The sequence below is a fragment of the Lates calcarifer genome, linkage group LG4 (genome assembly GCF_001640805.2).
Source record: "Lates calcarifer isolate ASB-BC8 linkage group LG4, TLL_Latcal_v3, whole genome shotgun sequence".
NCBI lineage: Eukaryota > Metazoa > Chordata > Actinopteri > Centropomidae > Lates > Lates calcarifer.
This window is the reverse complement of record NC_066836.1, coordinates 23,678,573-23,931,484: the sequence shown is the minus strand read 5'-3', so window position 1 is coordinate 23,931,484 and position 252,912 is coordinate 23,678,573. Positions and strand designations below refer to the sequence as shown.

Genomic DNA, 252,912 nt, shown 5'->3' with positions numbered 1-252,912 from the left:
GGAGAGGAGAGGAGGACAGGATAAAGTGAAGCTAAAGAGGGGAGGAAGACAAGGTGAAGAGGAGTAAAGATGAGATTATTATTAACTGATGGCTTTCACTGCCATCTAGTCACAAATGAAAGTAATTACACTATATATGATATGGTCATGATATAAAGGATACTGCTGATATTACAGGAAGATTTCTGGTTTTAGTGTCAACATTATTACAGACATCACAGTGATTATAGATACAAATTCTATAAGTCATGATCTCAGCGGTGTTTACAGTAAATATTGGTTGGTACAATTAGAATGGAACTGATACAGACTCAGATAGAAATGACTCATCACTGCCCCTCAGTGGTCAAACATGCAACTGAAAAAAAAAATCTGAATATAGTTTGACACGAGTCCTTAAAAAGTGCACTGTGCAGCAAATGTGAAACGTACGACTGTAGCAGTAATCTAACCATGGGAAGACAAATATAGAAATGACTTCCTCGGGTGAGCAAAACACTGTCACCAGCTATGATCAATTTCCTCCTCACACAGGGTTGTAAATACAGCGCCTAATTATTAGTTATTATACAGACAGACTGATGTTATCATCCACAGAGCCATGCTGCTAGCACAGTTAAGAAAGCAGTAAAATGGGTTTGTACTGTACGTTGGTGATAGAGGAGAATCTTGTGCGGACCATGTCAGAAACGGTTCCCGTGCCTGGACAGTTCTGTCTGTGCCAGGACCAAACTATGGGAAAGGAACACAGCCAGTGACCCTGAAACAACAACCATAAAGACAAAGCCACACAGAGTGCAGAGGAGAGGTTGTCCCTCCACAGAAACACTGGCAGAGTAGTGTCTGGCCTGTGTCTATAAGAGAAGAGGACAGACAGTTACACACAGAAACACAGTGAGCATGACTCATGCCCTCAGAGCAGTGAGTCTTAATACTGATAGCAAACAAATACAGAGAGATGCAACAACCAGGATGCAATCCTCATTGGATCACAGCACCTGTCAGTGTGGACTGGCCTAAAGCAGAACAAGAGTCGTGTTACTCCTGAACAACATGGTGATGTGGTTGAGTTTTTAAACACAAGTGCCTCACAAAGCACAAGAGGGAGGTGAGAAACCATGGAATGATTTTTGATCACCTATGAAACAGTGAGGGGAGGTAAGGACTGGCTGATCTGACATGGTTAGAGTAATGTTACCTGCTGTTTAATCAGCTGTAGCCAGTAAATATTAACACTGGGAGTCGGACACTACAAAAGAAGACCCTGTTGTCTGGTGATGTTGAACTTCCTGTAACATTGTGTTTACAGGACTGACCCTGGCCTTCAGTGCTCCTCTACTGAAACATTTACTTAATCAGGATACGCCTGTCCTAAGGTGCCACACACACGCTTAATTTTCTTCCCAAACATCATCTAGGGGCCTCTGGGTGACATGTTGGGCCCTTTAATTACCACTAGTCGGCCAAAGAGCTATTTTGATCAGCCCCACAGTGATATGTTTGTGATCTGTTTTTGCTTATATCCATTCTAAAGTTTAGAAAAACTTTACTCTTGCATATCATCTGCGAACTATTTCTTACTTGGCAGCCTGGCACATTTGCCTTCACAGTTTGAGCTGTAGCACAGAGTATTCTGTATGAGATGACTGTGGCCCACACACTAATCCACAAGCTAGCCAAGAAAACCACACGGCAGCCATCTCAGTTCACAGAGAGAGAGAAAACCCTGGAATGGATGATCACAACGAAAGTAACAATTTAAGCACATGGCCACACTCAGCAGAGAAAAAGGCTGCCAGTCACAGCCGAACACTTCCAGAAAGAAAAGTACAGTATGTGACCGACTCTTTGCCAGAAAAACACTTGCATCTGTTGTTTGTTCAAATGCTTAAACAACCTATGCCAACAGTGGCATTTTGTGGTCATGCAAATAATGCTGGTCCTTGCTCAGAGGCAAAGGTGGACGTGGCGTGATGTTAGTGAATTGCAAAGTCTCTCACAGTGTGTTCACCCAGAACGTGAAGCACATGGTCAACGTTTTCTGACAATACTACTGCTCCTACTACTGCTACTGTTTTATTGGAAGATATGTGCTATTTAGTTTTCATTGCAAGCCGCACAGTTTCAAGAGCAATAGAAAGTGATTGATTCCCTTTTATTTCCAAATGTTGGTGACTCTCTGGAATCCCTCCATTGTCTAACACATGTGGTCAGATAACACATTGTCTGACCACAGCGGCACATCTCTGTCTCTGCCAGCTGCTGAATCTGAAGAGGTGGACTCAGGAAGCCATTGCGGCCCTGCAGGACTGCTTTGAAACTACAGATTAGGACGTGCTCTGCAGACCACATGGAGGTGACATCAATGAGGATACCACTATTCCAACCAGGACTGTACACTGACTGTACACAAGCTGGAGGATCTGCTAAATGAAAAGAAGAAGAGAACTCTCAGAACTCTCAGGTCCTGGTAACAAGGGTCAACTGTGTTTACCTTCATTACAACAATGTAATGGCTGTGTGTGATCTTTATCCACATAATGCATCTATTGGTTGAAGTTGTTTCTTAACTTTTTAACATTATTTCATCATTGCTCTTCACCAGTCAGGCCTTGAAGTGATCATTGTACCACAAGCAGTCATGGTTCTCAGTCTATTCTCTTATCTGAAGCTCATTTTCCACCAAAATACCAACAATTAACTGTGCTGTCTCATTTGAATGAACCTCCACCTGTTTGCTCCTCTCCTCTCACCAGTGCAACGTGCTCCCCCCACTTGGCACCAAAATACCTAACAGATGATCAAAGTGAATTTCAAGGTCAGAGAAATACTTAATGGTCTGAGTGCTGCTTACACTGCTCATTGCACTGCGTTGAAGATAGGGCCTGTTGTTTTATAGTATGTGAGTAACATTAACTGTTGCACAGTGTTTTGACATGTGATTAGCCTTCAGACTCATGGATCTGTTACTCTAACTGGTCCTCGTAAAGCGTATTTCATTGTCTCTCTGGTACCTGAAACAACATGCTCCCACACACTTGAATTTTTTAACCCATGTTGATTTTTTTCACTGACTTAAACCTGCACTAATCTATGTTTTCGTTAACAAACAAATGTGAAAGGAGTCACTCATTGTGATAAACCCACTTATCTTTTCATCTAATTGATTTGGTTTTATAGGTCACAACTGAACTGTTCTAGTTCTGTCCCACTGCTCTCATTAATGTCAGTTTCAGCAGCAGCAGGCAGCTGCTTTCAGGGAAAAAGCTCTAAAAACCCATTGTACACTACCTGCTCAATACCAAACAGCTGACAGGCACAGTTAGAGACTAGCTGCTAAACACAGTGGAGCATTTTAGCAGCTAAAGAGTCGGATATTTTTCTTAGCACTTGGTTGAGACAAAACCAAAGTGAAAAGGATTGTGAAAATTGGGCAGGTAGACACAAACATGATAAACAATTGCTGTGTAAACACATTTGCCATGATAATTTTATATAGGAATTTATAAGGTAATGATATGTTGATGTTGTGTTTACAGCATATTACACTGCAACTATGTGGTCAGAAAAATGCAGGCTCAAAGTAAACAAACACTGTCAAATATTAAAGTATTAGCCTTTTTTCATTTTGGCCCCTGGCCCTCAGAGAGTCTGTGCACACCACTGCCAGACTGTACAGAGTCCTCTGCGGTCAGTTGTCAGGACATTGATTGGTTGATCTGTCGTCCTGATCCTGACTGGATCACACACTTCACCTCCATTTTGTGTGTGTGTGTGCTCCAGTGTGCTGAACTCATACTGAGCTCTCTAGCATAGTTGCCATGGTGAATTTCTGACCAGCCAATCAAAGCTTTGTCTGCAGTGTGTATGCAAACACATGGAGCACATATCTTATAAAAACACACACTACATAAACATACAGATATAGCATTTCTGCTCAGAAATGTGAAATAAAGCTCATCTCTCTCTCTCTCTCTCTCTCTCTCTCTCTCTCTGTCTCTCTATCCACTACCCACCCTCAGTCTGTTTGGTCTTTGTGCTCTCATCATGTTATTGCCATGGAAACCCAACCAAGACTGTAGGATTGCAGCAGGATTGAGGAGAATAGGTAAAGACTAAATGAGAGAGATCAAGGCATTGGAGGTAAACTGGGGTAAAAGGAGACAGTAAATACTGTGAATGGGATGTAATATAGGGCAGCTGTGGCTCAGGAGGTAGAGTGGTCACCCACCAGTTGGAAAGTTGGTGGTTTGATCCCTGGCTCCTCCAGTCCGCATGCTGAAGTATCCTTGGGCAAGATACTGAACCCTAATGTGTCATCAGTGTGTGAATGTGTATGAATGTGTTAGAAAGCACTTTGTCCATTTAATATCCATCCATCCAACATCCATACCACTTATCCTATGAGGGTCACAAGAGGGCTGGAGCCTATCACTGGGCTGATGTATAGAGACAAACAGCCATTCACACTCACATTCACACCTGACGTGACAGAGAAGGCCAGAGTACCCAGAGAGAACACACACAGGCACAGGGAGAACATGCAAACTTAATTCAACAAACCAGCCAGCATCTAGTATCATTCCCACATTCTCTGTCTTTTCTTGAGTCAGTTATCTGACTTTCTTGTTGATCATGAGTCTAGTGATCAGGTCCCTTTTTCCCTTGATGTTATAGTACTGCTCCCACCCACAATGAGGATAAATATGAGTTTAGCCTCAGTAACTCCAATGCATAACGTTGTTGGGAGTACAGTGAGCAGATCCTTTATTAGAATTCTGCCTTGCAGTGCAATACATAAAATCCTGCAGATACAGGTCAGGAGCTTCAGTAAATGTTCACATAAAACATCAGAATGTGACTTTGACTGTGTCATGATTGTTGGCAGCAGACAGCTGGTTTGAGTGTTTCTGAAACTACTGATTTCCACACCCAACCATTTTGAATGAAAAGATTATTTTGAATGATGCCAACACCAAAAACATCAAGTGAGCTGCAGTTCTGTGGACAGATACACTTTGTTGAAGAGAGCGGTCAGAGGATAATGGTCAGACTGGTTGGAGCTGACAGAGAGGCTGTGGTAACTCAGATAACCACTCTTTACAACTGTGGTGAACAGAAAAGTATCAGAATGAACAAGACCTTGAACCTTGAGGTGGATGGACTACAACAGCAGGAGACCACGTCAGGGTCCAGTCCTGTCATCCAGGAACAGGATTCTGAGGCTACAGAGGACACAGGCTCACCAACACTGGACAGTTAAAGACTGGAAACACATAGTCTGGTCTGATGGATCTGGATTTCTGCTGAGGCAGCAGATGGTAGGGTCAGAATTTGGCATCAACAGCATGAATCCATGGACCCAACCTGCCTTGTATCTACAGTCCAGGCTGCTGGTGGTGGTGTACTGGTGTGAGGAATGATTTCTAGACTCACTTTGGGCCCTTAATACCATCAGTCATGGTTTGAATGTCACAGTCTCTCTGAGTATTGGTGCTGACCATGTTCATCCCTTCATGGCCACAGTTCACCATCTGCTAACGGCTGCTTCCAGCAGGATAATGCTCCATGTCACAAAGCTAAAGTCTCAAACTGGTTTCATCAACATGACAGTGAGTTCAGTGAACTTCAGTGACCTCCTCAGTCACCAGATCTGAATCCAGCAGAACACCTTTGGGATGTGGTAGAACAGGAGAGGTTGAACAAGCTACTGCCTCAGAGTGTTTCTGAGCTTGAGGTGCACAGGGACACAGTGTTTGTTAAAGATCCTCCTGAGCTTCTCAGATGCTCCCTGGTAACAATGTTATTCTGTTTATTGTTGTTGTCCCCATCTGTTCTGTATCTCTTTGTGATTTTGATGAAGGTTTAGTTGACCACACATGGTTCCCTGTTTTTTCTCCTTCTCTTCCCCTCTCTGTCTTTGTAGGGCATTCTCAGGTTGATGGTGTAGGGTTCTGATAATCCCCAGCTTGTGTTCAGGTGGGTGGTGAGAATATTGATCTGTGTGTGGGGGTGTGGGGGGGGGTTTCTGTATAAATCTTCATTGTGCACCCCAGAGACCTAGAAAGCCAGGCTGTTTCTTCTGACATTCTCCTGAGTGAATCTGATGTTGCTATCCACTGCACTGATGATGATGATGATCTGTGAAGGCCTCCACTTCCTTTGTTAACCCAGTTGCCAGTGCCTTCCCTTCTTGGATAGTGAGGTTGGAGGGTGGTGCTATTGCACCAGTGAGGGCAGCTGATACCTTCAGCATGAGAGAAAAGAATAATGTTGCAGTGCTGGTATTAACTATTAACTGGATAGTTACTGCATTGAATTCACTCTCTGGATGTGAGTGAAGGAAAAGAACAGACAGATTCTGCAGGGTACTTTGCTCTCTGAAGATGTATAATAATGTCAAGACATAGTTATCAACAGTACAAGCAAATAAGAATATTTTAAATCATAAAATATACCATTACAATAAATTCTGTCACTCATCCCTCTAAATATCAGTAAAAATAATTTAATCTACAAAATAAATCTCCATAAGAATAAATCTCATTTTAAATTCTTCCCTGTTCATTCAAAAGTTAAATCTCACCTCTCAGTATGAAAGAAGAAGTGTTCTCAGTTGCTGCCACAGTGATGGATTTAAAAACATGCTGTGTCATCATTTAGTTGGAAGTCTGTGTGTCAGTTGTCAGTTGGCCCACTACCTTGGTCCAGACTGAAATATCTCACTAAATGTTGAGATGGACTGCAGTGGAGTTTTGGCCAGACGTTAGGCCACATGTCTGTAGTGGTCCTCTGACTTTCCTCTGCTGCCATTATCAGGTCACAATTCCAGTTTGTTCAGTGCTTTGGTTTATGACCAAACACCTGCAAAACTAATGACATTTCCATTAGAAGCTTTGGTTTTTGGAGGGATACAGAGACGTTCTGCCTTTGTATCCATTACTAAATGCTTTTGTTGAGAAAAGGAGGAAAATAATGTGCTTACTTGTAATTTCTTTTTTCAAACTGAAATGGAGGTTGAGTTGTTTTTTTGTGAAGTATTTAGACTGATCTTAAGGAACGAAACAACCAGTCCTAAGTAAAGTTTCAAAAATATCACAAAGCTGATGTTCATTCAGGGGTATTGTAATATAATACAAAGGCATCAATGTTATTATGTCAACCACAGGACCACTTTCCAGTCCTGCCTCAGCTCCTGCCACTGTGTGTGCTTTACAAACTGACATTTCACATCCTTTTTCCATGTCTTAGGAAGACTGTCAGGTCATGGTGGCCCTGAGCTTCTGGCTGTAAGTGTAATTCTAGTTCACCTCTAAAGGCTTCTAAGCTCGGCCTCCCCTATCCATCCACAGTTTTCAAATTGCATTGTTACATAGGGCTCCAAGGGCATCTTCTACAAATACTGCATTTCTGCGCAGACTACCATCTCCCAGCAGCAGACCCACTTCTATTATTTATATTATTTTATTTATATCATTATTTTGATGAAAGTGTCTGGGAGTTTTCTGCTTTAGAAGAAGTTTTCATCCTGAGTCAACTTTTTCTATAGTAGATCAGTATCAGCAAATAATGGCCCCGTGGGTTAAATCCATTCCTCCAACAAAATCTTTGAAACTTTGAATCTAATGAATGTCAAAGTTTTCCTTTTCACATTCAAAGCTTTTGTATATTTATACACAAATCTACTGTGGGATACAATGTAATTAGCAAACAGACCGTGCAACATTTGTTTGTGTAAATGAGTTACTTATTGCCAAATGAGTCATTGTAACTGTAACTCTGTTAATGCTCACTGGCTAATGGGAAAAGTGACAACTGGCCTTCATGCAACTCGAAACCAACAAGTTTTATGAGTCTGTTTTATTCTTGAAAGGAAATCTGATGACTATGAACATAGCACAGTCTAGTACAATACTAACACTAAGGCCGACAACATTACAGAATAAAATCGACAACTTTCTGTCACAGTCTGAACAGTCTAGGGGTAATAACCTTTATAAAGTAAGGTTTTCTTATTGTTGATACTCAGGGTCTGTGTTATTAAAACAGAAAATTAAGATCATAGCAATGACTGACTTATACTGTAACAGATTGCACTGGATTTATGTTGGTGCATCTTCCCAGAAAATACACTTTTATCCTCTTTCATGTGTGGATGTACTGTATAAATGAATTCCATCAGATCAGGCACTCTGTGCAAAGCTGCACTCTCTATCATCTTTATCATACTACTGTTATTTTGTGGCTTATTTTCTTCTAGCCTAAAATCAGTTGGATAAAATCTTATTTGGAAGCAGTTTGAAGTTTGACTGAAATGCTAGACTAGACCACAATGTTCTCAACATTTTTGTCAACTAATCTTTTTATGACTAAAAAAGGACTTAAAATATTAAGATGAGACAAAAATGTCAGGGCTAAGACTAAATCCAAAATGAGCAGACAAAATGAACACTAATACAAACTGAGACAAGACGAGCAAATTTGATATCAAACTTTTATTTTGTTACAGAGACACCACTGGAAAACCAAAACTTTAGGATGTCTGTCATTATCAGTACACTGTCACTGTTGTACGTGTTCACAGAGTCAGTCCAGATATAACAATTCAGTCTATTAGTCACACAGGTCACTCATCCACACTGTCAGCCAGCAACATAGTCACACTGCTGGCTTCATTACAATGGCACACTGAAATAATTCTAGTCCCAATGCTGTAGTGTTTTTTAGTTTGTTTGTTTGTTTTTGTTTTTTGAAGACATGCCTCAGTCCAACAGTTATGTTGTCGACACATCTGTCCAGTCTGTGGAGATGGAAAAAGGGAAGTGTCACAGAATGGATGAGATGACTCAATTTCAGAGGCTATTTTTACATGTGCACATCATTTGACACACCGGAATGTCTTGAATCCTGTCTTGAAGATTAAACGTACAGAGCAACATTCAAACTGAAATGGAGGCTGAGTTGTAGAAATGTTTATATTTGCTCTTGAAGCAGAGAATGAGCGGTTAGCTGTATTACACACACTGTGAAGCCAAATCACCTTTTGGTTTGTTGGCAAATTTACCTGTGAGATTATGAAAAGACACTAAATTGATTTTGTTACTGTATTAGTATATGTTGTATATGAGCCAGAAAATCAAAGCAATAAATGGACTGTAAAATGGAATACAATAGTGTACATGTAAACATAGCCACTGAGTAGGACCAGACAGGTACTGAATTTCATAAATACACACTGAATATAAGTTGTGACCATCAAATAACATTTCCTCTCTGCTTTTTACTCTTGTCTTGTGTTTTATGTATCATCTATCTTTCAGTGATGCTGATAGCTGTAGAGAACACTAACATTCACAAAAAACCTGTAGTGACCACTGACTAATTTATGGGTCAGGGCAGCTGCAAGCAGATCTCAACTATAATGAAGCTGAACAGCAGAGAAGCAATTGCAAACCAGTCAACTTCCACATAGAGGCATGAAAATGTGACAAACACTGACAAAATACACTTTGAAAATGGAGTTAGTGTGTCATTGTTTCCTGCAACTATCAGCATAATCTGCAGCTTCTACAGGTTTCTAACCAAGGTCCAAAATTTCCAAAGTCAAAATCTCACACCTTCCAAACAATACAAAAAAAAACCCTAAAAAAAAAACTGTACAGTGCTAAAGAGGAGAAGTGGCTTTTGGGATTAACAGGTATGTATTTATACAAATAAATATTTTTTGTGAAATCCTGGATTATGAAACAATGTGGAAAATTATACACTTTAAAGCGAGACTATGGAACTATTGTACAATGAGAGAAGTGTTTCTAAAAATTTCAATTTTCAAGCAATAAAATAAAGTATCAAACCCACTGTTATTTTCATTTCAGCTGCTAATCATACGTTTTCTAAGATGGTGCAACCACTTTCTAGATGTGCCTGCTAAAATATGCCATGTCTGTCCCCAAGCAACAAGGTATGAACAAAGGTTCTGTCATAACAACAAAGTCACCAATAACAAACTCCATAGCAGTGGGTGGGGCTAGGGAGTCACTTTATAGTTTGCTTTTATAAAACATAAGAACAAAAAAGAATGAAACCACAATAAAGCATTATGCATTATACATAAGAGGAAAATAGTTAGAAAGGCAGAGAGTAACAGGATAACAGGAATAACAAGAATCGGAGTAAAGGAGTAAACTAATGTTGGAGTTTTATTCAGTGGAGGCATACGTACATACTAAGCCACACAGCCTACCTCATTTCTGTTACCACTGATAGTCCATCACATTTGATGAATTACATAATTCACTGGCATGGCTGCTTGCTTGTTTGTTATCCCATCAATATGTAACCTGGCTTGTAGTCAGCAGAGCTAAGGTTCTGATGTTTTCGGTCACAGTAATCACATTACCTGTGTGCTGACTTGACATGGCTGGACAGCATGATTGCTTATTTGTAGTGAAATTATGATTTTGCTGGTAGCATGAGAAATTGATTTCCCTACATGATTTGTTAGCTGCTTGGGGTACCCTGCCTCTAGTGCCATTAACTGCTCTGACTCGACCAGGCGTCCTGTAATTACTATTTGTGGCTGCAGAGGTCGCTGTTAGTTTCAAAAAGTTACATAAAGTTACATAGTCTCGGTTTAACAAAGAGTTCAAAGGTTTTCACATGACAGCAGCTTTTTCAATACCATGTTCTATCAAAATGCAGGTAAGTCTTGTACTATACCAAACAGATGCGAGGCCTGGATTCAGTCCACTGAAAGGAGAAAATGGAGTTTCAGTGTAATTACAGAAAAGAGACAGTCCTCTTAGCCAACTATGGTATGTAAAAAAAAAAACAGGGGGCTACAGACTGAACACTCATGTCTGTTAAGGTTGTGAGTGGATGGATTTGTAGGTGGACTGACTGCAGGCCTTGCTGAAAATGTCTATTAATCTATGCTAAACATTAGCATTTTCCATGAAGCTAACAACCCATACCATCAGTCTGGGTGCACATACAGGATATACTGATGAGTATAAAGATACAAATGTCTATTTACAGCAATAGAAACAGCAAACTGTAACTGTTGTTGATCATTGTAAACAGCTAGTAGCTCATGTCTTCAAATGATTAGAAATCTGATAGAAAAAAAACAAACAAACCTAAACCTACACCAAGTATCCAATAAGATATTTTTAAATCATTTAATCAGTTCTGTATTTTCTGTAACTGCTCATTTTAGATCCTATTGGACGTCCTCTTCTAGGTCAGTCAAATAGCACTGTCTTTATCATACTGAAAAATAGTGGCACATCGTGGAAAATACACTAATTTGTGTCCACAAAACATTACACTCCCAAAAATAATAAAAAAGTCATTTTTACATCTCTGTTTGTGTATAGACTAACCATGACCACCAAACAACTCTAGCACTGTGTGTGTTTAAAGCACAGATATGAGATTGATATCAATCTCCTCCTATTACTCTTAGACAGAGAATAAGTGTATTTTCCCAAATATTGAACTATTCTTTCAAACATTTTTAAACATATATCTTATTCCAAGATTGAGCATTCAGATAGTTCACAGCCATTTCGTAGTCCTTCGTCTGAGGAAAACCAAACCACTGTCTGTGGTGAGTTCTTGGACCTTGGAGCTATGCCGATCTGTACCTGTCTGCTGTGAGGCAACAGCGGCGAGCCACAGAAAGTCATAGAAAATGAACAGAATTCCAGCAGCTGGTTCATTAATTGGCTTGCAGTAGAAATGCAAAGGGTCAATCATATTTGACTTCCCTCTTGATCTAACTGTAAGGTATACCAACCATGCACTGTGAGTGCAGATGGTTGCAATGGCAATTACCAATAACTTTGACAAGCAGATATAAAAAGTTATCTTTCACATACACTAATCAAAAATATCTATATACTGTATCATATCAATAGAGATTTACTGAAACAAAATGACAAAATAACATTGATTATTATAAATATGACAAAGTTATTAAATAGTTATCTGTGGATCATTCACATTCAGTCTATCTGATCGTTTTTATGACAAACTCTCACCAGCTGGTTAAATCTATGAACAAATGTGTTGTAACCAGCAGGCCATTAATTGTATAACAATAGGTAGTATGAAGGCTAGCTATTTAGCTGCTAGCATAACAGGTAACACCAACCCAGGTGCCCTTTGTATGCAAGTAAGCTGGTAAATTGCAACTCACTTTTAACTACTTTATAACCAATACCAGTCTCAAACCAAAGACTCTCATGTAAACTTAAGCTTAAGCCCATTTTATATACGTAAAAATATCAAGAGTTAAACTGAAATTTACTTGTTAAGGCCACAAACAAGACTTGTTTGAATGTTTCAGGCTTTACAAGCTGAAGTTAATTATGCAGCTAGCTAATGGCATTATGAGATAGACTTCAGAGATAAGGATTACCTAGTTACATAAAATCTACTCTTTAATTCTCTTGGCACCTTTGTAAAGACGTAGCAGTGGAAAACTGCTTTGATTTTCACATAATAGCCCAAATAGCACATCATATATAACTACTACAATCCTTTTCAGATTAACACATCTCATTACTTTACAGTCCAAAGCCAAGTAATAGGATGGTGTATAAAGAGTGGCTTCCTCTTGATAAATCAGGTTTAGACCCTGATTTTAGATAGTGGTTCCATCTTTAGTGATGGTAATGATCAGGCACAGTGACAGTCTGCCAGTAAAATGCTAATTCCTGTGCTCACCATGACATCATGTGCACATTAAAGGGGAGTGCCAATGTAATAATTGTGCTTGTAGCTTGGCACAGTTCCATTTTGGTGTCCAGAGATCTGCTTTGGACACACTGCACCCCCTCTTAACTCTAACTGTATTTTAGCACAGATGCAGCCTTGTGTGATACATTTAGGGAATCAGTTTAGTTTTCAGAGGGATTTAAAAACACATAATCCTCTTTCAACAAAGTTGCACTTCCTACTATTACCTAAATTCAAAAACACATCTGTTTGTAAATGATGATTTTAAATTACAGGATTATAGAATACTAAAAATACTAAATCAGATGAGAGCCATATATCAATACTCAGACAGCACAACATAAATTATGAATATAACCCTCCCCCAGTACGTTCACTACTGATTGTGTACCTTTCTTAATAAGCTATAATCCAAAGGTTTCCTTGCAAACACAAATCAGTATTCCATAATCTAATTCTCATTTCCACTGCACCACATCTTGCACACAAAGCTATACTCAAGTGAACAACTTTGAAACTAAGGCATTCTCTTTAAAACATTTGTACAGATATTTGCACTGAGTATGGGCAGTGTATTTAACTGAAATGACACTTCACTGACATGCCTTTGACATCAAACTAGAATACATTTCTTGTTTGATTAGAAACCATATTCCACATCTATCATACCAAAATACACTTCTCTGTCTTCAAGACTACACACAGATGTAACTCTTTTCTGATTAATTGTTTTTACAGGGTTTACTGTTTCACAGCATCCATGTTATTGAAAATCGTGAACTATGTCAACGTGTTGTGAAAAGAGTCCTCATTCATCAGGAAATGTATGTGATCACAGATTTGTATGCAAAAATGAAACAACATCTATGAAAATATGACATTCATGACTCTGTCTCTATGACAGTCTTGCGAATGGTTCAGGCAGGTTGAACAGCTTTGGTTAAGGGTTATGTGTTGGCAGCTGAAACTATGAAATGGTCAAATAAAGACTAACCCTAACCCTTTGCCAGTGACAGTTGTCAATAATTATTTCACCTCTCAGACACTGTCAGCTTGGAAACTGCTCTCTCAAAATGCAATTTAAAGATAATGAGTTGTTCTGCCCCGGCTGAAGACTTGGCTAATGTTCAGCCCCGATCCTCCATAAACATTTATTTAATATTCAGGCCAAGTATTTCTTATACTGGACAAGCACAATGGATTATCCTTGGTGACACATATGATATTAGTCTATAATATTATGGTGAGAAAGTAAACCCTAAATTTAAATTACTTGAAAAAAGCATTTTACCTCTAATATCAAAATATTATCTCCATCACCAAATATGGAACAATTTACTGTCTGCTTTGCAGAAAATGTTGACTGTCAGGTCCAAAAAAGACTATAAAATGGCATTAGAAAAAGACCTGGCTCCTCAGTGCTGCCAAGAGTGAACAGATAAAACTCTGACTGTGCACCAAGCTCATTAAGAAGTTCCTTCAGCTGTAAAATTAATCCACAATGGCTTGCTTCTGTCTTTAAGCCCCATTACAGGTAACATGATGATGAGGCTCGTACCTCCTACAGCTTTATACCACTCTAAACACTCGCTCCAGTTACGGCCTGTTCTCTCCAAACCTTCTGCTAAAATTAGTACAGAACAAAAATGTGCACAGAGACCTTCTTAAATCCTTTTCATCAAAAATAGTCAGAGTTTCTGGTTGACAATTAAGGGTACTTTAGTGAGAGCTCTGCAGCTTATTTAACCATGTCCACTCTTCATTGTTAGGTAGAAAAACAAACACATATAAATGAGTTGAGAGCGATTAAAAAGTATCTGTAACATTCACCACATACTCTTGATTTATCAGCCTGTTTAATTAAAATGCTGTAGTTTAATACTAAATGTTAATGATACTAAATGTTGTAACATGACAATACAAGACCTCTCTGTTGTGTATTCCTGCAAAAACATACCAATAAGCTCTTTACAATGCCATTAGCATCATCATCATCATCATCATTATGACCCTGCACCTACAAATGCAATAAGCAAAGCAAAATCTGACCAGTAGGGAAAGCTGGTACACAGCAGCACCTATAATATCCACTGTATTCAGTTATCATTTGGACACTGTTATCAAGCTGTAGTAATTGTGCTTTCTTAAATTCTACATGATGCCAATGTGAGGATCGTTGTGTTCTCAGACAGGTTTCCATCAAAACACTGACTGCTCAAAGTCTGCATTAACACAGTATATCTATGTGGCTAGCCCACAGCCACATGACTTCTTTTTTGATGGCACTTGGGCACTAAGTTAAATAAAGAATGTAAACACTGGGCTGAGAAAAGGATAAGTAATGCCTGCAGAATAATGCATATGGCATGTTGTATCTGATAAATTGTGTTATTTACATATATATATATATATATGTGTGTGTGTGTACACACACACACACATACACACACACACACACACACACACACACACACACACACACATACATGTATTAGATTAGATTTTTGTCAGAATGTCACAATGTTTTATACTTTATGAATTCAACCACACATGCAAAATACTACTACAGCAAAGGTAGTGTGGAATTTTACAGTAGGAGAATACAAGGTAATTTGAGATTATGAGTAATAAAGCCACGGTTAATGGGGGAAAAAAATGGGAAGGAAGATAAATTAAAAGAGAAAAAAGTATAGTTATAAGAATAAAGTTGTTATTATACATGAAAAAGTGATAATATTACATTAATTAAGTAATTGTAATTTCATACAAATTTTACATTTAAAAAATAAAGTTGAAACCTACAATAAAAGTCGCAATGTTATGAAGATGAAGTTGTAATTTTCTAAGAAAAACAGTATAAGGATAAAAATGTTAAATTGTTTAAACAGTTTTATACTAACAATCTTTTGTGGTAAACAGGTGAGAACAGCCTGTTACCCTATGAGGGTCACTGAGAATCTGAAGTTAGGTTTACCATAGTATCCTTTTGTCATAGATTTTAGGACGAACACAGGTCTTCTGCCTGGAAGTATAACAACTATACTGGACTGTGAGGAAATGCTAAAACATGCAAACATACACATGACACGTTGTCTTTCTCAAAATATAACCACACTTATAGTATAAAATGACTATGTAATATTGTACTTTCTTGTAAAATTATACTTTTTCATCGATTTGATATTTGACTTTCTTCAAAATGACAACTTTGTGTGCAGGATAGACTCTGGACAGGTCGCTGGTCTATCACAGGGCTGCAATATTGTACTTTCTTGTAAAATTACATTTATATATGTGATATGTGTAATATTATTTTTTTGTATAAAGTTGCAACTGTCCTTTTTTCAGTTAAAACTACAGCTTTATCTCATAACATTGTATTTTTTTCTAATAATGTCACAACTTTATTGCTAAAATATTAAATTTCCTTTTTTCTCCACAGTGGCCCAAATACTGCATCATAATTACACCCATAATTCTGTGAGACATGATGAGTTGGTAAAATAAACAAACAAACAAACAAAAAAGGCAGTCTTTGGACTTTAGTGCGGTCTGAGTTTGTTCAAATGATTCACATGCTGCATGTGTCAGTGTACAGTACAGCTACTACACAGTAAGGATAATTCAATTACTGCACATCATGAAAACACAGCATGTAAAAAACAGAGCGCTTCTTGTACTATATTTTAAGCACAATATATGTCCCATGATAGTGATCTTGCCCAACACAAACACAACACCACCATGAAAATAAGAGATACTGTTATTGCCCAAAAGGGACTCCGTGTAGCCCAGACACAATTAAGACTGTGGGTTGAAATTCCACTGGTCACCCACTCTCATATGTACAAACACAGCACAGATATGGGCTTTGAACGCAATTTCCATCTAATGGCAAGTGGTTACACTGTTAAAGTTTATGTAACAATACATTACCTGTGTTTGACAACAGGATGAACGCCGTAAATATACTGTATGTATAAATGTTGATAAAAATGTAATCCCATCACAGCTGACATAGGGTGATAGGAGAAGCAGGGCAGAGTCATTATGCTGAATCCATCGCTGGCAGGGAGCTATGGGGCAGACTAAGGAGGCTGTCCTTATTTCTGAGTTGGCAGTTTATTTAGCCCATTACTCAATGCGTACTCAATTTCTTAGATTTACAAAAAAAAATCTGTCTTATCCAGCAGTCCAAAATAAAAAACCCACAAGGAAAAATGTTGACTCAACTCACCCCATATACTATATATATGACAATAGTCTTTTAATTGTAATTTTAATTGTTTTTGTACTGTCTATGACTTGTGACCCAAAGTGGATCTTAAACCTATTGCTAATAGGTTTTTATAAGCCTACAGTACGTTTCCTAGAAAGACACAACATTTATTTAGTTGGTACTAAACCAGCTGGGAGGCTGGGGGGACACAACTGGCCATCTAGTGTACCCAAGGTGGTGAGGTGAGAGGTTGTGGGTAGGACTACAGAGTTTTTGGCCTACTGGCTGACCCTGGGTGATAGACAGGTTCGACCGAATATCCTTTAATTTGTGGCCCAGTCTGAAGCTCTCCACTGCTTTTTTTGTACTGGCTGGGTATGACAATTTTTTATCATAGTTGTAGATGGATGAACTCAACACTGAGCATGTCATTCTTTATAGGCCAACCCCAGAGTAGGAGGTGGAGTGTGAGTCAGGATGGGGCGGGGTAAAGTAGGGGGAGGGGTAGGGCTAGGCCGGCCAAACATCCCCTGCAACTGCCTGTTGGGGTGGTTGGGGTGATTGGGGTGGATGGGGTTTTCTTGAAAACTCCTAAGGTTTTCATGGAAACGGTTGCTGCTCTCATTGTCGAGGCGGTTAATGTCATCACATAGACGGTGGTTGTTGTGGAGGTCGGGGGTGGGCCCTCGCTCAGGGACATGGACGATATTTGAGCCGCTCTTCCTCCTCAGGGTGGACTCTCGGCTAGACGAGGCCACCGACTGGCAATCTGAGCCACCATCGCTGCTGGCAGCCGTTCCTTCCACTGGGGTGACTCTGATGGTAGTGATGGCTTGAGGATGGGGGTGGAAAGGAGGGGCAAAGGTAGCAGTGGGGGTGAATGGCATGTTGCAGTTGGTAGAATTGGGGTTGAAGTTAGGGTGAACATTGTTATAGTTGGGGTTATTGGGGTTGTTGGGATTAAAACTGGGGTGCTGGAAATTGTTGGGGTTATTTGGATGTAAGGGATGTACAGGGTGTACAACATGTGGGTGGTTTGTGTATGAACCTCCTCCTCCGCCAATTCCTCCTATCCCTCCATCTCCTCCCCCTTCACTCTCAGTTTCAGTCCCTGCCACACTCCTCCGTCCATCCACTGACCCTCCATCCTTCAGTGAATCACAGCTGTCTGTGTGTCTGTTCAGGTCATTGAGGGTGAAAGCTGCCTGACGGAGAGATGCTCGTTGTTCCGGTGGTTTCCATCGCCAGGAGCCACTTCCATCTGTGCTAGGAGGTTTCACTATTGGTTTGTTTGATCTGGACTCTGGGTGGGCTTCAACACGGACTATACTGCCAGTTCTTTCCAAACCTCCTAAAAGAACAGGACAAATGAGCAACCCAATAATTATTCATTACAACTAACAATAATCATCATCTTGAAGTATGTGCCTCTAACGAATCTGATACATTAGTTCCCACTCACTGCCATCCTTCATACTCTTAAGCTGAGAAGAAAACATAGAACGAAGCTATCTTCTTTTCCAGATTCCAGTCTTTGTGTGAAGCTTAAGATCCTAAAAGATCCTACATGTTTGCTAGAGAGGAAACAGAGTTGAAGGGAAAGTGTGTTTGTTGGGGGCTAGTTTCACCTGAGGATTCACATACATTTGGTGATCCAATGAGTAATTGTGGCAGCGGGATGGAGTGTGTAGGACTGAGTCAAAATAAACCAAAGGGTGTGTTTTTAACAGTTTCTAAAAAATGAACAACAATGAAGCTCTCTGACCTAGAAGAGTGATATACACTCATTTGTTAGAAGGATACATTGATTGTTGGTTTTGGTCTTTCTATGTTTTTGAATTTGTGGGCATCACACACACCACACTTATCCTTTCATTGACTGTTTAAATGTCAACCTTAAATTATTTCTGAGTATCTGAATCAAATGCAATCTGCCTTATGGTACAGACTGTCTGTAACACCAAAAATCTAAAATAAATCATAAAGCTGTCTTAAATACGTCCGGTCAGATTTGTAATCTTGTTTACTATTTCTTTAGGTTCCTGCCATTAAAAGTATGTATTTATTTCCAATTTTACACTGGTGTCATTTTGACTGTGTTCTTGTACAAATTCTTGTCTTTGGAGGAACCATTTAACGTTTAAGAACTTATTTGTTTCATGAGAGAACGGTTTTGTATTGTTCAAAGGTTCTGAAAAAAGTAGTGTTATGGTATTAGTTGCAAAACTCAAGTATTATATCTGTACTAGTTATTGAATATTTCTAAATGATACCAAGCCCTGTATAATTCCCAGTTGTTGAAAGTAAATGGAATTACAGTCTATGAAATGTGTTCAACTGCTAAAATGTAAATATTGGCATAATGTGAAAATGAGAGTAAAAACTTCTATATAATTATTATACCAGAATGAGACCATGGCTGAGATGATTGTTAGACTCTTCTGTTTATTAGACCAACTGTATTAAAACTGAGACCTTCCTCACACCTGTTAATCCTGTTGTTTCCTGCTGAGAGAACAGATATGTTTAATATAATGCTCCTTTCATTCCTTCCACAAATATAATTGACTTCATCTTATTGGAAGAACACAGCACTCTTCCATTTATTTTATATCAAGATCCTACATGTAGTAGATATAGCACAAACACACCAGATACACAGTATATATCACTCTATTAGCGATACAGACCTCCTCCCATTGCTCCGGTTGTAGAAGCGGGTGGTGATGGGTCCTGGTCCATCAGGGCTCTGTACCTGATGGATCCAGTGCAACTGACAGTGCTGCCACCGTCCTCCGACCGAGGGGAGTGAAGCAGACCCTGCTGTTTGGATAAGGCTATCACCTGGAGGAAGAAAAATGTAAAACTAGAAGCCTTTCAACAAAAAGGCTGCAACTGTCCACAAAACATATACCGTAATTTCTGGACTATAAGCTGCCACTTTTTTCACACGCTTTGAACCTTGCAGCTTAAACAATGATGCGGCTAATTTATAGATTTTTACGGGCTAACGAGCTTCATGCCGCAAAAAAATTTAGACCCCTGCGGCTTATAGACAAGTGTGGCCTGTAAATGTACTTTTTTTTTTTCTTTTTAAATTTAGTGGGTGCATCTTATATTCAGGTGTGCTCAATAGTCTGGAAATTACAGTAATCTGTATTTAAATTATACAATTATACATCGATTGTAAGATTGATAACATGACAGTTCAAGGATCTAGATTACATCTTGAGATACCACAGGGCTACAACTCTTTTGTTTTCTTGCACCACAAAGAAAACTTGTCACCAAGTCCATCCTTCCATTGATTAAGTCATAATAATTTATAATAATTTATAAATGTATCGCTGTTTCAGGTTTGAGCATAACAGGCATATTTTTCGAAGTCTTTTCAAATATTTTTTCTATGCATTACTGGGGCAAAACATCTAGTTTTAGTTGCTTTAGTTAAAATTATTAAGCTGGACAAAATAAACTCCCTCTCCTCTGTTCTCATACTTCTGAACCTGTTGACTGTGTTCCTCTCAACCCTTAAAAGATTGTGTGTCTCGGGTTCTGCACTTTCTTCTGCTTGTGTTCTATCTGACTGGTCATTCTTACTAAGTGATACAAAAAGGATCTGTGTCTAAAATGACCAGAGGTCCCTCAAGGCTCTGTCCTAGGATTCCCCCCTCTTCTCTGTCTGCATAAGAACGTTGTTGCTTGCCTGGCAGACATCAAGGTACCACCTAAAGCTCAAGGATGTCCATGCTGAGACCTGTCCATCAGCACCAATAATACAGTAGTGGTTCCGAACTCAGATGGCTGACTTGCCTCGTCTATAACATTCCCTCTTACCCAGAGTCCCTGCATCTGCCACCAGACCTTTACAGCCAGACAAACAGAAAATATTTAAATAGATAAAGAAAAGAATGACTAACCTGCATGAGACGAGGCTGTCCTCCAGCACTGAGAGGCCTGCAGGGGATGGTGGTCTTCTCAGCCACTCTCAGCCACTTTTCCCTCACTGACCCGCCCCCATCCATAATGCTATCCTCTGATTCACTCTCCTGATCCTTGCTGGTGGGGTTCTCCTCCTCGGGAATATGAACCAGCTGGGAGGATCCAGGCCGAGATTGGATAGACACTCTGGCCCCTCCAGCCAATCCAGTGCTGCCATTATGGGCCATGTGATTATGATTGGCCATAGGAACAGAGCTGGCTGCTAGCTTCATGTATTGGGCTGGGATGTGGGCACCAGCACGCATCTCTGCTTCCTGGGCAATGACTGAAGGCAGATGGGCTCCACCACGGAGCTCTGCCTCTAGGCCCATTGCTAGAAGGTTCAGAGGAGCAACGCAGCTCCATGTTCCTCTGGGGTGATGAGGAGGAAGCTGGTCTTATTCCATCCATCACCTGCAGGGACAGCTTCCTATTGTCATTCTTATTCTTCCACTGGCTGAGGAGCTGCTTGGATCGAGTTGAGTCCATTGAGGCGTGGATGGAGGCGTGACGCCGAGGAATACGACCTTCCTCCAAAGAGGAGCCTCCGTGGGACCTGGAGGAAGAGGCAAAGAAAATTTATGAGAGAAACACGAAAGTAAACGATTGTGACACAGTGCTTCTGTGTTTTACTAATGTCATGTCAATCTCAATTTCTCAATGCAGACCAGTGAGTCAGGTTATCAGTATGCTACCCACAATGATTAGTGATTTGTGTTCTGAAATCTCAGATTAATCAGCTGTGCACACAAATGACCAATTTGTGCTTTGAATAAATTCCAGACAACACTCTGTTCCCCTTGATTCCTTAAACAAATATTAAAATGTTAAGAATATAAGATATTTTCCTTGTGACACACTATCTGCCACAATCTGTGCAGATGGGGTAGCTAATGCTTATCATTAGCAACTCTGGCAACTATAACACAGTTGGAAACAAATTTTTATCTGGAGTATGGCAGAACACCAGACATGACGAACCAAATCACTTCTTGCAATCTCTCTCAGAAGCAGTGCAGTGTACCAGAGCACTTCAAAATTTACAATGTTGTGTAAATGTCTGAGGTATAGAATCTCTGCGAGCTAAGTATTAATATCAAACTAGCTTGGGAAATGGATAACACATTTGTTTACTGTGTTGTTCTGGACCACTTCAAATCAATTTAAACTAAAAATAATTATTAGATGAGAGACCAAATAGAACCACAGGGACAGTCTGACTACATGTTCACGGCATCCACCCACCAATACATGTGGTTTCCCCATGATAAAACAATCTCAACCACAGACTGTGGTGAAATTATGGAAATTAACACACACATCATTTCTCAACTCAACCAGTCGAGGCAGATGGCCGCCCACCCTGAGTCCGGCTCTGCTCGAGGTTTCTGCTTCCTAAAAGGAAGCTTTTCCTTGCCACTGTCTACCTATTTTGAGAAATGGTCTAATCATGTAGATTAAATTAGCTATTTATTATGGTGTTTCCGCTACGATTTGACCACAGAGGATAGACAGCTGATGACGAAGACAAACTGTTATTGAACAAACATGAATGTGTAACTACCCTTAAGGATAAGTGGTATAGATAATGAATGGAAGGATAGCTCCTCCCATACTGAATCAACTAGTAGCTAGGTAGCTAGTATTAGAGCTGAAGTGACATGCTGGTATTTCCCAGGAATTCTCATCAGCATCTGCTTCTCTATCCCCAGAAGTACATTTGGCGTACATTGCTATGTACAAAAACAAGAATGATCAACTCATTACCTGCATCAGTTTTTTCTGAGCACTTTTGCTAAAGTGAGAGTTTACAGTTTTGTTATTACGTGAATGATGTTTCATCTTTGTAATTAGTAGGTGACAATTGAACATGATGTATTATGGGTAAGCAAAGTTCTTGTTTTCTCTCCCAAATCAAACCCATTACCTTGGCAGTGTGCTGCTGCTGAAGGTCATCATGTTGTCACGGTTGCCTAAAGGACTGGATGGAGTTATCACCTCCACCTCAGCACTTGCTCTCTTCAGATTGGTCAGAGAGGGCTCCCGATAGGAGGAGCTTCGTGTCAGGATGGGTCCTGTTTGGTCAGGGGACAAGGTGTGGGAAGAGGTCCGTGTGATGATGGGCTCTGGCTGGCTGGGAGCCAGGGTGTGGTGGCCTAACAGGGGACAAAGTGAAGTTGTGATATAAAGTTACTTTAGTTATTGAAAGTGTGTATTTCTGAAAAATGACCCACACACAGTCACTCAGTGTCCTACCATTAAGATCAGACAACAAGCAAGCAGCAACAAAACTGAACACTTGAGGTTTGTTATACATTACATTTGTTATATGTTATATCTCTGTTTGGAATTAAACTTTGTAACTAAAAAGCCTGTAATGGAGTAAGAGTGATTACCAAGCATGGAGGGCTATGGTTTTTCAGGTTAATGACAGGGCAAACATTTATTTTCCCCTGATTTTGTCTTTACTGCATTTCACCTTGTTCAAAGTCATTGCACCGTTGGTACAACATGGCTGTCCTCATTACCATGCCCAAACTCGCAACCACAAGAGTGATGTAATCTGTATTTGTAAGAGACACCTGGCAGGCATGATATTACCTTGGTGGCTGTTGCTGACTGCTGTTTGGCTGACATTGGGCAAGGAGGAGAGGGGGGGCTCTCTCAGGATGGGGGGAGACGGTCGACTCCTAGACCGATCTTCACTGGGCTGGAAATTCCCCACTGCATACACACCCTGCATACAAAGGCAAACACACACACACACACACATGCACACACGCGCGCGCGCACACACACACACACACACACACACACACAATGAGACACAGAAGGGCATGCCGCAAAGACATAAGGATAAACAGACTTTAGCAAATCCACTTTCAGGAGGCAGCCAGATCAGCTCCTCAGTCATGCACCAAAGCTTTTACTGAATTTGCTTCACTGGTGGATAGACATAATGAAGTAGTTATTATCAAAAGTAGCTGGAATTTAAATACAGTCCAATTTATAATGTTATTTTACATTTTTAAACTTAAGAGCAAATGATGACCACCACTGATGTTATGACCACTGGCAGATAGCAGTGGTAAATGTAAGCTATTGTTTGAGTTGCTCCATTTATTGTTGATTTTCTAAATAAAAGTGTGGTTGTGCATAAAATCATTCAGTGTTTCTAACATTTTGTATTATGAATTATCAAGAGCACGGTGGTGTAGTGGTTCACCTCACAGCAAGAAGGTTCAGGGTTTGAGCCCCGAAGCTTTTCCCACAGTCCACAGACATGCAGGTTAATTGGCCCGTAGGTGTGAGTGTGAATGGTTTTTGTTGATGATTGGCGATCCATACAGGGTGTACCCTGCCTCTTGCCCAGTGACAGCTGGGATAGGCACCCCCGCGACCCTTAATGGATAAGCAGTATAGATAATGGATGGATGGAATTAGAATCTAAATAGTGCACTCAAATGATTCTACAAAGCAACACAAAGAAAACAACTGAACAACTCAAGTCGTTAACCACACACAAGCTTCCATCTTGCAAAAAGGCTCATTCACGTAGTATCTGCTATTGCTTTGACTCCTGAAAACAATATACTTATGTAACTGTCTTGATGATGAACAGTGACTGAACAAACGCTCAGCGTTTGTTATTACTCAGCTTACTTGACCTATATTTCTCACACACATTCTTGTGAGTAATGGCCAGCCTTAATAATAACTACGATACACTATCCTTTTCCAGATTGCCTAAGGTCTGAGGAGTCATATGGGTGTGGGGACACTCACAAGCCCTGTGATGGAGCTCTGCCCAGAGAATTAGTGGGTCACCTGTGTGCGACTGTAAGTTGCTGAGAGAAAGGCTCTGACTGTTGTTTTGCTTATGCACACAAACCAGATTGTGAAAGGCATGGTTGGTCCAGGATCTGCTGAAGCAGGTGATCAGTACCAGGAGGCCAGGAAGGGCTGTGACTCTGCTGAGGAGGGAAAGTTTGAAGATTTGGGGGAAACCTTACTCATATTTATGGCAGAGGTCTCTAAGGTAGTCAAGAAGCTCCTCAGTAGCAAGGCACCATGTGTGGACCACCTCTTTACCCTAGCAACATTACTAGAGGGGTCATGGGAATTTGCCCATCTGGTTTGTGTGTTTTGTAACGTGGAGGTTTAAGACCATGTCCCTTGGGGAGATCTTGTGGGGTGCAGTGCTTACGATATATCTGGTCCTTGTATAACTGGAGTGAGAGTTGTGTCAGTATTCTTGGCAGGAAGTCCCTTCCAATTGGGAATGAGTTGAGTGTGTTGAGTCTTGTTCATGAGTGAGGGTAAAATGGAGTGTGACATTGACAAATAAATTGGTGCTGCGTCAGCAGTAATGCAGGCATTGTAGCAGACCAGCTGTGGTGAAGAGGGAAGTGAGGTTTCCATTTACCAGTTGATCTACATTACAACCCTCACCTATGGTGATGAGCTTTGGGTAGTGACTCAAGGAATGAGATTGTGAGTATATCTGAAATAAGTTTCCTTTGTGAAGAAGCTGTGCTAAGGTGTGGAGCTCAGACATATGGAGAAAACTAGGAGTAGAGCTGCTGCTTCTGCACATCGAAAGTAGCCAGTTGAAGAGGTTAGGGCATCTGATCAGGATGCCTCCTGGGCACCTTCCATTGGAGGTTTTCCAGGCACATCCAACTGACAGAAGATCCGTGGGTAGACCCATAATATACTGCACAGACTATATGTCTAATCCGACCGGTGAGCACCTTGGGATCCCTGAGGAGGAACTGGCAAACACTGCTGGGAGAGGGACATCTGGTCTACCTTGTTTAACCTGCTGCCACCATGACCTGACTCTGGCAAACAGCGAAAAACAGATGGATAACATTACAATATTTAATATTAGTTAACATTATATTCAAAATCTAATGTTAGTGAACATTAGCTAACCTTATAGACAGTATTTAATGTTAGCCAACATTATACAAAATTTAAAGTTAGCTAACATTTTATACAATATTTAATGTCAACAGTTATCTATTTGCATAAAAATAAAAGACATCCACTGGTGAAATGTGTTAAGTTTAAACTATGTTAAGTAACTGGTGATTCTTCATCATCTGATGCAGAGCTATTCTTCAGCACAATCTCATGTATCTGTAGCCAACGTTTCTTCCTGCAGGAGAAGGCAGAACAGCAAAAGTGTAGGCAGTTGAAGAGACCTGTGTTGGTGGGTGTGTATGTATGTGTCTGCTTACAAGTGTAGCTGCTTAAGTTCGGCTCATGTCTGTGTGTGTGCATGCTGGACATTTCTATCTGAGTGTGTGTGGGCTGGAGGATGATGGCGTGTAGGAGGTATTACACAGCGAGTATCCACCACTTTCTACACAGGAGTTGAAAATCCATGTCTCCTTTTAGTCCATAGAGCTGTGCTGAACCACACTGCCGGCAGTAACAATATTACATTTATTCAGCATGTATTCTGCAGCAACTTGCAGGAGCAGCTTAAAAATGTTTATTTTGAATGTGACCTAGAAAAAATTGCCAATTAATACTTTTATGAAAAAAGTGATATGCTGGTATGGATCCACTAAAACAATACATGGGATGCATGCTTCACATTGAATTGTCAGTCAACTCACTGATTAACTCAGTCAAAGCACTAGTTAAACAAACAAAACAAACAAACACAAAGGGTAACTACACCCTTAATTCTTCTAGAAGCCTCTCTATCATTATATTTAAAAAACATAACAAAGGGGTGATGGAGCACCAACTGTAGAAGACATCGCCTCATGTAGGCGTGGCCTGCATGTATGCGATACAAAGGGTCAGGAGACATGGGGAGACTGACTCACCACCACTTCGTGTAGCATAGATAGCAACCATGTACTATTTACTACTGGATACCCTCTTCAAAGATGGTGCCCCATTCATTCCTAAGAAAATTGCTCACTTGGTGCATATTGCTAGAGTCGGCTGATACTTCCATCATACAAACTACCTCTAAACTTTCCAAATGTTAACGACCAAATGGATGAAATTTTGATTACAACAGCAGTAACGTGCTGCTTGCGGACTGATGCTTCAGTATTAATAATCTAATGATGTCATATATAATAATAGTAATAATGACATTACTTTAACAACATTTTGTTAGTAATACTTATGTACTTTTAAAAAAACATTTTAGAAATGTGGATTTTTAAGTTTTAACATTTTTACAATGCTGCACTGGTACTTTTACTTCAGTAAAGGATCTGAATATTTAAATATTGTTTTAACATAGACTTGAAAAAAATGTGAACCTAATAGAGAAACTGCCACTTCCCCATATATTACCGCTTATACTTTTACTTGAGTGAAATGCTGTTGATTATTGTTTAAAGAGTTTCAAGTTTTTCTAAAGACAAAAATGACTATTTCCTACTCTTGCCCATTCCTATAATCACAGCTGGACAAGAACATAAAGGGAAGTTTTCCTGGTGTAGTACCAGCCAAAGACAGTTCAAAGATGTGTATTATAACTTCAACAAAAGATGATATGAAGAACTATCAATAAGACTGATCATTAACTTATGTATCAAGCTACACTGCTTGCCCAGACACTTTAATCCTAAATGTATCCAAAACCTAACCTCATTATATCTGAATATTTCAAAATTTAGTGTCTTCCTGCACACATTATGTGATTGTTGTGAGAATAACAATGTTGAGTCAAAAGTAGGCAGTCTCAGAAGTAGAGCTTCCGTGGAAAGTAGGCAACTGCCTCTGAATTGTGCAATCCCTGTGGCCAAGATGCATCCTGTGGGCAGTCATAGATAAACTCGAAAAGAGAAACAGCAACAACAAAAGAGCACAAGCAGAGAGCCAAGAAGATTGTCTAAATATTCACCATCTCGTGGGGAAGCTCTCCTCCTTCGGACACTATTCATAAAAAGACACTGACCTGCTCATTTATCACCATTCAGTTTCATATGGTCTAAATGGTCCACCAGCACAACACAGATCGGCTTGGGGATTGACTCAACTCTGCAACATAAGAGAACTCCCAGGGCACATGCAAGTCTTCCACAAAAAACCTCCAGTCAAATTTCTTAAACATTCACCCACCATAGCCTTACACTTCTATAAATTTTCCCCTTGCGTCTTTATTTTGTGTTAGCTGTAGTGTTTAGTGTTTGCCGCTGTTGTATGACTAATAAATGTGTGTGTAAGTACAACTGAGCTTGTTTGTGCTCTCTTGCAACTCAGTCACTTAACCTTAAAAGATCTGCAGTCTACTGCACAACCATAATTAAGATTAGTTAACAGAAATCATAACTGAGATGAATAACAATCATAATTCCAATTAATTTCTCTTACTTGGCCAGCAAGAGGGACTATTCCCCAGTTATTACACACACTCTAACATGAGTTACCAAGCCATATGAACAATTCTGTATGTGACTTCTCTCAGTCTCAGTCTCTTCTGCTTATCTGAGAATCGGGTTCGTGATGGCAACACGCTAAGCAGGGCATTCCAGACGTCCCTCTCCCTGGCAACGTTTTCCAGCTCTTCCTGGGGAATTCCAAGGCGTTCTCCCAGACCAGATGAGATACATAGTCCCTCCAGTGCATTATGGGTCTGAGCAGGGGCTCTACTCTGAGCTTCTTCCGGATGCCCACGCTTCTCACCCTGTCTCTAAGGCTGAGCCCAGACACCCTCCGGAGGAAACTCAAATTACTTATGTATAGTAATTTTTCATAATCCTACTTCAGAATCCAGAGCACCATTTGAGCATCACAAATTCCTGCATTCTTTTGGTGGATCACACAGACATATGTTTTAATTGTTAAGAGCAAAATTTCAATCCCATGTGTTCCCCCCATGTGCCAAATCCCTACAATATGCTTTGGAGCAGCTGAGCTTCATTTATATTATTTTCCTGCCCCTACTCCACAACAGACTTCTCTGTTTATTAGTTAAGAGCAGAAGAGTTCTTGCTTAATTTTGCAGATTTATTTCTTCCATCTTAAGGGCAGACACAGTAACTGAGGCAGAGCAGGCCTCTACTGAAAATGTCATCTGTAAGAATTACTAAATACTTTAACCTGCACAAAAGTCTGGTTAATCATAAATAATATGTACCTCTTAAAAAAAGCATTAAAATACTTGGAAGTAATTGATTGTTACCAGGTAAACGGCGATGGCAGCTCCCACTAACCATCCGCAGTAGACATCGACAGGGTGGTTTCTGAACTGGATAATCCTGGTTAACCCAGCCAGGATGGCCAGCATGACGAACGAAAACACCAGGAGAGGCTTCAGCAGCTTAGCTGAGTCTGTCAGCACCGTGTTGAAATACATCTAAAATACACAGTTTCACATGAACCAGTCGTTATCTTTTAGTGTTGATTGTTGGTTAATTTTAATGTCAGTTGAAGATTTTAGGTGAGATATTCAGCTACAAGTCTCCTTCTACATAAGTGTGCATGTTAACCACTTACTGAGATGTAGACAGCAGCAAAGGCAGCCAGAGTTGCATGCTGGGAGGGGAAAGACTTCCTATAAAGAAAGAAAGACAGAGTGTTCTTTATGCTAATTATCATGTTCAGACAGCTAAGGACAATACTGAATAGTCATCTGCAACGAGGAAGTGACTTTCAAAGAAACTTGAAGGGGTGTGTGTGTGTGTGTGTGTGTGTGTGTACAATTCTATGTGTGTGTATAGCAGATGTAGCAGGTGTTTAATTTGCAATTTGAATTGAATTTTCAGTATTACCAGCGGCAGTACTGAAATACTGAATATGTACTGTGTCAGAGAGATGTTCATTTCACTCCAGGATGATTTTTAGGGTGTTTGTTTAAACCCAGGGTTTTCAAAGTCTGACAGTGTGGACTCCCCTCAAACAAAATTAAGACAACCGTCCCTGCCCTGGGTTTTCAATGAACAAAAATATCCGTATATTACGGGATTCCATTAATTATGCTGAATTAGCTACCAGCAGCTCCTGTTTACAATGTACCCATGAACCAATAAATATGTAAGTTTGCACGATGCTGCAGGAGTACAAAACCATGCTGTGGCTGATATCCCTTGCACTTTTGCAAAAGAAGATAGACTGAAAACCTCCTCCATGTGGTGGTGTTTGCACTTGGCTTCAGCTTCTCTTTAACATCAACAATGAGAAGTCTTCTAAGAGGTGACTGAAAGAAGTCCCAGAGTCCAGGACGACTTTACATAAGAGAAACTGTTCTTCATTTGAAGGTGCAGTATCAAAAGACAAATACACAGATATGTTAGAAAATGTCTTTCCATTTTTAACTTGTATCCATTTTGTGGGACACCCTAAGTTATTTTGGAAGACAATAATACATGTGCAGTCAGGCTACAACTACAGGAACTTGTAATGCAATAAAATTGAATGCAGTTATCTTTGTTGTCCATAGTTTTGTTCAATTAAAGTGATTAAATCAGTTGCATTCAGGAAGCTATCTGATCACATTTGCATGATACTGTCACAACTGCAAACTGCATATTGAGAGAAAAGCAACAGTCTGTTTAATCCGTTTACACATTTGCATAGAGAAAGCTGCTAATAATAATCCTCTTTACATGACAGGAAAAAAAATAATTATGCAGAGGAAATGGTGTTTAGAGATTTAATTAAAAAAAAAAAAAAAAAAACATCCTGAGAGTTTTGAAGGAGTTCAGAATGACTGAGGACGTGTCTGTGTGGAACAGCTCACCAATCTGGTGTGTAGGAAAGCACAGAACAGTCTGTACTGCCTCTGTTAAAGTCTGTTGCTGTGTCAGAAGGTTTAATTGAGGCATCCACACTGTCTGAGTTGTGTGCATTGTGCAGCACTTTGCTAAAATGCTACATTTATGTGATTTGGGAGCACTGTGTGCCTCTGCCATCTGATGCCATGAATACTGCATTGTGTTCAATGTGCAATAAGACAGTTTAGTGGGTGGTGATGCAGGCAACAATTGTTATATCTCTGTATACACAATCTGAGACACTGTATCCACCTCAGGTTCGTGATGCTTGTGACAGTTCCATTCTTGTTAACATGGCAAAGGCATGAATATCTTGAAGGTAGATCTAATGTGAGAGACATATTTATAGCTCAGCATTACCTGATGATTGCAGTTCATCATAGAAAATGAACTTTCTTCTGCTCAGAGCTGATTTCTCTAATGTAGACACAGCCCAGAATTGGCCCAAATATTGGTCCAGAATGGGCCGCTCCCAACATAAATTTTATAATTAATCACTTGACCAGTCAATCAATCTGGCTCCTGGAAGATCAGCTGGATTTCTGGCATGACAAAAATTTTGATGTCTCCAGTTTTGAGCAGTTCCACTTTCTGATTTCATACATGGCTGCTGGCTAAATGTCAGTTATATACTGTAGAGAGATTGCTTAATATTATTGAAGTAGTATTGTACATGCTGTGGCTTAAACTGTAGTCTTGAGACTGTTGATATAAAACTGAACTTCACTGCAGAACAGACAAACCAGACTGTCTGTGTCTGCCTCATCAGCCATTCCAAACACGTGTTAATAAAGAATTTTTTAATCTAAAAGACACAGACTGATGGTGGAGACTCAATTGTTTAGTTATAGTATTATACTATACTGTCCAGATTTCCATTAGATAGGCTTATTGTGTAAAAAGCTAGCTAAAGTTAGCATCAGAGCTCTTGATACTTCTAACCATAGAAACATCTGGCTGATGCTACACATACTGATAATGATTGATACTTTTTATGTACATTCACCACAGACAGTAATGGCAAATGGAAGCTAAGAAAAAGCCCTTACATGGTCAGTGTAGATAGCTGGATTAAATAGCAGCCTATCTATCCCAGCTGGAAAACATGGTCCAGAGATTTCTTAAGTTAAGAATAGATCCTAGATGACTGCAGTACAGAAGACAGCCAAGCATACCAGTTTTCTGTCTGATGATGATGATAATAATAATGATACATTAATTGAAGCAGTATAATTGAGGATAGAGGATAGTTTGATAAGATGTTTCACCACACCTTCTTTTTGGCATTTATCAGGGGTGCAGCATCTTCACTGTCTGCATTTGTCAGTGTGGTAAAATTCCCCTTGATGATGATTTCTCTGACTTACCTCATCAACCAACAGCAGAATGTCTTGAAGCATAATGTTCCATTTCAGCTAATATCCTGTTATTTCCTATTTATATATGTATACATCCATATATTAGATATATTAGACTCTTAAAGAATTGCAGGATGACTGAATAATACCACTGAATAAGAATATTTCAAAAGAACGTACAATATGGCAGACGTGGGGTCAGTTGATTTCTCTACCCATTCCTTATCTGAGCAGACATGTGATTAATCATGTGATCACTCAAGAATTACTCTTAAAAGAGACTTTTACACTTGGCTGTAAGTAGGAGGAAGTCACTTGATAAATGTGTCTCATTACTCACACTCAGCCAACATTTTTACTCTTAAGTTGGTACTTCAGAGACTTCTGTAGTGCCATTCTTACAGGTTTGAGAAATATGGGACCCAGGTTACTCATGTCCCTGTATACATGATGTGAGCAAATTAACAAAATAAGTTGCAACCAGCAATTCCAGTTAATGATAATTAAAGTGTCAGCCCCCTTTAAATGGGATCCTCTTGACATCTTACATAAGGTGATTTCATGAAACAGTGTAAATGTTAAGTGTGACTTTAAAAAGTGCACCTTGGGTCTGACATTAATTACATCCTCCACTCTGGAGCCCCTCCAGCTGGTGGTGCCCAAGGCGAATGGAAATGCCTAAAGTGACCGCGCAGGATACAGTGTTGTATAAATATCGCAAAACATGCCAACATAATTCCAACAGCGGCAAAAAGTTGCTTAAAAGCTGTAACGCTAATCAACCTTTCAAAGTTATTTTGTAAACAGAGGAGAATAATGTATTCTGCTGCATCTTGCAGCAGTAGGTGAATGACAAATTACAGTGAAAACAATGACAAAGCTTAACAAATGTAGATGCTTCCATAAAGGTCACAGCCACACTGAATGATGTGCTGACCCTCAATGTCACTGCATCTCAACCCAGCTGAACTCCCACTGGAGATTTTGGAGTGACATGTTAGACAGCACTCTCCACCACCATCATCAGTCTTTTAGAAGCTCATCACTAAAGCAGAGTTCCATAAACCTGGAGAATCTATGACAAGGAGCATTGAAGCTGTTCTAGAGGCTCATAGTGGGAAAACACATTACTAACACACTGAACGGTGGGCTTCAGTTTGTACCCCATCTGTAGATGGTCTTTGAGAACAGCAACCTAACTATTTCATTCTCAAAATTGCCTTGAAAATTTACCTCTGTATAATAACATCTATGTGTAAGATTTAAGAAAGTTGTAACACATCTTCTTACCTTCTAACTTTGCTGTTTCTCATCTGTAAGGTCATCATTGTAGAACATGAACTTGGTAATGCATGATGGACAGTGTCCAACTGTTTCACTCATATATTTTCTATATTTTAGTAATTATTCTGGGAGCAGACTGGTAACCATAACAACAGCAAAAAAATCCAGTGTAGAACTGTGAGCTACAAAGAGATTATAGCCTGTGTATGTGTGTTTGCTAAAACTAGACATTAAAAAACATTCCATAGACACACACACAAACTCAGCACACCCACACACATCCTCTGACACAGCCACCAGTTCACTCCCACACTCACTCAGTAAAAGAAAGCTTTACCTCCCAGCATTGATGAGCCCGATGTCTTGTCCAGAGCAGATATCCTCCAGAATAAAAGCTTCATCACAGCTGGACATGTTAATGTGGGTCAAGTTGGGTTTGCACACATCCAGCCAGTAGGGCGTGTGTTGACCAGTGGACAGCTGGAGAATGTCAGTAATCAGTGCTGTCACACACAGGCCAAAGATATGGACACCTGAGAAAAATAACATTTAATAGAGTTATTACTGACAGTTATGTTAATGTCTGAGCTGTTTCATTTGTTTATTCGTGTTTCTATGTTTTATGTGCTTTTCTTTGTTGCAGTCATTAAAAACGTGCACAGAATCAGTTGTGGATATAATCGTGTCCTCCCACCTATGAAGCGTACAGCCCTGCGAATGTAGGAGTTGAAATTACAGCCTGCAGCATTGATGTTGGCCTCAGTCTGTGTGGCTGATGACCTCCTGGACAGATAGCAGTACAGAATGGCCTCTCCTATCAGAATCTACACACAGACAAAGACACAGACAAGATCAATGGCAATGCAGATTTTTGTCAACAGATAAATTTACCTCACTGGTCAGCTGAACACACTGTAGAGACTGTGAGATGTGGCTAAAAACTCCAAAACAGGCTAGTGTGTGGACACTGAGTTAACACACTGTTATCAGCAAAGTCAGGTCAAAAGATGCTAAACCAGATATGCATCCAATGAAAGTGAAATAACTGACTGTTACATGAGGCTTTCTCAAGTAATCTGATTTCTTAAACATCATACAAGCAGGAAACTTGGTTTCTGTTATTTGCATTGGAAATTAGAGAAGCCCAAGTTTCAAAACTAGATCCTCCTAGAGAAAGATGATTTCACATGTATACATGTGCATGGAGAAGCATAAAAGTAGGTTGTACTTGACACAAACTAGTTTCGAAGACCAAAGAGTTTACACCTGTTCAGAATGGCCACATAGGCTGCCAGGAGCAAGGCTTGTTGTCATAAGTCAGGTTTCTATCCACATGTAGGAACATCAGCAAAAGACAATACAAATAGATATGTTTTCATACACTACTGTTATGTGGATAATAGGAGCGAATGACATGGAGCAACTGGTAATGCTAATTCTCTAGTTGGATGCAATCAAACAGAGAGCGTTTTCAGCCAAGTTTTTTATGTGAAAATTGAAAATGCACATTAAAAATTAACAGATGGGTAGAAACTCACTTGTGGAGAGGGGTGGGGAGCAATAAATTGTACAAACTGATAATGGCACACACTTTCAGACAGTCTCCCCTCAAAGGAACTCACTCTGTTGTAGTCGGTTTTTCAACCAAAAGTGACAGATGTGAAGACTGAAAACTTAAAAGAGACATCTTCAATTATTAAATTGGTGTATTGGTATATTACATTTGTGTACAGTATGTATTGGCTGATAAGTAACAAGAAACTGCAGCAGAGAAAGACAAGTTTGAGGTGATTTAAGAACAGTGTTTCCATTACATGATTCATGTCCACCTGAAAGCATTAACAAGTTTCTGTAAAATGTCCCATGCAATGCGTACGTTCAGTATTACGGTCATAAGTATTTTAAAAAACACAAAAACACATTTAAGGGAACCTTATCAACTCTATTTGTTTATGTAAAAAATGCCAATGTATTGTTATTAGGTCTTTCTCCAATATCAACATCAGCCTCAAAAATCCAGTATTATTTGGGCTCTACTACTAAAAAATTCCTAATGCTGGTGGTGTAGCATGACAATATCCGTTGTTTGTGCTAGCTTTGATGCCACTGATGCCAGCTGTGCACAGATAAAGGGTCATACTGGTATACAAACTACATCTATAAAATCCAGTATTGGTTGGGCTGTACTAAAAGTTAGCATCAAAGAATATCTTAACACATTCTTTGAGGAAAGTTTACAAGATTAGTAGAAGCCGAGTTCCAGTTTTTATGACGTTTCTCTGTTACTTGAAACTTGAAAGAAGGTCATTAGTGAGAGTTTCCCTTAATGACTGGCAATTGGGTTAAAGAAATTGTAGTCAACATGGTTAAAATAGCTTATTTTAGTTCTAATGGCTTATTCCAACTAAATGTCAGTGTAACATGGAAACAGCCCACACTTTTGCTTTTCAGAGGAAAACCTGTTCAAAGATGCACATAACCTGAGACTGAGGTGACAGCACAATAATGATCCTAAGCACACAGGCAAGAAAACATTGGAGTGGATTTGGGACAAATCTCTGACTGTCTTTGACTGGACACTATGGAAGATCTGTGGAAAAACCTGAAGAATCCTGACAGAGTTTGAGAGGACTACCCAAGTGACTAAGGGTAACCACTGACTTACTCAAGAACACTTGATGATGTAACCGGTGCCAAAGGGGCTTCTATAAAATACTGAACTGAGGATCTGACTTTTTGAGCTATTGGGTGTAGATTTGGGGCAAAAATGGCAATTTAATCCATGTACAGTTATACATACAACACAAAAAAGTGTGCAAAAAGTGGAGGGGTATTAATACTTTCTGTAGCTACTATTTATTTTCATCTTGATGTAAAAACTAAATCAGCAAACAGCACTTAATATTTATAGGTCGATCAGCAGAGGAACATTCAGTCACCTGGTTGTTAGCGGGAAGCTAAGCTGTTAGTGTGGAAGCTGTGGAAGATCAACAACAGAGCAACAACATTTTGACACTACTGTGAAGTCCAGTGTGGAGACTGAAGAGGTAAAGGTTTACTTACAGTGGCTGTGGGAGCAGCGAAGGCCAAACTGAAGAGCAGAGGCAGTGGGCAGACTTCCTGTCTAGGCAGGATGTAGGGTAGCGACAGACTGCGGTCATTACAACTGTACCCAGAATGCACCGGTTGGAAAATATCTGTCAGCTCCAAAAAATAAAGACTGACAACAGAGGAGGCCAGGATAGGGAGCTGCAATAAAGAATAAAGAAAAGCAGAAAGAAAAGCAGAAATTAGAAAACTATACTGTAATAACATGTGTAACAATGAGGGTTAGTAAATACCAGGGTAGCCTGGGAAGGAATTTTTGACTTCTAGTGTGCTTTAATATTTTCTAGGCCTTATACACATTCCAGTAGTTCAGGTCATAAAGATGTCCACAGCGTTTTTGTTGTCTGTTTAGCCCAGACTATGACTGATAGTGGACATCTGGACACTTCCCCACTTTGTTTCTGGGGTAAGCAAGGTCTTATAAATAACAATGCAGGCAAAGACATTAACTTAGACAATTTGGGAAGGTATGGAAAAGTGTTACAACAATGTGGTACCTGGAGGTATATATGTATACCTGTCAAATCTGACATCTTCAGAAGTTTGGTGTAGCAGTACCACGGCACACTTGTCACTATATTATTCAACGTTTTTCTCTGTAGACGTAAAGACGTCTTATCTCCTGGTGATTGTCTTTTCTCCAGATTTTCCTTCACATAGAGTATTTAAAATCTAGTACTGACAGAAAAAGAATACTTTTTTCTTTACCTTATAGCTACAGAAAAAATGTTGCATGCTGTTCAGACACAAACACAGTCCTTACAGGAACATTGCTGGATTTTCAATGCCAACCTCTGAAGCTTGACAATCTTCAGAGCTCTGTACTGTGAACATGTTTTGGACTTAAAGAGTATTTAGGTTTCACATACAGTTCTAGGGCCCACTAGACACTGGCACCAGCAAAGACCAGAAATACCTTTTAAATACAGTTGTACATTAAAACATTTATTACAGGAGGAACTCAGGTAACTGGGGTAACAAACAAACAAAGTTTGACCAAAAAAAGTTTTCCAAGATCCCTACCAAGTGTGGACTTTGGGTTTATGCTTACAACGAACTTTGACTATTGAGTGTAGGGTGAGCTGAGAAGGGAACTGCAACAGGCTTGGCCTAGATCCTGACCAATCCAGACTTTTTTCTCTAAAATCCATCATATCAGTGCTTATCAGGCTACATATACACAGAACATGGGATAAGGGAGCATCATTAGGGATTTGGGACTAGTTAGGGGAATGTCAGCTGATCACCACCTGTTGGTGAGCTGAATCAGATGGCGGCGAAGGCTGCTGGTCAGACCTGGCAAACCCAAACATGTAGTGATGATGAATGGTGCACTGGGAACATCTGGCAGAGACCCTGTCTCCAACTACCACCTCCAGAAGAATTTCTCATGCATCCAGAGGGAGGCTGGGGACCTGGAGCCACAAGTGGGCCATGTTCAAAGCCTCCATTGCAGAGGCAGCAGTTAAGAGCTGTGGTCAGAAGGTTGTCTGTGCCTATCAATGTGGCAACCTAAGAACCAACTGGTGGACACCTGAGGAAGAAGGAAGCATTTTGGGCATGCTTGGCCCAGGGGCCTCTGAAGCAACCCCCCTGGGAGTGTTTTTTTTTTTTTTCTACTACTGGGGTCAGAAATTTCAAACCCTACACAAATCCTACACATGCAATGCATAAGATTTTGATTACATTAAACCACACTCTGGTCATTTTTATGGAGAGCTTTTTTCATATACTCCAGCATTACTGCTGGTGATTTCAACCTGTTGAGATACTGTAAGCTCTCTGCTTACTGATTGCACTCTTTCAGTGAAAAATGTGTTTTGATTTTTGTGCCTTCATTTAGATGATTGCAGATGCAGATGTGCAGTAAGTGCAGGGTTTGTTTTCACCTTCCCCCGCTGAAGGGAGAAAGGTTGTCTGTTCTCACCTTGAATCTCAGTTTAAAATGTGTACATGAGAGATGACATCCAGTTTTGACTTCACCGGTCAGTTATAGTAAGTCAGTGAAATATGACGTGGAAAAGAATTTTAAGAGGGTAACTGACAAAACCATGTAACAAAATGATGTCAAATTAGATTACTTTTATACAGCATGTGTTACAATTTCTGAAGGGAATCTTTACATCAGTGGCAAACTGAGTATTTACTCCTGCTGCCGCTTCACAATAAAAGCAATTAAGTCCCAACATGATGTAGCTTTTATTGTGAAGCATCCGCGGGAAATGCAATATATCTGTCACATGTATCTGTCACCAAGATCAGAGTTAGTTCATCTACAGAACAAGACATGGTCAACATGGCGGCTGTGGCTCAGAAGGTAGAGCGGGTCGCCCACTAATCAAAAGGTCAGCAGTTCGATCCCCAGCTCTTCTCTTCTAGGCAAGATACTGAACCCCATGTTATGCCCTGATGTTTGTAACATCAGTGTGTGAATGTGGTGTGGATGTGCTAGAGCACTTTGTGCATAGTGCAAGATGAATGTATGAATGTGTGTGTGAAAGGGTGAATGACGTGTAGTGTAAAGTGTTTTGAGTGGTTATATAAGTACAAGTCCATTTACCAAGTCCAAGTCCATCCACACTGACAAGGTAAACAAAACCTCCTACTGTGCCTTCCCTCTACATCCTGTCATGCAGAAAACTACTATTGCCATGCATACAACAGAACATCAGAGCACTGTTGCCATGGCCATCTATCAACTAATGTGATGCTATGAACCCTCTCAGTTTGTTTGGCTGCACCATGAACAGAGACACCATTTCTGATGGAGTAGCTGCCCAAAGCATGTTTGCTGCCCCAAGTGGTCAAAATGTGTCATTTCAAACAAAACTGGGACCTGGGGTAAAATGTACTTACTATAACCACCAGTAAACAAGTGTCACCAAATCAACTAAAATCTTTATAGCTTTAATATATTTATACACATTGTTCAAGATTCAATATTAGATTTGAAAGGATTCTGATTTGATACTGGTGTTTGGAAAATATACAGTCATACAGCAACATGTGTAAAATAACTTATTTGCTATTCAGTTTTTTGTCCTGTTATTTAGTATTTTTGAGGACTATTGGCATTAATTACATTTGCATGGTCATGTTTTTCCTCAAACACACTATTACAGTATCTCACTAACACACTGCTGCCATTTCACATAGCTTAACTATATCCTAAAGTGGATTGTTCATAAGTTAATTACTACATTTCACTGTGTGTGACAACCTTGTGGCAATAATGGCAACATTTTAATTGGCTGCTTTAAATGCTGAGAAGTAATTTACCCTTGAAAAGTATGTTGTGAACTACAAGTAGAGCTGAAAAGGTAAGCTGATTGATTGATTACTTGATTAATAGACAATTAATCAGCAGTCTTTTCATGTCAATTATAATCCTAAAATGAAACTAATATTTTGTGATTTTAGCTGCTCAAATGAAAAATTTTGCTATTTTTCTGTGTGCTACATCATTTTGCACTGCTGACTGGACAAAACAAGCAATTAGCATTTTCTTATAGATTTTAAAAGAATTAAAAATGAGATTAAAAAAACACTGCTAAAGTGCTAATTGATATATATATGTGTTAGTTGTAGTGCTAACTGCCAGTACTGAGAGCAGAATGATTTGTCGACCTCTACCTCTTCCCTTCCTTGCATAGATGCATCATAACCATCTTGAGGAGTATGTCATGTTCACTTTATTGCTACGTACTAACACGACTACAAATAGCAAAATATTGCCTAAACGAGGCTGTTTCTTGATTTAAGAGACAGCACTGAGCCCCACTTCTCTGCTGCTCAAATGATCAACTACATGATCTGCCTTTCTGCCTGGGGAGCCCACATTTCTGACTACAAGAGTTATGTAAAGACCTGTCATTGACAGTGAAATGTTCTGTTTTCGCAGCCTGAAAGCCAGGATTATCCACCAGGGTTGCTGCAAGTTTCTTGTGATCCCTAGAAATCCACATTTACCAATTCTTACCTTCTGACAAGATGACAACACCAATTATTTTTAAGTGGCAATCTTGAAGATATCAGTCCTGGTTGATTCGGCAGAACATGCACTTTCAGATGATAACAGCGTACAGAATACTGGGGGCAGCATAACAAACTATTGTCGGAGGTTGGGGAATAATTGGCTATTTTCCATCATTCTGTGAGCAACAGTGATCTGATTTTATGCTGCACACAGCATGTGTCTGCAAACAGCAGTGCACACTGAAAGGAGCTGGTTACTTTGCTGAGAACAGGGGTGTCAAACTCAATCACAATGGGGGGCCAAAATTAAAAACTGGGATCAGCCAAACAGGGTCAATATTTATTGTAAAACAGACTTAAATTGACCATGTTATTTCATATGTATTATGACAAATTATTTGTACAGAAATATGAACTTTCTCCTAAGACATCTTAAAGAATTCAGAACAAACCAAGCTTACAAATGAAAAAAACAAATGAGAGATCAAATCTAAAATAAAAGACACATTAGTGGCTTTAATGTTTTATGTCTTCCTCTCTACCAGCAAGTTTCACTGAGTCACCAAACCTTTTATCACAGGCAATCAAAACATCCAAAAAAGAAATGTCAATGAAAATCTAAAATCACTCATTAACAACACCAACAAACAAAATGAACATTTTTGGTGATCAATCTGTCGAAAATGTGGAAATATTTACAGACATTTAAAAACGCCATGCTTTTTGTCTGGACATGACGTCTGACACTTTAATCATGAATCACCTGACAAACGCTCCCTCAGTAAATGGCTGGGCTAATTTAGTTTTAACTTCTGCCACAATAAACCTAGCTTTAATGGCAGCTTCACTTTGACATTTTGCTTGTGTGAACACAGTGTGCTGTGACACCAGACTTATACATTTTAACACTTCTGTATGCCAGATCTTGTACTGGAGCTGTTCATAGTGCCGTCTATGTCATATGATTACCACATCATCTCTATGTAAGCACCTGGATTGTGTGCTATATACGGTGGGCCAGTTCTGATAGATATAAGATATTATCTCGCAGGTGTTTGACACATGACTGAGAGTTGGAGGTGTCCAGCTTGTCACCTGCAGCTCTTCATCTAACAGCTCACTGTAGGCTGCTCCATCTTGTTCCATTATTCCCGACAATATTTCAAATTGATCTGGTGTCCAAAAATACAGAAAATGACTGTTCTTGAGAGGGATGGGTATAATTAATTGATGATCAATTAACTGGGACAGTGTGCAGCCGAAAGCAAAGCGGTCCGAATGAGGGTCAGCACCTCCAAGTCTGAGGCCATGGTTCTCACTCAGAAAATGGTGGATTGTTCTCTCTGGGTGCAGGGGAGAGTTGTTGCCCCAAGAGAAGGAGTTCAACTATCTCTGAGTCTTGTTCACAAGTGAGGGTAGGATGGAGCGGTAGCAGCATTACTTCAGAGACTGTACTGGACCTCACTTATGGTCATGAACTTTGGTTGGCAACCGAAAGAATGAGAATGCAAGTGGCTGGGCAGGGCTCAGCCTTAGAGGAAGGGTGAGGAGCTCACTTCCATTCATATCAAATCACAAACAGCAACTAAAACATCATTTGACATTTTTATTCCTGAGCTCAACCAGACATTTATATGACAAAACAATCTTCTATTTTAATAAAAATAGATCAATTCTGTTCAAGCTATAAAGAGCCACATTCTAATATATTGAGCTTTAAATGTTTCACATTCTATAACAGAAAACTGAGACATTAAATTCCTGTTTGTAACATTAAAGCAGGATACTGTGTAATCCTGAGTATTTTATCTTGAAGTGGTATGGCTTACACACAGCATGTGACTTGCCAGTTGACCTGTATTTTCTCTAAAATCCAAAATTTTACCAGACCTCTGATTAATTCTCCAGAGCAGAGACAATATCTTCACTAGCTTTTTTCTAGCTGCTTTCCATGGTGCTGCCCATATTTTGCGCTCAGGTGAAGAGAGATGTGCTGGATTCAAAAGTTACAATATGTGTGATGTCTTATCGTGTTCATTTTAGACATCAGTGTATTGTTACACCCCTTATGCTGAATGTTTGTACCAAAATCTAATAATGCTGATGGCTGGCTGTCTAATGTAACATTACATGAACATGTCGTAGGGGCATGCAGGAAAAACACTACATTATGCCCAGACACGTGTGTGTGTGTGTGTCTTGCTGTATTTTGAGTGGCTTGACTACGGTGTTGTGTCACATAGTAGGTATAAACTGTCTAAGAGATCAAACGTGTGGCTCCATTTTATTAGGCTCAATGTTAACAGTGTGCAGTGCAATATATGCAAAAAGAACACTGCTGCCTAGACCAGCAACACAATAAATTATTTGATGAAGCACTTGAATGTGCATGGAATAAATTTAAGAGCGGAAAGTTGCTCCATGTTCGACTGCATGAAGAACAGATCAAAGCTACCTTCCTTTCAGTGCTCAAGTCCACTTAAGTCTGTCATGTAACATTAGATTTTGTTTGTGTGTATCTTCAGCATATGACAATAAATAGCTAGTGAAATCAGATGTCAATAATCTATTTTCAAAGTGTTAAGTGATAATGTAACGTTAGCTCGGGAGTCGCCCAGCCTCTGTGCTGTGGGGCTTAGCATTTAATTAATACTGACTTATTTTTGTACAGTGGAGAAAGAGAACAGCAGTTATCTTGGAGTACAAAGTGAGGCAGGACAACGTGACTCATTTCTGTCGTCTGCTCTGATAATCTCAGTTCCGGTGTCAAGTGAGTTCTGTCTGCTGAGAGCTGCATGCCCATTGTGGGAATGCACACAGAGCAGAAGAGAGAAGAGAAAAGGCGAGAGAAAGGTAGATTTAACTAACTAAGGCTAAGTTAGATTTGTAATAACTCTCCCAAATCCAGTAAAGTTGTTATTGGCCGTGTCTGTCTCTACCAGGACTTTTGCTCTATGTTTCACACTTTGGAGCCAAGATACAACGTCCCATCTCAAAGATATTTTACCGATACAGCAAAATAGATGCATCAAGATGCATCGATAATTGTTGTATCATCGCAACGCAGCCCTCTGAATTGCAATCGAATGGAATCGTAAGGTGGCCCACCTCTAATATTAATTTATTGATTAGTGCAGCTTTAAGTCATACATTAAGAGCATACTTTATGTATTGCACTCCATCATGTGATATATTACTCAATTATGATTGAGTCGTGATATTTTAGTTTTTTTTTGTGATATTTTGTTTTTCTTTGAATTTCTTTCAATCTAAAATAGCCCTCAGCCTTTGATATAGGTTTTCATGTAAAAAACTGTTGTGAGTAGGGAAGCAGACTGTAGATATCAGCAGTGTATCACCATGTTCAAGTTTCACCTATCTCACCCTCAGAGGCCTGCCTCCTGCCCTCCTAATGTTTAGACTGATTCCTTCATTTGTCTTGCTGTGCAATTCCCTACGTAAACTGCATCTGTCCCTATCAAATAAGTAAATACACAAAATAAATAAATACAATTAATTAATTAAAATAATCAATGTCATTGGACTCAACGTCCTTTCATTCTCATTAACCATGAATGACCATGTTTACATAGGCTTGCCAACAGAGAAATTTTCTTCTGAACCACTTTCTTGGCTTCTTTGTACCAAATTAATTACATGATCATAGTATCCAAACAAATGAAACCATTAAGTGTCAGCCTATGAGGACAGAACATTTTCTAATAGCCCAACCAATTTATCAATATCAGTATTGACGTAATTTTTCCTTTTTTTAATTTGAGAGAGGTGTTCAATACATGAATTCTGAATCCTCACACTGAACTAATCACTTTTTATTATTTTGTATACACAATTTTAAGAAATATTGAATAAATGGCAATTTCCAGAGGCCACAGTAATGTCTGCAGTTGTTATGTCTAACAGTCCAAAACCTACAGATATTAAATTTACTGTCATGTGAAGAAAAACAGAAAATAGTCGCATTTAAGAGGCTAGAACCAAAGAATGTTTGGCATTTTGCTTGAAATATTACTGTAACGATTGAATCAAAATTGTTAATTTTGTGTTGATAGACTAATCAATAAACTGACTAATGAATGCAGCTGTTTTCTTGAGGTGAATAACTCTGTTTGAATAACAAACAGAGTGGCTGTTTGTCCATACTGTCAGTTGTGGAATGTCCAGAGGTCAAAGTGAGCTGAATGTAAACACACCAGTGGGATGGAGCAGCACTCCACTCCACAGTGCTCCCACTCCATACCACTCATATCCAGTTTTTCAAGCCAGTTAATAATTTTCTGCTCCATGACACATATCATCAGCTTTTTGATCATAAATAATAAGTAATCATGTGATATATCATTAGAATGTGTGATTTGTTGGTGGGTGATGTTGGTGTTCATGTTTTCCCTTCCTTCTGCTCAGTGCATGCACATGTCCAAACCAACCCTCAACAAGAGCTATAACATGATCCAACCATGATCCACCAAGCTATAGAAAGGTGCTGTATATTATGTGTTTGGCACACTGAATTATGGATGGCTGACTAATGAGGGAAAAGCCTGCTGGCACATAGTTTTTGCTGATTTTATGCTTTTCTTGAAATGTTGCCGTGTTAACTGCGAACAGAGTGCATGATTAAGGATAGTTTCAGCTTAGCCTCTTTTCCCATAATCAACACTACTGTGAAATCTGGCGAGAAAACAAAATAGCACATCAGTAATTATCAGTGCTGGGTGATGGGGCTGCATTTTGCTTGCACTGAACAATATTTGGAATCTATCATAATTACTACTCCTTTCTCCTTTCTCTTTCTGACAAAGCTGCTCTGTGTCTGCAACATTTTCTATCTCACACACTGTCACACCATCCTACCCACTAACTGGCTGCTAGGCAACATGGCCCTCTGAATGGGGTGTATTTTTATATCTGTGTGTTCAGGGCTTGAGACGTTAAGAGGAGAAAAACATCCCTGCTGCAGCCTGGTTTCCTGTGTGTGCACAGTGGCCACTCAGGCTTTGAAATGATGATCACAATATATTCACTTCATCAGATATGCATGGTATACTACACCCTAGATGATTAAAGGAAAGATAAGTATGATGTCATTTACTACATGAGGCATTGGCTGTATTCAATTCACTGATGCTACAAGTGCATGATATATAATAAATGTCTGTGTTTACACCTGTGTAGAGTATGCTCTGTTGTAGCTGTAGCGGACACGCCTCTAGTGTCAGGGCAGTAAATCAGTACAGTGGACTGATAACTATGCAGTACAGTGTTTTCACACACATCTGATATCTAGCTAGTGGTGGGGGTACTACATTATCAGGAGTGCTACATCATGACAGGGAGTGTGGTATCCCTAAAGTGACAGAATGTATCAGAGACAGATGCATGAAACCCAAAAACAAAGACTTACAGATGAGTGACCTCATGAGGACCCAAATGTTTTGGTCATTCATACCATTTAAATCTTTGAAACCAGGAACATAGAAGTGCTGCTCAGTCCATGGTTGTCTGCCTCATCAGGTGAAGGATTTCGAGCTGGGAACTGAACATGGCTGCCACTGAGTTAGGTAGTACACAGTGTGTCTTTATGTACTATGACAAGTACACAAAGATTAGGTTAGCACTTATTTAAGAATCAGGTGTGAGGTTCACTAAGGACATGCTGCACAGTCTCACCTGGGCTAATAATAATATTTTATCCATACTGTCCTGTCAGTGAGTATGCAGTAATACAGTATATACTGTCTGAATATGCTGTATATCTAAACAGAGATTACCTTAACGGGCCACTGCTACTGCAAATACTATTATTATGAATATGATAATCATTTCTAATGTTGAAAGAAGTGCACATTCTCAAGCCTACAGAAAGGTTGTCCCACAGTCTGGGGGCGGATGATCTAAATGCAGCATCACTACAACCTTTAGTCCTGAAGCGAGGAACAATTACTGTGAGAGAACCAGTGGAACACAGTGATCCATCAGAGACAGATTAAACTGGGGACATTAATATGATGATTAAATGGGTATTGTATCGAAATTGTGTTAGAGAGATATAAAACTGAAGTATATGTTCATATTTGGTTAAAAGCTGTCTATAAATACTCTCTTCACTCTTTTCCTATCCAGGTGTTTTGACTGATGATAGATGAATGACATTGAGGCACTTGCGATAACTGTCTAAATTGGTCAAGCTGTATAAATCTTTGCATCCTGCCCCACAAAATTGCTGTATGCACAAGGAATCATAATATCCTGTGGAGACTGCAGTGTCACTGGCTGCAAAAAAACAACAGGGTAAACAGGGATGGGGTGAATACAGATTCTCAGTGCCACTGCTATCAAACTGCATGGGTTTGTTAGCAGAACTACAGCCTGTTTGGCTCATTGTTTTGTGGCATCTCAACAGCAAACAGTATCTTTGGTATGTGAAGTATCCAGAATGAAAACTATATTTACTTGCATTACTGACCCATCCTGGTTGTGGTATTCAGTGTGGTTGCCTGGCTCCTCAGGCCTGCAGGCCACAAAGAGTTTCTAACTAAATGTTACTGGGAAAGAGCTGCCAAATCCTGAGCATCATCTGTCAGCACCAACCAGCCCTCTGTGCTGTCCTCACCAAAAACCAAATGCACCAGCAACACATACAACCTGACAGAATAAGGGCACCAACACAGAAGCTCTGATATTAGGACATGTGATTTTAAACTGTCAGTCAGCCAACCAGTCAGCCAGTTGGTCAGCCAGTTGCTAACCAGCTGACCAGTCAGTCAACCAATATATCACTCAACCCAAATCAAACCGACAGCAGCCTGCCAATCAGTCTGCTCCATATACACCTCTGCAAGATAATGCTATAGTTTTTCATATTTTTCACTGATAGATAGATAGATAGATAGATAGATAGATAGATAGATAGATAGATAGATATTCACCTCTACAAAATAAAAACACGGTAGGAGAGTGACGCTGTCCTTGGTCTCCTTCCCGCCTTTCAGCCGCTCCTTGGCACGAGACATCACGAGCGGCCGGTGGTCTCTCCCGTTGCCGGGAGACAGGGAACTGTACTTGATTCCCGTCGTAATTTTGGCGTAATTCCGACCGAGTCCAGTTCCCCAAATCTTTAACGGCGGATCTCCATCGCCTGGTGAGGTGAGCTCGAAGTGTTGATGCCCGTTAATGTGATTTGTTCGTTGTCGCCCCTAATATGCGGTTTTTGGGGCTTCAAAAAAATGTGCCAACGCAGGACTGATACGGGCTCCCCCGAATCTGTTGGTCCTGTCTGCTGACATTAAACTCAGAGCGACGATTCATCCTGAGAAACATATGGTTTTCAAAGGAGAAGCTTTACTCCAGTCACCCCTTAACGCTCACTCACTCACTCTCCTCCGGCTCCGCTTTGCTGCAGCAGGTGACACCGTTAAGATGAACGAAATACACAAACACATTTCCTGTTAAGACTTTCAAAATAAACCCACCAAACGATTTCTCAGTACTTTGGTTTCAGTGGTATCAGTGAATAATACCACTGGAATTCTTTCATCTTTATTCAAACATTAGCAGTTTTGTAGCCATAATTTCCAGAGGTGTTTCGCTTTTATTTTGATGGCTTTTAGTTCTACTATAAATATAATAACAACATCTGGTCTTTTCATGCTAATGCTCGCTAACTTGACGTAAACCAGCAGGTGCCAGGCAGTGGGAGAAACAAATTGAGAGGACGTAAAGTTGACGATGTCTCACTCTGCACCTGTTTGGCCATGCAAATATACTATAGTTTCAGTTGTTTTATTTCTAAATCCACAGACCTCGTCGTGGATTAGTTAGATTAAGAGCTATTTCCTTTGAAATTAAAAGTTCTTGGTAATGGTGCGGCCTGTGATTTATCCAGAGAAAAAGTTGGAACATTTAGAAAGAATTTCAGTTTTCAGTTTTTTTTGTGCACCGCAGTCCTAATCCCGTTCACCTCCACTGAAGTCACATGTCCTCAAAATGTCAAAAAAAAAAAAAGGCAAATAAAAGCTGGAATATCTGCACTGATAGATACCTCTAGGTCTGAAAATATTAGAACCCTATATACACCAACCTTTCTGGCTTGTGACCTCTTAAAATGAAGTGATGTCTATTTGTGACCGTCACAGCTTGTGATAGTGTGGACTACAAGCTGCGTATCAAACCGCAGTGCTGTTTTATATATGTTAAATGTGTATAGTTAACCATGGAGCAATAGTTGATTCTGATTTTTTTTTTTTCATTTTGTTTTGTTCAATTTTTATTTATTTATTTATTTTTTTTTTTTTTTGAAACTGTGGTTCCTCTTTGTGTATTATTATTATTATTATTATTATTATTATTATTATTATTATTATTAAACGCTTTAACACACCTTTATAACCAACATTTAAGGTCTGGATTTCACCTATGGAGTGATTCATCTTCCTAACATACAACCTTCGGAGGAAAACCAAAACCGATCGATGTGCGTGACGTCAGAGGTGTGCTAAAAACCTATTTTCCGCACGGGTAGCGCGCATGAGTGTGTGAACGCCCCTCACTCGTGATAATATATGGGGCACACAGGCCTCAGGACATACAGGCATTAAACATAGTGCCATGTTGGGGCCTCAGGCCACTGCCTGCAATATGCTGTCGGTGTTTTTGACTGACTGCTACCATAAGAGTGATGATCAGGCCTACCAGTTCCCCCTACCTTTAATGTGTCATGATGAAAGACAAATAGAGTGAAAGGAAGAATGTGACAGTATGGATGAAGGGTGACTACTGCCAAAGTAAACTGACAGATGAAGACACTGAAGAAGTGATTAGCTTTATCTATTGTGTTTTCATTTCTAATTTCAAAATAAAACAAAAGCTTAAATGTATTTGACGCTGAGCAATCTAATTTTAACAAAAATCAAAATAAATCCTAAGGTTAAAGACATTAGGACACTCCTCAGGTCTAAAAACTAGGAGTACATGATACAAATAAATAAATAAATAAAATGCTCTTTGAGGGTTAAGACTTGGTTTTAGGCTTAAAGTTAGAATGAGGTTTAGGTTTAGGTTAGGGTTAGGATAAGGGTCAGGTTTAGGCATTCAACTGTGATGGTTAAGGCTAGGGTAAAGGGTGCACTATGTCAGGTACCCACAAAGATAGATGAACAAGGATTTGTATGTGTGTGTTATTTTCTTGTGCACCAATCCATCCATCCATCCATGATTCAGGACATCAGAGTATACTATCAGAGTATCTAAAAAGAGATACTCTGATAGTATCTTCTGCCGTGTAGTGGAATAAAAAAGTACATTTCCACCTGAAATGGAGTATGAGCATAAACTGGAGTTATCAAGTATAGGTACCTCAAAATTGTACTTAACAATGACCCCAGTATGTTTTTACACCCCTTCTCTCTCCCCTGCTTAACGCTTTGCTTTAATCACCCTTGCACCCTACACATGAAACTGAATTGACATGGGCACTGGGCTATGGAGGTGGACTGAAAATCTTGATTTTATCCATTTGAAATTAAATCAACCACACAATACAATGTGCAAAGGTAAAGAGATCTGAGTACTTTCTGAAGCCACTGTAAGTACTGTACTTAAGTAAATGTATTTAGTTACTTTCCAAACTGATAATAGTACTTGTAACAGTAGTGCATTATTCCTAACATCTAATTATAACTATAATGCTATTTAACATGTAATGGAATAACAACTCCTGTGTTGGTGCAAAATTATACAGAATGTAGTACAAGTGCCTGGTTAATTGTTGACAAATGTCAGTGTGTGTGAGGAGGGGGAAGAGCACTTCCTAATTATATTTAGTCATTCATCAAATATGAATAAATCCCTTCTGGCAAAAAAGTGACAGGCTATACACCAGTTGGAAGATACAGTATGAACCATGCTGTCAGTGTCTGTAAGAAGATACAGCTAAACTGAATTTTCTTTTGATGATACTTTGTGTTATCAATTTTGTTAAATGTTGCCCAGGTCAGTTGTTAAAAACAGAAGACATGAAAATGACAAAATAATAGGTACAGGGATTGTGTTAGACACCAGTGCTGCTGAATTGTTGTGCATACGCTACATAAATGTCACGCAAGCACCAGTTAGAGTACTGGCATTCAATATGTTGCTTAGCAATCTGAACAGTAACTGACAGTACATGGTAAATCAGTAATGATGCTCACCCATAATCATTGCATAACCACACTTTGCTGTAAAATTTGATGTTGATGATGTACTTTAATTTTAACTCTGATTTCCTTACCTTTAAGAACGTCATGCAGTTTAATTAATGTGTTCAACAGATTGATTTGATCAACACCATTATGTGGGAGGCCCTTGAAGATAGGTCTGGTGGTATTCTGTGTTCTTCTTATTGTCATTAAACCCCATGAAAAACAACAACAACAACAATGAATGTATTCTACTAAATATTTTTTCCACAGCCTGATATATCATCAGTGAACCACACTGTTGCACTGGGTGGTGTGTTCATTTAGCCTCAACAAGCCACATACTATATCTTATTTTCAGTCAATCCCAAAGTCACTGTTCTGCTGTCATAAATACACACTAGAGCACCAAATATGGATTAATCCACCGCAGAAAATAGTCCCTGATAAATGTGCGATTTCCTCCTGTTTGAGTGTCATTTGCTAACTATTAGAGTGAAAAGCTGTTTTAAAAGAATGAAATTACACTGTGAATTATAAAGAGTTCCCTCCACAGAGAGGGTAGTCTGAAAGTATTAGTCTTATGTTTTACTCTTTTCATGAGATTTGAGCAAAAATAAAATGCAGAATATGTTTTGTCCTTTAACCTGAAGTGATTCTAAGAAATTTCTCTCTCTTATTTTTAAGTAATCTAATCTAAAGGTGACAACAGACACTGTACCTACTGTTACTGCTGAATATTGGCTCCTTGTGTCTAAGAATATCAGGCTAGTTATCAGCCCTCAAAAACATGTCTTTATCCAACTGATTATTAGAAATTCATAAAATTAAACAACAGACAGGACTGGCCAAATCAATCTGAATACCTCTGTCTTTAGAGTGTGACAGTCATCTTTATGATATAGTCACAATTAAGGTGAAGTATAAATTATTGTTACTAGGACTGCTTGTAAACGCTGTACATTTAAAATGTTAAGTTGCCAAACACGTGTCAGCTGTATTAATAGTGCTGGGGGTTATGTTGTTGAATGCAATGTGGGTAGCTGCATTTATATTATTTTTCAATAAATCTACCATAATAGCTGAGACTGAGAGGAAAACTCCCTTCAGTCTTTTTCCATTGTTCTGCAGTGATTTTCATCCCGGCACCTGACTGTGTAATCTCTGCTGTCACCCCATCACAGTGTAGCACATGTTATAGGTCAATATTTAAATGTAGCAAGAAGAACTGTAAGACTGACCTGTGGTCTGATCCTCATAATGTCTTCATGGTAGATATCCTGTTCCTCTAGTGTGTCACTGTATTCTGATCTGCTTCAACTTTTTTCCTGCTCTCTTCTCACTTTTAGATTCCGGGCCAGTAAACCATGCCAGTCCAATAGGGGATAACGCTCCCTCTGTCACTAATTCTCTTCCTTTTCCTCTCTCTGATTTCCAAATACTCAGAAGATAACTAATAATAAGAGCAGGCCAATCATCATATCGACTCGCTCTATCAGGCTAATTGACAAGCAGACACCATACTCAAATAAACTTCTTCTAATCTTTCTTCACAAAACAGGTCATTGGAGTGCTGCCTCTTTTTTCCTTCCCCTTTCTTCACTGTGTCTATGTATGTTCTGTTTTACAAGTAAATAAGATATTAAGAAAATGCTCTAATACAAAAATGTTCAAATTGCTCTGGAATTACTTATTTGAAATAAATAAATAGACACTGATTTATATCACAGCATTTTCTTAGGAAATATGTTTCAATATTAGTCTTACAGTTTTGTCACATTTTGTCCTTTGTAGGCTACATCTAAGTTGTAAATGCTTACTAAACGATAGGCCTATATACAAATTCGTATGACAGCTTCACAAAATAAAACAAAAAAATAGTTTTCTATGTTTCAGTCTGTCCAATATGTTCTTCTGAACCCTCTGAACTCTTGATCGTCACACAGTATGTAACGTTATTTGTGTCAGTATACCACCAATAATGTTTTACTTTAGGTTGATAAAAAATGGTGCACGGCTTGATCTGCTTCAGAAAGACAACATTAGTATGTGCTACAACTAGATAATTTATTTTTATGTCTACCTGTGTTTCCATGTGTCTAAATAAAATAAAACATTTTTAATTTCTCATAGTAACGCCTCCGGTACAGCAGGCGGCAGTGTGGCTGATACCTCCGCCGCCATTTTAACTTAAGAAGAAGAATCAAAATAAATTGTAGCTGGACCTGTGGCTAGCACAGCTAGCAGGTAGCTAACATTTCCAAAGTAAAAATGAATTCTAAATGAATTATATGTTTCCTGAGCACGTGAACAACTTGTTGCTCCGTCAGCTCACCAGTGATTCTGACGTTTACAGTCAGACCCGCCATGGACAAAACGTTTAGTCAGTGGAAGAAGCAGGCTCTCAGCAAGCTGGACCTGAGTAAGAAGGGTAGTGTGGATCAAGATATTGAACATGTAGTGTCTCTGCTCAACAGCTGTGAGGAGTATTTTACCACCAGCTCCTGCTCCGGTAGAACTATCCTCATCGATGGGGTGAGAGAAGTCTTCTGTTAGCAGATAGTCTGAACAAGCTGGACTAGTTTTTCAGAGCTCTTCGGAAGCTGTTAAATTAGACTGGATTTCACATAGGTGGGAGGTGTCCTTTTGGAACAAAAATACGTAGCATTAGTAAAACTTATTGACAGACACTGAATATTAGCACAGCACTTTGGCTGTACCATCTGTGTAACATCTGTGTTTCCTGTCTTGTCTCTTTCCTTTTAGGCTCCAGAGAGCAGTGATGTTCAGAAACAGAATTGCATTTGGTTGTTTGTCTCACACCAAAAATGCACATCTGATGACCTGGTGAGATATGATAGACTTCTGTGCTTCTGACGGTCCAAATAATAATATGATGTAATATTAACAAGAGGACATTGTGTTCTTCAGATGTCTGGTCTGGCCAAGTCCAGTGGAGATGCTGTGTTGAAGTTTGAACCCTTCATACTCCATGTTCAGTGTAGGAGACTGGAAGATGCTCAGCTTATGGTGAAGAGGGGGCAGTTAATGTGTCTGTTTATGTTGTTGAACAGTGACCGTGTTCTTTATGCACTCTATGAACAGTGAAGAAGTCAACACAACACACAGCACTAGCCTATCAGTTGGGATGAGTCAGCTATGAAAAGCAGCGACTGTAAGACTTTTACATAAAATTCTTTGTACAGATTAACACAGCATAACATAGATTTTTTTACACGGTCAGCTATCTTCCATTCATTTTAGTCCTGTATGAACGTGAACTTGCAGACTTAACACAGCAACACAGATTGTAAAAGGAGCTGATGGTATACAACTGACTCAGACAAACAGCATGTCCTTCATGCTCTACTGGCAGACATGCACTGCTGCTGATTGTGACATGATTGTGATGCTTCTATGTTCCACTGACAGAAACCACTATCTAGTGACTTAAACCAATGATAAGTGTCACTTGTAGCGCCATATGCAGACTCTCGTTGTTGCCATATGGCACACCAGAAAACAAGTGACAAACACCATTTTCATTGACAGGCACCATTGGTAGCAATAGTATGCCACTGTTTACTATTGTTCAGTCAAGAGTGGCATACCACTAAGAATCAACATATGCAGCTAAACGGAGAGTAGAATACCCTCAGCCATTTTTCTCCTCTCTTCCTATCTCAATGTTGCTGACTTGAATCTGATTAAGACCGGTTATGTGTTCCCAGGAACAATCAGTCACCATCACACTTTTGCCTGTTATTATATTGCTGTTTCATAGTAATGCAGTTGTGAGCAGGGACCATTCTAAAAGCTCTCTTTGGATTGGACACACAAGGATTTAAATATAAAATATACATGCAACTACTCAGATTGTACTTGAGACTTGGACCATATGGACTTAATGTTTAAAACCAGTGCTTTTGTCTTTTTAAGGTGCAGTTGATTTAAAAAAAAAAAAAAAAAGAACACTTGGTAATTAAAATGTCTTTTCTCTCCTCCAGCACACTGTCGCTATCAACTCAGGCTTCAGGAACTCTGGTCTCACTGTCAGCAAGACAGGAAAGATAATCGCAGTATGTTTTGAGACATTAGTGACATTTCTAAAATTGTGATGAAAAGAATTTGTTCTTCAACCCATTACATTCCATTTGATGCTAATAATTTTGTCAATCCATAAAGTTGGAATAGCAAGGTGTGGCTTTCTATATTGTTTAACAATTGTGAATATGTTTTACTGCTGTATTTTGTCCCTCTAGGCAGTTCGTAGCACCCACGGCCTGGAGGTTCCCCTGAGCCATGAAGGAAAGCTCCTGGTTGGACATGATTACATCCATTTCCTAACTCAAATAGTCAATCAGAAAATGGAGGAGAATCTAAGACGGATCCACAGGTCAGTCTGCTAACTGGCCCACTCCTGTTCCGTCATTGGTAGAAACAATGACTGTTACCAACTGCAAAAATAAGAAGTTCTTGCTAATTCTGTACATCAGAATTAATTTCAAATCTCTGAATATACACTGCCACACGCTGCAGGTAGCTCAGATTTTTTTTTGTCATGTCCAGGTTCTACCAGAACCTTCAGTCATCTCTGACTACAGAGAAACTACAAAAACTACGATTCCTAGATCCCACCAGGAACTCCAAAATCCTCCTAACTGCCTAGAGACAGAAAAGGACGAGAAGAACAAGACAACTGTGTATAAACGGAGGCGGAAGAGAGAACATCAGACTGACTGTTGCTATGGTGATGGGTCCAGCAGTCTGCAAGAGTTGGACGACTGTCTGGATCTGTTAACATGAAGTGGTGCCTCTGCACACATGCCTGCTCTCTCAAGAGCAGGGGCCTTTATTGCAAAGTACAAGGTCACCATAGTAATTTATGCTACACAGCTAACCTGCTGTGGAGCAGTGTTAAGTCAGAGGGTTGGTTTAAAATGTGTCAACAGCCTGTCTACAGACCAGTCCACTCACTGGAATAATGAAGCTATCATGTCTACAGGAACCCAGTATGGACAAAGCTGCCACAATAATGCAACCAAAAATAATGAAAAGCAATAAAGATATTTTTATACATATCACTGTTTTGGAATGATTTCAAATATGAAATGATCTTTATTCCCCGTTGTAATCATTATAATGTGTGTATGCTTCATTATCTCAATTACAACCTTTGTGGACATTACTGTAGTATTAAATGCATCATCAAAATAGGCAGTTGACATATATATATATTATCATATGGGAAATGTTAAAAGTTTGTTCATTGGTTTACAGTCATCGATTAGCTTATCTTATTGGTTCAGCCCTCAGGAATGTACAATCTATAAAATATATATAGCACTTTCCACATCTGTTCCAGTTGTTCTTCCAGCCCCTGGTACTTTCTGATGTTACTGTCAGCTGAAGTTGCCACATCTATCATTACTGCCCTCTTCTCCTCCTTGTTAATCACCACTATATCTGGTTGATTAGCCAGCAGGTGTTTGTCAGTCTGGTGCTTGAAGTCCCACAGGATCTTAGCTTTGATGCTCTCAACCACTTTCAGTGATATGTGCCATTGGGACTTAGGAACTTCTAATCCATGCTTGGATTGGTTAGCCTCTCAGTGTACAATGTCCCAACTTTCATCTTACACCCAGCTACTATGTGCTGGACTGTCTCAGCAGCATCTTTGCACAGTCGGCACTTTGGGTCCTGTCTTCTGTAGTAGACCCTAGCCTCTATGGATCTGGTGTTTGCCTGTTGTTGTGCTGCCATGATCAGAGCATCTGTGCGATCCCTCAGGCTGGTCTGGTAGGATTTCTTGATGTCAGCCTCTTCCTCTTTCTGTCGATGATACATCCCATGGATGGGCTTGGTCTTCCACAGTATTTTCTCTTTCTACTCATCATCTTCTGTCTTCTGCAGTCTAGGCACTCTCTTAGCAGTTCATCCCAAGAGACCATCTTTTTGATGTATTCATGGACACCCTTTGTTTCATCGTGGATTGTGGCTCTGACACTCACTAATCCTCACCCTTTTTCTTTTTGTTGCTCATGGAGTGGGTGGACTTTAAGTGGAACCCTGTGCACTGTGAGGCGTTTTCATGTCTTGACATCAGCAGCATCTATCTCCTGTGGCCAGCTCACTATTCCAGCTGGATATCTGATGACTGGTAAGCATACATATTAATGGTTTAGACCTTGTTCCTACTACCAAGCTGATATCTTGTCTCACCCTCTGATGATATTTTGCTGTTGTTGACTTCCTTGTGTCCTCACAGCTTCCCTTGACCTGAAGGTTACCGAGGTACTTTTAGCTGTCCTGCCTCTTATGTATAGGTGGTGGCAGACGCAGCAGTTAGCAGTTTGCCAGTAGGAGTGGATCTTGTCAAATCCTGGTGTTGTCCAGGTTTTCATGCTAGACACTAATTGTTGGATGTCTGCCTTTGTGATGTTGATTGGTTCTTGTTCTGGGAGGTTGCTGTGGTCTGCTCTTAGGTTCACCATCCACTTAGGATTGGTGTTATGTGATGCCTATTTCTATCATATGTCCCTCCAGTAATCCTCAGTCTTAGCGTCTTTTTTTCTCTTGGCCTCAATTATATCTCCTCAGCCTAATGGCCAGAGCTGTGTTTGTTTGGCTGTGTGTTATCTACATTATGTGGCATTATTACCACTGGAGAGCAGCAGCACTCGCACTGAAAGTTGCAAGGTTTCTCTGTAATTGGAAATTTCCACTGGCTACTGCTAGTGGTCACTATAGAATTAACGTTAATATTCTCCCTCTGGCACCTAAAGCTATTGGTCTACTTGTTACAGCAATTTTGATGGTTCTATATGAGATGTGATTTATGTGCTCTACATAAAAAATTTTGTACAAAGACTTGATGAATGAGATCCAATCTTTACAGTCTGTCCAGAAAACACACTGTCTCCCTGCACTTTGAATTGTGGCTCTTTAGAGCCTGCTCAGTGAAATAGAACAAATTCCCTTGTTCACTGCAGTCAGATGATTCAGGAAATTCACAGGAGTGGAAGGATGTTTTCCCTCTCACAGAATCAAAAAAGGCAAAGGAGAACGACTATCTCAGTCTCTCAGGGGCACATCACCGTCGTCGTCGTCGTCATCATCACTATCATCATCACCATCATCATCTTCATTATAGTCATCATCAGCTGGGGTTTCATATTTGCACTGTATTCTACAAGACCTGTACAACTGGATTACAAATCGTAATGACTATAAAATTGGATTATAATGCATCATGAATTGGCAACATAGGATTTGAAAGAACAACTGTGGTTGTAAGTTGGATTCCGTGTCCAGGACCGTGTACAGTGCGACTGAATTCGTCATCATCGGTAACAGTTTTACTGGAGGTTGTAAGACTGACTCCACCATGCTGTACTTCCAGGTGGTGATTTTGGCAGGTACTGTGATGCTGGTTTACTACTGCGAGTTCACTGACACTTTCAGTCCAGCACAGCAGGGCTTCATCTGCAGAGACCCAGCTTTAACCAAACCAGATCCTGGACCTGAACAGGACAGCCTCATACAGCCTGTAATACTGTACTCTGTGGTGGGTGGACTGCCTGTTGTACTGGTGAGTCTAACTGTGATTTCAAGAAAAGTAACAGAAAGCATTGCTGTGCTTCTCTGTATCTATTATCTTCATTACCACAGTCATACATACAAGTAATACTCTAATCTACTGAACCATTAATATTCATGACATTAAACAAGATGTGTTTGTTGACACGTTTGATCTAATTAGTTAAGTTCCCTACAACATTCATTGTCCCTATAAAATGTGTTAGCTGTTCTCAACAAGAGATTAAAATAATGACAAGCAACAAGGCAGATTTAAAGGATGTGATGACGTGTTGATGCAGAGAAGTGTATACATCACACCAGTTTGTGTGCTTTGCAGTAAGCAGCAAAAGAACACGCTGAGATGAAAATCTTAAACTGAAATATATTATATGAACAAAGGATTAAGTGACTGTGTATGTGAATGGGGTCACTTACTGACAAACCTACAGAGATACAGTCAGCAGTTAACTATGTGTGACAGTTAGCCTCCTTCAAAAGTAAATTCCTCCATCTGCTTATTTTCTTCCTCCTTCTCTCACATTCTATTCCTCATCTTTTTTTAATTATGTTTTGCAGATTTCAGGTGTAGAGCTTGTTATCTTCCTCCTTCACTACAACTCAAACAACCTTTACGACCAAGATAAGGTTGTTGTCATGGGTGACTGTTGCTACGTGAACCCTATGGTGCGCAGGACCTTCCGTTTCCTTGGTAATCGAAATACAAATATTGCACTTGATGTTGGCAGTTCAAATCAATTCATTACATAAAACTACTCATACAGTTCTCATTTTAACAAGGTGTAGTTCTACACCAAAGCATGTGTAGAGCATGTTGTCATTGTAATTACATAATTTGTAAAAATACAAACATACATGGTATACTCTTCTGATAACAAGATCACCTCGTATTAACATTGTGGCTTTGTCCAAAGTCATTGCGATGGTTACTCATTCACTGTACATCATTTTCACATCATGACTTGTCATAGCAGGAAAATCCCAGGTGTAATTCATTAGATCAGTGATGCTCCATCTATATGAGTGTCTGAAACATACCAATAAACAAACATGCACAACAGCAGAGCCCTGACACTGAAACAGTCAGTCCTGCTGTGACTGTAGTTTTCTATGATGTCTTTGCCATGGCACTGCTTTTTTTGTAATACAAGTGTGGTCAAACAGAAAGAGAAGCAAATTTCCACCTTGTGTCATTAACTAAATTTGACAATGTAACAACTGTATGTTAGCTGTTAGTGAGAGCTCAGCCTCTGACTGAATGTAGAACTCAGCAGAAAAATCCAGTTCTTTTGTTATTTCCCTCTGTGTGTTTATGACATAGATTCATAAAGCTCCACAATTCACTTTTTTTCATAAGTTAAAACATTTTCAGTTCACATGGACTCTTATTAATATTAGTATAAATGATTTATTCTAATTAGCCTACATTGTCACCTAAAATATGAATCTGCTGTCTTTAGATCAATGTACAGGAACATATATGGCAACTTGCTCCTTTAAAATGTTTAGATTTGTACACAAAAGTAAATCCTCTAAGCTGTGTATGTTTCTCTGCAGGTGTGTATGTCTTTGGTCTGTTTGCAACAGACATCTTTGTCAACGCAGGTCAGCTGGTCACAGGAAGTCTGGCTCCTTATTTCCTGTCTGTTTGCCAGCCCAATTACACTGCTCTCAGCTGCCAGGACACAGTGCACTTTGTCAGCCAATCAGATGCCTGCACTGGTGACCCTGATGACATCATGAGAGCCAGGAAGACATTTCCATCCAAAGAAGCTGCACTGAGCCTGTATACAGCAGTGTATCTGGCTGTGAGTAGTTCACTTTAAAATGACAGGTGCTAGAAATGTGTAGAGACAGAACAAATAATAATCACTTCACTATAATAATCTTCACACTGTTATCGTCACTGTTATCGTCACTACTTTACTACTTCACTGTGGAATAACTTTTCATTCCAGATGTACATCATGTCCTGCATTGGTTCCAGTGGAGGTCGACTGACAGGCCCGCTCTTCAGTCTCTCATTGGTCAGTCTGGCTGTGCTGACAGGCATCAATAGAGTGGCTGAATACCGAAACCACTGGAGTGACATTATAGCAGGACAAGTCATCGGTGGAGCTATTGCTGTCTTTCTGGTCAGTTATTATTCATCTAATGAGCTGTAGCCATTCAATTCAATTCATTCAATTATTACTCAATTTGTCCTACTCATGTTTCCTTATTCACATGTTCCTTTATTCATATCTTTCCTTATTCATGTTTACTTGTTTGCTGGTTACCTTAGTGTTTAACCTTGCTGTAATGAGATGCCACTCTTAGGCAGTAATAATGAGTTTGGTGACATCACATTGCTGGCTGTAATTTCTGCCTAACTCACCTGTCTCAGTGCACAGATCAGCCCCTCTGCTGAGAAACCTTGGGGTATTCATAATGGTTTAGGAGGATCCCTCATCTGTAGCCTGGTGTGGTCTGGTGGCCATTCAACATGTCTGAGGCTCAGCTTGTAAGGATCAGCTCTACTTTATCAGGCTCAGCCCTCATTGTCTCATTCAGGACTTTGTTAGGGGTAGCTCACCATCCAGCGTACTCAGTTGTACTTTGTTATCTTCAACTTGAGTTTGTCACCCTCAGCTCTAGTTCAGTTAAAATCAATTCACATTCATGCACTGATATCAAGTGACTAATGTTAATGATATCAAGTGAGCAATGTTTGCAAACACAATCATAATATTAATTTAGAAAACACCGAAGTACATATGTCAAACAATGGGTTTCAATGTGAGTGTAATTTGTTAATGTAAACCTAGATCTACTATCACATGCACTGTAAACACTTCTTCATGAGAAGAGAAAAACAATGAAAGTCTGAACAAGTCAAAGTAACAGCCATATTGGACTTAGACTAGACTTTATCGATCCCTTTGGGATGACTCCCTCAGGGAAATTAAGTTATTGTCCAGAACACAGAGGAATTAACTATATTTACAAAAGTAAAATGCTTCAGAAATGAATAAATCCATTAATAAAGTCAATAAATCATTTGAATAAATCTAAAGTAGTCAAAAACCAAATATGTAACCTTATGTAATCAGTTGCCTCCTTGACAGTAAGCAATAACAAGTCTTCCCTGCTCCTCATATTCAGTCACTTCTTTGACCTTTAAGCACAGAAATTATTTAGAATACAGTACTCACATATTCCCTCACATGTCTTATATTTTAAGGTAGATTTTCTGTAACATACAGAAAATTTCAGAGCCTCTTTTCAGAGAGTCAGACCACCACTCTGCAGCTATGCATCATTAAGTCTATGGTTGGCCAAATAAATTTAGGTTTCTTCCTTTATAGGCAGCTGTCCTAATGGACTAAATTGCTGCGGGACACACACCGCCTACATGTTGTTGTTGCTTCAATGAATTTGAATTCTTCTTTTGTGCTACAAGTCATGCACGGCAGTCTTGGCTGGGACAAAGGGCTGGGTCACAGAAGCAATCTAAACAAAAATCTTGTCTCCCTCCAGTCACAACAAAAATACTTCAATAACATTAATACTTTCATACAGTTCTTTAAGTTTACTCGTTGTATGACTGTTCCTGTCTTCCATTTCCACCGTGACAGACTGTCTGACAATTAAAATGACTGTATGTGTTCAGTCTTTACTCTTTCTCTGTCTGCAGGTGGCGTTTGTGGTTCAGTATTTTAAAAAGAGACCTGTGATTCCTCAGAGCCCATCAGATGAGGGCACAGCAAACACTGATGAGGCATCACTTCAAATGAATCACACCGTGGAAACCAGCAACAAATATATTGCTGCACAGGTAAAGTATACATGTTAGACTTTGACACATGTTGGCTTTTTCCATTTTCGCAAAGAGCATGTGTTTGTTGTTTTTCTGATATAAATAAGTATCGGGCTACATGCAACTGCAAAAACCCTTCTAAGGAAGTGCTACTCATCACAGTCACTTCCTGTATGAAATTGTCAAAAATACTAACATTTTCACAGTACAGAGAAAACTCAGACACAGCACAAAAAAATATGCAGATAGAAAGATTCTGCACAAGTGTATAAGTGTATAAAGTCTATTTTTAGCATCAGTTTTCTCAATTAATCATGTTTTTCTTTTCTGGTAATCTAGAGCCCCGGATCATTCACAGAAGTCACATGACTATGACCTCAACCCCCACCCCCACCCCACCACAAGACCAAGATGAAATGGACATCACATATTTAACATCAAACTTGGACCTTTGTCTTTCCTACACCAACCATGTTTTGAGGTTGTAGCCTCTTTTGTTTAAAACTGCTTGTAGTGTTTGAACATGCATCAGTCATCAAGAAGACAATTTTGAGTCATTCTGACTTTGACCTAGTATTAAATTATTGCAAACAAACAGACACTATATACACCTCTGTTTATACAGTCTGCTTGCAGGTAGATTTTACTGATACCTGCTTTATGGTACACAACAGGCAGAGGGCACTGTTCTCCCAGAGTGCACTCTGGCAGGTGCTGTTCAGTGGTTTATTAAAAATGTGGAACTGCAACAAAATGGTTTTGAAATTGAAATGGTTTTAAATTAAATTAAAACAATACCACATGTGTCAGATAAAATGTCTAATATAACTAATTTCTAATTTCTTAAGTCCATATCTTGTAGAGTATAATAGAAATCTATAAATGACAGGGTTCTAAAGGGAATACTGTGTAATATACTGTAAGTAAATGTATACTGGTTATATTTGTGGTTAATGGTCACAGTTTACCTCCAGGTCGCAGCACAGTTCAAGACAGTCTTCTCAGTTAACAGTATTTGTTGATATTCTTTGAGCACATTCAGGTTCTGGACAGGATGTTCTTACTGTCATCAGGATGGTTGTTTGGCTGCAGAATTCCTAAATGTGTTGTTTTGGTTACATATGTTTTTATTATGTCATTATTTGCACTGTAATGTAAATCATACTGTGCATGTACAAGGGACCAAAAATGATTTCTCAGACACTCTCATCAGGTGGTATGATGTGTTCTGTTTAAGTAACATCATATACTGTATATATGAACACAGATTGGTCTCTGTGTAAACAGATGTAAATATTACTTGAGTGTGATTTCTTCATCTATGATTATGATATATAAACAGTGTTATTTACCTAGCTGGGATTTTGAAATGTTGGTGTCCAGTGATGTGTTGTCTTCTTCCCTTTTGATGAGGATCAGGAAAAAAGTGAGAAAGATTATGAAGATAAAAAATGTCAGACAGGATGTACAGGTGAGGGCGGAGACTTTCAGGTATATATCAGGAGGGATCGCACCATAGCAGAACTTTGTGCAGTGATGTAAAGAACCTGGCGAATTAAATGTATCATTTGCATTTTAATTACATTTTACTCTGCTGTGTCTAATTTACATGTTTTTACTGAAGTGACATCATGGTTTCAGGTAGTTACCACTAATCTTAACAAAGGAGCCCTCTAATAAATATAATAACCTACAATAATAACTCTGTAAACCGTTCTGGATACTTAAACCTTGTTTTATCCTTTTATGAACGACTCAAATAAAATTACTGAGTTACTAAATAAAGAACAGTTGTGAGTGAAGCAGATGAGGTTGATTGTTCTGGTATCTAACGCACATCATTCAGCACTGAGCAGACAGACAGGCTTTGTCTTTAGATGATACAAGACTCTGCTGCATTTTCATTTAACTACAGCTGAAGTCAGCAACGTCAACAGAGAAAAAGACAAACACAATACATTTAGTAGTTATCACAATATGATCCCAATAACTACTTCAGCTCATGAGTTTAACACTTTCAAAATATAAATAAAACTTAAACGTGTTATTATAATACTAGCTCAGTGAAATAAATGTGAACATTCTGATCTATTTAGCCAGTAACTTCTGTCAAATCAAAACATGCAGTTTTCTTAATGAACAACAGATATTGCAACACACAACAACTGACCTTACATCCATAAAATAACCAATGAAGCACCGCTATGCTTTTATTTGTTTTTACCTGACTAATCTTGTCTGGATGATTAGAACTCCAGCTCAACTGAAAACGAAAATTGACTTTCTAGTGGCGACACTGGCCTCAACGCTATTGGCTGACAGGAAGACATCAAACTGTCAATCAGCTGCAACACGACACTGAGAGCCCCGCCCCCTGCACCTGCACTCGGGTGGTCTCGAGCTTCCCGCCGGACAGAGAAAGCGGGGGTTCAGAACCCGCCCAGCAGCAGACGAAGGAGGAGGAGGCCGCTGTCAGGTAGGACAACTGAACACACCTGAGTCTCGTTTTCTTCTTCACCTTCAGCTGTTTGTAAAGTCTGACGTGTTCTCTAATGAGCTGTACTCCAACTGCTCCAATTACTTTGCTATTAACGACTCAACTTTCCAACGTGCAGCCACATTGTTTCATAGTTTCAAATAAGTTTGCCCACTAGCTGGTCAAAGCCAGTTCAGACGACAGTAGTAGATGTGTTTCTGCTGACATTTCCCTTCAATGTCCAGCAACGAAGTAAACTAGCGTTAGGGTTATGTAGACAGTCATGGTGGGTTTCAAATAAAACAAATGTTGCACATCGAATTCGCTGAAAACGTCTGTTGAAATGCACCATTGACCATTTGAATAATTTTATAAGAGAGAAAGAGCGTCACAGAAGACAAACAGAAAGAGGTGGAGATAAGTCTTTAATTCTGTTTAAGCTTCAGTTTCTCCGAGCTGCTGCTCGTCCCAGTGAGGGTCAGAGCATAGCCTGCACTACACTCTGTGTACCAGAGTGTGAGCCTAGGCATGAGTATCTAGACTTCTAATGACTATCAGCCAATTAAATAGAAATCTTTTATCACACAACTTACAGATTTTACTTTAGCCAGACACATGATTGCAGTCCTTGGTGCAGTGGTGTTCTGCATCACTGTCATGTAAAACATTAATCAGAGTCTGGTGGATTTAATGTTTTTTATATGTAAATGGAAAGATGTTGTGATTATTTGTGGATTGAGAAAATACCTTATTCTTTTAATTGTATCGTTTAAGTAAAAGTTTAGCATTTAATGAAAGTTATTTTTTAAAAGTCTGCTGTGCACAAGATAATTATTATTTTGTTTGCACAAGATCCATATGTCACTAACACAGGATTAGAAATATCGTCTTTCAGGACTTAGTGGAAAAGTGGGCATGTTGGAGACATATGATTTTCACTGGCTCACTGCATTGAATATCAACCTGACTGTATGTGGTTTTGAAACAGTTACTGAAACTTAATATATATCAGTATCAGAGAACTGTTCATATTAATCTTGTAAAATTGCTGTCACCTGCATTGGTCAGCTTTATTCCACAGTATAGAAAATACAATGGGCAGATTTCTCAGATAATCAGGCACTGAGCACATGGTAGTCATTCTGATCAGCCCACATGCTCACTGTGACTGTCTATAGCTGGCAAACAGATGGTTTACACAGATTAACTACCTCATGAGCAGATTAGCTCAATTTACCCACTGCTTTACTGACTGGCTACCTGACTGACTGACTGACTGACTGACTGACTGACTGACAGACTCACAGGAGTGAGAAAAAGTTTTCCTAATTTGTTACTTACAGGCAGGTTGGTAAATGAGTTTTCACTTTAGTTAGCACATGATGTGACGAGTGTGTGGATAAACAGACTGTCTGACCGAGTGTGTGTGTCAGATTAGCCCCTGCCTCAGGCTGTCAGGCTTGAAGCCTTGTTTGGGGGAGTTAGGGCAGAATAACACGTAGTCCCTCTACTTCTGTGTGGACAGAATGGTTTGTTAAGATGACATAGAGCAAAATTGATCTGACTGACTGAGACCCTTTTCTCCTGGCTGACCTCATGCAGTGATGTATGACATGTTAGGATACTGTTTGTTTAACTCCAAGTCATATAACTACAGACTTTGCCTGCAGTTATAGGAATGCATCGGTAAAATACCTGGAGAATTCAACTTTGATATTAAGTCCACAGTAAAGTATACATGCCTTAGACCAGCTAACTGGGTTTAATTCTCTTACAAATGGTGACCTGGAAATAGAAGCAGTAAATGTGTATGTTTCGTTCTAAGAATGTGCTCCACCCCCTCAACCCCTTTATATATGTGAACATGTCTGAACCCCCGCTATAAACTCTCCTGACCCATATCTATATCGAACACACAGCTTCTCTGACACCTACATACTGCTGACTCTGTAGAGTGGCATATTTCATTTTAGTTTATTTTATAAAACAATAATAATAAAAAACATTAACCCTGCAATTCCTGTGATACACAGAGGTGTTTTGTGTAAGGATCCTGATTTGATTATTAAATAGCTGTGACAAAGTTCTGCGCTTGGGTTTTTACATTGGAATAAACAGTGTCATTTATTCTGACTCCACAATAACATCCAGAATGTTTACTCTGCAAACTGACATGCTGAAGAAGGTCAACAACTGAATCTGCTGGATAAACAAAGTGATGATGATGCTGTGTTTAAATGACCTCAGGGGCGAGGCACACAACTGACAATAAATACTTTGCATGGCCACTGTTATAGATACATTAGAGTTAGTTTTTTACAATGATTAGTGTTTTTGTGTGATGAGGTCAAATAAGAGGGAGTGGGCTAGGTTTTATGTGTATTCCCTGTGTTTTTATGTAAAAAAAAAAAAAAACATTGTTAAACTATATCTATGCTGATATTTGGCATTTAATGCTGACAGGTTTTCTACTACTACTACACATCACATTTCACACACACACACACACACACACACACACATTGCCTGCTGAAAAAAACAAAAAACACGTAAAACCACAACAAGGCAATTACATGGTTCACTCTGTGGATAGCTGGAGCAGCAGGACGTCAACACTCCCCCAGCAGATGCTGACCCACTGGATATAAATAAAAGATTTGACCCTGTAGTATATAAAAAGCCACAGTGGTGTATTTCTGAACAGGAAGTCACAGATCTACTCCATGTAGGGCGGACCCTGATACAGCAGTTGTCAGAGTTTTAGAAATATAGTCCTGTAGGTTTATGTAAATGAATAAACATATGTTTACAGTGATTGACAGTGAATAATGAATATATACTGTACATATAAAACCTGGTTCAACTAAAACATGATACAGGGCTGTTTTCAGAATGATCAAAACACTGACTGAGACTCTGTATGGCAGACAGCCAGTCTGGAGTAGATGGCAGAAAGGGGAGACACACATACACGCACGCACACACACACACACACACACACACACACACACACAGAGCAGCTGTAGTTAAGAAGAGTCTTGTAAATCAGAGGTCCTGTCAGACAGTTGTCTACTGAGAGAGGGTACACTAGTAGTAACAGTTTGCAGTAACAATAACGATGACCTCAACTTCTTCAAGGTTGTTGGAGTTGTGTTGGAGGGACAACAGAAACACCTCCAGCTGAAGGCAGATGATGGGGAACAGAACACAGAAAGATGCACTTGTGCACACTGTGTATATTGATGAGGGTTTGTGTAGCTGTCATATGATGACAAATCAGTTTTGTTAAAATGATCCTGTCAGAATGGACCAATGGTATGAAGTGGTGTCAACATTGCATTCATGTGCATGTCTCTAAAGTTGAGGGCTTCCTCAGCACGTTCACATTACTAGATTTAAGTTGATCACACTTGATTTTAAGCAAGAGATCCGAAAATGTGCAAATACATGTGGCAGCTACAGTTAGAGCTGAATCTTATGTTTCTACCTGCAGTAACAGATGTAAAATGCAATGCATTCAGAGAAAGCCCTGAATAAGTGTGTACTAGACTTCAACATGGTGTTGTGTTAGGAGACTGGGACTGGTGATTATTCCTCACAAGTTGGTGTAAAGTTTTCATGTTTTATACTGTTTTCTTTAGAGATAGACCGATATGTTTTTTTCAGGGCCAGATACGGATACCAATTATTAGTAGTCAAGGAGGCCGATAACCGATATTTGGAGCCAGTATTTATTTGCAGTAAAATAAAAGTAAAATGCAGTGAAAATATTGGCATCAAAATTGTGAATAATACAAACTCCAACACTTAACTTTGTTTAAATGCATTTAAGCGATATGTTTATTAAACAGACAATAGACGTCTTTGTTTTCAAATTCTAACAAAAAGTGCAGGGAGCTCCCAGGCTCAGCAGCATGTCTTATAAAGTTAAATGAAAACTTAAACAAATAAATAGCTCCTAAAGTTCTACAGTAAATAAAGAACATATATCTGCTCCAGACTTCCACCAGCAAACTTTTCTCTCTCACCGTGTGAGCACTGTGCATGCACAGCTTTCACTGCTGATTGGCTGTAACAGATTCCGTGGCTCTGCATGTAACCAATCAGATGGTGCTGTGGGCGGGACAATGCTGGAGACAGAGTAGTGACTGCAGACGGAGAGGCGGCTGCATCAGAGCCAAAATAACTCAGTTTTAAATTGATCTCTTATTGGCCGTCGGATTTTTAAAAAAAGGCAGATACCTGATATGCGTCAAAATGCCAAATATCGGCACCTAATAATCGGCCCGGCTGATAATCGGTCTATCCCCTAGTTTTCTTGTTGTTTTGTTGGTTGTTAACCAAACATTTTCTGTTTCTCATTTGGACTTGTCCTGATTGATTAATGGTTAAATCCACTGGAATATTCATCTTTTGTTTTCCTTGCAATGCTTGTTTTACTTAATAATCACAAATACTCACAGAATGAAATATAATGCTGAGATACAATATAATACAGAAAGATCAGTAAGATTCTGTTCAGCAGCTTAGAAAAAGATCTGGAGGCTGTGATCACATAAACTGCTGTTTTCCCTGCTGTCAGATTTAATCCATTTCTACAGGCTGTCATTAATGTCAGTTTTGTCACAGTTGTCTGGCTTGGGGTTTAACTTGGTTAATGATGTAGTTCAGTGCTCTCTCTTTTCTTGATCATTTTCACCTCACTCTCATTTCCTCCCTGTCTCTCTTTTTGTCAGTCCCACAGCAGCATGGAGGAGTGTGACTTGCTGAAGGAGAGGCTCCAGGCGATCACTGTAATGCTTTACTCTTCTAAACTCAGTGTCTTCTCTAACTCACCATATTAGTTTTGTAGCCATAGCTACAAATAGTAGATAAGTAGTGAAGGAAGCGTTAAAACTAACGACTATTTCCTATATCTGAATCCCTCTGCTGACTTTATCTGTAATATTGAGTTCTATAAGTTCATTCATTGAACCATTTGTCATTGATGTGTTAGGAGAAGCACCGCATTCAGGAGGACATTAGACAGAAGAAGCTGGAGCTGGACCAAGAGAAACTCAAACTACAGCATCTAAAGGTTCAGGACATGTATTTATTTGTCAGCAGTGGTCAGCAATAGCACCAGCTGAGTTCTGTAGTAAACCCTTTGGATGGATGAGTATTATCTCTTAGTAGCATGAATTGTAGATGCCATCTGTTTGGTCCACACATTATCATTATTAGTCTGCTCATGATCCATTATTGAAATCAGTCCTGTCCTTTGAAATGAACAGAAAAAAGCTCTGAGAGAGCAGTGGCTGCTACAGGACTCAGCTTCCCACAATGCAGCAGACTCCCAACAGCGACAGAGCCTTCTGTCTGACCAGCAGCAGACCAGAGCGCTGCAACTCAACATCCACAGGTAGAAAACACAAACCAACACACTCCACAGAAAAACATGCACATACACATAGACCAGGATGAACTGTTGGACCTGTTGCTCACCTCTGTCCTGTCTGACACATCAGGATAGAAATGGAGGTGGAGTATCTGGAGCGAGAGGAGTCTATGATTTCTACCAATGAGAGCTTCATCCTCAACAGACTTAGAGCTGTGGAGAAAAGTCCAGAGGAAATTATTAAGGTCCACACACTCTCATACACATACACACACACACACACAGCTGTACTGTATTTCCCTGTGCTGTGCTTCCATTACATTGCTCAGACTCATTTGCATTTGTTTTCCAGGAGGCCCAGGAAAACTTTTCTCCTGGTAAGTCATGACATTATTATCTGGATGTAACCCACACCAAAGAATTCGTGTTAACAGTTTTCTTTTCCGTTCCACAGAACCATTACAGATGACCACAGTGTTCCCAGATGTCCCACAATCCATTTCACCACCAGCCAATAACCACACTGAGCCAAACACACCAAGACAGAGTGAGTGAGAGCGAGACAGAGTGTAAAGATTTTTACACATTTCAGAATCAAACACCTTAAACTTGAAACATGTCTGAAAAGTTTGTAGTCAGCTTAGATTGATTTACAATGGATTCAAGTGGTGACCCCATTTACCTTAACAAATGCAAGCTAACCACACTAGCATCAAACAGAGGCTGTGTATTTTGCTGTATTCTGGCAAAAATGTGAGTGTTTAGAACATACTGAGCATTGGATGAACATGACGTGTGATTGTTGTTGAACATTTTAATACTCTACATGTAATTGGGTTACCATTATAAACCCATAAATCTACTGTAAGACTAAACTGATCTGAATCCAAGCTGGCTTCACTTTCTGTGCTTTTTAAAGAGACAAGGTACAAACAAATCAGATCCACAACGCAAGGGTTAAGGAGATCAGTTTACCAGACAACAGAGAAAAGGCAGATGCAGTGCCAAAGGACCACTAAAGACCTGAAACTAACCAGGATACACACAGTAGTGTATGTGGTGATATTTGTGGGAGGCCATGTAGGAGACACAGCTCACTGAGAGGTGAACTTTAAGGACTGATGGTGGATAGAGTGTTTACCAGTTTACCAGAAGAGCAGCAGCTGAAACTGCAGTGGTCAGAGCTCGTCATGGAGGAACCTGGACTGATCTAATCATACATGCAGATATGAGAGTTGGACAACATAAACTAACATTAACACAGACTATCTGTCTTCCCTCTGTGTCTTAGCTCTGTTTGCCATGGAGATCAATGTGACTAAAAACCTGGTAACCGGAGAGAGCACAGTACTTTCTACTGCAGCCGTCCCCCCCGAGGAGCTAAACCAACACACCGGGCTCAAGGTTTATGATGATGGCAGGAAGTGTGTTTATGCTCTGAATTCACAAGAGGTACTGACATTAAGGATAATAACTTTTATTTGTGTAAAGCCAAAAAAAATGTTACACATTACTTCACAAAAACAAACAAAAAACTAAATGTACTAAAAGTGATTGTACTGTACAAAGCAGAATTTAAACGTGACTTGGCTCATTAAAACTGATTAATGTAGAAATGCATGTTTACAAGAATTAGTTTTTATCAGAGATTTAAAGGAAGTGTTTGAGGTAGCGAGTGGAATTTCAACAGGAAGACTGTACCAGAGTTCTGGGCACTGATGGTAAATTCACACTCTTCTTTAGTTTTGACTCTACACTGTTTTGGAGTCTACACTGTTTGTCTGTGATATTTGACGCTGGGTGCAGGAACAAATGGGCAAAGAAGTTAACAAATATATGTTGGAGCCAGACAATGGAGTGCCTTACAGGTAATGATTAAAACCATAAAACCCATTCTAGAATCAATGGAAGCCAACACCAATGTAAGTAACAGTGTGGCTGCTGCATGCTGACTGTACCACTCAGGCAGGTAAAAAGAGAGTATAATAATATATAACATAATCAGTAATCAATTCTGCAGAAGGAAAAGCAAGGAATAACTTTTTCCAAGTCAGAGAATGATAATGAACAGACTGAACTACAGTCATTAATTTATATATTTGATAATCAAAAGTTAGAACAGAATCAAAGATAACATCTAAATGTTTGGCAGATTTCAAAATGAAAATATGATGTATAATATGAAAATAGATGATATTAAATTATCAAGAGTTAATGTAAACTGTCTGACACCATGATCTGCTTTTACTCCTTTTACTTGTTTTCTGTCCTCAGCAGTGACCCCGCCCTAGTTTGTTTTCCCAGGATCATTGCTTTTTCTCCTTTTGTATGAAGGACAAAAATGACCTAAGTATAAATAAATAAATAAATAAATATAGAAATAAATAAATAAATAAATGCAAAATAAAGACAACTGGTAATGTAAAATACTATTTCTACATTTATTTATTTCCACAATTTTATTTATTTATCGCCCTCTCTGTGTGCCATCAAGGCAGTAGTAAGTAAAGGCAGTAGTAATAGATGGAGCACATCACTATAACCAGTCCGGCTTTAGACTGAGCTATGACCTCACACAGCCCACCCACTTAATTTGCATACACATTTGGAAATAGAGAAATAAATATATGTGGAAATATGGAAATAAATAAATAAATACATGTATACATAGATAAATAAATGTAGAAATAGCATTTTACATTACCAAATGTCTTTATTTTGCATTTATTTATTTATACTTATGTAATTTTTTACTTTTGCCATTGACCTCTCATTGTGTTCTACTGATAATGACCCATATTCTGTTCTACTTTTAGGATTCACATGACCAGACCTCTGTGACTGAGTTGTCAGCCAGTGAGGTGAAACAGTTGCTGAGAAGTGCCACAGCGCATCGCCAAGTAAACTACCAAAACTACCACCAAAATCCCAGCAGGAAGGAGGAGCATTGTTTTTATGACCACCCAGATGAGAGAGGCAAAGTGGAGGGGCGTGACCTCAGAAACCAGGGAGGACATTATAGTGATCATATCCTTAGTAACAACACAGCAGAGAAAGACTTAAAGTGGCAGAAAAAACCACAGGGTGAGTATCGCTATGGTCACCAGGAAAGCCATCACAACAGGCAGGAAGAGAGACACAACCAAGGCAATCTGATGGAAGCTCATCGCTTAGGAGACCACAAGGGGGCTGGATTTCACTATGGCAAACAGAAGGATCATCACTACAGTTCTTACCAGGTGAGAAGGTGTCACAGTGTTCAGGAAAAATGGCCCTCTGCACACCACAGCAACGGCGTCATCAGGAGCAACAGTGGGGTAAATGGAGGCAGACCCAATGGCTGTCCTCCTCCCAGATCACATGACCAGGAAGCAATGTCAGCCTACCAATCACAGCTCTGCTACACTCCAGCCAATTATATTCCTTTAAGTGATTACATCAGTGTTGATGAAGAACAACTTTATTGTTACAACCCACCTTCTTACCAGTCATGCAGCCAAACAGGGAACAGCCACAACCAATCCGCTCCCCTGTACAGTGGCCCCACCCACTGTGACAGAGTGCCCTCCCCACTCTATGGAGATGACACCCCTTACACCATCCTCAACACCATAGAAACCACTGAGCCAATCACAGCCATCTTCATGGGGTTCCAGACGGCGCAGGATGACAGTGGGCGGGGTCAGGAGTTTGAGGGCTCTCTGAAGGCTGAGCTGGTCATCATCGAGGACTATGAGGAAAATGGTGAGGCCAACAACCTGAAGGAGAAGAAGAACCACGCCCAGCTGGGTGTCAGTACCTACTCAACAGAAAGTGCAGCCAATGGAAGAGGTGGACGTGTGGAGGGACAGGGAGACAGACGGGTAGGACCGCCTGTCAAAAAGATCCAGAAAAAACATAAACCCTGCTGTACCATCTGCTGACTGGACTAACTCATGCATGTGTGTCCAACACTCAGTGAGCAGCTGTACCTGTCTCCTAATGACTAACTGCATAGACTAACTGATTTCACATATAGATGCTTGAGATGAACTGAGCTAGTGAGATAGTATCAACAACATCATGGCACCGTTCCTTCTACATGGGTAACTAGTTACTTTTACAAGTTGGGGACAATTTGTTGATGAGCTACTTGCATTATGGTCTGTTACATTTTTAAAGTTCTAGTAATTATTTCTTGAGACAAAACTAAATCAAATAACTAGGAGTAATGTAGGAGGGACCATTCTCAGTATCAACTCTGCAGCTCTATGAAGCTAACTGCTTTGGTTTCATGTAACAGTGAACTATATGGTTCTGTCTCAGTGCTTTCATCAGCTCTGATAGCTCCACTGTGCACCACCTGCTCAGCAACACACAGCACACAGACTGTTAACTAGCTGTTAACATAGTAGGAGGAATTAGCAGCGAAACGGAGCCAAAATGAGAGTGAATATTGGATTCACATTCATCAGGTGGACACAAACACACCTCCAAATAAATGCATGTGTTACTGCATGTCAACTAGATGTGGAAATACTCAACTGTTTGCTAACACATTAGCCTTGACAAGTTTATAAGACAATCCATCAGGTTGTGTTTGGCAGCTCCCACTCCACTCCAATTATTGTACTTTCTACTCACCTACATTTATTTGACAGCTTTAGTCACTAGTTACTTTTAAGATGAAGATTTCACACAATAGGTAATAATAACAAGCTTTAAAAAAAAATGATGTCTATGAGTTGCTGTTACACCCAGTAGTGATTTTTTCCTCTAAACATCTCACATGGTTTTATTTCAACAAATGTTCAAATGATCCTTTATCTCTCTAAAAATCAAAGATTCCTGAAAAAGTTCAAAAACTGAAAACAGGTTTGTTTATTCTTCTCTCTGCTCCCATTAATCCTCTGATGACCCTGGTTAACTGATGTCCCTGTTGTATATAAATTAGTTCAGTAACACGCTGCTACACACTGATGCTTCAGTATTAATCATCTAATGATGTCATATATAATAATATATCAGTCAGAGGGACCAAACTAGTACTTGTACTTTAATATTGTAACTACATTTTAGTGCTAGTATGTAGTTTTACTGAAGTATTTTTTTTTTTACACACAGGACTTTAACTAGTAACAGAGTATTTTACATTGCTGTATTTGTACTTTTACTTAAGTAAAGGATCTGAATACTCCTTCCATCATTGCAGAAACAAAATCCACAGGACATTCCTAAACCCTCTGCAGCATAATGCACGTCTCTGCTGTTTTAAGTGAAGTCTGTACTGTCCTTTCAGTCAATAAATGCATATGTATGGCACAATATGAAAAGTATTAATGACATACAGTGTACTTGTGTAACTGTAAAACAGATACAGCTGATAAACTGTGTTCAGGGTTGGATTCCAGTGAAGTGCTCTCCTCTGGCTCCCTCTGCTGGTGTGAAGGTGTTGCAGTGACCTAGTTCAGAATAATGAGCAGCTATAATAACTAACAGTGGTTTCAGCTAAAATGATTTGGAATTTTTATGATGGGTTCGTGATATTTGACGTGCTTTTGATATATTGTATAGTACTGTTTACTTTTTTCTGTAATACATTTTTTTCCCAAAGTAGTTTTCAGAGACATGGTACCCAGAAAATTCTAATCCAATTATTTCAGTTGACTGTTACTGTTAGATGTTAACCCAGTAAGAGAATAAACAAGTGTGACAGTGTGTATCAAATTGATTTGAGACATGAAATATTCATTCAACTGTGTCGGTTTCACAGTGTCAAACTGCAGTGAAAACCAGGAGTCATGTTAAAGAAAATATTTTGACACAGTGTTTACCTAAAACATTTGTGAGAACATAAAACCATTTGTATTTCAATGACAAGGCAAGACACACCTAAATATTTACAGCTGTATCATATTAAAACGCCTGAAATCCAAGACAGACCGCTTTGTAAAGAACCTCAGGTAACAGGGTTTTTTGTCTTGTTTTGTCAAACCATAGCTTTTATCCAACTGCTGATGCTTTTCACGTTTTTATACTAACAGCAGATGTTTGTACTGTACATACTGTGTGTTTGACTACACTATGACAGGTGAGGAGCATGTGGATAACCGTGTGATGACGATGCTAATAAATTTGTTACTGATTGATATTAACTGCTTGCTCTGTCTGTGTTGGTCTAACCATCATCACAACACAACACTTTGTGACTGTGTGTGTGACATTAATCCTGTATGATGTGCATCAGCTCAGATGTGCCCCTCACAGTCATGCTGGGAGTCAGGTTGTGTTAGTTTACACTGGTACTGATGTCATGTCATTATAGCATGTACACTCACAGAAGACATCCTGTAGCATGCTGCTGACAGCATCAGGTTTAATAACACTAATGACAGTACTGGTATCAGACAAACAGCCAACAGTAATTTGTCACTGAATACAGTGGTGCTACTGTTATACCTGCAGGACAGAATCAGTCCACAGGTGACATTACACAGCCACTACTTTATTCATATTTGTAGTAAAACTATTGATGAAGCTCATTTACTGTTATACTCATGTTTGAAAGCCATTGTTGCTGAGACTGAGGAAGCAGCAGGTCAGTGGACATTTAAACTATTGTTTTTCTCTCGTCATGAGCAAATGAAAGAGATATGAGGAGAGAGGCAGGGTTGACATAACAGCACATTTTCACCATCTTCTGCAGGAAAGTAACTTTTCAATTAATCTTATTTTAATAAGTAAAACCTGTTTCCACTACTTGACAAAAGTTACTCATTATTATCTTATAATTCACTGTATAATTTTGTTTTTCTAATTTTATAATCTACTTAGAGGGTGTTTTTGTGCAATATGTTGAGTAGGTATTCAAATGTCCCAACATAAACAATACCAGGACCCTATTTTGCTGCTGTGAAAAATGCCTTTATTTACAGACCTACATACTGTCCATTGTTTCCTGTAGTAGCTGATTTTGATTGTTGTCAGTAAATCAGCTGAATGCTGCACTAATGACAGTGTATTGTGTGTGTGTGTGTGTGTGTGTGTGTCAGGTACAGATGAGGCGTGAAGGAGGTGGGTCAGTCCATCTGACATGAAGTTTGTTGCGTCTTCCTGACCAGTTGATCAGCCTGCTGCTCAGCCTTCATCTATCAAAGCTTCTCTATTTAACACGTCTCACCTTCTGTCACCTCACGTAGAGCTGAGGATGTAGAGAGTCACAGGTGGGACTGGTTTCCTAGTCCTGTTGAGGTTTTGTGCTATCACTATAGTATGACTGTATAGAAACCTGAGTTTTTCATTTCTCCATCATCCATTCTCTGCTCAGCTTGATAAACCAACAAAGCAAAGTTCAAGCTACGGGACCCATCTCTCACCCTCTTATTACATCTGTTTTCAAATTTGGACATATTACCTTTATTGATCAAAAAGTACATGAAAAGTACATAAAATTAAGAGGTATGAGGTACGGTCAGTTGGAATTTCCTGTTCTTCAGAGTCTGCCTCAACAGTAATGCTCTGGGAATCGCACACAGAAAAGGCTAAATGTGTTTGTGTAACATTAAACTGCATGTGGTTTACGGCTGTAGAGATTTTCTGACTTTGGTCAGATTTCTTTGATCTAGTCTGGAGTGTACTGGTTAAGCTAAGCTAATGGCACCATCACTGTGAAGATGATCAGTCTCCACAGGCCTCCTCACAGCATTTACATTGTGTGCTGTAGCAGTTGTGGTTTGGAGGGAAATCTGCTAGACTGTAGTTGTATTCATGTTTAATGCTGGTGACTGATGGTGATCCATGGCTGCCGATGACTCCACATAACAGTACTGATGTGTCCGAGTGCATCATGTGTGTAAAAATTAATTATGTTCCTTGTGCCGTTTGAGTTTAACAGAGTGTAACTGCATTAGTCTGATAATAAAGACTTGTGTGTCTTGAAACATTAAAAACCACTTACTCTATAATGCTAAACCTGGGGGTGTAATTTCCACTGGGGATGGAGACATGTCCTCAACAGTGTTAAAATGACATTTTTGTTCCCTCCCACTTTTACAGTTTCACTTTGCTTTAGTACTAAATTCTCTCTAAAATGTCTCTGAACAGTGTCCTAATTCTGTCCAGCTGTCATAATGTCACAATCCAGATGAGATAAGAGGGCCTTTTAGGCTACATACAGGCTGGCCTACTCTCTGGTAGAGCCTGTGGGCTCAGACGACCCTTAGAGGAAGATCTGACTCAGTCTGTTCAGGACTGAACTTTATATGTTCTGGTAAAAACAATAAAAACAAAAGAAATAAAATGAGACTACATAACCTTTGTTGAACAGTAACCACTGAGACACAAGATAATAGCACAAGAAAAGAGTAATCAAGTAGGTGAACACAGTGATGCTGACGAAACAGCAATACTCACCTACATTTTGGTAAGACTAGCTAACATTGGCTACCATAAACACAACAGTCATTAATAATGCAGCAATTGTTCATAGCATTTCTAATTATTTTTGCTACAATTAACATGGAAAGCATGATCCTTCATCATAATGTCTTATGTATAACACTGATATAGATATAGAATTAGGTATTTAATCCTGACAGCCTGTATCACTGACTGGTCAGCCAGCAGGTCTCTGCAACATTGTATCTGACTCCTCACACCCCTCCTACCATCTCTTTGCACTCCAGTCATCTGGTAGGAGGTTCCAGAGCATCAATACAGCACCAGTCTGTCAGACAATGTAACAGCTGTTGCATAGCAGTGATACAGGAAGTTATCACTGCAAACTGAAATTACTTACTTTTGTTAAACCTTCCCTACTGATAGGCATCATGTTTGTCCAAAATGTTTCCCAACAGATGAACAGACTGGAAACACAAACAGCAGGTTTCAGGAGTCACACGCTTTATTGAAGAAGTCATCACCAGACCTTTAATTTGGCAATAATAAATGACTGAAACTCAAGGCAAATAAACTAACAAACTGAACCAGAACAAATGACAGTAGTGAGGAAATACTGTAATAGTCAGGACAGTTGAGTATCCTAGCAAGCAGTGTGTGGAGTCACCCAGTGCTACCTCTGTAATCACTGAGAAGTAGCATGAACACTACCACACCTGACGAGAGAAAATCAGAAAATGTTAAACAACATTATGACTAAATACACTTTCTACAACTAGTGTTCCATAATAATAAAGAATGTTAAATAGTTGATGGCATAAACTGCATTAAAGCTAAAACTGAAGTCAAACCAGGTACGGATGTGAATACAAGACCCCAACTGCAATGTAATCACAGGGCGAACACTGAGCGTACAGTGGTGTGTAATATGTGCTATCATACTGTAAATCTAACACAGTAACATAATGACATGCTGATCTTTAAACCCGCCCTGCTCTTTACAGGACAGTTAGCACTGTGCATTCAACACATCTCAGAATCTGATACATCACAACCTTCAGCTTTAAAGGATAGATTCAGATGTTTTTGGGGTTTTTTTTTTCAAATCTACTTTAACATAATGCTCACATTTGCGGACTGAAACAATTATCTGTCCATGAACTGACCCTTTCTTAGTGTGAATAAAAGGGATGGAGGACAAAAACCATTCTGTGCAACATTCTGTGGAAACGTATATTCCAAAATTTAGATGAAGCTAATATGAAGGTTTAAATTTGAGTTGGCCAAATCATATAGGTATTTCCCAAAGTTATCATCTATCAAAACACTACATGGCTGGTGAAATTTCAGAAGAAACAACACAACTGTGATGGGTTGACCATCATGTGAAATTATATATTTGTAGTGTGAGAAGCAAAAGCAACAAAGACACAGTTATTTAACTCTGAAATCCACCTGGTTTTGTGCTGATGCCCTGTTTGTAAATTCAGATTTGGTATGGAGATACTTTACTTCAAATACTTTATCACTTTATTTTAGGCAGTTATGGTTCAGGTAAGGGGAAACGCAAATCAATGGATAACTGTCTGCTTCACAACACTGACAATATACCTACACCCCACGGTCAGGATAAGACAGACCCTTCATTTGGCCGGTTTAGATTCCTGAATTCATATTAACTTCAGCTGATCTTTGGAAAGTATTTCTATTTTGTCCCTCATTTCTTCTTTTAGTTTGTTTTACAGCCAGTATTTTAAAAAAAGGAAAATGCCAGCAGGCAAATCTTTCAACTTTCATTTGAAATGTAGTGTTATATTACAATAGACTTGAAAAAAAAACAACAAAGTTTTTAAACATTTTGGGCAGAAAACGTAGAAGCAGGCTACATCATATGTATTAACAGAGCTTCAGGTTGCACAGTGACTCACAGCTCAGGTGTAGTTTGTTAGCTACCTTGGTAGCTTGGTCCTCTGTAGTATATTTTGCACTGTAACACAGTAGTGCAAACACATTGAAGCTTACAGTACAATCAAAATATAGCAATGCTAAACTCAACTGCTGCTATTAGCTTTATATTTGCCTGGTTCTATTTCACCCTGACAGTTAAAATCATCCCATTTCTGAGATGACTTGAATACACCTTTATTCAAAGATTAGTACACAGGGGAAACCAGTGGGTGAGTTCATTCTGGAGCTGGAGACCAAACTAATGTAAGACTAGCTAATGTATAAAGGATGGATTAGCATACACTCGTACACACATGCACACACCACGCACAAAAGCCATCTCCTAAAAAACATGGCAGACTTCCAATTTCAAATAGTCTTTCACACAATTTAAAACACAATATGACACAATATATTATAAATCTTTTACAAATAAAAGCTTTAAGGATTTATAAGCACTGCTCAATTCATAAATATATGCAGCAAAAATACAATACAATAAATCTCTTTTTAGGAATCAAGACAGGACATAAAAATATGTAAAAATCTTCACTGACATTAGGGTTAGAATATCTGATTCATTCAGGAGCGCTGATTTTTTGCTATAGCAGCAGAGCCACAGATAGAGTCTATAGAGACAGACAGGGTGTATAACTCAAAAAAAGAAGAATAGAAAGTGTTTAGACTCGGCTATATGCACCATGCTAATACTCTGGCTGTAAATATAGTAATGACATCTGTAAAACCACCATGGTGTATTCAGACTGAATGTAGATTTTTGCCTCAAGTTTATTCACATTAATTTGTCAGCTGGAGTGTCTTTATGGTCTGTTTATTTGCCCCGGATAATGAATGTAGTGACTGTACAGACATTAGCTGGGAGCTAACTAGCAACGGATGTTAGCTGGAATCTATAGCGACTGTGTGTGTGGACCGTGCCTGTGTGTGTCAGCTGAGACTAGCCTCCCTCCTTTTTTTATATCTTAATATGAAAAAATGAAGTACATTCAGAAAGCAAATATAACATATTCCCTTTTATTCAGTCTGAACACACTGGCTCTAATGCCCTATTTTCTCTGGCAGCCCTATTGGTTTTTCTTTAAAAAAAATCTTTTTGTAGCATTTTTGTCATCAGTTATGGCCACATATTTCTTCAGAAGATGATGGGTGCTGCCTTGACATATTGCAATTGTATAATGAAGTGTAGCAAACAGAGTTAGCTGAAACTAATATATTAAGTAGCTAGCTGAAAAAAATGACATTGTTTTAAAAGTGGGCTCAGGGTCAGTTTGTGCCATTGTTGGTTTTGTGTAGAACATCAACAGCTCTTGTCAAAAATGTTCAAGTCCTGTGCCATCAAGCCTTATACTGTGAGGAAAGCGTAAAGGAAACAAGTATTGTGTGCACGTTTGAGATTCAAAGATTTTTTTAAAATGAGTATATATTTGTTCTTTCCATGTTGTTGATAATAAGCCCACAAAACTGAACTCTATCTGAGCTCCAACCAAACACCTCTGAAGAAGAGGCAAAAGCTAGCCTGTGCAACTGTGACCAAAATGATATTCAGTTAGCTGAAAAGCTAGTACAGTTTAGTCAACATGGCTGAAAGGGAAACTTCACAAAGGCAGTGATTTTCAAAGTCTGGGTTGGCACCTTTATGGCATGAATAACATAAAGAAGACAACATGCGAAATTATTTTTGCATGTACCTTCTCTCTGCAATGCATAGCTACAATATTCTACAAATAAACATACAGTATACTTTTAAAATAGTGGCTTATATATACTGACTAAATTAAAGTCTGAAATTAAAATGTGACTGCCCAGAAAAGGTTTGAAAATCACTGCATTACAGTCAGTCATAGTAATAAAAATCAATCAGTATCAATAAATAGTTCTACTAATGCCATAGGTTAACATCTAGACATCTAGAAAGTGCTGTAAGTATTAAATATTAAAGGAGAATATGTCAGATTTTTCTTTACATGTGCCTCTAAAGTTTACATAAAATATGGGCCCACATGTCAAAAAACTCTGGTATTTTTATGATTGCAATTTTATACTCACTTATTATTGTGATACACTCCCTAGGAACGTGCCTTATAAATCCACATAAGTTATTATATATGACATGACAGGCAGTTCCATTGTGTCATACAGTCATACAGTTTCAGACAACATGCAAAAATCTATCTTTGAAAGCAGGACTTGTCTACTTTTCCAGCCACTAAAACATTACAGAAACCCAGACTAGGTAAATTATCTTAATCTGTGTAACCAATCTCTCCTGACATGGCATCCAACAGAAAACTGACTTGCAACTCATTGGTCCTAACCCATGGTTTTGACAAACTGTGCAGTAGACGTCGGCTGCTGACAGACAAAGTAAGGAATAAACAAAGGTGTGGGACTTCGTTTTGGCTTTTAAATGGCTGACAGCTGAGCGCTGTTGTTGCTCACTCCTTCTTCTGATTGGCTAGTAAGGAGGCCTCCCATCGCTGTGCCATGGCGTTCTGTCGATGAGGCACTGAGGAGAGGGAAGGGGGGAACTGGAGGGAGGGGGAGATTCAGCTAAACCACTGGAACCAAAATATGTGGATTGATGGATGGATGAATAGGTGTAAGGTTGGATGGATTATCAGATTGATGAATGATGGATGGATTTTGAAAAAGAAGAATGAACAGAGGATGGGGCAGGTGGAGGAATTATTGGACAGATGGATGCAGGAGTGATGGGTAGATGAAAAAATGAGTTGAATAATGAATTGTGAACTAATGGATTAAAAAATTAATCAGTCCAACTGATTAACAAATTCAAGTTCACAACCAATAAAGGTAACAAATGAATGAATGAGTAAAGGAAGAAATCAATTACCCAACATGGAAATTGCAAAAGAAAAAAATGTACTGATACATGAAGCAATCCAACACAGAGAAATAAAGCATGCAACAGTTTAACAATGTACAGAAGTCATACTGTATGTTTGCACCAGGAAGGACATTAAATACCTGAGTGAAGTTAGACACTGACACACTGGTGTAATGTATATGTGCATGCAACGCACTTAGCAGATGGGATTTTTCCACTGTGAGGGTGTAGTTTGCCACATTGACAGCAGGAAATGTTCAGTTTGTATTTATCATAACTTAACACTGCTCTCATATGGCTATGGAAAATGATCAGTAAACAGTGAGATAAGGCTGATATTTGATGACTTATTAAGTACAAACTGGAACACAGGACTGAACCAGCCCAGAGATTCAGTTAGAAGACAGACTCTTAAAAACAGAGCTGTCACTCTCTTTCTCTCTCACATCTAACAGAACGAGACCATCACACGCTGGCTGTGCTCTGATACCAAGCAGGGCCACAGCAGTGTGGCTCTGCACAGATATCCCCTGCTGTGTGTGGCTGCAGTGAAAACGCATGTCATCACGATTTGGCTCGGCACAGTGCTGGTAAAGCAAACCAGCTCTAAATGGAAAAGCCCTATGATCTGTCGGTGAGTAAGTGCCTGATGAGGAAACCTCTGATGAAGCTTTTGACTATGAGTGTGTTCTTAAGTAACCAGGTAATGTAATGTTCTCTTTTTGATTCTTCCTGGAAAACTCTACAGGTGACCAGGTTTCTAATCTGATTTTTACATGGGCACATGTGCATGACAAAAGACTGCATGTAAGCTCAGCAGGTGGATTACAGCAGAGCTCTACACAGAGCCATGTGTTTTAGTATTTAAAATCAATCCCTCCAGGGGCACACTGGTAGCTCACCTGGTTAACTGCATACCATTTATCAAGGCTGAGGCCTTACTGCAGCAGACCTGGATCAAATCCAGCCTGGGCCCTTTGCTACATGTCACCCCCTCTGTCTCCCTGCATTTCTACTGTCACTGTCAAAATAAATAAAGGCAGAAATCCCCCAAAATCTTGAAGAAAATAAATGAATAAAATAATTCCATCCAAAGTCTAACTAAAGCTGAACCTAGCTCAAAAGTAGTCTTCACAGACATCATAAAATAAGTAATCTATGGTTCCACAATCAAAGAAATGTGATTACTGACCTCCTGCCTGTACATGCAGATTTACAGGAAACAGATATTCTCCAATTACCTGCATAACTTGGTTTCTCTGAGTAACGTGGTTACTTTAGAGAATGACTTTAAATGAGTAAATATTAGAATGTGAGAGAGAATCTATTAAGAGGACAAGGCCTGGAGATGAGTCAAAGCTATGAGCAGGCAATGACAAACAAACTCTTCTGCCTGCAACAGAGTTTACAGTGTAACAGATGTCTGTAAAAAATATTTCATCTAACTTATTTTGTTTTAGCCAAGGTGATCTATTTTGTTTACTCATTGTTTGGAATAATTTCTCAAAGTCTTCTTGTTTGGGGATGCCAGAGACCCCACGGTCCATCTGTTGGACAGATGGACGAGTACTTTTAAAATGTAGTTAAGTGGATATGGATATATATATATAGAGTTGCAGACTCCCTATTGACTTTGACACAGCAGCTGCAACAGACAACCCCAGATAGACAGACTGATACCACCTATCAGCTGCAACATTTAAATCAGTCACTGGTTTTCATTTTCTATACACTATACAGTTTGTGTGTGTGTGCACAGTATGTGTGTGTGTGTGTGTGTGTGTGTGTGTGTTAGCCAACCTTGTGGTCACAAGACAAACTGGATCGCTCCATTTTGCGGGTTCTGGAGGGGGAAGAAGGGGAGGAGACACATCTGTCTGAAACCTCTGGCACTGGAATTAAGAAAAGGAAGCAAGAAGACTGTTAAATGACACTGAGAAAAAGATGAGTCATTTTTATTAGATTATCCTGAGATAGAGACATTCACTGAGGGGTAAAATGCACCATCATCTGCAAACTTCAGAATAATATTTACTGTATGTAGATTTACTGAATTAGGACGAGCACAAAATTTAAACCATTAAATGGCCTAACAGTAAATCATCTGGGCACAGCTAGATACATTTGTTTCCCAATTCATTTACTATATTCAGACGAGTGGACAATACGTACCATTGTAACTGATGTTATCATTCAGGCCTGGAGACACCAGCACAGTATCGTACCTCTCCCTCCCTCTCCTCCACTCCTCCTCTCTTCTCCTCCTCCACATCTCCTCCCTCTGCCTCCTCCACTCCTCCTCCCTCTGCCTCACCATCCTGATCTCCTGCTCCACCAACGACTGGCTGCTGAGGGAGCGCAGCTTAAAAAATGGATTGGATGAGAAAGTGCTCTCCTGCGTCTCCATCGTCACAGGGGTGGAGCTCAGGCAGAACTCGGAAGCGCTGCGAATGATCAAGTTGGAGGTTTCCACGACGATGACGTTGGCTGAGGGCACCGCATCCAGGCTCGTCGGCCAGTCGGAGAGACCCCCGATTGCGGAGGAGAGTAAGCGGTTCCTGGAGGCAGAGCTGGAGGAGTCAGGCTCCAGGATAATGACATTATTAGCTGTCATTTCATGGTAGACAGACCGGGGAAGGGAAGAGGAGCAGGAGGGGGAAGGGGAGATGGACAAAGTAGGGGTACGGCAGGCGGGAGGTCGGGGTGGAGATCGTCCCGTCTGCAGGGTGGACGGTCTGAACACGGAACAACAGAAAGATCACAAAAGGTTTAGTTTTTCTCAGTGGAAGGAAACAGTGTAATGTCCATAGATTTTTTTAAAACCCAGTACAGGTTTACTGTGCTATTTATCTATTTTTGTAAATTCAATTTATTTTTATGTTTTTTGGATAAAGCATAGGGAATACTGGGCTTGCATTTGTCTGCTGATCAGACACAACTTCAAATGAATGTAATATTGTTCCATGTCAGCTGGAATTGCACGTAAGTAATTATTTGCTAACATACAGCTACATAACTTATATATATATATATATATATATATATATATATATATATATATATATGTACTTACTCCTCTATTCACAAGTAATTATTTAATTTAATTATTACCTATTTAAATTAGCTATGGACAACACTAAGTGGATCAGATATGTTTTAATTACAGACCTAATAATATGGGCACAGTGTATTCACAATAACTCACAATAACACTGTAAAAGTTCTCTGTCATTCACATCCCTGGCTCACACTCGCTCAGTTTTAGCTTTTAGTTTGTGCCATATCTGGAACTAGGGGAACTAAAGCTCAATTGAGAAGAAAAAAAGCTCTGTTACTGGATAGATAGATTTTACCTGGGTATAGCCAGGCCCTGTGCAATCATCCCCCTCTCCCTGCGGTGCCTCTCTTCTCTCTCCAGAGTCAGTCGGATCTCTCTCTCCACAGCGCTCTCTGGCTCCTCCAGGGGACTGCGGTATGATGAGTCCTCCAGGCCCGAGTCCTCTGAACTGGGGGACAGGGTAGAGGACAGGGGGGGCTCCCTGGGCACTGGTGTATGGATCTCCCTTTGAGAGAACAGGAGGAACCCCAACACATTAAAAGCCAACAAGACACGACAGTTGAGTTTCCATTTAATTGTTGAGTAAGCTTTAAGAAAATGTTGACATTGTTCTACCAGCTGACTCACAACGTCCAAGCATATTCAGTGGGGTGGCTAAGGCTCAGGATGCAGGAGAGCTGAAAGTGCTCTGACCAGGACTAGCTTCCCTACTATCAGCAGTAGAGCTGCTAGCATCCTCACCACTGTCACCAGATACCAGATTGTGTGTGTTTGAAAAACACAGATATTTTGGCCTGACTCAAATATATGGGGTCAACATCTGTCTGTCTTTGGTGTTAGCGGATTGTTGGAATGCTTTTATTGCACTTAACAAGTTGTCAACCTGTCTCTCCTCTGCTCTGCTGTGTGTGTGTGTGTGTGTGTGTGTGTGTGTGGAGGAGTTAGACACACATACAGTGAAAGTAGAGGAGAGAAACACAACCTTAAATGACAGCAAAACTGAAGGGCTCTATATGATAGAGCATTTTAGCACCTCTCCAATTATTGTTTTACTTCAACAGCCACCACCCTACTGTTTTGGTTCCAGAGTTTAAGACTAGCTAACATTGTGGAGCATTTTACAACTACAGAGTCCACAGCAAATGATCAAAGCTTAAAGGTCAGCTGCTCAGGGAGAGTGCTGAATTCCTGGAAGAATCTGCTTTACATTCAAGACCTTTGATATTTTGAAAATATGTGAGGATCTCCATACATCTTCTGTGATGCCAAAAAATGGATTTAAAGAAGTCAGCCTTATCAACATGAATTTGACACTACTGTTGCCTAGTGCTGCTCATGGTGGGATCTGGTGGGTCTCTCTCTGTAAATATAATAATATAAGGAGTAGACCTGCTCTATATGAAAAGTGCCTTGAGATAACTTCAGTTGTGATTTGGCATTATATAAATAAAAACTGACCTGACCTGACTGGATTGAACTTAGCATTTAGTGTTTGCAGTATTTGTATTTTCCTAACGTCATTAGTCATATTATAAAGTAAAACTGTCAGTACCTGTGTTTGAGTCGGGGGCTGCGAGTTGGGGGGTACAGTGAGGTGTGGGTGCCCTGGAAGCTCCCTTGGGCTGTGAGCCCTGGTTTGGGGATGGGCCGACCTTTGACCTCCTCCTCCATCTTCTTCCACTGCTGGCGGGCCATCAGAAAGTCCACATGCTCAGTGGAGACATTCTCACTGTGGGTCTCCTGGTGCACACAGAAATCCACAGGAACCTGATGGGACATGAGGCGCAGCATTAGATTATCAAACATATGTATACTGGGAGATGTTGAAGGAAGGAAGAAGAGCATTTGAATACATAGACATTGTGACTTTCAAACACAAACTGAATTAAAGGGAGAAATTATGAAAGGTGGAGAGTCATGACACTTGACTGGCAGACCATTTTTACTCTTTGACAACTGTTATATTTTATTTTTCATGTTAATTTGTGTTCCAAGGAATCCCTGGGAAAATATACTGATACCAAACTGATTATCATATTAACTAATTTATGTATATGTATATATATATAGTATATATAATAGTGTGCACATAAATGTCCAATATGAATTTCTAAGGATTCTGGGCTTGGCTGTATTGGTCAGACTTAATGGCTAATAGTCTAATATACTATTGGGCAAAATAATGAGGAAAGTTACTCATAGAAACAAAGCTTGGGTTTAGATATCACACAGAGATGATAAAGACTTACCTTCCTGTCAGGGTCTGTGGAGCTGGCTATGGAACTGGCAGAAGGAGACCGCAGGAAAAGATCTCTCCTTGACCTCATCTGCTCGTCATCATCACCCCTCACTCCTCTCCTCTCCTCCTGCTCCTCCTCTCTCTGCTCCTCCATTCCACTCTCTATCTCTACCTCATCCTCTTCCTCGCGTCTCTCCTCATCTTCTCTTCTCTCCTCTTCCTTGCTCTCTCCATCACATATGCCACCTGTTTTCTCCTGGTTGGTGAGATCAGAGGGTGTGAAAGCTGCCCACTGGTCCTCTCCAGCATCACTGTCAGAGTACACGATAGCCAGCTCAGCCTGGAGGCAGTCGCTGAGGTGACCGTCACTGAGGTCATCTCTATTGCCGAGGTCGTGACCCCAGGCATCCTGCAACGTGGCCGCCGCTGGCTGCTCTGAAGGAGCTGAGGTGACAGTCATGGGCTCTGATGATGAAGGACACAGAGGACTGTCAGAGATGACCAGAAGCTCTGACAGAGCATCTTCTTTCATCTCTCCCTCTGTTTCTCCACTTTCTCTATCTTCACCCTCTATTTTTTCCCTCCCTTCATCTTCTCCCTCTATTTCTCTCCACCCCCAGTCTTGGCTCTCTGTTTCTCCTTTACTTTCATCTTCTCCCTCTACTTTTCCTCTATCTTTGTCTTCTATCTTTATTTCTCTTATCACTTCAACTTCTCCTTCTATTTCTCCTCTCCCTTCTTCCTCTCCCTCTATCTCTCCTCTCCCTTCATCTTCTCCCTCTGTTTCTTCTCTTCCTCCATCTTCTCTCTCCTCTCCTCCTCTCTTTGCGTCTTGACCCTCTTCACTTTCACCTCCTCTGTCTTTTCCTATCTCAAAAACAAGATAGTCACACTCATCCTCATCTCTTTTTCCATGTTCTCCCTCTGCAGCTTCTTCCTCCAACCCATGGACTGCTGGGTACTGGAGTTCCTCCACTTCCTGGTTGTGGCAGCTAAATAAGTTGTCTCTTTCCAGGTCTGTTAGTGGAGGTGACGAGCTGATCTCCATGGTAACTGGATCCGTTGGCTGTGTAGGAGTGGAAGAATCGTCCACAGGGTTATTGTTGCCAGAGCTGCTGTTGTCCTGGTTACCGTCAGTTAACTCGGGTGTTGTCCTCCTTAAACCAGCTGTAGCTCTCTGTGGAAACATACACTTTATATTATACACAGTATAATATATATACAGCCTGATTACTCATGTTCTCTAAATATTCCACAACTGTTTATGCAGTATATTCATAGAGGAAAAAGGATGAAATGTTGGGAATGACAAAACTACTCATAAATCAAAATTTCTAATTCTTTTAAAGTTATGAAATACTTCAGTTCAAATGATATGATAACATGTCAAAATGAATTAAGTAACTGTCCATTCTTTCCATTATTGAAATATAATTATTGGCAAGAAGTCCTAAAAGTGTTCAAAGTAAAGAAAAGTTTGAACATCTGAAGTTCCATGACAGATTCTGCAAACTGATGATGTGGTCAAAAGTTCCACAAGCAAGTAAACAGACCTTGAATTGAGATTATACATGTTGAATACTAAGTTTTTGACTCATAATTTAGATTTTATATCACACAATTTTAACTGAATGAGACAATTTTATACTTTATGACTCAGTGTGTCATTGTCTTGTAATTATAATACTATAATACTTTGACTTGGAAAGTCAATGTTAATAAAAGGTTTTCGACTTTACATTCAAGTTAATAAGTCAAAACTGAGTATCTTTTCATTTTTACTTAAAGCTTCACCAACCGACACTGTTATTTTAACTATAGATCAAAATTACTATTTGTATTGGAAAATGGAGTCACTTGTTGAGTCACTTTCGTAATGATTTACAGACCCAACTTTTTAGTTCTCCTCAGCTTTATGGAGCATTTTAGCACCTCTCCAATTATTGTTTTACTTCAACAGCCACCACCCTACTGTTTTGGTTCCAGAGTTTAAGACTAGCTAACATTGTGGAGCATTTTACAACTAAACAGTCAGATATTTTCCTGATGAGTTGGTGGAGACCAAAACTGAACCAAACATTTTGTTGCTTTATGTAAGAAATAATAGTGTTTTGTTTGGAATATATGAAGGAAAAATAACAGGACATGCAACAAACAACGACTGTGCACCTCCAAAGATGTCAGCAAAATTTTGGGAAAAAAAACAACTATTAGTGCTGGAACCAGATCAGTCTTATACACAAGCCCTGTTCATACCTGCACTAACATATGTCTTAGGTGATCTGATCACAACTGGGCAGCTCTAAGTACATCAGTTCACATCTGGCATTTAAATGTGTCTCCACATGTGTCTTGAGTGACCGCTTGTGATTGGATCACTTTCCTGCACTATATGCAAATAAATAGATGCTGTATAACAGATATAGCAAGTGTGTTTTCAGCTAGTCTGACAATAACAGGCAGGTCCATTGGTAATGTGTTTGTGAGAGAGGGGCAAGGAGGGGCAGAGGGACAGTGTGCAGTGCACACAGCTACATAATGAAATAACATTTTACTCATCTAAAATACTGATCAGATGTCACTGCATCCTTAATGCACCTTCAGCACATTCACCATGTACTTAGAGCTGTCCACTTGTGACTGGACCATCCAAGACATATGTTGTGCAAGGTATGAACAGGGCTATAGTCACATGTACATATAGACACAACCATGAATGCACACAGGCATACAAAACAGTACACACACCCATATATACATACACACAGAGAGAGAGAGAGAGAGAGAGAGAGAGAGAAAGCAGATTAAAGCTGTGTATATGACCTATAAATGTCTCAAGCCTTCATATTGTTACCATGGTGGCACTGCGTTGGCTGTGAGTGGGTTGGCAGATTATTATGGTCTGTCGTTCCAGGCATGTGCTGGTGACAGATGGGAGGTGTTGCTATGGTAACACTAAGTATAGATGCAGAGGCAGGCAAGCTGCTAAAGTCAGTTTTTCTTTCAGTTAAGTCACAATGTTTGGAGAAAGATCAAATTAATCACAGATTATGCAGCAACAATTCTCAGCTACTTACACTGAATATACTGACATGTGTCAGTGTAAAACATTTACAAGCACAAAACCTAAATGAACATACCCCAGCCCCTGAAGACTACACGAGATAATTTATGAAATGGTGAGTAATGCCTCTGCATCACTATAAAATAATAAGTTTTTATCTCTTTCACCCACCTTTTTATGTACAGTCTATGCTTCGAGTGCATTATTTAGACACCATAACATTCATTCTTTAACATCAGAAAAACATTTTAATTTCGCATTCAACAAATATTTTTTGTACAGCTCCTTCAAGGTAGGTGAATAAAACTGTACCAAAACTTTTTACCCAAAATGAAAACAACAGCCCTGTTATGGATGTCTGAGCTGATGATGGACAAAGACAGTGAGGTAATGTTAGTATGTTGGTCTTCTTTTTTTCAGGTGGTTGAACAAGTTAGTTCCATTTATCCTTTCCTGCTCCAGACACTTGATTTTCATGTTGCTCATCTCATCAGGCAGCAGGCATCACAGCTCCCAAAAAGGGAGGCTGGCTGTTGATTTGCACTTGATTTGATATGCAGCAGAGTTTTCTATGAGCAGAACACATATTTTAAATGTCAATACTGCAGTCGATCATTTAATCATGGGAAGTCAAAATCGTAAATGAGATTATTATTCGATAACTGTGCATCCCTGCCCACGGAGTCACATTTCCCTGTGCCAAGCTAGCATGTCCCAGATCAATATGTCTGCTGAAAACAGAGAGACAAGACACCCTCCATCTAATGTCACAGTAACAGAGTGTTACTGGAATTAGTTACCATAATGTAATTACTGAATTTCAAACTGTAATCCATTACACAACTTGTTATTGGCAAAAGAAATAACATTACTATAATGCCTTACTGCTCAGTGCTGGTCATAAAAACATCATCATGTGTCATTCTAACAACCAATGCTGTTAGGAGGCAGCGACACACGACTAACACTCTGCATAAAAGCATGAAACTCAGTCAGACCAGGACTGGCACGGTGACATTCTCTTGCACACTGTGGCAGCAGGCAGGTGGGACACACAAATAATGTGGACAGGGTACGCAAACACTGCAGGAGCTAGCACGGCTATCAGTCTAACAGCACTCCACACGCTGGGAATTATTCAACTTTCTATCAACCACTTTGCTGTGCCCTTGCACACATCAGCTCTGCAGCTTATGTCATCATGCAGTTATGTAAATATGGTTATTAAAAGTCAATTCCAGCCTCTCTCTTACACTGGCTGTACTCTGGTGAGTTTCTGGATTTCATAAGTGAGCTCAATCAGACTGAACTCTATGTGAGGTGAACAAAGCCGGATCAATTCATGACAGGAATCAAATGCGTCTAGCTCGTGTCCTCACTGAGATGAATGGGAAATGAATTTTGGTGTGCCCCTGCCCTAACTCGCTGACAGTGACAGCTCACATCTGCCAGGCTCAATCAACTCTGCTGGGTGTTTTCCAGGTTTTAAGGCTGCAAGAAAAATTAGCCCAAACATATAGTTTGGCTTTACAGGAACATCATTTGCAGCCCTTAATAATGTTTAGTTACATCTCAGGTCAAGGTGTCCATCATAACCTAACCTTAAACTGCCTGAAAATCTCTGTCCTGTCATCCTGCCAGGTTTGAGATTTTGGGAGCGTGTGGCAGGCAGAACAAATCTGATTCCAGTCCATGATGGGCTTATCCAGCAATTATTCCATACTAGTTAAGAACAAATGAAGAAGTAGCCCACTGATGCATCAGCTCAGATTTCATTTAGTAAAGCTAGACAACAACTGTTGCCTAACAGATGTCAACATCTGTCTGCTTCTCTATAACCTCAAATTGCAGGATCGGTTATGATCATCATTCTCTCTTATGTCAACCAAACACTGAATGTTTTTGACCTGTCAAAGTAAAATCAAATGTGCTTCTGATCGTAAAACGTGAAATATTCACATCCACTACATTAAGGGTTACATTAAGGAGATGTGATGACAGCACATAGGTGCCTCTGCATTCATTCAATTTATTCTCAGTGTAACAAATCTTCAGTTCTTCAGAATACTCTCAACATATGGGGAAGGATTGGAGTTATTAGTTGCACAGCAGCTCTCAGTTCTAATCCATGCTTCTGATCACTGCCTGCCTGGATCTGAATGAGAAACCTTTAGGATTATCAGTGGACCTCTGTAACCTCTGTCATAACTTTAGTTATTTTTAGATCTACACAGAATTAAATTGCCTCTGAAGTGAATTCACTTCCAGCCTCAAACCTCTGTTTGTCCCCCATCAACAGCTGGAGACGGCATAATCAGTATCATCTCATCAGCCAGCTGTGTGTGTGTGTGTGTGTGTGTGTGTGTGTGTGTGTGTGTGTGTGGTGAGAAGATTACAGAGCAACTTCAGACATCATGTGTCATATCAAGGATGGGGAATAAGTGGAGACATGTTGCCTCATCAGTTAGCATCCAACAACTGACCCTCCTGTTCTGTGCTATTCAAATATGTCTTCAATTCTGTTCTGTTCTTTTAATAGAGTATTCTGTTATGCTACAATATTCTGTTCTGTTCTTTTAATAGAGTATTCTGTTATGCTACAATATTCTGTTCTGTTCTATTATATGCTGTTCTGTCACAGGAGTGCTGAGCCAAGTGTGTTATATAAGACAGCATCCTAAAATCGGGCGAAGTCCCAGAATCGTGACAGATAAGCGCACATACAGAAGCCAAAAAAAAAAAAAAAAAAACGGGCTTTGATGGTAGCTCAAGCTAAGCCAAAGCCTCGCGCGTACACCTCGCGCAAAGGCTATACGTGTCCGCAAAAGCGCCCTGAAATCTCCACCGCACGAGGAAGAGGCCTTGAACCCCGGGAAAAGTGTTCTTCTTTATTATAACGACGTCGCTGACGTGTGTCATTGATTGGTTTGTTTACCTACCAACAGCTTCCAGCACAGCAGCCAAAACGAAATCATCTCCAGGCGGCCGCGGCGCGCGCATTCCTCTCCACCTCTCCCTAACGGCAGCGCGAGCAGCCAGGCGGCCACCCGCTGGCGCGAGGAGGGACGCATACAAGCTGACAGCTGCGGCGCGTGTGTGTGTGTGAGTGGTGGAGAGAGGTAGAGAGTGAGAGGACAGGAGCAGGGGAGAGAGAGGAAGGATATATTGAGCTGTGCTCTTATCTTGTCTGTGAATTAGAGCAGAAGAGATAAATCCATATTGGCAGAATATTATACATCTCTCTCTCTCTCTCTCTCTCTCTCCTCTCTCTCTCTACCTCTCTCATCCTTTTATTGCTGCACGCACGCACGCATGCTGCATCCGGCCGTTCCCGCCCCCAAGGCTCTGTAAAAGATAGCCATCTCAACAAGTAGGCTAGTTCTATAGGGATGTAACAATCACACGGTCCAGGCTGTGATTGGGTGCTTTTTGGTGAAGTCACAATTTGGTCCACTTGTAATACAACAACATGGAACAGGTGCTCCAGAGTGTTCCTTCAATTTCCGATGGAATATAAACCAAATTTAAAGGAACCATATATTCAAGACCTGGGCATGACAAAAACCTATTTTGTCCTACATTCTAGAGAACTGATATTGTTTGATGAATCCAACACTACACAGGCCGGTATGAGCCAGTATAATCTCTGTTTTTCAGCCCAGGCTGTGCAGTTGTCTTGACAGGAAGACGATATCGCCATGAATTAATGACTGAATGACTGAGTTTGTCAACAGAGTGAAGAAGCTGTATCTAGTTTACTGTATCTAACTGATGTCTGTTCCGGCCAAAATGTCATTTTACCCTCCTCTTTCATACCTCATTCTTTTACCCCTTCTCTACCTCCTTCCTTTCCCTCCTCACAGTCTGTCATTTGTACTTCTTCCAACCTTATTCCCTACATCAGTTAGAAAAGTCTTGTTCCACTCATTACTGTAAAATACTATATCAATACATTGTTGTCATTGTTGTAGTCCCAGGAGTGAAATAAATAAAATGACAATGCTGGCGTTTGATTCCTGATCTTTAACACTGACCGACACACTGTTATGTCATCTGTGTGTGTGTGTGTGTTGTGTGTGTGTGTGTGAGAGAGAGAGAGAGAGAGAGAGAGAGAGAGAGAGCGTAAAGGTGAGCTGAGGTAAGGTTGTCAGTGTCTGTACATCAGATCACATCTGGATGAACAGACTAAATAAACCCACACACACACACACACACACACACACACACACACAAACAAAGGGCTCTGACTGAGTGCCAGCCACCCTGGATAAGGACTCCAGCTTAGAGGGAGGGGTACAGACAGATGAACAGGAAGAGAGGGAGACAGAGAGACAGGGGAGAGAGAGAGAGAGAGAGAGAGAGAGAGAGAGATGACTATTGGACGCTCACCCCAGATTTGACCTTCAGATACAAAATCATTATTGAACTGCCACCAAACGAGACTGTTGATTTAATGACTTGGGCTTTAATCTGGTGACAATCTGCTTTTAACCCTTTATAGTAAATGCAGTTTAGATTAGAACTGATTCGTTTTTAGTTTTTTATTTGAAAGTTTGCCACAGATTACAGTGCGTGGTGTCACTATGGGCAAACTGTTAACAGAGTCCTTGGAGTGTTAAGTGAAAACATTTCAAAGACAAGGGTGAGGATCAGGACCAAGTACATCCTTCATGTCTGGACACAGGTGAAACAAATAACACTGATGAAATGTCCCATACTGTAACACATAATACCACAGCCCCTGAACTGGCACACCTACAGACACTGTTATTGTTATTACATGACATGTGAAAAGGGTCTATATAACTTTATAACTGTCTGTATACAGTAAATTGATGAGGATGTCAGCCTTAGCTTGTACTTCCTCATCAGCAAAGCTCTCTTTGACCAAACTAACACAAACACAAGTGTTTTCATGCATTTGCTGCTTCTGTTTGCATGATTCTATACTGATATCTTTTGTTATTGGACACTGGTTGTATAAACAAGTCATTTGAAGGTTTTCACTGTTTTCAGTTTGTTAAAGATCCAACTAATTCAGTGATGAAAATAAATTTACAGTGTGTAACAGAGCAGCATTTGACTGGACAGTCTTTAAAGTACATTGAGGGTTTGTGATATTGTCTGAGATAAATACAGAGAGGTGACAAATGAAAGAAAACACCTGTATAAATAAGTGGAGAAACATAATGATATAATGTGAATGATGTGAATCATATGTTCTGATTGTCACAGTCATCTGATCTCAAGCCAGCAAGTAACACATCAGACAGCGCTCTCATCATCAAAACACCAAATGATGGAATATCCTTTGGAGCAATGTTGTTCATCCCTCCAGGATCCACACACTTCCACACACACACACACACACAGATCACTGACTGGACCAGATTCCATTTTTAATCAGGCAGTCCCAAACATAGCTCTAATCCTGCTTTCCTTTTTCTTTTTTTTTTTTTTTGACATACATGTTGTGACTGTACTGCGTGAGGTGGATTTTTTCCAACAATGCAAATCATTACATGCTTTTCTCTTTTGACAAATAGATAAAAGACAAGGTCACAGCTGGATGACACTGTGCTGCCAGCTCTATCACACGCACACACACTCCTCTTCCCATCACTCTGTGTGAACATCATCAGTGTTTCCTGTATTCCACAGTCACAGATCAATCAAGCCAGGGGACAAAAAAAAAGTCAGTTGTAAAACTGGCAGGGTCAGGAGATAAAGGCCATCACTTATACTGACGTTTACCCCCCCACCCCCCAACTGAAAACCAACAGAACCTGACTGAGAATTTATGTTAATTAATGAGTTCATTTTATGAGGCTGGATGTGCTTTGTTCACTAGATTCAAAATGAATGGTTAGATGCAAAAAATAAAGAAACAGTGTCATGTATTATGTTGAATATAAGAAACTAACAAGAGCTGCTTATCAATATTCTAATGGAACTTTGTATAGAGTAGCAAAATTTTATCCTTGATTTGTTTTGGGCTCAGACTAGAGTAATATGAATACAATATAAATACAGAAATGCTCTCAGACTTCTCTATAATGAACAGATCGCATACCTGGACCAAAGTATGACCAGATGTTGCATAAGAACACACCAGCACAACACAAGACATAACAACACAACACAGTGGATGCATCTCTTCTCAGATAAAGCACAATGTAACTCCTCCTCCACACAAAGGATTATTATTACAGCTATTATTTCATAGACTTATCAATGTGTCTCAGAGGCCTCAGGAAAACTTTCAAGGTTTACACAGAAAACATGAGGAGAGGTGTGCCTTACCTGCTGTTGGAGTGGTGTTATGTCAGCTGGTTACAGTGGCACGAAAGTGAGAAATCGTTCTATGTTCCTATACCACTCTCTTTCTCTGCTCCCTTATATTATTCCTCTCTTTCCCCTTTATAGCCTCTCTCTCTCTCTCTCTCTCTCCTCTCTCTCTCTCTCTCTCTCTCTCCCATGCACACACCTCAGTGCCAGTGGGGTACATATCGAGTATGTGTGGGCAGCAGCCAATCAGAAAACAGCAGCTTTAGTGACATTTGCGACACACACATGTTGAGACTAACACTCTCACACTGACACACTTACCATAGGATGGATACAGGCATACACAATGCTCCCCCTCTCTCTTTCACACACACACACACACACACACACACACACACACACACACACACACACACACACACACACAGAAGTGAAGCACATCTGTCATCTGCGCCCGTCTTATCCGACCTTTCAGAGGATTAGTGTTCTATTTTTTTTAGTTTTGACGTTGAAACTCAACTGATAATCTCCTAAACACACTCGTTGTCTGTTTGCAAGTGTGTGCAGAACAGTTATTGCATCACTGTGATTTTGTGTGTGACGTCTTTGCAGTATAACAGCCCTTGTGTTTCAAATAACGCATGGGGAAGCTGTTACTTGTTATGTCACACTGTTTTACATCAAGTGCTGTGTGGGGAAGAATTTTATGTAATACCCTATACCGACTGTCACACCAGGAGAATTTATTTATCAATCCCTGAGTCTTTTTCAGCGTTGGACCCTCAACCTGTTTATTCTAACAGAGCTAAAGGTTTAAAGCCCACCAAGACCTTCTGTACTTTATCACAGTGAATGAAAGACTAAGTCTAATCTATCAAGCCTATATTTCAAAATGTAAAGTAATCCTTGTAACAAGAGGAATTGAAAGCAGAGGAAGATGTGGCAGACAGAGACAACGCCAGCTTCATGCACTGACCTGCTAAAAGGACCAGGACCAGCTTCAGCGTTGACCAGTTACAGTGTGTGTGTGTGTGTGTGTGTGTGTGTGTTGGTATTTCTCTGTGTGGTTACTGTTGCTTTGATTACTGGGCTATTTGTCCCTCAGACTGTGATCAATTTGACTGACCTCTAACAAAAAAGTTTGTGGCATTTCTATATCTCTAATAGCCTGTGAGTACTTGTGAGTCCTGAGCAAACACTCAGTACATCACATATTACATTCTGCTATAACAAGACCTATATGACATCTTAACATGTTATTCCATCATTATATTTTGTAATGCAAGCAATTCTAAAACAGAGTTAGGAGGAGAATGAACATTTGACTTTGATTGGCTAGAAACATGACTTCAAATGAACGCTGATGTTGCTCTGAGTCTGCTGAAAGTGGTGACGTTAGCCGTAACATACAGAAGCTAGTGATACCTGATCAACTTGTTGTGATGTTTTCTGCCCTCTAGTGGCAGTTAACACTTTGCATTTGAAGACAGACTGAGCTCTCTCACTGTAGTGGTCTCTATTAAACTGTTACACAAACACTATCAGTCTGACAAAAAGATTAAAACCATGTAAACACCTCACTCTTTGTCACATTTACATTCCTACACAATATAAACTCAGCTTACTAAAACTAATGACCCAGATGCCCAGACTGTTAAAAAAGTTACTGATGAAATAGACAGATTTGTCTAAAATGTATCATTTTAAAATAGTGTTTAGTTTAAAAAAAAAAACATCATACATTATGGTTCAGTACCAAGATGGAAGCAGAGGAAAGACAATACAGCACAAAATAACTCTGGATGTACTGAATGTGGTCCAAGAGGTGCACAAACTAACTGCCTTTAATTAGTCTGATCGTGTGTAATGATGCTGATGGACTTCACACAGACGAGGAGAAACATTTCAGTGATTTATTTCAGCACAGTTCTGTTGTGTTGGGCCTGTTTATCAGTGGACACTAGCTCGAGAGACTGAGAGATGCAGTTTCACTGTGTCTGCTGAAGAAAGAGAGAGAGAGAGAAGGATTAGAAAGATAAATCTTCAAACACATCTGTGTGATACATGGCCATTACTTCACTGGACCAGTGTAGTTACAACTGGTCTCAGCCACAGGGTTGCACAGGTAGGAGTTGCTCTAATGAGCACCACTTAAAAATAATTGGTTGATAAAATAACTGGGTGGGACTGGGTCAGGATAAATTCTAATAAGAGAGAGAATAAAAGCTTTGAAGTTCCTGTAGTTAGGCTCTATAGGATGAGCCACTGACTGTGCACTTAACATTTACATGCACATTCTCACAAGCAACTATTTAGAGGAGTAACATCTTTACTGTCCCACTGACTTGCCCACAGATTACACAGTGAATAAAATGTCCTCAGAAATGGTCAAATGCTTCTGAATTCAAATATGACAGTGCCATCAGGGCTCCTGCTTTTGTACTATATTGTTGTAATTATTGATCATTTTGACAATTAAGGAATTGAAACCTAATCTGGTAACATTTCAGCCCCCTATTTAGAATCTATATAAAGAAATTGTAAAGATTTGGTAAATGGTTTGTAATGCACTATAATGTAGTTGTAAATAGATACAAGGACATTTTAGGTGTTACATTATGGTGTAAGTAAGTTGCAATTAACATAGCAGTAAGCAATATATCAACAATATATCAATGAACACAAGTTTCCATTTTGTGTTTTGAATGATTTTGTTTATTTACTTGTGCTGAACAAATGAAACCACATTTGAAACATCCACTCTGAGGAAGAGTTGCAGTGCAGGTGGAGGTAAAGCTCATCTAACAGGCTAGGCTATGAAAACATAGCTGAGCAAGCTTTCATTTCCTGCAGGCACCACAAGCTGTCTGAGTTTAATAGACTGGCTTTGTAAAGTTTCTTTGTATTTGCATCACAAATAAAGAAACTGCCAGAAGAGTGAATGATGAATGACAGGGTGTTCTGCTGCCTTTTCATCTTTACTAGTTAACATTAGCTAGGTGGAAAATTAATCTAATCACTGTGTCATTCAAAGGCTACTGGCAGCTACCAGCAACTTTAAGGCGGAATGTTTTCCTGCGTGTCACTCATGAGTTGATACTGTCAATTAATCGATACCTTAGTTGTCACTATAATAACTCTGACCATTCCATTTGTTTATATTGGCTCTCTCTATACTTCAGTGATGATTTGTATTTTTAAGCACTTTAAAAATGTATATACGTTTTAAGTGAATTATGCAAAGTTCAAATATTCTATTTCCTGACTTGGAGAAAAAAAACAGGGCAGAGAGTTGTTCCTGTTTAATCCAGCAGCACCACACCTGTGTTCAGTGCACCTGTCACTGAAGGGCTGCTATTTCAGGAGACGTGGTTAAATAAATGAGGGAAAAAGCTTCTTGCATTAAAACCTTGTTTTCATTCCTTTGTTCATATATACCTATATTAATGGACTTTGTTCCCATTTAATCTGAATTCAAAATTAAAATACATGGTCCAATATAAAGTGGAACAGTAACACATTGCTAAAGCTTACAAAGATAGCAACATATTTGTTTTTAGCTCCATCACTTCACGGTATTTCCAACATGATAAATATATAATAATATAAAATCCATCCATCTATTATCTATACTGCCTATCCATTAAAGGTTGAGGGGGGGCTGGAGCCTATCCCAGCTGTCATTGGGTGAGAGGTGGGGTACACCCTGTACTGATCACCAGTCCATCATAGGGCTGACATATAGAAACAACCATTCAATCATATAATATATATATTTTTAAAAAGCTTCCTGCTACTACCTGCTGTTGAGTGTATGTGCATGTGAAAACATCAGAAAACATCTGTTCACACTATGTTGCTGATTCAAGACCTTTTTCATGAATTATTTAAGAAAGGCCAATAAGTGCTATTATTAAACATTAATAATGTCACTAAATATAGAAATAGAATAAAGTGATTATATATTAAATATTAATATAGGTTGCTAAACTAACTACACAAATACAACCAAAAATTTGAATATTAAAAAGGAAATAGTAAAATTTTAAATACAAATGATTGTTTTCTTAGCTGATAAAGTTCAGTTCTGTTACATTCCATTTCTGGGCTTTGCTTAAGTTAGAATTACGTACTATAACTGTAGTCCAAACCTTGAATTAAAATGTCTCCTTTTAGAATGTCAGTGTGTCATGGTCTTGAGAATTATTTCAATTCCTTTGTCATTAAGTGTCAGATTTCAGCAATAGAAGACAGTAAGGCCATGAGGAAACCAGAGTTTCCCAAAGCCAAGGCAGCCAAGATGAGAGACTTTGTGAAGGACCCCTGAAACAGACAGTATGAGACACAGGTTATAAAGTAGACACAGAATAGATGTTTCTCACAGCAGTCAGAAAACCTCTCCCAAGTTTTGCCCATTTTTACTGACAATGCTTTGGGAGCTTACATGTGTAGATTTGGGGTGGAATGACCCCCACCAACAACAGAGGACAGGAAACTGTTGTGTCTGTTCTGTTACCAAATGTAGTTTAAGATGTTGTGTTTACAAGCCTGGTGACAGGGAAAGACTAGTTCTTGCTCCTGAGATGAATGGTACGCATGGTCATCTGCTGAGAACATCTTAACTTACCAGCAGTCTGGATGTCTCTATTGCATTTTAAACAGAAGATATAATTTCCTTTAGAAGACTTTGGTCTGCAAGTTGCAATCTAATATTCCTCAATATGTTTATCTGGAGGTTCAGCTCCCTATACAGAATGTACAACACTTAATAATAAATATACACAAATAAAAAACAGAAACAGTGTGGCAAACATTATATTTAGTTTCACTGTAAATACACATTACAGTGAGGATAACAGGTGTATTGCATCTCACAGTCAACATGGTTGAAAGAGTAGCTCTGAAACAGCTGGATGAGTGAACCTCTGAGTTGAGACTATTTCCAGTTGTGTTGAGCAGCTCAGTTAATCCACTGACAGACGCTGTTACTCGTATTGCAAATTTAATGTACTGCCTCCTCTCATTCTCAGAATTCTGGACTCCTGAGTTCAACTTCAGGTTGCCTTTCATTGTGCTGTGAAAGGCCTTATTAGACTGTAGCTAATAACACTAATAATAGCTCAGCTGCATTCAAGTGGGTGATTGAGCCATGTCAGAGAGCTAGCATGCACAATCGCATGGCACTCAGGGCAGGGACACCTAAAATGGAATGTGACTATTATCAATGTTATTAAGTTAAGTTTAAAACAATAAATGATTCCATCCATCCATTATCTATACCCCTTATCTGGTAAGAGTCGGGGGGTGGAGCCTATCTCAGCTGACACTGGGCGAGAAGCGGGGTACACCCTGTATGGATCATCATTGCATCACAGTAAAATGATTCATATTGAGAATCTGTTTGTGTGGTGGTGTGAAGTGGGTACCTACCAAGCAACTGGGCTTTGATTGGTCAGAAAGAATGGCTACTTGATCATCTGTCCTCAGTACTGTAGGTCAAAAAACAACAGTTAGAATAGCGCAAAATCATTCTAAAGTGCACTGAATAATAACTTATCATAATAATTAGTTTATCTATTAATCTGTCTTTAATCTACACACATGTCTAACAGAAAAACCTTCAATTCACAATCAACTTAGTTAAAGTTTTCATACATTGTTTGATGTAAATGTGTTCAATCAGGAGGAGAATCCTGAGGGAGACCAGCCATGTCACATAGCCAATCAAAACATGTGTTGCCCATGGCTGGGGGAGGAGCAGTGATGATTGACGTGTGCCCAGGAACATGGCCGCCACTGCAGTCACACAGAAAACACAATCTTTAAACAACCAGGTCGCAAGACATCCTGTGATGGCAGGTGTTTTGTGGACAGATTTATTCAGAATTAAGTCTTCACACTGACTCACCTGCCACAATCTCAGTCACAGATCCAATTCCCCAGTGGACCCAGTTAAAGATATATCTCCTAGAGAGAGATACAAATGCTACCACATTATTGAATACTGGAATGTATGTTTAAATGCAAATAAATCTTAAAGTTACACTTTTACTCAATCTTCCAGTTTGTCAGCCAGTTATTCACACAGTCAGCCAGTTTGGCTTCAATACACAGTTCAAAAGTTAGATTAACATCAACATGAAGATCAGCTCATCACCCCCATGACTTCTCAATAAACTGGAGTGTTGTGGACATCCCTGTCCTGGCCTCATTATTAAACGTCAAAAAGGACATTTCATATTTTATGGACCAAAAGCCTCTCCCTTCCTGCCCTCCCACAGTTAAACTACACACAGGAAACAGAGACAAAATCTTCTCAAGCTCCAGACCAGCTTTTAGTACGTCACAGAGATTTATGAGCAGTTCATGGAACAAGTCCATTAGCCACCAGGCAAATGTTATAACCAACAATCAGAACCTCCACAGAACGAATCTGTGTTCATCCTATCACAATAAGAGTCATGTCTGACTGACTGACTGAGGCCCTGTCATGTACAGTAAATGTAAGGAGGGTTTACCTGTTAGAGTCAGGCAGTGGTCTGAACACAGCTATTATTGGCTGAATCAGAGATAATGCCAGAACACAGCAGCCTAGGTAGGGATGGACACCTGCATGCTGCACACACACACACACACACACACACACACACACACACACACGCTTATTTATATTTCTGGTTCGGATTTCCAAAGACAGCGATGACATCACATACTGTATGAGTCCAGTATTACTTCTGTGGTCATTACATTACTTGACTATATGATTCTGGACTGTACAAAGTACTGACTTGATTCTTACTCTCTCCTTCAGTGTCACATTCATGTACTGTTGTAGTGGATAAGAGAAGATGCTATTATCAAACATTTATAATGTGCAAGAGATTTTTTACAACCAATCATTTTAACAACAGCCTGAACTTCCCAATAAAAATGACTATAACTGAAAACACTGAGTCACTGGGACTTTGTGTTCTGACTGGTCCACTTACTGTCTCCAGGTATTTGTGTGAATCTGTGTGAGTGTATTTGTATTTCTCATGTTTGTGAGACATAACTCTGTCATCAATGTAACATCCTCTGAAATTATGGAAACATGACTGTTGACTGTTTGGTTGTGTGTGTGTGTGTGTGTGTGTGTGTGTGTGTGAATTGTACCTCACTCCAACCTTTCCTATAGAAAAATGGAAGGCAAAAGGCTACAATGGTCAGAGTCATAGTCAGCGTCATCAGGCCTCGATGAACCTACTCACACACACACACACACACACACACCACACACACACACACACACACATGTTTACCATAGTGACTTTCAGAGTATTCATATAAACTTGCATTCAACTATGCTAAACCTAATTCAAAAATGTATGTTTTTCTAACTGGGGACACGGCTCATCCCGTCCCCACCTTTTCTCCCATTTCTTCTGTTTAATTTTTGATAAATCTGTGTGTTTTTGTGTGTGTGTGTGTGTGTGTGTGTGTGCAACATCTACCTGGAACCAGACTTTCTGGCCGAGCAGAATTTGATTTGGCCACTCAGATTTATAGAAGCTGGCGACAATGGTACCAACACTCCCAGTTAGCATCCAGGCTAACAACATTAATGCACCTACAGAAGCAGAGGGTATTCAGCTGTTAATCGAATGTGCTTCCCAGTGTTTGCACTAAATACACTACAAATACTTTAATGCTACACTGCAGGTTGCAGAGAGGCATAAGATCAAACCTATTGCATGACCTCCTCTTCCTTCAATCATTCATTAAATATAAAGGGATCTCTTAATGTTTACATTAACTTATTTCACATATGTTGTAGGTAACTCATAGACTATACTATGTCTCAGTGATAGTGATATAAAAATGATGAACTCAACCTACCATGCATTTTCATTATGGTGGGTCCTCGGGAACCTGTTAGGACCTCAGGGGGGCCTGTGATACGTTTTCTATGTGTGGAGACTAATGGTTGGTGACTATGTTTCCATATTTCAGCCTGGAGGAAAGAGAAAAAGAGAGTGCTTGTAAAATTCCTATATAGAACAATTCCTATATTAACAATTCCTATATTAGGAATTGTTGTAATTCCTGTATTAGGAATTGCAGGAATTCAGTGTTACTGTTTAACAGGCATTGTGGGAACCTCAGATATTTTGAAGTCAGCTAAAGCTGACAACGACACTAGGCTGACACACGCTCTAAACAAACGGCAGGAAATATACCTCTATCTGTTATCCACAAAAGTGGGGCACATAAGTACTATTGGTCGAGGCAGATGGCCGCCCACCCTGAGTCTGGTTCTGCTCGATGGTTTCTGCCTCTAAAATGGAAGATTTTCCTTGCCACTGTCACCTAGTGCTCATGGTGGGAATTACTAGGTCTTTCTCTGTAAATATAATAATTGAATTGAATTTAATTACTGTTTGGTCAAACTGCAGCATCTTCATTAACTTTTTCTCTTTAGACTAAATCAACAGTGCATCACGTCATGTGTTCACACAACATTTCAGTCTTGTGAGACCAACTGAATATTAACCAGAATGTAATAAAAAATCACCAAAGCAGTGAAGAGGCTTTATGTCCTCACATTTCCTGTTAATGACATCCTGTTGTTCAAATAAAACTGATACCCATTCCAAGATCCACTGCTAATCAAACTGTCATGTGGTATAATAAAGCTTTGACAGACTGAGAGGAATTTTAATTAGCCTCCATGACACAAGATGATTGCCAGGGTCAATGGGGTCATACTTCAGGTAATGCATGTGTATTGTACATAATCTCTTACCATACAGAGCACGTCCGTTGGCCAGAAACAGAAAGTACTCCTGGTCCAGATCATAGCGGCCTGGTTCCTGATTGGCCAGTTTGACTGGTCTACTAAACCTGCACTGGATTACTCCATCTGCCAGGCCGCCATGATACTGAAGAGATTCCAGACTACAAACACACTCACACAAAGAAGGACAACAATGACATTTAGGTGGTTTAAGTCTTAAAATCCAACTTAAAGACAACTTAATTGTTCGCTTCTAGCAGAAGGGAAGTGTCTTGCTATGTGCTATTCTAGCCAGCATCTGGTGATAAGCATTTTGTCCTGGCTATGGCATGCACTTCACTATAGACTCAGTATCTCAGGAGTCCACTGACACTATACCCAGCTGTTGTTTGACAAGAAATAGTTCCACCATGTAACTCCGCCTGAACCACAACCATAGGTTTTTACATTTCTGTTTATGAACAGATTAAACAAATAAGATATTAATTAATAAGTTTTAGAGGTGTTGATACATGTTTTTAAAACTTTGGCACTCCTGCCGACTCCACTCCTCTGAACATTATCCAGCCAGTAATTAATGCTGCCACCAAATCGTCAATGGGAAACATGTTATTAGTCTATGAACCTAATATCTGAGTGACAGATACAACCAGGCTAACTGTTTCTCTTTGATTTCAGTCTCTTTTCTAAGCTAAGCTAACCACTGCAGTGTTCAGTGATATACTTTACATCCATGTAGCTGCTCATTCATTCAGACAAAGCTTACATGTTTTTATCCTGAATGTGTCTTCTGTTATCACCTGAGACTGGTCTTCAGGGTTTGTTCGTCCAGTAACGAAGGCAGCACTCACTGATACTCTACCCCCATCTTCTACACACATATACACATCATCATTTCCCTACACACACAAACACATGCAAAAACACAACGCAGGTATTCAGGTTAACAGAGGTGCAACATGTTGATAAATGAATCATAACAGGAAGCTGCTGAGCATCAACCTAGTCCACATATCACACAGTATTTAGGGTTATACAGAGGGACTAGCTTACCATCCACTTGTCCCAGGACAAAGCAAAGGCAACGTATCCCTCCGCTGGGCCACTCAGCTCAAATATCACAGACTGCAGAGAACAACGATGAGGATGCAGCAAGTGACATTCTAAATGTGTTTTTCAGTATGTCAATATATTATTCCTGTAATTTCTAATACTCCAGTCTACATGATGCCATGAAGAGTGTAAGGACACAGAGTGTGTATTCTACCACTATCTATTATAGTATTCTGTCTTACTACATTCACAGGGACTGAGAGTGGTCATGTCTGACTGTTGCTAAACAACACACAGAGAAAGCAAAACCAGACAGTGAGACAGACAGTGCGAGAGGTCATCCTTAATCTCGGTAGCGTCTCTAGCAGATTACTTGGCATATGGTAATACACAGTGTCTCTGTTTTACTGATGTTAAAATGCTGCATGTAGTGTGTTTAACTGTAGTAAGGTAAATTGTTAAAAGACAAACCGTTTTGTCTGGTCCCTCTGTAGTCATGGACAAGAAGAAGCAGTGAGGACCGTCTTCTGGATCACAGCCCAGGGGGTCTGACAGGCAGGATTTTGTTTGGCCACAGCCATTAGAATTGAACTAAATGCAAAAGATGAGGGGGAAGTTCTTAGTCTTAGCATGTTATAGTCATTTTATGTGATTACTCAGACAGGGAATCAATGTCACAGTGATTTGTTCAAATGTTTGAAGACTCACAGGTCCCGGCAGGATAGAGGGTGTGGTTGTCAGTATTGGAGGAGGTGTAGTGGTGGACTGAGGTGGATGAGGTGTAACACCATGCTGATAGATGACTGGTCCAGGCAGCCTCACCCAAAATACACTGTAGTGGAAGACTACAGTCACCCTGGAAAATATACCTATAGATAGATCTAAACCTTTGATAGTGATATGGAGGATATACACAGACACACAACCCTCCCTAAAATGAATATAAACTACACTTTCCAAGTGCTGATAATGAAACTGTAACTGGTCAGTTGGATCAAGGTTTTAGTGTGCATTCAATGAGAAATGCCCAAACCAAAAACCTCACTCACATCAATAGGTTCAGCCATGGTCACTGAAATTTAAAGTCAGTGTGTAAATGATTACAGACATTAGCTTTTGTACTTTGACACAGGAGATAAGCCAGCCAAGATCACACTGTAAAAAATGTGGAGAAATACTTGGGGACAATTACCAGCTCTAAACTGTAGTGACAAGTATTAGCTTTAAAACTTTAACCCTCTCAATCAAACAATGAATATTTCTTCACTCCATGTTAGACAAATGGCTGATTGCTGTGGATATTTGTGGCCTCTCTATGGTCAAAGGTCTTGGCTCATTAATTTGGAATCTGTACATTATGTTCATATAACTTGCAGGTGAGCCTGTTCAAAGACTAATTTGCTGCATTTTACTTGCCACTACTATGGCAATGTGCAGTGAGTGAGTCTATGAGCACCATGTGAAACAACTGGAAGTGTTGTGTTACAGTTAGAAATATTGTACTCAGCTGAGAAACTAGCTAGCCTTCATACTAAAAAACTTGTTGTATAGATGTATAACTGGCTAGTGTATACTGTACATATTATTTTCCTATCTAAGTATATATTTTATGCTACTGCATTTGTCATGTCATTCTTACTGTGAAACAGTATGAGATATTACCCAAGTTTGATTGATATAAGCTAACTGTGGCAAACTGACTGCATCCACAGCTGTGTCTTAAGATCCTATTCAGACAAGACATAACAGCACAGACACCGCAGACCACTGCAGACCACAGTCAGAGGGTTGTTTAACTGGCCAGTTTCAGTGGCAGAGCTCAGTTACATCTAGTTACACGGGCTAATAAAACTGTTGCTAATAAAACTTCACTCTGTGTAACAGGGCCAGTTTCCTGTCTTTATGACTCTCCTGTACTCATTGTCAAGTCAAACTGGAGTTTTCTACGAAATAATAATCTGGAAGAGGAGGAAAATAAAAACTGTATTGTGCAGGGCTGAGACATAAACAAGGACTGGAGAGGTGGACGGTTTTACACCTAATGCCTAATGCCTTATGCTAATGATTAATAATCAGAACTCATGAATCTGATAGAGCAAGTGGAATTATAACCTGAGGAAATCACAAAAGAAGTTAAAAAAAACATGGACAAGCTGTCTGCTCATTGAATGAAATCCAGTTAAATAACTCTGGGTAGACTGGATCAGCTTGTTTGAGGCTGCACAAAGTCTCAAAGTATAACTTGACACCCATGCTAATGGAAAACTATTATTGTACATCCTGTTATACCGTAATGATCACTTGTGACCACAGTGGCCACTGTTCAGCAAAAGTTACATGTGGTAGCTTTAAATTAGCATTTAGAAAAAGAATGAAACTCACAGAAACTGGACCTCACTGGGAGAATCTGGAGGAGCATTCCAGATGACAACAACCTCTGTCTGTCTGGCATCACTCGTATGGCTCACTGCTGAACCCTAGACACACACACACACACACACACACACATTTCTATGAATGGTATAATATTGTGTAATATTTTCTAATAAGGGAACATATTCATTTATGTTATTAAGTGTGTTTCTTTATGTCATCATTGCTACTATATAATGTGTCTTTGTGTGCATGTGTGCATATGTGCACCTGTTGCTTATTACAGGTGAGCAGCTGTGTCATGTCGGGATTGGTCAGGGTGAAGGTGCCAACAGTGGATACTGAGCTCTGACTGGCTGCATCTCTGGCCTGAAGCAGGAAGCCCTCAAAATATGATGTTCCAGATAGAATGACTGCAAATATTGAAAGTGTTTTAAAAAGTATTAACATTTCTTTATTAATGGAAGCATGTAATGTTGTTATTTCCAATGAACTGGTTGTAAATGAATAATGAAATAAACTACTGTTAGTCTGATCTGTAGTTTGACTAACTTTAATCTTCTTAAATTGCATTAGTTTGGTCAAATTTTCTAATTTTTTATAATTGTCACAGATTCTTCTTTTTGCAGTTGTGCGTATTTAGCTTAGACCAAAGTGTTTTTGCTAATAAGAACTGACATCTTGGATTGTGATTTAGATTTCCTTAAAGTTTGGATAAAACATTACATTTGGCATTTTGTTTATGACAGCATTTGGTTTCCTTGAAATTCAGATATTGGTGTTTGGTTTTAATATTCCAATGTGGTTGTTAGTTACCTTGGATATGATCTCCGGGGCTGAACATGGTGGTGTTGGTTGTTAGGTGGTAAGGGCTGTGAGTTGTCTGACCTGGGACTCCATGGTGGGGTTGCCATGTTGCCACAGGCTTTGGTGACTTTGCCATTGGCATAGCAGCCTGCTGGTACCCAGTAACACACAGAGACGGAGATGAAGAGGAGACAACACAAGCCCACAGGAGACATTTACAGGATAAAGAATCAGCGGTCACAGGGTGTGTAGGGTGTCTGAAATGAAAAAGTTACATGTGACAACTCTGTGGTGTCAACAAACTACTGCCAAAATGGCTGCAAATGAACACTTAGCAGTCAGCTAATTAAAAGGGAGCTAGAAATATAGACTGGATATTTTATCAATATCTAACTTGTTAATGGTTCAAAAGTGAAATTCAGTAGGTGACACAATATAATTAACTAAATTAAACTAATTTTCATTCACAGTATGTAATCCATCTATTGATTTATGTTTTCTTTACTCCAGCAATGGTGCCACTGCTGTGATGGCACAGTTGAACTGAATGCATTTACTGGTAGGAGAAGCACATTGAGTTCATCCCAGTCACCAGCTGCCTTCCTTGAAAGACAGGGCGTCTATGCGAGTATGGAAGTTCTTCAGTTTTAAAAGCCTTGTGTGACACTGGTTCTGACACAGGTTTTGAAATGGTCACTTTAACATTTTTGTGTGACCTTTACATTCTGGATGTCAAACTGCTGTGTAACACAAGGACTGTATTATTTGCCAGTCTAAACAGTCTTGCAATACATCATAACTTTTGCCTTGAATTTTTATTCTAAATAAATTCCTGGCCACTGGAGGAGCCACCATGTACAAAAACTGTCACAAAAACAAATGTGAGATGTTTCCCTCTAAAGGAGAAAGACTCTTAAACTGAAATGACTACTCACCACTCTGCTCTGCTGCAGCAAAACGAAAAACCCTACAGAATATTTTCCAAGTGTGGCAGTAGAGCATGTGAGTTCCAAGGTGTGTGTGTTTGTGTTTTAAAGTGGAGCACAAGGTAATATTACTGCAGTTTTACAACCTGATGGATGGACTATTGGAACGTCCTGATATGACTTTTCATTCCGGGGCAGGTCATTTCCATTATCTTACCACATACACATCACATCTAACACTGTATAAGTTGTTTCCTTCAAACTGAGAGTTGCTGACCAGGTGCAAATGTTTAGAAAGTTCCTCAGTGGTCTGTGTTTTTGGGCCCAGAGAGCAGGAGCATCAGAGACTCTTGCTGACTGAGTAAACTAATTTCTCTAATGGCATCATAATATGACACTGATAAGGCTCATCTGAACTTTTTAGTTTTCATTTAACCAAAGTCAAATGCTATGAAAAAGGTCTGTGTAACTTTCATCTCCCCTCATATTTCTGCTCTGGCCATATGGCATAAAAAGTTAATGATAACTAGAAACAGAGATAATGAGAGGAGTGCTTCAGAGATTACTTGAAATGCACCAAACAGGTGAGAAAGCAGTGTGGGTTACTGCTTAAAGCTTTTTGGAGTTTTTGGAGATGGTAGATGATTTTACACTTCAGCAGAAGTGGATGCAGTAGTGAGTATACTATGACTTTACGAAGCCATCACCCTGTGAAGATATATAGTATTCACGTCGAGAGTTTGCAGTGTGGGATTCGAAATTTGGTAAAGATATAGGATGTAGGATTGAAGTATAATTAATAGGGAAACAATTTTTACAGTATATTTACATGTAATGTAACATTGCACTTTGTTTACTATGTTGCATGTATGTTGAAGTGCTGTTTATGGAGCACAGGTGGAGTGGTGGGTTGTTGGGAACAGTGCTGACAGCAGCACAAAGGAAGACCTGCTGTATCACTCCACAGTAATCAGCCCCTAAATAAGGTTTAAAACCCTTTGATTCCTGCCAATCCCAACTGACACCGAGTGACAGGTAGGGTACACCCTGGACAGATCACCAGTCTATCACAGAGCTGACCTATAAAGACAAACAACCATTGACTTTCATGGTCACAACTGCATGTCTTTGGTCTGTGGGAGGAAGCCGGAGTACCTGAAAAGAACCCACACAGGCACAGGGAGAACATGGAAACTCCACACAGAGAAGCACAAACCAGTCAGCAGGGTCAACCCAGAACGTTCTGGCTGTGAGGTGACAGTGCTAACCACTGCACCACTGTGCAAAAATAACCTGACAAAAATCAATGAATACATAGAATGTACGAGGGTCATTCAATAAATAAGGTGAATTTTTCGGTATAAGAACTTCTAATACAAATAGAAGCTTACTTTTTTTTTATTTTTCAACGTAGTCTCCCAGCACTGTCACACACTTTTCCCATCTGTGCACAAGCTTCCGTATTCCCTCAGCGTAAAAATCTTTGGACTGATGTCTCAGCCAGTCGCTCACAACACTTTTGACTTCATTGTCACTTTCAAACTTTGTGCCTCTCGTGAACGCTTTCAAGGGACCAAACAGGTGAAAGTCTGAAGGGGCAAGGTCTGGGCTATAAGGGGGATGAGGGAGCAGTTCCCAGCCCAGCTCGTTGATGGTCTGCACCGTTTGGGCTGCTGTGTGAGGCCTTGCGTTGTCATGATGCAAGATGACTCCTTTTGACTGATGACCCCTGCGTTTGTTCTTTATGTCTTTCTTGACCTGCCTCAGCAGTTCACAGTAGTTAGCACTGTTCACAGTGCTTCCTTTTTCAAGGAATGAAATGGTGATTGGGCCTTGCATATCCCAAAAAACGGTGAGCATCACCTTCCCACTGCTCCGTCCTTCTTTAAACAATTTAGCCCACTTGTAGACATTTTTTTGGCTGAAACATGTGGCACCATACACAGTTGACATTCTCCTATGAATTTCAACGGGTTTGCACCCTTCAGCAACCAAAAACTTGATACCTGACCGCTGTTCAATCCTGGAGCATGCTTTTTGGTCGGCCATCTTTGTTAATCGCCAAAACTCTCAAAGTTTTTTTTAATCTGCAAAAGAAATTAAATCCATGTGAAAAAAAAGTAAAACAAAATTTTTTTTAAAAAAAGTAAGCTTCTATCTGTATTAAAAGTCCTTATTCCAAAAAATTCACCTTATTTATTGAATGACCCTCGTACATGCTTTTTAAATATATAAAATATGGACAATGAAATGACAGGACTAATATCTAACAATGTCAGTATTATTAATCACATGTAAGAGAAATGTGTAACAATATAAAAACAGAGATGGTCCAACGTTGTAATACCTCCTTAATGTTTACAGAAATAATCAGTTACAATAATTGATTACAGAAACTCATTAGTAATTGGATTCCACTTTAATTTACCTTATCTATATTAGTGGATGACATAATACTGGCATTATGTTTCTTGCCACTGCTCTTGCAGCACAGGCCTGGCGTGCTGCTCTCTGTCTGCCCAACAACTGCACTGCAGTGCCAGGTTATGTAACTCCTAGTCTGTTTGTGTGTGTACATGATGTGCTGTCTGTGTCTGGTAAAGCTCAGATAAAGCGCAACAGAAATTAGACACTTAAGTTCTCTTTGTGAGCATTATGGCAGCAATTTCCAATCACATGTTGTCATTTGTTTCAATATATTTGCTAGATGACATCAAGTACCCCGGCACTGCTCTTATATCTTTGTAATCCAGCGGATTACACTGTCAAGATTTTAATTTACTTGACATGTGCATCACAACGTAAGCAGCCATCACTGAATTTCTAGGTATTTAAATATGACAGAGGCTACTGGGCAGCTTTCAAGATGAAAGTGCGTGGTGAAAATTCTGTTTACATTAAATTAGCACAAATCTTTGTCGTTTCTCAGAATAAACAAATCTTTAAGAGGGCAAATTTGCATGGTTCGTCCGATTTTGTTCCGTTTTACTCGGGTTATTACGGTAATAGCCCCGGTCTGCGGACCACGCCTCCTCTTTCAGCCACTGTCAACCCAGGAAGAACCGAGCTGTTCACTGCAAAGTGTTCTCCTGTTGCTGTGAAGGACCGAAGACACAACTGACAGGTGAACGGGAATGGACATTTAAACGTGTCTTTGCATTGTTGTGTGGTATTGTCAAATATTGAGTGTATGTACGAGTTGTATCCCCAGCTAGTGGCTGACAAGTCAGAGGATAAATTTTGCGTTTGCTACGTGCACAAGTTCAGCTAACTCCTATAACCTTAATATCAACGTAACGCTTTTCACGTTGCGCTTATTAACTCAGCTTTACACCCAAAAATGACACCCGTGCATTACTTAGTTCAGTAAATTTCCAACTTGCCGGCACCGCCCACCACAGTGCATTCTAGCAGGAGACGACTGTGTGAATTACCAAGTGAACACCAACTTAATTTTGTTGTTTTCTTGAAATACGGTGTCTTTTTTAAATTATAAGTTTGCCGAATTGTTAAGTGGATACTAGGAATTAAACTGGGCATTTGCACTGTATATATACTGTAGAATAAGGGTATGTTAGCAAGGCAGGCAACATTAAACTATCACTCTTGTATGGAGTTTGGAATCCAGCCACAAACGAGATGTTAGCTTTACAGATTCCTGCATCACCGTGGCGAATAATTATCTACCGTCATTTTGATGTGATTCTACGTGTTTATCTCCGTTCGTCACTTTGTGTCGGTATGTGGCAAGCAAACTGAACGGTCGTGGGAGTTTTAAAAATAGGTAGTGTGACATTAACGGCTGGATTGCTGACCTTGTCCTGATCGGACTGAAGCACTGCGCAGTCTCAGAGGGAGGGTTCAGTGGGGTTCACTGACTCTGGATGCATTAACCTTCTCCAGTTGTTGTAGAACTGAACCCAAAACTGTCACAGCAAGATCTGGCCCGGTGTGTAAGTCTGGGATACTGTTGGGCTAACATTGTGCTCAAACCATTGCTCAAGTACTTTCCAGGGCCTCTGGGGTCCATGGAACTCCAGGAAGTCCTTTGCAACAACAGAAAATTCAGCTGTAGTCCTTGAAAATCAGCTTGTACACTGTAAATCTTTCTTTTGATTGTGCACTGTAAGGTAACAAACAGTACATTCATTTTTTTTAATTTTTTTTATTTTTAATACAGTCAGTGTTGTATAAAGTATTCAAATCTTTCACTTTTAAGTAAAAGTAGTACCACACTATAAAAGTAGTAAAAGTATGCAATCAAAATCTTCAGAGATGTAAGGATCATTTACTATTTACTATTATAGATAATGCGTGCCCTCAGAATATAAAGACATGCGTACATACATCATGGTGTGTGAATTATTAGGAACAACTTCCTTATGTTGTGTTACAACAGTTTGCACAACACATGTCTCACTCAACTGTTAAGATTGCCTTGACATCCGCAATGAACATCAACTCAGACATAAATGCCACACATTTACTGCCAAACCTAGCACCAAAAAAGAAAAGAAAAGAAAAAAGGTCCTGAATCCTCATCATCTCAAGAAAATAGTAACGTAACGTGGAATATTAGAATGGGAAAGAGACAAATTAATAACAAATACATACGCCTTATTAAATCAGTGGTAAAATGAACTTCACCTAATGACTAAAATAATTTTAAGTATTATTCCATTTGCTATGTACACTTCTAAAATAAAGTTGCATTTGAGAAACATTAGAAATTTTTAAAGCAGAGATCAGTTGATTGTATGAGTGAAGGGAAACATTGGATTCAATGAACTATTTTATTTCTTAAATATATTTTCTCCCCAAAATTGGTTTCCCTTCAATTCAAATGTTAGAATTTAGCCATATAAATTTACTTCAGGATTCAGTCTGAGCCTGTCAGTGTGGGAGATTAAACTGAAAGCATATCCAACTCTGGATTCTTTCATTTCTAACCATGTTATCATCAAAACCTGTATGAAAAGGCTAAAGTTGTAAAAAAGGATAGAACCTTTTTTTATGCTTCCACACCCATGACAGCCATGGCATTATTTTTTTTAGGTTGTCCGTTGACCCATTCTTATGGAAGGTGATATCTCAGTAATGCCTGGAGGGAATCACTAAAAATCTGGAGCAAATGTTCACTTGGACTCAAGTAAACTTGAAAAAGCCCAACAAATCGAAAGGTCAAGGTCAGGTGACTGCACAACACATGTTTTGTGTGTTGTAATTGTACATTTCTCATCATTTGGTTTCAAACCAGTGCACTCAGAGAACGGTTCCAAAATATCAGATAAAACTGTGACAGATAATGTTTGGACTCAGTTGGAAATTGAGAGCTGCCTCCAGTGGTGGATATCTGAGAAATGCCTTGAGGGAAGCTGAAGCTGTAGACATTCAATGGATAATATTAACCTGGGGTCTACTAACCAAGCCTTGACTGTTATTCAGTAGTTATTACAAGTGATCAGGAGTGGGTTGAATTTCTTTTTTTTTTTCCGTCTACAGAAAATGGTAGATGAATCATTTTTAAACCTGTCTTTCTTCTTTACAGGAGGCCAGGGATTAGTCAACTTTAAAGAGATCATCTCAAGATGTTACCTCAACACCTGAAACAGATCAGAGTCCTAATGCTCAACAACCAGGAGAATTTAGAGCGGACTCTGTTCAGACTTGAACAAGGTAATGCTTCTTTCAAACAAATGTCTTCCGCAATACTAAATGGCTGAAATCTGTTGTAGAATTCAAAAACAAGGAAGGAGTTGCCCAGACTTGATGATGGTGAAATAGCAAAATGATTTACAGGCAGCCATTCTATCTTCTTCCTTGTATACAGTGTAGTATTATGGAAGATGATTCTACTGCAGCAGCTAACATGGATATCTATATTATATCTTGTACCTTGAAGCAGTCAGTAGTTGATATTGTGCTAGTATTCAATGTTCTTCATGTGACCAGTACCATCACCAAAAATCAAAAAGTACACTCATCCAAAATTTAAATTGAACTTAAACTGTACAGTCACAATGGTTGCCAATTGACTTAAACATTTCAGTCTTCCCATTGGCAACCATTGTGATGTTTAGGAAGCAAGTAAGTAAATACATATGTCATTAAACACATGCTGGCAGTGGGCAAAACCTACTGACTGATGTTATGCCAAATATGGAATAGACAGTATATATGCATAAAAGTTAAGTTTAAGCAGTAGGACAAATGCCTTGGGAATCAGTGTTGAACTATATCCAGTTAGTAATGCAGGTGCAAGTTTCTGCTGAAAGAATGTCATTTTTGTGATTAAATGTATGTAAGTAATATGATGCATTTTTGAGTGAAACGGAATATGTGTGTATTTAATTTTGAGTTTTCGGTTCAGTTTTCAAGTTATTCAGGAGATTATTTGGATTGCTCAGGTGGTGATGACTAAAAGCATGAGCATCTGCAGAACCCCAGTGTTTTGGATTTGTAGAGGAATATGAACTCTCACCTGCACCTCTCTCACCTGCACTGTTAAATCAGGGGGCAGAGGATTAGAGTGACCTAAATAAATTAGACTGCAACTTTTTTTTTTTTAACACAATGAGTTCTAGTCAGTTTAAACTCCAATCAGCATTGGTGCTGGTAACAGGAATTATCTTGAATTAATGTGGCACCCTGCCCTGGTAACAAAATTGAGCAGGTCATTACCAATCACAGTGTAATCATAATCACAGTGCAGTTATGTTACATTCAGAATCTGCTGCTGACTCTTACAACCATGAGCTTCCTGCTGAGTGTGTTTTGGGCCAAATAAGTCTCTTTCAATTGTATTTTCAGTCTGTAATTGGTGAATTTATCTCTGATTTATCTCTGTCACTTACACCAGTTCATACAACAAACACCACCACCATCAAACTAGAGGCCCCAAAGTTGGTTTTATGAAAGTGATGTAGAAGTTCTATGGTTCACATAAACCCAACAAGAAAAGTCCTCTATAGGTGTCAATAAGAATACATTTGATTAAATATGTAGTCTGCAGCTTAATGTTGGTCTAAGTGGTTACTAGGACATAAGAGCAAGGCAGGTGCGGTTTACACCTGGGGTTGAATAGCCAATGTGGCTAGATAGGGGACAGCTGGGTGTAAATAGCCAGATAGTTGCTGTGTGACTATTCTCACCCAAGTGAAAATAGACAGAGTATGTAGGAAGCCCTGCTTCTCAGTATTTCAGTCATTCAGTTCAATATGAATGGAAAATAAAGACATCCACTCACAGAAGTGCAGAGTGTGTGTGTGTTGGCTGAAAAAGGAGCAGCTAGTTGTGTTGCAGGAGAGTGTACCACTTGACATTTACAGCACTCTGAACCTGATAGGGATTTTGTGACCATTGGACTATATATAGCCAACTCTGGTGGACCAGTAAGTCTAACAATTTTTTTTTGATGTCAGTATGACTCACTGTGTTAGGTATTCCTTTTGTATATTTCAAAGCAGCACAGCTGTGTCTTGGTATGAGTGTGTTTAAGATGGGACTGTCAGTGACACTATGCAGGCCAATGTGGATGAGAGAACAAGCAAAGAAACTGTCAAGAGTTTAAGTGCTGGTGCACAAAGTGAGTGAACCTTTTCAAACATGTCAGGACCCACGTTAATGATAGATTCAAACTCAGAAGTTAATTGGATTTCATCACAGGATGAAAAAAATGATTTTTTTTTTTTTTGGTTTTGCTTTTTTTGTGCCTTACTTCTCTTTTTTCACTAAATATGCAGCCAAGTTAAACTCAAGTTGCAATGCAATGGTCATTTATACCATCCATTTTAGTTGTTGATTTATGTACTCTCATGTACTCTTGCCTGCCCCTGTGATGTTGGCCAGTGGCTTTATTGCAGTCTGCAACTCCACAGGACCCAGCTTGCCTCCACTTCACTTTGTCATTGTTTTATTATGATTGTCACTCTTATTATTGTCGTCCATTTAACTTTAATTTTGTAATTTTTTTCTTTGTTTTAACTTATTAGTCTTCCCACTCGCATTTATACATACATACATATATATGTACCAACCACACACAACACTTTACATACATTCCCACTGTTTATCTGATGAACTCAGTAGATGTAGCCTCCCACACCTTCACTGTAACTACATTGTTCAACCAAACTGTCCAACAAGAACAGCATGTATATCATAGTTAAAACATTTCTGTCTCCTCAGGGTTTGAGCTGCAGTTCCGCCTGGGTCCAAGTCTCCAGGGCCGGAGGGTTATGGTGCACACCAACTATCCACTTGAAGGACAGCAGTTTATACGAAACAACTTCCGTGTTTTGGTGTGGAACTACCCAACAGGAAGGGAGGATGACTCCGATAAATTCTGCTCCCTGGACCTCAAGATAGCTGGGTCCTATCAGTACTACTTTGGATATGGGTAAGACCCTTCTGATAGTGGATGACATACAGTACATTCATACATACAATAGTATCTTATTGAGAGTGATTTGTTGGCAAAATAGAGGTGAAAATTGCCAGTATCTCTTTGAAAAATGCTTGAGAGTCTCTTCTGTGATGAGGACTCGTTATTTTCTGTTGAAATACACATGCAGTATGTACTACCTGTTAGAGTGATATTATATATACTTGTAAACTTGAATAAACATCAGTTAGTTTTAGACTGGTCCAAACTGAGTTTTTTGTGGCAAGCCTGATCTTAATATCTTCATTTTTTTAGTCTGGTCACAATTCCTGTGCTTGACCAGTACCATACTACGATGTACTGCTGGATAGAAGATATCTGATTTTGAGTGTATAGTTCTGTTTCTGTTAAACTTTAATTCCATCTTTGCATCCCACACTCTGCTGTGGCTTCATTTCATTGCACTCTCCACAGATCACTTGTACATAAGGCAATAAAACAGTGTGTATCCTTTCTGTGATATAACCAACCAGCAGCATCTTAATGCATTTACTTGCATAGGATCCTGACTGATTTGCAGCTGCCCAGTCTACTTTTAGAATGAAGCAAGAACTAACAGGTTATAATAAGATTAGAATAATAAATGGCACTCACCTCTCCCAAAGGAGAATGTACAAAGGGGAGAAGTGGAGGGGGTAACAGGGATTCATAGTGGCAAATGAAGGAGAAGGGCTTTGAACTTTATGGATACACATTGTGGGCACACTAAGTTTGGACGCCTTTCTAGACTGTTATTAACTAGAATTTGATAGATTTTGATCAGTTATATAAACAAAAGGTTACTGTACATATGACCCAGTTACAGCTGCTGTTTATTGATTTTATGTTATATGTGCAGCCCTGTGGTGTTCTGACATTTTAACTGCACATGATAAAAAAATACCTGGTTTGAAAACTGATCCAGAGCTTGCAGCTCAGGACATCTATAATGTATCCAGTGATATATTTTTATCAGTTTATATTGGAGATGTTATTTTCTGCTTTACCATGCTCTTCATACTAATTGATTGTTTGATATAAATCTTGGTTATTTCAAAGTTCTTGTGAGGAAACAAAACACTTTCACCTCAACCTTATTTTCCATTAGCACGCTTTATCACGCATTATTGCTTACTTTATTTTGTCTCTTACAGAGACACAGAGAGATCAGGAGGTGGATACTTTGTGGTTGATCCTGTTCTTCGTGTTGGAGCAGACAACCACATCCTGCCATTAGACTGCATCACCATCCAGACCTACCTGTCCAAGTGTCTCGGACACTTAGATGACTGGCCAGATAGACTGGGAGTAGCCAAGGAGTCAGGTGAGTGTATTTTATACATTATTATTATAATTTTTAGATCTTTTGTAGAAATGGTTTAGGAAAGGACAGAAAATTTAACTATTAGTGGAACTTAACATTAAACACATCAATTTTTCGACTCAACTCAAAAAGTACTTATAACTATACAAAGAATTATTTTTGGTTGATTTATGTGTCCATTATCATTATTTTGTTTTGTAGTTTTATAGTTCATGTGAACAAATTTGCTGCTGGGTTAGTTGACATGATATAATGGATGAACAGTTTCCCTTTAGGTAAAAAAGCAAAGAGAAATGCAGATGTAGCAGAACCCCTGTCCGAGCGAGGAAAGGAAAAAGAGATTTGTAAGAATGTCGGAACCATGATCCTGAACCTTAGAGGTCACCTGAGGTCACTAGATCATATTGACAACTGGTCTTTGTTTACAGTGTATTATTTTAGTCCTGGCCTTGACTTCAAATGACTGAGCTCAAATGAATCATTCTCCTTGTTATGTTATGGTATTGCACTAAATCTGTTATCCTTGATCAGGGTCACATTGGCATGGAGTGTTTCCAACCATACAAAATGCACACTATTGTTCATTTTTTGTTTTACTAAGAAGTATTGTATGTTGCCTCATTGTTGCCTACTGCCGTGTAGATGCTGTATTTCAATAGCTGTTTCCTTGGTGTTGCACTCTTCCAGGATACACCATGATCCACTTCACTCCTCTGCAGACTCTAGGAGAGTCCAGGTCCTGTTACTCTTTAGCTGACCAGCTGAGCTTCAACCCTGAGTTCAGTCCAGTGGGTCAGAGCTATAGCTGGGCAGACGTGGGGGCGCTGGTGGAGAAGTTAAAGAAAGAATGGAACATGCTCTGTATTACTGATGTGGTGTATAATCATACTGGTGAGTATATTAATGTATATTTGTGAGTATCTTCTCTCATTACAACCACATACAACAGCCCAATCAGAGAAAGCTGACTTTATCGCTGGTGCAATCTGTAATCTAAAGCCAAAGTCAAGTCAATCATCAGCTAGATTATCAATGAATCTTTCAATTAATCTTTTAGCAAAAATCCCTAGAATTCTTTCTCTAGTCTCTCTCAAATGTGAGTAACTATGTGAGTACATATTCTGTATTTTGGATTCCTCACACCATTACACCACCAGCAGCAGCCTGGACTGTAGATACAAGGAGTGGTTATCTGAGTTACCACAGCCTCTCTGTCATCTCCAACCAGTCTGACCATTATCCTCTGACTGTTCTCATCAACAAAGTGTATCTGTCCACAGAACTGCAGCTCACTGGCTCCGTTCTGTGTAAACTAAGAGACTGTTGTGTGTTAAAATCTCAGAAGATCAGTAGTTTCAGAAATACTCAAACCAGCCCATCTGACAATCATGCCAGTCAAAATCCATTTTTTCCCATTCTGATGTTTGATGTGAACATGAACTGAAGTTCCTGACCTGATTGATTTTATACATTGCATTACTGCCAGATGATTGGTTGTTTGGAGTAAGTGTATGAATAAGCAGGTGTTCAGGTGTTCCTAATAAAGTGCTCAGTGAGGGTATATGTAGGTTTCCATTAATACTTAGCCACCAAATTAGCAACAAAGTGAGTTGAACATACTGTATATCATACTGTTTAGCAGCTCACAATAAATCTACAAAGTGCTGAGAAGCAGTCAGAGTCAGTAATCCATTGGCCTTTTCCTTTAGACAGTCGTGTTTAAATTGTTTGATTCAACAGGAGTAAGTTAAATCACATTAAACCCCTTTGATCCCCAGAGGAAATAGGGTCCCTGGAATAAATATACATCAAATACAGACCATTATATATACCAAAAAGTGAAAGAGCCAGTTCAGTAGTTTGACAAAGGGAGTGTTAACTTTAAAGGCAACAACGGATGTACCAGTTTACCACCATTAAACTAGAAGCCTCAGACATACAGTATTAAGTCCTAGTGTGTTTGCTATGGTATACACAGTGACAAGTACAGTGGTCTTTGATGTTCATTTCACATAAAATATGATCTGATCTTCACAAGTCACAAGTATAGACAAACATAATTTGCTTGAATTAATAAACACACTAAAATGTCAATTTCTCATGTCTTTATGGAACACACTCATTTAACATTTACAGAGCTGGTGGAAAAAGTATGTGAACTGTTGGATTTAATGACTGGTTGAGCCTGAACAAAGCCTCCAGTAGCTGTGGGTCCGACATTCAGGAGGAATGGACCATTCCTCCCACAGAACTGCTTCAGCTCAGATATACTCTTTGGATACGTGGTGTGAATGGCCCTTAGGGCTCATTCCAACCATTTTTTGAAGTCTGGGCTCAGAATCCAAAAGGTGGATTTTCTTTGTTTGAAGTCATTCTGTAGCAGATTTACAGCATTTTGATGTTTATTATCATTGTCATTTTGCATCACCCAGCTTCTCCTGAGCTTCAGCTGACAGACAGCCACCCTGACATTATCCTGTAAACTTGGAAATTTATTTTCCCCTCTGCGTAGTCCAGTATGTTCTGTTCCAAACAATTCATCCTTAGTTTTGTCGGTCCACAGAACATTTTGAGAAACTTCAGACACACAACTAAATCATTTTGTCTAACTGTGATCAATGAATATCCAACCCTTTCTAACTTTATGCAAATCAACACCTGCTGATGGCATTAGCTGAGGGGTTCACATACTATTTCCAACTACACTGTGAATATTTGAGTCATGTTTTCAGTATGGACAAGAAGGAAGTAAAGTAGTCTTAGATACCTCCAGTGCAGTTTTAGTTGCTGCTGTTGGAAAAGTGTAACAAGCCAGTGTTTGTACAATGGGGTTCAATGTGTTCTCATGTAGTCTTTTACACAGGAAACATGAAGAGAGGGTGGACAAAGGTCCAGTGCCACACACATATTGTCGGGACACATTCAAGTGTGATTGAAAAATTACAGGTCTAGTGACTTTTTTTTAAAGTTAAAGTTAAATATTAATATTTGTGAAATACAGATTCACTCTGTTGTGATATGTCAGTTGTAATGTTTGTCAATCAGTGATAACTCAATGGGTTTTTTATGTTGTTGCTTATACTGGAAGAAATGGGTTGTAGCTTATGAATAAAACTAACCACACTAACATGAAGGTAAAATGAAAGGACACTCAAGCTCTGTACTGTATGTGCTCTCCTATATTAGGACCGTGTACTTTGTGTGTACCCATCTACCCTGATCACCTCATCCTCTCTCCCTCTCTCAGAAAAGGTCAAGCAGTAAAATGAGCCTGATTAAAAGGTTAGTAAAGGTTAGTAAGACAGACTAAGCAGTTGATTTACAGTTTGGCTGAGTATCACAATATCTGAGTGAAAGTAGAGTTTTATCTAATATGGCAGCCTTTTCTAAACAATTTAAACAAAGCTGGTTCATGATCTGTATGATGTATATTTGATACAGATGCACCATATGTTTGAATCTAATTCAAAGTTTGCCACAATTTTCTTCCAGTGGATTAAAAAGGCTTTCCTAAGTTTTCTCTGCCACTAAACGTGTCTTGCCAGGAGTGGGTGGTGGTGATGGTTGTTTGCCAAGATCTTCAGCTATCATTGTGTTTACAATAGGTTAGAATTTGCCCTCTTAGTAGTTCTTCTTCAGAGCAGTCTAGATGCTACAGTTGCTATCAGAAAGTGATGAGATGGTTGGCCGGGCCAGGACCAGCTGGTTAGCATGATAACTTCAGTAGGAGGAAAGGAGTGAAACAAAATATTGTAGAAACTGCTCTTGGCGAATAAAGGAATGAAGTTTGATGCTGAACTTGCAATGTTTCTTCTAGACTGGTAACTAAACAGCTGTTAATGCTAACACCCGCTATGTAGAGATAGCAAAACTTAAAAACAGATGCTTTACTCAAAGGCAGTTCAGTCCAGGGGGTGGTGTTAAACTTTTCCCAACTTTAAATAAAGTTTACTAAGTGATACATTTCAGGCTCATTGACATCATATTTGACAATTTAAGTCTATGTCCAAGATTTCATCATACCTACAACAGTTTAATCACGTGTTATTGAAACAGAAAAATGATTTTAACTTTTTGTTCCCTTTTTCTTTAAAGCTGCTAACAGTGTGTGGATAAGAGAACATCCAGAGTGTGGTTACAACCTGGTGAACTCTCCCCACCTGCGTCCAGCCTGGGTCTTAGACAGAGCTGTCTGGCATTTAACCACCAGAGTAGCAGAGGGACGCTACAAGGACAAAGGACTTCCTGCTGATATTACCAATGAGAGCCATCTGAATGTGAGAACACACAGTTCAGCCAGGCACACACTGCACAAATGTACAGACTAAAAAAACAGTGGAGACACTTGATGACTGGCATTTCTTGACTGCTCTAGAGGATACAGATGTGACAACCAGTGGGATTTGTGTTATTTGACAGCAATAATTAGTGTCAACTTCATGCCTTGCCTTAACACTGCATTGTGACATGGAAAATCATGTAACATGAAGTTAAAAAATGTTGTCATTTACAGCGTAGGTGTAAAAAGAAAATGGCGTAGAATGTTTTTCTTTCTTTTCAGCATTTGAACGCTAACAAAGGACATTTTTTCTCTCTCTGTGCATGTTGATTTGTGTGTACCAGGCCATCCGTAGTGTGTTGTGGCAAGATGTGTATCCTCAGATCAAACTGTGGGAGTTCTTCCAGGTCAAAGTGGAGGATGCTGTGGAGCAGTTCAGAATCCTACTACGTAATGGTATGTAGATCAGTAAAGATTAGACAGTGCAATCTTTATAATGGTTACAAAATCTGATAAAAAGGTGTCAGTGCATTAGCAGAGCAGTATCCACACAGGATGTGCTCAGGCAGTGTAGAGATACATTTCTCTTTAAACACCTGTACTGATTCAAATAGAAACATATCTATTACGTCAGACACACGTGGGACAGATGACAGAAAAATCTGACTGAAAGGCCTTGTGTAGGCAGGTCTTCACTACAGTTAGGAAGTTTGGTTTTATTAAAAAGCCGCAGCTCCATATAGTACTCCAACTCAGAACTCAGAATATATTAATTCAGATTCTGAAGCCATATTCATCTTTTGAATTCAAAACATAGATAAAATGGATATCAACACTTGCTGTCAAATATCAGTGTGTTTGGTGACAGATCATTGTGGCTGTACTTGTTAGCTGAGTTGCTGATGTGTTAAAATAGAGACATTTACTGTAAATGCTATTTAACAGACTTAAGATATGCTTGGCCTCTATTCGTTTGTAGGTACCAAGCCAGACCATAGTAAGACTGGAGGGAAGAAAGGCCTAAAGATCATCCAGGACCCACAGTACCGTCGTTATGGCAACACAGTGGACATGGACTCTGCTCTGGAGACATTTGTACCTCACAGGTGTGACTCATAACCACAAGCTGTTACTGTTATTGTGAAAACTTTGTTTTTTGTATGAAGTGACAGTTTTCATAGTAGTTTGAATTCTTTCATGATTTCATGTCTTCTGGTTTGAAAGTCTTCGTCTTAGCTGCTGAAAGGTACATTGTAGTAAGATAAGAACATTGTGTAACACATTATTTGATACATTTTCAAGATTTTGAAGATTGCTGCCAGATAAATCCATTCAGCTTTTGCTTTCAACTCATTGAACTTCATTCTCTTCCTCTAAAGTGTGACACCATTACCATGCAGAAAGAAACAGAGATGTTCAACAGAATCAGCACAATACATAATACTGATTATATGATTGTGTTTCAGATATTACAAATACCAACCTAAAAGTAGTTTGTCAAGGTTATATGTTCCAGTGTTAACCATTAATTATAAAATAGAAAACAAATATATGCCCAAATACCATGTACCAGTGCAGTGTCTTACCATTGATACAAGTCTGAACAGGTTCAACAGGTTCAACACTTCCACTTAGACCTGATTTATTACACTATACTATTTCTGTGTACAGGTATGTAGAGTATGTGTACATATATGTGTACATATCTTTGCAGAGTATTAGTATTAGTATTTTTGTTTCACATTACATCTCTCTCTATAGCTCCTCCCCACAGCACATTGAGGAGTGCTGTGGTTGGCTGAGACAGAAACTGAATGAGCTGAATGACGAGCAGCACCACATCATCCACCAGCACCAGGAGCAGGTATGGTCATGTGTAATTTTACACCAGGTAGGCTCACTGCTTGGTGGCACCTATATGAATAATTAGAATGTAGCACAACAGCATAATATGATCAAGCACTACATCAGTGTCAGACATGCTGTATCTGAGCAGCCATGCGCTGGCTGGAGCCAAAGCTGCGCCTGCATTCAGCGCAGTCAGGGAAGCAGAATCTGAAATGTCAAAATGCCTCATGTCATTTTCACCAAAGGTTCATTATTTCCTCTGTACTAACTACCACAATAGTGCATTGTAAACCTTAGAACATACTGTATGCTATGTAGTATTAGCATATAGAGGGGAACTTATACATTTAGGGTTATCATTTTTCCTCCATGTTGTCCTTCTCTTTCCCACCAGGCTGCCAACTGCATTGTGGGAAACGTAGTTTATGAGCGTCTCGCCGACCATGGCCCCAAACTGGGTCCTGTTAATAGGAAGAACCCTCTGGTTACCAGGTAATGGTTTTAAAGAGGCGGATTTGGAGGAAAGGAGAAAGAGTGAGATAGATAGATGCAAAGAGGAGAGAGGCACAGGGCAAGAAAGATGTAGAACAAAGACTCCTCATTCTGTTTTGGTCAGATTTACTGATGAGATGCCTGTTTGGGGAAAATAACATTCACATTAGCCCTGTAGTTTTACAAAATGGCTGTGTGCAAAAAATAATTGAATTAGTGTTAATGAAGCTTTTTCTGAGCAGTACCATATTATCATGCTGTTTAACTACTATACACTAACTCTATTTAAAAATAGGCCTGTGCATGATGAGTAAATGTATTTATTTATTTACTATTTACCTGTTTACATGTAACTATGATCAGAGAAGTCTTATTTAAATAGAAACATGATTCAAAATCTTTGATAGATTCTATTTTATCTGATCAAACAGCATTTTTTTCCATTGTGAAAAGGATGATTTGGTGATTCTGACACACATTAACTTCAGGAATAAATGACAAAACTGACTCACATGATTCCAAGAGTGAAGGGGACGCCTACTGTTGGTGGATCTCAGTATTTTCATCTGTTTGTCTCAGGTATTTCACCTACCCATATCAGGACATGACTCTGGAGCAGGAGATGCAGCTGCTGGACCAGCCAGACAAAACCTGTCATTTCCTGGCTCACAATGGATGGGTGATGGGTGACGATCCACTGCGCAACTTTGCTGAGCCAGGTAAACACAGAAAAACAGTCAGGTGCAAAAACAACAGAGAAAGAGGAATTATATATTAAGATGTAAAAAGATATTGTAATTAGGTGGGAAGGGAAGCCTCATTTTCTTCCTTACACTAATGCTTAATCCCACATCAACCAGATTATACACAATTTTAAGAGCAGGACTAATATACAATGAATTTGAGTATTCAACCATCCAATCAATAAGGACCTGTGAATCTGAAGCAAATTTCAAGTTATACGTTGAACTATCTACACTTGTAAGTTGTAAATGACTGTCTAAGTACTGATGTGCATCTTTGCTCTCTGTAGGCTCTAATGTGTACCTGCGTCGGGAGCTGATCTGCTGGGGTGACAGTGTCAAACTGCGCTATGGCAGTGGCCCTGAGGACTGTCCATATCTGTGGGCCCACATGCAGAAATACACTGAAATCACAGCCAAGTATTTCCATGGAGTCAGACTGGATAACTGCCACTCTACACCATTGCATGTAGCTGAGGTATTGTCACATATTACCATAATATCATACAGTAGTAGATGTCCTTCAATACACAGATATTACTAATATGGAGTATTGGAGCAGGAGTACTCAAATAGAAACCAGTATATTATGGATAGTAAACACCTGATCCAGATTTTTGCATCCTCAGCTCAAGTTACATGAAAATGAGATTCTGCATCTCAAGTGGCTTATCCTCAAATCAAAATCTGAGATAAAGGAATAATGAACGACGAAGAAGCTAAATCCAAAGTGTTAAAGAGTGGTAAACGCAGCAGAGTTTGGATAATCAGTAACTAAATTACGTACATCCTAAACAAGAAATGTGTGTCTGACATGTTTAGGAGTCAAGGCATACCTGCGGGATCAGAAACATGTATACAATGAAACAAAAGCCTTCTCATGTTGCATGTAAAGGCCATATCCTTAGTTTGCCTGTAAATATACTCACATTTAGAAACACATTTCAGTAGACAACAGCCTTATGCAACACCACCACAAAATACAGCCTCAGAAATGACCATATAGTCACACACACACACACCACACACACACACACGCTCATACAGTTTTCCAGCTGTTGTTATTTCAGTCAACTCATACCCCTTTTACACAGCCTGTTCAAGGTGGGAATATTATGCCGTTCTTCTGCCTCTTCTGTATAAACGGTACAGATGTAGATGGGGGGCCGTTGTTGTCCCACCTTTAAGCTGGCAGCAAAGTGGAATCTACGTCTCTGTTAATAGGTGTAAATGGGAGAGCTGGTACAGGCTGAACAGACACCGACGCAGAGGTAGCTGTGTAACATGTCACACCCCTGATTCCACCGTGCCGCCATGCTGTATATAATCACACACCGAGGTGGCGTTATACCAGCTGTGAGTGGTTCAGTGTAATCAAGCATTATGAGGCATAATGAGGGCTCTTCTTTACTGCAGTATAGCATGATGTCTGTGTAAAAGTGGCTACAGCCACACCTAATGCTCAGGAGTATTATTGGCTACTTTAGGCCATTAAAATTACAATAATGCCACATCTACCTTAAAGTAGAGTCTAGCCAGAGGATGGACTATCTACATTCAGGCCACTGATTCACATGTATCTTATGACATACCTACAGGAAACTGTATACACATGCTGCAACACCCAACTACCCTGATTACCACATGTCTGCATTGTGGAGTGTAGACATGTAGTGATCGTGTATAGCGTCTGTATCCTGCTTGTATTTTGAACATCATAATAGCTGAACATTATAGTGTGAAATTGGATAGAAATAATTTGAGAAGAAGTAGTAAAAATGTCAATAACATTAATTACAGACTGGTTTTATGTCAGTGAATGCAATGAAGGCCCAGTCTTCTGTATGTATAAAGGTGCATTGTATGTCAGTGTAACCGTGTTAACAGCAGACTCTTCCTCTCTCCCTGTCTGTACTGCTGGTGTATTGTCTTGTTCAGGCAATGCTAGATGCAGCCAGAGCCGTCAGACCCAATCTGTATGTGATAGCTGAATTGTTTACAGGAAGCGAGCTCATTGACAATGTGTTTGTTAACCGGCTGGGAATTAGCAGTCTTATACGAGGTACAAAACTCTTGCATGAACTAACGTTGTTTTTGTCTCTCTCTCTCTTTTCACTGCCTTGTTCTGCATTCTGCCTCTTCAAACCCAAACAACCCCTCTCTATTTATCTCTTCCCTCTCACTGTGTTCTTGGACTGTATCTCTGCATGGTGTGTTTACTTTGAGGCCTGTCATCACTAACTGGCTGTACCCCCTTCACATTAACTCTCCTCCTACTCCTCCTCTTTCTCCCTCTCTCCAAATTTTTTTTTCTTCTACCCCACCCCTCCCTACCTTCCTTCACTGATCTCTTGGTTCCGGCATGTTGCCTTGCTGTGGTTGACCAGTTCATGCTGGATGTGGCCAGAACAGTGTGTCCTAACCTCTATGTGGTGGCTGAGCTTTTCACCGGCAGTGAGGAGTTGGATAATATCTTCGTTACCAAGCTAGGGATCACATCACTGATACGAGGTACAGTACTGTATATGTTCAAACGCATTGCACACACATTACATACACCTGCATATGCAATATATTAATTAACAAGGGCAAAGTATACTGAGGCAGGTGTTTATGTTCCCTGTGCATATTTACTCTAAGTATATACAGATATATTAGTAAGGTCTGACTCCAGAGCAGCAGCTTCACTGCTCCTTGTCATAGATTCTCCAAGTGTGCGTAACACACGTTCTTTTAAAAGACTGGTGTCCAGAGTGAAGGCTGTAGCATATAATTCACATCATTTTCATATATAAAAAACTATTCAGTGACCCCTGTGACCTTTATGGAAGCATCTGCATTTGTTTTGTTTGATCACTCATTTATTCATTTCAACACAATTCCCAGAAGTAAAAACACAGACCACACAGTGGTATTTGCTGGTTAGCATAAGTAGCATAAATTATATATAGTGGCCAAAAATCTAATTTAATATAACATTATTTTTACAGAAGAAGCCAAACTTCTCAGACAATAAACGTAGTCTAAACACAAATGGCTGTTCAAGAACTTTGCCGTAATGAATTTGCTTTGTTTAAAATATAATCAGATTACTACCCTTGACTTTGCATCCAATTCCATCTTTCAGCATTGATATGATACACTGTGTTATGGACCTGTTTCAGTTGGAGAAAAAAAGCTTTAAAAACACAACAAAATAAAAATACAAGAGTATTTTACAGGTTAGAGATTTGATGTTTAACAAATCTCAAATGTATTTACAGAAGCAGCCTTGTGTTTTATCCAGCAGCTCCCAAACACACCTTCATTGGCAGAGTGGAATGTAGGCAGAACTGCACTTAGCCTGAATGTGTGAACTCACCCACAGTGCTTCAGCAGTGTGCAGTTTTGACAACTGTGCCTCCCTGTCTCCCCAACATTTCCCTGTTCCCTGTCCATAGAGGCCATGTCAGCAGGTGATAGCCATGAAGAAGGCCGACTAGTCTACAGATATGGAGGCGAGCCAGTAGGAGCCTTTGTTCAGCCCAGTCTCCGCCCACTTATGCCCTCCATCGCCCACGCCATGTTCCTTGATGTGACCCATGACAACGAGTGTCCCATACAGGTGGGTCTCTGTTAGGGTCAGATTAGGATGGATTAAGATGAAGTGACTGAAGATGAACCTGTGTGTAACAGTGATGTAACAGTTAAACTATCCAGATGTTAGGTATATAACTACAGTGTGTTTTTACTGTTTGACAGCTGCGTTCAGCGTTGGACTCTCTGCCCAGTTCTGCTATTGTCTCGATGGCTTGCTGTGCCACTGGCTCCACCAGGGGATATGATGAATTAGTACCACATCAGGTTACTCACACACACATGCACAAGCTGTTATTTTCATCCGATATCATTTTGGATCAACAGTATTTCTTAGTTTCTCAGTTAGTTAGAGCTCCAAACTCAAAAACACTGATTCCCAGCATTAACTGTAAAATCTATATCTATGTACCAAAATAGGGTAAATTGAGCGACCTTATAAATCCATGTTTAATCTATATAATTACTCAATTAGAATTATTCAACATATTGTGTATATTTATTTATTTATTTATATGTATACTGTATATATATAAATATATATCCCACCAACATTTCACTGCACATATGAAAATATGAGAGTGATAAATAAATCTTTTATCTTGAATCTGATCAGTCATCTACAGTAGGGTGTTATTTTCATCACTGAGTTTTTAAGAAGACCTTATATTTAGGTGTTTTTTTCCCACTGTTTTCTACAGCCAGGCTGATATTGGACCTTCAGGGCCGATGCCAATTCTGATTTTAGGGAGTAAAAAAGTTTGATAGCGATATATCAATATCTATCAGTAGTATATTAACAGACAATCTTGACAGCACTTGGTGTGTATATGTGTTTGTGTGTGTAGATCTCTGTGGTGAAGGAGGAACGTTTCTACCCAAAGTGGAACCCCTCTGCACCCCCCACCTCCACTGGTGAGGTTGGATTTCAGACTGGGATCATAGCTGGGAAACGGGCACTCAACAATCTGCACCAGGAGCTGGCTGCCCAGGGATTCATACAGGTACAGAACCACCGTCTACTATACACAAAACAAATAAAACATCAGCTCACACTCAAGTTGGTTTCATGTCAGTCCTCCCTCTGTTTAAGGTTTTTCCTATAAAATGATCACCGAAATGATAAACATCCTCCTCCTCAGGTGTATGTAGACCAGGTTGATGCAGACATCGTTGCAGTTACCCGTCACTGTCCCAGCACCCACCAGTCTGTGGTAGCAGTGTGCAGGACAGCCTTCTGGAACCCCAAAACCCACCAGTACAACACCAACGTCCCACCCATGTTCATACCTGGTATGATGATAACATTATCACATTAATGTTAGAACACGAGCACATATCTCTAAATATTTAAATGTTTGTAGTATTCACACATTTCATGTTCTTCCTCACATTATATCAGTTATTCCACTTGCAAAACATAAGCAGGTTAGGTGTCAACCAAGTCTCCCAACAAAGTTATTTTTATTTTATTTCTCTCCCTCTCTCTGTCTTCCTCTCTCCAGGGAAGATAGAGGAGGTGGTGCTGGAGGCAAGGACAGTGGAAAGATCTGCTGGGAAATATAAGAAGGATGATAACTACATCAACGGCATGCCAGAATACACTGTGGAGATAAAAGAGCATATATCGGTAAATACATATGACTACAATCATTTTTAGGATGATTTTAATCCTGTGTATTACTGAAATGAATGAACATGTCAATAAAATCATTTGTGTATGTAGTTAGAGGAGAGTACGGTGGTGAAGAAAGCTGGGGTGACATCTAAAGGACGATCTGAGTTTGTGCAGGAAATTACCTTTCAGAAGTTGACACCTGGCAGCATCATAGCCTTCAGGTAAAACACACACACACATACACACATAAAATTGAATTGAATAAAAGTCAGTATAATTTGTGTGATCTTTCCATCCATGGCTTATATCCAAAGGACATTAATTCCCATTGTACATTTGATCAGTTTCACAACAGTTTCCCCTCCCTCTTTCTCCTGCTCACAGGGTTAGTTTGGACCCCAAGGCCCAGACGTTGGTGGGGGTGCTGAGGTATTATCTGTCCCAGTTCAGCCCAAAGTACAGGAGAGGCAGCGTAGCAGATGAAAATCCACCAGAAGCTCTGCAGAAGCCTCTGGCACAGTGAGTACAATGTGTCGAAGTCTGAAAATGAAACATTCGAGGGTGTGGTGTGATAAAGAGTGGAGTTAGCTAGTTAGTCTACATTAGCTGATGCTGCTGCTAGTATTGATAATAATAATAATGTTAACAGTTATTCTTTTTTTTATCTTTATTTTTAGTGCGTTTTCACATGTATATAGGCAAAAACAATACCACAAGCAAGGTACAAGTTAAAGTAACAATGGTAACACTAACATATTGTCTGAAGATCCTACTGTTCAGTCCACTATTCCATTTAGCATTCGTTCAGTTGGTGTCATATCTCATATAAATGTTCCATTTTTCCCAGTTTCTTTCAAATATGTTCTCTCTCAACCGGTATGTCAATTTTTCCATGACAAGGATTTCCTGGACAATTTCCAACCACTGTTCCTGGTTTGAGTGTTCACATTGAGCCAGTTTCTTGTGACTGCTTTCTTGCTTGCTGCGAGTAATACTTTAGTCAAGTACAGGTCTTCTTTCATTACAACCTTCTCAATATTCCCAAGATACGTCACTAGACAAGTATTTGGGATTTCATAACCCAAAACATTTTTTTACAACTGAGTCAACATTTTGCCAGTATATCCTCATTTTTATACAGTTCCAGAATATATGTGCAGGGTCTGCCTCAATGCTCCCACATAACCTCCAGCAGTCTTGTTGTATAGCGAGTTGTCTAGATTTTATCTTTGGTGTTATAAAATAGTGAGTTAGTTTTTCCAGCAGAACTCCCTCCATATTAATGAATTTGTTGATGTACCTTGTGTCTCACACATGTGGTACCACTCCTCCTCTTGTATTTAGATTTTTAGTTCTGCTTCCCATTTTGCTTTTATATAAAGTGTTGATTCCTTCCTGCTCTCACCCAAAGCTCGATAGAAAGCAGAGATGGGCCAAGACCCCTTCTGTTTGTATGAATCGATAATAACTCCAATCACCTTATTTATGGTTTCATTTGTCCTTATCTCTTTTGTGAAATAATCTCTCAACTGCAAAGTTATTCTTAATCTTCTTCTTATTATTATTATTATATCTGGGTTTCAGCCTGAGGATCTCAGGCTCATATGTCACTGACAGGTCAGGTATAGAGAATAGCTCAGAGAGAGACCATGAAGAGTCTTAAAAGTTATCAGTAAGATCATGAAATCAATTGATCAGTCAATATATCACTGATATATACCAGTATATCAATATACTGTATCATTCTAGCAAGTATTACTAGAGTAACACACCCACATTTCTGTCTGAACTGTTGGTGATGGATTTGCATTGTGGGTAATGTAGGCACCAGTCAAAGAAGAATGCATGGAACAATTAGACTGTAACTGGTGGTGTTTTGTCATGTGTAAACCAAACAAGCATGTGTGTACAGAAAATCACAGAGGATACAGAATATACACAGAGTTTGCAGATGTGAACCTTTTCTCTTAAAGTTGTGTGTGTTTCACAGACTGATGTCCAAGCTGACGCTGGCAGATCTGAATGTCCTGCTGTTTCGCTGTGACGCAGAAGAACAAGAAGATGGTGGAGGCTGTTACAGTATCCCAGGATGGGAGACCTTCAAATACGCTGGACTTCAAGGTAGATATGGAATAATATATCACACTGCACACACTGCATCTACAGCCAGCTTAAGATAATGAACAGTAGCTGCTGAGAACTAAGACTGTGCACAGTTACTGCACTCAACATAGAAACTTGTTCTGTGTGGAACAAAATGTCAAACCTCTTGACGGTGGTATTTCTCAGTGAAGGTGACAGGAGTGTAGATGTAGTTATGTTGTCTCTCTGCAGGTCTGATGTCAGTGTTTGCTGATATCCGTCCCAACAATGACCTGGGCCATCCTGTGTGCTCTAACCTCAGACAAGGAGACTGGCTGATAGACTTTGTCTCTAACAGACTGATACACAAAGAGGGACCACTGGCACAGGTGAGGATTTTACAGCCTCATTTTTATTTTATTTTTTTTTTAGCCGTGGTATCTAGCTATGCAGATAGGTTTGGTCTTCATTTTTGAGATATCCATCTCTGAGGTATCCAGTCCAATACAGTGGAGGCCAATAGAATTTTCTTTGTGGTGCTCAAAGCAACAAAAAATGACATTTGAAATGTGTCTGTCAGGAAACAGTGTTTGTTTGGGTCTGCAGGTGGGTGAGTGGTTGGGAGCCATGTTTAACTACCTGAAACACATCCCGCGCTACCTCGTTCCCTGTTACTTTGACGCCATCCTGGTATCAACCTACACCACAGCCCTGGATGCAACTTACAAACTCATGTCAAGGTAGGATATAGACAATAGCAAATGTGTTGTTGAGATCTGAAATTTATATCAAGAGATGTTTAAAGGACTGATATGATTTAGTTCAGTAACATTCTGAATGAGCACGTTTCTTGCTGCTGACAGTTTCGTCCAGAACGGCTCCAGCTTTGTTCGTCACCTGGCTCTGGGTTCAGTTCAGATGTGTGGAGTTGGACGCTTCCCTGCCCTGCCTCCCCTCTCCATGAAATTAGAAGACGTTCCCTATCGCATCAGTCCAATCACTGGCCAGAAGGAGCAGTGCTGTGTCTCATTGGCTGCAGGTAGCCTCCAACCAGACACTTAATGTTGTTTCTATGGTGACAGTTAAAGGACCAGTGTGTAGGATTTAGTGGCTTCTAATGTTGAGAACACAGATTGCAACCAAATGAAACCTGTCCCCTCACCCCTCCCTTTCCAAGGGTGTCTGAGAGTCTACGGTGGCTGTCAAGTGACAAAATGGTGTCAACTGCAGCATCGACTAGTCTGTCAAGTTTGTTTATATAGCTATATCAGTTTTTCCCCCTTTGTTCTTGTCATTTCCGATCGTGTTTCTCTCCTCTCTTTCTGTTTCATGTGTGTGTAGCCTGTGTGTGTGTGTGTGTGTGTAGCCCCTGTACAGACACAGTGGAGTGGAGGAGACAGGTTGACAACTTGTTATGTTAAACACACACACACCCCTGCCAGCTTTAGGTGATTATATACTAATAAAAACATTCTTATGTTTGTTATTTTCCAGTTCTACCAATAGATCCAGGTAAATGTTACACACTGGTCCTTTAAGAATAAATAAAGTAGAAAAAGCTTCATTAAGGTAAAATGAAATATTTAAAGAAATAAAAAAATAGAGTTGGGATAGTTGCAGGTTTAACAGATTGATTTTGATATTTCTTCAGGTCTTCCTCATTTCTCCTCTGGGATTTTCCGTTGCTGGGGCAGAGACACTTTCATCGCTCTCAGGGGGCTGATGCTGCTCACCGGGAGACACACTGAGGCTCGGTGTGTGTGCATGAACTCAGCTGTTTATGATACTTTGAGTATATTAGTGATTGTGGCTTTCATTAAAAATATTTCTTTACATCATGGCTTTTCACAAACTGTCAAAAGCCTACATTAACTAAACTCACAAATGAACCATTTTGTCTCATGGTGTCCATAGTAACATCATCCTAGCCTTTGCGGGGACATTGCGTCACGGCTTGATCCCCAACCTGCTGGGTGAGGGCCGCTGCGCCAGATACAACTGTCGGGATGCTGTGTGGTGGTGGCTGCAGTGCATCCAGGTAGGCAAACACACAGACTGTAACAGACACGTGAAGTTAAGAAACCTTTGTCCTGAGTGCTCCAGAACACACGTCATTGGTGACTTGAAGCTTGTTATTGTATGGTCATAATCCATGTCTTAAATCTTCCTGTCCACTGACATGTGTCTAATGTTGTGTGGTTTGTGATTTGTTGTGAAGTCTCTGGAGGAGACTAATGTATGATGAGAGTGAGAGCATGATACATCCATATGAAGGGTAGGTAGAGATGAAGGAAATTTGTAGCAGTAACGTACATTTGTAAACTTTAGTTTTGAACTGTTGATGGAGTTATGCTGAGTGACAAAGTATGGTTCAAAATACTTTTTGCTTTCCTCATATCAGGTGTGTTCAGATCCGATTCTTGTTCCGCACTTGGTTTCACATTCATCATGCTTTTTCTGTTTTCAGAACAACAACAGGTTATTTTTGTCATAATTTGCACAGTTGTGTTGAAAAGTCTTTTATTATCATAATGACATGGATAATGAGAGTTATTTCTTTCTCCTTGGTTTAATGTCATGTTATAAAGCTGTGTGTTATTGATGCTGCACTTTGTTCAGGACTACGCTACCCACGTTCCCAATGGACATGAAATCCTGCACTGCCCAGTTACGCGCATGTACCCTACTGATGACTGTGAACCCTGCAAACCTGGAGAGGTGGTATGTACACACACACACACACACACACACAATTTCACACATTTAACCACCACTTTGACCCACACAGATGATCATGATGAGCGTTTTCACGTGCTTTATATCTTTCGTGTGTGTGTGTGTGTGTGTAGGAGCAGCCTCTGTATGATATAATCCAGGAGGCTCTGCAGCGGCACCTGGAGGGAATTTCCTTCAGAGAGAGAAATGCTGGACCCAAGATAGACATGAATATGAGAGATGAAGGTATATGTGTGTGTGTGTGTGTGTGTGTGTGTGTGTGAGAGAGAGATTATACATGTTGAGTACTGTAGAATAGAATGATGCATACAGAAGTTCCTTAGTATAAAAGAATAATGGACAATGCAGCAATTTAACCATAACTGATAACTGGCAGCGTGCCTGTGATATTTTGTTATGTGAGATCAAACATCACAAATCATTTTCTGCTGCTATACCGAGCCTCTCTGTAAATCTGTAACATGTCAGTGAGGAGACTTTGTACTCTGTCTGAGCTCCTCTTGTCTTTTTCAGGGTTCAGCGTCGTTGCTAAGGCGGATCCAGCCACAGGCTTTGTCAGTGGAGGGAACCGCTTTAACTGTGGCACATGGATGGATAAAATGGGAGAGAGTGAGAGAGCAAGGAACAAAGGCATGCCTGCTACTCCCAGGTAACACACACAAACTTACCACACATCACCTCTCATCCTTTTTTTTAACAGCTGACTCATCACAAATCGGTTCACCTGCAGTTTTTTTAAATTCTGGTTTTAATTTAGTTCTGAAATGAGTGAGACATAATAATCTCCAGGTCCAGGTTCCCAAATGTGAGGAATTGTTTTTATTTTTTTTACATGGTTATAACTGAATATCTTTGAGTTGTATGTCATTAGTGGAACAAAAAAAAATATATATATTGGAAGCAGTCAGAATTGACTTTGAGAAATTATGAATGGCATTTTTCACCTTTTGTTTTATTTTATAGACTACATTCAACCTCTAATTTTTTCACCAAAAAAAAAAAAAAATGAAATCACAATTAAATGAATCAATGATAGAAAGAGTTAGCTGCAGCCTGTATCGTTTTCTGTGCAGAGATGGAGCAGCTGTGGAGATAGTTGGTCTTAGTAAGTCAACTGTTCGCTGGGTTGTGGAGCTCCACGCCACAGGACTGTTCCCCTATGATGGAGCTAAAGTACACAGAGACGGTACTACACACACTCACACACACACACAATAACACAAGAAGTGAGATGACCAGTGATTCCAGAGGAAGAAATGTCTCCTGCTGTCACTCTGAATGAGAGCAGCTGTTTCCACTCCTCCAGGTAAAGAGCTGTTTATCTCGTACTCCCAGTGGAACCAGCAGCTGCAGCAGTGCCTTTGAAGCAGGTTTCTGGGTGTCTGGGGATCCAAATGACCCCAATGAGAAACACCCCGATCTGGTGCATAAGAAGGGCATCTATAAGGACAGCTATGGGGCCTCCAGCCCCTGGTGTGACTATCAGCTGAGACCCAACTTCACTATCGCCATGGTGGTGGTAGGTAGAAACTCACTCCAGATCACTTTGTTCTGGTATACTGTGAAGAAAAATTAGGTAATAAATAAATATTTTATTTTACGTGTGTTAGTTGACCGTAACTTTAGTCTGCTGACTGAGCAGATTGCTGAGCTGTGATTGGCTGGGTGACATTAGCTGTGTTTTTAAAGGCTCCAGAGCTGTTCACAGTGGAGAGAGCCTGGAAGGCACTGGAGGTGGCTGAGAAGAAACTACTGGGACCACTGGGAATGAAGACACTCGACCCTGAGTAATACACCTTCATACACTCCCAATTCACTCACACTCACTGGACATTTTTAAACACATGTGGCCGACATGCTGTATTTATCGCTGCTTGTAAATGTCTTAAGGTAAACTTGTTGTGACAGGTAATTGTAGTAACTGTTAGTCAGTTATTGTTGTGTTTGTATAATGATCATATTTGATAACCTGCTTTATCTTTACTTTCATACTGACCAGTTTGTGTGTTGTTCTAGTGACATGGTATACTGCGGTGTCTATGATAATGCACTGGACAATGACAACTACAACCTGGCCAAAGGTTTCAACTACCACCAAGGACCGGTGAGTCAGCCTAACTTCTCTCCCCTCTAAAGTTCCTCTGCTGCGGTTGATTCAACCACTGTGTGTGTGGAAAATAGTTTATTTTGAAATTAACATGTTGCCTTTGCAGTGTACTCACTGGCTGAAACTGCAGAATGCTGCACAGACATCAGTACCAGGAGACACTGAGCACTGCTCCGTAGGGCTGCCCGCTAAATGCCAACTATTCAGTGCATTAGTTGGAAGTCACTGATTCGACTCTCAGAATATCAGTCATTAGACTTTTAGCTGCCTCACTGTTCACTCACACAGCACTGCAGGAGCAACAGAGCGACAGGCTGTAAACTTAACAACCAGATCACGTCATAAAATGACCAAACCACAAAGCTAACGGTGATGGAGGTAGAGACTTGATGACAACAGAGGGCAGAGCGACAGTGGACAGCACGATCAGGATAGAGCGACTCGTTTCTGTTTCTGCCGCTCCAATACTCTCAGCTCCAGTGTTAGGTAAGAGGTGCATGCCCATCGTAGGAATACACACATCTAAAGCAGAAACTACCAGTGTTACAGCGAGTTAAAGGAGCTGACAGTGTCAGCACCCGGCAGGAGAGATGCGGTGTGGTGGTAGGATTTCAAGAGCTGTGAACCACACTCCAAATGTCTGCAGTATTTGCGCTGTATACATTTTGTAGCGGCAGCCCACTGTGGGAAAGTTATTGTTGTCACTGCAGTGTTATGAAGGTGCAATTACACTACTCTGCAGAGGGCTTCAAATATAATTTGAAATGACGGACACAGGAGGTGGAGACAAAGTTAGATTTGTAAGAACAATTAATCCTCGCTCACTCTCTACCACCAACCACCCCCTACCCCCCACTGAATAGTCAGCATGTCGTCTTGAAGTGGACGACAGCCCTACTGCTCAGTGTTCTCACTAGAGTTTAGTTTTTGCAAATCAAATGGAGAGGGAAGTAGTGCTGACATAATGGTTCCTGTTTCTGCAACACTTGTGTGTGCAACACACACTCACACCATAACTAACTCTGTTGCTCGCTCTTTATCTGTGTGTGTGTGTGTGTGTGTGTGTGTGTGTGTGTGTGTGTGTGTGTGTGTGTGTGTGTGTAGGAGTGGCTGTGGCCAGTAGGCTACTTCCTGCGTGCTAAACTCTACTTTGCCAAGAAGCTGGGAGAGGAACCCTACGCCAGAACAGTCACCTTGGTTAAAAACGTTCTGTCACGACATTACACCCACCTGGAGAAGTAGGCCTGTCATTTGATTACCTCCTCCTTCCTGTGTTTTGATGCATTGTATATTTTTATTCAACCCATCCTCTGTTTACTCAGGTCTCCATGGAAAGGTCTGCCAGAACTGACCAATGAGAATGGCCAATACTGCCCATTCAGCTGTGAGACCCAGGCCTGGTCTCTGGCCACTGTGATGGAGGTCCTCTATGACCTTTAGACGACCTCAGCAGTCAACCTATCCCCTGATGTCATACTTCCTGTTGTAGCTGAGAGAGAGCAGAATTCCCAGACTGAAGTTTGACTGAAGAGGCAGGGTCACTGAAACACATCTTCCGGCTCAGCCTGTAAATCACCAGGTTCGGTCCCCTTATACTCCGTGACCTCTGACATCACTTCCTGTGATCAGAGTGGTTTCCATGCTGCATTTAAACCTGTGCTAAAACGTATTTTAGATTTGACTAAAGACTCTGCAGTGTTACTTGTGGTACTTACACAGCTTTGAGCGGTGAATTGTTAACGTCATGCTTTGCTATTTTCAGGCTGGTGGTTAAGTGAGTAGTCAGTCACTTCATCAAAGCATTTCAAAACGTAGCTCCTCAAAACAGACTCCACAGCCTGTGTCCCCATGTTGTACTAAGAGCTTAGATTTGTAGTATTTTCACTTATATTTTCCACCTGAAACCTGAAGTGAGCTGTGTATTGATGTAGAAACTTCTTATTTACCACGTTGAGCGTATGACATAAATGCAGCATATTTACAGGTTGAGCCATTATTTTGAAGCTAGTGGAAACTCCAGAGCATCTTTAGTGTTAATACTCAAAAAAGTAATTTGGTCACACTGCTGGTTTGTATTAGTATCAAAGACACTTGGTCATTTTCTCATCATTGTCTCGACCTGAATAATCTTGAAACAGTCTGATCCCTATAGAGGACTCCTCCTGTAGAGGTGAAAAGGCATTTCTAACCAACACAGTGTTTGACTCAGTCTGTGCAGAACTGCATAAGAACTCCTTCACTCTGACTTTCTATTGTCTGTTTCACTCAAAACATTAAAATAATAAAATCACATTTTATCATATGCACAGAGAGAAACTTTGCTGCATTTTCTTTTGCTGTTAACCCATGGTCCCAGAACAGATGCATTAACAAACCACCAGCTAAACTGTTTGATAATTGGCACTGGCACTTGGAACTTGTTCTGACATGTAAACATGTCTTTTATAGAACTGAAATAACCTGTCACTGTGCATTTACACCTTGAATCCTACCTCCTAACTGTCACAGGCCAACATGTCCTCACGCATCCTCTGTCTCAACAAGTGACCTAAACACCTGAGGTCACCATAAGGTGACTGAAGACAAGCTGTAGAGCCAGTGATGTACATAGTTCTATCATAGTTCTAGGTCCACAGAGTACCTGAGCCCTCCACCTGATGCCTTTATACACAGAAAATGAATATCCTGTAGAAATGGTCTTCCAGCTGTTTCCCATCTTACCAGTTTAATATTTCTGCTGTGTGCTCTGTCATCATCGTTCAACTGTGTGTTAATGTGAAAAAAACTGCTTTGTGCATGAACAGTGTTTTTCTAAAGCAGTTTCCTCTTGTGTGTAATGTACTGTGTATCTCTACTGATGAGCCTCCGCTGTCTTATAACTGTAGATGTAAAACACGGAATTTTTAAGTAACATGAATCATCACAAACTATTACAGTTCCTGTGGAAGTAGTTTGAGAAAAGTCACAGTGTCACTAACACTTGGAACTCACTGCTCTGTCTTTAACCCGTGTTTTAAAATCCTCTTGACTTAATAACAACAAATTATCTGGTCTGTTTGGATTCTGGTTTCCTAAATGGACTGGTAACATTGTAAATACTCAGTGTGCTAGCTGCCAGAGTCCTGTGCTACGTCTGGAAAATGTACCAGCATATCCTACACATCCTGCTGTTAGTTTGTTGTAAAGTAAAACTAATAGTAGTACAACTTCTCAGAGTGAGGAGCCTGTTCTCTGCTCTGGTACTTTTGGTATTTTACTTTTGAACAGTGCAGTTTACTGCTGGCCAGCAGCACAGATGGAGAGCCAACACCTGCCTGTGAAATGGTTGATTTAATGTAGCAGAATAAACAAGTGAAACTTAGATAGTAACAAAAAGTTCCTCACATCTCTACAGCCTGCTGAACTGAAACTGTGTTGTTAGTTTGACTAAACAGTATTAAAGGACTCACTGGATGAAAGCAGTGTGGACTTACCATCATGGTCCACCTGTAACACAGACCCTCACGCTCACCCCCTCTGCAGTGACGTGCATACATCTACCTGCTGTTTGATCCATCTGTCTGTGGTCTATAATGTTGTTTACTCTGTTAGCCTGCTGTTACTGCCATAGATGAGGAATGCTGAATAAACTGTTACATGACTTGGCTCCTGGTCTCCTCTCTGCTGTGTGTTGGTCTGGACAGGGATTTATGAAACATAATGTATAAATACAATGATTTATTCAGATGATTCAAGATGAGCTTCTGCTCCGTTAAAAGTCACTGAGGTTTTCTGTACATACTCTAAAATAAACAGGGGCTACAGCACTGGACAGTGAACTAAGGTAAAAGAATGATGTTTTCATTCAGGAACTACAACCACGAGTCAAAACTACATCTGCTGCCCTGATCACTGCTGCCTCACTCACAGTCACATTGTAATAGAATCAAATATTTGTGCTATTTAAACTGATGGTTCAGAGTTTACAACAGACTCAGGGTTAAACTGAAAACCACAGATAAAACAGAACATTTTCTATTTTCACCAACAACAGAACAACAGCCACACTAGTTACATCACTACACATGAAGGGCAACCATGGCTTTCACAGACTCTGTGTGTGTGTGTGTGTGTGTGTGTGTGTGTGTGTGTGTGTGTGTGTGTGTGTGTGTGTCAGCAGGCAGCAGATAAACTCAGCAGACTGATGAAGAGCAGAGCTGAGGAGGAGAGGTCCTGAAGAAAGAGAGAAACAGACAGACAGTCAGTCACTCAGTCACTCAGTCAGGCAGACAGACAGACAGACAGTCGGTACTGACCTGAGCTGAGTTTCCGATGCTGTCCAGTCTCAGAGAGCTGCTGTTCAGCTGAACCCAGAAAGCGGTGTAGTCCTGGACCAGAGTGGCACTGCCACAACAACAACAAGGACAAAGTCATCAGCACTGACTGAATCAAAGGCACAGCATGATTCTGACCTGGCCCAGTCAGTCTTGATCCAGCTCTGCTGTCATGGAATCAGTGCCTCAGCTGCAGGACCAGTAAAAACCTCTGGACTGCACACATTTTGAATTAGTTCCCATGATGCTTTGAGAAAAAATGTAGATGACTTTCCACTGCTAAGACTAGTTTTTATGGTTTAGACTTTGATTTAAGGGCAAGGAGATTGAAAAGCCATGTGTGTGTGTATGTGTGTGTGTGAGTGTGTGTGTGTGTGTATGTAACTTTGTCTACCTGAAGTAGATATCTCCATAGTGACTGTTGCTAGGTGCCTCCCAGGTCAGCTGGACTTTCTTCCTCTTGGCTCCTGATGCCTGACTAACAGTTGAGTTCTGTGCGCACGCATACACACACACACACCACACATGAAGAGTGTTTCCTTATTTTCTCTTTTTCAACACCACAGTCAAGTTCATATCAGTAGAAAATATTAGATTGATTTGAAAATGTACATTCATTTAGTCAATAATAGTGCCAATGATAATAAATTATAATAAACTAAGCACTGGTAAAATAACTGTTGGTGGAAATGGTGTCACACTGAGAACAGACGTCTCAGTGATTTTATTAACAAGAGCAAACCACATGTTGTAGCAAATGTACAGAAATGATGGAATAATGAGTGCATGTGTATATATATATATATATATATATATATATGTGTGTATGTGTGTGTGTGTGTGTGTGTGTGTGGTGTGTGTTATATGTTATATATGTATGTTCTTATGTTTGTGATATACATTCAAATGCAACTGAATGTAGCGATCATAATAAACATCCAGGACTGAGGAGCATGACCTCAGGACGTTGTCAGCAAACACAATGTAACATTCACTCACTCACCTCCATGTTTTTACAGTGCAGTGCAGTAAACAGGGTGGTGTTAATGTTGGTGAACTTTCCCACAGGCCACAGCAGAGCTGCAAACAGAAAACACTAACTTTAATTCTACATGGGTTCTGGGACTAAATCTGTATCCTTAGAAACGTTCTGAAAATACAAAAGCAAATAATCAGTTTCTCATCATGTGTCTTAGCCTTAATTTCATGATAAAGAAAAACACAAATATTCACGTTTTCTTCGAAGTGACATTACAAAACAACATGAAACATTCCAACAGAAAAGGGTTCTGTACTGTGTCCCTGTGTGCTCCTGGCCTGTAACAGGAAACCCTGAAACTCTGTGGAGCTGTTGTTCACCACCTCCACCGTCACTGCAGGGAGAGAGGAGAGGGACTCATGGTAATATGATACAGGCTCACTGCAGACTGCAGGTACAGATGACTGAGAAGAGGACAGGGGAAGAGTGGAGATAATGATGGAGAGAGAAAGGACTCTCAGTGGTAACTTACTCTTCTTCTTTTTCATAATAAAACAAGAAGAGGAAGTTACCTCTGATAATCACACAAGCTGGTTAAAACAGTACAGGCGTTTGAATTTCAGTATGATGTGTTGTAATGAACAGTTCTCTAAAGTCCTCCCAGGTGATCAGAGTTTTATGAGATGAAATAGAATACATCTGTAAAATCTGGCTGCACTTCACAAACACATGCAGGTCAGAGTTTGTGTGGCACCATCTCAACTTATCTACACCAACTAACCTTTGTCTTTCAATAATTTGTTAAAATGAACTGATTGGTGATAACTAAACCAAGTGAGCTTATTGATTAACAAACTGATTGGCTTTATTGTTGGATCAGGCCCCTAATAATACACAGGTCAAAGGGATGCTGTGGAGCATATGGCTTATGTGAAAAGTGAACTGCTGAACTTACAATGAATTTACAAATGCATTTTTCACACTGTGCTTCTGATCTGTTAATGATTTGTTACCATTATTTCCCTATGAATCATTGGTAGGATTCTGGTTTTCATTTAATGCAATGTGATTTTTTTGTGATACAGTTTTTCTTTTCTTTTTTTCTAATTTAAGAAAAATATTCTTCTGGTGATTTACTGTTCGGTCTTTCCTTTCTGAGTATACGTTCTTAAACTATTTTGGCAACGTGTTAAATACTACTGCCTACTTATACAGATCTGTTAATGGTTTAAAACAATATTAAGTTGTGACAACAGACCCACAGAATGTTTTTTGTATTTTCCCAAAACAACAAAAACTATGGAGACTAAGAGTGACCATCACGTTATAAGAATTATACAGAATTACTGTTGCACTCTTTTATCTTTGCTCCAGGGCAAGAAGCCTCTGACAAAGTATTTAGACTCTCTGTACCAACAACTTCTAATCAAACCAATAAAAAATCTCTCTTCTTTGTGGAGTCTTGCCTGAAATGTCTCATTGGAATCTGCTCTAAGGTCTGTACTGATAACTGATGTCAGTGTCACACCTACATCACAGTCTGTACCTGTCCAGTGTGTGAGGATGTCAACAAACCACCACTGAGTTTCATACCTGGTTTTATCTGTTCACTGCGTATAAAACAGTAACATTCCATATATTAAATATTCATTATAAGTAAGTATAACCATATCATATCAGTGAAATATAATAACAGGGGCCTCTGTAATGCAAGACAGAACACACAGTGGTCACATGTGGTGATAACATGTATCATATTCACAGTACAGAAATGACTGACAGTGTCTTCATGTTGATGAAGGTTTCTGTTCATGCTTATGGAAAAATTCCACATCAAGTATATTTACTTTCCATACACTTCCTGATAGACTGAATAATTCATTAGACTAAGCTGAGTATGACACTGCAGCTCAGATGTACCTGTGATGTGTCCACCAGGCCTGTAGGTGGCACTTGATGTTGACAGTGTAAATGGTGGGCTGGTGGTGGAGGGGGTGAAGGGCGGGTGCACTGGCATCATGTTGCCACAGGAGAACGCCACTGAGCCGTTGGGGAAACACACAGATTCCTCCACACACCACACACACATCACTAACATAGACACAGAGGCTCTGAGAAGCATCTGGAACACACAGAGACAACAGTCAGGAGTTAGTTTCACACTGTGAGGAATGTCCCAGCAGCCCTCACATGTAGATCTTTGACGATGACAATCCTGAACCCAGAGGAGTCCGCTACGATCCCACTAGGACTCTGCGCTTCCAGAAGTTGGTCTCTAGTTTACTGGTGGTTCCCAGAGTTTCCAGGAGCAGAATGGGAGGCAGAGCCTTCAGTTATCAGGCTCCTCTACTGTAGAACCTTCTCCCAGTTTTGGTCCAGGAGGCAGACACCCTCTGTACCTTTAAGAGTCGGCTTAAAACTTTCCTCTTTGATAAAGCTTATAGTTAGGGTTGGCTCAGGCTTGAACCATCCCTTAGTTATGCTGCTATAGGCCTAGACTGCCGGGAAATTTCCCATGTTGCACTGAGCTTCTCTCTCTCTCTCTCTCTCTCTCTCTGCTCAGTATGGATTCATATCCCATGTTACATGTTACACTAAATCAATATCTTCCCTTTCCTGTAGTATTGTGCTCTTCTGTCTCTCTCTCCTCTTCTGTCTCTTTCTGCAGGTATTTCTGCCTCTGGAGCTGTAGAGTCAGACCTGCGATGATAGGCCTCCTTCTGCTCCTACAACCCAGCTCAACACCTGCTGTTTTAATTAGAAATGACTAGTACTGCTTCTTGTATTACTGCTACTTTTGCAATAATACTGAAATTATCACTACTATCATTACTACTACTGTATTATTGGTATCACCTTGCATTTTTTACATGGAACCTGTGTTATGCTATGTTCTTCTGTCACTATCCTCATTCCCTGGAGTGTAATACAGAGGCTCATGGACATGAAGCCCCATCTGGGTTTTGTTGAGCAGGCGATGGTCATGTTGCCACAGAGAATAGTATCAAATGCTCCTCAGTCTGTTCCTGAAGGCTAATTACACTATACTTAAATCTACACTGGGTATAATTAAAGGGTAACTCTGGCTTTATTCTAGATTTTTTACTATTGTTAACTAATCCTCCAAGACTGAACACAACAATGCATTAGTTTCTCAGTGTCTAACTTCTTATCGTCTCTCAGCCCATTGGTTCCTACTGAAGATTAAAAAAAACAGTCTCAAGTCTCAAATATAAGTTTCATTTGTGAAAGTTTTTTTTTCCAGCCATGAATTGATCCACATGCAGTGTTCTAATGATTAGATTTAGATTTACTCAAATACTGTATTTGAGTCCAGTTTTGATGTACCTGTAATTATCTTGAGTGTATTCAGTAGTTACCATTCAGATTAAGATTACATTAAAAACATGATAGTCTTACATCAGATACATAATGTAAGATAAAACCAGCGGTTCCTGGTCTTTCTGTAATCTCTTAGAAAAGATGTCTATGAGTTGTTAGCAGTTCCACCACAGTCATTCTCCATATAAAACCTCTCAGATGTGTGTATAATAAATGTGTGTGTCAGACGTTCATTTTTTTTTTTCTTTCCAATCCTGTTATTTATCTCAACCTCTCTGATTTATCTGGTGACCCTTTCAAAGGGCCTGATCCCTAGGTTGGAAATGTGGCCGATGCTGAGTCGTGGCTCCAGTGCTTCATCGAGTCACCATTTCAGACCTGCCCATAAAATCCTGAGACTGAAACTGAAAAAAACCGAAACGGTCTAACTCCACAATGCTGTAATACACAGGTTACAGTCTTTACACGTGTTTTCCGGACCTATTTTCTAATATAAATAATGTGTTTAGAGACAAATCTCTGAATTTGCTTTACACAGACTTGAATGTAATTTATTATATGTTCATCACAGGTAGTCATGTAACTTTTAATTCATGACTTTAACTGTATTTAACTCAGAATTTACTGATTGTGTTTTTAATAATAACAATGGAGCTCTGCCACACAGAGGAATACAATGTGTCAGGATGTGGATACACACACAAATCACTGCTTTTAGTCATTAATCATTGTTTGCTTTTTCATGGAAGAAGGAGACACATACAGAGTATTGCCAGCACTGTCCTTATGCAACAGTAAAGCTACTGCTGAGAAAAAATGCTATGATAACGCTACTAAAGTTAAGCTCCTGACTACATTAAGGTTCTGAAAAACTAAGGAAGAATTAAAAATGAGATAATAATAACATCACTACCTTTCAAACTGTGTAATATTTATTTACATTTCTGTTTGCATTTTACTTTTTTAATTCAAATCCCCCAATGTGGTAGATTGTTCTAAATATAAATTCTTGAATGTAAAAGATCAGAGAATATATTAGTCTTATGTCTATAAATTCTTAAAATGATACCCAAGCATCAAACTGAATTCAAAATATCATCTGTTAACAAGATCACTGATTAAATAAACTGACTCTGAATGCAGGCAAATGGATTTTTCACAGCACACTGAGGTGAGTCTGTGGCTGCCTGGATGGTAGCAGAAAATCAGGGACATTTCTAAAGCAAGGCTGCTCAAGAGGATGAGGTGTAGTCTATGAAATCTTTAGTTTTAAGTCATGTATTAAAAGTATCAGCGCAGGTCTAACCTAACCTCTAACCTCTTTTTTTTCCTATAGGTATATAATGGCCAAAAATCACTTCTGTATTTCAATTATCCAACTTATACTGGATTCACTTTACCAATTACTGAATACATTATTATTATACAATATTAATACACTCATGGTATGAGCTGGTCACAGTCTCTGATCTGAAACATCTAGAAATAAACATCAGTAGAAACAAAGTCAATTCTAGCTTTTTTCCTGCATTTAGATTGACTGAATGTTAACTTGACTCATGTTGATGTGATTAGTCCAAGTGAAGTGCTCACCTTCTCTGGCAGCTCTGTTCCTGCAGGCAGATGCAGAAATTTGTCAGGAATCCTTTACAGCTACAATAAAACCACAGCTGAACTCTCTGTGATTCTGGCCAATACCTGAAAATGAAATGAAATGAAATGAGCTGGATGTCCTCTGACTGTCTGTCTGTAACCCACAGACCCAGAGTGCCTCGCTGAGACTGGTTCAGATGAGTCATTGGTGTGTGTTCATGTGTGTGATTTGGCTTCACCAAGGAGTCATCCATTGGGATCCCTTCTCCTGTAACCATGACAATGCTAATTGTGCAGGGTAAGGGTGAGTATTCTAAACCACACAATGGTCAATTATGACATACTCACACACACACAGCACAACAGGTCATGTTTCTGATGATTACTTAATTAGTGCCCCTCTCTTTCACGCTTATTCACTCAAAACATGTACCCTTGTATCCCCTCTATTTGGTTCCCATGCAACCTCAGCTTGAATTACCATTGCTAAGCTGCTAACCATTGAAATGTATTTTCAGGTCTTTACATTGTTATTCAATACCCACCTCCATAAACCACAACCTGAAGCTTTCTTCAGGAAGAAGTTCTACATGCAAGGGTCAGTCCAGTGTTTGTCCACCGAGAGGAGCAGCAGTCAGAGGTCAGACACAGGTTCTTGTCAAAAACAGACGTTTTTTTTATTCTTTACGTGAGATACAGTAAACAAAAACAGCAGCTCTGCGGGCAGTGTAACAACAGGTAAACAACACTGTGGGAGAGGGACAGTCATGTTTACACAGTGGCTGGTTCGATCCTCGGCTCCTCCGATCTTTGTGCCGACGTATCCTCTGGCAAGATACTGAACCCCAAATGTGTGTTAGAGCGCTACAGCGCTCTCTCTATATATAGAACAAGCATGTGTGTTAATGTGTGTGTGAATGGGAGAGTGTGACCTGTAGCGCTTTGAGTGGGTGACGTGACAGGAAAGGCACCACATGAATGCAGTTTATTTACAGTGTACTGGATAGATGAGTTTGGCCCTAACAATCTTCACTGGCAGCCATGTTGGTACAGTACCACATTCCTGTTTTTGTGTTGTGCTGTGTTTGTACTATTCTTATATTTTTAAGCCAGCAACTCTAGAGATGCATTTCTACAGGAGTACGACCAGGTTCTCAGAACTGCAGATACTACTATTCCCAGCACTTGCAATGACTTCATTATTTCCTATTTCTGACGGTTCAAATGCCTTCTAGGGAAAAAGTCTTTATTAGTACCCTGGATTGCTTATAATTAAAACTCGAATTTCAAAAGAGCATTCCATCTTTTTTGGAAAAATTACTGTGCCATCTTTCCCAGAGATTGATGAGAAGATAAATAGTTTTATCCTTGAAGCTTGATCCTCTCTGTTAGCTAATTAAAGACACGTCTAAAAGCCACCTGGGATTTGCTCAGTCACTGGAAGTTATGCACATATTACAATGAGAGCAAGACTTTTGAGATGCTGCACACAGTCATGGCACTCAGCTGTTGATCAAGAAATCCAAATCCAAATGTTTCTATTTATGCTAGCAGTTTCTCTTTTCCTCAACTCCTTGTGCTAAGCTCAGCTAAAAACATCCTGGACATATCTCTACCCCTGACACGCAGGCATGAAATGATGTTGATCTTCTCATGTGACTCTGAGTATATTTCCCCAAATGTTCACTTTTTATGAGAGGTGGAATTGATTTCTGCATGTTAGACTGAAGCTACACTTGTGCTTCTATGAAGATTCACATAAATGTCTCTGTGAACCTATGCGGTGAAGTGTGGTAGAGGAGACCACAGGTGTACAACTCCCAAATCTCAACAACATACATGTTATACAAGCCGTACATACAAGTGTAAAAGAGACAAATGATCATCTCTGAATGACCCCCATGTATGTTCCCCTGTGTGAAGCCCAGACACAGCCGGTGTTTGCTGTGAGTGTCCTGTTGTTGATGTAGTCTTAGCATCTGTGACCCAGCTACTGTCAGCGTCCTACTTTGAATAGATTTATAAACAAAAGTATTTTAACTTCTTTTGTCAGTTACTGTGACATTTTGTTTAATTACCAATGACTGGTGCCTGTCTTGATGTTATAGTAGTCTAGATGCAAGTGACAATGAGCCGGTTTTCACTTGCTACATCAAAGTTCATTTTGAGCACCTGCTGGATGTACAAAACTCCCTCTTTAGGAGAAGTGCAGCAGTTTGCTCTTCTGTCTTCAAATTGAAGTTGTGGTTTGGATTAGCTGGTCAGTGGCAGAAGAAAGAGCATAGTTACAGATCAGCATGGCACTAGTAGTACAGCCTGACCAAACTCTCTGTGTGAGGTTGTGTATGTATAGCAGGAAGGACTGGACCAAGACTGAGGGGGTTGAGCTGCAATGTTTCCCTGTTGAGTGTGTCCTGGTCTGCTGCCACACTAACAAGTTGCCTATGTCTTTCATGTGCTTTGACTTCATTCAGGGTGAAACATGGCACCTTGAGAAGAAGCGAGGGGATGGACAGACTGTAGACATGTACTGTGCAGAACATCAGTTTAAAAAGGGATGGGAGCTACTTGGAGTGATGGATACAGGAATTGAAAGGTGAATGGACTTTGAGGGATTTTAGCCCTAAAAATGGTGAGTGTTACAGTGAGAAGGATCTAAATGTGGAAGAAATAAACACTAGAGGAGGAATATTTATCAAAACTGTTTGCATCTTCTGATTTGGAGTTAAGTAAACAGATTAACAGACATCCCAGTCTGTCCAGAGTTAGTCTATCTTCACATTGTCTGGGGAGGAGGTGGTCCATGAATAGATTTAGTCACACATTGGCTAAATGGTCAGCGCCTCCATCACAGAGAGCAGGCTAAAGCTTTGCACACTGTGTCAGGTTTTAGCTTTCAGTGCTCCAGGTAAATGTCCAGTTGTAAAATACAGCTGTGAGGGAGGAATTGTGCTCTGCCTGCAAAACTACTTTACTGTAATAGTGTTTTCCTTAAACAAGGATTTACTTTTAGGGCCAATCCAAGGTGTGAGAGAATAAGAGTAAAGAGATAACATTGACAAGTAGAAGGCAGTGACCACAGGTTGATAATAAGGTAAATGTTGATGTCCTGAGGCCATACACTGCTAACAGCAGGCTTTTGTGTAGCACCAATAAGAATATAATGTGACAGTTGGTACCAGTGGTTGGTGATGAGGGTCAGGGTGAGAGGGTACAGTTAAGACTTCAGGGTCTTGGTGCCTTACAGGACTGGCAGCAGGCCTTTCTGTAGTACCAATGGGAACACAGTTTCACCTTTAGGACTAGGGCACAGTTGGCCGTTGGTTTATCCTGGCATGAGTCATCCACTGCTACTGATGCTGCTGGGGCCGCTGCTGGATAAACACATAAAAGCCTTTAAAATGATGAAATCCAACTATAAACATAAGAATCTCTTTCTGTCTGTACTTTGATTTTCTCGAAACCCGCTCATCAGATCAACTTCAAACTTTGCAGGTGTATTGCTGAGGACCAGATGAAGTGCAGCATCAGCTGCAAAGGTTTTTGGATGAGTGGTTGTAGAGGAAATTGACAGAGATTCCTCCATTTATTTTAAAGTCTGTGTAAAGCAAATTCAGAGATTTGTCTGTAGACTCATTATTTATGTTTGAAAATAGTTCCTGAAAACATGTCTAAAGACTGTAAACTCTGTATTATAGCACAGTTTTTCATCAGTTTCATTCTCAGGATATTATGGGCGGGTCTGAAACAGTGGCTCAATGGTGCACTGGAGCCACCACTCAGCATAACCCCGCCCCTAAGACTGTAAACTATAAACTAAACTACAAACAGCAGCGCTGCATTAGCACTGCTCATGCTTGTCTTGCTCAACTGCCAGTCATTAGAAGTTTTGCCAGTTAGCTATGCCGTCATCCCACAAATACATCTTGCCTAGATGCTATAGTTTGCAGAACAGCTCAGTCATCACCTTATTTAAACTTTCAAACACTTTAAGCTTTAAACTGTCATTTCTACACATTTCAAATCATTAAGAAATTGTCTTCAGGCTCTGAATGACTCAGAACTGACATGTGCTGCACCAGTATGTAAGAAAAGGAAAAAGTCTAAATGTTCCAACTAATCCATTAGGGCAGTGTTTTCTCACAGTGACGCATCTCAGAGTTAATTTACCCTCCACTAATGAAGCTGAAAGTACACTGAAATGTTGCATCAGTTCCAGTGAATGCGTACACTGTGTTTTGTTTTTGTACCTGGTGCTTCTGTTGGACAGCTCTGGATTTCACAGCTCTGTCTGGCTTCTGGCTTTGAGGGCAGAGTCACAGCTGTGGCCCCTGGTTACCAGCTCCTCTCCCTGGTAACACTTGACTTCTCGAACCTGGACACCACTCCCACAGGTCTTACTGCACTGGGGAGATGGGGGGGCAGAATTTTTCATTTTTGTCTATATATTATTGATGATCAGACAGCTGGACAAAGAACACAAGATTTATTTGACATTAAAAAATATACAGGTAGCCACCCGTGGTTGTAGATCATTGTGGTAGTGCACTGGTTGATGCATCAGTAGGGTAGGCATACAGGCAGGTAAAGTTACCTGGGACCATGATGTAGTGAACCATTTGGAGCAGGGTCTCTGGAAGCAGGAGGAGCTGGTCTCTGGTTTGTTGATTTGGTCACAGCTACTATCTGGAAACTCTTTGAACACACCATCTTCCAGCCCAGCACACACCACCTGACGCCACCGCACACCACGGCCACAGGTAGCGTTACACTGACACACCCACAACAGAACAGAAAACAACTTAAATATCTGTGTGGACTGAGCCGAACCCAGGCAAGACATGCACTGTCAAAGACCTGTCAGAAATGCAACTTCCACAGGCTGGTTGTTTACCTGTTGCCATTCCTGTTCGACCCAGTGGGCGGCACAGTTTCTGTCACCACAGGGATGGATGGCCAGCGGGCGCAGTGCTTGATCACACTGCTCCTCTGACATCACTAGCCCACCTGATGATCGACATGTCACTGCACGCACCATCCTTCCCTCTCCACACACACCTGAGCACTGGCACAAATACAGACATTTGGAAATTAAGTGTAAAACTGAAGTTATGATTTTTGCTAACTAAGTATTAAATGAGAAGTATTAAAATGCCTGTTCTGGTATGTGCCCAGTGTGTGTGTATACTATGCTAAAGCTGTGTGTGTTATTAGACATACAGGTCCCCAGTCAGAAACTGTCCATCTTCTGTCACAGAGTGGGCCCTCACATTCCTGACTTTGTTTTGGCTGAGAGGACTTGTTACATAAACTCATTTCCATGGAGCAACGAACCTCCCGAGTCCGAACACCCCGAGAGCCACAACGTGCGGAACACTAAAACACACGCGCACACACACACATGTCAAAAAACAAACTGAATGTCATGTTATAGAAATTTGAAATCAGTTTTTTCTATGGCCCATAAATTCACATCTGTTGGTATCAGTGTTACAGCACTCTGCATTGAGGAACATTTATTCAACACTGCACAGTTGTGCTGCTGTGTTTACTGTCAATGCTTCACTGGTACTTTATGCTGTGAAGGGTCTGACAAATTCTGTTTCAAAAATCTGAAAAGAACACAGAGAACTGGAGCTCAGCTGGGCACAGCTTCGTAATGGAGAGTGGAACCACTTCAGGACTCATCAACTGTAAGATGGAGGGGGTCAGGTAGCCAGAAGTCAGTTCCATGGGTCAGGGCCAGGTGTTGGCATTGGATTCAGTAATGCAGGCCTTGTAATGGTATGTGGTGGTAGAGAAAGCTACGAAACAACACTGTGAGGTGGTTCATTTGCCTAGTGAAGATGCCTCCTAGCTGCCTCTGTTTTTGGAAATCCAGGAAGAGCAGGAAAGTCTCTAAAGACATTTTGGCTGTTCTACTTTCCCCATGGCTCAGAAATTCATATAGATGTATAGAAATAGATGGATGTCTGGGTCACTCATCATTTTTTGTTTTAAGTTTGAGATTTTAGATTTCAAATCCAGTTTAGTGTCAGGTTAAACTTTTTGTTTCAGCTACTGAATCAATTTTCACGTTTTGATACGGACACTGAAAGGCATCACACAGCAAGATGGTATCCAAATCTGAATTTGATGACAATACCATCAACATCATTGCACATCACAACATCAGAAACAATACACTGTTGCTTTCTGTGTTACCTCTGACCACTCAGACACCTCCCACTGTGGTCCGCAGCTCTGGCCCAGGCAGACCTTTCTATTAGCAGGTTTGTGCAGGTCATGTGACAGACACAATGAATCGTAGACAGAGGAGTCGAGACCGGGTGACAGCATCTTCCAGCAGCGCACAGTGCGGTACTGAACACCCTCACCACAGGTTCGAGAGCACTCACTCCAACCACTGGTCTCCCATCTGAGGAGAGAGTAGTGAGATAGTGTAGTTAGCGAGGTCTCCAGACAGTTAATAATACTTCAGGGGTATTTAGTAAAACCATTTCAGTCACATTAAGAGATGTTATTCTTTCTTCTAGCAAAATTTCAAATTTCTACCTCTGTATGACATTCTTGTTATAATATTAAAGAACATATTAAAGACACTGTGTGTAGCATTTTGATTTTGTGATGGCATAGTTTCTTGTTTGTAGAAAAAATGCCAGTGAGATTTAATAATGTACAGATTATTGTTGCATTCAGCTCAATCATCTCTGCATCCTCAAGTCACTTCAATGGCAACATGGAAATGGTGATCGTGCTTTCCTGTCAGTGTCTCTTTTGTTACTACCACTGGGGATCACCAGTGTCAAAAATGTTCAAATTCTACGCAAATCCTTGCTAATTTTTCAAGAAAATAAAAATCTGTAAGATAAGTGAAACTACTATGCTAGGTCTGCATGACTCAACAACGGTATGTAAAGCTTTGAAATAAAGCAGATAAAATTTAGGGGCTTTGACTTGAGATACATAAACCCTTTAATTCAATTAATTTCTGGACATGCAGGCCATTGTTACTTTTGGAATCTTAACTTTTAAATTTCTGCATCTTTAAATTTAACTACACAAATTCAGATAGTGTCTCATCGCTTCTTTGCCATTTGTGAATGAAACCTTGCTAAACTACAAAGACTTTAGTAAACCTTGTTATGTGTAGTTTGTCAGTAAGTTAAATTAGAAAAGGCAGAACCTTGGAGGACATTCCTTTCCAGTGCAGAACTCATGTGTGGGCTCTGGCCTGGTCAGAGAGTCACAGTAACTGTCATCCACTTCAGTACCATCATATCGAACACACAGGGCATAGCTAGTGGTGATTCCTGGTAACAAACACAGACACACAGTGTTCACAGACTGCAGACATAGATCAGCAACATACAGTCTATGTGCACTATGATGCATGTACAGCTCTTTGTGTGTATTATAGGAAGATAAACAGGAAGCACAAGTTGATATCAGATGATAACAGTGAAGGCAGAAGTGAAGAATTCTGGTCCGTTATTTTCTCTGGTATTACACCTCATTATGTTTATCATACTACTACAATTCAAGGGACACTTACCAAAGAAAAAGAGAGAAGCTGTGTCATCTATGTACATTTAGGTCAGTTTCACCAATGACTGTTAACTGGTAATGCAGCGAGAGGGTTGCTATGGTTACCTGCATTTTAATAAACTTAATTGGAACAATGTTTGTCTGTGGTCAAGTGAGGACATCTGATATGCAATTTGACAGGCACCTACAATATCAGCCAATCAAACATAAATATTGTCTATAGCCATGGCAGAACAATTTTCACAAGCTGTGTTATTAGAGATTCAAATTGGATAAATATGGGTATTATCATATTAGTACTTGCATAACAATACACATTTATCATACATATGAGTACATATAAGTTTACCTGTTGTACAGGTTGAGCTGCATGGAGCATAAGCAGAAACCTTCCAGCGATACATGTCTGCCAGACTAATATCTGGGTCCAGACCCACATCAAAGTCATTGCTAGACAGAGACAGAGACAGGCAAGTACAGTTTTGAAACCTGATGTTTTTCCTCATTCATTTTACAAAATTCATACAGAAAGTATGTTAAGTGATATTGTAAACATTGAGAGAAAGAACTAGAGCTACAAACAAACCAGAGACTGATTTGTGTTGGTTTCAGTTTCAGTTGGACTATAGATTATTATTATTGTAAACACAAAGACATATGATTCTGTATAATGATCTGTAATGATGATTTTCCAGCTGCTTCACTGTTACTTTCCCTGCCTGCACTCTATTGTCATGCACACATGCATTTATGAAATACTGATCAGAAACCTGGTTAATTGTATACATGGCAAACAAATCTGTTTTCTCTAATTCCCTCCTCTGATTACGGAAACCAGGTTTCTTGTTTATGTGACTTTGAAGAAATTAGGTTATTTAAACAAGCCAACTATAACCTGGTACATGTTAATACACTGATTAAAACTGCTAAGCACAGAGTAAATGAATGATCATTAGGATTATGAGAGTGTAATGTAGTAAGCACTAAAGACTGAAGCCATTAAACATTATATGGTATAAATGTGTAGTGAATTACATCTCACAGCATCAGTGGTCTGTAAATATCTTCTCCACAGCTGTTCCCTCATACCTCTCTGTGTTGGCTGCCTGGACTGCAGACACCTGTTGCAGCTGAACCAAGATGGCTGTGTGTGTGTCTGAGTGTTTGCCAGGTTCCATTTCTATGTGTGTAACAGAGTGTGTGTCAGTAACCGTGAGCATATCTGAGTGTATTTCCAACTGTGTGTCTTTGTGTGTTTCTGTGTCTGCAGAGGACACTGTTTCCACGTGTGTTTGTGCTGGTGAATGTGGATCACTATCAGTGAGTGTGTGTTTAGCAGAGTATGTGTTTGACTGTGTGGGATGGTGTGTGTTGGTTGTCTGGTTGTACTGTAGGTCCTCCAGCAGCATATATGGAGCCTCTTCAGGCAAGGGTGCAGACTGAACACTCTGACTACCTGTGAATGGACATAAAAAATGATTATTATTTAAATATTAAGTTAAACTTATTTACTAATGTATTTTACAAAAAATGTATGTACTGTGTATTTTTAATCTTAGGATTTACTTTTTAAAAAGTTACTAAACTAAACTTAGATTTTATTTGTCTCTGTTGGTCACTTTTATAATCTATTTTCTCTTTACATGGAGGTAAGGTCAAGTACAGCTGCTGGAATTGCTGGAATTACTAGGACATGGTTAGTCTCTATGTTTAAACAGGGCAGTGCTCTTCCAGTCACTTTATTCCTCTCTTACCCAGTCACTTTGTGCGAAGGATTTGCCAAATGCCTCCAGATGAGAGAATGGGATGGAGGGATGGATGTAAGTAAGGATGGGCACCCAATAACATAATGCCTGTCACTGGCACAGCATTTTTGGTCTATGTAATAATTTTCAAAAAATGCTAAACTCTCAGTTATTTAAAAAAGCTTAATTTGTCTTTCCTACCTGGGTAAGAGTGCACTAAAGTGTTATCATCAGTAGTGGACGGCTCATCAATCGAATTGGAGGAACTCCCTGTTCATAAGAACAGAATAACAAAAAGATAGACAATGAGACAAATAGATAGATACAGTATAGTAACGACAGACAGACAGGCAGGCCAATAACACTACGACACAGGACAATGGGAAACAACATAGTGAACATTTTGCTCATGTTAAGGCCAGTACATGCTCCAAAAGAGGTGCTTGGACAGTCCAAAAATGTATGAGTGTCTGAAAGCATCAAATCTATAACTTTCCAAGTCTGTCAAATCGACATTTACACCAGCGATTGGCCAGGTGTACATTGGATCCAGACCAAATCATCCAGGACAATATATCAGTCATAATAGCTTCTCATAGATATATGTTGGTATATATGTTGGCCAGTGAAAAACAAGGGGTGTATGTCACCATTACATATTTTGTCCACCAGTAAGCACTAATAAGTAAAAATGTCTCACTCAGTACATACTGCATCTTAGTCACAGTTCCTTAAAAACATGTCAGAGATCCTTATCAAAAATGTTGGTTTGTCTTATGAAAAAACTATCAACCCTCAAATACTAATATCCAGAAATCCATGGTGTGCATGAGTGTAAAGGGCAGACCAAAGAGTGGGCTACAAAAAATACCAATTTCAAAGCAGCAGTAGCAGCCACTGGTTAAGATACATTGCTCTGGAATTGTTGGACATCCCAAAAAACCTGTTTCATATTACTGTTATCAAATACTATTTTAAAAAGCAAAAAAGTTAATCATTAGAAGACAGATCAATCTTTGACTCACGGTAGCCAGATGGTGCAGGAGGTCCCTGCTCTTCCACGTCATTGAGGCTGAACACATGACTGGTGATATCAGCCGGTCTGTAGACCAACATGGCTGCTGGCGGTGGAGGGCTGGGTGTTCGGATTTCCCACACAACTTCCTCCTCCTCATCTTCCTGCAGCTGGATATCTGATTGGTCATCATCTACCAACTGGGTGTTGTAATGATGGTAAGATGTCGTGCTCCCTCTGCTGTGGTTGGTGAAATTAACCTGACCCTCTCTCACGTCCTCATTTACCACATTATAGGTGAAGTTGAGATGGGAGCGGCCAGGACTTGTAGTGACGCCCTCTGCAGCAGTCATGTCATAAGACTTAAGGGGGATGGTGTACTCGTAGGTGATATGGGGTAGCTTTCCGTTCAAGTTGTAGTACTACATGCACAAGGAAAAAAATTATACTGATATTGATTAACCACTTCAATTCATGTAATTCGATCATGTTTTATAGGTAAAAATAAACACAGATACTTTTATTTACAAAATGTGTGAGTGTGTGTGTGTGTGTGTGTGTGTGTGTGGTGTGTGTGTGTGTGTGTGTGCATGTTTATGAGGTGTCAAATGATTCAGCCCACTAAGCACAAGTACATTTACAGTGTGCCTGCTATGGCTATACATGTACATTTGTGAACAGCAGCAAATGCCACTTCGATACACTGCACATCACAGTTTGATAGATATCTAGGTGTGTGTGTGTGTGTGTGTGTGTAGCTACATGTTGTGAGAGGAGCACATGTCATATTTGGTGTGTTGCTGCAATGCCTACACACCTACACTCTAACATGCCTAATCCATATAATGACATAGATCAATGTGAAATATAACATTATTATTTATTTTTTGTCATCTTCTTTCATTTTAGGAATATCAGCACACACACTGGACAGAAGAACTGCAGATACAGTGGAGATGGCTGTCAGAGAGTGGATCACTGGGAAATAAAATATGGGAAGACTTGTAAAATATGCCTCCATTACCAGTTTTAATCCAATACTGTAATGAAAAAACACTTTAATTTCAAAGGCAGAGGAGGAATAACAGTTATTGACAGTTAATTAGTGTGTGAATTCTTTAGTTATGGCCAAAATTGTCTTGACCTTTGACCACCAAAATCTAAACACTTCATCTTTAAGTCCAAGTGAATGTTCATACCAAATTTGAAGCTGTTACTGAGATATCGCGTTCATTGAGAATGGGACAGACAGACAAACGGACAACCTGAAAATATGCTGGTGCAGAGACATAATAAACTGACCAGTTTTCACAACAACAACATGAAAAAAGAGAACCACCAAACAGGACATGCTCTCCACTTTATGTACTTGTTATGTTGATATCTATCAAAGGTGCAGTGTGTTGATTTGGCAGATGGGAACATCTGAGATTACATGTACACGCATCTTATTTTACACATGCACAAGCTCTGTCAATTTGTGTAAATTCAACATCTATATGAAATGACACTGTCAGCATGACACAGACGTCACATGGTGTAATGCCTCCATTGTGTGTCTATGAAAAATGCTGCTGCACGTTCAGAGGTTTGGTCAGACATCTTAATTTAGTGCTAATGTGGTGTTTGGTGTTAGTTGGCTGAATCATTAGACACCTCATAGTATGTGTTTGTGTATGTGAGTGTAATACCATGACATTGAGGCCCTGCAGTGTTGGTCCCTGGGCAATGATGTACTCCAGCCCATCAGAGAACACACTGCTTGGACGTCGATATTTAAACACTGTTCCTGCCACATGGAAGTTTTGAGGGTTGTCAAAGACAGTTTTCCCGTTGAAGAAGAAATGACCACCTTCATCTGACAGGGCTAGATATGAGGGGAACCATGATGGGGAGGGATTAAGAAAGTGATACTCTAAAACTGGGTCAGAACCCGAACATACCTACAGAAAGATGAATCTCAAGATGAATTTTTACAATACAATATAGTTACTGGTTCTTGTTTTGAAAATTCTAATTCTGAAATTATCAAGAGACGAAAAGACCAAAATGATCTTGGTGCAGTCTTCATAAATATAGGTCCAGATCATGTTCAGTCTAACTGCTTTCACATGGATATATTAAAGCATCTATAATTTCATTATTAAAAAACACATTAAAACAACTGTTGCAGTGGTACTTTTATGCTTTAACTGGTGATTTCATACTTTCATAGTATATTGACCTTAAAGAAGCTGTAGGTTCTCACCCAGGATGTTCTCAGTCTTGTGTCTCTCTATGATCTGAATGTCTGTGGCTCCAGCTGGGATGTTGGTGATGAACACATAGCCTGATGGCAAAAATACCTACTTTAAACACAGGCAGGATTGCCTAATGAGAACTGTCATCAGTGAAACAAAAGACACATGAAACAAAAGACACTAACATGGCTAAAATGTCCTACACATCCCTGTTGGGACACTAAGCTAATCAGTATCCATCAAAAACATAGTTTCCAACTGAACTCTAGTCATGCAGATAGTTTGATTTTTTATACTATGCTCTGAGTTTTGAGACTCTAGTATTTTGGGGCCAATGCAATGAGGGAAATTGATTTTTAGTTTTTTGTTGATCAAAGCATTAACAAGACTCATGAGTTTCCAACCATTCTAGAGTTTGTGAGGCTGTACTAAGCTAAACACACTGATCTGTTGCAGGTATAATGTTTACCACTATAATCATCTTAGTTTAACTTGTTAGCATGCCAACATTTGCAAAGCTCAGGCTGAGGGGACTGCCATTAGTTTTGCAGGTATTTGGTCATAAAAAAGTGAAATTTTCATCTGATGATGGAGCTAGATGAAAAGTCTTGAGGATGACCAAAGTGATTACAACATACCGTCTGGGCATCATGAATGTCTGTACAAAGCTCTTGCCAAACCCATCAAGTAATTTAAGAGATATTTCACTAATATCTCTAGGTGAAAATGTACATGAAAACTCTGACCTGCAGGTGGTGCTATGGGAGAAGTCAAGGAATCACCAAAGTCAGTTTTCTTCATTTTTTGGGGACCAGTCTGTACAAAATGTTAAAGCCGTCCATCCAGTAGTTTTTTGAGTTATTTCAGTCATGGACCAAAGCAGCTAGCATGCCTTAACACTTATGTTTGAAAAATTCAAACAATGCTGCCCTGTTAGTGAGGATAATCCACAGATTTTTCAGTTTCTTTTTTTAAAATGTCCTTTTTTGACACTTTTATTTCCAGAATTTTCCATTGTATTGTTCTAAATGCAAAAGTTTCAATGGCAGCTGTATAAATCACACTAAAATATCTGCATGGATCGATACCACAAGAGTTAAGTGGAAAACAGTGTTTGAATTTGAATGTGAATCCAACATATTCAGCATTGTTCCACCAGTGTAATCAGATTCACCATCAGTTAACCTGACTTTCATCAAACTGGTAATTAATACTTTTCCACACAGTCTGTCTACATGTGTGTTTGTGTGTGTGTTACCTAACTGTGTGAGTGCCTTCCTATATGATCCAGAGATGCGCTGGCATGATGCCCCATTGCCTCCACATACTCCACATCTGTCCACTGTCTTACTGCTGTACAGCTCCCCATCACAACCTACAGGCTGCAGGAGATAAAAACATGGAAGACATTTAGGTTGTTATTTACTCAGTGGCTTCATTCATTCAGTCAGTCAGTTTTTCTCACTAACAAGAAACATTTGCTTTAAATCAGTGTAAATATTTATAAACAAAATATTAATTGCACTGTATTGAATACATATAATAATTATTAGTAAATCTTAAAAAAAAATGAAAACACCACTTGTCCTTGGTTGGAATACCTGACATATTCCCTCAATACAGACTCCATGGAATTTAGTATCACGGCAGAATGTACCGTCGTGGGCAGGAACTAGGAGCTGTCGCTCACCACTGATGGTTGTACACTGCAGGTCACATGGCTTATTGGAGATGCTGATGTAATCAGCTACATAGGAAATTACATAATAAAAGATATTTACTTTATTGACATGACAGTACATGATTTAAGAATAATTCAGTCTGCAAACTCCAGTTAGTTACATCTGGTAATCATTTGGGATTGCCAAGGTGCAAAGTTGCCTAGTGCAGCCTTAATTGAAGAGAGCAAATAAAAAAAACAATTGTGACTTAAAGCAACACTATGTAACTTTTGCTAAGCAGCGGCAACAACCACTCAGGCAACAAAAACAAAATTTATTGAAGGGGTTGATAAATGAAAGAAAGAATCACAGTTAGTTTTTTCTGTGTGTGATGTAGTGCTGTAAAGCATTATACACTTTATGCAGGCGTTATGCACTCCTCACAGGAGATCATACCTGCTCAACCCAAGTTACATAGTGCAAGAACAGGTATTTGGGGTGCAGATTGGCAATGAAAGAAGTGCCATTCTCCCCGTGACAAGTCAGTGTGTGATTTTGAAGCTGTTATTTTAAGGTAAAATAGTCACATAATTTTGCTTTTAATACCTTGTGAGCAGCCAGACTGAGCAAATTTCAGCAGATGCCTAACTGACAATTTTGCAACAATGTGCTTTCATTTATTCAAAAATGGACAACATGCAAGTTATGAATGTCCACGTCCAGTATAGAAAGCTAGAAAAGAATGAGGAGAGGCCATACCAAGGCTTGAACCAACAGGGTTAAAGAATGATGCCTGAACGGAGAAACAGTCAGACAGACAGACAGATAGACAGATGAAAGAGAGACTGTTTGCTATTGTACCTGGATAAAGAGGTATCCACTGGTAGTATTTTCGTCCAAAGGCTTTAGAGTTAAATTGGGAACACTGGTGCTGTTTGAAGCTAACACTGGGGTTGGGACAGGGCTGGAGAGCACAACAACACACAAAAACATACACAGACACAGAAAAGGATACCTACAGTTTAAAGGACACTTTGAGCAAGACAAGAGTTTTTTAGAGTGTTTTACAGATTTCTTCCAGTTAACCTAAGTATCAATATCAATGTAGCATCATACCTTGTTTGGACAGAGCTGGTACTGTTTAGGAGAGCCAACACAATATGAGCTGTTTATGTTCTGTGTGGTGGACAGCCTGAGACAGAGACAGGATACAACACACATAATATGGTTAATACACTGTATTACATGGATAACACACAAAATGTAGCACAAAGTAATACATTTCCATTGTCTTCAGCATCATAACCAACACAGTGACATAGGAGAGAAGGCAAGTTGTGGGCTGAGTCCCTATTCACACCTGGCAATAGAATGCATCTCCACATGCATCTTAAGTGATCACTTGTGATCAGATCTGACTTCTCTGCTTTATATGTAAATAAACACACATATTATTTCTATTTGCAAAGACCAAATGCATTGATGTTTTAAACAGTCCAGTATGATGGAAAAAGGATGAAAAAGGACAAAGAAAAATCCAGGAAAATCTAGTTCCAGACAAACCAGAGCCAAACCAAAGGTGTTTGTTGCACTGTAATACATGGACATAGCCGGCTTATGCTATTTGAGTATGTACTTCTTCTTATGCAGAGGATGACAGCTGAGTAGGCAGTCTTTCAGTGTGTAGCAGGACATATTTGCTCAGTGCAGCTTGGCTGCATTCACACCTGTACTGCATGTCAATGCCAGGTATTAACAAGGCATGTGGTTTGTACTCCCAGGAACTCTGTGCTGCCGACCCTCTCCACAGTGGTGCCATCGATGGTCAGTAGCGTGTGGTCAGTCAATGATAACCTCCTTCATTTTCCCTGTTTAGAGAAAGGCTGTTGGTTTCACACCATGCTGCTAGTAGATTAGTCTTCCCTTTAAGCTGTTTTCATCATTATTGCTGTTGTGTGCTGAGTTCACACTCCATGGGGAGTGTCCGAGCTCAGTGTGATGGTGCTGAAGGTGTACCTGCTGATTTGGACTGACCCAGTGACAAAGTCCAAGACCCAGTTGTAGAGGAAGGTGTTCAAGCCTAGCTGTCTCAGTTTCATCATCAGGTGGGATGGTTGTGTTGAAGGCTGAACTAAACTTTAACAACTTTGTTGGGTTTTCCTTTATCACCTGCCTATCAGTATATGCTGGATTAAATATGTATCTCTTAATGATGGCAAGGAATCAAAGAGCCTGTAAAGATTAAACCTGAGGATTGTCAGTTGAAGAGCTGAGGCGTCGTGGTGTATGAAAATAGAGTGGAAAAAAGAACAAAAAGAAATGTTACCATCAACAACCATCTTTTCCTGAAACCTTTCCTCAAGTAAACAGTCTACTATGCCCACACGCAGCTTATGTGACAACTTGCCCATTACGAAGAAAGAGCTCATAGAATAAACAGTGATTCACTGACATTTAGGGCTCATGATGAAAAGTTTGTTTCTATAATGAGTAGCTAGAGCAGCTGCCACTATGAGCAAATACTACTTATATACACTTCTCATACACTTGGCACAAATTCACACAGCACATTTAAAATGCTACTGACTGATGCTGATGTTACAGTCTTCCATTTTATACACTGACATCCATTTTCTTGTCCTTGCATCGCGCATGTCAGAATATACTGAGAAACACTTCTACACTCTCGAATAGGTGACATAACAATTATAATGTGATTACAAAATTTACCAGATAATACTAAAAATGTTTGTGTTCACTCAAACTGGAAAGTGAAAATAAATGATAAGCTATGATCAGATGTTACAATGGGCCTGCTAAATGATAAACTTTGCACAAAAGTGGGCATTAAGATTTCTGTTTAAAGTTTTCTATTGTGGCCGTGTGAACATACTAGCAAGTACATACATTTATGTCTTCTGGGGAAACACGAAATGTGATCAACATTAGCTGAATCTGAAGAACAGGAACAACTTTGGATTTTTTTGACAGCAAGGGAGTGAGGACTTCTTTATTCAGTTGAAACCAGCTGTTGGAAATGCATCTTGAGGGTCCCAGAACTTCAAACGTTAGCAACATTTTGCAACAAGTAACATGTGTCTGCAGCAGTTGTAACAAGAAAAATCTGAGAGTGACAGTTTATGTTCTTATGATTCTAATTCTGTATGTGTGTGTTGGGGAGGACTTAAAGAACTCCAACACAGAGTTAATGCATCTGTCTTTCATTACCATGTTAACCCCCCCAAACCCCACCCCCAACTCACACACACACACACACACACACACACACACACACACACACACACACACACACACACACACCTCGTTGGCCTATCTATGTCTCTCTTTCTTCAGCCCATCCTCCTACACTGTTTAGATGGTAAAGTAGGAGAGACAGCAGGAAGAGGTGAGCGGGAGGTCACTATGTGAGAGTGTCACATCTAATTGGTAGAGGGTGATGAGGGGAGGACAAGAGAGGAAGAGCAGACAGAAGAAAAGCAGGAGGAGAGGAGAAAAGTGGAGGAGGTGAATGAATTGCAAGGTGAGGGAAAGGTAGCAGAGTGTGGGTAAAAAGGAGTGAAGAGGAGAAAAAAGGTAAAAATAGAAAGATGAGTAAAAAGGGCAGACATGACAAGAGAAAATGGGAAGGAGAGGAACAAAGATAGGAGAAAGAAAGGGGAAAAGGGGAGACACAGAGGGCCAACAGCAAGGGCAGAGCAGCATTAATCTTAGTTGACAGAAACATCCGCAAGTCTGACAAGGGAAGGTCAAAGGTAACAAGATGGCTACAAACACACACATTCTGTCAACACTCTACCTATCTTCTGTCTGTATACGGCTGTGTCTGTACTCACTCCTCTACAGTGTGTTATTGTTGTGTATATATCTTTACATGTACATCCTTGTGTCTTATCAAATATACAAGCTTATGTTCCTTATGTTCCTGCCTGCACCAACCCAACAACTGTAACTCAACCACAATGGAATCAGCCAGTAGTCCACTTGTGCCTATTGGGTCATTTTCTGGCTTCATATTAACACACTTGTGCTGAGGTGGGTGGAATGGCACAGCCAGAAAATATGGTATAGGTATAAGTATTTGGAAAACCTCCAAAGGATTGTACCCAGGAAGAATCCTGAGCAGATGCCTGAACCACTTCAACTGGTTCCTTTCGACGTGAAGGAGCAATGGTTTTCATTGCTTGTCTGAGCTCCTTGCCGTACCCAGAGAGCCATGCACAGAGCTCCACTTACTCAAAAAATAAAGAAATTGATTTGTCTTTTAGTATGGGTAGCTTGGCCTACTCTTTTTGGCACCCTACAGAAGAAATCTGCAGTCTCATTCTTTCGGCCAGTACCCAAAACTCATGATGGTAGGTGGGGGCTGGAACATACTGTAGCTCAAATGGTAAATCAAAAGCTTTGCCCTCTTGCTCAGCAAAACTTCCCGGGAGACACAGTCATAAGCCTTCTCCAAGTCCACAAAACACATGTAGACTGGTTGGGTAAACTCCCATGAAAATTCTCTGTGTAAGGGGAGCTGTTCCACAACTACGACAGAATCTGCATTGCTCCTCCTGGATCTCAGGTTTGACAATAAAGCTGTGTCTAGTCTGAGCTACCACAGAGGGTCACTTTCATGTGTGCTTGCACCCTGAGATTATGCTTGCATTGAGAAAGGAGAATAACATTAGAAATTATTTTCCATCTATACGTGTGTGTGTGCGTGTATCCATATTAGTACCTCTGTATGAGACAGTGTCTCTCCTGACTCCTCACTCCTCCTCCACAGCTCCTGGAACAAGAGGACCAACTGGACCACTCACCCCACCACTGAAACACCTCCTCCTAGAAGAAAAATACAGTGTGATACAACCTAAACAAGCATGTAATTTCAATTTAGGTGTCAAATTTCCAGTTTGGAAGTTGGGGTTAGGGAGTATACTGGATATTAACCAGTCTTCATAACTGGGACAAGAGAAACCTCTAAGGTGATGATGGGGTTTTGTTTGCCACCAGAGTGTGGGCTTATACTGAAAACAATAGCAGCAAAAAGTGTGCATAGCTGGTGTGTGCCGTCCTTAATGGTAACCATTTATAGCCTAAACATTAACAGAAGCAGTGGTGGAGCCTGGAGACCATATGTCACCTGGCAAGAAACTTAAATTACAAAAGAGATGATGAAACAAATTAAAATGAGTGTGAGTGTGTAACTGTAGTACCTTGTTGCTCATCTGTCTGACATTCAGACTTCCATGGCTGTGTGATTGTAGATGGATGTTACGCTGCTCCACCCTCCCTTCACTTCTATCCTGGCAGACACACACCACATACACAGAGACATATATACATGAACTTGGAACATGTGTTCATGTATTAATGTAAAATATACTATAGCTGCTTCTGTCTCACAGCTTAAAAGTGAAGATAGTCTGAGTTTGGGGTTTGACATGAACTATGTCCATTTATTTACAGCATTCTAAAAAGACAGTTTACCTTTTTCATGTGATAAACTAATTATTAAACAGCACAGGTGTTCTATTTTGTCAGTATAACTAACCAGCAGGTGCAAAAATAGAAATGTTAGTTGCACCTTTTACGTGCAGATTGATGATGACAATAACTGCATTTAATAAGATGTTGGCTGTCAGTCACAAAAATGTATTAATTTACAATGGATCATCAGTCATATTGGCTATATAGTTTGTTTCCATGGCTTGAGGAAACAAGCTGATGCTCTCTGAAATGATTCATTAAGCAACATTACACTGAAGATTACAATGTTTCACTTTTTGAATAACTCCTATACTGAAAGCCACTGGTACATTGGTATACAATACTGTATATTTAAAAAAAATGTGATTCATGTTGTCATCACTCAAACAGTATCTTGCTTGTGTGAGCAAGTGGAGAAGGTTATCACTAGAATCATTACTGAAACTGCACATCAGCAAATATTAGCTTTTTTGGGGTAAGAAGATTCAGTGAGGGTCCCTGAAACATTATTACACAATATTTATCCAGATGTAAATTAAAAGTAAGTAAATGTTGCATTTGGACACCATCTGTGCAAATGTAGAATTAAAAATGGCCAAATCCGAAAATCCCCATATTGAGCTGGAAGTGGAGTTCTGGTTTGCCATGTGCCAAGTGAGTAAGGTGGTATTTTTAATTCTTTAACTGACAAACACACAGACACATCCAGGCTCAAAGTGCCACTACTGTGTTGTCTCAGCAGGGTCCTAAACAAGCCCACACAAGCTCTTTACTTTGTCAGATTACCCTCTGGCTAATTCAACACATAAACACACTATAATGTGTGTGTGTGTGTGTGTGTGTGTGTGTGTGTGTGTGTGTGGATATTTGTGAGCTGATATAGACAAAGGACAGTAACAGTACTATCAAAGCTACAAAGTAGTGGCAATTGTTTTTTTTTTGTTTTTTTCAAGACTGACAATGGGGCAGATGTCAAAGTGTTTTAAGACTAAAAAGAGTAAGTGCATTGATGATTCAAATGAAGGGCTAGAGATTACCTGTGGAATAGTCTTTAAAAAACTGGGGGTTTAAGATCAAATTAGGACCTCGTACACCCAGACTGCTGAACAGCCTATTCTTAAAATTAAAGATAGGCATCAACATAGAAGTGACCATTTATAAAACTGTTCATGGATCAACAAACACCAACCAAGTCCAAACACTAAATTACAGTTTTAAAATTAAATGTTTAAATCTAGTGCCACATTTCTGAACAGGTTGGACAAATACAGCCCAGCCACTATCAGCATGGTTGATATTATAAGCCATTACTGTGTTATTCTAGATGCATCTATATCAAGGTATATGAACAGAATTATCAATGGTGATTTAGAACCACTATATAGTTTGTCCACCAGGCAGCACTGACACATATATTTTTCACTGTTAACTGTCCAACTCAGTGCATCGTGGTAACCATTTTTATTAACCAAATTTAAGGGATTTCATTGAAATATTTGTTTATGTGTTAAACTTTTACGAATTAGATTCAGTGAAGGTAGCATTATTGGACTGAAAATCCCATTATAGCTCAGGTGTGGAGTCTCTTTTGACTTAACAAACAAATGCATGCATATGAATACATAGTGAAAATGTTGATATCTCTAAAACTGAAGATTTATTCTATTCAGACAATATTCCTTGATCATAAAATTAAGACGGGCTAGTTTTCTTAAGTGGCTCTCGGATGCTTGAATCAAAAAAGCACACTAACATTTTTCACAATACATTTTTATAGTACTAGCCTGTTGCTCAGTACTCAAAGCTGTTTGCAGCACACACAGCTGTTATGTGGATAAAAGGTGTGTGTAGTTCAATTAAGCAATTCATCTCTTCACATCTTAATAGAAAATATAATGACTACCATTTCAAACTAAGTGATGTTACCGCAATGAATGTAAACCTTTGAATAGAAAGCATTACCTCACTGTTGCTATGGTACATTACATTTGTGTGTAATAAAATGCAAGGACTGCTTTAGCAGTGTTAGAAGATGCTTTAGAAGAGTTAGAAGAGTCTTTTAATAATCTTGCCAAAACAGTATATTAGATGTCATGCCAGTTGTTGTGTGCACTACACAACTTTCCTTTTTTACTGCTTACTGTTGTCAACTTCATCCACAAAGCTCAAATTCAAATCAAAAACAGTTTTTTCTTTCATTGGCAGAAATGAATGCACTGAATTACAAATCTGTGCTAACCAGACAAATATGGGGCATTTTATCAGCTGTCTCAGGAGCATGAAAAATCAGTTCATTCATGTGCATAGAAACCAAGAAGTGTTTATCATTTAAAGGAAGAACTGTGAATGCTGTTGGTTATCAAAGCCAAGACAAAACGTGTCTGCAAACAATTGTTTGCACAGTCTTTGGTAATTCATCTGTTTAGAGTTTCAACCATGAGACCCCTAGTCACCCTGATAGGCTCGCTGGCTGTCACCACATTGTCTTCTTTACACAGTCTAACAGTCAGAGTCAGCCTTCTGGTCAGACAGCATATCAATCTGTTAGTCAATGAGCAGTTCATTTAGCCCACAGTGAACAGCACAGCCAGTGGTCAGTGATGTTACTTTCCAATGTTAAGACAGAGATGTTTTCTGTCCTGGAATCTTTGACACTGGAGTCAATGTGTTTGCTTTGCTGACACTTATTACCTCTGTCAAGTAGGTTATGTTTCCACTTTGTCTGTTGGTTTGTTTGTTTGTTTATTTGTCAGCAGGATTACATAAAAAGCACTGAACCCTTTTGCACTGGTTAAAGGGGCAGATTTTATCACTGTCCATAACATTGCTAAATATTTTTCAACATTTTGGCCTTGCATTTTGAGACAAATCAATTTTCCCAACAACAAAAAGATGAGTAAATTTAAAATATTGACTTGATTAGCTTGGATAAAATCAACAAAACCTGTGAAGTACTGTGTGTGGACCAAGCTATCAATAACAGGAATTGAAAAAAACTGAAAAAATGTCCAATGTAAGTGTGGGCCTCAACAGTACAGGATTTTCTAATAACCTAGATAATATTGGCTACTGCCACAGTTCTTTATGTCTGAATGGACTGAAGCATTTATTTCTCCTACAAAAAAGGAATAAAGGGTGGAAGGGAGTACAGTAGAGACAAACACAAGTCTCTGCAGACAACAAAACTGTGAGAACAGAACACACAAATAACACTTTAGGGTCTTACGTGAACTTCTTATTCACCTTATTTGCATTTGCAAACACTGCTTCTGTTACATCCAATGTATAAAATGGTCATGTTCAACAAAGCTGCTGTTTTTAGCCGCACCATCATAAACAAACACACAAGCTGAATGGGGGGGCAGTATGACAGTCCAAACATCTTAGCCCATTCAGAAAGTATTTTAGTCTGGTGATTAAGATAAACCACACTTAAGAGGTTACGTTCATTTGTCATTCGGTTTGATTTGAATACTTATTTTAGGGCAACCTTCGTCTTTAACGTCATAACTGGTTTGAAGAAAGGGTACACCAAACACCATTTACAGCTTACTTCATTTGTGTCACTTCACTGCTTGTTTATCGTCTAATGTAAACACATCTTAGACAGCCGTATTTCAAGTCGTCACCGATCATTCCTTGACGCAACATGCGTCCAAGCATCCCCCAAGCGTTAATTCAAGAGTATCAAGTTTTCTACGGGGTTCGCCGAGGAGAACAGTGATATTCCCGCATTAAGTAACGGTTAGCTTGCCTTCACATACACAATTTCACTATAGTTATATGGGTTTTCGAAGCTCGAACTTCTCTATGGAGTTAAATTCAGCTCAGACATTGTCGTTGCTAGGTTGATTATAACTTAGCCGAATTGAAAAATGGCTGGAATTAGAATTCATTTAAAGTGAAAACTAGACAGTGCCCTTAACGACAGGCAAGGCAGCATCAAAGTGACAGACTTGTGAAGTAACTACTCTCCATTGGGGCAAACTACCTAGTCCCCCTGGATAACTTTTAACCATTCTGCAAATGGATACATACAGCATTGTGAGGTGAACAAACTGCTATTCCGCGAGCTATTTACCTTAATGGGCCAGTTGTTCGTTAGCGGGAGAACCGGGAGGTGTAGCAGGAGAAAGGAGCAAACCGGGAGAGCTAACCCTCCGTTACCGAACATGGTTCATTCATGTCATGGACCGACAACTCTCCCCCTCCCCTTACCTCCGCTCCCCTCCAAACTCCTCTCCTTCTGCCCTCTTTCCTCCTCCCATTTCGACCCCCTTTTGATGTAGCTACGCCCTCTGGTCTGGCTCGCGCTCACGAACGTACGCACGCGCACAAGACACCCACACTTGATTTATTATTATATTTTTATTTAGGTTGTTTTGTGGTTGTTGTCGGTTTTAGTTATAGATGTTAAGTCAATACTTATAGGTCTCCTTGACCTATTTTGTATTGCCTATTTTTCAGAGGTTGTGCGTGCCGATTTTGGATTTTTAATCCATGTTTCACTGGGATTTGACGAACAAATGTGTACAGTTATCATTTAAAAAGTCAACCATAACTAAGGAGAGCTTTCTTAAACCAGCTGACGACTGTGTCCAAAAACATTTATGGGTCACAAAAACTCACTCTCCAGTCCAGCTGAACTGGAACTTTGTGATCAGTCTCCAAAAATATTCTTCGACAAATAGTTTTGTCTCATTTTCAGTTTACCAGTTAAGTTGGCTGTCATTTCCTTCAACAAGTTGTAATCCATCTGGTCTCATCAATTTTTTGTTATGTTATCACTGTCAGCCTCAAGCTGTCTCTGCAAAACTGTATTTAATCCAACATTTGAGTCTATTACTGCTGATGCCTCCTTGTTCAACACCGTGCAGCTGTTAGGTAATCATACTGTGTTGTTAAAATGCACATTGCGTTTTTGTGTTGAATACATTATATATTTGCAACTGCCAACCTGCTTCACGTTGAAATATCTTCACTAAAACTGTACTGAAAGAATGGTTTTATTAATTTAGACAACCAAAAGTCAATGTGTGCTGGGGGCTTCTACAATCAGTTTATAATAGGCTACACCAGAGCTCTGACGTCTTCTAGTGGTATCAATGTAAAACTACATCACAGTAAACACTGGATGAATATTGAGCGAAGAGACTCAGCAAACACTTAAAACTTGCTCCCCTCTTGTATGTTTTCTTTTTGATTCATTTCAATTCAGTTTATATATATATATATACACATGTGTGTGTGTGTAACATATCTTGCCCATCAGAATTTAGCCTACACACCAAGCAGTGTATTAATAGGTTTGCAATGGTACGTCTTATCTGCTGTATGAGCGTGGTTTATCAGTGGGTCACTCGGGTCCAGTGCTAAGGCCCTGAATGGTTTATTTTTCTCAAATAATGTCATTTTGGATGTAAGGATGTTGGGCAATGAATACGCTCAAAGACATACTGTCTGTTGTTTTCAAACTTGAATGCCCCTCAACTCCTATCTGATTCGGGACCACTTACCCTTCTGGCATAACGCCTCAATTTCCCAGACTACATCACTTCTTGTGCATCCGCCATATTGCCTTCGCCTGAACGCGCTGGCTGGATCGGCTCGTACCCACAACTGAAAATGTAAGTACAGAAACAATCGTATTTTATACCATCTAGGAATATTTCGCTGTTATGTCTGTATTTGTGTATCACTGAATGTTTAAACTGTTTAAATGTTGGAAATAAGGTTTAAAAAGCAGATAGATTACCTCAGGAGACTGGTGCGTCGGCTCTTTTCTCTGTTGTTGTTTTTCCCTCTGTCACAGCGACAAATTACATTCACGACTCCCTCGCAATATTTTAGATATTAGCTCTTTGTATCATCAACTATAAAATTTAAATGGGAATTAATGTACAGTTTCGCACATCTGTACATTCTTTGTCCTCTGTCGGCCTCATACATGCTACATCTTTAGCTTATTTTGCTTCTAATGTGGCGTTACGAAGAATAGCTACCCTCTGTGATAGCTACTTAGCATTAGCCGAGCCCCATAGATTCTACATGAAATCTGTGCGTGGGGTCTACCTATTAATTGTAACTGATTAGCTAGTATCAATAAGATGGACAAAATTAAGTATCAGTGTATCCTCATTGTTTCCTGCTAGCAAGCTAAACTATATAACAAGACAACAACCGAGGAGAACATGTATCTAATGTGACATCGGGTTTTGTTTATTGACATATATTGATGATTGCGGCGCAGAGAATGTTTCTGTTATAGTCAAGACGGGCTGGGATTTAAGTATTCCCTGTTCATGTTGATATTCTTTACATTTTCAGCATATGTGAAAATATACACCAGTTTGTCTTGAGCCACCCAGTGTGTTTAATCAGGACCACCCCCACGGTTCCCTCTTGTCTGTCACGTGTATGGTAGTATGGTCATAGAAACAGAGTAGAAATGGACAACTGTCGTTCAGCGTTTGTCTTTCCCAAGGGTTGTTAGGTAGCAATATAATACAGGTAGTCCATAAGGCCCAGGATCCAATGTGGGTCACCCCTGGTTGACCTAAAGATATTTTCAACATGATCAAATAAAGCTGTGCACCACACAAAGGCCTCAGGTGCATAGACGAAGGGCAAAGAACACCTCTGAATTGTCATTTGAAATTAACTGAATTGGGATCTTTGGATATTGACATTCTAAACGGACATGAATCCTAATTGCCTAGACACTTGTTATTTTTCTATTAACACTTCCTCTGCGGAGAATTTTTAGATTTTCCCAAATTCTGGGGGAAAAAGAATAATTAAACATTTAACATCTTATGTAAGGTGTAACACTAGTACTGAACAAGAAAAGTAGATCTACTCCAAAATAATGCACTTAACTTTTATTAAATACAAATCATCACTGCTTCATATCACATCTGTTCTGTTGAGGTGTTATTTCTAACCAGTGGAGTTTAACAAAATATGAAAAGTATATAGTTTATGTATAGTTAATGCTTAAATCTGGATGAGAACTATAAGAACAATGTTGTCAACATATGGTAATTTAAAAAATCTTTTACACTTTACTCTTACATCTCTGATTTTTTTTGTTTATTGCATTTTATTAGAATACCTTTACAAAGCATGACCTCAAACAGGAGGAAGTTATATGTCGGTAAATCTGACAGCTTTGTAAGAGTATGTACCAGTGTATGTACCAGGCTCTGTGTAATTTTTGACTACCTGAGCATATTGTATGACAAAACAGGAGGCTGTGACTAAATTAAAAAAAATATCAAAAAACAAACAAAAAACCTCTCACAAAATGTGATCCGCATTGGTTTTATAGTAAAGAAAGCTTTTTGGCCAACTGATCACTGGCTGTAGAAATGGCCTCAACAGTTATTGTAGGCTGTACTTTTCATTATTGTTTCCATCAAAGATGTGCTTGGTGTGTTGTTATGCAAGCTGCCCTATTGTTCAGATTAGTTAAAAAATGTTTACTAAATGGAAGGGTGTTTACTAAAGTTGAGCAATAATCTGTTTTTTCATATTGTCATTACCAGAGAATTTTTTTTAGGGCCGGCTAAATTGAGGAGGCAGATTGGGTCGTCCAGTAACTGTAGGGTTCCATCTCTACTGTCCACATTTCAGTGTCTTTTAGTCTTTCATATATGTGTGAATGATTGGCAAATTGTAAAACAGTGCAGACCATTTATCTGCAACCAAAATGTCCCAGCAATCTTAATCCAAAAGTCATTATTACATCTTAGAAATAAAGAAAATGTGTTTCTGTGTGTTTCAGATTTGCAGTGATGACTCAGACAGTTCAGACCAATGGGGTTCAACCCCTCAGTAAGACCTGGGAACTGAGTCTGTATGAGCTACAGAGAACTCCACAGGTAACAGTTCATGCTTTATTAATTCATTCACATAGCCGACTTATCAAAACCATTTTGCTTTTGTTTGTGTTTTTAAACAGATGTTATAAATCATACAACGCATTGATGTGTCTCCGGTACATAGCTTTTAAAACATTTTTAAGCTTCAGTGATAGTGTCTCACATTTGAATTCCAAGTGGCACGACGTATTAAAAAGTGAGAATGAGCAGTTAATGTGTAGTTCTGTTTCTGAGACTTAATATATAACAAACATAAACAGCCACAGTATATGGGACATATACCATAAACACATAATCAGTGGATATGAGTTGATGTTCTAATTATCCTTGTAACACAGTCGTGTGGATCTGGAGCACCCCCAAGCTCCTGAAAATAGAACACAAAGGTGCAGGTATCCAAAACGTTGACTCCTCAGTTGTGTGCTTATGAGATTTTAGGACCTGGAAGCCTGTGAACAGTACTGTGTCAGTTGTATACCACTCCACAGATAGATGTATCTGCGTGTGTTCTAACCTACATCTCGATTTGTTCTGTACTGGCACAGGAAGCTATAACAGATGGACTGGAGATAGCAGTGTCACCCAGGTCCTTGCACAGTGAATTAATGTGTCCTATCTGTCTGGACATGCTGAAGAACACAATGACAACTAAAGAATGTCTGCACCGCTTCTGTGCTGATTGTATCATCACAGCTTTGAGATCTGGGTGAGTTTGTACCTCGCAGTAGAAACCAGGAGAGCCCCCCCTGCCCCGCCCCGTCCCTGTCGTGGTATTCATTTCTAATTATCTCAACCCAGTGTGGGAACTGATTGAGTGATGTGAATATCAGGACTATAGAGAATGAATCATTGTGACCTCAGAGGGTGCTCTCCACAGCCACACAAGATAAATCTAATCACCATCTAATCAGACCACTAGTGGGTGACGTTTATGTCACTCAAAGCATAAAGTTGATGGTGATATACTGGAGCATACAATACGTGCAAAAATGACCCTTTCCCATGTGTTGTTGATTGCTTTAAATGTTCCTCCTGCAATAGTGTGACTAACCAACTAATCAGATTGGATCAAATGCTATCACCTACATCAAGAAATTAAATGAATTCCTTCTGTGAAAAGGCATGTATCTGCATCCCAGCCTCAAGCACAGCTTGTGTTCCATAACTCCCATATAAGTCACTTTGCTCCTGCATCTTATGCATGATGTTTGTTTAATGTTTAATTTTTTTTTATCATTGTGCTTTTCCCTTAGAGGCACTAGTGCCAGTAAAAATAAAAATAAAGTGTAGAACCTGGACACAAGCACATGAGTATTGTTTTAAGACACACTTGAAACCAGACTAGGTCAAAGTATTAGTATTAGTATTACTATTGGGCTGAACTGTGTCTAGTCAATGAGCAAAATTGAGGACGTCGTTGAAAACTATTGAGGAACCACTTAAAATGACAACTTTCAATGGAAAGTAGCTAAAGCCTGCTGAAAAGCCTGCTGTATGATACACTTCTTAGCCTGTTCATGATGTTATTGCATCATATTTGCATTCTGATTAATGTCAACCAGGTTCAGCCCTTAATGTGTCACATATGCAGTATTTTAATACAGTCAAATTCTCTATAAAGCTGTGATAAATATGTTTTGGAGGATATTTCAGCAAAAATGCTGTAGCGTTACATGCTGTAGCTTGTAGTCCACATTGTTGTATCGACACTGTTGTTTTAGCTGATAGATGATGAATAGATGAATGTCTGTCTGTCCTCCCTGTCTTTGTAGTAATAAAGAGTGTCCTACCTGTCGTAAGAAGCTGGTGTCTAAGAGGTCGCTGCGCCCAGACCCAAATTTTGATGCTCTGATTAGTAAGTAAACATAAGGAGGTTTTTATTACTATCCAAGAAATTTGGATGGACTGAAAATTGTCACAGATTAGTAACCATGTAAAAATATTGTAGCCTTTTGCTTTATGCTCATTCATCTCATTTCAGGTAAGATTTATCCCAGCCGTGACGAGTATGAAGCCCACCAGGAGAGAGTGTTGGCCCGCATTAGCAAACACAACAACCAGCAAGCCCTGTCTCACAGCATAGAAGAGGGGCTGAAGATACAGGCTATGACCAGGTAAACAGACCGGACTCAACACACACACACACACACACACACACACACACACACACACAACAACAAACAACAGCAGATTCACATATCAAACTCTGCTCAGTCTAATGAATTGAATTTGCATTTGTTTTTGTCAGACTGCAGCGTGGTAAGAGACACACAGTGGAGAACGGTAGTGGAGCTGAAGACAATGGGGACTCCTCTCACTGTAGCAACGCTTCTGTCCACAGCAACCAGGTATGTTATCATATACAACATATTTTCACACTTGACAGCGTGTGCATTTGGTGCTGCAGTTACTAAGATTGATGTTACACTGTTAAACTACACTACGGTTTAATTGTTATGCTAAATAACATAGAACAAGCAAAGCAAGTGCTAGAGCTTAGAGACACAGCTGGAAATCAGTTGTAATCATGTGACCAGTGGAAATATTTAATTATGACATTCAGGACCGATGTGGCCTTCAAACACAACACATTTCTTGCTGGTGTGTGTGGCTTGACTTTGTATTTCCATCTGTTTCCTAGGAGGCAGGTCCAAGTATCAAACGCACCAAGACAAGTGATGACAGCGGTCTGGACATGGATAATGCTGCTGAGAATGGGGGCGGGGACTCTGTGATTGATGGTGGTGCAAGTGAAATAGAGCTGGTGTTTAGGCCACATCCCACCCTAATGGAGAAGGATGACAGTCACAACAGGTAATGTCACAGAAATACTGCTTGAATTTTAAGAATGGAAGTTGTGTTTTTCAGAGCTGATGCAAAGTAGACACAAGTACCTTAACTGTGCCTGAATATATTTTAATAAACAGCAGATAAAGAATGTTGTCATTTGTGTAGCCAAGCAGTTTAATAATACTTACCCTGAGCTAAGTAGTAACACATTTACATTATAAACCAACCACAGTACAATGAACCCACCAGTTCATTATGTGTTAACAGTTAATCACGTTACATTACATTGTAAAGTGACTGTTTGTTGTTTTGTGTTTGTTTGTCATACAGTTGTTGTGTAGTGCAATTGCAGGTTGTTGTGTTTGCACTTTGATGATTTCAGCAGGAATCCTTTTTCCAACACAACTTGAGAACAAACCAGCTTAAAGCAACAGTAATTATCATTGTTGCATTCACCAAACTCCCCCTGAATTTTGAAACAGTGCCCATGTTAAGACTAATGAAATCAGTCTGGAGTACCTGACCACATCCAGATCATGTTTGGTTTCTCAATAACTATTTCTACCTGTTTGTTAATGCACGTTTGAACATGTGTGTGTCTGCAGTGTGGAGTTTGTCCCTCGCTATATTAAGACGTCCGGTAATGCTACAGTGGATCACCTGTCTAAATACCTGGCAGTGCGATTGGCTCTGGAGGAGCTGAGAAGAAATGCTGAGGCCAGTCCTGTTAATGTGGAGGCAGCTTCAGAGAAACAGTATACCATCTACATACCCACCGCTGGAAACCAGTTCACTGTGAGTACACACACTCTTCACTGATGAATGCCTATTTTTGACATGACACAGCAGGAAAAGCAAAGGTGTAAATGTTGAAATGAGTGTAAAGAAAATGTAATTAATGATGGCTGAATGTCATTTAGCAGCTTCAGCTTAATACTCTTAATAATCTTAACACTCAGTCCACACTTTTGAGATTGAAAATTGTACATACACATATTTGTGTAACATTTAATCAGGAGCCATGTAAATTAGAGTGTGCAAATGTGAAAAATTATTTGGGTGCACCAGTGCAGGTGAGATCCTTGGGATGTCAGTTCTTGTAAGGACCTGGTGCATTTTATAGCTACTTGAAGTTATCAGTGAGTGAGCAGCTTCTTGTCTTTGCTCTGCTGTTTGTGTCGGTGTGTAACTGAGGGTTGGACAGCAGGACTGCGGGGCAGAGAGTCCACACACAGGAAACTGACATCGGATGGAGTGAAACATGAACGTCTTACTCAAGTTAACAGTAACTCTGATTGTAACTCCCAGAGCAAGAGAAGCTTTGCACGTAAAACTTTGCACTGTTAATATGTGGTTACCTTAGAATGCTGGTTAAGCTAATTGCACATGTCTGTTAACAGGCTAAAACTAAAGCTGACTGTGTTTAGCCTAATTTGCTGTATATTTTATGTCTGAGATGGCAGCCCACCTCCCAGCCAGCCCCTCCTCCCTCTGCCCATGGTACCTGCCCAGCAGTGAATTCACATCAGCAGTAAGAGGGAAGAGGACAGAGGATGTGGAGTGTTAATGACAGATGATTTTTATGTTCCTCATTCTTTATTGAACTTACCCACTGATTAATGGCAGGGGTATTATTTATTTTATTTAGATTATTTTATTTATTTAGATGTTGAGTTTCTATTGTGAAATAATACATTACATAGAGCTCTGAAATCTCATCTTGTTCTGAATGTTTTCTTAATCATAGTTAAATATAGTTTAGAAATAAAAATGAATCTAAAAGAGAATGATTTAAGCACCTAACAGATAAAGAGTATGGATAATAGCAGTAAACATTAAGGTAGCAGCTTCTCATTTTAAGCCAGTGCTGTCATTGTTATTGGTTAAAATGAAAAGCAGGCTGCAGTAGAATTCAGTAGAAGGTAACTTTTTACATCTATACTGCATTACATGGGTTTGAATGTAATTTAGTGGAGACCAGTCTGTTTATTCCTTCAGAGAGAACAGCTCTGTTAATAAAGATGGAGTGAACTGCACAGACCTGATGATGAGAGTGGAGGTGGAGGGAGTCATCAGGCTCAGAGTGGGAAACCTGCAGCATGTTTCAACTGTTACCTCTGTTCACAGGTTCTGAATGGTTCCTTCTCTCTGGAGCTGGTCAGCGAAAAGTACTGGAAGGTGAACAAACCCATGGAGCTCTACTTTGCCCCTACTAAAGAACACAAGTAGACACATAAAAACACACGCGTGCATACACACATAAACACACATGTTCACCAGTAGGAAGTAAACAGATGGACTTGGCTACACCTGCGCACACAGAAACAAGAGGAGAGGAATGTGTGTGTCTGAAGGAGATTAGGAGGGGTTGGTGAAACCCTCAAAAGGACTCTTGTAAAAAGAAAAAAACATTGTTTTATATTCTCTGTATCTTTCTGTGTCTCTTTCTATCTTTCTCTCAGTAGAAGGTAGCAGATCAGTACAGCAGCTAGCAGGAAAATGGACTGCTAACAGTGACTGTAGATTCTCTCCAAAAAAAGACAACCAGGGTCCATTTACAGTCTGAATTAGCAATGTGCTGTGTTCCACACAAAGAAATTGTATTATACTGTATTTGTCTTCAGCAAAGACCCCGTTTATACTGTGTGATTTTGGTCTGTCCCAAACTAAAAAATTGACCAGTCAGAAGAGAAATGTGGTGAAATGTTTGGTTGTCAGTCAGAAAAGGTGGCCCCAGATCTCAGTGTGACACACACCCACCAACAGCTGATTTAGAGCTTTAGAGACCAAGACCACCTGTGTCCAGATTCTGAAATGCTGGTCTGCATTTTGTTAAAATGGGACTTCAGCCACCCCATATCTACAAAATAACCAATCATAAAACAGCTTGAAATAATGCAGCATTCACAGGCACATATATATATGTGTGCCACGTGTGTGTGTGCTTTCCTACAACGGCACATGTCTATGAAAAGAATCTGACGTATGGAGGCAAAGACAGGTCCTACTCATTTGAATTTTATAGTCAACTGAAAACTTAATCTGGAAATTAATCACTACTGACTGCTTAATGCTGAAATTTGAATATAACTTAATTTGTTGAAATATTTTCCTTTGAACGCTTTCTGCCTGAATTTATGTGGTTTGAATTCCTTTCTTTGAATCTTTCTGATCATCTTTCTCTGATCACGTCTGACAGAATGGATTAGACCATTTCAGACTAAACGTTCAGGACAAACTTTTCATCATGGATTTGGTGCCTGAATTTCACCGGTGTAAAAAAGGTTGATGTTTAGAATTCAATTTTTAGATCTGAAAATGACTAATTGAGTCTGAGCAGTTTTAATACATTTGTTTTTGAATGTTAGATGTGTAAAATTTTTGTCTGAATTTGTAAAGACAAAAAGGTTTTTGAAATGACTGCACATCTGCCAGAAGGGAATTCCAACTACTTATATTCAGACATGTTTCAGTGTTCAACATGAAGTAATCAGTAGAGGTTAAAGGTTTCCTGAGCTCTGTGGAGCTGTTTATCTATGAATGGGTTCCTGTTGTGTTTATCTTGTCCGCACACTCACGCACACGCAGGTGGCATAATACACAGTCCTTCCACACTGTTGTGCAGAGAACCACAGCAGTGCAACAACGTGGCCAGGGAAGAAGATGACTGCTAGCAAGTAAACATGGATGTAAACAATTCTTGCGTAGTGTAAATACACCTTTTGTTTGTTTACAAGAAATCTCCCAGTGAAGGTGCGAGTGTGCCGTGTCCGAGCTGCTCAGCGGGATGTTGAAAAGCTTCAGAAACCTCCTCCGTCTAACCTGATGCTCTGACAGTCACTCCCACCTCATGCTATGATTAACTAGCTGTGTGGAGCTGAGAGGAGCTAAGGACTGAACAACTCTCTCTCGCTCTTGTTTTGATCACATGACTATTTCTGTCTCTTACATTCAAGTCAAAGAGTTAAAAGAGAGACTGTCTGAAAACGCTGGCAGTGATCCCCATATTCAAACTAAACTGCATCTCCCCAGCTTTTCACTCTGCCTTCAAGCTTGGCTGTTTGATCAGGTAGAAACACCTGATTTCCAACATGGACAGATAACACATCATATAAACCACTTCTCTTCTAATATAACATGACCCTCTCAAAATTCAAATTATTAGGACCTTTCTTAGTTTCCAGAGATATTCCTCTAAATAGAATCAACATTTTATCAGACCCATTGGGCAGTGTGACATGTCATCACACAGTGTATAGGGGCCTATGAGAAGGAACCTGTTAGTGGTGGAATGTGCGTTCACACTGAGGAAGTTGATAGTTTTGACCAGCAGTGGACAGTGCAGGCAGATCCAGTTGCATTGACAGTATACAGTGATATGAAGCTACAGATATTGAAGCAGGCCAATCTGTGTTTTTGTTTTTTCTGACAATGTTGCAAGTGTTCTTTAAACTTTTTTTTTTTTTTTTTTTGACATGTCTCTGTCGTATTTCAAATAAAACCAGAGAATGGTGAAGGTTTGAATGGCTTTAGTCTGTTTGCCAGGAAATTGAATTGAGTACAAAATGAATGGAGCTCTGGTGACTTTGACCACATGCTACCAGTGTGAACGCATGATTACATAAATACAGATAAAGAAAGGCTGGGGAATCATGTAACAGTAACTTCTTCTCAGACTGAACTGGAACCCCTGGACTGTGAGGTAGAGTCTCATGGCTGTTGTCTTGATCTGTTGCCTGTAGGAAAAACCTGTCTTCTAATATCTGTGGCTGCTCTCTATGGCTTGTCCTTTTATAAATGTCTTTTGTAACATGGAGAGGAAGGAGTGTGTGTGATTGGGGTGGGGTGGGAGGGTATTTTTGCACACCATAGACAGTCTGACCATTACAGTATTCACTATCTCTACTGTTTGAACAAACCCACTCCCTTTGCTGTTATATCACCACTGAATCATCAGTGGAACATGATTGTCTGTCACAGGAGGATTCTTTTCTCACATCACTTCTTGGCACCATCATGACATTACCAACATTACATCACAGAACATGTTAGGGTACATTAGTTTTTTTGCCGTGTCTCAGTGATGGACACATGGCATGGGTTTGGTTAAATGTTTTAATACTGTGTGTTTCCTTAGCTAATGGAGGGGTCTGAATGTTCCACAGGGACAGAATGCCTGGAGAAGTGAAGTGTGTGTGAGAGCAAGAGTGAGTGAACGTGAAGCCAAACACATTTGTGCCATAAATGTTCCGATCTTATAACTTCATTTATTCTGCACCTGATTGGGTACATTGTTCTGCTCACAGGGAACCCTGTACATTACGAGCAGTATTTGCAAAGAGGGCGCAAGTTGATGTTAAATATACTTTCCTGTCCACGCTGTCAGGGCTGCTGCCAACGACCACTGGGGGGCAGCATTTATTGTTTCATGAATAGCTGGAAACCTTTTCCTTCTCTCGCATTAGACTCTGTTACACGTTTGCTATTTTGCAGTGCAGTTTTCATGTAACTCATTTGATCCAGGAGTCATAAAACCTGAAAGAACCAGGGTCCACATCAACAGTGTGTGATCTGATAATCTGAACACAGAATTGTCAGACTCAGATATTTCACATTAACATTAGGATGCAGCCTTTTTATGATTTCACCATATTTAGTTTAATTAAGGACGGTTCAGTCAATATATGTGAGGATGCATTTCACTTTCCTAAACCTCAAATCTAGCACCACCCTTCACTGGTGCTCAGCTCCCTGTGATTTACATTATTTCTGTTAATCCAACATAATAGCTCTTTACAGAGCTTTCAGGGCATCTCCTGGTCTTGATCAGCAGACAGATTTAACGCAGTTGTCACAGAGATGGCCTCTCTCAATAACAACAACAGGTTTATTTTCTCAAAGTATTTGCTCAGGAATGAACTTTTCTCCTTTCATTTCTGCTCAGTTGTTGTTGTACAGATTAAGTGGCCAATTCAGTTCATAATTTAATCTCATTATCCCACAGGGTTCACTTAATACTGAAGGATTTTCAACAGTTTTCTAGGTTTAGGAAAGAGAAAGTGAGAAGTTTGACCAGCTGAACTGTCCTGTTAGGAGTGGGTCAGAGGTGTAAATCAACTGCTCAAGTCACAACTCCATGAAAACAGCTTCACTCCTTATTTGGTACCAGTGTGTCTGATAGCTGTGTGTGTGTGTGTGTGTGTGTGTGTGTGTGAGTGTGGAACCTGTATACTGCATCCTTCTGTTTGGACAATAAACCTGAATCTGTGTTCAGTACAGTGCTGTTGCTTGTGTTCTCAGTGATGTAAAATGGGTTTACTGCATCACCTTTAATATAAAACAACTTCAATCCATGTTCCACGTCTCACTGCTACGCTTCCATTTGTGCGAGGAGCAGGAACGCTGTTGAAGAAGAGTTCTGTAGGCAGGAGAGTAAAAGTGGATTAAATGAACTCTATCTGAGGTTGTCCTGAAAACATGCCCCATCTGTACAGTCTGGACAATTTGTACAAATGTACAAGATCATGTGAAGCATATGGTTTAGTGGTTTTTTAAATAATACATTTAGAGATGTGTGTTCCGTAGACAACCTTTTGACCAGAGCTGTCAGTGGCCTGCACTTACACCCACATTCATACAGCTGAATGGCAAATGGCTGATTTGGGGGCAATTTAGGGTTCAGTATTTTAGCCAAGGATATTAAGGCATGCAGACCCACTCGACCTCCTGAGCCACAGCTCCGATCCAAGTGAACCAAAGACCACGGCACTGAGCTCAAAGCTGGAGACAAAGTAAGACATGAAAACTACCACAATGATGATACAAAGTGTAGAAGGGAATGATTAAAGCGCATGATGAGCTCTGGTTTTTCTCCTGTCATGCCCATAAAGCAATTATAAACTCTAACTATAATTCATGTGAGTGCTTTTACAGCGATCTGCAAAAAAGCTGCCTTATTATGGAACATAAGATTTGTAAGTTATTTCCCCTCCCACAGGCATGTACAGCACACAGTATGAAACTGAACTCCTGCCTGACACAGAGGGATGTTGAATGCTCCTGTACCAAACTACAGCAGGTTTACAGGTAGCTCAGAGGACTTTGAAAGTGCTGATACACATTTGTTGCCATTTTAACAATTAAAACTCCCTTCATAACCATACTGAACCACGAGTGACTATCAACTCTCTACAGTGACTTTAGCACCGCTGCCACTAAATCTGTTTCCACTGATGAGCCTGGCTGGTAGCCTGGTCCCAACTGTTACATTTCTGTTTGTCTCTTATTAAATTATAGACATAGGAGACATTAACTGAAAGGGCACCTGGGAAAAAAAAAAGCTTTTTTGAATTAATGCTATAAGCAACAAGACAGAATGGAATCAGTCAATATTCAGATTTAGCACATTATTTTTGTTCTTTATTTCAGATATAAAAAGAAACAATATAAGCAATGTGGAATTGGTCTAAGTAGAAAAAAAAGTAAATGAACAAAGATGTTCAGAAGTTAAAACGTTAGGGGGGAAAAAGAACCCAGCATGCACTGGGCCAAAGGCAGGGAAACACCCTGGACAGGTCACCAGTCTATGACAGTCCACCCAAGAACAATCTTTTCCATTTCCTCAACCTGGATGACTCAGAGGCTTCAGAGAGGAAGGAGGAGGAGGAGAGAAGAGGAGAGATGTTACAGGGAGCCAGCAGAGGCATCAGAGCAGCTGTGAAGCAGTTTGAAAGGAGCGAGGAGCTGCTTTGGACAGAGTGTGTCTGAGTGACGCGTCTGAAATGTGTCTTCGTTCTGCATGGCTGGCAAACACAGACAGTGTGAGGTGCCAGCACCTCCCTGCCTGACTGCCAGCACTTCCAAATCCCAGAGGTGTGATTGAAAATAGTAAATGCAGGGAAAAAAAAAAGAGGAAAGAGCTGCATCAGGAAGACACCCAGTTCCAGTACAAAAACAAAACGGGATCGTATCCAAAAGCAGAAAAAGAAGAGGCTTGTCTCAGTCATCAGCTCCGGTGACTTTGTGTTTGGCCAGATTATTGACTAACGTCGTTTACAGATGGACTCTGTTGGGTGCTGGACGATCAGACAGTCTTCCTGGCAGTCAGGACTCTAACTATGGAGCCCACCCCTCCCACTGCCAGAGCCTGAGGACACACACATGGAGGGTGAAAATCACATCAAATGTACTCTGACAGACACAATGATGAGAAACTATTTCATATACAATCGAAGCGCAAAGACGACCATGGCTCATCAAGCAAATTTTGAGCAATTTTTCAAATTTGCCTACATAAATGAGAGGTGCAATCAGACAGTTCTGTGACTGTTTCTGCTGCAGACCAATGAGAGTGGCACAGTAATCTGCACACAGCGGACTTCTGTGAGGCAGAGGTTTGTGTTATGTAGTGAGATCAACATCTGGACCTGAGTCACACGTGTTTTTGTGAGGTCGTGGATTTACACACAATTCATTCATCACAACTGAAGTCAGGAACATCCTTCTGGGAACAGGGTTGTCACTTGAGCAGGAAAACCTTGCACTCTCTCTACCCTCATTTTACTGCTCATTTCCCCAGTGTTATTGGTTGATATAATACATACAATTACTTTATATGACATTTTCTTCTGCTTCCATTTAGCCATTTATTTGGAGATTTATGAGATTTTGGATAGCACTTCCCCTTACAATGTTGACCTACCGTTACTGTAACTGTGTGTGCACACTGTGTTAGGAGTCAATAGATGATTAATAAGTGGTTTGGATAACTGGCCTACAGTGGAGTAAACTTGTCTGATTACTTGTTTGTTCTGTCTCAGTCAGTGCCCTGTCACTCTGGATTACAGCACTTTGCTGTGTAAATAATGATCATGGCTACAGCTGTGAACACAGGACTCAGGTCATCAAAAATACTTTGTAGAAAACACGTAAAAACAGTCTGGTGTGTACAAATAGAGAGTTGTATGTAGACGGGCAAATGACATATGTTGTTGATGTTTTCAGTGAAAAGAAGTAAATACAACTCCTACAGCAAACACACATTAAAATGAGTCTTTCTTCAATAGGTAGGGCAGTGTTACTTTTTAATAATAATTATTGGCATTGGTACACAGGTTACATACCTTTTCATGCCACTGGAGCAGCACAGCGCTGCTGTTGTCAGACGGTTTCTCGAAGCCTCTGTAGATGTATTTCATCAGCAGGTCCACTCCTGCTTTGTCCAGTGACCCAACAGCTTTCTCTATGTCACTGCTCTTAAAACTGCTCAGCACTTTGACCACCAGCAGCTCTGCTCGCTCCTATACACACACACACACAGAGAGAGAGAGAGAGAGAGAGAGAGAGAGAGAGAGAGAGAGAGAGAGAGAGAGAGAGAGAGGAGAGAGAGAGAGAGAGAGAGAGAATCAGGATTTTGTCAAACAACATGCAGCTTAATGACTCAGCATCTGTTGATCTGGCTTCTGTGATTATAATGATCTGTGAATCAGACTAGTACAGACAGACAGACAGACAGACAGACAGACAGACAGTCCAGGAACACCTGAGAGACCATGTGTAGATCTTTCCATAGATGAAGCCCAGCCATGTTATTTCAGCATATAATCAATGCATCCAATTTAAACAGGAGTTTAAATTAGAAAAGTATGAACGGCGTGAAAACAGACATTACTGACTGTTATCTGTAAATGTGATAGACAATCAAAAATGAATCTGTTTTTAAAGAACGCCTTAAAACTGAAAGTAACTTATGCTGCATTTCATTTCTTACTGTGTGGATTGTTTTGTCATTGCTGTATAGTATTTGCTCTTTACATGTTAAAATGCTTCAGTTCATAGATGAATGTGAATGTGACATTTAGATTTTGCAGGACACAGAATAAGGTTGATTTCTTACGTACTCTCTTCCTCTTTCTTTTTCTGCACTTCCTTTCTTTGCTAATGCACAGAGCTATTAAAAGCTGAATGAGAACATGTGTTTAAACCACTGTTCAGGGTAATGCTACTAATGCAGACTGCTGCGTGTTGATTTCTTCAAGAAACAAACATTTTCATTTTCTGTGCTCCAACACCACAGCTCTGCTGCCACTTTCCTTTGAAACGTGAAACAATAACAAAATCATTTCTGCACATTATGAGACGTCTTACTCAGCTACTTGCATAAAAACTGCAGTTTGTTCGTTAATGCTTCAAATAAGTTCACTGATGAGCAGAGAGAGGAGAAGGAGAAGAATATCAGAACTCAAAGTGAAGAGGCCATTTTCTCTACCATCACCCTCTGAAAGCATTACTGCAGATACACAAAGAGCTTCAGCAAAGACAGAAAGTGGTACCTTGGCGTTCTGGTTCTTGGTGTTGATTGGAGGGTTCTTCAGCACAGCATGGAGAGCACCATTCGTGTTCCCCTTGCAGAACAACAGTCAAGGACTATAAAGATATAAAGGTCTGTCTGTAGTACCCAGTCTGAAGGTCTGAGGTGGCCGTGGACACTATATGAGAGTTTACATCCGTGTGTGTGGCAGCTGATGCCTTGGCTTGGATATCCAGTATACGCAGTGTGCTCTCTGTGTATGGGGGTAAACAACACCTATCAAGTCTAATTAGTGGTGGGAGTATTATTCATATGCATTAAGAAAAAAAAAAGTTAAACTACTCTTATTACAAGAGAGGTCATGAGTTCAAAACTTTCCAAGAGCAAGTCTTAGTATTCTAAACAAAATCTACTTAAAGTACTTTTGTTTCTTAGTGGTCTCTTTTTTCAAAAAGTCACAACTTCATATTAGATTATTATTGTCATGGATGTATTCAAATATAAGCAGCAGTTTAATGTTGTAGCTGGCTGAGCTGGAGCTAGCCGGAGCTATTTTAACTACTTTGTAAACTTTGTGTAGTTTAACAATCATCAGTGCATCACGTTTTGTAAGCTTACCGTATGTTTTGTGATACAGTGAAAGATTTTCGTGAGCAGCATGTCGAGTGACTACAGGTCTCAGTTAACTGTAGAGGAGTGAACTACACGCTTCCCTCTGAAATGTAGTGGAGCAGGAGTACAGTCTGTGAGAATGACTGAACTACAGACAGCTTCTCTGAATAAATGCATTCAGTTATTTTTCTCCGCTGGCGTTAATTATTCATGCTCCTGATATAAGTTCCAGACACAACATCCAGAGCAGAGACGTGTGGCTAAAACACACTCATCATCGTCCAAAGCTTCAGCAGTGAACCCGCTGAGGCGACCACACCCTCCTGTGAACTGACACCCGGAAACGACAGTTTGACAGACACTCGACGGAAATCTGCTGCAACCAGCACAGAATATGTCCGATAAATATCACCAATAACTCATTTTAACATAGTGCAATATGAACAAGCGAACTCAGATATATTTTGAATGTGTAAAATATACTCAGAAGCACTACCTTTCCAACTCCGTATCTCGGCCTTCATATCGCCATCAGCTAGCTACATGAGACCCGTGCTAACAGGTAGAAATGAGCCCTGCATTAAACCGCTTCGTGTCCCTGTCTGTTTGAAGAGAAAACTTAACTCCGAATAAAAAGTGAAGTTGAAGGATATTGTCTGAGCAGACCGTCGACTTCTGCTTCGTCCGGACCACCCTGGTTCTCTCCTCCGTCCTCCTCGTCCACAAACTTGTTCTCGTCGTATTCATCTACGTCCACTTTCCTGAAGCGGTCGGACACTGTGTTTTTCGACATTGTGAGGACAGTAGTAAAAGGCTGTTCACGCAGACAGACTCTCAGAACAGCAGATATCTGCAGCCCCACCGCTTCCTTACTTCTTCACTTCCTTTTCTTTTTTATTCTTCTTTGGATTTATTGGTGGTTGATAAAGCCGGATACAGGCGTCTTACCGCCACCTACTGGCCTGGAGTGCAAACTACTAGATTGGTGTTCTTGAGAAAACTGTATCATTCTTTTCTCCTACTTGGTAACTTGGTAGTTAAGAATCTGTAGAAAATACTCTGGTAATCTAATGTAGAGATCAATGTGCAGTACAGTTCATAATGAGAATAAGAACTTCATTTATATAGCACTTTTACAAATTACTCCACAAAGAAGGACAAATAGAAAGAATAATAAATATGGATAAAAGAAACAGATAGGATAATTAACACTGTGAATTTTAAAGGCTACGTCGCTCAGGTTACCCTCAGTGACACCTCTGACCAGGAGATAACTAATATGGTCTTATCCAGAGGCTGATGAGCAGTGATTAAGAAGCTCAGTAAGGTCTCACAGTACCATACCATGGTTGAGAGTAAAATTTAAAAATCAGTTCTAAGGCAGCCAGTGAGGAGAGGACAGAACAGGGGACATGTGCTCATGCTTTGGTGATTTAGCTAAAGGTCTGGCGGCTACATTTTTGAGCTGTTTCATCATGCTGATAAATAAAGATGATAAATCCAGACCTAAAATAAAAACTAAATCTAATGTTGAGTGAAATGTAAAGACTCCATATTATTTAAAGATTTGGCTGCAAAAGCGTCACAATTCTCATCAACATAAATGTTAAAGTCACCAGCTGTCAAGACTTTGTCAGAGAGACAACAGCTGAGGTCAGAAACTCTGACAGTTCAGGATTGTAACAACAAAGAGAACAGGGTCTCTGCAACTGGCTTTTAGGACGAGTGCCTAAAAGCTCGAGAGAGTGAAGAAGGTTAACGGCCACAAGGCTTTTTCAGAACAACACCTAGCTAACACCACTTCCACCAATCTGCTCCAGAGCTAATAACACAAATGTTACAGCAGAATTTATGGCCAGCCTCAGGTGCTGGGCTGCTGTCTGCTGTTGCACTGACACTAAAAAATAATGACACAGTACTGTCACAGACCATACACTGCATGAGAATGAGATTCTCGTCATTCTCTCATTGAAACACATGAATTTCCAGCTAATAGGACCATTTTAATAAATCTCAATAACAATGTGTGGCAGCTTTTATAAGGAAACAGAAAGATTCTGATTCCCTTTCACAGGCTTTCAAAGTTAGATTTGGGTCATTTTCCCACTCTCATCAAGAGCTGTACACTCATTCTATCACAAATCACAGGAGGCCTCAGTGGAACCATATCTTCATAAAACCATCCTCAAACTATTAACAGCTCATTATCTCATGGTCTGTGTGGCATCTATACCACTGCACATCTACTGACTCCTCTGGACAAGTAAAATTATTGCTGTAGTTTTCCATGTGGTTAAAACCATGAATCATGTTGAATGTCATTGATATTAAAAACAATGACCTTTAGCAAGTGGTGCAAAATATGATGGGACATTTAACAAGAAGCATGTTCTTAAACCTGCATTAAGTCATTCTGACCACGAGAGGGCAGAAAAACAAAGCAAACAAAACAAACAGTGACATTACATCAAACTAAGCCTTCCATTTTAAAGAGAATCACAGAGCTGCAGCTTTAAACACTGGTGATCAGTCAGTGAATGGAAATGAAACTGGAATGGAAAAAATGTTAAAACAAAGTAATAGACAAAGATTAGCAGTATAGATAATGGATGGATTACTACCAAATCTGAAACTCACTGGAACATGTGATATCATCTGGTTCCAGCTATTTCATACTGTACTGTTACAAGTTTCATCATCTTGCGTTTGGCTGCATATTACAGACTCTGTGTCCACATCAGTATCATCAGAATCAGAAGTACTTTATTTATCCCTTGCAGGAAATTGTTGAGTTGCAGTGCTCCAGTTCACATATAGAATAAAAACAGGGAGGCACAGCATTAACTTTATGTTACAGCCACAGTGCCATGGCCATGGCCATGCTCATCTATGATTATTCATGTGCAATAACCTAAGTGTGTCTATATTATTAACATTCAATATTCAATTTATATTTCTCTTATATTATTATTTTTTATGTGTTCTATTTATTGTAAATATTGATAGTGGTGTGTGTAGCAACATAACTTTTAGGTGTACTCGCTGTACTTTCTCCTCGTGCCCTGACAGTAAAGCATTCTGATTCTGATTCTGTATGTTTCTTGTGCTTTCCTTCTGCTCTCCTGTGCTCCCCCAGGTACCAGGTAAGACTCTGTATACACAGTAGCTTAGCCTCTCTTTCTGTATAAGATGGATGTTTTCTGTTGTCTGTAGATGATTTGTTGTATTTTTCCTTTTGGATCTAATTTGCCTGTGAATATATTTGTCTGTGCTCATACTTCTGTTTCCATTGAGTCTTCTTCCCTGGGCTAATTTTTATCATTCCCCTTCTCAACCCCTGACCTGCACAGGGACGTGACACCAGAATAATCAGAAGACACATTAGTAGAAAACATGTTCATATGTGTACATTCAGTTTCCATGTGTTTAGGAAATAAATAGAGTTGTGGTAGTTCTGGTCAGAAGTGATTCAGTTTTACAGTTTTACCTGATCTGAGCTGAACATCAGTTTATGGAGGTTAATATTAGCTGCTGTAAGCAAACTGACAAACTGAGTCAGTCCACTGATATCATTACTCTTCTCTACTTGTGCAACTGTTACATTTCATCTTAGCTTTTACTATTAACTCATAACTGTCCATTGTGGTGAACAGTAGCCACTGTCCTTCAAAGATTACACAAGCTAACTTTAAGTTGATTTGAAGTAAACGGTATAATTTCTATGTAACAATGTGTATTGTTAATTAGCTTAGAGGACAGCTGAGGATTTGATTGTGATCCCAGAATCTTTAAAGCTCATGCAGCAGCTGTGTCCACAGGGTAGAGACCAGATCCCTGCATAAATCCAGACGCATCAAAAAGCAAAGTTTTGTCTCACACAGCTGAATTCATCGCTTCCTCTTTCCCTGCTCAGTGATTTGACTTTCACTTCCTCACAACAGATAGAAAGCTAGGCTCCAATAAACACCAAAGCTCTTCCTACTGTCATGTGCTGATATGCATTTAATTTTCATGTCGACTGCTGTATTTCACCACATGTTGAATATGCAGGACACCATTAGGTTCTGCTGCATTCCAGTGGTGAGGGGTGGGGGTGAGGTGGAGGGTCTGAACTGCCAGAGGTTTTTTATGCTTCATTTACAACATGAGGTGAAGAGTATGTTACAAATGTGATAGTTTAAAGACATGGTACGCTCTTGAAACCAGTTGAATAATGAAGTAATACATACATGTTTTCTTCAGACCCTCCCAGCATTCACATCAGGTCAGAGGGACTTTGCTATGTGATGTGTCTGGATCTACAGAGGTTCTGGTCTCTACCCTGTGGACACAGCATGAGCTTTAAAGATTCTGGGATCACAAACAAAGTGCAGCTGCCCTCGTTGCTGACAAACCTTTATACCGAGGCCCGTTCTGCTGAAAAATATCTACCATATTTGCAGAGTGAAGAAGGCAGGACATCAGGCTGGTCCAGCTGTGAATCAGCAGATCAGATCCTAGAAGAAAAAAAAAAAAAGTCCCAGTGGTCTTCAGATGAGGTGAGAGATCTCTGAGCTGAGGAAGACAGACTGAACTGGGGACAAAATGAATCACCTCCATTCTCATCGTTATTATGGCTTGTTGTCCAAGCTACAGAAATGCCCACTGCCAATTTCCATCCAGTACTGGCTTTTTTTGAGGATGTGACCAAAGCCAAATATAAACTACAGGAAATTCTTTGTGAGGAACTGCCAAAGATCTTAGCAACAAAGACTGAAGTGGGTGTTTTACTGCCCAAGCCACAAAGCTGAAGACCACAGCTGATTTTTTCATAATATTCATGTGAGATTATGTTGGATTCAAATAAAGGACAGCTCTCCTTTTGAAGGGAAACACTCTAACAGCTGTAAATTAAATCAACAATATTCTTGTCACCCAGACAGATGGTGACAGAGCCTGAGAACAGAGGGTTTCACTGGGAGCTGGAGTGGGAGAGATTCAGTGACAGCTGAATATTGGGAGAGCGGAGACTGGAACAAATACCAGGTTGGTTCAAGTTTTGAAAAATGAAAATTGTTCCATCAATATTTGTGAATTCATACTCCACAATATCAGAACTTCAATCCCATCCTCTGTCTTTCAGAGCAGGAGTGGACATGGATTACAGGACAGGGATTCTGTCTTTCTGCTGTGTCCCTGAAACAATGACTTTTGACAAACAGGAGTCTCTTTACATTGCTGCCACCTGCTTCTGCCTCACACGTTTCCAACAAAGCCCACACGCATTAAAATCACTTTGGCACAGATGTGTGTGATGTTGCCTGTTTTAGGACTGTCCTGTTTAACGGTGTCAATGTGAAGTTGAGAGAGACGTTAAAGGTGTTCATTTTGACTTGCGTACTGCAGCACTGCAGCAGTGATGGGCCACAACTGTAGCTGATTTGTGAAATCCTAAAAAAAAGCAGAGTGGAGGAGCAGCAGAGCACTCCTTGTTGTCTTTGGCTCCTGTCAGTCAAAATATCACAATTATAAAACATGTTTACACCCAGAGTGGTGAGGGTAAAAACTACATGTCTGTGTGCTGGGAGCAGAACATTACCAGCACCACTGTCCAGAAGACACTGGTAAAAGCAAGGTGTTAGTGACAGTTCCTCCACATGAACCCTCTGACTGTGTTTATGTGTGTGATGTCTAATCTCTGCAGGTTTTCATCATTATTATCAGAATTTATTAGAACTAAGAGCACTTTTGTACATGGGATAGACAGTGTTATGAAACAGACGATGGGAGAAGAGGAAGAAGAGACCAGATGTGCGGATGTCAAAGGATGTCTAAACACTTTAGGAAAACAGAATGCTTTAATCAGCAAATTAGAGTGAATTCAACAAAGCTTTTTTTAAAGTGAATTAAAAAAAAAGATGATCTTGGTCAAATGGTATTGACAAAAAGCCAACATCTATAGAGAGCCTATAGTCTACTGCCACTGTAGAGATACAAAATATATAATCCATAATTGCCAAAATAAAAACAGTAAAACAAAATCTGATAATTAAGTCACATGCCTGTGTCTGTATAAAAGTACTTTAAACAATATTAATCAAAGTAGTGGTAAACAGTCAAAGTAGTTAGAATGTGTATCAGATGTGAAAGCACTGTTGCATTTTCTTAAAGTTTGAGAGGAGAGAAGACAATAGGAGAGGTTTCCTGTCCTCCCGTTACACATCTACGACTGGATCAGCACTTAGCTGTAAGCTCCATCTTAAAACTGGCAGTTTTTCCCAGTGAACACTGCAGTGGCTTGTGTGAATATAAACTCAGTGTGTCTCTGGGATGAGAGTCGATGGCCTGCAGTGGAACAGATGGCAGTGTTGAAGCTCCAACTGTTTAAGTGAAGACCCTGAACTTGCTGCCGTCGAGAGGTGATACCATGAGCCGTGCTGAGCCTGGGGAGTAGAGAGGCCGCCACTGGTTCCTCCAGATGACCGTGAAGACTCTGGAAATCAGCAGGATACATGCCAGCACCAGCAGTACCACTAACAGAACACAAGTGGGGAAAAAAAAAACAGTGATTGAGACAGCCACAAGAAATGAAGTCAACATCAAGTTTACAAATGGAAATAATTTTGGGAACATAGAAAGACAGAATACTATTATTATTTGAAATTCTGTATGTATACACGCTCATTTGATAAAAACTGTGGACAAATGACACTGACAACTAGGATTTTATTTGCTTTGCCCTGAGTGTGATCTGATTACCCAGGATATGTACAGTGTTAATGTCAGGAGGAGAGGAGGTAAGTTGTTGGACTCCTCTAAGAAGACTGGTGTAGGTGAAGTCACAGTGACTGATTTTGATGTTTCAGTTAAACTCACCCATAAACACAGAGTTTGGAGTGGGATCATCTGGGTTAAAATGCTTGAAGATGTTTCCAACCAGCGCCACAATCACCACAGGGTAGACTGTCAGGATGTTACGCACCCAACGGTCCAGCACCCAGTTCTCAAGGATGAACCTACACACACACACACACACACACACACACTTTCATGAGCAGCTGCTGCTTCAGTGTTTTCTTACAAACAATAACTACAGTCACTGCCTCGCAGTCACATGCTTCTGCCAGCCAGCAGAGCTGCAGTGTGTCCACTCATATACGGTGCATCCAGAAAATATTCAGAGCCCTTTAATTATTTCAGTTTGTTGTTACAGCCTCATGCTAAAGTAAAAAAAAAAAATAATAATAATTTTCCTCTCATCGATCTACACACACAATGACAAAGAAAACACTGAGGTTTAGATTTTTTTAACAAATGTATTAAAAAGGGAAAAACTGAAATATCACATTGACATAAATAATTCAGACCCTTTGTTACGCTGTTATGTTAAGAAGGAACTGTCTGCAGAGCTCTGACTGTGCTATTATGGAGTATTGAGCGTAGATTGATTAGGGGAAGATGTTTTTCTTTGGTTTGTTTTTTTTAATATAAGGCTGCAACATAAATGTAAAAAAAGTGTGTGTGGGGGGGGGGGGTCTGATTACTTTCTGAATACACTGTGACTTTGAAGGTATTAAGTGTATATTATCATAATTACAGTAAGAATTCTTGAGTTGAAAAAACATTCTTTTTGAAGATACAGTGACGATGACCTTTGACCACCAAAATCTAATCAGTTAATCCTTGAGTCCAAGTGAACGTTTGTGCCAAATTTGAGGAAATTCCCTAAAGATGTTGGTATGATGTCCCATTCACAAGAATGGGATGGATGAATGACCCGAAAACATAACATCTTCAGCTGCAGCATGGAGCCATACAAAGACAGCACTGGATCATTTGCTATATCTCAAGCTGTTAGTGTACAAAGTAATCTCAGTTCAACCACTTGAGTGATGGAACCATGATAAAAGCATTCATTGTCAGTCATCTAATATCCCATGTGTTGCTCCTCTACCAGTGAAATGCTCATCATCAACCTTGTCCAAACAGAGCTTACCATCCCACCACTTCAGCAAACAAGATGCAGAGAGAGGCAGTTGCTGCTGTGTTCCTGTCCACACCCCACAGGTGGAGAACCAATGAGAAGTTGATCAGAGAGGCGATGGAGGTCCATGTAGTGTAGACAGCCAAGCCGTTCTGGACCTGAACATATGAACATTTATAAGCCCAGAGGTATTATTCACAGGACACAGTCTGGATTAAAACAAAATGGGACTCTTTTCATCAATAATGGTAGTAAAGGTCAAACATTTTGGCAAAACTTTCTCTGAGGTTGCATTTGTCCGTGCACACTGTCTGCCCTACCAGTATGTGGAGACAAGCCAGGTCTATGCGGTGGTATGTCTTTAACCAGAGTCCATAGTAATCTGTGGCAAAGCAACAGAAGAACAATGCACTGTAGTTGGTTAGCGTTATCAGGATTAAAACAACCAGAGCTGCCAGCATCAACCTGCAAGGTAGAGAGAGAAAAAGAGAGAGGGACACTTAATGCATCATACCAGCAATCTCTGACTCAATTCTTCTATCACGAGTGAACATTTTAGAAATACTGCGGCTAATAAAACGTATTCTGCCTGAAATAATCATTTCACTTCCACTTGGAATTTTTCAAACTTGTCTAGGGCATTGATACGGTCAGCGATAACATACTGTTGGAGAAACTGTACTTTTAAAGACTTGCCAAAAACATATGCCAGTGGCTATGTGATGATATTCACAATCATGTGGTGATACTGACAAAATTACAGCAAGGAATTCCACAAAACTCTCATGTTATTTCATATTTAAACTGATGATCGTGTTTCACAACCCAACCTGAAATTTCTGCCTGTGGAATTTTGTTTGTGGATCGATGCATGTTCTGGAGGCACATGGCCACCAAGCGTCTTACTGAGACACTGGTTGGTTTTTCCTAAGTCACCCATCTGTATGCAATTTACTTCTTCATATAATGCTTGCATCAGTTCCTTGTGCACCCCTGCCTAATTTTAAACACATGTTGATGTTTACTTGTTTGGTCTCAGGGTGTTCCCAGTCCCTTTACCACTGTACTCTCAACATTCTCCCCTCACCCTCAGCTGTCTCAATCCAAGTCCACATGTAACACTTGAATTTCAGTCATTCTTAGTTTTCAAAGTTACTGTTTTTATGCTTTTTCTGTACAAATGAATAAACTAATGAGTAGAAATAGTAGACATACTGTCTGTCCCACAGCAGCAGCCATGTCATGTTCAATCCCATATTGGACAGCCAGCAAAAATAGAAGGCACAGGGCAGTAGACACTGAGCCCAGGATCTATTAACAGAAAGAGAAGCATCAGTTACATCTGCATGTTGCTCTGAGTAACAAGACCTGTTAGACAGGTTGAAATAAACAGAGTTGAGTAAGTATTTAGTATGACCATTCTGATGTTAGCTTACCCTCTGAATACATATGTGGTGATGTATATGACCATCAGGGTGAGCCAGGTATAGATAACACCCCAGATAGAGAAGGTCCAGCCAGCTGGAGTGATGTCTGTCTCATAGCGGGCTGACACATTACCAGTACTGGAATGGAAAGGTCCTGGAGAACAGCAAAGACACCCAACCAAAAAAGCATTGGTGAGAACGCTAATGTTGTCTGTTCAGGTCTGGATCACTGTTGGCATTCTAGTTCATACCAAGGATGTGGGATGGGGCTGAGGGCAGGGCTCCGTGCAGACCAGCCAAGTTCTTCCACACCAAACTGGGAAAACCAATTCTCTATGAAGCGTGGCTGGGTGCATGGAAGCTAGGGTTGCTGCTGCAGTCAGTGTTACATGGTGTGAAGGCACAAACTGTTTACATAACTTGCTCGCCAGCTCTACCATCTCTTTTCTTTTTTTTTTTCAAGACATAAAACTCACTTGACTAATTTTTACATTACAGCTATAGCACCTGAGTTCATCAAAGAACATTTACATTACATACAAGACATTAATCCTTAGTTGCACACTACAATTATCAAGTGAAAGTGTCTGCTCTGTGCAGCATGTGGTGAGAGCAGAGTTGGCTGACACGATGAGTAGATGATTTGGTGTCAAAGTGAAAGAGTAAAAGTGTCAGCTTGGTAATATTTCAAATTTAAACCCAATGCCAAAGGGGAAACTGATGAGATTCATGAGGAAACTCTTCTAATCAGATACAGAGCTGACACATACCTAGGAATGATTAATTATTAGAGAACTTCTTCATGTGTTCGAGACCATCAGTTGTGTTGCACAGAGGCAGGGTTGGTACACAGTTCTATACAGTGAATAGCCCTATTCAGCTACTGTTCTAATCCATATTATGGCAAGAACCACTCGACTAAGTAAAGAGAAACAACAGTCCATCATTACTTTAAGACATGAAGGTCAGTCAGTCAGGAAAATTTCAAGAACTTTGAATGTATCCTCAAGGGCAGTCACGAAGACCATCAAACGCTATGATGAAACTGGCTCTCCTGAGGACTGCCCCAGGAAAGGAAGACCAAGAGTTACCTCTGCTGCAGAGGATATGTTCAGAGTTACCAGCTTCAGAAACTGCTAATTAAAAGCACCTCAGATTAGAGCCCACATAATTGCATCACAGAGTTCAAGTAGACTGCATGAGTCAGGCCTTCATGTCCAAATTGCTGCAAAGAAACCACTAATGAGGAAGAACAACAAGAAGAAGAGTTTGCTGGTGACACTGTTGGTGATTTATTCAAAAACTTAACTTAACCAGCATGGCTACCACAGCACTCTGCAGCAACATGCCATTCCATCTGGTTTGAGCTTAGTGGGAGCATCATTAGCTTGACTCCAAACACACTTCCTGGCTATGTAAGGGCTATTTGACCAAGAAGTAGAGTGATGGAGTGCTGCGTCAGATGACCTGCCCTCCATGGGGGCAGATGGTTTGGGATGAGTTGGACTGTAGAATGAAGGAAAAGCAGCCAACAAGTGCTCAGCACTTCTGGGAACTCCTTCAAGACTGTTGGAAAACCATTCCAGGTGAATACCTCACGAATCTGACTGAGAGAATGCCAAGAGTGAAAGCTGTCATCAAAGCATTTTAGATTTCAAAGAATCTAAAATCTAAAACATATTCTGGTTTGTTTAACACTTTTTTGTTTACTACGTAATTCCATACATGTTCCTTCATAGTTTTGATGTCTTCAGTATTAATCTACAATGTGGAAAATACTAAAAATAAAGCAAAACCACTGAATGAGAAGGTGTGTCCAAATTTTTTGACTGGTACTACACACACACACACACACACACACACACACACCTGAACATCTGATATGTCTTGAGTCAGATTATAATTGTTACAGTGAATGACAGGTATGAGGAGGATCACTCATTTGCGAGCACAAACTAAGAGAGCAGAACATTATCTGTTATCCCATTCAAGCTTTTAACAAGAACATTTCATTCAGGAAGAAGCACTCTCATACTTTAATGGCAAAAAAAAATGACAGTATAACAATCTACAGATACTGCACTGCAAGTAGAGGTCCTCAATTCAAAATTCATTCCAAATCATATTTCAGTGTAGTTCAGTATAAGCACAGAGGTATTATCAATAAATGCACTTTAAGTATCTAATAAACATTTATACATGTAGATTAGATTAGTTTAGTCTAGTGGTTCCCAACCTTGGGTCTGGGCACCTCCCAGTGAGTCACTGAGGAACTGTGAGTAATGGGACAGGAACTAAAGTTTTGCACACAAATTTGTTTTCATTAGCTTTACTTGGCTTTTCTCTAAACTTTGTATGTTTTGGACCTTGAACAGTTAGTAATGAAGCCATCTGAGAAAGGCCGAGGGGAAATGCCCCTTTGACAGAACAGACAGTGACTGATTTTTTTTGTATGGGGTCAGAATGACAAGAGGTTTGGGAATTCTTGGTTTAATATTTACAATGTATTGGATTTTAGAAACGTATCTCTATATGTACTGTAGACTGTATATGTAGAATCTTACTCTTTATGTAAAATTTTAATCTGAAAGTAACTAACTACAACTGTCAGGTACAAGTAGGTGAGGAAAAAGGTCTGATATTTCCATCTAATATGCAGTGGAACAAGAAATACCCAAGTTTAGTACAAAATTGTACATAGGTACAGTACTTGAGTAAATGTACTTAGTTATTTTCCATTACTGTTAAAGTGCTGTTACTCTGAATAATCCATAGATTTTGCCAACAGATCATAGGGATTCATTTTCAAAATAACTTAAAAAGGAAAAATATGCTGTAAACTGTGGGTAAGATGTGGCATAAAAAGATCCAGTTCTTGTCACTGAAGTGGGTGGCTAAAAATAGAAAAGGAGTTTAAGGAAATAATGCAACAATGTGTTCCAGCACCCTTGAGATTTTCTGAGGGAGGCAAATGTTCCATCTGTTTCAGATTCTGGAAGTGGATTTTGGTGCCACACCCTAGCCCCTGGATGGGAGCTTTTTTCCTTCTTAAGATGACTTTCCTCCTCTCTCTATCCCAAAGAGCACCAGTGAGTGTGGAGGCCCCTGGAGTTGTCCTATTAGCATTCTCAGTGTACTGGAACTATGTCTTTGACTGAAAGTAGTTTTAATAATAGTTTTTTTTTTTTTTTTTTTTAATCTTCACATTGATGCTTCTTGACAGAGATGCTGCTGTTGATTCTGTTTAATTTGAGTCAATTTTAATGCTGTGCACCACAGGCTGGATACCATGTCACTCTATAAAGTTGAACTGAATTTGGATGCATGGCTTACTGCCACTAACAGAGGAGAGTCAGAGAGAAATCTTTTTGTAATGTGGGTGACCAGGCCTTTAACACATAACACACACAAACAGACCCTTTTCATCGCTTAACGTTATGGCGTCATCGCGGAATCTAACTGCTGCTCTTTCAGTAAAAACTAGTTCTATTCCGCAGCGTTTCAATAACACTGGCTAATTCCAAAACTACTAGCTAAACATGCTAACTCACACATAAACGACCATGAAAAGAATTCCTCATTGTTTGGGTAACTGTGTTTATGACATAATGAGCTTCCAGCCGTTCATCATTAACCGAGTCCCCCGTGAAAACAGTTTCATAAGCAATGGAAACTCTATTAATAGCGGAGAAAACAAATCTTTTTGAACGTTATGTCAACTTAAACATGTTAAGTACAATGTGAAAGAGCCATGGGGATTTGAAAACTGAACATTAAAGTTAACACCAGTTCGAACTGCACTGTGGAAAACAATGTCGGAATTACTTTGCTTTAACTCACCTTTGCCCGCTCCGGCCAAAGCGTTAACGACCAAAACGGCAATAAAAACCACAGCACACACGATAATAATGAAAATTCGAGACAAACTGTTTTCCTTCATTTTAACTGTGTTGCTCTTCGTCTTAGTCCTGTATGTGACTCTACTGCTGTTAAGCTGTCAGTGACTGTCAGGGCGGAGAGGAACGGTGCCGCACGTTGACCAAATGATGCCTTCACGTGCGCTATGTTTACGCCCACAGCCATAGAGCAAGTATTTGGAAAAGACAAAAAGCGTTCAGTTTCCCCACCACTCCGCAGTTTGTTTGTTTTTTTTTAACTGAACCATGCAGGCACATGTGCTATAAAATGCTCTGAAGTTATAAAATGCTATAAAGTGCCCATTTTGCTTTAGAATCTCTATGTACAAAAAAATACTGAGTTATTTTCCTATGTTTAGAAGCTACCTAAACACTGAAATATTTAATGTTGCAACTATAACTTGCTGAACCACTTGCCTCGATATGTACTGTCTGTATGAATTGCTGCTTTTGTGTTAATTATCTATATTTCTAATATATCTTATATTATTATGATTTTATTATTATTATTATTATTACCTTATTCTTTATTAAAGTTCTAAACTAGACATCATAAAGAACTACTTATTACTCAACCTGTGAGCCTGCCAGTTTCATAATTTCTATTCTGCAGCTTTAGAGGAGCTTCTGAAGTTAAAAAAACCCTGATGAGGTATATACAGACTGAATTGAACATCTGTGTTTGGTGGTTCATCAATTTTTGTATAACATACAGAGCTGAGCTGAGCTTCTATCAGCAAAGACTCACAGATTAGGCTGGATAAATAGTTCATCCTTGAAATCCAAGTAGGATTCTCAACTACAGGATGGATCTGATGGAAAAAAAACTTGAATGATGATGATGATGAGGCCAGAGGTATCTTCACATGTACCTCTGTGAGAGAAGAGTCCGTCTGAACATCAACAGCTCTCTCTCAGGGGATCACTGCTGTCTCAAGAAGACACAGTGTACCGAGTCATATTCAAACATTCTGTCTTACTTTGAATCAAGATGGCAAGAGGATAAGATCTAAGTGATCCTGAAAGAGGGTTCACTGTTGGGGCACAGATGACATCAGTAAAGTGAGAGAGTTGGAACTTGTGGATGACGGCACACATTTGACAGTGCATCAACAGTGATACTCAGGCAATTAGGGTGATATGTTAGGAGAAACAGAAAGAGCAACTCTTCCTCAGGTGACTGAGATTGTCAGTGCAGGATGTGATCAGACTGTGACAGTTACACAGAGAGGGATATTATAGTAGGGTTGCAGCAAATAAATCCCTCATTACAAAGATGAGCTCAGTGGTGTAAAAACCCCCAAAGAGGAAGGTTCACTCACCTCCATCATATGATGAAACACCTCTGTCCTGACTGGAGCAGTTTCTTCCAGGGTGGTCTGACTGTGGGATTAAGCCTGTCACTGGGCGCCTATTTCAGGTGGAATTCTCCTTCTTTCCACTTCCTTTTTGTTACCATTTTCAAAATCCTGTTTGCTACAAACAACCTTGTAGCTTTGACTAGCTATGTAATCACACAGTCCACATACTGTTTCTCTTTAACTGTGTCTTTTTTGTGGCCTTTTCTGTGTGGGAAATTTTTATGAAAGTGATCTCGTCCTCACATGTAAGTGTTCCAAGTGATCCCCCAGCACTACATGATTGTGATTAGTTTAAAGACATACAGACATATGTATGCAAGTGCTTCAGAGCGTATGTGCTGTAAGCATGTGCAAGTGAAGTATTAATTTCTGGCCCAGATGGCCTCTCATACTTCTCATACCTTTCAACTGACACAAGTAATGACTCTGCCGAACCATCAGTGCCTCCAGGTGAAGAAAATTCTTGGATCCACATAAAACATATCTAGTTAACATGGCACTCTTTGATCATAGTAACTATACCTGAAAGTCTTTGAGCATAACATATCAAAAATTCTTTATTGAGCAAGTGAAGACAGTGTGTGTTGTCTATTCTTCCTCATACTCATAGTATCTGGCAGCCTTCTACTGCAGTTGTTAAGCCTGTTTGTACGAGCAATCTACTATAATTGCTTTGGTAATAATCAATTACAGCAAACAGTAAGTTTGAAATGGGCCTGTACTGTTTGAAGGAACTGTTTTTTCATAGACTCAGTGTTTTCTCAATAATTAAATAAACAGACAGTCAACTACTGTTTACACTAAATGATGTGAGTGTGCCATTTCACTGCCTGAAGAGACTTAATGAAAGAAAATAAACCTAAAGAGGAAAAATTCCCTCACAGTGACTCCAATGGTAATATCAGTAATTGAGTGCTTAACAAAATGTGTTTCGATATATAGAGAAATTACATAAAGAATTATAAGAATCCCTTAAATTTGAAAGGATTGTGACCAACATATGTGCTGGAGTGGGACATTTTACAGTTGAAAAATAAACTTGTAAGTGCTCTGTGGTGGATAAACTAGGTAACTGAGACACTGTTTCTGAATGACCTCAAATACACCTTTGGCCTTTCTAATCTGACATGTCTTGTTACTTATCAGCTGCCATATACACAGATACCCATATACTGACAATAAGCTGTCATTTCATACATATGTTTTGGAATTGTACTCATTTGTTTTCCTTTAGATGTTTTGCAAAAACATCCACTGCAATAGTCAGAAAAAATATGGCTACAGAACCTACAGTTTCTTTTAAGTTATAGCTCAAAACCTACACACCTACGTGATAATATCAAACATTTTCTAAGAATAGCAATGACAGCTACTTTATTGGAAAGACGGTAATCTGTTTTGATAAGTTATTGTACTGTATCACATATGAATAAAATGTATAATTCAAGAAAACTCCAGATTAGTTTTCTAAAGTTTGGGAGTCCTCCAATAGATTAAATAGAAAAACCTGATTCAGTTAACTCTTAACTACTAAGTGGAAAAAAATGACATAATGTTCTGTAAGGGTCAGTTTAGAAGCCTCTTCAGTTCAGTTTATACAATTATGAAAAACAAAAAACTCTCTTATAACAATTTTGCAAATAAGCCTCAAATTGACACAGTCCCATGAAGTGTTTAACAAGTGCCCTGAACACAGGATAATTGAGTGATTTATAACTGCCAACCTTAATTGTTTTCTGTGTAGAGACCTCTCTGTAGTGGGGAGAGGATAAACTCTCATGCAGTGGAGTGTGGATACTCTACTGTGTTGCAGCTGGAAGTTATGATCTAAGATATTAGAGACAGCTGAGGAATTATTTCACATGAAACACAGCCATAAGCATTTTACCCACCTGTTGTCAGTTTGGGTAAAGAAGGGTTCAGAAACATGTAAGAACTCAACAATTTTGTTTAAACAAACTCTTCACTTGTCTTTTTCTATAATGCTAAGTAATTAACAAAAGTGGTTAAAACTGCTACATTTCTGCATGAAGAATCTAATGTCCTGGACAAACACACTCTCAACTAGGTCTTCCAAACTGGGTTTTTGCATGTGTACATTTGCATAACAAAGACCGAGGACAGGAAGTGCATCACTACAGTAGTAGTGCAGCAGAATGAAAATGAGGATCATTCTGTAGTTGAACAACGCTGTATTCAAAATAATACAGTTTAACAGAACACTGCATGGACAGTGCTATCAGTCATCACTGCCATACCACTACACACAGTGGGTAAAAGAAACTATCACTGACCAACTATAATCAGACTATTGTTGCACATATTAAAGCTCTCTACCTTAAACAGTAAGGCTGGCAATACTCTATATTTTTTATTATGTTAACCAAACCTCATGAAAAGACCAAAAAAACCAACACCCCTAAATATCTTCTGACTTCCCAGCGGTCTGTGACAGTCCATTGGTAAACTGGCTTTTAAAAAGGCTCCAGCAGGCCACTGGAGTTTTTAGCAAACTCTACTCAAAAAGGACTATTTCCAGTAGAAGATGAATACACGTTTGGTGCTAGTGTTTCCAGCAGCACAGCTGTGTGCATGGGATTAAGGCAAAATAAACTAGTGTGTGTTCATAGTAATGAAGGAACATGTCAGCCAGTGCAACAATGTGGCTCACTGAGAGTTCCATATTTTTGAACAACTAGAGCTCTATGGCACAGAGGAATACAATATATTAGGTTTTCGATACACTGCCAATACTTGTTGTAACCTAACCTATTGTCAGAGTAATCTGGTTTCTTCAATGCACATATACAGTGTCAGTGTCTTCTGAAAAAAACTAAATCCAAGTTGTAGCCACTTCAAATGTTAATACAGCACACAATCATGAACCAAAGTACCACAAAGTGCCACCTGTTAGACACAAGACATAAATATACTTAAAGATTCAGTGCAACAGAATCTGATGTGTCATTTTTCATATAGGTTGTCTTTATCAAACAGAACATCCACTACAATCAGTGACACATGTATGTATGTGTTTGTTAAGAGGCCTGTGGTTGACAGTCCAGAGTCTCTGTGCTGTTGTTTTCATAGTCTTTGTGTAAGTCCAGTGGTCCATACAGGGCCTCCAGTACAGCCAAGACTCGGCTCTGGACTGAATCTACCTGCTCTACTGGGCAGTATTCATCTAGACTGGACCTGAAAACACACATATTAGCAGACATATTTAACCTCTCTCTCTGCACTACATTTCACAAGAGAGGCCAAATCAAATTAAAAGATGAATTCCAACTCTTTGGTTCTGTAGGTTTACCAGTGTGTAGCTGTCAGATTTACCTGGACATAGTAATCAGGGTAGGTTTGGGCAGAGGCGTCAGAAACAGCTGTACAGCTGAGATGAGTCTGTCGATCTCCTCATCAGTGCTAATGTGGTGAGGCAGCTCAACAGAATCACAGGTTAACCCTGCCTGATGGACCTGAGACACAACAGATGGAACAGTGAAGGAGAGAATGCATCTGCTCATTGTGTGTGGACCATGAATGTGTGCACAAAGATGAATGGCAATTCATCTGATACGTGACATATTTCAGTGTGGACCACAGTGGTAGACCCACTGACCCACACTGCCATCCCTACAGTCACATGTCACTGCCATGGCTAGAAATACGTAACTGTGTGGGTATGTTGCTTATAACTGTAGCTATAACATAATATTGTATAATAACCACAGAACAACTGTATAATAATACTATAACTATCATCATGATAAATTATTGTGGTTGTTGTGGCAGTGGCACACACACATACAGAGCAAGTATGTTAACATTCTTACCATCTCATAGTCGGGGCAGGGGTTCCTTGACTTCAGACTGAAAACCAGCTGAGCTAATGAAGCCATACTGAAACACATGTAGAGAAGAGTAAGATAACACACACTGACCACATCCAGAATCACTCCCTATTTACTTTATAGTGCACTGTATTTATCACCTATCTGCACAGTTGACTGTTTGACGATTTTATGCTCTATATGTTGCCCTCACAAATCCTCACAATGACATGTACACTACGTTCATGTAAACTACTAACAGTCCCACAATGCTATGGTCTACATTTTATACATTCAAAAAAGTGTCAGAAATCTCAATTCACTGCTCACTACTGAGCGTCAGTTACATAGGCAGTAAAGTCACTACGTAATCATCCTTCTACACACATGAACCAGCCACACTGGTGCTTTCACTCAGTCTGACTGGTTAGACCACTTCTCAGGACTGTGTGGGTGTGTACAGATTGTACTGTGACATCTCTGTAATCCTGCTGGTAGTTTTGTTGCAGCTCTTAGAAAACCACAGGTGTAATTCATTTATTAATTAATTGAGACATTGCCATTCAATTTACGTAGTTCCAGAGCCCTGGGTTGTGTCTGAATTCACTGCCTATTTCATCGTATACCACTTCCTAAATAATGAACACTCAGTAGTTTACTCTATAGTGAACAGGAAATTGAGATTTAGGACACTTAATAATCATTGTCAGACATTAGTGTAGAATCCATGCTGATAGTTAATTAGAGCAGAGCCATTTTTGGTGTTTGTTCCATCTGTGCTTTTTCTGCAATGAAAAGTCAAATATCTGCTCTGAAGAAGGCCTAATGGTAGATTTCTGTTGCTGAATTTCACAAACTTGGATCACTGTCTGGGATGTAACGGCAGAATTTAAACTTTTTTTTTTTGGCTAGCCTGGTGTATAGGACACCTCTAACTTTGATAATGCACTTACCAGAAAAAGAGTTTCATAAGAGTTATATATTTATACTCTTCAAGCCCAAGCAGAGATTTTCTCAGACTTGACAAATTAAATTTTTTCAGATTTGATAGGGTTTCACATAAAAACTGTGAAAAAAAACCTGATAATAATGTAGCATGTTGTTTATATACAGGCAGGTGACAAATTAAAGGAAAAACCTGAAAAATGACTTGACAATGTCTCCATCCACTCTAGGCCTTCACAGTCACTAGATTCCAACCTTACTGAAAGCCTATGGGAGATTTAGGACCGGCATGTTAGACAGAATCTTTCTTCTGGAAGTTTCTCCTATCTCGACACAGGGTCTCTGGACCTCAGTTGTAACTATCAGGTTCTTGAATTATGGAGTAAACGTTGTTTTTGGGAAAACTTCAATGCAGCTGAAAGTTTTTTGTATCCTTCCCCAGATCTGCGTCTCTACATAATCCTGTCTCTGAGCTCTGCAGACAGTTGCTTCTTCCTCATGTCTTGGTTTAGCTCTGATATTCATCCACTGTCAACCTGTATACAGTGTGCCTTTCCAGATAATGTACCATCAATTGGATTACCAAAGGTGGACTCTAATCAAGGTGTAGAAACATCTGAGAGACGATCCAGAGAAATGGGAGGAACCTGAGCTAGATTTCAAGTGTCATAGTAAAGGGTTTGAATATTTATGTTTCAGCATAAAGCAGCAACTTAACAAAATGTGAAAAAGGTGAGGGAGTCTGAATACTTTCTGAATGCACTGTCAAATGCAACCACTAAAGAAAGAGAGAAGAGAGAGAACAGTGGTGGCTGAGTGAGCTATACAGTGGTGGTTTGAACACCCCATGCATTTGTGAAATTTTGCATCACTCTTAGGTCTTCAAGTGCAATTTCTTCTAGTACAGTCACAGCCAAAAAACTAAACAAATCCTAAAAAAAGCCATTAAAAACTTGACATTGATTGGTTCCATAAAAATACATAAGAAATTTTGAGTATTGGGTCATGTTGGTACCAGTGATCCATTAATGAAGGTTGTGCTTTTTATTAAAAGACACATTTTTTGTTGCCATGCTTCGTGTCTATAAAAAGCCAGCACATTTGAAAGTTCTTCAGAGACAAGAATGGCTAAAACAGAGGAACCTAATGCAGGAAACACACCTGGAAGATACAGATTCTCAGCCAGGAGGGTACACCTGCCGTCAGATAGCCATCGAAGTGAAGATGCAGTTCAGCAGCTGGATACACTCTGCAGAAATACAGACGAACCAACAGTTTAGAAGACAAACCAAGATCTGGGCATCCAAGGGTTTCTTCAACAAGACATGACCACATCCTGATCCACATGTGCAGGAAAAACTGCTGAATGACATCACAGGAGCTTCAGCAGCAGTGGTCAAACCAAACTGGTGTCCAGTGCTCCACCCTGCACTGTACGTGGCTGACTTTTAGATCATGGCTTAAGGTCCTACAGGGCTGTCGAGAAGCCCCTGATCAATGAGAGACAGAGGTTAGCCTGGCGTTGTTGGGCCCAAGCACACAAGAACTGGACAGCCAGGAAGTAGGAAGAAGATTCTTAGTCAGATGAGTCCAGCTTCCAGCTTTATCCTCCTCCTGATAATGTGAAGGTACACAGAAGGCCAGGGCAAGCTTTATCTCCAGCATGTACAGTACCTACTGTCAAGCATGGTGGAGACAGTATCATGGTTTGGGGATGCATGAGTGCTGCTGGTGTTGGTCATCTCACTGTCTGTGATGGCACATTGAACTCTGCCAAGTATTGTGCCATTCTAAAAACCCACATGCTCCCTTCTGCACGTGCACTGTTCCATCGAGGTCAGAACTGTATGTTTCAACAAGATAATGCTCCTTGCCACACATCCAGGGCCAGGAGAACTTGGCTGCAGGAGCACTGTATCCAGGTCTTAGAGTGGCCAGCTCAATCCCTGGACATGAGCCCCATTGACAATCTATGGTGGATTATCAAAAGGTCTGTTTCAAAGCGTAAACCAAAGAATGTAGAAGAATTAAAAGCAGTAATTCAAGACGAATGGGACAAGATTACCCCTCAGCAGTGTGAAAGGCTCGTGGGGAACATGCCAGCCAGGATTAGAGCTCTACTGCGTGCTAATGGCAGGACTAAATATTCATTTGATGATGTGATGGTTTGTTCATTTTTTGTTCAGTGTTGAACACATTCTCTGTTATTTGTTGACTTTGATACAGACACTGTTGAGAACTGACATATTGAAACTGTCAAGAATTTCATTTGTTAGTTTTTCTTGTAAACAATAAACAAAAAAACATCAGTTGTATTTGTTTGTGTCTGTCTAATGCAGCCACACCTTTTGAAACAAAAGATTTTTCCCCAAATGTTTCATGATAATATTTGAGATTGTGTAAAAATTTAAGGGTGTCTGAAAACGTTTTTCCACCCAACATCTGGCCCAACATCTTACTTAGACACTTAATGTTGGTTTCTCCTTTAATTTGTCACCTGTCTGTCTGTTCACTATATTGTAACAGTGAGATGAATCCAGAGAAGCCTTACCCAGGGTTGCTGGCCCAGCGTGTAACCATCTCTTCTCCGTCATCCTCTAGAAGATCAGCAAATGCTGCTTCCAGATCCTCTAACTGATGTACACGACGATCCACACATTCATCAAGCTCCTCCTGGACACAAATACATACATATACACACACATCTAATGTTAATTATCAAATCAGAATTAACAGTATACAAATTCTTCTGTGCTGTCATTGTGGCTCCTAAAATAGAGCGATCCTTCGCAGTTCCAAGGAATACAACAAAGCTCATGCTTCTGAAGTTACTAATAACAGTGAATATAGTTTTGATTGTTCAGTAGGAATTAGAGTTGACAATGTACAGTTTCTCCTTCACAGGGTCACAATGAATATTTAAAATACAGTGACAAGTTCTTATCTACAGTGTTTTTAAATATGAGACTCAGGTATACAGAGTTTTGTATTTGTTTTTCTTTACGAGTTCAATATTCACCAGCATGTTCTCTGGCATTGCTGGCTCTATTTCCTGAGTCTGATTTTGATGATGATGGTCATCAATGATAGAATATTTGATTTCATTTACCTTTGTTTAGAACAAGGTAAAGAGAAAGACAAAGAGACAGAGAGAGAGGGCAGTTGGTGGACTTGAACTGACTAACTGTAAATGTAGGGATCTCAGTCTATTAATCTGTATCTTTCTGTATTTAGACAACTATTCTGTAAGTGACAACTATGAGCGGTTGGCGAGAAAATCGACAGAAAAAGATTCTTCCATTTAGTTTTAACTGCACTCGCTCTTATGTTTTCAATCTTTTTATGATGACACTGGTGACATCAACAGAGGTCATGCTCCAGCTCGATGGGCACTGCACCAGTAAGTTAAAAAGTCTGACCTCATCAGCATCAGGGCTGGGTGCTGTGAAGTTGTAGAGCTCCTTCAGGATGGCAAACTCCTCCTGACACAGAGACAACACAGAGCTAAAGTCAGTTCAGGAAAACAACTTTTTATGTTGCATTTCAGCTACAGTGAGTTCCAGTGAGTATGCAGACTGACAAAATTCTAGGTATGTATTCTATGTAAATTAGCACATTTATGGTGCTTCAGGCTGGAATTTATTGGCTTTTTAGCTAAACATTAATATATACAGGTGACAGACTGGATTAAGTGTTTAGTAAACTGAACTAAATAGAGGTAAAAAGATGAGTAGTGTATAGCACCATGCAGGGGGATGTACCTGTGTGTATAATTCCTTGAAAGGATTCTTACATGAGAAGAAATCCAAATCAATGTCCAAAATGTAAGGCTCTGTCTCAATCAGAAATGCAGATATTCTCTTTACAACATAACTGGTTGATCCTTCATCTTCATCATCTCCCAAGCCTGTCCCGTTGCTCCACTGTTCTTCCTTGATGTTGCTGCCCTCTGCAGGTTGCAGTGTGTTGCTGGCTGTAGAGAGGGGCTCAGAGCAGCTGGCCTCCCCTGCCTTGTCACACTCTGTCCGGCGTCTCTTGGCAAGCCACCTCTTTGTGTCCTCCTTTGTTTTCTTTTCTGAAATGAAACATCAGATGAAACAGCATAAGACTGCGTGAGATCAAAATGTGTTCTTCCTCATCAGTGAACTGGATAAATAAAAGATATGACATAGAAATCATAGGGAACAAGGAGAGAAGAAAAAATATAAACAAAATGAACATAAAAAGAAGAAAATACAATCTAATTAATAGTAATTATAATAAGTAATAAAACAAAAAATGAAATAATAGAGTTAGTTGTAAGATTATATATGTAGGTAACAACAGGGGGTGGACATAAGACCACAGTTCTCAACATCTGACACTTGATTTCAGGGCTGACTGACTTCCTCATTAGTTCAGTTAGATATGGTCTGTGCTTTTCACATGTAAACCACTATGCTGCTGTCTGCTCCTGATCACATAAACTACTTACTATAAAAACTGTACAGAATAACACCAGCCTTTTCTTTAACATTTACAAGAGTAAAATCTGTGCCTTCCCTACAGCAACTGTATGATTGACTTTGTTGGGAAAATACAAAAAATACTTCCTCTGGAATCCATCCACTTGACTTGTTTACAATGCCAATTCCAAAAGCAAATGTTTTATGAGGTAAGAAATTAATCCAAATGTTTGCTTGACTTTTTATATTCTAAAAGAGTGAAATCCCCATCTTTTGAATAAACAACTTTATTTCTAAGCATGGCTCTTTGACACAGAGGCCTGGAACACACTGTCTTTCTGATCAGAGTGGGTGTCTTAAAGGCACGTTGCAATTTCCTACCATACAGCTCTGGTCCCATCACACTGCCATATTGTTTTGGCAGTGAGAGAGAGAGAATAGACAAACAAATCTAAAAACTCAAAATGAACATGACAAGTGCAAGTGTTCCTCCAGGGTGATGTTTCTTGTTTGTGTTGTGGTAATTACTGTTTGTTTGAGCTTCCTTTGTTGTTGCTGGTTTTCTTGAGGCCTATTCACCCTGCTGACCGGACAGCAGAGAAAAGCCCTAGTGATGACTCTCTGGACATCTTTCAGCTCGAGGCACTCAAAGCGCTTCTTCAAAAATGCAATGTGTCATATGGACAAAATATAAAGCATCCAGTTTGCATATGGAACACAAAACTCATCAAACCCCCTGGAAACAATTAGAAATATCGGCATTTATTGCTAAAAACTTATCAAATGTGATAACCTGCTTCTCTCTTATAAGATAAGAAAATACTCCACTTGTAAATGGAGTTTGAGTGTAATGGTTCCAGCATCAAAGCTCTCTCAACTCAGGTCAAAAAAAAAAAAAAATCTTGCCAAAACTATAAAACTACAAATGTCACCAATTCTGGTACACACCATCTCCTTGTCTCTTGTGCATCCTCTGTATACAGTCCACACACCTGTGAGTGATAAATGACCTGGTTTGACAGGATTGACTTTGACCACATTCAGTCTGAGAGGTTTGGAGTTCTCCAGCTGCTTCTCACAAACATAAAGACCATCGCTGAGGAAGTAGTTGTCTGTACTGGTCACCCTGGAGAGAAAGGAGAGGATGGAGACAGACACACAGAGGGAAAAGAAATAAAGAGCATAAAGGTGTAAAGTTCATTAAGATTTTACTAAATGGTGAATCATGAATATTAAATGCTTAATGAAGATTTTTTCCCAGTAACAATTTAAGTTATGTTTAAGTTAAGTTTATATTTCTGTAGTGTGTATCCTACCTGATGGTGGTGGTGGATGAGTCCCTGCCCACAGCCATCCTGTGCTCTCCCTCTCTGATCTGCTGGGCCCAGTATGGATGCAGCCATGCCACACCTGACACATGGCCAGCGTACACCATGGGCATTATCCAGTTCTCTATACTCAACTCACTGGAAAGAAAGAAATATAAGCCCAGGCAGCAATTATTGGGGTCCAACACAGTGTGACCCTCTGACTTTTAGAATTCTGTTCCATCCACTGACCCAACGCTTACAAACATTCATTCTGTGCAGCAAGTACTATCTGAGCACATATTGTGTGAGAAGTGGTCAGCAGTCCACTTTTGTTATTCAATGATCCTATTATTGCCTCACAACTATAGGTTCAGTTCTTCATTGTTCTGGTTTTATTTGTTCAGCTTTTGACATATCTCTCTCTGAGGTCCCTGCTTCCAACTAAGTACAGTGGAGGTGAATGAATTGTTTGTGGTGCTTACATCACTGAACATTTTTAAATAATTTAAAAGCATCTTGACTTTCCAGAAATAGAGTCCCTGTTATTCTGGATTTAAGCAATATTAACCGAGGATGTGCTTTAATGTCATTTGAGCACGACAGTGATGCGGTCACTGTATCATCACTAGCAACAGAAATGATTTTCTAGTCCCAGATGAGTGAACTCTGAGCTGACATTAATGCTTTATCGAAGGTCTCAGTACTTTACTGAACTAAATCAACAGTCCTACTGCACAAATGAATGCTCACTTTTATCAACCACCTTATAACAAAGACGCTGCATTTATTTACTCACACAGATGTAGCTTCTGCAACCACAAACTTTTACATGAATTTTAAGTTATAGCACCGTGTCACTGACACAGCTGATGGAGAAAGCTGAGGCGCCTGCGCCGAGGTCCACAAGCATCACTGAAGTGTAACATTGTGATTATACAACTATTACCAACAAAGGAAAATGTATATGGTGGAGCAATATTTTTAGTGATGAGTAAAGTGTGCTGTCATGCTGATTTGAGCAATCAGATTGCTTGGTCGGAACTACTTGTTGTATAACAGGGATTTTCAAACTGTGAGGTGTCTCACCAGTTGTATTGGAGGAGGGTGAGCCGTGAGGAAACGATAGATATTGCGTGAGGTGAGAGACTCTAAAAACAACAGGAAGTTAGTTTTTGTGGTGTGGCCCATTGGCATGGCTCATTTATCAACACAGTCAGCAGCTGGGTGACAGCATGGCAACATTATTTGTCTTGTTTATACCCTCCAAATTATTCACTAACTTATACCAATTGTTGGACATGTGATTCCAAAACACAGCATAATTATCCACCAAATATAAGTAAGACAAAGAATAACAGATGTGACAAAAGCTACTTATATCAATGGGAGTTGGTACCCACAGAGGTCACACTTTGAAAACACCCTCCTATATAACTGACATATAACTGATAATACAGATTTGTTTTCAGAGGGACTAAGGTAGTATTCATTTGGAAGAATCGATAAGGGCTTTTATTATGAAGTTGCCTTAGGTTCTTTTTTGGTGGATATGGATTTTACTTAATGCAGGGTTGGTATGATGAAAGCCACAGCCACAGTGAGCTGATTAGATGACATGCTCTTATAGCTGACCCTCCTTCACAACACGAGGGGGAGGGGGGGGTTGAGTGAGAGCATAAGAAAGACAATGAAATGAGCTTGATTTGATGTAACATACTGTGTGTTCTAGACAGACCATACCTGAAGAGTTTCTCCTTATCAAAGACTGTGTCAGCAGACATGTTGACAGGGATAAGCAGATCAGGATGGGAGTCCAAATGAACCATCTTTATGTTCTTTGATGGGAGGTGTCTTGATGCAATTGCACGGTAAATGTGACACACCACCTGGTCAAGATACAGATAAATAAATTATTTGACCCACTATCACATGAAAAAGCATGCTAATTGATAAACACGAAAACAGTAAAATATCCAAGATGTAGAAACCTGTCGAAGCAGAGATTGTCAGCTTAGTTGCAGAGGTTGATAAAGTAAGTCTGAGCTCAGATTACTGGAGGTTCAGACTAATTTACTAATGATTCACCACTCCAAAGAAACAGAGGAGGAATCTGGCCCACAGCCTGAGCTAGGTACAGATTTTTGGCACAGAATGAGCTGGTTACAGATCCTTTTTATCTGCTGGGACACTCATCAGGACCTCTGTGATCATTTCAAACCTGTCTGATATTTGTGGAAATCTAGATGGTCACTACTCTGACACTGATTTCTCAACTAAAGCTGCAACTAAAGATTATTTCGATTATTTTCATTAATATGACGATTACTTTCTAAATAAATCAACTGATGATTTTATCAGTAAAATGGTAACAGAATCATGAAAAATGTCATCACAAATATGCAGAGCAGGATGTGTAATGATACACACATGAACCAAATAATCAGTTATTTAAATAGGTGCTGTTCATTTTTTCTTGATCAACTAACTGAACCATGTTATTTGAACCATAGAGGACTATGAGAACCAAATTCACATGGAGGAAGAAGGGGGGACTGTGAAAACCTTCCATGGGCATTAACGGAAATTAAAAGTGTAAGTGTAAAGTGTAAATTTGGAGTAATTTATACAAACTGTATCATATACACACATAGACATTTTGAGTTGTCATAAGGAGATGTGTGCAAAGTAGTTTAAATTTTAAAAACTGATATTTTTTTTTTTTGATATATTTGTGAATGAAAGCATCTTCGTGTTTTTTAAAATTCCCATTGATAATTTGCAACATTTAAAATTCCTGGGATTTTGCAACACTACCAAAGTGTAAGACACATGAAAGATGAAAATGTGTGTGTGAAAGACGAGTTGATGTGTATCAACTCGCGACATAATAATAACCATGCAGTCCATGAGGTGATATTACATTTGTGTAGTATGTTTGCTGTCAGGGAGAAGACAATGTGTATAAAATTGGAGCTCGTGTTATTTGAGCCCCACTGTACAGGAGAAGTTTACAACTATCATTACTGTTATTAGTTACACCTGTGCTTTTTCTGCCATGACTGCTCAAAACGCCTGTCATGAAAACACAAACTACAGGAGCTTGCTTAGAGGCTGGTGTTTGGCTGAAGGGCGAGGGGACGGGTTTTACTGTGACAACTGCCACTGTGAATTAAAAATATACGAAAAACACAGTATTTTAAAAAATAAATGCCAATAAAATGTGCTCCAGTTTAACTGTCACTATAAAAAACTATTAGTTAGGATATTGGGTACATAATAATAATTATAATGTGTAAATATATCTCATTCAGTTATGATTTTCTTCACAGGTATGGGATCTTGTCTCCAGGCTAAAGAGCGCACATTTTTGACTGTGTTTGAGCGTCAGTAACAAGCTAAGGCTAACGTTATAGCTAGCTGGGTGTGCAAACACACAGGCAGTCATACTGTTAATTTTGAGTGCGACTCTGAGAAAACACAATGGTACAATAGCACACAGTTGTATTGACATGTAAGTCAGCCTTACATCATGATGGTCCTCCACTATCCACACTGGCAGCTCCTTGTAGAACCTCTTCAACGGTACACTACTCATTTTAACAGTGGGGAACTAATGTAACGTGACGGTATTATTTAACTTGACTATAGTTAATTAATGTCTCGTTCTCGTTCTCCAGCAGACATTGTACCAGTATTTCGTCGGACTTTGATTAATATCGTAGACCCAACTATAAACAACACGCATTCAACACATACACTGTTAGTGATTCAACCACCTGGCAGAAGTGACACTCGGACTCACCGGAAATGACACCGAGAATTGTTTTTATGTCCGGAACGAAACAAGATGCAACAAGACAAAAACAAAGGTTCCTGGAGTCATAACACGAAAATACGAAAACAGAAAGGACGAAAAACAGGGACGTGAAATTGTTAGCGTCAGATTGAAGCATTAGATAAGATAAAGTGTTAAGAGACATTAAATATACCTACACTACACTGTAAAACACACTATGGTAGGAACACAATGGTTTATGGTTTTATTTCGTATTGTATTGTAAAAGCTAATTGCTATGTCGTAATTTTATTAATTGCACGTTGAATGGCCAAACTGTAGAAGTCATAGATCTCAACATCATAAATATGTCTGATTTTAAAAGTCAAGATCCATAAATTATTCCACAGAAAATGACAAAAATGTAAAATAATAATAATAATAATAATAATAAATTAAAAAGCCCCTGCGTGTATTAAAAGCAGCAGTCTTGCACCAGTCCCTGCAATATTACACTGATAATGACAAAGAAACATAAACTCACAGCTGAGCTGCATCAGAATATATGCATAGGATATGTATCCTATAAAAAAAATAAAGCCATAGAAATATAGCACATTGCTATGAATATAAATATAGTGACATTAAATTAAAAGCATTTGAAATATATAAGTTCAATAAGCCTACCAGATACATTCTGAATTCTTATTACATGTCATTACTATTATAATTAACAGCTAATACATTGTTTTATATGTCTTGAACTGGTTTGTACAGAAATGTTTTTCTTTACAGTAGTGACTCTGTGTAATGTAAAAGACAGTACCACAGAGAATTATCACCAATCATCTGCAGAGTCATTACTTTGTTTTTATGGCCTGAAAATTCACTGTTTTGGTTCAGTCTCACCACATCACCTCATCAACCTCATTTCCAGAAGCAGCAGGCAGCTGTTTAATAGCCACCGTGCACCACCTGTCCAGCAACAATCAGCAGACAAACAGTCAAAGACTAGCTGGTGAGTATGGTGTGTTCCAGTTGTACTCGGTGGAGCATTTGGCAGCTAAAGAGCAGAGAACATTTTTCCCATGAGTTAGTGGCAACCAAACCAGAGCTTAAAGGAGGGTGACTACTGGACTCAAACTAAACGAATTCTAATGTTTCTCTTCTGTTTGCTGGGTGTATAAATAGGCAACTGTTTGCTGACATGTCAGCAATAACAGCTTTATAAGGTTATATGTTAGTGCTGTTTGCAGATTGTTATGCCGCCCCCAAGTGACAGGAAAAAAAAAATCTGATATTACTGCTTTAAAATGTTCTCTGACACATATGCAATAGGATATTAAAGCTACAAGATACTGAGCAAAAAATGTTACTAAACTCAGTTCACAGTCACTATTTCTCGTGTACAGGAAATTAAATTCATTGAATAGCTGATTTTAGAAATTAAACAAAAGGGAGTTAGTGAGAGTGATAATAAAATCCAAACTAGGAGAACGACTAGGAAAATGCAGAGAAATACATTATAAAAAGAAAAAAGTTTCCCATCAGCTTGTGTAATCAATAACATGTCTAACACACACACACACGCACATAAATGGAAATTTAACTCTCGAAAACATTTTCTTCTTTATCATCTCAGATCAAATCAGTTGGGCCAGTGTTCCTGTATGGATGAGTGATGGGATTTATTCAGTATGTGTGTATCTATGTGTGTGAGAGAGATTCATCTTATATATCCACTCTTTGATCTTGGTGGCCTCTGAGAGCAATGAGAAGCTTTGATCTCTCCTATCCTATCCTTTTGGTTTGGACCACAGCCCATAGGAGATGACAGCAGGATGATGAGTGGAGGGAGCAACACAGACAGAAGAGGGATGAGTGGAGTGAGGAGGAAAGAAAGAGAAAAGAGCAAGATTAAAAGTACAGCAGCATACTTGGTGTAGGTAGGGGGTTGGAAGAGAGGGTGAGGAGACAGAGGAAGATGAACAAAAACACAGCAGGAGATGTGCTGTAGATGAAAGAATGAGAGTAATGGGAGCAAATAGAAAAGATGAAGAATGTGTGAAAAAAGGGCTCTGCTCAGGGTAGAGGTGATGCTAACTATATGCTTAGCTGTTTTAGATTTACAGTAATGTCTACCGGTTCTATCCTCACAGACAGTTTAAATTTTATCCTCCCCAGATTTTGAAATATTTATCGTGAGTTTTCTGCCTTTATCCCCTCTACAGTGGAAGTGAATGGAACTTGTGGTGCTCACAAAATTGAAGACATTGAAAAAAATCTACAGCAACAACTGTTTAAAGAATTAATATCCCACTTTCTCTGAAAAATATACAAAACACACTATCAACAATTTTCATAGGGAATATTTCTTCAGTAGAAAGCAGTTTTAAAAAAAATTACAATATAGGAGCTCAAAAGAGTCACTGAAGGGATTATGATTGAGGTTTGGTGTAAACCTGTAAAATCACCATAGCCTTAATAATGTTGTAAAACATCATAACATTTGCATTATAACTTGCAAACAAACATAACTTGCATTAGTCTGCATGTGTTTCTGTGTATGCAGCAAATTATTCATTGTTTTTTTTTATTAACAGGTAATAATTCAACTTTGGCAACAGTGAAGGAGAAAGCAAAATGTTCTCTAAAGCTTCAGTACTTTCAGTTTTTGTTTCCCAAGATGTCTCTGGCTCCTTTTCACAGTGAAACAAAACAAGAGAAATTAAGTGTATAATAAAGAATGTAATATGAGACAAAAGAGTCTATTATAAAGGTGGAATTAGATGTATAGGCTGTACTTATGGGTGATTTTAAATGTGTAATGTGTAAGTGTAAGTCTGCTTTAAGATAATACATTTCAACACAAACACAATAATTTCTAAATTTAAACTACTGACATTTGTCCTCTGATGGACTGAAGAGGAAAAAAAAAACAATATGCATATAAAAATGTAAAGTTGTACCTGTTGTTTTGACCTTTTCTCAAACAGTATTTCTTTGTTGAATATATTTTTATGAATCCATTTAGTTATGGCTTCACCACATAAAAAAAACAACAAAAAAAAAACATACATATAATAATTGGTTAATGGTTTATTTGTTTGCTCTGGGTAAATGTATATGCCAGTGGCTTCGTTAATACTCAGGCTGGAATGCATTTGACAGAAGAGCAACAGAGGGGGCTCCACAACTACATGGTAGGCCAGTGAGAAAACCCTGCCGTGCAGATCCTGAGGATAAGGTACCCAAAAGCCACACGTTTTAGTTCCATTTTGATGACTAGGCGGGTTAATTTTTAAATTGTGTCCTTGACCAATCTTTTGTAGGAGGCACTGAACACATTCCTGCAGGGTTGGGATAGTAAAGAGTGGTCTCTGCCTTTCCAGGTGCTTCTGCACTGAAAGAATGAACTTTTTGGGACATTAAAATTTATTAAATTAACTGTCATAATTTCTACAAGATGATATTAAGATTCAGTGAGAACTACATTTTTTGAGTAAATATATACATTTATACATAATTCTTCATGTAATAAATCAATTGTGTGAAAGGAGTAAGTTTTATTATAGATTTGTTCATACAGTTTAAATGTTTTAAAGTCACTATGCATCAGCCTACACATACTAAATTAATTTTAATCTCTCTTTGTAGTCTGTTTGAATCTGCACATTCACTTTTGAACAACACAAAAACGTGTGATTTTAGCTGCTTAAGATCAGCGTGTGTGACTGGGTGATCACAGGTCCAAGGTAACGTATTGCCTTTCTGTTTTAGATTTGTGATAATATATGAGTTAGTGAGCATTTTGATAGTTTGAGTCTTGTTTGGATGATGCAGTATACGTTACTGTCCAGAAGAGGAACCTAAATCAAGAGTGATTTTTCTCCTGTAACGTAATGTTAACGTTAATATGTAAGTTATTAAACAAACCAAAATAAATGTAAACATACTGGATAGGCCTGTGTGTGTGGTGACTGTGGAAAAACAGTCAGGCATTTATTGTACCTATCGAATAGTAAGTATAGTAAGTAATAAGTAATAACAAGTATGTTATTGAAATGGTAATGACTGGTTATAAACAACTCCAAGTGTCTGAGTAGTTGTGAAGCTTAATAACGAACCCCTCTGCTCGTGTATCAGGTTAACCCTAAGCTAATAGCAAAGTCTGTTAAACAGGATGTACGAAATAGAAGCTAGTCTGCTAATGTTAGCCTTCCTGTCCTTATGCTAGGAAGGTAGCATCTGACCAGTCCTGTCAATGTACATTTACTTAAATTAAGCATTCTTACACGTTTGCTGCTTTTTTAAGTCATCAACCAGTCACCCACCGTAGAGGACATCAAACCCAGATGGCCATCTCTATTTGAAGCATCTAATGTCTAATATCTTTTTAAATACAGCAGTTTGTATACGCTTGCACCTGAATAGATATTGTTTAGTCAGACATTGTCAAAAATGTGACCATTCAGTTAGCTCATGTAAAACATTTTCATTTTTAAACACAGATTATAAATGTGCACTGTGTGTTTTACATGTATTACTCTGCTCTTACCAGTGTATCTTCTGTATAAATGTAAACGTCTGGCTCGTAAAGCACCAGGTGCCACTCACTCCTATTTTTTAGAATGATATCGCTTCTATTCCTCTACTGTAAATTGGAAGGTACAACCAGTAATGTTCTCATAAAACTCTCGTAGAAACAGGGAAGCAGCTAGTTTGTTTATTTAGGACCTTCTCCTTTAGCTGTACAGTCTGAAATACACAATGTTCTTGTTATTTTAGGATGCAGATGAGGACAGTGTTGCACAGGATCTTGCTGTACAAGGGATGAAAATCTACAGCATCCAGACTAATCCGTCAGAGGGTATAGAGGACATTGAAATCGTGATGGCGGGAACAAAGGTCCTGACTGGTCTGGGTAATTTTCCAAGGTTATGTGGCATGCTCATAGGATTGGCGTAGGCAATGAATCTTGCCTAATCCTTGAATCTGAAGCCTTTCAGAAACTCTTCCTCAGTGGATTATGAACACTCCCAGCCACCGGCTTAGTACATATGGATGAGGTCATAGATCATTCTGCACTTAGGAGAAACTTGTAGATCTGTATTTTTCCTTGTGAATGTGACATCACTTCATTATTAGCCTTTATCAACATACATAATAAACAGATTGCCAGCATACACATACCTACACATACTTTGTGTATGTCTGTTTTCTTTGTATTTTGGCACTTTACAAAAAAAATCTTTCTGAAAAATGTATGTGTAAACAGAGTTGCACAAATAAATGTTTACCTGCTGTTTTCTTGACCTTCAGTAAATTCTTGCAACAAGAAGACAATAACATTAAATAGATTTTAAGTCATTTGGCACCAATTCTAAGTTGATTTGAATTAAAAAATAATTAGTAAATGTAAATCACTTTTTGCAGATATTTGGTAAATCTAACTTACGTTTTTTCAGATACCTAGTAAATATTAATCAGTTTTCCCTGTAAAATTGGTTTGGATTTACTCAATAGACAATGCTAAAATATGTGGAACATTTGTCGAGGGGAAAAATCCCATTAATCTCATAGTCCATTTGAAAAACTCACACAAGAAAGCTAGTCTAGCTTACCTTGACTAGGTAAGAAAGAGCAGCCTTGATTGGCTGTTCATCTGTCTTAACTGTGAATATATTTTCAGTTTTTATTACAAAATACTTTTTGCTCACCTTTTTGAATGTGTGGTTACTATTTGTGCTTGCAGCTTTAGGGTAATTTTTGGTGATTATACTATCATTGTATAAGACAGCACTTTACTGATACTCAAGGAGTGATTATACAGTATAATAATGGTGGTAATTCATGAGTGTGTAAGGGAGCACCTTCACAATGGGCCCCCCATCACTGGCAAAAATGCAGTAATGTGAGGATGTCCACTATTCCAGAGTTACAGTATATATGTGGTGATAACTACACATTATTTTTAGGTCTGAAGCTTATGTTTAATCTGTGAACTAAATTAAATTGTACTCTACGGGAAAACCATCTAACTTATCAGCTTGTAGGAGCTAGTTGCTCTTGGAGTGGCTCTTTGAGGCATGTAATTCTGTGTATATGAGTGAGTGTGTGTCTGGTGTGTGCTGGGCACGTTTATGATGGATCACTTTAATGAAATTTGCTCAGTGCTTTTCATCCATTCGCATACACCCTACTGTTTCCAATCTCTCTCTGTCTTTTGCCCTTTCTACTGACTCTCCTTTATTCTGCTTTCATTTCACACTGCCTCTGAAATGAAAAAGTGTAAATTGTTTTTCCTTCTGATCAAAAGGATGAAAGCAGGGATATGCTTGGCTTTGCTGATTGCATTAGATTGGAAGTGAATAGAGCGACATAGATTTGGAAATTCCTGAATCATTTTTCCCTTGCAAAATAACATCAGGCATCAGAGTTCAAAGGGACTGATTTCAATGGAGTCCTTGGCTGATTCACTCTTTGTATGCCAGTGCAATGTTTGTGCTGTCACCTTTGATTAGAGAGACATACCAGGATATATATATTTTTCAAATAAAAATAGGATCTTCTTCAATGAGTGTCACAAATCTTAAATATAACACAGTTTGTCTGATTACATACCTGTTTGGTTCATTCAAATAAAATCTAACATTTACTTTTTAGGAGACAGCACAATTTTCAACAGTGATTTCAATTAGTGCGTTTCAGTTACATCCATCTGTATGGTACACACCACTAAAAAGACTTATACTGAGGAAAAACCACTGTCATGGATGAAACCAGTGTCATATTTCTTCAAACCTTCAATAAATTATCCACTTTTTTGTGTCACTTAGTTCATTAATTTCACTATTTACTGTACTCGTCCTGGTATACAGTTTCATGGTAAAGTGCCATTGAATGATTGATGTACTGGTGTTTCTCCCACTAGCTTTATGAAAGATGTCGAGGGCCTGCTTTATTCCAAGTGCCTCCTTTTACTAGCAGACCAGGGAAGAAAGTTATGGCTCTTACAAGAGATGACGATTTTCTCAAGGTCCCTCTGAGGCATTGATTATGCTATTGCCAATGAAAAACTCCACGTGCCCTGTTATTTGGGAATTGATTAATAGTTATTAGCTCAGCTAGTGGTAGGTTTGTGTGCGTACAGGTCTTAATTTACATATTTATAAATTAATTTGTATATTGGAGTGGGCCAGTCAACTTCAGCTTTCATCTTAGCCTTGACAATGAGTTGGTTCTCAAATAGCCTCTGGAGAATAGCCTGCACATGCTGAACATGTTCCTGTCACAGACAACGTCATTCATCAAGGCTTGGAAGATTCTGAGTTACTGGGAGAGGGCGACAAAGCAGATTTCCAGTCTTTTACTGGCCACAGTACTGGCAGATTTTCCCCTGAGACTGATACTGCTGTTCTTTTGGGTTGATAAGTAAGAAAGTAAATTTTAGTCTAAACAAATGGCAGGAACCAATCCAAAGCAGACCCAGGCATACCCACCCACTGCCTGAACCTATACAGTGTTCCACAGTATCAAAAGCAGCGCTAAGACCTAAACATAACAACACAGAACATTATCCTGCATCAGCCTACATTAACACATTGTTGAAGACTTTGAGAAGAGCTGTTTCTGTTGAATGCAGTTGATGGAAATCCAAATAGAACTTCTGTTAATATTGTGCTCATATAAACCATTTTGAAATGGGCCTTTATATCTGGGCCAAGCTTTCTGATAAGATTGGTGAGTCCTTGAGGTGAGATTGGAAAAAAACTCACAGGACTGTTGGCTGAGAAAGGCATGGTAATGAAGGGAAGGGGGGAATAATGTTCACTCGTATGTCCTTTATTTTATCAAAAAGGAGAATAACTCAAACTGTCACAACAAGGTAACATATCCAAATGAAAAGAGAAATCAAATAAAACAATTCTGATCTGAAATAAAAAGTTCCTCAGAAAAAACAGAATCAACATTTAAGCAATGAAAGAGAGGCATTGTCAATATGAATATTACAATCACCAAGAAGCACAAATCTACAGAGTTTAGAACAGATGATTTTAAGAACTATATCCTTTTGCCTGATTTTGGCAATATTAGGCAGGTGAAATAAGGCTGTCCCTGAGGTTTGTTTTATGTGAGAGTTAAAGATTTAGAGAGTTAAGACATTTTTTGATCAAAGATAACTCAGAGATTCATTACAGTGGAGCTGGAGTAACTACATTGTTAGAAAATGTGTTTCTAAGGTATTTGGGTTCAAGTATAAGAACTTCAGTTTTGTCTGATTTTTATAGCAGAAAATTGCTGGTCATCCTGGTCATGTTCTTAAGGCATGCTTGAAGTTCAGCTAACTGACTGGTTGATCTTCACTGACAAGAATAGTTGAGTATATCAATGGAAGATTATGGAGTGTTTCCTGATAACATTATCTAACATTATTATTAAATGAAATGAAATCAACAGAACATTCAGGATACAGTTAATATCATGAGTAGGACAACTGGCTGAGTGGTCTAGTTGAATTCTTGTGACACTGAGGCAGAGATTTGTTTTTTCCTCACTTGAACATTTGAATTCTCTTCTTTCACCTCAGACCTCAGCCACTTTATGACTTTGACATTTAAATGAGATTACACATGTTCCTGTCGTGGTATGTTAAAGGACTCATACTGTAGTAACTGCAGCACACATTCAACTTTTCACAAAACTAACTGACTACTGACTACCGCCCAAGCTTGACAGCTTGGCAGCTTGGACAGATGAGCAGACTGCAAGTTTAATGTGCTTTTGGTGATGTTAGACATCAATAGTAGTTGTAGTAAGAACATTGTTCAGATAATGCTTAATTTTTAATGATTAATGTTAGAAATATTTTCCCAGAGTTAAACCAAAGCAAACTGCACCAACATTTTGTAAAAGGGCACAGGACTTGCAAGAACTGTTCAGTCAAAGGCACACCACAGTGAAACGTGATGATCTGGATCATTAAAGTGTGACTGAGTCAGAGACATGCAGAAGATCTTAAGTAAACATATATGTATGTATGTATGTACACACACACACACACACACACACACACACACACACACACACACATATATATAGGTGTGTGTTGTATATATATATAGCTCAGGTTGTATACATTGCATTATTGTATGCATTATATTATTTATAACAGATAAGCGGTATAGATAATGAATGGATGAATGAATGAAGTGTTGCCAGTGAATCAGGTTGAAACAACCCCTGGCATTAATATCCCTTAATGAAACGTAACCTTTATTATTGTTAGTAGTCATACCTGTATTAGAATATTCAGAAAGCCTACTGTGGCTCTGGGAACAGTGTTGGTGGGCCATCTTGCATGTCATTTTGTCCCTCTAAAGCACTGGAATCAAGTGTGATATCTTGGCTGGACAGTTACCAGATAAAATCTCTGTCACTTAATTACCAGAATGACACTTTTGTATCATCAGAACTTGGCCTGTTTTTCTTGACATTATATCAAGATTGTGGTTAAAAATATTGTATTCATTTTTAGTGGAAGAATGTAGATAATCCAAGGAAGAAATACTGCTCATAAGAAGAAGTAGAAACAAAACAAAACAAAAAAAAAAAAAAACAAAACAAAACAAAATAAAACAAAACAAAACATGCCTAATATGTTCTATATGATCATAGTATGTCAAGATCATTTTCTTTTTCCAAGCCATTTAAAAGAGACTGTAAGCCTCCTCCACTGTAGCTTCAAAGGTAGACCATATCTTTCTGTTCTCTGTATTCTCTTGTATTGTCACTGATGATGCAGGATGTTTTCCCAATCCAATTATTTGGTAATGAGTTCAGCTAGATAGGGTCAGGTGGTCTGGGGCTGTCCAGGGAAAAGGCCTAATTACTCTAAAGTCCATTCTTACTGGTTATTATGGTGGAGTATTATTATGATCTATTGCATCTGATTGTACAAGACCTTATTTATGTAGGTGTAGTGTGTAATTATATTTTCAATTCGCCAAATGTCAAGATATGTTGCCTGTCAAAATTATACTTCAGTGAGTTGCAAGATGTAGAGCACTCACTGTCTGGCAAGGTTGGACACCGTCTGTCTTTCCTCCTCAAGACCGCTTTGTTCGTTTCAATTTTTGTCTTTGTGGTGAGTGTTGACCGTGTGTGCCCACACAGAAGGCATTTCAGCTGTGTTTTCAAGTCGTTCATCTCATGTCAACGCAGGCCACTAACAGCTCAGGTTTTACTCACACTCGACACCACTAACCGTGTCCAAAACGTATTTTTAATTTCCAAGTCTATTTTCCTGCCTTTTACATGTGTAACTACAGTGATTGTGTATTGACCTCTGACTGCTTCCAGAACACTGGTGACTTTTCATATCACTTGTAGGCTAACAACATGGAGGTGGGGAGGCCAATGTTCTCCATTAATCTCACTCAATGAACAGCTCACCAGTGCACAGAAAAGTCATCAATTACTGTTAAATCCAAGACTAAGATAAGATAGTGTGTAAATAATGCATGGTTTTAGAAAGGTCAGAGTGAGCGCTTTGACCAAGTCGGTTTAAGCAGGTGGTCTCAGAAGAGAACATGATATGCTAAAAATGTGGAGTGTGCCCTTCAATATCTTAATATGCGAATGCTTTGTCGCTTATTTCTTTATATCATTTATTTCCCCTGGCAGTGTGCGTCTACTACCCTGGACCTTCAGTTTTGGCCTTACATCAGTGGCCCTGGACAGGTCTGGAACTGGTTTGATTCTGGTTCTGAGACTTGCAGATGTGAGGAGGTCTGCAAGACTATTGTAGAGACATTTAACTTTCCTCACTTTCCCCAACAACTACCACTAAGCTTCAGCTATAAACTTACAAAAAGCCCACAGTAAAGTAAAATAATTATTACAATATCTTAGTACACATTATAAATGTAGTCCAATCCAAGGAGACTACGGGCCTCATGCAATAACCATAGATTTGTTCTTAGATGACATATAAGGGTGTTTTTCTTGGACTCTATTTTCTCTCTTTTTGTGCAAACAGAATTCTTGCATGGTCCTGACTTGTTCTACAGTTAGTGTACATATAGTCTGCATCTGCTCCTCACACAGTGACAAAGACTTGTTTTACTCAGGAATTGTAATGCCTTTATATGTATGAATTTTAATATATTACAGAAATCAACAGAGATATAAATGAATTACTAAAATATACAAACATTTCTGTGAACGAACCTTGCCTTCTCTAGCAATTTGGGGATTTAGATTATACAACTGGTATTCAGCAATTTACATGTTTATGTCAAGTTGGTGAATCTGACATTGAATACAGAGAATGAGACAGACAACAGTAAGAAAGCTTGCAGGAGGCCTATTGAGTGTGGAAGGGCTCACCAGCTCACCAGTCCTGAATGAGACAAATGGTGGCCCACAGCAAACACAATAAATACTGCTGCTGCACACAGGAGTCATTGTATACAAGACATCAAGCCAAATCAGACATCTCAAATAAATAGTAGCTCTTACACTTTCCCAGAGAAAATACTTTACCTTTCCCTCTTTAGAAGACCCCAACAACTCATTTTAACAGCAACAACAGCAGCTATTGTTAAACTTCATATTGAATGAGCTGCGCATGCTCAGTGAGCTACAGAAGAGGACAGAATGTCCTGGGCAGTTGAATGAATATGAAGCAGAATGCTTCGTCAATCTTCTGTATAAATGAGAAAAAAAAAAAACCTTACTCGTGCAGAAATGCCATAGAAATCCCCTGCAATAATTTCAGGTGACATTTTTGACATGGACATTAGTGTAAATCTCCCAATTGTTGTGTTTTTGAAGTTGCAGTTTGGGGTTATCAGTGTTTTGGATGGATGCAGCAGTCAGAGGGAGAGGCTGAGATTGGACTGAAGGGGCCTGAGGAAGCAGAAACAGCTTTAGGCTGCACAGCCCACACAAAGATGGCACAAGGGTTTATGAAAAGTGTGAGTGGGTGGTTGCTGTGCATATTTTGAGCTTGCAAGTGTGTTTAAATGTGTGTATAGTGTGTGTTTTTGTGAGTATATGTGTGTGTGTGTGTGTGTAGACATGTGCTTTTTTTCACCAATAAGAATGCCAAGACTTTGTATTAAGCAGTGACCGACATGAGGTTGTACGTGTGAGGGCAGCATCCTTATCTGGTGTGTTGACTTCCTTCAGTGGCATGAAAAGAGAGGATAAGGGTGCACGGTCTCTTTAAGTGTTAGTGGACTTGTGTGTGTCTGAATGTGTATCTGTCAGTTTTAGTTTTTGTGTTTTACACTTGACCATACCCCACAAATGTCAAGTGAAGCATGGAAGATAATACCACAAATCAATAAAAGCTTGGCTTGGATGGTGACAGACAGCCTCAAGGAGACCTGCGGTTTTGGACACATCTCAACTTCTGAACCTTTTCAGGCCTGGACGAACAGAGCCAATTTTCTATGTGGCTACACCAGAACAGCTGTGAACACAGCACATTGGATGTGTGAACGTGTTTAGCCAGTGGATCAGAGAGCAGCAGTCCTAGCCAGACAACAGGCTGTCACAGATCTTAGGGTACCAAGGACCGAAGGAAAACCTATTCAATCCCTGCAAACACAAAACAAGCACTTGGGAGAAAGACATTTCTTTTTTGCCTATCCTCTGTGATGATTTCAGTGCTGAGAGATTACTCTCTGGGGAATGGGTCTCATCAACGACCATGACAAATTCTCAGCCTTCCATGTTTCCTTATCTGTTGTTGTCCATACCTGACACCTAATATGGTACTATGTTATCTTCATTTCCTGATATCCCCTGATTTGTAAAGAAGAGTCAGATAATGGGTAGATTTTAGTCGTTTGACAAAGGAATCAGTTGGGTGTCCACCCAAGGCGACATCATGTTCACAGTCACCCTGTGTTGAATACAGGTGAAAACATCACTTTTGGCCACTTTAGGGGCAATGGAAACAAACAAGTTTTGAGCACAACATTGACATTGTCACCTTTTAATTTAATATGGTGAACTTGATCACAAGCAAATTACCATCATTCATTTGGAGTTGTGTTTTTGTCCACATGATGAATGTAATATTATTTGTCTTTTTAGTTCTGTGATAGGTCTATACCAACAACTGTGAAAAATACCTGGCTCTTCACCTGCTAAATGCTTCACATTGGGTTTATCATTGAGTTTATCAGAGCAATTTCACTGAAAATAACTGCCTGCCTCTACCAGGATCAACACTGATGAGACTCCAGTAAAACAGTGGAGAGCCATACACACAAAACAATGAGCTGAAAAACACTCTGTAGAGATGAGAGAACTGCAGAGTCAGGTGATAATTATCTGTGGGTGACCCCTTCCACATAGAAATAGTCACTGCTAATACAGACACATCCATCCATATACTGCTTATCCGTTAAGTGTTGTGGGGGGGGGGGGCTGGAGCCTACCCCAGCTGACACTGGGCAAGAGACAGACTGCCAGTCCATCACAGGGCCAACACATACAGACAAACAACCATTCACACTCACATTCACACCTACAGACAGTTTAGAGTCACCAGTTAACCTGCATGACTTTGGACTGTGGGAGGAAGCTGGAGAACCTGGAGAGAACCCACACAGACACAGGGAGAACATGCAGCCCGGGTGAACCAGGGCTTGAACCCATAACCCTCTTGCTGTACGGCAACAGTGCTGACCACTGGACCACCATAGAAACACTTTCTACATAATTCTATATCATTTTATATGAACTTTAAGGTAAGTGATTATATCATTGAAAATAATACTGTGACATTGATGGTACAATATGTTGTTTATCTCCACAGAAACTCTGAGTCTTCTGCATATTTATTTATTATTGACATGATAACTTGTACAAGTGGGAATAATGGTGAACTTTTGGAGGTGTTCAGAGGCCTTCAGTGGTATTAATGGCACTCACGAACAGTGATGGAAGTTGTGTGAAGAATGAGAACCTCGAACAGAAGCATCTTCAGCAACAGACTCTTTCCCCCCCCGGTGTAACACAGAACGCCAGAGGAAGTCCTTTCTTCCTGTGGCCATCAGACTGTTTAATTCATCTACCTCTGGTCGTGAGAGGGACAGTGGAGACACTGTGTCCTGAGGCCATAATGCCACTTATCACTTTATATGCCGATTTCACTTTATCACTTTACTTCTTGTTCTTGTACTTATTTTATTCCAACTATGCTACTAAATTACAGTTGGTATTGTTGTATATTGTATATACCTACGTTACTGTAATCTTTGTGGCATTTGTTCCATTTAGCTACTTGTTTATTTATTTTATGTTAGCCTTTATTTTATTAGCTTTATTCCTATATATTCCTTATAATCGCTTTATTCCTACTCTCTCTTCACACTGTATTGCTTTTCCACCTCTGTATTGCAACTAGTGCACAGCAATTTCCCTCGGGATAAATAAAGTTTCTTGAATCTTGAATCTTGAAATCTTGAGAAGAGAGCTTGACAGAGATATTGTAACCTTGTCTGTATTCACGTCTCTGCACTCTGTGGTTAATATCAGCTTCATTAACGGTATAAAACTGCAAATGGATTAACATTATTTACTGTAATGTATGCTTCTCATCCCTATTATACAACTCTTGCACTAATAAAAACAGAACAAATCAGTATTTTTGCTGAGTCTGTTTTCTGCTACTGTATAGCGCTGAGCAAAGGTTTCCATGAGTGAGGCCCTGGAGGGAAAATAAGTTAGATAAAAGGAAGTGTTAGTTGTTAATCAAAAGAGGGAAGGACAGAGGAAATGAAAAACATAAGATGGAGATTAAATTCATTTGTCGTCAGCACAATAACCTGTCAAATAGAGCATCTCTCCACGGTGTTAGATTAAATAATCGATTATTGTAATGGAGAACTCAAATGGAATGTATTGCAGTTAATGGTTTCATTTTATGCTACATTTCAGATTTGGTTATTTCCTTCTGTGTTGATGAAATATATAGATTTCATGGTAACAATTTCCTCTCATATTGCATGAAAACACCTTTTTTCTACAATGCTGCACTATTAGCAAACAGCATAACAAGACAGATAAAATAAGGAGTTCCTTTTATACTGATTTCAGTTGCATTTTTCAACTCTCCAGCCCATGTACATTTGATACACACACTCATCTACATTTGCTGTGTAACAGCTTGTGCAAAGGTAGATAACTGGAACCTGAGGCATGTTTTTACACTGTGATGTTGATGTATGTGAGTGTGATGTGAGAGCCATTTGTAGCCATGCTAATTAAAGAAGCACGAATCAAACCCCAAACCAAATGTAAAAAAAAAAAAAAAACATGATGGAAATATGGCATTTATATTTGTTTCACATATTAATTTGAGGAATGCTTCAGTCTCCTCATACACAGCTTCAGTGGAGCAGAAACTTGAATGACGTGCTTTAAGAACTACATGATTTATTTACTAAGTCTGTTTCAATTATTTTGTTGCAGTTTCCTTCTATCAATACACCAAATTTTTCACCTTAACCAAGTAGAAGAACTTTGGCAATATTTCAAGATTGTTTAGAGTATTCTACATTTCATTCAGGTTTTTCATACACAAATAAATAAATAATTGCACAGACATTCATGGTGCCCATATAAAGAAGTCTACTGACTTTGGTGATCCTTTGACTTGACTTCTCCTCTAGCTCCACCATTTATGGTTTTTAGGGACATGTCTTGACAACTATTGGATGGGTTGCCACAAACAATAGAGTGTGCTTGCAGGCCTCTAGTGTGGAGCCCCTCGGAAATATATGCAAAAAACAAACAAACAACAACAACAACAACAAAAACCAAACAAACAAAATAAAATTGCGAAGACACTTCTGGTGGAAGTGATTTTGTCCTTGACTTATATCTGTTTAATTAGTAAACAGCATGGTAAATTGAAAACTATTTATTCCTTAACTGTGGCACATATATTGATTTTGTATATTCTGTCTACCTGGTACATGGGTATCTATGCTGCTGTGGCAACATGTATCTATTCAAAAACTTTTGCTATTAACCGACTACACTCGCTATTGCTCTCACATATTTTCAGTCAGAGTTCCCCTTCGAATTACACCACAACATTTTACAGCAATCAGCTGAATTTAATATCTACTGACAACTGCAGGTGTTTAGTAAAAAGAGTTAGTAAAAACTCTTGATTATGTCATGAGACATCTTATATATATTATTTAGCATGATACTCTTTTGTGTGCTATTACCAGAGATGCACTATACTTTGCTGCTACTTTACTATAATTTAGCTTTTAGATTGTTATTGGCACAACTTTATGTATAAAGCTTAACTTTTGAATTTTCCCCCCTCTTTAGCTTCTCGTGTGCATTTTTATTTTGTATTCTTACCCACTGTTCATTTCATAATTGGTTCTACTTGGTGCAATTTCTGTTCTTCTGCTGCAGGAAAACCTAAATTTGCTCGAGGGGTTGGGGGCCAATAAAAGGCTCTGAAAAAATGATGAAATGTTCTATTGCCCTTTATTCACAGCAATTCATTATAGTCCATTTGGCACTCGCAATACCCCAAATACCCCAGGACATCTATAATTTGAACAGAACTTCCACATCTTTAATGTTGTCAAACACAAACTTGAATGGCTCCAGTATCACTTCTCTGTGAATGTCATCCAGGTCCTCACAGCTGGGTGAAAGAAGTAGTTGACTTGAATTTTTTTCATTCTGATAGATATTTCCTGTCTTTCAGAATGACCCACCCTATTTGAACCACATTTTAAAAGGTAGTTTATTCTGATAGATTTCACTGGAGTTCATTGTGAAACAACTCATACAGTTCATACGTACAGTATGTTAAGATTCCTTCAGTTTTCATCGTTTGGGAGGGAACAGCTGCAGGCTGTTAGCTGAGCTGCCACTAATGCTAGCTCATGCTGTTTCAAGTTCCTCAGCTTGTATTTAGGTTCGTATTGTATCAGGCTTCATCGTTCAGGATGTTTTTACTGGGACCTACATTATCCACAGAAGTCTCCTCCTCTCCAAAACAAACAGACCAAGTAACTAAATCAGCTGATCATAATATAGATAAAGGTCTATTTCACTACTGTGTTCATATTCTGGATGTGAGTAAACCAGTTACAGCATCACAAGAGTAAACTAACTTGAGATGTAGTTTGGTTCACAGATTATCCCTTTAAAGATTAATTTGGTATTTACTGTGATAATATTACTGTGATAATGTTTTTCTACAGATGACATGAAATTGACAGATGACAAAAAGTGTATCAGTGGATTGTTTTATCGAAAGAAATCATTAAACAGATGAATTTTATGTTTGAAATATTTACTGTCCAAATCATTATGATTGTGTTGTGTCCAAATTAGACATCAATGATATTTTTCCTATCTTCTCCCAGTTTGTATAGTCCAATATGGTGTATGGAAGACAGTAGAGTGCAGTGGACAGTGTGCGGAGGACAGAAGTGTATAGAAGACAGCAATGAGTGGAGGACAGTAGTGTGGCTCCTCCAGTCTGCATGCTGAAATAAGGATGATACTTGTGGAGAGAGACCCAACAGTTCCCACCATGAGCAGCACTAGGCAACAGTGGCAAGGAAAAACTTTTAGGAGGCTGATACCCCAGCAGAACCAGACTCAGGGTGGGTGGCCATCTGCCTCAACCAGACCTAAGCTGCATGTTTTGGGATAGTAGGAGGAAAGTGGAGTACCCAGTATCTTTCTCACAGATGAGTCAATAGAGGATACCCATGATATTACCTCCCCTCAGCTCCACCCAGAGACGTAACACGCTGATGGGGACATCACATGCATACTCTCCAGATGCCCTGTGTGAAATACATCAGGAAAGAAGTTGTGATGGAAAACCTTCATAGAGTGATTTACTCCTCATTGTCGATGTTGATTCAGCTGCTGCAGAATGTCCTATATATATATGTTATAAATCTCTCAATTTCTGTGACAAGCAGTTTGAATATAAACAAGTTTTATGGGACTGTCCTAATTGCCTACACTACCCTTCCAAGGTGAAAGAGAAGCATACCAATAGCTTACTGCATTATTACCTGTATTATCTGATAATCTGTATACAAAACAGTAATATTTAAAGAGTCCCATCTCCCACTCCACTTGCAAACACAGGCACTTACGTAAAGCCATATTGGGGGCCTCATGTGATGAATGGATGGGCGAAGACTTGACTTGGGGTGATCCTCTTATCAGCATCAATCTGAAGCATTGCCTTCAGCAGGTCGATGCACTCCTTTTTTTCATCAGCCTCCACCATATTCAGGCTCATCAGGGGCAACTAAATCAAACAGTGGTAAACTTTGTGATTCCTAAAGGGGAATCAATCACAGCAGCTACAGCTCAATCTACTCAAACACCTACGTTTTCCACCTCGTCCAGGTTGTGGAAATGGTAGGCCCTGTAGTCTCTGACTTCCCCACAACTCCTCAGGTGTCTGAAACAAGGTCATATTAACTGATTAGGTTGTGGAATATGATGGAAGTTATCATTTTAATTCAAGAGGAGAAAGTTAAGGATGAGATGACTTTTGGTCTTGTGGTACCTTCAGTCTCCAGTGCCCAGATGATCTTTTAACAAAATAGTCGTGTGTGTACAACCCGGCACTCAGAAGATGGTCTCTGAAGATGGTCTGGAGGTACACCCAGTAGATCGACTATGCATCGCAGCTGAAGACAAAACACAACATCACATCAAGATATGATGTGACATGCAAGATATTTCTCACCCCCCCACCCCCATCAATCATCATTACTATTCTGATGGGAGTGGTCCCATCCATACAGCACGAGGGATCATACCGGCGTTCAAACCCAGATGTTTGCAAAATTATTTTTTTTTTTCTTCTATCAGTAAACATAGTAACTTAGTGCCTTCAGTTTTTTAAAGTCACCCTTGGTGGTTGGGCACTCTTTGCCCGTGAGGCTCCTTGTTTTCAGGGAAGCTGTCCCTCAAATGTCCACAGCTAACTCCTTGGCAAAGGTTTTTCTGTGTGTGTTACACTTCAAACACTACTGTGTTTACTGTGGCAAAATACTAAAATAACAGTAGTAAATAATAAAAATAGTTGAATAGTTTTCTCTCCAGTTTTATGGGTATGGGTGTACTAATGAGTTACTAATGCCTCAGCACTCTGACACTGTTGATGCATGTGGTTGGTACAAGCATCAAAATTATGTCTGTAAGGAAAGTGCAAGTGCAGCTCCTCTCCCGGCAGAGCTCAGCAGATCTTCAGCCTCTGTGACCTTCAGGTTGAAGCAAGTTAAATCCAGTTGCAAATTGAGACTTCTGTTTTTACCTCTGTAATAATAAAACAGCTGAAAGCCATGATTTGCTCAAATGTTTTTTCTTCTTCTTGTGTAAAGCTGTAGTTAGGTCTACCAGCACAAATACATCGTGTTCTCCATCACTTTACAAATTTTTAAATTTTTATTATAATAATCCCAAACAGAATGCTTCCATATGAAGGGTGTGTGTTGTTTTGCAGTTCCATTAAAAATGGGTTTCGTATCAGATCAGTACTTGGTGTTGGCTAAAATGACGAAATACAAAAAATCTGTATCAGTATCAGGATTGAAAAAAATTGTATCACCTATCCTTACTTATCAGTATGCAAGAGCATATTCCCATCCCAGGGGATCTTTTGGATAACGCTGTGCAAGATACAAGCCTGAGTAAAAGTTTTTAGGATTAGAGTAAGGATCTGAATGGTGGATACATGTGTTGGAGGGTATCCTGTTCAACACAGTGGCAAGAACAAGTAAAAGAACCCTTTGGAATTATTTGAATTTATGTAAAAATTCATCTTAGGATATGATAGTAATAATAATAGTACAGAAATCATTGTATTATTCTTGTCCATTTTTATAGAAAATATGAACATTGTGTAGGTTTGAAAAAAGATGTGAACCTCACAGCTATTGACGTCAACATAAACTAACAGGAATCAGGATTTAGAGTCCCGTCAATGAAATCAAATTAACTACTACTACTAATTTAATACTACAGGTTAAATAACTCTGGAGAGAGTAAATATTATTTTCATTAGTGTTGATAATGAACTCTTCTGTGATAACAAATCAACTCTAATTGAGTTAAATTCCAATCTTCATTAACACTGTATCAAGTTATAAAAAGTTAACACTGGAAGTTCAAATAAGTCTAGTAAATGTTAATATTACACATTACTGTGTTGATAATTTAATACTGTGAAAACTCTAACATTCATTAACATTGCAGTGTCACTGAACCTGAAATTAAATCTCTGGTTTGGTGGATCTGGGTACACTGTTCTTGCTCAATAGTGGACCAGTTGCATTTCCCTATCAGTCCTTTATATCCCTTCATCCTTAATCCTTTATATCCACAAACATGGAAAAATAAGACCTGAAGTTCTGAAGTTATCTTTGAAGACTAGAGAGGTTGGTTGTCATCATCACAAAGATAAAATGTGGTTAAAATTGTGGAACAGTTATCCATATATATATATATTAAGGCACCCTGCTTCCCTCATAATTACTACAGCTGCTAGATACAATACAATGTGACTTGAGCTCACAGATTTTCATCCATAACACAAGATGGAAGCTATCTGACAAAGATATAGGGGACTGAAGAACTCTGTCATGAAAGGGATGTGACAGACTTAGTGTAACAAACTCTGCAACATGTCTCAATTTGTGCTTGCCCAGTTATATTTTGCACATAACGTACTGTGTTGCATCAAAACATGTCCTCTGCTGACACAACTCCATGGGAGTAAATGGATAATGGTTGTGTTGATGCACAGCTGTAGAGAGAGTTGGAACAGTCAGTGCAGCAGCTAGTATCTATTATTTAACAGTAGCACAGGGAGTGTAAGGAGGTATGAAGAATTTACAGAGGTACAGGAAGAGGGGAAGCCACTAGCCTTAAAGGCCATCTCTCTCTCTCTCTCTCTCTCTCTCTCTCTCTCTCTCTCTCACACACACACACACACACACAAGGGCAGCAGAAAACAGTGTGTCCTCTGGAGGAGAATCTAAAAGAAGATACCATTAGGGGTCTCTCAAGTCCAGACCTGGTGGACCTGAATCAGGGATTTGTTTTTCCTGTTTCAACTTCATGCCTGTGTTTTCCCTCCAAGTCCTCAAAGTAAATGCCCAAAATGTTTTGATAGGTTTCTTATTGTATAATTACTATGGAAATGTAAATAAGTCCATTAATTTTTGTATTTATTTAAGAATGGTGCTTATAAATGTCTCATTAATGCACATTACTGACTGAATCTTATCCTGTAGTTTGGTGCTCTCTCTTCTGTCTCCTGCTGTTGCTCTCTGCAGGTTTTCCCTTTCTCCCATGCATTTTACTGAAACTGCTGATTATTAGTAGACAAATAAAAACAGCTTGTGTCGAGTGGACATTCTCAGCCCTAAAGTGAATTAAAACTTCTCTGAGAATTACGACTGAGCAGACTCGTCTTTCAGCGTTAGCCTCCATAGATAGAAAAGGACTTATTGTTGGAACTGAGACGCACAGATAACCTCTACAACAGTCACTGAACTCTTTCTCCTCCTTCAGCCGTTGTGGGTTGAAAAAAACAGCTATTAAATCTATGCTAACATGTTAGCTTGTGCTAGTAGCTATAGATGTGGTTTGCTAGCTCTGACCAGTACGCTCTCTGACCATCCAATCAAGTGACATGAAACTGTTGATGTTAGTGCAGGCCTGTTGTTTTACAGTGACCTGCACTGTTGATTCTGAAGGCCTCAAGGCAGATTACTGTTAATTTGGCAACAAATCTGATTGGATAAAAGCTCTAACATAAACAGACTGTATTGGAAGCAGCACAACCAAGAGGAAAGCTGTGAGATGAAGAGAATAGACTATTGAGAACTATTTAATACATATAGTATGAATGGAAAAAACACACAGAAAAATATAATTCAGTGATTGCGACAGTGTTTAGGCCAGCAGAGAAGGCCTTGCTGGCCTTGACAGCCCACCACTGGTATTCATCTAGAGTCATGTCAGTGTACAAGTCCAACATTCTCACTCTCACCAGCTTCTGAAAAAAATATGTTGCTCTTTAGCTGCCAGATGCTCCAGTACACAAATGTGTTATACTTGTAATGAAATCTGCATCATTATTATTATTATTGTTATTTTGGATTTTGATTACAATTTCCATACCTGAAAAAGATACACGTATTAATAATATGTATTTATAAAGTCTAAATTTTGTATAACTAAGATTCAATAAAATAAATGTTATTCTCAGCAGTATGGTGTTTGTATTTTTGGTTTGTATATCATTATGTTTTTGTGATACATGTGTTTTTGGTTTTGTTTTGAGAAATTATAAAATGTCAGGTCTCTTATCTTGTGAATGGACTTTCACCCTATTTGATGTTTCTGTGTTATATTCCCATGTGACACCAAGACTAATAAAGGAAATGACAGGATACAGTACATCCAGAATGTAATTCAGCGGCAGTGGGTGAATCATGGAGTATAGTGCTAAATAAAGTATCACATGTGTTGCTCTGGCTTTTAGGCACAAACAGATCATCTTATCCCATTACTAACCACAGATCTGGTCTCACTGTATGAGAATCAGATTGAGGGCTTATGCATGAGCACAGGAAACAAAGACAACTGATCTGCTTTGCATCACTGACAGATCCACATATGGTTTGTATGTACTGTATGTATTTATCTTACACTGAAGAAACAGGGCACAGAAATAATCCCATTTAGAGGCCTGTTTACAGTGGAAAGGTCTAGTCATTGATCTTGTATGCTGAGCAGAGAATTAGAGAGGTGTGCTTTGCCAGGATTTCAGTTCAGAAAAAAAAACAACCTATTTTTAGGCACAGCAACACTCTGCCTTTGATGGCCACATGCGTCTCAATCATGTCTCATAAAGGTGTGTTTTAGCTGGGTGAGGGGAGTGATGTGAGGTGGACATGATGAGATGTAATTACTGCCTTCATTAAATACTCTCTTCACATCCGGCAGACAAGTGATCTGAATTTCAGCTCAGCTATGAGATCCCACACATGAACTGGTCATAATTGCAGTGTTTCCTTTTCAGTTCATTTTTCAGAACAAGAACACAAATGTTCAAATTTAGTTCACTTGAAAATACACTTTTAACTGGAACTTTTAACTGGAATTTTGAAATGAAAAACTTCCATTTTGCACAGCAGAACTCCAACAATGTGTCGGCAAACACAGAGCAACATTACATTTTTATTCAGAATAATCACTTAATGATTATGAAAATTGCACATTCACTTTGCTAATTCAAAGAATGTTGTTTCATTCAAAGATTCATAATTGATGATATATTTTGTTCAGTGTTTTCCTGAGCTAAGCTGCTCACATCAGTATGCAGTCACTGCTCATTATGGCATGATGGTGTGGTGCTGTTTCTGATTGTAATCACTTCTGTTAGTAGTTCTGTTACTGGTTCATACTGTTCATACTGTTCAGTGCAGTAAACTAGACCTGCAAACACTGTTGGTTAATAGGTTAAAAGCTCAGCAGCCACCTATCTGCAACAGAGCTGTCACATCATGAATGTTTCCATGGCTTCAGCAGTCTTATAATAAGCTTTTACAGTGACAGACTGCATGTCCCAGCTGCTGACAGTCAGTCACTGCTGAGGGAAGCTCCAGCACAAAAGGCTCTTTATCCGGCCAGGGATGACTCTAGGGATGTTTTTATTTTCAGGGCACAGGGGTTGAAATGGATGAGTATGCTTAAAACACCAATGGCTAGCCAGTTGGGTACACATGTATAAATATGAAGCACTAACACTAAAGCATTATTAACCCCTGTCATCAAGACAAAATAAATAAATAAAAATAAATAATAAAAAAAACAAAAAAACATCACAAGACGGTAATAAAGCAATGAAGCTCAAGTTGTAATGGGTACCAGGTTACAGTATGCTGCTGGTGAAGACACCACACTCTGTCCAGATAAGAATGGCTGCTCACATGTTTGGACATTCAGAAGCCTCTCTAAAATGTCCCTCAGTGATGAGAAGTAAAACATATACAGAGACTGTTCTAGATTTGTTACATGTCCAAACACATATTTCACTGTGTGTACTTCTATGAAATAACCTTTGAGATTAAAGCCATTTAGATTTTTTTTAGCACATATTCCACTCAAAGGTCGTGTGTTCTTTATGTTAACTGGAACTTTTTTTTTTTTGGTGTATAATTCTCCATTTTGTATTGGTTTTAACTGATTAATTTGATTTTGACGACGAGCTTCACTAAACCACAACACAGACTGTAATATGTGGACAATGATACACACACGTTATGTAAATATTATTTTGTAATAAATAATATCCACAACAGCACTAATCCACAGACATCACATTTTACACCAGGTGTTTCCTTAACTGTAATGCTTTGTCCTTTAATAACTGATGAATGTAAGGTTAACTGGACAATTTATAAATCATATCAACAAATAAAATCAACAGTGCAGTTGAACAGGTTCTTCCTCCACCAGGAAGCTCAGTGTCTGTGTCCTCACTCTAACACCTTCCTCAGTTTCACACCCAACTTCACAGTTTCACACACTCTTCAAACCTTTGTCTCTTCAAGTCTTGTACTCTTGACACACACACACACACACACACACACACACACACACACACACACACACACACACACACACACACACCTGTAAACACCACTTCTCTGTCTTCCAGAGGGCACCTCACCCTCACCTCTGTTCTTCATGTCCTCTTTCCTCTGTCTTTTTCAGAGGAGCCCTCAGATGGAGGCTGTGGAGAAGGATGGAGAGCCTTCTGACTGAGCAACAGCTTCAAGCTTCATTTCACTGCTTGATTATGCAGATGGGCCATGATTGGGTTATAATCTATATGCTTATGTGGGCATTAAGATGCCTTATTATTAATGAGCAGGGGTGTAGAGAATGGAATTACATGAACTGAGTTTACCCATTTTATTTGCATAATTGTTAACTCATGTTAAGGGTCTGATGCAAAGCCAATGGGGAACTGCATATATTAAAGCTGCATTAATGATATATCAAATGATTTAGTGACAGTCTCCCTCAGCTCTACAGGTTTTTAGCCTTTTACTCACCTCTCACCAGTTTCCATTCCAGCAACAGCAGCAGCTGTTTTCAGTGAAAAGACTCACAGTACGCTCCCTGCCTGACACCAAACATCACAGGCAAAGTTAAAAACAAGGTGCTAACCATGCTCTGACTGTTTGCACTGGTCCTGAAATTCTCTCTGCCTGTCTGTCTGTCTGTCTGCTGTTTTGGTGCTCACGTTGCACAGGTGGGTGAAGAGGCATTGGTACTTTGATGGGAACTGGATCCTAGATGTTGTGCGTCTGCTACTGGCTCAGTGTCACTTTTCTGTCAGTCTGGTGACTTTATCAAACAGAAAACTTAATTCTTGTTGAAATCTGCAAAAAATGTTTCATAATGTCAGAGTGGGATTGTTGATAAACCTGTCTGCAATCACTTATAAATTAATATCATTCTTACAGTATTTTCTGTCCACAGCTTCTTTATACTGTTTGAAAAGTTTCTCCTTCAGTTCATTAAATCTCTGCAGCCATCTGAAGGCAGCAGGACACATATGTTAATGGATGCAGCCCCTGATTTGCGTGTCTCATCCACTGTGTTTCCGTCTGGTTGAGTTGTAGATTTGTGGTGCTGTATGTTCATGTTGCTCAGCATAAGAGCCAGATATTTCCCTCAGGAGCTGGCAGAGACCAAAAACAGAGCTAAAAGGAGAGAGAATATTAGATGTACAGGGGAACTGCATTCATTAGGTGGACACAAACATAACTCTAAATGAATGATAATATTGCTCTGTGTGTACAGGATGTATTAAATTACTGTGTCTAAATGGAAAAAGCACAATGAAAACATGAACAGTGAGCTGTATGAACTAATGAAGGAGAAAAAAGTAGGAAAATGGAACAGTAGCAGTACCATGGATTGAGATTGAGGTAAATGTTAATGAAAGGCAGGTGAGCCAAGACTGCAGGTTGCACCATAGAAGAAAAAAAAAAACCAAACTGACGTGCAGCTCTTTGCTTGAACTCAGAAGTTAAGTGGCTCTGCCACATTTAGAAAAGCTCAGACTGAGTTCAATCATTCAAAACGTGTCTTCACATGTGCTCCCCATCAAGACAAAGGAGGAAAGAGGAGATTCATTTAAAAAAATCTAATCCTGTATATGTTTGGAGGTTATAATAATCAAAGCAGAGGATAATCTTTTAATCATTGGGAAATATTATTAAACACTTTGTAATTAATTATATCTGATTAAATATTGAGTATTAAACATTAGATTAAGGACGTGATTTGTGCTCTCTCCCTCTGCCATCTCTCTCTCATTTAATCTCATATTCCTCCTCTCTCTGCTTTGACTTTACTGCCTTTGTAGTTTGAACACGTCTGTTTCTCTATTTAATTTTTTATTTCTCTAACTTCACCACTTTTACTTCTTTACCACATCCTTGTCATTCATCTCTACTGGACTGCATCTGGTAATATTTCTCATTTAATCAGTGTGGTCCAATAGACAGCAGATAGATGCTAAAATTTGGCCACTTCTGTTGATTGGAAAATAAGATGATAGCTAATAATGTTTTAATCATGTCTTAAAATGGAACAAACAGGTTAAATAAATAACACAACTGAAAGATTTCTAAGTTTGTCGTCTCCCTTTCCACTAACATCTCGATTCATGGAGAATATGGAGAATCTCCTCTGTCAAATGTATAGAAGACACAAACACGTTACACCCTGTGAATGACTTGGAATGCATTTCTATTCTGCTGCTGATTTTGTAACTACCAATGTTCAAATGGATACCTGACAATGTTTTAAGACACAGTGTGAAAAGACACCAAATACTTACTAAACTAATGACATTCCCATCAGACTCAACTGCACTTTGTGTTTAGTGTAAATTAGCCAATGTTAGCATGCTAACGCGTGAAAGTAAAATTAGTATGAGTCATTTGTTTTATCATTTATTCACCTTATTACTACTATGTGCTTTAGTGACTGTGTCCCCTCACTATATACTTTGTCTGTTGGGATGCATGGAACTGAGAAGAACTGAAGAGTGTGAATACGTCGAGCTAAATGCAGTCCAGATGTTCTGTGCTGAGGCTCCTTTCCCTTGACAACTGTGACTGGACCCATGCTCATTCCAGAAGGTTATATTAGTGAGTGTCCAACTTGTGGACAGTTCTTGGCTTTTTAAAAAATATGTATACATATATATTTCTATAATGCTAAACTGAGATGGTGAACAGGGCAGACGCAGAAAGCTGAAGTCATGATGTCTTGGCTAACCCTCTGTTCCATTACCTCCTGTAAGACTCATCCAACTTTTTCTCTTTCAAAAAGTGACACATATTTCTGGTTTCATTTTCGAGGAGAAATCAGCTTCCACTTCAGCAGCTGTTGTTAGAAGTTGAAACTTTCGATCTAAGTTAAACAATTATGTGTGACAGCATGGGTACTTGCTTCATTGTAAAATCATTTCCAGGTTTACCCATGGTGTGTTACACATTGATTTGGATATCCTCTGGATATCCTATCAGCAAAAGGAAAAAAAAAAAAAAAAACATATATAGTGCATATTTGAAATTATCAGGTACAAGCAAGTGTCTGACTCATTATCATCATTATATAGTACATTTTTAGTTTTATCTAAGTACATTTTTACACAAGTAATTTTACTTCTACTTGAGTAAAATGTATCTGTACTTGATTGTAATTTTTCTAGTACTCCTTCCACCCTGCTTTTGGAAAGTATTATATAATTAAAGTTTAAGGTGTAAATCGGGGGCATATGGTCTCTTATTTAAAATAAGGCAGCTCTCTCTGACCCCTCAGCACCACTGGGATAAGGAGCACCTTGTGCCTGTAACTTGCTTTGACCTGCTCTTGTCCCTGGCCCACTGTCCCACTGAAAACGAAAAATGTACATGATGGCATCTGATTTATGAATCTTTGTTACCTCCTGTTTTCAACTTGTTTTCAATGCAGCTGGCAATAAAGACATTTGCCTGTGTTACTTGGTTGCTAACAGAACTGATTCCTGCTCTTGTCCTCAGTCTCTCCCAACAGCAGCCTTCTCCAGTTGCTCCCTGGGTGTGTGTTCTGCCTGTGGTGGAGGGAAAAGCCCAGCCCTGCGGGCCACACAGAGCTGAGCATCCCAGTGAAGCAGCTCAGCACCGCGTTCAATCTGTGCCTTGAAGAATGAATGGTCATGCATTTTTGAATGAATCTGTGTGTGTGCATTTCTAAATATACAATGTGTGTATGTGTGTGTGTGTGTTTGTGCAGGGTTGGGGTTAGTGAGTTTGACAGTCATTTTTTATCTCCTTACATGACATACCCATCAAAGATTAACAGTGAGAAAAAATATGAAGCACTAATGGAGGCACGCAGGGTACTCACAGCATGGTAAAGTTCCAGCTGTCATCACTAATGCTGCCACTGGGTAACCACACACACACACACACACACACACACACACACACACACACACACACACACACACAGAAAGATGGACTGAAGTGACTGATATGCTCTACCTCTCACAGTCTACTGTCCATCAGCTGCTGACAGATGGTGCACAGAGTAGAACAGGGCTGAAGGTTTAAAATCTGCCCATTCCCATTAAAAATTGCCCCCCCAACACACACACACCAAACACACACACCCAAAAAAGATAAAAAAAAATCTGTCAAAGAAAAAACTCTCAGCAGTTTTACTACATCTTTTTTCTGTCTGACTCTGGACGAGAATAAAATGTGTGAATCTTTTATGTAATTCTGTTTTATCTAACTATGTAGGTTATTTATTCATTCCTCTGTTTCATTTACTGAGAAAAACATGGTCACGGGGAGTTAAAAAATTCATATAAAGGCAACACTGGCCCATTTTTGAAAGACGCTATTGTTCAGAATTTGTGGTGACAAAAATACAACACATCAGTAATGTCCCAGCAGCTCACTACCAGACAGATGTGTGTACTTTCAGATGTTAAGCCAAATGTCCGGTGTGTCATGACAATCAAGAGGGATCAAATATCAAGCAACTTGACAACATGACTGACAGACATTACATTATACTGTAGGAGCAGAGCTAGATATCAACCAGTGTGTATCCCTTTTAAAGAGATAACTAAAAGCATGTTCAGCACTACAGTACAAGAGCTTTAAGATATTTTTTAAAGAAATTAGATATAATCACAAGCAAAGGTTGTTGAGATAGTCTGGAAAGGTGGATGTGTAACTTGCAGTGGAGGATGGGAGATGGGCAGTGACTCTGCTGTTTTGACATCAGTAGGAAGTTCATTCCACAACTATGGAGATAGAACACAGAAAGGAGAGTAGAAGTCAGCTTGGGTGTAGGGTTTGACCCTGTGGGCCAGCACCAGAGTTCTGAACTGGACGCAACCAACAACAGGGAGCCAGTATGGTAAAAGGAGAAGAAGGGTGGTATCAGAAGTTTAAATCAGGCATGGGCAGCAGCAGCATTCTGGATTAACTGCGCAGGTCTGAAGGCGACACAGAGGGGAGTTGAAATAATCCAGGTAGACGATAACAAGTGCCTGGATGAGTGTCTGGGGTGTGTTGTCAGTGGTACTGGACAGGTCTTGGCGAAGGGACCCTTTCACCTGGAAGAACAGAAAGTCAGACTTGTCTAGGTTGAGCTTTAGGTGATGCCTTGACAACCGCTCTGCCATGTCATCCAAACAAACAGCGATAACATGCCTCCACCTGAGTGTCAGACAAGGGGAATGACAGGAGAATAACAGGGTATCATCAGCATAGCGGTGGTAGAAGCCTTGTCAGTGTATGACAGCACCAACTGTCCTTATGTAGAGAGAAGAGGAGAGGGTCCAGGACGATTACAAGAGTTTTAGTAATGTTTACATGTTAGTCCCTGCTTTACTTTGAGGCTGTAAAAAGGTGCATAGGAAATACTTTTTACTGAAGAACATGTTTGTTTCTGCTGCTGGATGTGGAAAAAATTACTAGCATAGCAGTCAAAAGTGATATTTTACGTACTTTCCCCTCTCAGTGGAGATTCATTTTCAGCCATTTTTCAGAGCAGGCACTTTTAATGAGCAAGGTTAGCAGAAGAGACAGATGTAATAAGGCTGACAATGGTTTCCTGTAGTAAAGAAAACAACATTTTAACTGTAAAAGTTTATTTTGATAAAATTAAACAACTTGATAATACATCATCATATACAGACGGTAGACTGCCAACAGCAAGTTTCACACCCCCAAAATTACATTAAAAAACAGTGAAGCTGGAGGTTATTTAGATTTTTTGCCTCCAGGAACATCATCATTGTGTCCTTTAAGTATTTGGTACAAAAAAGAATGAATTACAATATAAAGAAAAATATGTGGACATTTTAGTTTTAAGCCTTCAGAGCAGATCACGGTCACAAAACACAACTGGAACAAACTGTTGCTTTTACTGGAACTGTCAAAACACAATACAAATGCCTGATATCAAATTGGAATAATAAAAAGTCTGAATCAGTGAAAGACCCTGACTTCAGAGTTTCATCCCTCGCTTGGAAACTAATGTTTTTTAACGCTGCACTGAGGTCGACCGTTGTGATTTTGATCTTTTGCTTCAGTACATCAAAGAAAAATGATGAATACACTGCCTGCCAGTATTAGTTAATTACAACATTTATCCATAGAACCTCACGTCACTGAATGAGACACAAGGGTGGGCTGAATAAAACTGAGCAAATCAACCAGTAAATAAATGCAGTTCCAAACAAAAGCAGCAAGTGAAATCTGTGCCAGAATACCTTTGGGCAAAAACATTTGGATCATATCCTCAAACTATGCAAATACATAGGAGAAAACAGGTGCGAGCAGGAAATGATATGATGCTGAAAATGGGTTTACCAGTCATTGAAGATGCAATGCTGGCTGTGAAGTAGGTCTGTCACTTTTTTCCAAAAACATCTACTTTGAACCAATAAAGAAAGGTAATTCATTCATTCATTTATTCATTATTCATGATCATTAAATTCTTTTGAACACAACCCACATAGCCTAATCCTAGTGTTATGTTACACTGTAAAACTGTGAAGGTTCTGTTCATTTGCATTGCCTCGGTCTGGTTCGTGTCTTGACTGACAAGATAATCAGTGGTAATACTACAGTACGGCAGTTGCATCCATTGAATCCAAAATGCTTCTGCACATTACTTCTCAGCTGGTTTAACTGCTTAGCATGTCTTGCTTGTTACCTCTGTTTTTAATTAAACCTGTTGTCAGTCAACCAGCAGAGATTCTATGAACTTACTGCATCCAGCCATAAAACAGTTTTGACACTTTGTATTGAAAAAATTAAGTTAGACAATTAGATACTTTGTTAATTAATTTGTTTCCCTTTGGCAGGATCAGACAAGCTGTCTCCTCCTTTTGAG

At 39.5% G+C, this 252,912-nt stretch overlaps 12 protein-coding genes and 1 long non-coding RNA gene across 18 annotated transcripts; 5 read left to right on the top strand and 8 right to left on the bottom strand.

Moving 5' to 3' along the window:
- Window positions 1-8,480: 8,480 nt before the first annotated feature.
- Window positions 8,481-47,588, bottom strand: LOC108885343 (phospholipid phosphatase-related protein type 4-like). Its single transcript, XM_018679649.2, is given in 12 exon segments — window positions 8,481-18,314; window positions 19,654-19,807; window positions 20,884-21,279; window positions 21,281-21,500; window positions 22,872-23,100; window positions 23,546-23,681; window positions 29,109-29,282; window positions 29,423-29,480; window positions 33,679-33,874; window positions 34,036-34,165; window positions 36,405-36,590; window positions 47,375-47,588. Coding segments are annotated over 12 exon segments (2,886 nt in total). The 5' UTR covers window positions 47,459-47,588; the 3' UTR covers window positions 8,481-17,391.
- Window positions 47,589-52,803: 5,215 nt separating this feature from the next.
- Window positions 52,804-55,704, top strand: tyw3 (tRNA-yW synthesizing protein 3 homolog (S. cerevisiae)). The gene is given in 7 exon segments (XM_018679650.2): window positions 52,804-53,158; window positions 53,390-53,470; window positions 53,555-53,653; window positions 54,631-54,702; window positions 54,886-55,019; window positions 55,193-55,238; window positions 55,241-55,704. Coding segments are annotated over 7 exon segments (789 nt in total). The 5' UTR covers window positions 52,804-52,990; the 3' UTR covers window positions 55,430-55,704.
- An 8,673-nt stretch (window positions 55,705-64,377) lies between these two features.
- Window positions 64,378-78,152, top strand: palmda (palmdelphin a). 2 transcript variants are annotated; one of them, XM_018679647.2, is made up of 10 exons: window positions 64,378-64,497; window positions 69,234-69,290; window positions 69,494-69,574; window positions 69,771-69,898; window positions 70,005-70,119; window positions 70,227-70,251; window positions 70,329-70,421; window positions 71,166-71,326; window positions 72,691-73,737; window positions 76,906-78,152. In XM_018679647.2, exons 2-10 carry the CDS (start codon window positions 69,246-69,248, stop codon window positions 76,948-76,950), a joined length of 1,740 nt encoding a protein of 579 aa, XP_018535163.1. In that variant the 5' UTR covers window positions 64,378-64,497; window positions 69,234-69,245; the 3' UTR covers window positions 76,951-78,152. The 2 variants fall into 2 exon arrangements, with proteins under 2 accessions (XP_018535163.1, XP_018535162.1); XM_018679646.1 differs by lacking the exon at window positions 76,906-78,152 and having other exon boundaries at window positions 72,691-76,063.
- Window positions 78,153-78,737: 585 nt separating this feature from the next.
- On the bottom strand, window positions 78,738-97,895 carry LOC108885341 (uncharacterized). 3 transcript variants are annotated; one of them, XM_018679645.2, is made up of 7 exons: window positions 97,731-97,895; window positions 88,374-89,540; window positions 87,677-87,891; window positions 86,420-86,629; window positions 85,239-85,801; window positions 84,867-84,958; window positions 78,738-82,746 (listed from the first exon to the last, which is right to left on the bottom strand). In XM_018679645.2, the coding sequence occupies exons 2-7, from the start codon at window positions 89,409-89,411 to the stop codon at window positions 82,654-82,656; spliced, it is 2,211 nt and encodes a 736-aa protein (XP_018535161.1). In that variant the 5' UTR covers window positions 89,412-89,540; window positions 97,731-97,895; the 3' UTR covers window positions 78,738-82,653. The 3 variants fall into 3 exon arrangements, with proteins under 3 accessions (XP_018535161.1, XP_018535160.1, XP_050926145.1); XM_018679644.2 differs by lacking the exon at window positions 97,731-97,895 and adding an exon at window positions 94,367-94,775; XM_051070188.1 differs by lacking the exons at window positions 84,867-84,958; window positions 97,731-97,895 and adding an exon at window positions 94,367-94,776 and having other exon boundaries at window positions 78,738-82,724.
- Window positions 97,896-100,407: 2,512 nt separating this feature from the next.
- On the bottom strand, window positions 100,408-111,751 carry LOC108885339 (putative ferric-chelate reductase 1). The gene is given in 18 exon segments (XM_018679639.2): window positions 100,408-102,038; window positions 103,146-103,204; window positions 103,371-103,511; window positions 103,624-103,682; window positions 104,234-104,331; window positions 104,871-104,957; window positions 105,209-105,324; window positions 105,594-105,706; window positions 106,500-106,624; window positions 106,626-106,652; window positions 107,292-107,390; window positions 107,545-107,616; window positions 108,016-108,135; window positions 108,253-108,400; window positions 109,927-110,021; window positions 110,188-110,330; window positions 110,734-110,981; window positions 111,660-111,751. Coding segments are annotated over 17 exon segments (1,728 nt in total). The 5' UTR covers window positions 110,867-110,981; window positions 111,660-111,751; the 3' UTR covers window positions 100,408-101,945.
- Window positions 111,752-114,737: 2,986 nt separating this feature from the next.
- On the top strand, window positions 114,738-144,522 carry agla (amylo-alpha-1, 6-glucosidase, 4-alpha-glucanotransferase a). The gene is given in 36 exon segments (XM_018679633.2): window positions 114,738-114,774; window positions 117,199-117,326; window positions 119,838-120,048; window positions 121,227-121,396; window positions 122,084-122,287; window positions 125,492-125,673; window positions 126,020-126,131; window positions 126,655-126,781; window positions 127,437-127,539; window positions 127,918-128,015; window positions 128,595-128,734; window positions 129,049-129,236; window positions 131,146-131,269; window positions 132,199-132,362; window positions 132,500-132,601; window positions 133,183-133,338; window positions 133,477-133,627; window positions 133,840-133,964; window positions 134,061-134,173; window positions 134,337-134,471; window positions 135,943-136,073; window positions 136,287-136,423; window positions 136,641-136,774; window positions 136,898-137,073; window positions 137,686-137,788; window positions 137,949-138,072; window positions 138,654-138,755; window positions 138,884-138,995; window positions 139,284-139,419; window positions 139,844-139,956; window positions 140,077-140,126; window positions 140,128-140,289; window positions 140,460-140,557; window positions 140,787-140,874; window positions 141,982-142,115; window positions 142,200-144,522. Coding segments are annotated over 35 exon segments (4,611 nt in total). The 5' UTR covers window positions 114,738-114,774; window positions 117,199-117,238; the 3' UTR covers window positions 142,318-144,522.
- Window positions 144,228-151,209, bottom strand: LOC108885340 (putative ferric-chelate reductase 1). Its single transcript, XM_018679642.2, has 7 exons — window positions 151,105-151,209; window positions 148,090-148,291; window positions 146,486-146,563; window positions 146,194-146,270; window positions 145,585-145,682; window positions 145,173-145,260; window positions 144,228-145,089 (listed from the first exon to the last, which is right to left on the bottom strand). The coding sequence occupies exons 2-7, from the start codon at window positions 148,289-148,291 to the stop codon at window positions 145,030-145,032; spliced, it is 603 nt and encodes a 200-aa protein (XP_018535158.1). The 5' UTR covers window positions 151,105-151,209; the 3' UTR covers window positions 144,228-145,029.
- A 547-nt stretch (window positions 151,210-151,756) lies between these two features.
- On the bottom strand, window positions 151,757-175,119 carry si:ch211-267e7.3 (ADAMTS-like protein 2). Its single transcript, XM_018679635.2, is given in 21 exon segments — window positions 151,757-154,478; window positions 155,355-155,409; window positions 155,411-155,509; window positions 155,699-155,875; window positions 155,999-156,169; window positions 156,325-156,480; window positions 157,309-157,522; window positions 158,291-158,417; window positions 159,002-159,102; window positions 159,742-160,108; window positions 160,599-160,667; window positions 161,423-161,834; window positions 163,104-163,279; window positions 163,661-163,741; window positions 164,911-165,034; window positions 165,254-165,399; window positions 166,175-166,277; window positions 166,430-166,505; window positions 170,058-170,161; window positions 170,536-170,625; window positions 174,891-175,119. Coding segments are annotated over 21 exon segments (3,090 nt in total). The 5' UTR covers window positions 174,984-175,119; the 3' UTR covers window positions 151,757-154,329.
- A 1,222-nt stretch (window positions 175,120-176,341) lies between these two features.
- Window positions 176,342-187,758, top strand: rnf2 (ring finger protein 2). 2 transcript variants are annotated; one of them, XM_018679638.2, is made up of 9 exons: window positions 176,342-176,436; window positions 178,596-178,692; window positions 179,238-179,398; window positions 180,465-180,547; window positions 180,674-180,806; window positions 180,941-181,040; window positions 181,334-181,506; window positions 182,088-182,277; window positions 183,610-187,758. In XM_018679638.2, exons 2-9 carry the CDS (start codon window positions 178,606-178,608, stop codon window positions 183,709-183,711), a joined length of 1,029 nt encoding a protein of 342 aa, XP_018535154.1. In that variant the 5' UTR covers window positions 176,342-176,436; window positions 178,596-178,605; the 3' UTR covers window positions 183,712-187,758. The 2 variants fall into 2 exon arrangements, with proteins under 2 accessions (XP_018535154.1, XP_050926143.1); XM_051070186.1 differs by lacking the exon at window positions 176,342-176,436 and adding an exon at window positions 178,383-178,412.
- A 1,115-nt stretch (window positions 187,759-188,873) lies between these two features.
- LOC108885334 (actin-related protein 2/3 complex subunit 5-A) lies at window positions 188,874-193,306 on the bottom strand. The gene is made up of 4 exons (XM_051070187.1): window positions 193,058-193,306; window positions 191,814-191,887; window positions 190,605-190,781; window positions 188,874-189,628 (listed from the first exon to the last, which is right to left on the bottom strand). Exons 1-4 carry the CDS (start codon window positions 193,194-193,196, stop codon window positions 189,566-189,568), a joined length of 453 nt encoding a protein of 150 aa, XP_050926144.1. The 5' UTR covers window positions 193,197-193,306; the 3' UTR covers window positions 188,874-189,565.
- A 4,915-nt stretch (window positions 193,307-198,221) lies between these two features.
- si:dkey-29d8.3 (uncharacterized protein LOC556220 homolog) lies at window positions 198,222-205,829 on the bottom strand. The gene is made up of 7 exons (XM_018679631.2): window positions 205,634-205,829; window positions 201,803-201,947; window positions 201,582-201,677; window positions 200,687-200,831; window positions 200,379-200,524; window positions 199,259-199,398; window positions 198,222-198,915 (listed from the first exon to the last, which is right to left on the bottom strand). The coding sequence occupies exons 1-7, from the start codon at window positions 205,731-205,733 to the stop codon at window positions 198,767-198,769; spliced, it is 921 nt and encodes a 306-aa protein (XP_018535147.1). The 5' UTR covers window positions 205,734-205,829; the 3' UTR covers window positions 198,222-198,766.
- On the top strand, window positions 203,407-205,708 carry LOC127142392 (uncharacterized). The gene is made up of 2 exons (XR_007813086.1): window positions 203,407-204,266; window positions 204,783-205,708. It is a non-coding gene; the product is annotated as an uncharacterized LOC127142392 (long non-coding RNA).
- Window positions 205,830-207,610: 1,781 nt separating the features above from the next.
- lg4h5orf22 (linkage group 4 C5orf22 homolog) lies at window positions 207,611-221,373 on the bottom strand. 2 transcript variants are annotated; one of them, XM_051070185.1, is made up of 10 exons: window positions 221,355-221,373; window positions 219,339-219,484; window positions 217,605-217,754; window positions 217,281-217,414; window positions 215,605-215,918; window positions 215,263-215,325; window positions 214,395-214,516; window positions 210,902-210,968; window positions 210,405-210,544; window positions 207,611-210,266 (listed from the first exon to the last, which is right to left on the bottom strand). In XM_051070185.1, exons 2-10 carry the CDS (start codon window positions 219,422-219,424, stop codon window positions 210,110-210,112), a joined length of 1,233 nt encoding a protein of 410 aa, XP_050926142.1. In that variant the 5' UTR covers window positions 219,425-219,484; window positions 221,355-221,373; the 3' UTR covers window positions 207,611-210,109. The 2 variants fall into 2 exon arrangements, with proteins under 2 accessions (XP_050926142.1, XP_018535146.1); XM_018679630.2 differs by lacking the exon at window positions 221,355-221,373 and adding an exon at window positions 221,125-221,348.
- Between the last annotated feature and the right edge of the window lie 31,539 nt (window positions 221,374-252,912).

What these genes read in the sequence shown, in the direction of transcription:
- palmda (XM_018679646.1), top strand. Translation starts at nt 69,246, where the DNA reads ATGGAGGAGTGTGACTTGCTGAAGGAGAGGCTCCAGGCGATCACT. An exon ending in TCAAACTACAGCATCTAAAG is followed by an intron (nt 69,575 to 69,770) that starts GTTCAGGACATG and finishes TGAAATGAACAG; the next exon opens with AAAAAAGCTCTGAGAGAGCA. An exon ending in GTCCAGAGGAAATTATTAAG is followed by an intron (nt 70,120 to 70,226) that starts GTCCACACACTC and finishes TTTGTTTTCCAG; the next exon opens with GAGGCCCAGGAAAACTTTTC.
- LOC108885341 (XM_018679644.2), bottom strand. Translation starts at nt 94,498, where the DNA reads ATGCGTCCCTCCTCGCGCCAGCGGGTGGCCGCCTGGCTGCTCGCGCTG. An exon ending in CCACAGACCCTGACAGGAAG is followed by an intron (nt 87,892 to 88,373) that starts GTAAGTCTTTAT and finishes ATGTCCCATCAG; the next exon opens with GTTCCTGTGGATTTCTGTGT. An exon ending in GTTTGTCTTGTGACCACAAG is followed by an intron (nt 82,747 to 84,866) that starts GTTGGCTAACAC and finishes CCCTCCCTCCAG; the next exon opens with TTCCCCCCTTCCCTCTCCTC.
- LOC108885340 (XM_018679642.2), bottom strand. Translation starts at nt 148,291, where the DNA reads ATGCTTCTCAGAGCCTCTGTGTCTATGTTAGTGATGTGTGTGTGGTGT. An exon ending in TATGGAGATATCTACTTCAG is followed by an intron (nt 145,261 to 145,584) that starts GTAGACAAAGTT and finishes TTGTTGTGGCAG; the next exon opens with TGCCACTCTGGTCCAGGACT. An exon ending in GCATCGGAAACTCAGCTCAG is followed by an intron (nt 145,090 to 145,172) that starts GTCAGTACCGAC and finishes CTCTTTCTTCAG; the next exon opens with GACCTCTCCTCCTCAGCTCT.
- rnf2 (XM_018679638.2), top strand. Translation starts at nt 178,606, where the DNA reads ATGACTCAGACAGTTCAGACCAATGGGGTTCAACCCCTCAGTAAGACC. An exon ending in AAATTTTGATGCTCTGATTA is followed by an intron (nt 180,548 to 180,673) that starts GTAAGTAAACAT and finishes ATCTCATTTCAG; the next exon opens with GTAAGATTTATCCCAGCCGT. An exon ending in AAGGATGACAGTCACAACAG is followed by an intron (nt 181,507 to 182,087) that starts GTAATGTCACAG and finishes GTGTGTCTGCAG; the next exon opens with TGTGGAGTTTGTCCCTCGCT.
- LOC108885334 (XM_051070187.1), bottom strand. Translation starts at nt 193,196, where the DNA reads ATGTCGAAAAACACAGTGTCCGACCGCTTCAGGAAAGTGGACGTAGAT. An exon ending in CCAAGAACCAGAACGCCAAG is followed by an intron (nt 190,782 to 191,813) that starts GTACCACTTTCT and finishes GTGTGTGTATAG; the next exon opens with GAGCGAGCAGAGCTGCTGGT. An exon ending in TGCTCCAGTGGCATGAAAAG is followed by an intron (nt 189,629 to 190,604) that starts GTATGTAACCTG and finishes GTGTGTCCTCAG; the next exon opens with GCTCTGGCAGTGGGAGGGGT.
- si:dkey-29d8.3 (XM_018679631.2), bottom strand. Translation starts at nt 205,733, where the DNA reads ATGAAGGAAAACAGTTTGTCTCGAATTTTCATTATTATCGTGTGTGCT. An exon ending in TGGCTTGTCTCCACATACTG is followed by an intron (nt 200,525 to 200,686) that starts GTAGGGCAGACA and finishes TCATATGTTCAG; the next exon opens with GTCCAGAACGGCTTGGCTGT. An exon ending in TTTGCTGAAGTGGTGGGATG is followed by an intron (nt 199,399 to 200,378) that starts GTAAGCTCTGTT and finishes GTGTGTGTGTAG; the next exon opens with GTTCATCCTTGAGAACTGGG.
- lg4h5orf22 (XM_018679630.2), bottom strand. Translation starts at nt 221,193, where the DNA reads ATGAGTAGTGTACCGTTGAAGAGGTTCTACAAGGAGCTGCCAGTGTGG. An exon ending in CCAGCCCTGATGCTGATGAG is followed by an intron (nt 214,517 to 215,262) that starts GTCAGACTTTTT and finishes ATTTGTGTCCAG; the next exon opens with GAGGAGCTTGATGAATGTGT. An exon ending in ACCCTGATTACTATGTCCAG is followed by an intron (nt 210,267 to 210,404) that starts GTAAATCTGACA and finishes GTGTGTTTTCAG; the next exon opens with GTCCAGTCTAGATGAATACT.